General features: G+C 43.6%; 1 protein-coding gene and 1 long non-coding RNA gene across 9 annotated transcripts; one reads left to right on the top strand and one right to left on the bottom strand.

Moving 5' to 3' along the window:
- Positions 1 to 85600: 85600 nt before the first annotated feature.
- LOC134351031 (uncharacterized) lies at positions 85601 to 205626 on the bottom strand. 8 transcript variants are annotated; one of them, XR_010019054.1, is made up of 10 exons: positions 205472 to 205626; positions 205170 to 205213; positions 203252 to 203503; positions 198168 to 198276; positions 177155 to 177301; positions 155092 to 155184; positions 151492 to 151606; positions 109070 to 109183; positions 89326 to 90004; positions 85601 to 88939 (listed from the first exon to the last, which is right to left on the bottom strand). It is a non-coding gene; the product is annotated as an uncharacterized LOC134351031 (long non-coding RNA). The 8 variants fall into 8 exon arrangements; XR_010019049.1 differs by having other exon boundaries at positions 205170 to 205626; XR_010019051.1 differs by lacking the exon at positions 177155 to 177301 and having other exon boundaries at positions 205170 to 205626.
- LOC134351030 (alpha-1A adrenergic receptor-like) lies at positions 196019 to 237835 on the top strand. Its single transcript, XM_063057015.1, has 2 exons — positions 196019 to 198009; positions 237162 to 237835. Exons 1-2 carry the CDS (start codon positions 197097 to 197099, stop codon positions 237620 to 237622), a joined length of 1374 nt encoding a protein of 457 aa, XP_062913085.1. The 5' UTR covers positions 196019 to 197096; the 3' UTR covers positions 237623 to 237835.
- Positions 237836 to 288358: the final 50523 nt, after the last annotated feature.

Raw genomic sequence — 288358 nt, forward strand, 5'->3', positions numbered from 1 at the left:
CCAAACTAAAAAATAAAACAGTCTCACTATTTATCTAAGTTGAGTCCGCAGCAACGTTGTGGCAACCTCCAGATACTCTTCAATACTCTGTATTATTTCCACACTTTGCCACTGTTGAGAGAAAAATACCCCTCAGATTCAACATTTCAGCTCATTAATAAAATGGGGACTAAAATCGAAAGTATCTGAAAAATAGTAACAAGATTTCACTCCTCTTAATGATCATAGGAGCTGGCTTGGTCTAAACAGGTTGGATGAATTTTCAAATATCCATTCAAGAGCAGCTGATATTTCTTGTGACATTTGATTGTCATATTTAAGATTGCATTTTTGACACAAAAATTGTTTATTATAACCACTGTCCAGTGAAGGATCAAATCATTATATTTCACAGTTTGCCATGGATCCTATTTGCAGACAGAAATATGTTGCTGTCAATCAGGCTGCCCTCTCCACGAGGAGCAGGAGAGAGGGAGAGAGAGAGAGAGAGAGTAACAGAGAAAAGAGGAATCAGTTCACTCCCTTCTACAACAATCTCACAAATCCCGCATTTAATATAACCCCATTACGTGAGAGTAATGTGCAGTGAATAGAGTGTTACACGGCATTAAAATCAATCCCATGAGAGGTCACCTCCCCTTCAGTCTTTCACACTAGAAGACAGCAGCGTGCGCAGCCACTTCAGTGATGATGTCTGTTATGTGTCAAGTAGGAGACCGTGCACAATTCTGATTTGGTGGAGACAGATGTGAGAGTACGGAGGAACATCTGGAAAACTTCTGAATTGCCCGCTTCGCTGCCGCTGCTACTGGGTGGTAACCAGAATCTCCGGAGCTGAAGGCCCCGAAATCCTCGGCTTTGCGTGTTTCAGCAGCCGGGGAGAGGTCGAAGGCGCTCAGTAGAGCAGCGGTCCCCAACAACCGGGCCGCGGACCGGTACCGTGCTGCAAAGCATGTGCTACCGGGCTGCGAAGAAACGATATGATTTGGCGATATGAGTCAGCTGCACCTTTCCTCATTCCCTGTCACGGCCACTGTTGAGCCATTACGCATGCAAGGTCATTACCCGCGTGTCATCCATGTCAGCGCGGGAAGGAGATCAACTCCTCGAGCTTACAAATGACAGCATGCTGAAAAGTATGTTTGACATAACATCTCTGCTGGCATTCCGGATCAAATTCAAAGCTAAATATCCTGAGATAGCCACGAAAGCACTGAAAATGTTGCTTCCATTTCCAACATATCTCTGCAATGAATGCAACAAAAACTAAATTGCAGAATAGACTGGAAATAAGGAACCCCCTTCGAGTATCGCTGTCTCCCATCACCCCTCGATGGCACCATCTCGTTGCAGGAAAACAAGCCCAGGGCTCCCACTGATTCAGCGATATTGGTGTGTTGCAATGATTTTATATGTTCATACGGGGAAAATATGTGCTGTGTGTTTAATATCCAAACGTTACTTAAAATGTTATGATGCTATTGACCTACTTATATAACCATATAATAATTACAGCACGGAAACAGGCCAATCGGCCCTTCTAGTCCGTGCCGAACGCTACTCTCACCTAGTCCCACCGACCTGCACTCAGCCCATAACCCTCCATTCCTTTCCTGTCCATATACCTATCCAATTTTTCTTTAAATGATAATATCGAACCTGCTTCTGCCACTTCTACTGGAAGTTCATTCAACACTTACTTCAAGCTCCCCTGTTCTCCCCTGATAATTGACTTATCACTGTATTCATGCGAGGAAAATATGCGCTGTGTATTTAATATTAAATTCATTAGATAAACCCTTTTAGAAATGGAATTGAGTGTATTAGCCACTTATCACCTATATTCCGGTCGTGATTAACAACCCCCTCCCGAACAGAATCGCCAAAAACGATCTGCAGGAAAAAAAATCCGCACATATACGCATGCGCACTGGTGCCCGCGCAAGGCTTCATGGCCAATGTAGTCCTTCTCAGGGTAAACACAACATATTTGACTGCTACTCTTGTCCGTTGGCAACCCTACCCCCCCCCCCCACCGGGTCGGCCAGTCCACAAAAACATTGTCAATATTAAACCAGTCCGCAGTGCAAAAAAGGTTGGGGACCCCTGCGGTAGATGATGGCGCTCGGGAGGCTGTATCGGAGAGGCTGGTCAGAAGCTCGAAGTTTTCGGATGGATGGACTCAGTATCGGCTGTGGTTAGCTGCTTCCAAGGCATCGGCAAGTTGACAGTGTCTGGAGATTTATGGCAGGGAGTTTCTCCCTTTTGCCCCCTGCTTTTGGGGATTCGGGAGTCGATTGACTCGGGACTTTGAGACTTTTTTTTTACTGTGCCCATAGTCTGCTCTTCATCAAATTACGGTACTGCTTTGCACTGCTGTAACTATATGTTATAATTATGTGATTCTGTCAGTGTTAGTCTTTGGTTTGTCCTGTTTTCTGTGATATCACTTTGGAGAAACATTGCATGTATGCATTTCTAAATGACAATAAAAGGAGGACTGAGTGTTCTCATAATCTAAAAAAAATTATCCAACTTTTCTTTATTGTTAATCCAGAAATTTGTGGAATTAAAAATGGGAAAATTCCTTAAGTGATTAGTGAAGTTGTAGGGTAATGTAACTGGCAGAAACATACTTATGTCACAACCACCGACATTGAGTTACGGTTTCACTTTAAGAGGCTGGTCTGACGTGATGACGTTATTACTTGAAGTTCTGTCACCGTGTTTGGAGTACAATAAATGAGTTGTTATGGTTTTTCTTAAACATAAAATACCTCGCGCTATTTTATTTGCAAAATCCTGCAAAGTAACTGAATTGGCAGGAATGCTAAAAAGTTACACAGGGACAAGTATCCAGTTACAAGAATTCTGCTCCATAATCTGTTACTAGAACCAATGGCAACTGGGAAGTTCAAGCCTGCTACCCAGAAGAGGTGTCAAAGCAATTATGGAGTGAGATCTTCATGGAGAAAATGAATTTTAAAAGATACGAAATAGGAGTAGACGTTTACATCCAGCCCCTCATAACCACATTCATCGAGCTCAAAGCTGATCTTCAAGCCCAGCAATTCTTCTCAGCACCATGTCTACAGGCTCAGAAATCCATTGATTTCTGTTCTGAATGAATACAATGTCTGGGCTTCCCCAGATCTCTGGATTAGAGGATCTAAAATTCAACCAAACTCAGTGAAGATATTTTTATCTCATCACAGTCCGAAATAACATACCTTTTTTATTTTCAAAGTACATCCATCCACCTACATTCCATAGTCAGGCAAAACTTGGTACGCATCCTTCAAGACCTTTATGAACATTGTCAGTTTTGATGAGATTTCTCTTTTTGAGTAGACCAGGACAACAGAAGACAGTCTCAGGTAATCAATCTCTCATGACAAATCTTCCATGCTTGGGCCCATTCTGGAGAATATTCAGAGCACTCTACCTGTCGTGAATTGTCATGAGTACTTCATTCTTTAGAAAACCAAACCTATATGCATAGATCTAGGTGTGGACTCGCCTAGCCTTGACACAATTACGATAACCCTTCCTTACATTTATATTTAAACCCTCTCGTCATAAAGACCAACATACCATTTGCCCTCTTGATCTCTTGTTAACCTTCAGTGAACTGCGTAAAAAGTACACCCAGATCCTTTGGGACATCAACATCACCAGTATTGGTGAGGCCTAGTGTTCAGGGACCCCACCGAGTCACGCATTCAAGGCCTAGTGTTCAGGGTCTCATCACCAGCAAGTTCGGAGTTCGAGGCCAAGTGTTCAGTGAATGGCATGTCTTAGGATTGATGCCAAGGATCGAGGCTCATGGGTTGAATCTGAAGTCAGGAAGTCGAGGCCCGTTGGCTGGAGCTGAGTATGTGGGTCGACTCGGCAAGTTCAGGCCCAAGTCTGAATCCGCTGGAGGCTGGAGGTTGGAGCACTGGTATTTGTGCAAGTTAAGTCTGGGAGCTTGTTCTACTGTTGCTGTTTTGTGCTTGTTGTGTTGTGTGTTGTTCTGCTGAGTGTTGTGAGCTTGGTACATTGGTGATGGAATGTGTGGCGACACTTGCGGGCTGCCCCTTGGGTTTGTTGCTTGTTAGTGCAAATGACAACATTGACTGTATGTTTTAATGTGCACATGTAAATGTGATAAGTAAACTCTCTCTCAGGACAAATGGTATCAGGAGGAGCTGGTCAAACTTGGATTGTTTTGTCTGGAGCTATGGAGCTGAGGGGAGATCTGATAGAGATTTATATGATTTATAGGTGACCTGATAGAGGTGTACAAGATGATGAGAGGCATTAATGGTGTGGATAGTCAGAGGCTTTTTCCCAGAGCTGAAATGGATAACATGAGAGGGCATAGTTTTAAGGTGCTTGGAAGAAGGTACACAGAAGATATCAGGGGTAAGTTTTTTACGCAGAGAGTGGTGAATGCGTGGAATGGGCTGCCAGCGACGGTGGTAGAGGTAGGTACGAAAGGGTCTTTTAAGAGACTCCTGGGCAGGTATGTGGAGCTCAGGAAAATAGAGGGCTATGGATAATCCTAGGTAATTTCTCAGGTAAGGACATGGTCGGCACAGCTTTGTGGGCCAAAGGGCCTGTATTGTGCTGTAGGTTTTCTATGTTTCTGCGTTTCTATTATAAGAGGCACAAATAAAGTAGACAGCCGGTACCCTTTTCCCAGGGTCAAAAATATCAAATAGTGAACGGTATAACTTCGCCATGAATGGTTCCCAAGCCTGGCTGCTAAAGGAGGAGGGTTGGGAATCGGGCTAACAAGCCCATCCCATGAAACTCTGGGCTACAGAAACTCCAGAGGCCTCATCCCTGGGAGAGGAAGGATCTTTGCCTCAAAAATGTATGAGGTTGTGTGGTAAAAGTGGAAGCCACAGACCCATTCAACCTTTGGCCCAGGACAGAGGACTGTCAGCTGTCCATGCTCCAGTAGGGGCGATGTGTTTAAGAAGACCTGAAGGGTTACACTTAAGGTGGGAGAGGGTGAATTAAAAGGAAATGTGTGAGACAACTTTTTTACGTAGAGAGGTGTGTGGGATGTGCTGCCAAGGGTATCAAATACAGTACAGTAGGAGCTCTTAGAAAAGCACATGAATGTGCAGAAAATGGAAAATAAAGATAGCGATTGGATTTGTTTTTTACATGTACAGTGTAAAATCAAACCAGGCAGATTGTGTCGAGCAGCCTGCCAGTGTCAGCATGCTTCCAGCGCCAACATAGCATGCCCACAACTCACTATCCCTATCCGTACATCTTTGGACTGTGGGAGGAAACCAGAGCACCAGAAGGAAACCCAAGTGGTCACAGGGAGAACATACAAACTCCTTACAGTCAGTGGCAGGAATCGAGTAAGAGCATTTGCGCTAACCACTATGCTACTGTGCCAGAACAACATGGATATTGTGCAGGCAAAAGAGATTAGTTTGGTTAGGTGCTTAATTACTAGTTTAATTAGCTTGGTATGACATTGTGGTCAAGGGCCCGTCCCATACTACATTAGGTTCCATTTTAAAAATGCAATATGAGGGTAGCTGTGGTAAATAAAATTCCCATTGATTGCTAGGGAACCTACTGGCCTCATTTCGGAGTTAGTTAGACGTGTACACATACTAGTAAACCTGCATCGATCCAGAGGCTTGTAGCATTCACACTGTCAAGGGAGATAGTGAATACAGGTCAAATCAACAAATACCTGAAACAGACTGACAACAGGGTAATTATGCACATGGTCAATTAGCAATGCTAACATTCTCGTGCAGCTCTCAAAGCGTTTGCGAGCCCCATTCCAAGCAGACTGTTGCATTCTGCCTCTCTGTTCCCACCCACCCCCATTCTCAAAGTTATTTGCAATCAGCAATGTGGTGAGTATGTGGAACGAACAGCCGAAGGCATTTGGATCGGTACATGGACAGGAATGGTTTAGACTGGCATCTGGACCAGTGCATGGACAAAGTATGGTTTAGACCGGACTGATACATGAACAGGAATGGTTTAGACAGGCTAAATCCAGCGAGAAGGGATTAGTTCAACCTGGCAACTTGGTCAAGTTGGACCAAACAGTCTGGCTCCTTGCTGTAGAAGTAACTCTCTGCCTCTGTAACTCTAAAAGGGAATTGTTTCCAAAAACATACGCACCATGGAAGCGTAGCTCAAGGCATACCGGAGTCTGGAGTTCAATTCCAGCACCCTACTGGAAGGAGTCTCTGTACATCATCCCTGTGGAATGCTTGGGCTTTCTTCAGGTGTTCCAACTTCCTCCCACAGTCCAAGGATGTACCGGGTAGATTTTCCCATGATAGGGTTAATCAACGGTGTGGGGTTGCTGGGGTGGTGTGGCTCATTGCTAAAAAAATAAAAGCAAGAATGTGAAGAGTTTTGCATGTTCTTTCAATGACTGTGTAAGGAGTTTGTACATTCTCCCCATGACCACGTAAGGAGTTTGTACCTTCTCCCCGTGACTGTGTGGGTTTCCTCCAGGTGCTCCAGTCTCCTCCCAGAGTCCAAAAGTGTACCAGGTAGGTTAGTTGGTCATTTTCCCGTCATTAGGTTCGGGTTAATCAGCATTGTGGGGTTGCTGGGACAGCGTGCTTCGAAGAGCAGGGAGGGCTTACTCCACGCTGTAGCACTAATAAATAAATAGAAATTGAGGCAAAATGCTTAACTAAATCCATCGCACAGACAAGAAAATTAGGTTGAGTCTGTGAGAAGTAGGGCTAGATTCTGGGGAGTGTCATAGGACAGAGGGACCTTGGAGTATGAGTCCCCGGATCCCTGAAAGAGGTGTTACTGCCAGACAGGGTGGTTAAAAAGCCTCCTGGCATGCTAGTCAGGGGATTGAGTACAGAAATTGGGATGCTATTTTGCAGTTGATCACTGCATTCAGTTTTGGTCACCCTGCTATAGGAAAGATATCATGAAGCAAGCAAGCAAAAATGCAAAGGAGATCTACAAAGGTGCTGACAGGACTTGCGGGACAGGGATACGGAGAGAGGTAGACCAGCATGGCATTTCTTTCATAGGAGCGTAGGAGGAAATATTATGAACTTATAGAGGTGTTTAACATCATGAGAGGCATGACCTGTGTGGTGGAAGCTGAAGCCACACAGCCAATATGAGTGACGTAGTAGAGGGTGACAGAGTAGGAAGGCTTTGGCTCCTCAGGCTTCAGCGAGCAGAGGCAGGGGAAGAGCTTCACTCCAAGTGAGGTAAGGCTGGGTAAGTTCCTTTAATAAATCTAATTACCTTAAGAGTAGGTAATGGAGGCAGCATTTAGGGCAGTTGAGTGCTCCGTTCACAGGATGTGGGAAGTCAGGGCGAGCCAATCGTCCCTGATGACTACACCTGTGAAAGGTGCATCCAGCTGCAGCTCCTGACAAACCCAGTTAGGGAACTGGAGCTGGAGCTGGATGAACTTGGGATCATTCGGGAGGCAGAGGCAGAAATAGAGAGGAGTTACAGGGAGATAGTCACCCCTAAGAGTCAGGAGACAGGTAGCTGGGTGACTGTCAGGAGAGGGAAAGGGAATAGACAGAATGAGCAGAGCATCCCTGTGGCCATTCCCACCAATAATAAGTACATGGTTTTGGATACTGTTGATGGGGACAACCTACCAGGGACAAGTTGCAGTGGTTCCGTCTCTGGCACCGAGATGGGACCCTCAACTCAGAAGGGAAGGAGGGAAAAGAGGAGAGCAGTAGAGATAGGGGATTCCATAGTTAGGGGGCAGATAAGAGGTTTTGTGGAAGAGATCGAGAATCCCAGATGGTCTGTTCCCTCCCTGGTGCCAAGGTCCACGATATCTTGGATCGAGTTCTCGGTATTCTCAAGAGGGAGGGTGAGCAGCTGGATGTCATGGTCCATGTGGGGACCAATGATGTGGGTAGGAAGAGTGAGGAAGTCCTGGAAGGTGAGTTTAGGGAGTTAGGCACCAAGTTAAAGGACAGGACCTCGAAGATAGCAATCTCAGGATTGCTACCAGTGCCACGTGCAGGCGGGTTTAGAAATAGTAAGATAGCGCAGATCAACACGTGGCTGAAGACATGGTGCAGGAGGGAGGGCTTCAGATTTGTAGATAATTGGGCAGTTTTCCAGGGAAGGTGGGACCTGTTCCGGCGGGACGGTCTACATCTGAACTGCAGGGGGACAAATATTCTTGCAGATATGTTTGCTAGAGAGGCTCCAGTGGATTTAAACTAGATACAAGGGGAGAGGGGAACAAAAGTGTAAGAACAGATGTAGGGAAGAAGGAAGAAAAAGAAAATAGTAAGGTTGTTTGCACCGTTAGTGATAAACAGAGAGTAAGAGGTGGAAAATTTCTTAAATGCATTTATTTTATTGCTAGGAGCATTATAAGAAAGGTGGATGAGCTTAAAGCATGGATTGATACCTGGAAGTATGATGTGGTAGCAATTAGTGAAACATGGTTACAGGAGGGGTGTGATTGGCAACTAAATATTACTGGATTTAATTGCTTCACGCGTGATAGAATCTGAGGGACAAGAGGGGGAGGTGTTGCATTGCCTGTCAGAGAAAATATTACAGCAGTGCTCTGGCAGGATAGATTCGAGGGCTCGTCTAGGGAGGCTATTTGGGTGGAACTGAGGAATGGGAAAGGTGTAGTAATTCTTATGGGGGTGTATTATAGACCACCAAATGGGGAGCGAGAATTGGAGGAGCAAATTTGTAAGGAGATAACAGATATTTGTAGTAAGCACAAGGTTGTGATTGTGGGAGATTTTAATTTTCCACACATAGACTGGGAAGCCCATACTGTAAAAGGGCTGGATGGTTTGGAGTTCATAAAATGTGTGCAGGATAGTTTTTTGCAGCAATACATAGAGGTACCAATGAGAGAAGGATTGGATCTCCTGTTAGGGAATGAGATAGGTCAGGTGACGGAGGTTTGTGTTGGAGAGCACTTCGGGTCCAGTGATCACAATGCTTAGTTTCAATATAATTATGGAGAAAGATAGGTCTGGACTCAGGGTTGAGATTTTTGATTGGAGAAAGGCTAACTTTGAGGAGATGCGAAAGGATTTAGAGGGAGTGGATTGGGACAATTTGTTTTATGGGAAGAATGTAATAGAGAAATAGAGGTCATTTAAAGGAGAAATTTTGAGAGTACAGAATCTTTATGTTCCTGTTAGATTGAAAGGAAAGGTTAAAAGTTTGAGAGAGCCATGATTTTCAAGGGATATTGGAAACTTGGTTTGGAAAAAGAGAAATATCTACAATAAATATAGGCAGCATGGAGTAAATGAAGTGCTCGAGGAATATAAAGAATATAAAAAGAATCTTAAGAAAGAAATCAGAAAAGCTAAAAGAAGATAAGAGGTTGCTTTGGCAAGTAAGGTGAAAATAAATCCCAAGGGTTTCTACGGTTATATTAATAGCAAAAGGATAGTGAGGGATAAAATTGGTCCCTTAGAGAATCAGAGTGGACAGCTATGTGTGGAGCCAAAAGAGATGGGGGAGATTCTGAACAAATTCTTTTCTTCGGTATTCACTAGGAGAAGGATATTGAATTGTGTAAGGGAAACAGGTAGGGAAGTTATGGAAAATATGATAATTAAAGAAGATGAAGTACTGGAGCTTTTAAGGAATATAAAAGTGGATAAGGCTCCAGGTCCTGACAGGATATTCCCTAGGACCTTGAGGGATGTTAGTGTGGAAATAGTAGGGGCTCTGACAGAAATATTTCAAATGTCATTAGCAACGGGGATGGTGCCAGAGGACTGGCATATTGCTCATGTTGTTCCATTGTTTAAAAAGGGTTCTAAGAGTAAACCTAGCAATAATCAGCCTATGAGTTTGATGTCAGTGGTGGGTAAATTGATGGAAATTTTTCTTAGAGATGGTATATATAATTATCTGGATAGACAGGGTCTGATTAGGAACAGTCAACATGGATTTGTGCGTGGAAGGTCATGTTTAACAAATCTTATTGAATTTTTTGAAGAGGTTGCTAGGAAAGTTATCGAGGGTAAAGCGGTGGATGTTGTCTATATGGACTTCAGTAAGGCCCTTGACAAGTTCCCACACGGAAGGTTGGTTAGGAAGATTCAATAGTTAGTTTTAATATTGAAGTAGTAAAATGGATTCAGCAGTGGCTGGATGGGAGACGCCAGAGAGTAGTGGTGGATAACTGTTTGTCAGATGGGAGGCCGGTGACTAGTGGTGTGCCTCAGGGATCTGTACTGAGTCTAATGTCATTTGTCATATACATTAATGATCTGGATGATGGGGGTGGTAAATTGGATGAGTGATTATGCAGATGATACTAAGATAGGTGGAGTTGTGGATAATGAAGTAGGTTTTCAAAACTTGCAGAGAGGTTTAGGCCAGTTAGAAGAGTGGGCTGAAAGATGGCAGATGGAGTTTAATGCTGATAAATATGAGGTACTACATTTTGGTAGGACTAATCAAAATAGGATATACATGGTAAATGGTAGGGCATTGAAGAATGCAGTAGAACAGAGGGATCTAGGAATAATGGTGCATAGTTCCCTGAAGGTGGAATCTCATGTGGATAGGGTGGTGAAGAAAGCTTTCAGTATGCTGGCCTTTATAAATCAGAGCATTCAGTATAGGAGTTGGGATGTAATGTTGAAATTGTACAAGGCATCGGTGAGGCCAGGTTTGGAGTATTGTGTACAGTTTTGGTCACCGAATTATAGGAAAGATGTCAACAAAATAGAGAGAGTACAGAGAAGATTTACTAGAATGTTACCTGAGTTTCATCATCTAAGTTACAGAGAAAGGTTGAACAAGTTGGGTCTTTATTCTTTGAAACGTAGAAGGTTGAGGGGGGACTTGATAGAGGTATTTAAAATTATGTGGGGGATAGATAGAGTTGACATGGATAGGCTTTTTCCATTGAGAGTGGGGAAGATTCAGACAAGAGGACATGAGTTGAGAGTTAAAGGGCAAAAGTTTAGGGATAACATGAGGGGGAACTTCTTTACTCAGAGAATGGTAGCTGTGTGGAATGAGCTTCCAGCAGAAGTGGTTGAGGCAGGTTCGATGTTGTCGTTTAAAGTTAAATTGGACAGCTCTATGGACAGGAAAGTAATGGAGGGTTATGGGCTGAGTGCATGTTGGGGGAACTAGGTGTGAGTAAGAGTTCGGCATGGATTATAAGGGCTGAGATGGCCTGTTTCCGTGCTGTAATTGTTATATGGTTATATAATCAATCTTTTGCCCAGGAGTAAGGATTCTGGTTAGCTGCTGTCAGTGGTCTATGCCCCAGTAAGGATGTCAGGGAGGGGTAGCACCTCTGGTTGGGGAACATGTCACGTCCTTTTCAAGGCTGTTAGTCCACCTTTGGTCCCCACCTGGCACTCAGCTCTCACCTGTGGCTCCCCATAGCTACTTGCATGTGACAGTGGCAACACCCCGGGCAACGGCTTTGACAACCAGCTAAACCAAGTGAGGGTAGCCGATGGGTCTCAAACCCTCGTTGAGATAGGGAGTTGTCTATCCCAGCATGTGAAGACAGACTCCAGCGGATTGAGCGGACGAGACCAATGGGAGGTCCAATGGTCAAGGAGGCGGTCTCCGTAAGCATCGTGGAACATGTAGAGCAGGACAAGACACAGAAGACATCCTGGTCATCCACTGCACCTAGTCCCATCTCCAGCCATCTCGACTCTGTCTTGCCACTGGATCCAGATGGGAATTGGGAAGAGAGAGTGAGGCTGACACCTCACAACTCTCCCTCACTTAAATCCAAATCACGCGCTAGTCTCGACACCATCATAATGGTATCGAGGTCCTCATCGACGTTGACAATGGACAAACACCAAAGGTGATAGGCTTAAGAAGAACTGAAGGGCATACATTTAAAGTGAGACTGGGTAAATTGAAAGGAGATGTGTGGGACATCTTTTTTTTACGTAGAGAGGTGGGTATCTGAGAAGCGCTGCCAAGGATATCAAATACGATAGAGGGTCTCAGATAACCATATGAATGGGTGAATGCACATAGTCTTTTTCTCAAGGTTGGAGAAATGAGAACTAGAGGTCATGGGTTTAAGGTAAGAGGGGAGAGAAATAACAGGAACCTAAGGGCCAACTTTTCACCCAGCAGGTGACCAGTATATGGAGTAAATGCCAAAAGGAAATGATTGAGGCAGATACTTGGAATGATATTTAAAAGGTACTTGGGCAGGGACATCGGTAGAAAGAGTTTAGGCCAGTGGTTCACAACCTGGGGTCTATGTACCTCTCTTGAGTTCAGAGTTCAATTCCAGTGCCATTCTGAATGCAGTTTGTATGTTCTCCCTGTGAACGCGTGGGTTTCCTGCCACAGTCTAAAGATGTGAAGGTTAGTTGGTTAACTGGTCATTGTAAATTATCCTAGGCTCGGTTTAAACAGGTGAGTTGCTACACGGTGTGGCTTATTGGGCTGGAAGAGCCTATTCCGCACTGTATCTCTAAATAAATTAAAATTTATCACAGTGTCAAATTCAAAATACATTTATTATCAAAGTACATATATGTCACCATGTACCACTCTGAGATTTATTTTCTTGCAGGAAAATAAAGATATACCATAGAATTAATGAAAAACTGTACGTACATAAATAAAGATTGACAAACAACCAATGTGCAAAAGAAGACAAACAGTGCAAATAAAGCAAATAAATAATACTAAGAAAATCAGTGTGGAGTCCTTGAATGTGAGTCCAGAGGTTGTGGAATCAGCTTCAGAGTTGAGGTGAGTGAAGTTACTTGGAATTCTGAATGAATATCATATGTGTAACTAGGGGGCTGTGAACAATCCAGATTTGATGGAGACAGACGTGAGAAGCACGGAGGAACATCTGGAGAAACTTCTGAAATGCCCGCTTTGCTGCCGCTGCTACTGTGCAATCAAGACTCTCCGGAGACAAAGACCCCAAATCCTCGGCTTTGCCCATTGTCTGTTGCCAAGGTCGGGGTCGAAGCGCTCGGCAGAGATGGTGCTCGGTGCTCGGTGTCGGAAAGCTGGTCGGAGGCTCGGAGTTTTCCGATGGAGTCGGACTGTGGTCGGATGCTTCCGGTATGCTGCATCAGCAAGTTGGCGGTGCTGGAGGTTCACCGTCTGCGTGAGATGATGGGACTTTCGAGAGACTTTGAGACTTTTTTTTTACCGTGCCATTGTCTGTTCTTATCAAATTACTGTATTGCTTTGCACTGTTGTAACTATATGTTATAATTATGTTGTTTTTATTAGCTTTTAAGTCGGTTTGTCATGTGTTTCTGTGATATCATTCTGGAAGAACATTGTATCATTTCTTAATGCATGCATTACTAAATGACAATAAAAGAGGACTGAGTGTCCTCATAATCTAATCTAATCTAAAGTAACAACACTACGATACCCTCCCCTATCTCTCTACGCTTCCACGCTATGCTCAACCATCTCAAGCCAAATTCAAGTTCAATTTTATTGTCAGCTGACTGTACATATATAGAACCAAATAAAACAAGGCTCCCCCTAACTACGGTGCAACCACAATGCATAGATCACACGCAACGCATAAAACAAATTATTATCGCACATTTCCAAGACTATAGTGCCTTCAAAGCAATAAAGACGCACTTTTAAGGCGAAAGCTCACCAGTCATTTACAGCTTAATTTGCAACTTCCATTTGCAAGTTTTGTCAATGCTTGAACAAGTAAAATTTCAGTTCTTTTGCTCCTATACTGTCCATAACACCATAAGAAATAGGAGCAGTATTAAGCCATTTGGTCCATCAAGTCTGCTCAGCTATTTGATCATGGCTGATTTATTTTCTCTCTTGATGGCATTCTCACGTCTTCTCTCCATAACCTTTGACACACTTACTAATCCCCAGAAACTATCAACCTCCACTTTAAATATACCCAATGACCTTGCCTCCATAGGCATCTGTGGTAACGAATTCCACAGATTCACCACTCTCTCACTAAAGGAATTCCTCTTCATCTTCGTTCCATAGGGGCATCCTTCTATTCTGAGAATGTGCAGTCTGGTCCTAGACTCTCCCGCTATTGGAAACATCCTCTCCATGACCACTCTATCTAGACCTTTCAATAATCAGTACTTTTCAATGAAATCCCCCTTCGTTCGTTGAAAATCTAGCAAGTACGTCGCAGATCCATCAAGTGCTCCTCATACGTTAACCCTTTCTTTCCCAGGATCATTCTTGTAAACCTGCTCTAGACCCTCTACAATACCAGCACATCCCTTCTTAGATACGGGGGGTCCAAACCTACTTGCCATACTCCAAGTTCACAATACAGATACTCCTGTCTGGGATCTTGTATCAGCTGTCTGATACAACGTGAATACCTTACAGAATCACAACCTTGAAATATACTCCAAGTGTTCAAGCACGATTCCATTAGTTATTCTGAGGCTACACTGAGAATGATATTCAACTTTACTGGGTCTCGGACTGGAAATTCAATACAATTGGGTTCGATATTCACAATGGAATTGCATTTCATATGGGAAAATACAAAGTTCAAAAATTCCCTGCCCATGTTTTTTTTTACTTGAATTGAACTAACTATTTATGGATATGAAATGCCATGTGTCCTTCAGAAGCCTTTGTTTGTGACTGCATTGTGAACATTATAAAACCACAGGTAGTCAAAACAGTGGGAGGGCAGGTCACAGAAGAAATAATTTTGTTCAAGTCAAGCAAATACATCTCTTTCTCTCTGCTCACAGTTTATACAGTTAATAAACCTGGGCTCTCTTACAATTTCCTGGGATTGGAAACCTTTGGTTATGTTCCATATACGTGGGCCACAATCTGCCCTACTATACAGTCCTCTGACCCTGTTACTGTAGATACCATTAGCCACTCTTTCTGTAACAATAACTGCCCACTGATCAATGCTACCTTCCAATCCTGTAATGACTCACATATTGAATCCTTGTTTTCAAATACTTCCTTGTCCTCTCACCTCATATCTCTGTAATCTTCTCTAGGCAGGTTGAGTCAGGCAAATGCAATGCCAGCATACATTTTGAAAGGACTAGAATATAAAAGCAAGGATGTATAAGATATTGGTCATACTACACTTGGAGTATTGTGAGGAACTTTGGACCTTTTGTTTTTAGGCATCCGTTAGCCTTGTGAGATTTACGCCTTGGAAGGTTTCCAGGGTGCAGGCCTGGGCAAAGTTGTATGGAAGACTGGCAGTTGCTCATGCTGCAAGTCTCCCCTCTCCACACCACCAATATCGTCCAAGGGAAGGGCACTAGGGCCGATACAACTTGGCACCAGTGTCGTCGCAGAGCAATGTGTGGTTAAGTGCCTTGCTCAAGGACACAACATGCTGCCTCAGCTGAGGCTCAAACTAGTGACCTTCAGCTCACTAGACTGACGCATTAACCACTTGGCCACACGCCAACACATTTGGACCCATTATCTAAGAAACAATGTGCTAGCTTTGGAGAGGATCCAGAGAAGGATCATGAGAACGATCCTGGGAATGAAAGGGTTAATGCATGAAGAGTGTTTGATGTGTCTGAGCTTGTACTCACTGGAGTTTAGACAAGGGAGGAGGGGGTCTAATTAAAACCAATCAAATATTGAAGAGCCTGCTGAGAGTGGATGTAGAGAGGATGTTTCCTATAGCAGGGGAGTCTAGCACCAGAGGGTGAGGAATCTGTGAAATTCATTGCCATGGAAAGCTGAGCAGGCCAAGTTATTGTGCATATTTAAAGCAAAGTCTGATAGGTTCTTGATAAGTAAGAGTGTCAAAAGTTATATGGAGAAGACAAGAGAATGGGGTTGAGAGGGATAATAAATCAGCCATGATGGAATGGTGACCAGACTCAATGGGCCAAATGGCTTAATTCTTCTCCTATGTCTTATGGTCAGACACACTTCAATATCTCTGCGCTCCCTCGTATCCTGGTCCCTTGCATCTCCCCACTTAATTGCTTCACCGTCAGTAACCGTGCCTTCAGTTGCCAATACTCTCCAGTTTCCCTCTCGCCCTGCCTTTAGAATGGTCCCTGAGAAGCAATACCTTTCACCATACTTCTGGTCACCTCTGTTTCACAGAGTCAGATGGCGTGAATGTAGGCCCTTCAGCCCAATGATCCCATACTGACCACAGTATCCACCCAGCTAATTCATATCGCTCTAAACCATTCCTATCCATGTACCTATCGAAGTGTGGTCAGTATACCTGCCTCTAACACTTTCTCTGACAGCTCATTCCATTCACTTATTTGGAGATACAGCACGGTAACAGGTCCTTCCAGCCCAACGAGTCCACACCAACCAAGCACAGCCCACGGGAGCAACTAACCCACTAATCTGTACAACTTTGGAATGTGTGAAGAAACTGGATCACACAGAAATAACCCAAACTGTCATGGGGAGAACGTACAAACTCCGTGCAGACGGCGGCAGAATTGATCCCCAGTCACCGGCGCTGTAAAAGCATTAAGCTAACTACCAGGCGACCGTCCGTGCTGTCCCATAGTCTGACCATTCTCTGAGTGAAAAAAGTTGCCCTCATGTTCCTATTAAATGCTTCTCCCTCACCTTAAACCAATGCCCTCTAGTTCTTGATTTCCCAACCCTGGGAGTAAAATCCTCCCTATGCCCCTCATGATCTAATCACTTCAAGAGGATCACACTTCATTCTCCCATGCTCCAGTGGAGGAAGTCCCAACCATCTACCCATGATGACGTTCCAGCAAAGCTTCTTGGAACATTTTCTCTCAGTACAGTTTTTGCATAAACATAATTTGTTGTTGCTGAAAAGGACAGGGAATTCTTTATTAGGTGTCTTTATGTTCACTGAAGTCTTAAATGAAGAACAGCCTCTCTTGTATTGGCGGTTTTGTCTACTTTTCCTGGGCAGTTAAGAGAGCTTTCATGTTATTATAACCTGCAGAGCAGAAATTAGATTTGAAGCGTACACAATGGACTTACAAATATTTGCATTGGATGTGTGCATTCTAATTGAAACAATGTTAGAATGGCAAAATACCACACAGGTAATTAATACAACATTCCCTGCACAGCCAGGTGGATACTGATCAGAAGATTTAATTTCAGGCCATCGCCTATCGGGTAAAACAACCAACAACTCAATTTAAACTAGCAAATGTTGTATTCAAATCTTTTTTATTAGATATTGAGTTAATAAATTGAATACATACACTCTGTGACTATTTTATTAGGTAGTCTTGTACATCTGCTCATTAATGCAAATGTCTTGTAAGGCAGCAACTCAGTGCATGAAAGCATGCAGATGTGGCAAGAGGGTCAGTCGTTGTTCAGACCAAACATCAGAATGGGAAAGAAGTGTGATCTAAGTTACTGTGCAATATTTATTGGTGCCAAATGGGGTGGTTTGAGTATCTCAGAAACTACTGTTCTCCTGGGATTTTCACACACCACACAACAGTCTCAAGCATTAATGGTGCAAAAAAAACTCAAAATTAAAACATCCAGTAGATGGCAGCTGTGTGGGCAAAAATACCATGTTAATGAGAGTAGTCAGAGGAGAATGGCCAGAAATAGTTCATGCTGGCAGGAAGGCAACAGTAACTCAAACAAATGTGTTACAATGGTGGTATGCAGAAGAGTATCTCTGAATGCACATCACATCAAACCTTGAAGTGGATGGGCTACAGCAGCAGAAGACCAGAATCATAAACTCAATGGCCACTCTATTAGACACAGGAGATAAAGTGGCCTCTGTGTACATGGTATGAGGTTATGTATGGTTGGTATAACTAGCCACCCTTAATATTCAGAGGTGAAACCATTTTATTTAATTAATAGCAGTGGACAACAAACATTTGGCTTCCTGAATACCTTTGGGTGTAATTTGTGGATTTTGGGCTGCAAATCACGTAAATCACCATTTGTTTGAAATCACCTATATTTGGTATTTCAATTCATAATTCAAGCCAATTAAAATGTTGCCCACAATGTAATCTGAGAGGTTTTCTACCTTGTCCAGGCATGCCTGGACATGCTTAGCCAGGGCAGATGCTGCACGGCGGGACTGGTTTTAGGAAAACAGGGCATAGAGTCTAGAGGAACCAGATGAAGATGACATGATACACGAGCAAGAATCGGAAACATCACTAATACTGATACTGATTTTGACCTTTTATGTTGAGTGAGTCTTATCTGATAAATCAGTCTTAGTTAAATTACCTAGTCAGAGACTTGGGTTTGTTAAAGGCAAAATCAGAATTACTGGGTTCAGAACTGCGAGGGTGGAATCTGCTGTCACTTGGCACAAAAGTTTCCATGCAGGATTTCGATATTTGAGACAGATGTTTTGCAGAATAACCGATTAAGGAAGACATTCTTGTTGGTCTGCGAATCAAACAGGTCAGAAGAACTTCTAGTGGGAGCAAGGGAATTCACATAGATGGCATTCAAGGCTGCTGTTGAAAATTTGCTTGGCAACTACAGAACATCAAACTATGTGCAGCTGGTTGACAACATGCTTCAGGCATACAAAACCATGAAGTGCAACATGTCACTAAGGATTCATATCATGCATTCCCATTTAGACTTCTTCCCTGCAAATCCTGGCGCTGTCAGTGACGAGCGTGGTGAAAGGTTTCATCAGGGCATTGTGGTCGTGGAGAAACGGTATCAAGGCAACTGAAATCTATCAATGCTGGCTGATTATTGTTGGACACTTAAGTGAGAAGCCCAGGACACAGAGTACAAGTAAGAATTATCAACAAAACATTTTTAGCTTAGTTGGACAATTAAACACAGTATATTCAATAGAAGTTAATTTCTTGTTTCACCAAGTTCCTATGCGATACAAGTAGTCTGAAAATATATTTCTGTTCAGCTTCAAGCAGTCTATGATCAACAAAAAAAAACTTTCTGAGGAAGCAAAACTTTTAATAAAATTTGTTGTCCAGTATCAGATAAAAAACACAAAATCAAAATAAAGATTGCTTATTGTTATTCTTCAGTAAAAAAGTGTAAAGGAAAATGAAATGATTGTTAATGCAGATCCTATGCAGCATAAAGAACACAATTAAAAAACACAATAAAAAAAACTACAATTAGAGGACTTGGATTTAGGGTAAGAAGGAGAAAGTTTAGAGACATGAGTGTTAAATTGTTCACACAATATGCAGTTGGAATTTTGAATGAGCTGCCTATGGAAGCGAAGAAGCCCAGAACACTACCAACATTTAATAGGCATCTTGACAGGTATCTGAAGGAGCAGTTCAAAATTTGAAGTAAACTTATGTAAGCCATGGGCTCGCTCAGCTCTTGTTCATCCAGGGGAAGTGGCCTTCAGCCCCGCCAAACTGCGTAATCAAGTTTGTGTGGATGCTGTGTAATGTACCCCAGTACAGACCCACAATGCAAAAATCAGACAGTACACAATAAGTGATTAAATAATTACACTTTATAAATCTTACTGTGGCTATGTGGTTAGTAGAGAAACATTACTTTACTTTATTGTCACCAAACAATTGATACTAGATCGTACAATCATCACAGTGATATTTGATTCTGCGCTTCGCGCTCCCTGGAGTACAAATCGATAGTAAATATTAAAAATTTAAATTATAAATCATAAATAGAAAATAGAAAAGGGAAAGTAAGGTAGTGCAAAAAAACCGAGAGGCAGGTCCGGATATTTGGAGAGTATGGCCCAGATCCGGGTCAGGATCCGTTCAGCAGTCTTGTCACAGTTGGAAAGAAGCCGTTCCCAAATCTGGCCGTACGAGTCTTCAAGCTCCTGAGCCTTCTCCCAGAGGGAAGAGGGACGAAAAGTGTGTTGGTTGGGCGGGTCGTGTCCTGGATTATCCAGGCAGCACTGCTCCGACAGCGTGCGGTGTAAAGTGAGTCCAAGGATGGAAGATTGGTTTGTGTGATGTGCTGCGCCGTGTTCATGATCTTCTGCAGCTTCTTTCAGTCTTGGACAGGACAACTTCCATACCAGGTTATGATGTACCCTAGAAGAATGCTTTCTACGGTGCATCTATAAAAATTAGTGAGGGTTTTAGGGGACAGGCCAAATTTCTTTAGCTTTCTCAGGAAGTAAAGGCACTGGTGGGCCTTCTTGGCAGTGGACTCTGCTTGGTTGGACCAAGTTAGGTCATTTGTGATATTGACCCCAAGGAACTTAAAGCTTTTGACCTGTTCCACTTGCCACCACCGATGTAAATGGGGTCGCGTGGTCCGCTACTCTTTCTGAAGTCAACAACCAATTCCTTCGTCTGGCTGACGTTGAGGGATAGGTTATTGTCTTTGCACCATGCCACCAGGTTCTTAATTTCCTCTCTGTACTCAAACTCATCATTACCCGAGATACAACCTACAATCGTGGTGTCATCAGCAAAGTTATATATTGAGTTCGATGGAAACTTGGCTACACAATCATGGGTGTACAGTGAGAACAGTAGGAGTTAGGGTTAGGGTAGAAAAAGGCGCCACTTATATTTGGTTTTAAACAGACTGTGCACAAATGAATTCGTTGGAGCTCATGGAACCAGGTCTCCCTTCCACCAATCGATTTCCTCCGAACTCCGACGACCCTCGACTGGGACAGGACGCTCTGAGCGTGTCCTTCCTCTTCTCCTCTCCTCGACGAAAGACCACAAACTAGCTCAGTTCCCATACATACAAGATAGAATAACATGTCCTCCCGTTGGTTAGTTCCCCGTTATCTGTAGTTATAACCCAAACATCGCAGCTACAGAAAAACCCATTACCTCAGCAGTTAGCATTACAGAGAAGCCATTTTATCAGCCTGAGCAGTTAGCATAGTTAGCATTACAGAGAACCCCCTTACATTTATTGTCAGGGTACATATATGTCACCATATACAACCCTGAGATTCATTTTCTTGAGGGCATTCACCGTAAGTACAAGAAACACAGCAGAACCAATGAAAGACCGCCCCTAACAGGATGGACAATCAAGGTGCAAAAGACAACAGACTGTGCAAATACAAACAGAAATAATAATATGAAACATGAACATTGTCCCAATAGTAATATTTACAACTGTTATCATCCCAAAGTCATTACACAATAGCATTAAACAATCAGGCCTACACAGTAATATCTATGTAAATCTCCAGAAAGCCACAGTACAAAACACCAGTAGAATAGTCCAAGAGTTCCTAACAATTGAGAAATGAGTGTACTTGGTTATGCCTGTACCCGATGTTTTAGCAGCTTGAGCTGAGACCTAATAACTACAAGTGATAAATAACTAAGCAATAACTATCCAGAACATTAGATGAAGTGAGTCCATGGGTTGTGGGAACATTTCAATGAAGGGGGCAAGTGAAACTGAGTGAAGTTATCCCCTGTAGTGCATGAGTCTGATGGTTGAGGAGTATTAACTGTCCCTGAACCTGGTGGTGTGGGTCCTGAGGCTCCTGAACCTTCTTTCTGATGGCGCCAGTGAGAGGCATGGCCTGGACGGTGGGGGTCTGGATGATGGATGCTGCTTTCCTGAGTCAGCGCTCCATGTAGATGTGCTCAATGGTGGGGAGGGCATTAAATGAGATGGACTGAACCACACCCAAATGGCATAGGTACTCATCAGGGTACCCCATCTGTGCCATTTGTTTTCTGTGGGTTCACCTTCATGAAGGATGTTCTTATGTCAGCCTCAGATACAGAAATCACAGGGTCATGGGGGGTTGTGGGAGTTCATGAAGGTGCCTCCATGTTTTGATGGACAAAGTAAGCATAGAAGGCATTGAACTTATCTGGGTGTGAAGCCTCATTGTCACCTATGTTGTTCAGTTTCACTTTGTAGGAGGTGATAGTATTCAGGCCCTATCACAGCTGTCAAGTGTCCTTCAGTGATTCAAGTTTGGTCCAAAATTGCCACATCGCACGTGAGATAGCTTTCTGGAGATTGTACCTGGATCTCTTGTATTTTACTTGGTCACCAGACTTGAATGCCACTGACCTGGTCCTCAGTGGATTGCAGATCTCGTGGTTCACCCAGGGCTTCTTTTTTTTTTAGATTATGAGAACACTCAGTCCTTTTTTATTGTCATTTAGAAATGCATACATGCATTAAGAAATAATACAATGTTTCTCTGGAGTGATTTCACGGAAAACAGGACAAACCAAAGACTAACACTGACAGAACCACAGAATTATAACATATAATTACAGCAGTGCAAAGCAATACCATAATTTGATGGTAAAAAAAAGTCTCAAAAGTGCCTGAGTCAAATTGGCCCCCCAGTTCCCGATAGCAGGCAGCAAAATGGAGAAACTCCCTGCCATAAATCTCCAGGCACTGTCAACTTGCCAATGGCTTGGAAGCAGCCGACCACAGCCAACACTGAGTCCATCCGTCCAAAAACTTCGAGCCTCCGACCAGCCCCTCCGATACAGCCTCCCGAGCACCATCCTCTGCCGAGCGCCTTCGACCTCGCCCCGGCCGCTGAAACAAGCAAAGCCAAGGATTTCGGGGCCTTCTGCTCCGGAGATTCCAGTTACCACACAGTAACAGCGACAGCGAAGCGGGCATTTCAGAAGTTTCTCCAAATGTTCCTCCGTACTCTCACGTCCGTCTCCATCAAATCAGGATTGTGCATGGTCCCCTACTTGACATATTGCAGATATCATTCACCAGAAAGGCCGCGCACACTGCCGTCGCGCCATTTTCTCCTCCTCCTCCTTGTTGGGAAAACTAAAATATATTGTGAGGACATGCTTGTCTGTGTCTGCTTTGATAAAGTCCGTGACAACTGTGGTGCACTCATTTAGATCCTCTGATGAGTCCTTGAACTCAGCGCAGACCAGCAACTTGAAGTAATCCCATAGCCGCTCATCTGGAGCCTTGTTCTTTAGCCTCTGCCTTTATGCAGGTAGGAGGAGGAGAACCAAGTGATCAGATTTCCGAAAATACCAAATGGAAAGGATTTTTTAATCGTAGTACATCAATGGTTGAGTGGGATATAAAAAAAGTGGGATTAATGTCAGCATGATGGATATCATTGATGTGATGGACTGAAGGGCCTGCTGTTCAATTCTAAGACTCTAGACCCATCATTCCAATGAGGATTATAGAAACACAAAGAAGAAAGGAGGCAGGAAGGAATGTGCAATTATTATAATTATTTAGGTTCTGCTTAATATTTTAATTATATATTTACTTATTTTGAAATAATTGTATAAGTCAGAGATATTTAAAGCAATAGAATTTTGACAGTGAGCCAAGCCGTTGGCAGGGCTGGCCTGGCTGTCAAAGGTTTTCAGCTGTGATTTGGTAGTCATATTTTCTTCATTGCACAATGGAGGTTCTGGCGCCACACAGGCCATGTCAGTGGGGTCCTAGATTAGTGTGATAGGTCCTCCAAATCAACACGATCTGGCCCCTCATCACATCAGAATTGGACATTGGAGGCTCCGTATTTATTTATGCAAACACAGATGCAAGAAACAGGAAACGAAAATAGTAAGAAATATAATGTAAGACTTTAAGACCATAAGATATAGAAGCAGATTTAGGCAATTTGGCCATTAAATCTACTCCACCATTATATAATTGCTGATTTTTTTCCCCAAACCCCAATAACACTTATCTTCCTGATTAATCAAAAACCTATCAACCACTGCTTCAATACACCAAATGACTAGACCTTCACAGCCCTCCATGGCAACAAATTCCACAGTTACACCACCCTCTGACTGAAGAAGTTCCTCCTCATCTTTGTCCTAAAGGGACTTCTCTTTCTTCTGAAATTCTGCTTCAATTAAAGCAGTTTAGAAAGCTCTAGCACTTCCCAGATGTTGCAAAGTGAGATCAATTCTGCTGGATGTTCAGACCTTCAGCAGTTCAAGAACAAAGGCATCTAGCTGATTACCTTCACACAATCTCCTGTAAAGGTGGTAAATTAAGGCTGCAATGGAACCAGTTCAGCATTGGCCACTTAGTCTCAGCATAATTTGGAAGTCAGGTCAATGGGGTGCTGAGGTTGACAGGGTTCAGAACATCACCAATACTCTGTCCTAGTCCAACCACATAGACATTATGGCCAAAAAGCTCACAAACACCCCTACTACAAGATCGTGAACACGGCGCAGCACATCACACAAACCAATCTTCCGTCCTTGGACTCATTTTACACCGCACGCTGTCGGAGCAGTGCTGCCAGGATAATCAAGGACACGACCCATCCAGCCAACACACTTTTTGTCCCTCTTCCCTCCGGGAGAAGGCTCAGGAGCCTGAAGACTCATACGGCCAGATTTGGGAACAGCTTCTTTCCAACTGTGATAAGACTGCTGAACAGATCCTGACCCAGATCTGGGTCATACCCTCCAAATATCCGGAACTGCATCTCGGTTTTTTTGCACTACCTTACTTTACATTTTTATATTTTCTATTTATGAGTTATAATTTAAATTTTTAATATTTACTATCGATTTGTACTCCAGGGAGCGGGAAGCGCAGAATCAAATATCGCTATGATGATTGTACGTTCTAGTATCAATTGTTTGGCGACAATAAAGTATAAAGTACTTCCTCAAGAGGCTAAAGAAATGTGGAACGTTCCTATCAATCCTTATTAATTTTCATCAATGCACCAGAGAAAGCATCCTATCTGAAAGCATAATGAATTGGTATGCCAACTACTCTGCACGTAGCCTCAAGAAACTACAGAGCATTGTGGACACAGCTCATCACATCACAGAAATCAGCCTCCCCTTCCTCAATGGACTCTCACTGAATTAATAAAGCAGCCAGCAAAATCAAAGGTTCAAGATTGTTTAATGTAATTTCCAGCAGACAATTGTAAAGGAGAATGAAATAATTGTTACTCTGGGTACAATGCAGCACGAAAAGAACCCCAATAAAATAAAGAACATGGCAATAACAATAAAAACACAATAAATATAAATACATATGAAAACTTATATGCATTGATAGGTCGTATATCCATGAAATAACATTAGGCACAGGAGCGCCTGTACATAAGGTGACTGACAGGAAATGATAACGTAGTGGAGGTTGGCATGTGGGTTGGTGAGTGGGCGTTGATCAGCCTTACTGCTTGGGGAAAGTAACTGTTTTTATGCCTGGTGGTCCTGGCGTGGGACAAATAGTCCATGAGCAGGGTGGGTGGGATCCTTCATGATGCTACTGACCCTTTTCCATCACCTATGTGTTAGTGGTGGGTGAACTGGTGTTGGTGATACATTGAGCAATTTTGACTCCCATTGTAGAGCCTTCCTGACCGTCACAGTGCAGTTTCCATTCCAAGCAGTGATGCCCCATGTTAGGATGCTCTCTGCTGCACATCTGTATAATGATGTGAATATGGAAGTGCATAGACCCCACCCACCCTGGCCACTCTCTCTTCTCCTCTGTTTCATTGCGTAGAAGGTGCAAAAACTTGAAAGCATGTCACACCAGGTTCAAGGACAGCTCCCACCCCACTGTCATAATCATCATTACATGTCGTGTCGTACGACGGAGGCCATCATGGTCTCATGACCATGATTGTTCTCGACAAATTTTTCTACAGAAGTGGTTTGCCATTGCCATCTTCTGGGCTGTGACTTTACAAGATGGGTGACACAAGCCATTATCACTACTCTTTAGAGATTGTCTGCCTGGCGTCAGTGATGGCATAACCAGATCTTGTGATATGCACCACCTGCTCCCATGGCTTCACGTGACCCTGATCAGGACCTAATCAGGTGCTACACCTTGCCCAAGGGTGACCTGCTGGCTAGCAGAGGGAAGGAATGCCTTATGCCTCATTTGGATGTATCTCCACCTTGCCATCCACTATTATAAACAATTAAATAGTTCTCTAGTACAATAAATTGGACTCTTGACTTCATAATCTACCTCATTATGGTTTTTCATCTTATTGCTGACCTGTACTGCACTTTCTCTGTAGCTGTTACACTTTATTCTGCATTCTGTCATTGTTTTACCTTGTCCTAGTTCAATGCACTGTGTAATGATCTGGTAGGTATGAACAAAGATAAAAGATAGGATTAGCTTTATTTCTCACATGTTAAGGCCCTCCACTGGTTGAGGTCGACCATGGATGTTCCATCCCAGTTGTCTTCATGATACACATCCAGGGCTGTACAACACGGAGAGCAAACTGTTGTCCATGTCGCAGGCTTCTGTTTGCCATGCAGCTGATGAATCCAATGGAAAGGCAGAGACAGTTTGGCATGAGCGACATTGCAGGCATTTCCAGTCAGCGCTGAACGCAACATAGGACTGCCTTAAGGACTCCAGCTCAGGACTTTTCCTTGGGGTTCACTCCCGAAGCCTTCCCTGTGTGTGGGCATAGCTGCAAGGCAGCGGAGGTTTGAGATGAGAGCTTTCCTTCTCGTAGATGGCTGACGAGCCCTATCTGCCCAAAGTGACTAGTTTTAAGGTGCCATCTGCCCGAAGCAACTGGTTTAAAGGGACCAGCCTTTGCCTCTGCTCCTGTCAGCAGAAATGGTTCCACCAAGCTAAGTAGCTAAGCTCACATGAAGGCCAAGATCTGGACTTGGTTGTCAGAGGCTATTTGAGACACACACCACTGGCAGCATTTAGTAGGTATTGGGAGCTTATCCCTACTCCCAGCCCCAGCTATGACAACCTTAAGGAATCTTCTCACATGTACATTGAAGCATGTAGTGAAATTCTTTGTCAGCATCAAGCGAATGAGGATTGTGCTGGGCAGACTGTAAGGGTGGCCGAACTTCTGTCGCCAACACTGCATGCCCACAACTCACTAACCCTAACTGTATGTGTTTGGAATGTGGGAGGAAACCAGAGCACGTGATGGAAACCCACACGGTCATGGGGAGACTCCTTACAGTAAGCGGCAGAAATTGAACCCCGATCTTATTGCTGGTGCTGTCAAGCAATGCGATAACCTCTGCACTGTCTCTGGGTCCATACGACAATAACAGACAAATTTAGTATTGTAGCTTATATTTGACCCACTCGACAGAGATACATTTCTGCCTTTTGTGGGCAATAGCCCGACTGCCAATGTAGATGGTGGAGAAAAGAGGCAAGTGGGATGACACTGTATTGTAGTGGTTAGCATAATGCCATCACAGCACCAGTGACCCAAGTTCAATTCCACTGCTCTCTGCAAGGATTTTGAACTTACTGCCCAGGACCACATGGGTTTCCTCCTGGTGCTCTGGTTTCCTCCCACATTCCAAAGTCATACAGGTTATTAGATTAATTGGTCACATGGGTAAAACACTCTGGTTCCATCGACTGCATAAGTCTATGGAATGACAATCTCCGGTCTGTCACAATGGGGGCACTGGTAGTGGACCCAAATACAAGACACAGACACTGAAGTACAAGGAACAGGACTTGACTAGAGTAGGGACGTGACAGGATTCAGACCAGGAGCACGGACAAGAATGCAGACTTGGGCTAGGGAAAGCGGGACCAGGACTAGAAACCATGGACTAGGAGACAAGGCTTCAACTCCGAGCCTGAGATTGGACAAGGACCCAGAACCTGGGTCTTGCCTCAGGCTCGGACCCCAGAACCAGGCAAGGACATGACATGGCTTCAGGACAGGACGTGGTTGAGTCTAGAGGCCTAAGCTTGGAGACAGGCTAGGTTCTTTGCTCTTGAGGCTTGAGGCTGGGGTCTTGGCTCGTGAGCTTGGTTGCAGGCTGGGGCCTTCAGGCTAGTGTTCTTGGAGCTTGGCTGCGGGATCCTCAAGGCTAGTGTTCATGGAGCTTGATGGGAATCAAGAGGGGAATCAGGTGCCTATGATTAACTCAACCAAACAAGGGACAGCTGGAAGACCTGGAGTCCTGAGTCCACGGACCGGACTGTGAACCGGAATGTGGACTTCACGGACTGGACCATGACACAACCCTGCCAAACGTGGGAAATTGAAGAGCAACCCACCAAATTCCCCTGTTTGTGTGGATGCTGTGTGATTCGTTACTCTGTTACAAGTACCACAAGATAACAGAGAGTACACCGCATACAATTAAACGATTTAGCTTTATAATTCTTAATTTGACTAAAGGGTTAGTAAAGAAAAAGCATAAAAAAGGGGCCGATTTTAATGAAACAGTCTAATATGCACAAGTTGGAGCTCACGGTTTTCCCTTCACCGATCCTCCTTTGATTTCCCAGGGCTTCATCAAATCACGGCCCCGCTGCAGATCGACTCCTACAACCTCTTCTCCTCTGCCAAAGCCCCAAGCCCAAACTTAGTGTCCCTCACCAGAGAAACCTCCCCTAAATCTGGCCATCCTAATTGGATGGGATATAATTCTCCTATCTCCTATCTTCAACAGTAACCCAATCAATCAGCACAGAACAGAGAAAAAATACGAACCATATGAACCAGGGCATTACATGGGTATAATCAGACATTGTGGTCTTGGTGGGCCAGAATAGCCTATTACCATGGTGTATCTCTGAAAAGACACAGACAGTTCATCTGGAAACACACATCAAAGTTGCTGGTGAACACAGCAGGCCAGGCAGCATCTCTAGGAAGAGGTACAGTCGATGTTTTGGGCCGAGACCCTTCGTCAGGACTAACTGAAAGAAGAGCTAGTAAGAGAATTGAAAGTGGGAGTGGGAGGAGGAGATCCAAAATGATAGGAGAAGACAGGAGGGGGATGGATGGAGCCAAGAGTTGGACAGTTGATTGGCAAAAGGGATATAAGAGGATCATGGGACAGGAGGCCCAGGGAGGAAAAACCCAGAGGATGGGGGGGGGGGGGAGAAGAGACAGAGAGAGAGAGAAAAAAAATGTGTATATAAATAAATAACAGATGGGGTACGAGGGGGAGGTGGGGCATTAGCGGAAGTTAGAGAAGTCAATGTTCATGCCATCAGATTGGAGGCTACCCAGACAGAATAGAAGGTGTTGTCCCTTCAACCTGAGTGTGGCTTCATCTTTACAGTAGAGGAAGCCATGGATAGACATATCAGAATGGGAACGGGATGTGCAATTAAAATGTGTGGCCACTGGGAGATCCTGCTTTCTCTGGCAGACAGAGCGGAGGTGTTCAGCGAAAGTTCATCTGGATGTAGATTTCACCATAACTACAGCAAAGCTCAACATCAACAAAGGGCAGAGACAATATAACCAGTAACAAACTGGCTCCACTGTGGAAAAGAATCAGCAGAACAGTTTTCCTGTCGATCTGCAGCATGTTTGAACATCCAACAGATTCCAACCTCGCTGGGCAGCACTCGGGAAGCGTTAGAACTGTCTAAACTTGGTAATCTGCTTTAATTGAAGCTGAACTTCGGATTAACTCAAGTCAAAGCAAATCAAGTCACTGACGTTTTTTTTCTTTTTCACTGTTATCACTGTTCTACTGTCTTCTTCCCCGCTAAATCTGGATGTCTGCCAAGAACCACTTTAACATTCATATCCCTTGGTTACCACCACCTCAATTAAAATCAACACTACGTCTTCCTGAATGCCCACGCACAGCAACTTCTCTCACCCCTGTAGTGCAACGAGCCATTAACAATCCTGACGTCACCCAAATTCAGATTCAGGTTTAGCCTCATCTATGTCCTTCTCACCTTTGGTGCTGGAACCTGTAACCTTCTCAACAAAATGGGAGCTGTTTATGAGGCAAAAATGCCCAGAGTGGTTTGTATACAAATTGTGAGCTTTGTCAGCTAATTGTCCTTCCTTAATTGCCCTGAGTCTGGGAAGTAAGTTGTGCTTTTGAACTGCTGATGTCCATCTGGTGAAAGTCCTCTGGTAATCTATCCCAGGGGTTTGGACTTACTTAAGTAAGTCCATATCTAAACACACACGATCCAGGACAGCATAGACAAAATGCTGGAGGAACTCAGCAGGTCAGGCAGCATCCATGGCAATGAATAAACCCCTGACATTTCAGGCTGAGACCCTTCATCAGGACTGGAAAGGAAGGGGGAAGAAGCCAGAATATAAAGGTGAGAGGAAGGGAAGAAGTACAAGCTAGAAGGTGATAGGTGAAGCTCAGTGGCTGGGGGAGGAAGTAAGAAGCAAGGAGGTGATAGCTGGAAATGTAAAGAGGTGGAGAAGGAGGAATCTGATAAGAGAGGATGGAGGAGGAGATGGCGGCATGACGCAGCTCGCAGCGGCCACTCCGGTGGTGATGTCTGTCATTTGTCAAGCAGTGTGCCGTGCACAATCCTGATTTGATGGAGATGGACATGAGAGCACGGAGGAACATCTGGTGAAACTTCTGAAATGCCTGCTTCACTGCTGCTGCCATTGTGTGGTCCAGAGTATCCGGAGGAGAAGGCCCCGAGTCCTCGGCTTTGCTTGTTGCTTGGCGGCCGGGGCAGGGTCGAAGCACTCGGCAGAGGATGGTGCTTGGAGAGGCTGTGTCAGAGGCTCGAAGTTTTCAGGATGGACTCAGAGTCGGCTGCTTCCAATGCTGCTGCCTCGGCAAGTTGGCAGTGCATGGAGGTTCATGGCGGGGAGAGTTCCTCCCTTCTGCCGTCTGCGTGAGATGATGGGACTATCAGGACTTTGAGACTTTTTTTTAAAACCATGCCCATGGTCTGCTATTTATCAAATTATGGTATTACTTTACACTGTTGTAACTATGTTATAATTATGTGGTTTTGTCAGTTTTAGTCTTGGTTTGTCATGTGTTTTTTTGTGATACCATTCTGAAGGAACGTTGTATCATTTTTTAATGCATGCATTTCTAAATGACAAACGAGGACTGAGTGTCCTCATAATCTAATCTAATCCACAGGAGAAATGGAAGGAGGAGGGACACTGGGGGGGGTGGTAATAGGCAGGTGAGGAGAAAAGGAGATAAGAAGGGAGCCAGGGTGGGGAATGGAAGAAGAGGGAAGGGGGAGGGGCGAAATTACTGGAAGTTAGAGAAATGGATTTTCATGCCGTCAGGTTGGAGGCTACCATGAATGTGAGGTGTTGCTCCTCCAGCCTGAAGGTGGCTTCAACATGGTAGTAGAGGAGGGTATGGACTGCCACATCAGAATGGGACTGAGGATTGGTATTGAAACGGGAAATACTGCTTTTCGAGGATGGTGCTCGATCAATCTATATCAGGTCTCACGAATGTAGAGGAGGCCAGATTAGGAGCACCATTTACAGTTGACAGCCTCAACACAGCAAGAGTTGCCTCACCTGTTAGGACTGATTGGGGCCCCGAATGGATGTGAGGGAGAAGGTGAATAGGGCAGGGAGGGGAAGGGGAGGACATGTGTTCATATTTAACCTTGATACTCCTCCCGGAAGATGAACTATATCTATATATGGCAGGATACTTGGTAGTGTGGAGGAGCAGAGGGATCTGGGGGTATATGTCCACAGATCCCTGAAGGTTGCCTCACAGGTAGATAGGGTAGTTAAGAAAGCTTATGGAGTGTTAGCTCTCATAAGTCGAGGGATAGAGTTTAAGAGTCACGAGGTAATGAAGCAGCTCTATAAAACTCTGATTAGGCCACACTTGGAGTACTGTGTCCAGTTCTGGTCGACTCACTATAGGAAGGATGTGAAAGCATTGGAAAGGGTACAGAGGAGATTTACCAAGATGCAGCCTGGTTTCGAGAGTATGGATTATGATCAGAGATTAAGGGAACTAGGGCTTTATTCTTTGGAGAGAAGAAGGATGAGAGGAGACATGATAGAGGTGTATAAGATATTAAAAGGAATAGATAGAGTGGATAGCCAGCGCCTCTTCCCCAGGGCACCACTGCTCAATACAAGAGGACATGGTTTTGAGGTAAAGGGTGGGAAGTTCAATGGGGATATTAGAGGAAGGACAGGTATATGGAGGAATTTAAGGTGGGGGCTTATATGGGAGGCAGTGTTTGAGGATCAGCACAACATTGTGGGCCGAAGGGCCTGTACTGTGCTGTACTATTCTATGTACTTTCCTCGTTTAAAGAAAAACGATAATCTGATTTGTTTGATCAGACATTTTCAGCAGCCATGATTTGACACATTTGATCAAATTGAAAGTCAACAATTAGCTTTGTCACACATACATCAAAACATACAATGAAATGTGCTGTTTGCTTTAATGACCAGCACAGTCCACAAATGTCGAAAAGCTTCTGGTGCCAATATAGCATGCCTACTACTCACTAACCCTGACCATACAACTTTGGAATGTGGGAGGAAACTCGAGCAACTGGAGGAAACCCACAGTCATTGCAAACTCCTTACAGACAGCAGTGGGTATCAGAACTCCAAATGGTGATTGGTGACAATGTAAAATGATTGCACTAGCCATCACTCTACTGTGACTTCATGGTCTATCAAGCTTCAGTCAAGATGTATAGAGAGCTGTTTTTTTAACTTCAGGAAGCGGGACACAGCACATGTCCTTGTGTTTATCAATGGTGCTGAGGTGGAGATGGTTGTGAGCTACGAATTCCTGCGTGTGAACATCAGTGGTAGCTTGGCCTGGTCCAACCACTTAGAAGCTATGGACAAGAAATCGCACCACTTCCTCAGAAGGTTAAAGAAATTTGGCATGACCCCATTGACCCTCAGCGTGGTTTTCAGCTACGCAATTGAAAGCATCACCTCTGGATGCATCACAGCTTGGTACGGCAACTGCTCTGCCCAAAGACTGCAAGAAAATGCAGAGATTGTGATACAGATCAGCCCATTACAAAACCCAGCCTTCCCTCCACAGACTCTTCCTACACTTCCCACTTCCTGGTAAAGCAGCCAGCATGGTCAAACACACCACCCATCCTGGTCATCTTCTCTTTTCTCCCTTTCATTAGACCACAAGACCCCAACACATGGGAGCAGAATAGGCCATTCAGCCCATTGAGCCATCATGTCTGACTTACTATCCCTCAACCCCCATCTTCCTGCCTTCTCCCCATAACCTTTGATGCCCTTCCTAAGCAGGAACCCATCAACCTCTGCTTTAAATATACGTAAAGACTTGGCCTCCACAGCCATCTGTGGCAACGAATTCCACAGATTCACCACCCTCTAGCTAACGAAATTACTCCTCATCTCTGTTCTAAAGGGATGTCTTTCTAAGTTTGAAAACCCACATGATCAGACTGATGTATTGATGCGATGACATGATCTGTATGGATTTGCAAAACGAAATTTCCCTATTGTATTTCGGTACATGTGACAATACTAACAACCAACGCCAATTACAAACCTTCCACATCTTTGGGAGGCAAATATTTTAAAAAGTATCAACTGTCCTGGCTTTGAAAATGTGAATACTAGAGCAGAGAAAATCTGCTTATCTAACACCCTTCAGGGGCAATTGAAGTACAGTTAGTGTTGCAATATTGGTAAGAAATCAGCAAATTTACACAGAGCCAGCTCCCAGAATCAGCACTGTGATGCGAATGCCAACAACATTTGTTCCCATAGCGAGCCAGAGAAGGGAGAAGCAGCTCAGATTGTGTTCCGGGATCTTTCAGAGTACCCAGCCTTCTCCTCCTCCAGAGAAAAGATGGTAGATAAGCCCTTAAGGCATTCGGCCCATTCAGTCTGCTCAACCACTTGATCATGGCTGATTCATTATCCCTCTCAACCCCATTCTCCTGCTTTCTCCCAGTAATCATTGATGCCCTGACTAATCAAGAATCTATCACCCTCTGCTTTAAATATACCCAATAAATTAGCCGCCACAGACATCTGTGACAATGAATTCCAAAGATTCAACAAATCTGGCTGAAGAAATTCCTCCTAAAGGGACTTCCTTCTATTCTGATACTCCACCCTCTCGTGCTAGACTCCCCGACTATAAGAAACATCCTCTCCACATCCACTCCAGCTAGGCCTTTCCATATTCGGTAGTTTTCAATGAGAACGCCTCTCATTCTTCTAAGCAGGCCCAGAACCATAAAAAGAGCCTCACACATTAACCCTTTCATTCCCAGGATTATTCTTGACAGCCTCATCCAGTAGATCATTCTCCGAACCCTCTTCAACGCTAACACATCCTTCCCTTGATATGGGGCTTAAAGCTGCTCAAAATGTGGTCTGACCAATGCCTTACAAAGCCTCAGCATTGCATCCTTGCTTTTATATTCTAGTCCTCTTGAAGTGAATGCTTACCTTTCTCATGGTGGAACTGAACAGTGCATGGAACAAGGGTCCTGAATCCAGAAGCTGATGGTCTGCCTTTCTCCATGGATGCTGCATGGCTTTTTATGAATTTTTTTGAATGTTTTTGACTTATGCTCCTCCATCTTGGCTGCAGGTAACTCCAGGCCCAGAGAAACGCAGAGCCCAGTGCTGAGACATCCCAGCAACCATTTTCACTGTCAATCGCCAGTGATGGCTACCACGAATCTCAAGCTGCATCTCTATTGTGGGAGCGGCTCCATTTGCAGCAGCTCCAGAAGACAGCGCATTAGCACCCACTCAATGTCAGTTGAGGACAGGCAATAGATAATGACTTTCCCGGTGACACCCACATCCATTACTGAGTCACACAAAAAAAAAACTTGCATTTAATAAGGTAGCCATTATTGATACACAGTGGCCACTTTATTAGGTACACCTGTACACCTTAATGCAAATATCTAATCAGCCAACCATGTGCCAATATCTCAATGCATAAAAACATGCAGACATGGTCAAGAGGTTCAGTTGCTGTTCAGACTAAATATCAGAATGAGGGAGGAATGTGATCCAAGTGACTTTGACTGTGGAATGCTAGATAAGGTTGCTGGTGTCCTGTGAAACGTATCCAGTGAGAGGCAGTTCTGTGGGTGAAAACACCTTGTTAATGAGAGAGGTCAGAGGAGAATGGCTAGACTGGTTCAAGCTGACAGAAAGGTGACAGTAACTCAAATAACCACACGTTACAACAGCGGTGTGCAGAAGAACATCTCTGAACACACAGCATATCGAACCTTGAAGTGGATGGGCTACAGACCATATTAGGTTCCACTCTTAATCACAAAGTGGCCACTGAGAGTATTGTCGCTGGTGAGGAATAAACAATCAACCTTTCAGGCCAAGATCTTTCATCAGGAACTGACGAAGCATCTCAGCCCAAACCATCGACTGTTTTTCCCTCCATAGATGCTGCCTGACCTGTTGAGTTCCTCCAACATTTTGTGTGTTACTTTGGATTTCCATCATCTACAGAGTCCAAATACAAAAAGTCTGCAGATGCTGGAAATCCAAGGTAAAACACACGAAATGGTGGAGGAACTCAGGTCAGGCAGCATCCATGGATATGAATAAACAGTCAATGTTTCGGGCCGAGACCCTTCTTCAAGACTGAAAAGGAAGAGGGAAGACACCAGAATAAAAAGGTGGGGAGGAGGCTAGCAGGAAGGTGATGGGTGAAGCCAAGTGAGTAGAAAAGGTCAAGAGCTGAAGAAGAAAATGTGATAGGAGAGGAGAGTGGACCATAGGAGAAAGGAAAGGAAGAGGGGACCCAGAAAGAGGTGATAGGCAGGTGAGAAGAGGTAAGAGGTCAGTGTGAGGAATAGAACAAGAGGGTTATGGTTAGGGAATAATTTCTACCAGAAGGAGAAATCAGTATTCATGCTATCAGGTTGGAGGCTTTTGGCTTCTCCGGTTTCCTTCCACAGTCCGAAGACATACCAGTTGTAGGTTAATCGGTCATTGTAAATTGCCCTGTGATTAGGCTAGGGTTAAATTGCTTAAAGAGCCGCAAAGGCCTATTTCACGCTGTATCTCAATAAGGCAATAAATAAAAGTAAGGTGTTTCTTCTCCACCCTGAGGGTGGCCTCATCTTGGAACAAGAGGATGTCATGGACCGGCATTTCAGAACGGGAATCGGAATCTAAATGTTTAGCCACCGGGAAGTTCCACTTTTGGCAGATGGAGCCGAGGTGCTCGAAGCAGCTCCCTAATTTACGATGGGCCTCACCAATGTCGAGGGGGCCACATCGGGAGCACCGGACACAGTAGGCGACCCCAGCCGATTTGCAGGTGAAGCATTGCCTCACCTGGAAGGACTATTTGGGACCCTGAATGGAGGTGAGGGAGGAGGTGAATGGGCAGGTGTAGCACTTGGGCTGCTTACAGGGATAAATGCTGGGAGGGAGATTGGTGGGAAGGGATGAACGGACAAGGGAATCTCTTGTGTTTGCTTACAGCATTGCTCTGCATATGCTTTTTGTAGGATTTAAAATTTATGGGAGATTGTGGCTAAAATTAGATTTTTGCAAGTCAGATCTTCTGTAACCTGGGAATCCTTGTATATCTTAATCATGTCTCCTCTTAACCTACAGTTGAGACCAGCTTTACAGGCAGATTTCAATGCCTTTGGATTAATAGCATTATCAGAATAGGAAGTCATACTATCATCTGGGAATTAATGTCAAAAAGTTGCCCGAGAAAGCCCCTCTCCTCCATGACCGAAACTTATTCCTTTTCTTTGTGAAAGTCACCAAAGATAAAAATGATTATGTCAGAAGTCAAAAGCGACCAGGCTGAGCTCTAATTTTTCCACAAAGATGCAAAGAACAGATATCTTATCTGTCAAAAAAAAACACGGGAATACAGGAAAATGCACTTCGAGGAGAGGAGATGGATCTCTCGTTCCACACTGGGAGGCAAATTTATTTGGCAAACCATCATGCAAAAAGCTTAGGGCTGAATCTGTAAAATATCAACTACAGCTACTATTAAGAACATGAAAATGACAATCCATTAACTGCATAGTGTCTGTATGCAGAACAGGACATTGGCTGAGTATCTGTGTATTTTAGCCACACGTTCTCTATCCAACAGAGGCTCGAATAATCACCTGGTCGAAGACACCTGCAGCCCTCTACTGCCATCTGGTGGGGTTTTCCAGAATTGTAGCTGCCCAAGGAACTGATCTGAAGGGGAAAAAAATTAAATCCAGACCGGAGTTAAAAGACTGAAGGTATAGAGTCGTAGAGCATAGAAACAGGCCCTCCAACCCAGACCCAGGGCAATCATCGTCCTCCTATCTACATTAATCCCATTCTCATCAATTCTCCCAGAATCTGACACGCACTGGCACACAAGGAGAAATTCATAGCAGCCAATTAACCTAAAAACCTTCAAATCTTTGGGATGTAGGAGGAAACTGGAGCACTCGGGGAAAACATACAGGGAGAACGTGAAAATTCCACACCAACAGCACCAAAGTTCACTAGTGCTGTGAGGCAATGGTTCTACTAGCTGCATCACTGCGTCACCCAGTGGTCATTGCCATATTCACGGGAATCAAGAAAGCTCTTGCGAGACTGAGCCGGACTTTTGCGAATAGAATCGGGGGAGCAGCTACCAGAGTGGATTGAGGATTCTTTAACAGATTAAAAGGAGACCCTAGGAATAAAGAGTCATTTTTGAGTTAGTTGGGAGGTGGCTATGACAAACGTTGACAATAGATCATAGGTTACCAGTTGCTGTGTGCGTGGAATAGTAAAGCACAGGAACCAAAAGAATCATTCATACTAGACTACGAGTGATCGCCGATGACAATGATGACAGCAGAGGAAAATCTACGATGCTGTACCAAACTAATTAAACTGGGAATTAAGTGCTAGACTAATCACAATGTAGATGTCATTCCATTCTCTGCACATCCACGTGTCTATCTAAGAGCCTCATAAACGCCTCTATTGTATCAGCCTCCGTCACTACCCTGGCAGCATTTTCTAAGCACCCTCCACTCTGAGTAAAAAAAACGCCCTGCACATTTCGCCCTGAAATTACCCCCTCTTACCTTAAATACCCATCCTCTAGTAGTAGACATTCCAACCTTGAGAGAAGGATATTGGCTGTTATCCATGCCTCAATTTTATAAAGCTCTGTCAGGTGATACAGGTGATCAGTTTACAGGTGATACTTATTCCTAAAGCTCATGCTTACTGTATAGGTGAGAAAATGAATAGAAGTGGAAGAGGGCTATTTGGCCCCTCAAGTCCTGTTCTCCCATTGAGGAAACATTCCTTTTACATTCTTGATGAAGCGTCTCGACCCAAAACATCGACGGTTTTTTTCTTTCCATTGATGCTGCCTGACCTGCTGACCTGCTTTGTATTTATCGCTGAAGATTTTCGGCATCTGAATAACTTCTAGTGTTCAACTACTTCATCCAATATCAACTACTGAACTTTGCGCAGTATCACACTGTCTGCAGATACTATAAAGGTTCAAAAGTTCATTTTATTAGCAAAGTGTGAATGTACAATACAACCCTGATACTTGTCTTCTCCAGATAGCCATGAAATACAGAAAAGGCATGGGAGTTGTTCAAAGATACATCATTTCACTCACTCACTGAAAGGAAAAAGAAACAAAATTTGCAAAGCCCAAACTCCCCACCCTCGCACAAAAAAATAGAAAACTAAAAAATAAAAGACCACTTTCCTTATCTTGGGAGCCATCTCTAGGTGAAGGCAGACATCAGAGATGAAATTCCCCAACACCTTCAGGGTACCAGTGTACCCACAGTTGGCTGAGGAAAAGAAAGGATATCTGAAGATCAAGACTCTGGACTAACCTCAAATCATGCTTGTCTAAACAGCAATGAGTCCTGCCCTCCTCTGTGCCTTTCAGACCCAGCTACCAACAGCAGGCAGCTCAGGGCACCCAAAAAACATCATAAAGGTTTCCACAACACAAATTGGCCAAATTAACTAAAAGCATAAGGAAGACAAGATCACTTCCAGTCCAACATCTCCAGTATTGAGGCCACAGTTAATTCAGTCAGCTGGCTTGGGCAGGCTGTATCATTTGCATGCCTAACACCATTCTGGTGTTTAGTCTGGTGGACTAGTGGTCCAAGCTGGACAGGTGGTGTAGTGGCATCAGCACTGAACTTCGAGGAAGATGCTCCTGAGTTCAAACCCAGCCAGGTCTCAACCAGGGCAGCAGCAGCATCTATGCAGAAGAAAGACCTGGAAATCTACTTCTGTATTTTGCCATGAAAATGCTATGGACCCTATGGCCCATGAGGTCATGAAGAGTCAGACTCGACTTAACAACTGAACAACAACAACACCGGAATTCCGAACCAGACAAAGCTCTATGATTTGAAGAGACACCAGAGAAAGAATGGAAGGATGGACTCTAAACCTTCTTGCAGAAATGCACCATGCCTACTGATGTTGGCCCATGACAATTCAAAGTAGAGGAGAGACACTTGGATTACACTGAAATCCTCAAGACCATTCATGTAAGCACACAGAAACATATATACACACACACTCAGTGGCCACTTTATTAGATACCTCATGACTTCTGCTGCTGTAGCACATCTACTTCAAAGTTGGACGTGTTGTGCATTCAAAGGTGCTCTCTGTGGTAATGTGTGGTTATTTGAGTTACAAGTCATTTTAACCCACAGAACAGCCACTCGCTAGATGAATTTTTTGTTTTTCGCACCATTCTCTATAAACTCTGGAGAACGCTGTGTGTGAAAATCCCAGAAAATCTGCAGATTTTGAGATACTCAAAGCACCCAATCTGGTATCAACAATCATTCCACAGTCCAAGTCATCTAGATCACATTTCTTCCCCATTCCGTTGTTTGGTCTGAACAACACAAGAACCTCCTGACCATGTCTGCATGCTTTTATGCATTGAGTTGCTGCCGCATCATTGGCTGATCAGATATTTGCATTAACAAGCAGGTGCGCAGGTGTACCTAATAAAGTGGCCACTGAGTAAGGATGGAAGAAGCAGACCACCTCAATGCTGAGCACAGGAAAATCTGGAGATGCTGGAAATCCAAAGCAACACAGACAAAATGCTGGAGGAACTCAGCAGGTCAGGTAACATCTATGGAAATGATAAAAATCAACGTTTCAGGCCGAGACCCTTTCTCAGGACTGAAAAGGAAGAGAGGAGGTGCCAGAATGAAAAGTGGGGGGAAGGGAAGGAGGCAGGCTGGGGTGTGATAGTTGAAACGAATTGGGTGAGAAAGGTAAAGGGCAGGTGAGGAAGAAATCTGATCGGAGAGGAGAGTGGACCATAGGAGATCAGGAAGGAAGAGGGGACCCAGGAGGAAGTGGGTAAGAAAAGGTAAAAGGTTAGAGGGGGAATACAAGAGGGGAGGGGTGGGAATTTTTTTAACCAGAAGGAGAAGTTGATATTCATGCCATCAGGTTGAAGGCTACCCAGATGGAAATAAGAGCTTCGGGCCAAAACATCAACTGTACTTTTTTCAATAGTTCCTCCAGCATTTTGTGTGTGTTGCTCAGATTTCCAGCATCTGCAGATTTTCTCTTGTTCCAGATGGAATTAAGGTGCTGCTCCTCTAGCCTGAGGGCGGCCACATCTTGGCACAAGGGGAAGCTATGGGCCTCCTTTATTCCCCTCCTACCTCCATCTTCCACTTCCTGTCTCAAGAGTCAGCACTCCCAGTATTGTCCTCAGAGCCCACAAAATGGGAGTGGAAGCAAGTTGCCATCAATCCCAGTGGACTGCTTAAGAGGGAGCTCTAAGAATTGACATCTACATGTACACTACCCATGAGTATGGACATCACTTCACTTCTCCATTACTGAGTTTCCCTCTCTCTCACTATTAAGAGAACAGTTGCCCTTCTCGGACATACAGTGGAGGTCTTCATGTTGACTTGCGGAGAATTTGCCAATGCTCTTCAGCTCCCTTTGCTCACTGACTCAATGTTGTCCTCTGATGCCCTTCAGAACAAGTTGGAGGCGGCTGGGTTCTAGATGAGTTGGACTGTCAATAAGGCAGAGGTCAGCAAGGTCTAAATAAAATTGGTTGTGACCCCCTTTCGGGAAATACTGAGCAAGCTGGGCTCTCTTCCCTGGAGCAAGAAATGCAGCAAGGCAATTGCTATTCCACAACTGAGGAGTATCTGCTGGAGGAGAACTAAATGGGTCACTTTGCCTTCTCAGGTCACTGCTGGGTTCTGTTCCTGACAATCATTTGCAACCTGATCAGGTCCCAAATGAGAGACGTGGTCACCCAGCAAGGTAGTGCGATCACTCAAGTTGAGGAAGGTGTTCTCGTAAGGAGTTGTCTATTGCTGGGACCGCAGATGAGGCCGATCCGGGACCCACATATTCCGGTGCAGTCCGGGTGAGAACAAGCAGAGGCTGCGGTTAGTGATTGGGTCTTTTGGTTGTTCATTTTCTCCTTTCAGAGCTGCCACTTGGTCTCTGCAGTACAGGAGGTGTCGTACTAGTGCAGCACCGCTCCCTTCTGAAAGGATTTCCTCCAGTTGTATCTATTGAGTGCAATGTCTTCCCAGCTTTAAGATGAATGTTTAAATAGAAACATAGTGCAAGCAGGAAGAGGGCATAGAGGTAAACCAGGCTACAAAACTCAACCATTCAGATTTCCCCAAGTACAAGAAATTCTGCTGGCAATGCACACAAAACACTGGAGGAACTCAGCAAGTCAGGCAGCATCTATGGAGGGAAATACACAGTCAACGTTTCCGGTATCCGCCTCCTTCCTTTCCAGTCCTGATGAGGGGGCTTGGCCTGACTGTTTACTCTCTTCCATAGTTGCTGCCTGATTTGCAGATGTCTTCCAGCATTTTGCGTGCATTGCATTCAGATTTCCCTGCAAGGTGCAATGAGATTGCCACCACAGAAGATGCCCGCAGCCTTGAGGCAGCCGACAAATCCATCCCACCATTTTCCAAATGTTCATTCATGTGACTGTGGCCAAGAGATCTCACTAGTGTCTCCCCTTCCTCGGGAAGCTATGGACGTTTAACATCTTCCTTTTTTTTTATATATCTTTATAGATGAACTACAGAAAGCATCTGATCCAGATACATCAGAGCCTGGTACAGCAACTGCTCTGCCCAAGACTGCAAGAAACAGCAGGGAGTTGCGGATGCTGCTCAGTACGTCACGTAGAGTCCAGACTGAGATGAGAAAATGTCTGGGGTGGGCGGATCCTTGACAACAATGGCTTCTTTAATGAATCCCCATTTGTGGACTCTGTCCACACTTCTCGCTGTCTCATTAAAGAAGCCATTGTGGTCAAGGATCCACCCACCCCAGACATTTTCTCACCTCACCTCTCCCGTCAGGAAGAAGGTACAAAAGCCTGAAAGCACTTGCCACCAAGCTCAAGGGCAGTTTCTTCAGTTCTGTGCAAATGTCTTAGGCACATATACATATATACCAAGGATTGCCAAGACCTTTGCATTTGTCAATATGAAGCAGAGAGCGTGTTTGTAAATCTGGAAGGAGCAAAGGCTGTTGGGAATGGCGAGGGTGGAGTGCTGTAGGATAGGTGGCAGAGGAGTGCCAGGGGCAGGGGAGTGGCAGGGGTGTAGACACACCAGACTCCTGATATGCCAGGCAAGGTTAGTTGATTCCAAACAATTGGTTTATTGATCATTACAGAATGTCTCTCTGGTGCTTCCCACTCCTTCCTCTCTCCCTTCTAATTTGCCCAACCATGATTGCCCTCTCCCTTCCCACTTCATCCACAGTTACAGACCCATATCAAAACTAGGTTTAGCATCACTCACACATATATGAAATGTTTTCTTTTTTGCGGCAGCAGTTCAGTGCGATATATAAAATTCTCACTAAGATGGAGTCTTAAACTTCATCATAGCGGCATCTTGCTGTCTGTCTGCTCTGCACTTTTTCTACAAGTGTAACACTTTATTCTGCATTCTGTTATTGTACATGATCTGTGTACTAATGTGATGAAATGACCTTGCAAAACAATGTTCTTCACTCTGCCTCAGGTTTTTGATAACAATAAACCAAGCTATTAATTCATACATACCAGCTCACCGCAAGTTTGGTGTTTTGGGGAGGACTTTAAAATCATTTCCATCGCTGCATAGAACTCATGGATGGAAACTAGATTTATAAACTTATTTACATGGCTGTTGAGGGAATTTTGTTGGGATGTACAGTATATCTGGGTAGTGGGGTGAAGGTACGTCTCTACAAAAGGAGGTGTATTGTGCTCCTTCCCTCCACTAGCCAACAGGTCACATTCCACATAGTGTAACTAATGGTTGAAAGGGTTTCTGGCATTGTCAGAACAGGAGTAACTCAGCCAGTGGGACCCCCTCTCGCTGAGATTCCCACTGATTCCATGAAGTTATTAACCACTTAGAAATGTCAGAAGAGAGCTCAGGCTAGTGGTCTAATCGAATGAGGGTCATCTTTGATATCGCAGAATGCCTCCAATGTCACCCAAGGAGATTATCCAGTCTGTTCCATACTCCTGGTACAGCCTGGCATAGATGCATGTCACAATGCAGAGATTTGCAGTAATCATGTCCCTTTTCTCCACCCCCTTCTTTTTCATTCCCCACTCTGGTTCTCCTCTTACCTCTTCTCCTCAACTTTTCACCACCTCCTTCTAATTCACCTGCTCCTTCCCTTTCATCCATGCTCCACCGTCCTCTCCTCTTGGATTCTGTCTTCTTCAGCTCTTCCCCTCTTCCACCTTACTTCATATCCCCCCTCCCATCCACCTACCTTACCCCTCAGCTGATCTCACCTATCACCTAGTATTCCTTCCCCTCACCCCACCTTCTTAATCTGGCTTCTTCCCCTTTCCATTCTGGTCCTGGCGAATGGTCTCAGCCTGAACTGTCGACTGTTTATTCCTCTCTATGAATATTACATGACCTGCTGAGATCCTCCTGCTTTCTGTATGTGCTCCATTGGTAATACTGTGTTCTGTTTTGTTTGATCATCTTGATATTGAGCTCTGGGTGGAGATACATCTCTACCAAAGGAGGTGTAAGGTGCTCCTTCCATCCACTAGCCTGCAGGTCACCCTCAGGCAAAGTGTAGCAGCTGCTTCGCCCTCCCCTTCCCCTCGCTCACCTGATCAGGGTCACATGAAGCCGTGGGAGCAGTAGATGGTGCACATCACAAGTCCTGGTTATGTGACCACTGGCATCAGGAAGACAATCTCTGAAGAGTATTGATAATGGCTGAGGGGTCATCCGTCTTGTAAAGACACTGCCCAGAAGGCGGCAATGGCAAAGCACTTCTATAGAAAAATTTGCCAAGAATGACCATGGTCATGGAAAGACCATGATCTCCTATGTCATATGACATGGCACATAACAAACAAATACAGTATATAAGTAACACACATAAAAATTGCAGGTGAATGCAGCAGGCCAGGCAGCATCTATTGGAAGAGGTACAGTCAATGTTTCGGGCTGAGACCCTTCGTCAGGACTGTACCTCTTCCTAGAGATGCTGCCTGGCCTGCTGCGTTCACCAGCAATTTTTATGTGTATTGCTTGAAATTCCAGAATCTGCAGATTTCCTTGTGTTTGCAGTATATGAGAAAGATGTTTCCATATTTACAGTTGAAGATGAGTTGAAGAACATTTTGGGGAGATACCAGAGGTAGGATTTTTTTTTCTATAATATATTAAAAAAAAATATAAACACAGGGGGTGGCAGATGCTTGGAAAGCACTTCCAGGGCTGGTGATAGAGTCTAGGGCCCATTGCTGTCAGAAGAATATGGAGGGTCATGGGGTGTGTAGGCATGAAGGATTAGATTGATCATAGAGTTTTTATAGGTATTATGCTATACTGTTCTACACTGTATGTTCTAAATGGAAATTATCAGGGCAGCATGGTAGGGTAGTGGTTAGCACAGCACTTTACAGTACCAGTGACCCAGGTTCAATTCCCACCCCTGCCTGTAAGGGGTTTGCACGTTCTCCCCATCATCATGTGGGTTTCCTCCAGTTTCCTCCCACAGTCTAAAGACCTACCAGTTGGTAGATTAATTGGCCATTGTAAATTTTCCCATGATTAAGCTAGGATTAAATCAGAGTGATTGCTGAGCAGCATGGCTTGAAGGGACAGAAGGGCCTTTTCTGCACTGTAACTCAATCAATAAATCAATAAATTCCCTAGTGGTAGGCAGAGTAAAGATGCATTGATAATTGGTTTATTATTTATGCCTGCAAGAAAATGAATCTCAGGGTAGTGAATGGTGACATATACATATTTTGATAATAAATTTACTTTGAACTATGGTTACATGCACCAAGATACAATGAAAAGCCTTTGTTTGCATGCCATCCAGGCGTAGTACAAAAGGGGGGAAAAAGAACAGAAAGCCTAGTATTGTGGTGTCAGGTTCTGTCAGGTTTCAGTGGGACTCAAGTGCAGACCAATAAATACTATTTCACCAGGATTATTAGGGAGCACAAAGGCAAGTCTTTCAAAAACAGAAGGCAGGCACAAATCCAAAATGGCAGGCAGAGGTCTTACCAGGAAAGGCAGTCAGGCAAGGGCAGACAATCCAGAGCACACAGGCAAAAATCAGGTCCAAGAACAGGCAAAGTCCAAAACACAGATTCAGGCAAAATCAGTTGGCAGAAGTCACAATGACAGGCTAGAACAACACAGGGCAGAAATAGGACAAACTGGCAGAGAATGCTAGTCAAGGCAGGATTTAAATAGGCAGGGTAATGAGTGAAAATTAGAAACAAGTGGGTGCAAATGAGAAGACAAGTGGGTAATTGGAGGAAGTCCAAAAAAGGAAAGGGGCTGGGCCAGAACCCACATGGCCAGGTGAAAGAAAACAGAAATTAAAGACTGTCGTGATCCAGAGCTACCAGCAGAGGCCCTTCGACCCAGTGTTCAGGCCGGATCCTTAACATACGGTTACAGTTACTGAGGAAGCACAATGCAGCTAGACAAATGAAGTTCAAGGTCCAGGTGGAGGTATATTGAAAGATAAACACTTTATCACGTAAGAGATCTGAACACGAAAGTTATAACAGCGGCATTAAAGTTGTTCTTGAGTCTGGTGGTACAGGTTCTCAAACTTCTGCATCTTCTGTCCAAAGGGAAGGGGGTTAAAAGAAAGAATGACCAGGGTCAGAAGGGATCCTTGTTTACGTTGGCTGATTTCCTGAGGCAGCAGAAAAGTGAGAGTCCAGGGATTCCCAACCTGAGGTCCAAGAACCCATCGGTTAATGGTAGGAGTCCATGGCATATAAAAAAATAGGGAACCCCTGCTTTAGTGGAGGGGAGGCTTTTTTTTTGTGATGGACCAGGTTGTATTCACAAATTTGCAGTTTCTTGTGGTTTTGTGCAGAGCAACTGCCCAGCCAGGATGTGAGGCATCAGGATAGGATGCATTCAACTGCAGAGTACACATTTAAGGGAAAGCGGGGTAGATAGGTCAGGAAAGTGCATTGTGGAGCAATTTCAGAGAAGGCCTCTTCCTCTAACCCAGAGATTCCCAACCTTTTTTCTGCCAGGGGCCAATACCATTAAGGAAAAGGTACGTAGACCCAGGTTGGGAAGGTCTAACCTGTGTTCAGTGTAATCCAGGCAATTGCAATGTGAGGCAAAGATATGTGAACAGGGATTTGCACTGTCCCAGTTATCTTTTGTACACTGGTCTCACAGAGGCACTGGAAAGCATTACAGAAGTAAAGTTATACTGAGACGAGCATCCTAGTTGTAGGAATCCACATGAGGAACAAGGATGAAGAAGACTTCTTGACAAATATAGCAAACACACAGAGCTCAGATTACTGAGCTTTGGGCAGCACGGTAGCATAACAGTTAGCAGCACCAGCGGTCAGGGTTCAATCCCCTCCATTATCTGTAGGGGGTTTGTACGTCCTTCCAGTGACCATGTGTGTTTCTTCCAGGTGCTCTGGTTTCCTCCCACAGAACAAAGATATACATATGGGTTGGGGTTTGTAAGTTGCGAAAATGCTGTGTTGGTGTTGGAAGCATGGAGACAGCTGCAGGCTGCTTCCAGCACATTTCAAAGGCTTCAAAGGTACATTCAATGTCGGAGAAATGTATAAAATATACATCCTGAAATGTTTTTTCTTTGCAACCATCCACGAAAACAGAGGAGTGCCCCAAAGAATGAGCGACAGCTAAATGTTAGCACTCCAAAGATCCCCCTCACCCCAGCTTCCCTCCCTCCTGCGCGTAAGCAGCAGCAAACAACAACCCCTCCCCCCCCCACTGGCAAGAAAAAGCATCAGCACCCACCACTAAGCACTCAAGTGTGAGCAAAGCAATAGCAAAGACACAGACTTGCAGTTACTCCAAAGACTTCGCGTTTCACCCAGTATTCGACATACCACAGGCTCTCTCTCTCCCTAATAAAGGAGTAAGAGGTGTCTCTGTTTTCACAGCCAGTGGAGAGACATAACAAAATTGGTTTACGATGTTAGAAGTCCATTACGTCGCTTTTTTTGAGCTCTGTGCCCAAAGATCTGGTCACACCACCGTAGATATTCCGACTTCCCCAATGACACACAGATCTCCTGCCATGACATCGACCTTTGATCCAACTGTCTCCAAAGCCCTGAGATCCTAGGCCTCCAAAGCCATGCCAGACTCTTAGGCCGAGCTCCTGGCGTGCCGAACAACAACGGCCGGTTATGAAATCCAGAGAGCCGGTCCCATTCTCGCAAAGAACCATAGTCAGCGTGTAAATCCAGGTCAGGGTCTTCAAAAGAACCCTGAAAGGGAAAAATAAAGATATTAAAGATGGAAATAGAGCTGTTTTCGAAGATGTAAGCAAAGGAGTCACCGTTTAGCGCCATCGTCACTCCACTCTGCTCTCTGTATCATTTGTGATGCAAATGACACATTTCACTGCATGTTTTGATGTTTTAACAAACACAACAAATAAATCAAATAAAACTAATCTTTAAATATAAGAAAAAGCACAAGAAATCTGAAGTAGTAACAGAAGACATTGGAAACACTCATCGGCCTCAACAGGTGTCTCTGCGCCTGCATCTCACACCAAGAGGGACCTCCATTTAATCTCTGAACGGGCCTCCACCCATTAACTCACTTGCCTGGTTCATCTCAATCTCACACGTAACAACTTCTTCAACTCAGGGCAGTAACAATGAAAAAAAACACAGATGTTGGAAATGTGAAATAGTTACAGAGAAGGCCGATGTGATATCTTCACCCAGAGAACTGTAGGGAATGGAATTCACTTCCATAGGAAGTGGATGATGGGAAAAGTAGAGATTATTCAAGCGAAGGTGAGGTGGAATGATGCAAAGGATGCCATTGTAGAGAAGCAGTATTGAGATGAACCATTTGGGTTGGGATGACATTCTTTAAATGAATCAGCATATAGAAGGGAGATTCAAAGTGATGCCACAACAACCATCTCTCACTTAATGTCAGCAAGATCAAGGTGATAACTATTGACATCAGGACAACGAAACCAGAGGTCCATGAGTCAGACCTCATTGGAGGATCAGAGATGGACAGCTTTAAATTCCTCAGATGGTATCATTTCAGAGAATCTGCCCTGGGCCCAGCATACAAATGCAATTATGAAGAAAGCAAGGCAGTGCCTTTACTTCCTTAGGAGTTTGCGAAGATTCGGCATGACATCCAAAACTTTGTCAAACTTCTATAGATATGTGGAGGGGAGTATATTAACTGGGTGCATCACAGCCTGGTATGGAAACTCCAATATCCTTGGATGGAAAACCCTACAAAAACTAATGGATACAGCCTAGTCTGTCATGGTTAAAGCTCTCCCCACCATTGAGTATATCTACATGAAGTGTAGTTGCAGGAAAACAGCATTCATCATCAGGAACCCCCCTGCCCCAGCTAAAACCTAGGTCATGCTCTCTTCTCACTGCTGCCATCAGGAAGAAGATATAGGAGCCTCAGGACTCTCACCACCAAGTTCAGGAACAGTTATCACCTCTCACCCATCAGACACTTGAACCAAAGAGAACCATTTCACTCAAGTTCACTTGCCTCATCATTGAATGTTCCCACAACTAATGGACTCATTTTAAAGGACTCAATATTTATTGCTTATTTATTTATTATTATTATTACTTTTTTCTTTTTTATTTGCATAGTTTGTTGTCTTTTGCACATTGGTTGAACACCCTAGTTGATGTGGTCTTTCATTAATTCTATTATGGTTATTATTCTATTATGGGTTTAATGAGTTTACCCACAAGAAAATGAATCTCAGGGTGGTGTATGGTGGGTTATATATACTCCAATGATAAATTTACTTTGAATTTTGAACTTTGATCATTCAAAAAAAAGGCTATAGGTGCTTGAAAGAAAAACTGAGGCTAAGCAGGAGGAAAGAGTTAGATTGATCTTGGAGTAAAGTTTAGAACAGTAAAGCAGAGGAACAGGACCTTCGACCCAACACACACAAAACGCTGGAGGAACTCAGCATCTGTGGAAAAAAATACAGTCAACGTTTCGGGCCGAAACCCTTCCTGAAATGTCGACTGTACTTTTTTTCAATAGATGCTGCTTGGCCTAGCAATTTTGTGTGTGTTGCTTTAATTCCCAGCATCTGCAGATTTCCTTTTCTTCGTGATTGGAGAACCTTCAGCCCACAGTGTTTTACTGAACTAACAAAATTAATAATAATAAGCCTAACTGGACTAGTCCCTTCTGCCTACACAAGTCCATATCCCTCCACTCTCTGCACATTCATGCGCTAATTTAAATGCATCAATCACCATTGCCTTCGCCACCTCCCCTGATTATCCATCCTCGGCACCCACCCCTCTCTGAGCAAAAAACTTGCAATGTTCTGGTGGATCTCTGTTTATTTTCTGATTTGTAGGGGTCTTCCAGGAGTCAGGGATGATGAGTGGTCCTAATTCCAACTATAGTTTATTTTCGAGGATGAACAAACATACCAGCACTAAGCAAACTAAATAAAGAGCTGTGAAACAATGCTAAGTGGGGAATGGAAGTGAAGACAAAAGAAATAAAGATGGCCCCTCTGAAAATTCCATCACTTTTATAGATAAGATAAGACATTCCTTAGATAGGAATAAACTAGCAAATAGGCTACCTAATTAAAACATGTGGGTAATGTGCTAATACTTAGCCAATGAAAAATGAGAAAGGTGATGGACCGTTAATTTAACTGCTATACCACTTTCTGCCAGTGAGTGGGGATGAACCACCATGTACTGTGAGACATATATGACTTGGAAAAAAGTACAAATCTTTTAAAAAGTATTATTTAAAAAATACAGTGGGTTCCAACAGTTGCCAATGCCCAGATCCAACTTCTGGGACTCAGTGTTCCTGATCATCTCCAGGCTCTGGTCAGAGCAGTCCAGAATATGGAGTAGGTTAAAAGGTCAGCACAACATTGTGGGCCAAAGGGGCTGCGTTTGTTGTAAGGTTCTCTGTTCCATGTTCAAAATCTAAAAGAAAAATGGGAAATGCTGGTAGGTCATTCGCAGCAGGAAAAGAAACAGAGTCAACCCTTCAAGTCGGAAAAGAGCACACTTGGGAGAAAGTTCTGTTTCTTTGACCCATATTCACTATAATTCCAAACAATTTACAATAACACATACAAAAAATGCTGGTGAATGCAACAGGCCAAACAGCATCTAAAGGAAGAGGTACAGTCGACGTTTCAGGCCGAGACCCTTCGTCAACGTTTTGCTTGAATTTCCAGCATCGGCAGATTTCCTCCTGTTTGCAATTTACAGTAAATTTGTTTAACAAAAGAAAGTTGTTCAGACTCAAAGCCCTAGAGGCGTACATGTCATTCAGACAGAGATTGTCCAGTGCAAGTTTCCTGTAACAATGACAAACACTTGCTGGGTGAGAGTGGAAATCAGTTCTCTCAGGTTCAATGTCAACAGGAACACACCTGAAAGTGAAGTATTTAAGGGGAACATGAGGGGGAACTTCTTTACTCAGAGGGTGATGAGAGTGTGGAACAGTCTGCCAGTAGAAGTGGTGGGTGCAGGTTCAATCTCAACATTTAAGAGAAGTACGAATAAGAACATGGGTCGGAAGAGTAAAAGGGCTATGATCCAGGTGCAAATCAATGGAACTAGGCAGAAAAACAGTTTGCCATTGACTAGTAGGGGGAAAGAATCTGTTCCTGCCCTGTAGTGCTCCAGTAGTAGCGCGATCACTCGAGTTGAGTGTGATGTTCTCCTAAGACACGGGTTTCCAAGTTTTTTTAGGCCATAGACCCTTACCACTAACCAAGAGGTCCGTGCACCCCAGGTTGTCTAGTGGTGGCTCCTCAGGTGGCAATAGAGGCCAACCCAAGACCCACATCTCAGAATCAAAATAGTCTACATTTTCTAGAGTGATAGTGACAACTTTTATAAAGGGCTGTATGAATGGCTGGTCAGGCAGTGACAGATATAGGACCTGTGCCTTTTTTATATTCAAGCATGACACAGGTCCCTGTATGTTTTGGCAGGGGTATTTAGGATACATTGATCTTCTTCAGAGCGTACTGTGATGTCATTGTCTTCGCACGCTGAAGCTCCACGATAGTGGTGCTGCTGACCTTGTTTTTGGCGTTAAACCGGTTGAGATTGAAAAGCCTGCAGTTCATTCTATACATGTGTGTTCTATGACTTGGTGACTCTGCCTCACTTCCAGACCAAAGCTTCAATGCTCAGAGAAACCACTGGGCTTTTCATCAACATGGGCTGAGTGATTCTGCTAACTTGATCTTAATTGGGCTTTTTCCAATGCATTCAGAAAGTGCTGGTCAGTCACAAGGCTCTGATTGTGGATACAATGCACTGGTACAAAACTCTCGCCTTGCTGCAACTCTTGGATGTGAAAGCAAACTGAAGACAGCAAAGCACAAGTCAATACCATGACAACCAGAGCAGCAAATAACAGCAGCCTTAACAAGTGTCCATTTGGAATAATAAATTATTGTAACTTATTATTGCACTGACAATGTTCTTACTTTTTGCCTTTTTGCCCAATGCCGGCCCCCTAGGCCTGAGTCGTCTTAGTAATAGTAGTAACAATGGTTTGCTTTTCAGGCCTTGGCTTCTCCAACACATTATCACACATTGAAAGTGAGTTGTATAAACATCAGCCATGTCGGACATCGCTCTACCTTCTTGCGCAGCTATCAGTACAACTTTCGCCTCAGACAGAGGGGAGAAAAATTTATAAGATTGAAAGGCATTGATAGGGAAAGTAGTTAGAATCTATTCTCAGTGGGCACTTTATTAGGCACCTCCTGCCCCTAATAAAGTGACCACTGAGTGTACGTTCATGGTCTTCTGCTGCTGTAGCCCGTCCACTTCAAGGTTCGATGTGCTGTGCATTCAGAGATGCTCTTCTGCACACCAATGCTATAACGCGTGGTTATTTGAGTTACTGTCACCTTCCTGTCAGCTTGAATATTTCTGGCCATTGACCTCTCTCATTAGCAAGACATTTTTGCCCACAGAACTTCCGCTCACTGGATGGTATTTTTGTTTTTTGGACCATTCTTTGTAAACTCTAGGGCAGGGCTTCCCACAAGGATATTGTCTCCCTCCAGTTCAGGTGCAAGTCATCCGTTCTGTACAGACAACCCTGTACATAAAGAAATTCCACCAACACACCACCCTGTACATAAAGAAATTGCCGCTCAGGTCCCTTTTAAATCCTCTCTCACCTTAGACCTATGCCCAGGGGAATGGGAACCAGCGTGCCAGGACAGTTAGTGGAGAGGTTGTGGGGGCAAATGTTGGTAAGTCCTCAGACAAAGCTAGGAATCAAAAGTTTGAGCATGGTGCAACTAGTGTCCTGATCTGCTGACATTTCAATGCAAGAAGTATTACAGGAAAGGCGGATAATAGAGCTGAAGATGAGGTAGCTGCTTTACAAAGAGAAGCAATGTGTAGTGAGGAGAGGCTGTTAATAGGGAAAAATTGCAGTCAACAGGATGAGTTACAACGTAAAAGGTGGACAAAAGGTAGATAGTGAGGGATTAAATTGGTCCCCTAGAGAATCAGAGTGGATGGCTATGTGCAGAGCCAAAAGAGATGGGGGAGATTTTGAAGAATTTCTTTTCTTCGGTATTCACCAAGGAGAAGGATATTGAATTGTGTAAGGCAAGGGAAACAAGTAGGGTAGTTATGGAAACTATGATAATTAAAGAAGAGGAAGTACTGGCGCTTTTAAGGAATATGAAAGTGGATAAGTCTCCGGGTCCTGACAGGATATTCCCTAGGACCTTGAGGGAAGTTAGTGTGGAAATAGCAGGGGCTTTGGCAGAAATATTTCAAATGTCATTAGAAACAGGGATGGTGCCGAAGGATTGATGCATTGTTCAAGTTGTTCCATTGTTTAAAAAGGGTTCTAAGAGTAAATCTAGCAATTATCGGCCTGTGAGTTTGATGTCAGTGGTGGGTAAGTTGATGGAAAGTATTCTTAGAGATGGTATATGTAATTATCTGGATAGACAAGGTCTGATTAGGAACAGTCAACATGGATTTATGCGTGGAAGGTCATGTTAGACAAATCTTATTGAATTTTTTTGAAGAGGTTACTAGGAAGGTTGATGAGGGTAAGTGGATGTTGTCTATATGGACTTCAGTAAGGCCTTTGACAAGGTTCCACACGGAAGGTTAGTTAGGAAGGTTCAATCGTTAGGTATCAATATTGAAGTAGTAAAATGGATTCAGCAGTGGCGTGATGGGAGATGGCAGAGAGTAGTGGTGGATAACTGTGTGTCAGATTGGAGGCCGGTGTCTAGTGGTGTGCCTCAGGGATCTGTACTGGGTCCAATGTTGTTTGTCATATATATTAATGATCAGGATGATGGGGTGGTAAATTGGATTAGTAAGTATGCAGATGATACTAAGATAGGTGGTGTTGTGGATAATGAAGTAAGTTTTCAAAGCTTGCAGAGAGATTTAGACTAGTTAGAAGAGTGGACTGAAAGATGGCAGATGGAGTTTAATGCTGATAAATGTGAGGTGCTACACTTTGGTAGGACTAATCAAACTAGGACATACATGGTAAATGGTAGGGCATTGAAGAATGCTGTAGAACAGAGGGATCTGGGAATAATGGTGCATAGTTCCCTGAAGGTGGAATCTCATGTGGACAGGGTGGTGAAGAAAGTTTTTGGTATGCTGGCCTTTATAAATCAGAGCCTTGAGTATAGGAGTTGGGATGTAATGTTGAAATTATACAAGGCATTGGTAAGGCCAAATTTGGAGTATTGTGTACAGTTCTGGTCACCAAATTATAGGAAAGATGTCAACAAAATAGAGAGAGTACAAAGAAGGTTTACTAGAATGTTAACAACAGGAATTCTGCAGATGCTGGAAATTCAAGCAACACACATCAAAGTTGCTGGTGAATGCAGCAGGCCAAGCAGCATCTGTAGGAAGAGGTGCAGTCGACGTTTCAGGCCGAGACCCTTCGTCAGGACTAACTGAAGGAAGAGTGAGTAAGGGATTTGAAAGTTGGAAGGGGAGGGGGAGATCCAAAATGATAGGAGAAGACAGGAGGGGGAGGGATAGAGCCAAGAACTGGACAGGTGATAGGCAAAAGGGGATACGAGAGGATCATGGGACAGGAGGTCCGGGAAGAAAGACAAGGAGGGGGGGTGGACCCAGAGGATGGGCAAGAGGTATATTCAGAGGGACAGAGGGAGAAAAAGGAGAGTGAGAGAAAGAATGTGTGCATAAAAATGAGTAACAGATGGGGTACGAGGGGGAGGTGGGTGCATAAAAATGAGTAACAGATGGGGTACGAGGGGGAGGTGGGATATACTGCGTCCGGTGCTCCCGATGTGGCCTTTTATATATTGGCGAGACCCGACGCAGACTGGGAGACCGCTTTGCTGAACATCTACACTCTGTCCGCCAGAGAAAGCAGGATCTCCCAGTGGCCACACATTTTAATTCCACATCCCATTCCCATTCTGACATGTCTATCCACGGCCTCCTCTACTGTAAAGATGAAGCCACACTCAGGTTGGAGGAACAACACCTTATATTCCGTCTGGGTAGCCTCCAACCTGATGGCATGAACATCGACTTCTCTTTCTCGCACTCTCCTTTTTCTCCCTCTGTCCCTCTGAATATACCTCTTGCCCATCCTCTGGGTCCCCCCCCCCCGTCTTTCTTCCCGGACCTCCTGTCCCATGATCCTCTCGTATCCCCTTTTGCCTATCACCTGTCCAGCTCTTGGCTCTATCCCTCCCCCTCCTGTCTTCTCCTATCATTTTGGATCTCCCCCTCCCCCTACAACTTTCAAATCCCTTACTCACTCTTCCTTCAGTTAGTTCTGACGAAGGGTCTCGGCCTGAAATGTCGACTGCACCTCTTCCTACAGATGCTGCTTGGCCTGCTGCGTTCACCAGCAACTTTGATGTGTGTTACTAGAATGTTACCTGGGTTTCATCACCTAAGTTACAGAGAAAGGTTGAATAAGTTGGGTCTTTATTCTTTGGAACATATAGAGGTATTTAAAATTATGAGGTGGGACTTGATAGAGGTATTTAAAATTATGAGGGGGATAGATAGAGTTGACATGGATAGGCTTTTTCCATTGAGAGTGGGGGAGATTCAAACAAGAGGACGTAAGTTGAGAGTTAAAGGCCAAAAGTTTAGGAGTAACATGAGGGGGAATTTCTTTACTCAGAGAGTGGTAGCTATGTGGGACGAGCTTCTATGCATTTCTTGGGGCTTGCGTCGATTAAAATCAACTTATTTTGGGGCTCTGTAGGTTGGGTGGGTTTTTTTCTTTTTTTATTTCTATTTTTTACTCCCATTATGGAATTCTGGAACGTACGCAAATTGTTATCATTGTTGTTTATCACCGCCATTTAAAATTAGATATAAAGTTTTATAATGTTAGTTAAACAGTTAAACGTTTTAAGTTGGAATGTCCGTGATTGGACTCATCCTATTAAGCGTAAGAAAACATTTAAAATTATTAATTGATTCCAACCTGATATGATCTTTGTACAAGAGACACGTCAAGTTATGTGACAACAGTTGATTTTTTAAATTTTGGAAGGACTCTCAGAATCATCCAAACTCTCAAAGTAAAATTAGGGGTGTTTCGATTTTTATTGATTCCAATATTCCCTTTAATCAGGAGGGTATTATATCTGATATTAATGGTAGATTTTTGATTGTTAAAGGAACAATTTACAAAAAGAAAATGGGTTTTGGTTAATATATATGGACCAAATACCGATGATCCTTCCTTTTTTAAAGATATTTTTACTCTATTACCTGATTTAAATGAATATATGTTATTAATGGGGGGAGATTTTAATATTTGCTTAAATCCCTTGTTAGATAAATCATCATCTAGACATCAACACCCTAATCATTCTGCATCACTTATTAATTCTTTTTTAATTGATTATGGTTTAATTGAAGTCTGGAGACATATGTATCCTACTGATAGAGAATATTCCTTTTTTTCACATGTTCATAATAAATATTTGAGAATCGACTATTTTATAGCCGACCCTCGACTTTTACTTAATGTTCAGAAATGTGAATATGATGCAATTGTTATTTCTCATCATGCTCCTTTAAATTTAATATTTGATTTGAAAGATGTTATTTCTACAAGACCACCTTGGCGTTTTCCAGAACGTTTGTTACAAAGTTCAGATTTTGTTGAGTTTATTGAAACTCAGATAAAAGAGTTTTTTCTCTTTAATAATACAGGAAACGTCTCAAAGTTAGTAATTTGGGATACATTAAAAGCTTATTTATGTGGTCAGATTATTTCTTATTTAGCTAAGTTGAAGAAACAGACAAGAATAGAATTAGATAAAATTGCTAAACAAATTAAAGAATTAGGTAATATCAATGCAATCCTTCCAAGCGTTGAATTGTTTAAGGAAGAGTGGAATTACATTCACAATATAATTTAGTATTAACTTATCCTATTGAAGGATATTTGCTTAAATTAAAAAGTCAGTTTTATATTTTTGGGGATAAAAATAATAGGCTATTAGCTTCCTAGTTAAGGGCTGCTAAAGCTAAAAGACAAATTTTAAAGATTTGTAAAGATAATAGAGATATAGTAAGTAATTATGAAGATATTAATAATATCTTTCAGGATTTTTATTCTAAACTTTATAAATCTCAGTTTCCAGCAGATTCCTCTAAAATGAAAGCTTTTTTATATAAGATTAAATTACCTCAAATTACTGCTGAAGATCAACAGATCCTTGATGCTCCAACCATTGAGCATGAAATTCAGAAAGCTATATGGTCAATGCAATCAGGTAAAACCCCTGGACTCGATGGCCATTCGGTAGGATTTTACAAAATATTTGAAAAATTACTTTCTCCATACCTTTTGGAAATATTTCATGAATCTTTTGAGGAAGGTAACTTACTCTCTTCTTTTTATGAAGCTTCTGTTTCTTTAATCCTCAAGAAAGATAAAGATCCTACTGAATGCTCATCTTATAGACCTTTTTCGCTATTAAATGTGGATGCTAAAAATCTTTCCAAGATAATGGCTAACCGTTTGGAAAACATTTTATCTAAAATTATCTCTGTGGATCAAACAGGCTTTATTAGAGGCCGTTATTCTTTTCCTAATGTTCAGAGATTGATGAATATTATATATTCACCATTATCCAAAACACCAATTTGGTTTATATCTCGAATCCTGAAGATTCTATTCCTAATCTTTTGGAATTATTAAATGATTTCGGAAAATTTTCAGGATATAAACTTAATTTAAATAAAAGTGAATTGTTCCCTTTAAATGTTCCTGTTTTCATATATAAGGATATTCCATTTAGAATTGTGAATTCTTTTAAATATTTGGGTGTTATCATTACAAAAAAATATAAGGATCTTTATAAAGCTAATGTAGTTCCTTTATTGGACTCTATGAAACAATTATTTTCTTGATGGAATCCTCTTACACTTTCTTTAATAGGTCATATTCATGCTGTGAAAATGATGATTTTACCTAGATTTTTATATATTTTTCAAAATATACCTATAAAAAACCAAGAGTTAATAAGCTTCATTTACAAAAATCTAAAAATGATGGTGGACTCACATTAGCTAATTTAAGATTGTATTATTGGGCTGTTAATATTCGACAATTATGTTTTTGGTTATATTGGCTCAATAAGAACCAAAAACTAGCCTGGATTGATTTGGAATTTAAAGTTATTAATCAAGTTTATTTAACTTCACTATTAGGAGCTCCATTACCTTTACAATTTGCGAAAATTTCCAAATTCAATCTCTATCCTGCTATTAAACAGTCCTTGTGGATTTGGTTTCAGTTTTGCAACTCTTTTAATTCCAAACAATTTAAATTGTCTAGTCCTGTATTTCAAAATTTGCTATTTAAACCTTCAATTACTGATCCCATCTTTCTTTTATGGAGAAATAAGGGGATTTGTTCTTTTGCAGATTTATTTAGTGATGGTCGATTGATGTCTTTTGAAGAGTTAATTAGCAAATATTCTCTCTCTCGCACACATTTCTTGCAATATTTACAGGTTAGACATTTTTTACAAAAATATGTTTCTACGTTTCCATATATGCAAGAATCTGATTTGTTGGATACCATTTTGAATATGAATCCCTTAGTGAGAGGCTCCATTGGTAGAATTTATAATTTATTTTTACTACAAAAAGATAACCTCTCACTAAAGATTAAACTGGATTGGGAGAGAGAACTTAATATGACTTTTATTAATGAAGATTGGTCGTGAGTTCTGAAAATGGTTAATTCTTCTTCGATATGTGCCAATCATTGTTTAATTCAGTTTAAAATTGTTCACCGTTATTATTTAACAAAGGAGAGGCTATCCAAAATATTTCCTAATATAGATTATTATTGTGATAGGTGCAAAAATGAAGTAGCTACTTTGTCACATATGTTCTGGTCATGTCCCTCATTGAAATCTTTCTGGAAATCTTTATTTTCTACAATTTCTAAAGCTTTGAAAATTAATTTACAATCTAATACAAATTGACTGTTCTATTTGGAATAGTTCCGCATCACATTCAGGGTATTTCATTTTCAAATCAACATGTAATTGCATTCATTACATTGTTGGCAAGAAGGGCTATTTTGTTGAAGTGGAAAGATACCTCTGCTCCACTAACTCAATGGTTTTCCAAAGTAACGTTGTGTCTTAGTTTGGAAAAAATTAGAAGTAGAACTTTTGATCCCCGATTTGATTTTGAGAGAAGGTGGAGCTCTTCTGCTAAATATTATCATTTAATTTGAATCAATTTACATGGTTTGCTTCCAAATTTTATGTTATATAAATATGATTTGGCGGTTGTTGCTTTCTTTTCCTTCTTTTATATATATAAATGATTGTAAGACGTATTGCTCTGGGAGTTAGTTCCTAATGGTTTTTTTTTTCTTCTTTTTTTTTGTTTTATAGTTAGTGGCTTTTTTGTTAGTTAGCTGGGGTTCTCTTTTTTCCTCCTTTTCCTTTTATAAAAATTTTTTTCTCATTAGCATATATGTTTTTTTTCAGCTTTATTAATTATATACATTCTAATTGGTTGAATTTCTATACTTTATAACTGTAGAAGATTATATATTAATAAAAAGATTTTTAAAAAAGAAATTGTACAGGGCATTGGTAAGGCCAAATTTGGAGTATTGTGTACAGTTCTGGTCACCGAATTATAGGAAAGATGTCAACAAAATTGAGAGAGTACAGAGAAGATTTACTAGCATGTTACCTGGGTTTCATGCTCCTGTACCTCCTTCCTGGAGATGGTAATGAGAAGAGGACATGTTATGGATGGTGGCAGTCCTTTAAAACTGCATTTGAATTATGGCATCAAACAGCATTGACAGATCACAAATCAAGCTCTGTCTGCACTGTTGCATCAAAAACATTCTTAAGCCAAATACAGTACACACCTCCCTCCAGACTATCTACTCAAACACTCCAAAAACAGGTACAACACAAGTTAGACCGATTTCTGGCCCATCAAACACTCTCAGACGTGTAAGTAATTTGTTACATGGAATCTTGTTATAGTATATATAATTTTTCTCAATTAAAGTTTTAATAGAAATGACAAAGAAAAGGATTGTAAAACCAAAGCAGACTTGCTCCCTCCACAGGACTTGGATTATGTTGTTTCGAGTGACTGAATTTTACTGATATCTCATATGTGACTTGTGCTGTGTTTCGCACCTTGATCCTGGAGTAACACTATTTCATTTGACTGTATCCATGGGCATTAATGTATGGTTGAACGACAATTAAACTTGAACTTAAGAACTTGATGCTGGCTGACCTGCTGAGTACTTCCAGTGTTTTCTCTATAAGTCTTTTTTTTCAATTTTAAGCTTCCAGCATCTCTGATATTATACTTTTGGAAAACCGGTCAAAAGTTTTGACAGAGAGTTTTGTCTTGTATCACATGCTAAACGCTCATGTGTGTTACTGGAACCAATTGATCGTTACTATAGCAACTAAACAAATAAATAACTTCAGCTGAAAGAAATGTGCCAGTTTGGGAATTGTACAATATTTTTTACAAGATCTACACTAACACATTTCTGCTTTCCAGGCCATTCGTTAAGATTTCCTTTTCCAACACAACTGTACATTGAAGGTGAGATGCGTAAGTTCACTGTATACATGAGAAAACTGCCACGTGCTAAGCACAACCAACCAAACTAACTGTGCCCCAAAAGTCCCCTCTTCTCCCAGCACCTGCATCAGCAATTCTTTGAGGTGAATGAATCCCAAATGCCCCTGTGATAACATATACTGGATACAATGTAGACTCCCACCAGGAATACTGTATGTCGAGCAAAAACAGAACAAAATGGCCGTGGCTTGGCTGGTAGAGGTGCTGCCTTTGTCACAGCCACGGACTCTGCTGTGGGATCTGCTCATCGCACAGGCGGGCTACACAATAGGTTCGGCAATCGTGCTCATGATTATGTGCATTCCAACTAATTACTGTTTCATTATGGTGCTATTTAACTTCCTTCTTTTCGTTCTAGTCTTGTTGAGATTTGACCAAAAGCACAGCAATATTTATACTCCCTGTTTTTCTTGTCCAAGAAATAGGACTACTATTTCAACTGATGCTGTAAAGGGACAGTATTCATTTGTATTTTAGTTATTGTTTCCAGTCACAGTGTTGGCATTTAATTTTCAGTTTGAGAGTTTTAGTCAACAGCCCTGTTGGCTTAGCATTTATCATTTCCCTTTTCCTTTAAATTCTGCAACGGTTCTCGTTAAAGTCAGTGAACCGTCGACACAGTTTATTGGCTCTCTCTCCATTCCTGGGCCACATCCAAACGTTCTGTCAGCCTCAGAATGCCGGACCCCAGGCTCAATCTTGACCTTGGGTGTCGCCCGTGTAGAATTTGAATCTTCTCCCTGAGTGTCGGTCCTCTCTGGGTGATCCCAATTCCTCCTTCATCACTGAGACACACAGCTTGTTTGGTGAATACACCATTATAAATTGAGTGGTAGAATCTGGGAGAGATGATGAGAATGCGAGGAGAATGCAAAAAAATAGGATCAAATATATGATTAGTGTACAGTATATGCACCCACACACCCCTCGATGACTGGTGCAGACTCAGTACACTGAAGGGTCTGTTTCCTTGCTTTATGACTATACGACTCCAAAAAGTGGGAAATACTCAGGTAAATGGAACTCATGACTTTGTTAAGTATGAGAACGAGTTGAGCCAGACAAGTGAGAGTGCTGGAGGGCACCTTTTCAGGAAAGACTTTTCCCCATAATGGAGAAGCCAAAAACTAGAAGTCTTAGGTTTAAGGTTCAAGGTTCAAGGCACATTAATCATCAAAGTACATATACACTGAGATTCATCTTCTCCAGACAGCCATGAAACATAGAAAAACTATGGAAAGCCATTCAAAGAAAAATATCAATCCCCCATGCACAAAAAAAAGGAAATTGTACAGATGGCAACCAAAACATCAACCACCCTCCCCCCACTTTGCTCAAAAAAACAACTCATGCAAACGGCAACAAGAACATCAAATCCCAAGTAAGAGAGTTAGAGGAGATCAGGTGGAAAATATTCATCTGAAATGCAATGCCTGAGAAAGAGATGAAGGCTGATACTCTCACAGCATGTTAGAAGGATATGGACCAAGTACTGAAACATGGGACTAGTATAATGGTCAGGATGGACGTGGTAGACCGAAGGCCTGTTTCACTACTGTGTGACTCCATGACTCTCAGAGTCTATGGCACTATGAATCTCTGACTCGATGCACCATGACTATGTTTCTATGACACAACGGTTTTATATCAAATCATAAGTCATCCCCTGTTGCCTCCATGACTTAATGGCACTACAAAGGAATAAATCCCTCAATCCTTCTTCTCCGTCCAAATATATCACCTGGTTGAGTGGTGTCACAACAACAACCTTGCACCCAACATCAACAAGACCAAGGAACTGATTGTGGACTTCAGGAAAGAGAGATCAAGAGAACTCACACCACCCTTCAAAGAGTCAACGTTGGTAAGGGTGAGGAGCTTCAACTTCCTGGGCACCAACATCGCAGAGGATCTATCCTGGGCCCAGCACATTGATGCAATCACGAAGAAGGCACACGAGAAGCTATACTTCTATACGAGTTTGAGGAGTTTGTAGTGCCACCAGAGACTCTTGCAATTGTCTACAAATGTACTACAGAGAGCATTTTGACAGTCTTTAACTTTACTTCAGATTTCCAGAATCAGCAGCTGTTTTTTTAAATTTTAATTTACTGTGACATTCTGAGTGATTATATCTTCCAGTCATTCATCTGCTCATGAATATGTACCAGATGATACAGAGGCTTCAATGCAAAGGATCAAAAACAGGATGTGGGCTCAGCCAGCTCTATCAGGAAGGCAGATTACTATCTGAATGGTGTAAAGTTAGGAAAAGGGGAAGGACAACGAGATCTAGGTGGCCTTGTTCATCAGTCACTGAAAGTAAGCATGCAGGTACAGCAGGCAGTGCAGAAACTAATGGCATGCTGGCTTTCATAACGAGGGGAGTTGAGTATAGGAGCAAAGAGGTCCTTCTGCAGTGGTACAGAACCCTGGTGAGACCACACCTGGAGTATTGGGTGCAGCTTTGGTCTCCAAATTTGAGGAAGGACATTCTTGCTATTGAGGGAGTACAGCGTAGGTTCACAAGGTTAATTCCCGGGATGGTGGGACTGTCATATGTTGAAAGATTGGAGTGACTGGGCTTGTATACACCAGAATTTAGAAGGATGAGAGAGGATCTGATTGAAACATATAAGATTATTAAGGGATTGGACACACTAGAGGCAGGAAACATGTTCCCGATGTTGGGGGAGTCCAGAACCAGAGGCCACAGTTTAAGAATAAGGGGTAGGCCATTTAGAACGGAGTTGAGCAAAAACTTCTTCACACAGAGAGTTGTGGATCTGTGGAATGCTCTGCCTCAGAGGGCAGTGGAGGCCAATTCTCTGGATGCTTTCAAGAGAGAGTTAGATAGAGCTCTTAAAGATAGCTGAGTGAAGGGATATGGGGAGAAGGCAGAAAGGGGGTACTGATTGTGGATGATCAGCCATGATCACAGTGAATGGCAGTGCTGGCTCAAAGGGCCAAATGGCCTACTGCTGCATCTATTGTCTATTGTCACAAGCACATCCCTCCCCTCCATCGAGGACATCTTCAAAAGGTAGTGCTTCAAGAAGGTGGTATTCATCATTAAGGATCTGTGACCTGCACTCTTCTCATTACTACCATCAGGGATGAGGTACAGGAGCCTGAAGACCCACTCTCAATATTTTAGGAACAGCTTCTTCCCCTCTGCTATCAGATTTGTGAATAGTCCATGAACACTGCCCGGCCACTACTTTTTGCACTATTTATTTATCTTTTTATTGTAACTAATAGTATTTTTTATATCTTGCTCTGTTCTACCGCCACAAAACAATATATTTCACGACAAGTTTCCAGTTCTGGTAAGATGGTGGCGTGTTCAATCACAGCGTCGTCTACAGGGTCAACAAAAAGTACTATTGTCCTCTTTAAGCGTATTTTTTATGAGCTCAAGATCCTGCTGGACATTAAGAACTTAAAGTACTCCATGTCTACCTCGTCTGCAAGTTGGTTGTTGGCAAAGAAAATGAAGGAACTGTGCACGGTGCTGCTGCCTGTGTTGAAGGAGGCATATAGTCTAATAGCGAGTGACCGTCTTGGTGGCTTTTCTTGTGATCTCAAGACTCTTTGGGACATTGTTTTTGTGGAAGGCTGCAAGTTCAATTCACTGATTAATTGGCGGAGAGCGGGGGTGGACGACAGGGGACTTGCTTGGCCTCGGTTTTAGTGAGAACTAGGCCTCAAGCCGTGGTGTTGCCTATTTACAGCTGCCAGGAGAGAGGCATCAGAGCCAGCGTTGCACTCCACCGGGGTGCAGTGTGGCGTGGCGTCCCGGCTGGAGTTGGTGCTGCCCACTCACCCCCAGTGTTCACTTGACAGAAGACAAGTTACAGTATATTGTGCTCGACAGCAGATATCTGCAGCATTCATGGCTTGGGTCTAGACTATTATTTTGTGTGGCTGTATCTTACCGATTGCTTTACGTGCTTACCATCTTCTATGTGCTATGTGTACTTTGTGCTGTGTGTGACTGTTGGTTTTGTGTTTTGCACCTTGGCCCCGGAGTAACACTGTTCCATCTGGCTGTATTCATGGGTATTCACGTATGGTTGAATAACAATTAAACTCGAATTGAATAGGTCAATGCTAATAAAAGGGATTCTGATTTTAATCCTGAACATCACAACTGATCCTATTTCGATATCCCTGTCCAAACTGAACTGTCTAGGTACCATATCTGATGTGGACTTTGGTGACCATGGTTTTCCATACAGATCTATCCTTTGTTTTTTGGATGACTTCCATTTTCTTGATGTGCAGCCACCTGGCCATGCTTTTATTGTACATAAGCCGAGGTCTTCCTCTAGGTTTGCTCCCCTCAATCTTTCCAGAGAGTATGAGTTTTTCTAGTTCATCTTTCCGCATGATGTGTCCTAGGAACCTGAGTTGTCTTTCTCTTATTGTTGGTATGAGTGATCGAACTGCTTGGGCTCTTCTGAGAACTTCTTCATTTGATGTGTGTGTGGTGCATGATATTTTTAACATTCTCTTGCTGCTTCTAGTCTCTTTTCCATTGTTGGAGAAATGGTCCAGCATTCAATTCCATAAGTCAGGATAGAATAAATGTAGCACTGCAGTATTCTGTTTTTAGTGTACGTGCTCATCTTTCTGTCCGTTAATATGGTCTTCATTTTTTGGAAAGCTTCTTTCGCCATTGCTATTCTGTATTTGATATCTGTGTTGCACCCGCCATTACTTGTTATTAGGCCGCCAAGGTATTTGAATTTGTTGACTTGTTTGATGTTTGTATTTCCGATCTTGATCACACATTGTGGGACGTTTGTCTTTCTGGAGATGACCATGCTTTCTGTCTTCTTGGTGTTGATTGAGAGGCCTCTGCGATTACTTTCTGCTGCCCACTATAGTGAGTAGTTCTTGAAGTTTTGTTTCTGAGTCAGCATTAGTACAATGTCATCAGCATATCTGATGTTATTTATATTATGGCCTCCAATTGTGTATCTTTTGGTGTCTTTGATATTTCTCAAGATATTTTCACTATACAGGTTGAATAAGTCTGGCGAAAAGACACAACCTTGCCTGACTCCTCTCATGATATTCACATACTCACTCACTTCTCCTTCTATCCTGATGGATGCTGTCTGGTCCCAGTACAAGTTTCTTAAGAAACGTATATCTTTCCCATCTATGTCAAGATCTTGAAGCATTTCCAGAAGATCTTGCTGTTTGACAGTGTCAAAAGTCAAAAACTGAACGTCACAATCCTCAATTCCAGTAAAAAATAATCTATTGATTGCAACTTTCAATCTATTAAATGGCTTGCAGCTCACAACCCCCTGCAGAACTATAGTCCACATCTCAGTTCTACAGCCTCTTGGAGCTGTTTATGGATAATTCCCACATCTGAAACATACCCTTGAATGTTTTGAGCAACTGTGTCACCCATTGGCTGGAGCTTGATGGGTATCAAAGAGTGTTAGCATTCAGTGGTGAGGTGCGGGTGCTGGTGATGATAGGTTACTTCCAATGTTTGTCTTTTGGATCGGGACAAGCAGAGCGACGTGGGAGCTAAATTCTGAAGGAAGGCAGTTTTTTTAAAAACTTCTTTGAGTGCAAGAAGGACGAGACTGCACAGGCGCGTGACATAGACAGGACAGCGCGGAGAGTTTAAAAAGGAAGGTTACTTCCAACACTGTCTTTTGGATTGGGACAAGCAGAGTGGCGTGGGAGCTGAATTCTGAAGGAAGGCAGTTTTTTGAAAAAGCTTCTTCGAGTGCGAGAAGGACAAGACTGCACAGGCGCGTGATGTAGACAGGACAGCACAAAGAGTTTAAAAAGGAGATCACCCTATACAGTGGGCAGTGGTTGGAGCGGGCAGTGGAGTGAGTGGCAGCAGAGTGTAGAGCTTTGGCTTCAATGGGCTTCGGCAGTAATGGGAAGAGGCGAGAGTGAAGCACCAACTCTTTTTTTTTCTCCTTGGCGAATCAGCTCGGACAGACAGGAACAACAGGGCTCTCACAGCTAACGGTACAAGCTAACGGTCTAAAAAGTTCATCTGTTTGTCGGGGTAAGTGGGTGAGTAGACTTATTTTTCCTGTTTCATTCCTGTAGAATTAGATAGCATGCCTGCAGGGTTAGTGCTTTGTTCAGGGTGTCAGATGTGGGAATCCTGGGAGACCTCCAGCCTCCCTGATGGCCACATCTGCGCCAGGTGCACCGAGATGCAGCTCCTCAGAGACCGTGTTAGGGATCTGGAGCTGCAGCTTGATGACCTACTGCTTATCAGGGAAAATGAAGAGGTGATAGACAGGAGCTACAGGGAGGTAGTCATCCCTAGGCTACAGGGGTCAGAAAACTGGGTGGTTGTCAGGAGAGGGAAAGAAAATGCCCAGATAGTGGAGAGCACTCCTGTGGCTGTCCCCCTCAGCAACAAATATCCTGTTCTGGATGCCGTTGAGGGGGATGACCTGACAGGGGATGCCCACAGTGACCAGATCTCTGGCACTGAGCCTGGCGCAGTTGTGCAGGAGGGAAGGAGGGAGAAGAGGAATGCGGTAGTCATAGGGTATTCCATAGTCAGGGGAACAGACAGGAGATTCTGTGAGCCTGATAGAGATACCCGCATGGCGTGTTGCCTCCCAGGTGCTAGGTTACGGGATGTCTCGGATCGGGTCCAGAATATTCTGAAGGGAGAGGGCGAGCAGCCAGTTGTCTTGGTACATGTTGGTACCAATGACATAGATAGGAGAAGGGAGGAGGTCCTGAAGAGAGATTTCCAGGAGTTAGGAAGGAAGCTGAGAAGCAAGACCTCTAGGGTAGTAATATCAGGATTGCTACCTGTGCCACATACTAGCGAGGGCAAGAATAGGAGGATCAGGCAGATGAATGTGTGGCTGAGAGACTGGTGCAGGGGGCAGGCCTTCAGATTCTTGAATCATTGGGATCTCTTCTGGGGGAAGTATGACCTGTTCAAAATGGACAGATTACACCTGAACCTGGAGGGGACCAATATCCTGGTGGGAAGGATTAAGAGAGCTGTTAGGGAGGGTTTAAACTCATTTGGCATGGGGTTGGGAACCGGAATGATAGAGCGGAGGAAGGGGAAAACAGAAATAAATCTAATATAGTGAGCAGTAAAGATATCAGGAAAGACAGGCAGGTGATGGGGCAAATTTGTAGCCATTGGGATGAGTTACAGTGCAACAAAGTTGCAGTGAAATCAAAGCGAAAAGTACCAAATACTGGTCTTAAGGTGTTATACTTAAATACACGCAGCATAAGGAATAAGGTTGATGATCTTGTCATACAGCTACAGATTGGCAGGTATGATATTGTGGCCATCACTGAGACCTGGCTAAAGGATGCATGTCTCTGGGAGCTGAACATCCAAGGATACACGGTGTATCGGAAGGATAGGAAGGTAGGCAGAGGGGGTAGCGTGGCTTTATTGGTAAGAAATGATATTAAATTATTAGAAAGAGGTGACATAGGTCGGAAGGTGCAGAAACTTTATGGGTTGAGCTAAGAAATTGCAGGGGTAAAAGGACCCTGATGGCAGTTATATACAGGCCTCCAAACAGCTGCAGTGATGTGGACTACAAATTACAACCGGAAATAGAAAAGGCTTGTCAGAAGGGCAGTATTATGATAACTGTGTGGGATTTTAACATGTGAGTGGATTGGGAAAATCAGGTCAGCACTGGATCTCAAGAGAGAGAATTTGTAGAATGTCTGCAAGATGGCTTTTTAGAAGAGCTTGTTGTTGAACCCACTAGGGGATCGGCTGTATTGGATTGGGTATTGTGTAATGGACTGAAGGTAATTAGAGAGGTTGAGGTGAAGGAACCCTTAGGAGACAGTGATCATAACATGATTGAGTTCACTGTGAAATTTGAAAAAGAGAAGCCGAAATCCGATGTGTCGGTACTTCAGTGGAGTAAAGGAAATTAAAGTGGCATGAGAGAGGAACTGGCCAAAGTTGACTGGAAAGGGACACTGGCGGGAAGGACTGCAGAGCAGCAGTGGCTGGAGTTTATGCGAGAAGTGAGGAAGGTGCAAGACAGGTATATTCCAAAAAAGAAGAAGTTTTCAAATGGGAAAAGGATGCAACCATGGTTGTCAAGAGAAGTCAAAGCCAAAGTTAAAGCAAAGGAGAGGGCATACAAGGAAGCAAAAATTAGTGGGAAGTCAGAGGATTGGGAAGTTTTTAAAAGCTTACAAAAGGAAACTAAGAAGGTCATTAAGAGGGAAAAGATGAACTATGAAAGGAAGCTAGCAAATAATATCAAAGAGGATACTAAAAGGTTTTTCAAGTATATAAAGAGTAAAAGACAGGTGAGAGTAGATATAGGACCGATAGAAAATGACGCTGGAGAAATTGTAATGGGAGATAAGGAGATGGCGGAGGAATTGAACGAGTATTTTGCATCAGTCTTCACTGAGGAAGACATCAGCAGTACACCGGACACTCAAGGGTGGCAGGGAAGAGAAGTGTGCGCAGTCACAATTACGACAGAGAAAGTACTCAGGAAGCTGAACAGTCTAAGCGTAGATAAATCTCCCGGACCAGATGGAATGCACCTTCGTGTTCTGAAGGAAGTAGCTGTGGAGATTGCAGAGGCATTAGCAATGATCTTTCAAAAGTCGATAGATTCTGGCATGGTTCCGGAGGGCTGGAAGGTTGCAAATGTCACTCTGCTATTTAAGAAGGGGGCAAGGAAGCAAAAAGGAAATTATAGACCTGTTAGCTTGACGTCGGTGGTTGGGAAGTTGTTGGAGTCGATTGTCAAGGATGAGGTTACGGAGTACCTGGAAGCATATGACAAGATAGGCAGAACTCAGCATGGATTCCTTAAAGGAAAATCCTGCCTGACAAACCTATTACAATTTTTTGAGGAAATTATCAGTAGGCTAGACAAGGGAGATGCAGTGGATGTTGTTTATTTGGATTTTCAGAAGACCTTTGACAAGGTGCCACACATGAGGCTGCTTAACAAGATAAGAGCCCATGGAATTACAGGAAAGTTACATACATGGATAGAGCGTTGGCTGATTGGCAGGAAACAGAGAGTGGGATAAGGGGATCCTATTCTGGTTGGCTGCTGGTTACCAGTGGTTTTCCACAGGGATCAGTGTTGGGGCCGCTTCTTTTTACATTGTACATCAACGATTTGGATTATGGAATAGATGGCTTTGTGGCTAAGTTTGCTGACAATACGAAGATAGGTGGAGGGGCCGGTAGTGCTGAGGAAACAGAGAGTCTGCAGAGAGACTTGGATAGATTGGAAGAATGGGCAAAGAAGTGGCAAATGAAATACAATGTTGGAAAGTGTATGGTTATGCACTTTGGCAGAAGAAATAAACAGGCAGACTATTATTTAAATACGGAGATATTTCAGTTCTGAGATGCAACGGGACTTGGGAGTCCTCATGCAGGATACCCTTAAGGTTAACCTCAAGGTTGAGTCAGTGGTGAAGAAGGCGAATGCAATGTTGGCATTCATTTCTAGAGGAATAGAGTATAGGAGCAGGGATGTGATGTTGAGGCTCTATAAGGTGCTGGTGAGACCTCACTTGGAGTACTGTGGGCAGTTTTGGTCTCCTTATTTATGAAAGGATGTGCTGATGTTGGAGAGGGTACAGAGAAGATTCAATAGAATGATTCCGGGAATGAGAGGGTTAACATATGAGGAACGTTTGTCTGCTCTTGGACTGTATTACTTGGAGTTTAGAAGAATGAGGGGGGACCTCATAGAAACATTTCGAATGTTGAAAGGCATGGACAGAGTGGATGTGGCAAAGTTGTTTCCCATGATGGGGGAGTCTAGTACGAGACAGCATGACTTAAGGATTGAAGGGCGCCCATTCAGAACAGAGATGCGAAGAAATTTTTTTAGCCAGAGGGTAGAGAATCTATGGAATTTGTTGCACGGGTGGCAGTGGAGGCCAAGTCACTGGGTGTATTTAAGGCAGAGATTGATAGGTATCTGAGTAGCCAGGGCATCAAAGGTTATGGTGAGAAGGCGGGGGAATGGGACTAAATGGGAGAATGGATCTGCTCATGATAAAATGGTGGAGCAGACTCGATGGGCCGAATGGCCGACTTCTGCTCCTTTGTCTTATGGTCTAATATGGTTGGACGTTAATGATCTTAAATGATCGTGCTCCCTCTCAGGCTCATTTGGGGAAGGAGGGGGTGGGGTTGCATCCTAATCATAAGCCTTAAAACAAGCAATTTAAATTAAAGGAATAAATACCTTTATTTTTATTTCTTTATTGAGATACAGTGTAGAATAAGCCCTTCCAGCCCTTTGAGCCACAGCGCCCAGCAATCTCCCAATTTAATTCTAGGCTAATTAAGGGACAATTTACAGGGACCAATTAACGTACTGACTAATACGTTTTTGGACCGACCTCCTTACAGGCCGCAGCGGGAATTGAACCCTGGTTGCTGATACTGTAAAGCATTGTGCTAACCACTACGCCACTGTGCTGCTCCAAAATGAACGGAGATCAAAGGAGTTTAATTTCACTGAGAAATAGACAGCATCCACTCCTGAAGCAAGTAACGCTTCAAAGCTGAGCTTATTTTTTTTCCTGACTCTTTGTGCTCTTAACAGCTGAAAGCTTTAAATTTCATTCAGGATCAATCCTCTTCAACACATTTAAGTGTTAGATGAAAAATCACTGAAAATTTTCCAGCAATACAACTTCCACAGGCTTAAGTTGCAAAAACAAGTAGCTGCAATTTCATGCTTTTTAAGAGTATTGATAACCATAATGGATTGTGAACTCAAAGTGCCAAATTTTATGGGGTACTCCCAATTTACAAGCTCAGGTAATGCTTGTCATTTAAATCGATTCTAGGTCTCAAAGTACATCAAATATAATACACTTGCTTGGACACTCGTAAAGGAACCAATTAACTTAATAACATTGGCTGGAAATTCACCCCTGTCAGGAGTATTAAATATTCTGTGTTATAACAACCACCTCTGAAATTCATTCCATCGTTCGACAGGTCCCTGTGGCAGGGTGAAACACACTGACTCAACAACATGGAGTAAGATCAAAATTGCTGCAGCAAAATGCAAAGTTAGAAATGCAAAATACTGGTCAGGCAGCAGAGAGAGAAACAGAATTAATGTTTCTGGTCTGAGACCTCGTGCACTTTTTGATGAGGAGTCCATGTCAGAATTAGAGAAGAAGAGTGATAGTACAGATTTTCAAGATGCAGAGGAAGGGGTGCAGACGACAAAGAGAAGGTCTGTGAAGTGGTGAAGGAAAGGAGATTCTTTTTTAATTGATTCATTTTCCAGAATCTTATCATCACCAATAGGATATTGAATTGAATTGAATTGACTTTATTATTTACATCCTTCATATACATGAGTAAAAATCTTTATATCATGTCTCCATCTAACTGTGCAATGTGCAATTTATAGTAATTTATAATAAATAGTATGTACAGCAGGACAATCAATATAACATAGAAATACAATTGTGTCAGCATGAATTAATCAGTCTGATGGCCTGGTGGAAGAAGCTAGCCCAGAGCCTGTTGGTCCTGGCTTTTATGCTGCAGTACCGTTTCCCGGATAATAGCAGCTGGAACAGTTTGTGGTTGGGGTGACTCGGGTCCCCAATGATCCTTCGGGCCCTTTTTACACACCTGCCTTTGTAAATGTCCGGAATAGTGGGAAGTTCACGTCTGTCCACACCACTTTCTGCAGAGTCCTGCGATTGAGGGAAGTACAGTTCCCAAAGCAGGCAGTTTTGTATATTGTTTGTTACTCATCCGTAATAAGGCACCCAGGTGGGCTGGGTCATCTCTGCCCATGCACAAAGCTGACCAGTTGCACAAATTCCCCTGCCAATACCCCAGTCAAGCCCCATGAGTCATGTCTGCCAGGACTCCTTTTGAATGGTTGCAATGAGGGAGCTTGTACCTCCCTCAGTTGTCCATTCACCATAGTGAGGGGTTCAGGGTCAGATTAGGTGAATGCCTATCCTTCTGTCTGTCTCTCTCTATGTTTCTACCTGTCTGTCTCTTTCCTTCTCACTCTTTACATCTCTCCTTCACTCTTTCTCTCTCACTATTCTGTGTTTTTTTTACTCTTCCACCCCACATCCCTGTTTATGTATTTCAGACCCCATTCTCTGTCTCCTCTCTCTTTTTCTGTCTTTTTTATTCAGACTCTCTCCAGCGATCCATCTACCTCTCAATCTTTCCCTTTCTCTCTCTCTGTATGTCTCTCAATCTTTCTGTCTCTATATCTCCCTCTGTCAGTCTTTCAGTCTCTCTCTCTCTCTTTCTTTCCCTCTTTTCCTCTCAGACCAATGACTGTATTTGATGACTGTTAACTGTTCTCCTGTCAGTACCTCCAGTTGAACTCTGCCTTTTTGTGTGTTTCCCCCAGCTGTACTACCTGGTTCTGTACTACCATGTGCTTCTGTCTGCGTTCCTGCTCTACTCCGGCCCCTGTATTACTGAGCACTCCGTCTCTCATCTGTTCCTCATTATTCTCTGTGTTGCTGCTACCTGTGTCTCATTGTGCTCCACCTATCATCTGCCTCTCTGTTTATTGCTCAGTGTATTTCAGTCCTGTGTTGCCAGATTGGGCCAGTGAATTTTCCTGAGCCTTTCCAGCATTTGTATGTATCTGTACTCTGTCTGTCTGAATACTGACTCTGCCTGTTTCCAGATTCTGGTTTTGGGATTTCTCTGGATGTTTTGATCTATTCCTGAACTTTGACACCGACTTTGTGTGCACCTCGGGATTTGTTACTCAATTAATATCACTGTGTGCACAGTACTGGGTCTGCGATTGGATCCCTGCTCCAGCGCCCCGACATCTCCCAAATGACCCTACAAGGTACTCAGATCAGAGTAGGTAATTGGGCTGGAATGACCATGTCCACTCTCCCCACACAATGCAGGTAGACAGTTTCTCACCCGCCTCTTACAAACAACTAGGAATATAAGTGCTAGCCTTACTTGTGATATCCACAGTACAAAAATGAGCAGGTGAAAGTTGTGTGATGAATGTCAATTGAGATGCTAAAAGATTTTTTTAATTGACCTGTGGCGGCTTTGAATGGAAAAAAAATTATCAACATTTATCAAGTAACTGAAATTAATGTCGAAGTCACTGTTATCAGACCCTGGCATAGATCTCTTGCAGGATAAAGTGGATTCTTGACTGCACAATCTTCAACTTTACTATTTGCCTGTACTGCATTTTCTTAGTAGCTTTTACATTTTATTTAACATGATTATTTCTTTACCTTGTTCTACCTCAATGCACTGTGTCATGATTTGATCTGTATGAATATAATGTAAGACAAACTTTTCACTGTATCTCCATACATGTGACATAATAAACCAATTCCAATCACCAATTTTGCTTTTAAATCCAAGTGTTTAGACCAGATGTTCCCAGCCTTTTTTATGCCATGGACCTCTACCATTAACCCAGGTCCATGAACCCTAGGTTGGGAACCCCTCGTTGAGACAAATTCATTGACTGGAGTATCTCTGGAACCTTCACTGTAAAATCTGAAGCTGCAAGACAAAGATCCGGGCTGAGGATATTTAAAAATAAACTCTTTATCTTACACATTTGTTTCAATAGATGTGAAAGCACAGAAAAACATCTGGAGAAATTTCTGAAACGCCAGTTCGCTGCTGTTGTTACTGCGCGATCGGGAATCTTTCGGAGGGAAGGCCTCAAAATCCCTGGCTTTGCCTGCTGTTGGCAACCAAGATTGAGGTCGAATCTTTCGGATAGAGATGGCGCTCAGTACTTGGTGTCGGAGAGCTGATCGGAGGCTCGAAGTTTTCGGATGACTCAGAGTCGGACCGTGATCAGGTATGGCAGGGAGAGTTTTTCTTCCTTCTCCCGTCTGCGTGAGATGTGGGACATTTGAGAGACTTTGAAATTTTTACTGTGCTCATGGACTTCTTCATCAAGTTATGGCATTGTTGCACTATTGTAACTATATGTTATAATTATGTTGGTTTTGTTAGTTTTTTCAGTCTTGGTCTGTCCAGTGTTTTGTGATATCACACCAGAGGAAATATTGTATCATTTCTTAATGCATGAATTCCTAAATGACAATAAAAGAGGACTGCGTGTCTTCATAATCTAAAATCTAATCTAATCACTTTCTGATTAATCTTGGTGCAGTGAAAATGATAAACAATTACTAATACCAAGTCAAATGGAAACCAAATGAAGCCTTCCCACAATAACCCATTCAATGGATACACTGAAATGTTCAGCAGGTCTGGCAGCATCCGTGGAACACTGAAAAAAGGAGTTAATGCCATTTTCTGTTTTACCTCAGATTTCAAGCATATGCAGTGTTTTATTTTCATTTCGGAAACCACTTCAATTTCCAGAACATATGGTTTATTTCCAGGAATGTTGCTCATCAACCTCAAACAGCATGATTATATTGTAGTTTAAAACCTCAACATCTATTACTTTGAGCTGAATTTATATTTCAAAGGTATTATTGTCTAAATAAATGAGATTAGTTTTGTGATCGAGTACAGGCATTTCTGTGTAGCTGTGAGTCGATTTAAACCAATACCCCAATGGAAATGCACTGAAAATGAACAGCCTATTTTGAGTAAGATACTGAATAGAAACAGACAGTAAGGCAACTAAAATCTAATTACTTTTCATTCTGTATTCAGCTCAGTTTAAAGTGAAAATCCATAGAGTGCATTTAAGCTAACATTTGAAGATAAGTAATTGTGTCAAACTGCTGCCATAGTACAGTTTAAATAAACAAAATAGCTGTGGTGAATTGGAGCACAGTTTGAACAAACAGTGAAGTCCAGACTGAATATGCTTGTTGGAAAAGATGTCCACACAAAGCAATAGGTGGAACAACTCTGTGTTGATTCCTCTGGAATGTTGGAAGCTGAGGAAGACCTGTGGCATGGTGGTTGCCCATCATGCCAAATGTTGGCGGAACCTGTGCTTCTTCTTCTTGGGCCCTTAGCTCTCAGTGGAGCCTAGGCCATTAAAGACCGCCTGTCTCCGTCGTACTCTGTTTTGAGCCCGTTTCTCGAGCATGGACCAGGAGTGTCCCCATCATCATGTGCTTACTCGATGATGAGCCAAAGTCAATGGTACGGTTGGAGTTCATCAATGTCTCTGTAATCCATTGTATTCACCGTACAGGGGATTGGCCTACACACCTTCACCAGAGCCCTGCTGGCCGGCCTTACCCATTTCCACCTCTCATGACAAGGATGTAGGGTTGGACTTTGAGAGGTACAGGACTTGTGTGAGAGAGATTTTAAAGCGGAAAATCCATTGCACTGGGGCAGTTCTGCTCTCTTAACCTCAGAAGTCCAAGGCCAGTGGTATGAACATACATCACAAACTGGGGTCTTCGTTGGTTGCAGTGGATGACCATATCATCTTCTGTGCCTTGTCACACCTTTCACTTGCCACAGAGCATTGCAGTAAACCTTTCTGGTTGTTGGATCTCTCTGTAGACGGGTTCTTCAATGGGGTGTATGGGGTGCACAGAGAGGGGTAGCACTTCTGGTGAATGGGGCTTGTTGTGTCCATTGTGGGGCCCACACAGCTCTCACCTGCGGCTCCAAGTAGCTTTTTGCACATAACAGCAGCCACACCCCGCTACACCACCTCGACAGGCAGGCTAAGGCAGGTGAAGGTAGCAGGCGGCCTCGTACCCCAGTGAGTTAGGGACATGTCTATCCCAGCATACGAAGTCAGCGCCAGCAGACTGGGTGGATGAGGAAGACCTGTAGAAGATTATTTAAAAGTATATTTTGTAACTACATGAGAGGGTGCAGAAGAGGCTCACCAGGATGCTGCCTGGATTAAAGAGCATGAACTAAGGAAAAGTTGGATCATTTTCTATAGCATCAGAGGCTGAGAGCAGACCTGATAGAAGTTTATAAAGTATGAAAGGCATAGATAAGGTAGGTGGTCGAAAACTTTATGCCTCAAATTCATAATAACACACGCTTAAAGTAAGAGGGGGAAAGTTTAAAGGAGAAGGCAGGGAATACTAGAGGACATGTAGTTAAAATGAGAGGGGAAAGCCTAAAGGAAAATTATGGGGCAATTTTTTTTAACACAGGGAGTGGTAGTTGCTCAGAGCTGGTAACCTTGACAGAGGAAGCAGATGTGATGTTGCTATTTAAAAATATTTTAGATAGGTGTGTGAATGTGCAGATAATGGAGGGATATGGATCGTATGCAGGCAAATGAGATCGAGTTTAACTTGGCAATGTGTTCAGCGATGACGTTGCGGGCCAAAGTTAACAGTGGATAGTATTATCTCCAAGGCAGGAGGTTCATGGTTCTAATCCCAGCACAGATACGTGAGCATAGGAACCTGAGATGCATGCTCCAGTGCAGTACCAAGGGGTACTGCATTGTTGGTGGTGCAAGCTTTAGAGTGAGAAGATACACTCTGTGGCCACTTTATTGGGCACTTTATTTGTTGGCCTCTGACCGCTCTCATTAACAAGCCATTTTTTACACACAGAACCGCTGCTCACTGGATGCTTATTGTTTGTAACACCATTTTCTGTCATCTCTAGAGACTATTGTGTGTGAAAATTCTGGGGGGGTGGGGGTCAGCACTTTCTAAAATACTGAAACCACCCCATCTGGCACCAATAATTATTCCACAGACAAAGTCACTTAGATCATATTTCTTCCTGATGTTTGGTCTGAACGATAATTGAACATCTTGACCATGACTCTGTGCTTTCATGAATTGATCTGCTGCCACATGATTGGCTGATAAGATATTTTCATTAATGAGATGTACGGGTGTTCCTAATAAAATGGCCACTGAGTATAAACCAATGCAAGGCTGATAGCAGCATCATTGACTCTCTGTGGTCCTCTAAATTAATACACCATGCCTCAGCTGCATCAATACCAGTCCCACCAGGAATTTGAGATGGACAACAAATTTGGCCTCACCAGTGATTTCCATGCCTCATAGAGGAATAAAAATCACAGAAAAAATATAAAACATGTCATCAGTCAAAGTCCTTTAAGAGTGAATAAGAGACCTGAGAAAACTTAAACCAATAGCATTTGAAACACTCTGGTTCTCCCCGGGCTTCATCAAATTATGGCCCCACTCTGGGTCGAGTCCTACAACCTCTTCTCTCTGGCGTCTTCTCCTTTCATCTCCCACTGAACAAAAGACCCAGCTCACACCGGTGTCAAGCACACAGCACAAAAAACACATTCCCTTCATTGGTCTCCCTTCCAAAGCACCCGTTATCTCTAACCATAACCCAAACACTGCTTCTACAGAAAGACCATTACGTTAGCAGTGAACTTTTCCCAGGGTGTTACACATTAAAATCAGATAGTTCACAAATCAGCATCCAGAGATGGAGGAAGGCCAATGTTAGTGATGAATTTCATTTCCCGTGAAGATTGGCCAGCTTTCTCCTTTGCCTGATACATCATTTTCTGCCCCTTATTCAAGTATCACTGTCTTCCTATCCATTGCCTCATTCCTCAATGATTGTGGGCTTTATTAAGTAAGTAGCAGCCTCACTTGGCCCAAGGTTAAGGCTATATTTGCCCATTCAACTAGAATGGCACTTTCTTCCTCTGCCTAGCAATTTGAAAGTTAACCCAATCCTATATTGGGTTCATGCAAGGAAGTTCTTAAAGAGCAATGAATTCCTTGTTCGGGAAAGTAAAAAAGCTACATATCCTCATTAGAGTAAACACACTCTATTAGAGAAGGCACAAGAGATTCGGCAGATGTTGGAAATCTTGAGCAACACACACAAAATGCTGCAGGCACTCAGCAGGTCAGGCAGCATCGATGGAGGGAAAAATCTTGCATCACTTCAGACCAAGATGCTTCAGCAAGACTGTGGCTGACATCCGAATCCTGATAAAGGGTCTCGACATGCAACACCAATGGGTTTATTTCCCTTCATGGGTGCTGCCTGATCTGTTGAGTTCCACCAGCATTTTGTGTGTGTTGCTCTCCATTAGAGTAGGATGTTGAAGCATTCAGATGGAATAGGCCCTTGAATAGATCACAACCCTCATCAACCAATCTATCCAATAACTAACTATGTCTTGGAGGAACTTCCCCCTAACCCCTGACCCCTAAACCCTGCCCTGAACCTAAACAATCCAGTGTGTCATTTCCACTCGTTTGCCAATCAGTTAGAATTCATTGAGGGAGCATTAAATGGATTATAAGTTTGCAATTTAATTAATCCTTCACTCAAACTGTAAGAGCAAAGATAGTTAACATTTTTCTTACAGAGTGTAATCAGTGTATCATAATTGATATAATGAAAAAATATACATATTTAAAGATTTGGATAATTAGATGTAAATCTGCAGATAACGTCTTTGTTATCTTGTTCTCTTTAAGCTTCTGTCCACATCTCAGATATACATCCAACATTTGAAACTGACATGATTGGAAAAGTGCAAGTGTAGCAAAATATTGCTGGAAATTCAGACAGCATCTGTGAAGGAAAAAGGGTTAGCATCTTAGGTCAATAATCCACCAAACTTGCTTACTTACTGCCCACCACGCGGTTGACGTTTAGGGCAGCAATGAAGGTCCTCCATCTTTGCGGTGCTCAGGGCTTCCTTTATCATGCCAGGAACTTCCTCTGGGTTTTCACCACTGTCAGCCATGCAAGTCCCAGGTGGAGACTCAGGAATACCATTGCACTCAGCTGTAGAAGGATCCAGTATTGCTGTTTCGGTAACAGGTCTGCTGACCAGTCAGGGTTGTTAGTCCTGAGCTGAACCCCCAAACCTGGAGGACCTTTAGACTACTCTGGGTCTGGCCTCTACCTTTTGACCAGTTTGGCATGGGTGACCCTACCAAGAATCAAAGCATAAAGCCTTGACTTCAGCCAGGCATCACTAAGGCACATAAGCCTCCAAACCACAGCATGACTGTGGTACTCTTGAAGGTTTAGCAAAGCTCAACCGTTTAATTTGCAAAGAAGATATTGCATCTGGCGAATTTTTCTGGAAGGTCCACAGAAGACAAGAATAAGGCATAAAACTTGGTGATTATAACTGGTTATTAAGTGTTACAAGAATGAACAAAGAAAAGAAGGAAAATAGGCTATGGTTATCTCCCACTCCGATTAGAGATGAACAAAATTCTGGGGATAATAAGTAAACTATAAAATAACCAAATACAAGTGGTGTGATATATGCTGCAGTAAAACTGACAATCAACTGTACAACAATTACTGCAAAACTTACTGAACAGAACAATCACACAAACATAGACGAGTAGATAAAAATTTTAAACAAACATGGAAGAGTTAAATAACAAGGAAAACACTAGAAAAGTAAAAATTTTACACTCTAAATCAGCAAAAGACCGTAAAACCATAAGATATAGGAGCGGAAGTAGGCCACTTGGCCCATCTGCTCTGCAATTCAACCATGGGCTGATCCAATTCTTCCACTTATCCCCACTCCCCTGCCTTTACCCCATACCCTTTGGTGCCCTCTCAAATCAACAACCTATTTATCTCTGCCTTAAATACACCCAATGACTTGACCTCCACAGCCGCTGTGGCAACAAATTCCACAGATTTACTTCCCTGACTAAAGTAATGTCTCTGCTTCTCAGTTCTAAAAGGACGTCCTTCAATCCTGAAGTCTTGTCCTGGGATACCCTAACATGGGAAATAACTTTGCCATATCTAATCTGTTCAGGTATTTTAACATTCAGAATGTTTCTATGAGATCCCCCCTCATTCTCCTGAACTACAGGAAATACAGCCCAAGAGCTGCCAGATGTTCCTCATACAGTAACCCTTTCATTCCTGGAATCATTCTCGTGAATCTTCTCTGAACCCTCTCCAATGTCTGTATATCCTTTCTAAAATAAGGAGCCCAAAATTGCACACAATACTCCAAGTGTGATCTCATGAGCGCCTTATAGAGCCTCAAGATCACATCCCTGCTCTTATATTCTATACCTCTAGAAACGAATGCCAACATTGCATTCACCTTCTTCACAACCGACTCAACCTGCAGGTTAACCTTTAGGGTATCTTGCACAAGGACACCCAACTCCCTTTGCACCTCTGCATTTTGAATTCTTTCCCTATCTAAATAATAGTCTGCCCACTTATTTCTTCCACCAAAGTGCATGACCATACACTTTCCAACATTGTATTTCATTTGGCGTCCTGACGAAGGTTCTCGGCCCGAAACATCGGCTATACCTCTTCCTATAGATGCTGCTTGGCCTGCTGCGTTCACCAGCATTTTTTGTGTGTGTTGCTTGGATTTTCAGCATCTGCAGATTTCCTCGTGTTTGTATTTCATTTGCCACTTCTTTGCCCATTCCCCTAAACTATCTAAGTCTCTCTATTTCCTCAACACTACTTGCTCCTCCGCCTATATTTGTATCATCAGCAAATTTAGTCACAAATCCATTCGTACTATAGTCTAGATTATTGACATACATCGTAAAAAGCAGCGGTCCCAACACCAACCCCTGTGGAGCTCCACTAGTAACCAGCAGCCAGCCAGAATAGTATCCCTTTATTCCCACTATCTGTTTTCTGCCGACCAGCCAATGCTCCACCCACACTAGTAACTCCCCTGTAATTCCATGAGCTCTTATCTTGCTAGGCATCCTCATGTGCGGCACCTTGTCAATGGCCTTCTGAAAATCTAAGTACACCATGCCTACTGCATCTCTTTTGTCTACCTTTTTGTAATTTCCTCAAAGAATTGCAGTAGGTTTGTCAGGCAGGATTTTCCTTTCTGGAAACCATGCTGGCTTTGGCCTATCTTGTCATGTGCCTCCAGGTACTCCGTAATCTCTTCCCTAACAATCGATTCCAACAACTTCCCAACCACTGATGTCAGGCCAAAAGGTCTATAGTTTCCTTCCTGCTGCCTCCCACACTTCTTAAATAGCGGAGTAACATTTGCAAAAGGGAAGGTGCAGAGGGAACAGAGTGGATGTTCTTGTACAGGATCCTTGTGCAACTGGATCCTGGATTTCCTGACTTCCAGAACCCAATCAGTTCAGATTGGCAACAACAGATCCTCCATGATATCCATCAACACAGGGGCTATGTGCATAACCCCTGCTCTACTTTACACCTAGACCTGTGTGGCTTAGCACAACTCCAATCAATGGTTGTGAGAATCAGCATACAGGGGGGAGATTTGAAAATTTAGCTGAGTGGTGTCATGACAACAACCTCTCACTCAATGTCAGCAAGACCAAGGAACTAACTGTAGGCTTCAGGAGAGGGAAACCAAAGGTCCATCAGCCAGTCCTCATCAAAGGATCGGAGGTGGAGAGGGTTAGCAACTTTAAATTCCCTGCTGTTTCTAGTTTGCAGGATCTGTCCTGGACCCAGCACGTAACTGCAATTGTAAAGAAAGCATCTCTGAGCCTCTACTTCCTTAGGAGTTTGCAGAGATTCAGCATGAGAGCTAAAACTTTGACAAACTTCTATACATGGGTAGTGGAGAAATTATTGACTGACTGCATCATGGCCTGGTATGGCAATACCAATGCCTTTGAACGGAAAATCCTACGAGAAGTAGTGGATTCATAATGGAGAGAACCTTCCCCATTCAGGACATCTAAATGAAATGCTATCGTAGGGAAGCAGCATCCATCATCAGAGATCCTACCCCTGCCCCCCCCCCACCCAGGCCATGCTCTCTTCTCGTTGCTGCCATCATGTAGAAGATATAAAAGCCTCAGGTACGTGAGCACCACCAGGTTCAAGAACAGTTGCTACCCCTCAGCCATCAGACTCTCGAATAAAAGGGGATAAGTAAATTCACTTGTCCCATCATTGAAATGTTCCCACAACCAATGGTCTCACTTTAAGGACTCTTTATCTCAGTATCTTGTGTTCTCGTTATTTATAGCTAATTATTTATACGAGGGGTGATTGATAAGTTTGTGGGCTAAGGTAGAAGGAGTCAATTTTAGAAAACCTAGCACATTTATTTTTCAGCATAGTCCCCTCCTACATTTACACACTTAGTCCAGCGGTCGTGGAGCATACGGATCCCTTCTTTGTAGAAGTTGGCGTTTTGGACCTCCAGAAAGTGGACCACAGCAGGGGTGATTGATAAGTTTGTGGCCTAACGTAGGAGGACATGAGTTATACAGCTCTCGTTACATGCACGTGCAGTTCAACTCTTTGAGTGAATATGCAGAAAGTTTGAAGTTAATAACTCATCTCCTTCTACCTTAGGCCACGAACATCAATCACCCCTGCTGTGGACCACTTTCTGGAGGTCCAAGATCCGTATGCTCCACGACCGCTGGACTAAGTGTGTAAGTGTTGGAGGGGATTATGTTGAAAAATAAATGTGCTAGGTTTTCTAAAATTGACTCCTTCTACCTTAGGCCACGAACTTATCAATCACCCCCTGTATTTGCATTTGCACATTTTGTTGTCTTCTGGTTGATCTTTCATTGATCCTGTTGAGGCAATAATTCTATCGATGTGCTGAGTATGCCCACAGAGAAGAGAATCTCAGGGTTGTATATGATGACATATGTGTACTTTGATAATAGAATTTACTTTGACTTTTGACTTTGAGATAGGTGCTAGATTAGATAGTCATAGTCATAGTCATACTTTATTGATCCCAGGGGGAAATTGGTTTTCGTTACAGTTGCACCATAAATAATAAATAGTCATAGAACCATAAATAGTTAAATAGTAATATGTAAATTATGCCAGTAAATTATGAAATAAGTCCAGGACCAGTCTATCGGCACAGGGTGTCTGACCCTCCAAGGGAGGAGTTGTAAAGTCTGATGGCCACAGGCAGGAATGACTTCCTATGACGCTCAGTGCTGCATCTCAGTGGAATGAGTCTCTGGATGAATGTACTCCTGTGCCCAACCAGTACATTATATAGTGGATGGGAGACATTGACCAAGATGGCATGCAACTTAGACAGCATCCTCTTTTCAGACACCACCGTCAGAGAGTCCAGTTCCATCCCCACAACATCACTGGCCTTACGAATGAGTTTGTTGATTCTGTTGGTGTCTGCTACCCTCAGCCTGCTGCCTCAGCACACAACAGCAAACATGATAGCACTGGCCACCACAGACTCGTAGAACATCCTCAGCATCGTCCGGCAGATGTTAAAGGACCTCAGTCTCCTCAGGAAGTAGAGACGGCTCTGACCCTTCTTGTAGACAGCCTCAGTGTTCTTAGACCAGTCCAGTTTATTGTCAATTCATATCCCCAGGTATTTGTAATCCTCCACCATGTCCACCCTGACCCCCTGGATGGAAACAGGGGTCACCGGTACCTTAGCTCTCCTCAGGTCTACCACCAGCTCCCTTGTCTTAGTCTAGATAGTGATGGTGGTACTAATTAAAAGAGGGTAGCATTGCCTTGTCAGTTACACCTGGTTTTTTTTCTGCAGAAGTAGAAAGAGATGAATAAGAACACAGGAGAGGGGAGATGAATAATACACTACACTTGCTGAAAATACAAAGCAACTGCAGTATATTGTAGGGAGAGAAAACATAAGTCAACATTACAGAATTTAATCGGAGCCGTTAGTTCAGATTGATTCTCAATGAAGAGAATATTGATAGCTTAGATCATGTGTGTTGATCAACATTATGGTTGAGGTTTGTGATGAGAAGTTCAAAAATTCAAAGTACAAAATAAATTCATTATCAAAGTACATATGTGTTACCATATACAAACCAGAGACTCATTTTCTTGCAGACATCCTCAATAAATCCATTAAATCAGTGAAAGATCTTGCCAACAGGGCAGACACCCAGTGTACAAAAGGCGGCAAACTGTGCATCTACAAAAAGAAAGATAAAAAGGAAATAATAATAATAATGATAAATAAGCAATAAATATTGAGAACGTGAGATGAAGAGTCCTTGTAAGTGAGTCTATAGGTTGTGGGAACATTTCAGTAATGGGGCAAGTGAAGTTGAGTGAAATTATCCCTTTTGGTTCAAGAGCCTGATGATTTGAGGGGTAATAACTGTTCCTGAACCTAGTGGTGTGAGTCCTGAGGCTCCTGTACCTTCTTGCTGATGGCAGAAGTGAGAAAAAAGCATGACCTGGGTTGAGGGCATCCCTGATAATGGATGCGACTTTGCTGTGACAACACTCCATGTAGATGTGCTCAGTGATGGGGAGGGTTTTAGCCATGATTAACTGGGCCGAATCCATTACATTTTTGTAGGCTTTTCCATTCGAGGGCCTTGGTGTTTCCATACCAGGCTGTGATGCAGCCAGTCAATATACTCTCCACTACACATCTATAGAAGTGTGTCAAAGTTTTCCAGGAAGGGAGGCAACTGGTCAGACTGCAGAAATCCAGGTGGATCCAGGAATTTCAGGATGGGAGAATCAGTCCATTGAATAGAATGAAGACTCCCAGTCAAAGATATGGGCACAGGAGATAAGGTGACAGGTGAAGGAAATCTACATTATGGTAAGGTCGATAGGGTTACCAAGCCAGATGGCACACGGCAAAAAGCTCTTCACTGCATGTCAGTGCAATAAACCAATTCCTCATTGAAGTTCTTTCCATCTCCACTGGTCCACCTCTCCTCGTGTCACTAACTAACACTGGCTCTTCTTAGTCAAGTCAAGTTTGTTGTCATTTAACTACATACATGTATATAACATGTATACATGCATGTATGTTGGCCGGCTGGTGGCATAGTGGCATCAGCCCTGGACTTCGGGGCGAGAGGCCCCGAGTTCGAATCCGGCCGGTTCCCTTGCATGCTCTCCACCTGTGCCTGGGTCGAGCGTCGAGCTAGCAACTTGACCTCATAAAAAGAAACCTGGAGAGGGATGGGCTCTGCCAGGTTTCAGATGCCCAAGACACGCCATACGATGAGCATACCAAAGCGATCGGTGCAAAAAGCTTGTCATGACGGCACCCCAACTACTCCATCAGGAGTTAACGGTGCACATACACACACACATACACACATACACACACACACACACACACACACACACACACACACACACACACACACACACACACACACACACACACACACACACACACACACACACACACACACCCATGTATAAAATGCATATAGAAAAGAAACAGCGTTTCTCTGAACCAGGGTGTAAAGCACAGTAGTACAAATAACACACATAATACACGATAACTTATGAAGTTAAGGATAAAATCTACAGATGAATCACACATAAATAACAAACTAAAGCGCGTAACTATTAAATATTGTAAGATACGGCACAAATTAACCAGTGACACATTGAATGTGATGCGGCGGGGAGTTCAGAAGCCTAATGGCCTGGGGGAAGAAACTACTTGTCATCCTCACCGTTCTTGGTTTTATACATCGGATTCTCATGCCTGATGGTAGAAAGTCAAAGAGGACACTGGATGGATGGGAGGGATCCTTAATAATACTGAGGGCCCTGTGTGCACGGTGCTCCTGATAAATGTTCCCGATGGATAGTAGGGAGACCCCTATGATCCTCTCAGCTGTTCTCGCAGTCCTTTGTAGGGACTTCAGGTCCAATGCTCGACTTCTCCAATACCAGATGGAGATGCAACTTGTCAGGACACTGTCAATGGTGCCCCAGTAAAATGCAGTTAAAATGATGGGGGAGCTTTACTTGCCTCAGTCTGCTTAGGAAGTGGAGGTGCTGCTGTGCCTTCTTGTTCATGGAGGTGATATTAAGGGACTAGGTAGGTTAGTCATGATGTGAAATCCCATGAACTTAGTGCACTTAATTCTGTCTACGGAGGAGCCATGTATTCCCGGGGGGGGCAGGGTCTGGAGATTGGGAGATGATATTAAAGTTATTTAGAGCAACACCACAATAACAGTCCATCCCGGCCCAGTGAGTCTGCACCACCCAATGTGACCAATTATTTTACTAACCTGTACTACTATGGAGTGTGGGAGGAAACCAGAGCACCTGGAGGAAACCCGGGCAGTAGCAGGGAAGACCGTACAAACTTCTTACAGACAATGGCAGGATTGAGTCCAGGCCATTGGTCCTGTATCAGTGTTACACTAACCATTATGCTATCGTGCTGCTCATGTTATCCAGAAAGTTCTTCGGGAAGTCAAGTATGAGGTATAAATCTCGTGGTTACAGCTGTTATACAATATGGTGGAAAAGTCTCAGGCACAAAGCTAGGGTGCCTAAGACTTTTGCAATGTACTGTAGTAATTTTATGCAGAATGAAGTGTAATAGCTACAGAGAAGGTGCAGTGCAGATAAACAAGAAGGTGCAAGATCAAAACAAGGTAGGATTTGAGGTTATTGTACTAGGGAACTTATTACAGAGGGGTAGAAACCGTCCGTGAGTCTGGTGGCACATGCTTTTGCCCGATGGAAGAGGGGGAAGAGGGAAACCAGAGGCCAATGAACCTACCAACCCAATCATCTTTGTGATACTGGAAGAAATGAGAAGCATAGATTGAGTCGGCAGCCAGAGACTTTTTCCCAGGGCAGAAATGGCTCATACAAGGGGCATATTTTTAAGGTGATTGGAACAAAGTATGAGGTGATGACAAACGTATCATTCTGTGCAAAAGTCTTAGTATAACTAAGGCTTTTGCACAGGACTGAAGTAATTTTATGTATTGCACTGTACTGCTGCCATAAAAAAAACACAAATATTAATGACGTATGTGAGTGATGATAAACCTGACTCTGATATGGGTCTCTATTGTAGACTGAGAATAGGAAGGGGAGAGGGAGAGGGGAATCATGGTTGGGAAAAGGGGAAGGGAGAGGGAAGCACCAGAGAGACATTCTGTAATGATCAATAAAGCAATTTTTTGCAATCAAATGACCATGACTGGTGTCTCAGGGCTGAGTGTAACTGTAATCCCCCCCAGTGGCCCGGCGCTCCTTCTCTGCCACCTGACCCACACCCCTCACATGGCGCACCACCCTTGCCATTCCCAACATCCCTTGCTCCAGCCAGATTTACAAACTCACTCTCCACTCCATGTTGACAAATACAATACTGTGCAAAAGTCTTAGGCACCCTAGATATAAATAGGTAGATAGATAGATTGATTGATAGATAGATATACTTTATTGAACCTGAGGGAAATCGGGTTTCGTTACAGCTGCACCAACCAAGAATAGAGCATAAATATAGCAATACAAAAACCACAAACAATCAAACAACAATATGCAAACTATGCCAGATGGAAATAAGTCCAGGACCAGCCTATTGGTTCAAGGTGTCTGACTCTCCACTGGAGGAGCTGAAAGTTCGATGGCCTAATATATATATATATATATATGCCTTAGATTTTGCACAGTGGTGTATTAGATGCACAGCAGTAAAGAACAGCAGCAGGTAACTAACTCTAACTTCAACCAACTCACTCTGGCAAAGAACCTGCCTTGTTGTCCCTCTTTATACTGAAAACTGCTTCAAGATGGACAGATGAGGGATTCGTCTCTGATAAGAGCAGCCTTGACACCGCATGGTCGGTCTTGATTCATGCTGCCTGCCATCTCAGGCTCACAGGCAAATAAACTACTGAAGAACAGAACTGGATATACTTCAAATTACTGAAGATCCACTGACCTTTTACAGACAAACAGGTGATTATACATATAAGCAAGCACAAAGGAAGTTAAACTACAAGAAAATAACAATTAAGACCCTATTCCAACACTTCCTGTGCCTCAATTTTAAACTCCATTACTCCCTGGTTACCTAACCAGCTCAACAACCAGGCATAAATTCTCGTGTTCCCTCAGTTTGGCATATATCCAGTTTGGCTTTGTTTGACGTTACCCTTGTTGGCTGAGACCGGTGTTCCCTCATTAAATCTTGTCTCTTCTCCAGGGACTTTTCCTTCTTTCGAACAGGCCCAGCTCTTGGCTGAGCTATTGGTGAGCTGAGCCAACATGTGGCTCAGTGTCAAATCTTGCTTAATAACTTGCCAGCCATGGCTTAGCACGTTTATCTTCCGGTCGTTCCTCCCCTTCCTCCTCCCCATCTCCTGTTTTTCATTCCCCATTCTGGCTCCCCTCTTACCTGGTCTCTTCTCCTCACCTGCTCACCTGACCATCATTTCCCTTTTTCTAATGGTCCAATCTCCCCTCCTATCAAATTCCTTCTTCTTCAGCCCTTTACCTTTCCCACCTATCCCCTCATAGCTCTTTACTTTGTCCTCCCCTTCCTGAACAACCTACTTTCCCCATCACCTGGCTTCACCTGTCTCCTGCCAGACTGCATTCCTTCCCCTCCTCTACTTTCTTCCCCCCTTCCTTTCCAGTCCTGACGAATAGCTGAAACATTGACTCTCTACTCTTTTCCATGCATACCGCTAAACCTGCTGAGTTCTTCTAGTATTTTGTATGAGTCACCCACCCATGGGATGTTTTAGAGCATAACAAGATGCTTTATAACTGCAAGGTATGTTGCATACGAGACATTGCAGGAAAAGAGCTGTAATTTAGTGAGCTAATGAGAAATGCCATGATTCCGAGGGTGGAGGAGCCAAGATGGTGCCAGAGGGCAACTTTTTCGAGCTCATCTGCGAAACAGCTTGATTTCCTCTCCTTTTTTTTTTATTAATTTTTTTATGCGTTTCTGCAATACAACAACAAAAAAAATCAACAAAATGGAGATTTATACAACGTGAAGCAAATGTACCCAATATATAATTCATAACAATAAGGAAAAAAGCATATAATTCATATAAAATTAGTGTCCTCCCCACCCTCCCACTATAAAACCCCAGGCCAACTGTTTCTATGTATAAAAGAAAAATTAATCAGAGCATTCAACCCCACAGAGCTGTAATTATATATTGAAAAAAGAAAATATAATGCCAACTACCAAAACTATAATGTAATTCATGACAAGAAACCGTAAAACTTACAGGAAAAAAAGCTGAAAGTAAGGGATTGTAGTACAAAAAAAAAGGATAAACTTAATCTAAAGAGGAGTTCCTCTCTTTAATGTCAGTTTTTTACCTTTTCAAGGTGGCTGGGTCATGTCAGAGTCTGTGATCTACAGCTGCACTCAAACTGCAGTTCTTCACAATGGTGGGTTCTTACTCCCAGAGCTCGCTGATCGGCCAGATTTTCAATATCTCAAGTTACAGCTTGGAAGATGTATGTCTTCAGAGTGAAGCCTCGGCCGGCCCCTGTGGACCCGATTCCTCGCCAGTGTTGCCAACTGAGGCGTTGCAGGGGACTGGAACATCGACACAGCAGTTATGGCTGTTGGAGGCTTCTTCACATGTATGATTTCTCTCTCTCTCTATGGGGGGAGGGGAAGAGTCGGGCAAGCTTGTATAAGCATCACTCGAGACTATAACATCAAAACAGCGATCTGTCCGTCTCCCCTCTTGCTGTGGAATGGGTGACACCTCTTTGTCCCTTGTTAGTGAGAGAGAGAGAGAGAGAGCCTGTGGCATGTCGAACTGTTGTATGAAGAATGGTTCTTGTTGGACAGCAGATCATGGTCTCTCTTTGGGGGCTTTGCTATTGCTTGGTGGGAGGCGGACGCTGATGCTTTCTGCTGGAATAACTGTGGGGTTGGGTAAGGGTTGACACTTTGCTGGTGCTTGTGTGTGGGAGGGGGAGGGGGCTTTAGGGTTCTAATGTTTTTCTGTCATTCTTCAGTGTTTTACTTCTGTTCCATGGATGTCTGTGAAGAGTAAGAATTTCAGGTTGTAGACTTTATACAATCTCTGATATTAAATTGAACCATTTAACCATTGAACCATAAAAGGCCATGTTTTATGCCAATTTTTGTTTAAGTATTTGTTCCATTCATAATCTTGACACCAGGGCAACATAGTTCAATGGTTAGTGAAGTTGCTGTATCAGAGCTTCAGCGAGCCAAGTGAAATCTTGCCAGACTGTGGTTTTTCCATTCTCCCTAATGTTTTGGCTTTCCTCCCACATCCCAAAAACATGTGCATTGATAGGCCAATTTGCCACTGTATGTTGCCCTTTTTTGTTCAGGTGAATTGTTAGGGAAATAAATTTCGGGGATGTGGGGAAAGTTAAAAATGAGATTAGTGTAAATCAATATTTGATGTTCAGTGTAGACTTGATGGTCTGAACAGTCTGTTGAAATATGATCCTACAATTTATTTATGCAATACCCTACAGTAATCATTAAAATTTTTAATTATACGTAGTAATAGATTGGAATCAGATGGAACAAATTAAGAAGGTTCATCCATTCAACATTGTTCCGTGTGTGGCCAGCCCTGATAATCACATTAACTCATTTCTCTTTAATTCCAATCCCCAAGACTGGGTTAAATGGAGAAGGAAGCAGGCAGGAAAAATCATTGCACGCACCATTCATCCTGCAAACTGCCTTTTCCAAAAGCTTCCTTCTGGAAATCACTTTAGGGCCATTAAGACAAAAACTTTGCGCCGTCTTAAAAGTACCCTCCCCCCACCCCCCGGCCATTAATCTGATCAATTATTCTAGTTAGTACCCCACATCCCCCACCACCCCACTCCTCAATCTATTACCTCAGTCACTGCATGGTAAACACTTTAAACCACTTTTTATAATGGCTGTCCTGAAGAAGGGTGTTGGCCAGAAACATGGACTGTTCACTCACTTCCATGGATGCTGCCTGACCTGTTGAGTTTGGGTGTGTTGCCTTGGATTTCCAGCATCTGTGCACCTTCTCCTATCCACTGTTCATAATGCTGTTTACATCACAAACGCGTGCTGATACTTATGTTATTATGCACATCTTATTCCTAATCCATACCTCTAACTTATTTTATGCAACTCTTGAATGCTGTTCTTTGTGTTGCATGGCGCGTCAACATACCACAGCAATTTCCTAATACGTGTAAATGTATATAGCAAATAACGTTCATCCTTGATCCTTGCAAGGCTTGTTACGATCCAACAGTTCAAACACCAGGCAGCGCAGAGGTTTGCTTTGTCAAACACTGATGCTGAACTGCTTTTGGAGTTTTGATAATCAGTCTAGTGCGGCACCACTGAAAATACAAAAGCCACAGAGCCCAGAAATATTGAGGTACGCAGTTCTCCAAACTCTGCACTCAAATCAGAGACGCAACTCTGACTATCCTTAAATAGTCACTTCCTAATTAGTGAGTACAGAATCCTGAAGTCCCATAGCAGCAGCTTCAGAAACAGCGACTTCCCTTCAATCATTCAGTTCTGAACCATATAACCATATAACAATTACAGCACGGAAACAGGTCATCTCGGCTCTTCTAGTCTGTGCCGAACTCTTACTCCCACCGACCTGCACTCAGCCCATAACCCTCCATTCCTTTCCTGTCCATATATCTATCCAATTTAACTTTAAATGACAACATCGAACCTGCCTCAACCACTTTTGCTGGAAGCTCGTTCCACACAGCTACCACTCTCTGAGTAAAGAAGTTCCCTCTCATGTTACCCCTAAACTTTTGCCCTTTAACTCTCAACTCATGTCCTCTTGTATGAATCTCCCCCACTCTCAATGGAAAAAGCCTATCCATATCAACTCTATCAATCCCCCTCATAATTCTAAACATCTCTATCAAGTCCCCCCTCAACCTCCTGCACTCCAAAGACTAAAGACCTAACTTGTTCAACCTTTCTCTGTAACTTAGGAGATGAAACCTAGGCAACATTTTAGTAAATCTCCTCTGTACTCTCTCAATTTTACTGACATCTTTCCCATAATTCGGTGACCAGAACTGTACACAATAATTCTTCAACCAACCCAAATAAAAACTAATCACTACAGTTAGCAACACTATGACTACTTTGATCTCTTTCCTCTACAATGTTCTATTGATGCCCTTTCTTGCAAATGTTACGTATCCCGTAAATGGGTTGCCAAACCAGCAGAAATGGACCACTCCATTGGAGTCTGGATTACTAGAACTAAGCAAGTTTTATTAAAGAAACAAGCAACACAGTACTCTAATCAAAAGGATAATAAATGCAACAGTTCAGCAATGATAAACACACATGTACACAGAATTAGGATAACAGGATCAATCAAGCTCTATCGTTGTCTAGGGGTAAATGACCAGTTTCAAAGTGACGCAAAGTTCAGTTCAATTTAGTTCAGTTCAGTTCGCAGTAATCGCTGCTGTGGGAGATGGACAGTGTGGGGGAAGGAGAGAGAGAGCAAAACGAATGAATATTCAAACGGCTTCCACACAGACCTTCGACATTCTTCTCAGTCAGTTTTCGTGCAAGCCCTTTGTGATGTCATCTGAGGTCACCGACCGTGACCCCTCCGTTTCCAGATACGATCGTTTCTCTGCGGTGAACCTGGCACCCAGACAAGGGTGGACACACACCAGGTTCCCGCTGATCGTGCCTTTCCACCCTGTGCGTCTATGGCTTGATCCCGCGACCAGCCGTCCAAAACTTCCCACCAACTTGTGGAAGACGCACCGCTTCCAGGGTCTCGTTACCTCGGGGTGTCGTGTGTGTCCTGCCTTAGCGAACCTGTCCCTTTTTATCCCCCTGCTGGAGTATCACCTGTCCATCACTTCAAATAGTTCAGGGTTCAAAGGGGGAGCCGATCTTGACAGCTCTCCTTCCGTTAGACTCTCCCGTCCCTTCATTAACATCTCCAAATGCTGCTCTATTGTTTTCCTTATCTCTCTCTCTCCTGAAGACAGGTGGCAGACCAACTGCTGATCCCACTGGTGCCAGCCCAGGCCAGCTAACATCTTAATTTATGTGTATTCTCGTCACACAAAAAAAGTATATAATTCATCATTAATTTGCGTTTCTATGCTGCCTACATGATGTCATGTTGCTACGATCAGCCTACGATTAGGTTTTCCATTGCACCTGTGCATACAGTGCTGTGTTAAAGTTTTAGGCACATATATACATTAATAGGGTTCCCGAGACTTTTTTGCCTGTTGTCTCAAAGCAGAATCATCTTCTTTCAATTGTGCTCCCTTTCAAAAACAATAAAAGGTTTAGAACCACCCCTTATAATACTATAGAGCATTCATTCTGGGGAACATTGGGAGGTATTTGATATTTTTGTTTTATCAGGCCAACTTGCTCACTTGACACGCAAGTCAGCATGGATGAAAAGGGTGCAAGGAGCTGATAGGATTTGAACCTGCGTTCAATAGCCTTTAAGTCTAGTGCTGATACCACTACACCACCATCCAGCTTCTATAATGCATTCATTCTCAGTTAGTTATGTTGACCTTTACAGTTGGTTTTGAGCCCAATTTCCTGCACTCCCAATAACTCCATATCCTTAGTTCCATAAACCCCAACCCTACCCCCGAACCCTGATCTGTAATTTTCTCCCATTCATCATCAAAATCATTATGTGCCATGTCGTATGATGTGGACGATCATGGTCCAATCACCATGATTGTTCTTGGCAAATTTTTCTACAGAAGTATTTTGTCATTGCCTTCTTCTGGGCAGTGTCTTTACAAGATGGGTGACCCCAGCCGTTATCAATACTCTTCGGAGATTGGCTGCTCTGCATCAGTGGTTTCATAACCTGGACTTGTGATAAGCACCAGCTGCTCATACGACCATCCACCACCTGCTCCCATGGCTTCACGTGACCCTGATCGGTGAGGGAGGTTGGTCTAAGCAGGTGCTACACCTTGCCCGAGAGTGACCTGCAGGCTAATGGAGGGAAGAAGAGCCTTACACCTCCTTTGGTAGAAGCGTATATCCACCCCACCACCCAATTTCTCCCATGAGAAGTCCATATAAACTAGCTCCACTGGACCTTAAAAGAAAAGATCACAGATGTTGGAAACCAGTAACACAAACAAAAATTCTGAAAATGATCAGCAGGTCAGGCAGCATCTACAGGGAGGGAAAAATAGCTGATGTTTCAAGTCAGGAACTGACAGCAGAGTTCCCTTCCACTCTGTGTCACGCTTCAACCCTAGTCCCGTTTATCTTCACTCAATCTTTTCTCATTCGAATCAAAATAATACTTGTACTGAACCAGATTTAGCAACTTTGAACTCCAATTTGCACTTTGGTGTCCCACTCCATCTCTTCAGCAACACTTAGTCTGTAGATAGTTTCTCATTCTAGTATATTACTGGAACACACACAAATTGATGGAGGAACACACCATCTACGGGGTGAAATAAACAGTCAATGTTTTATGTTGAGACCTTTCATCAGGACTGGAAAGGAAGGGGGCAGAAGTCAGAATAAGAAGACTGATTATTCACTTCTGCAGATGATGTCCGACCGGCTGAGTTTCTCCAGCATTTTGTATGTGTTGCTCTGGACTTCAAGCATCTGCAGAATATTTTGTGTCTACCTTAGTGGAGTTTGCACCACCTCACAATATTCCCTCTTGGCTCTACAGCCAAAATGGGTAGTGGATTGTTATTGTCTCAGAACAGAGCCTCAGAACAGACAAAACTGGATCACATCCAAACTATGATCACTTTCCAAAATAACCTGAGTTTCAGAGTGAAATGCACTATCACTGCCACTTTAGCACTAAAGTGCAAGAATGGAGTTTGGGTAACAATGCACTCAGTGGCCACTTTATTTAGTATTTCCTGTACCAAATAAACTGGCCATTGATCGCATGTTTGTGATCTTCTGCTGCTGTAACCCATCAACTTCAAGGTTCAACGTGGTATGCATTCGGAGATGCTCTTCTGCACATCACTGTGATGTGCATGGCTACTTGAGTTACTTTCACCTTCCTGTCAGCTTGAACTGGTCTGGCCATTCTCCTCTGACCTCTCTCATTAACAAGGCGTTTTCGCCCACAGAACTACTACTGCCTACTGGATGTTCTTTTTTTTTTGTTTTCTTTTGTGTCATTCTCTATAAACTCTGGCAACTGTTGGGTATGAAAGTTCCAGGAAATCAGCAATTTCTGAGATACTCAAACCACCCCATCTGGCACCAATAATTGTTTCATGGTCAAAGTCACTTAGATTACTTTTCTTTCCCATTCTGATGACTGGTCAGAACCTCTTAACCATGTCCACATGCTTTTATGCATTGAGTTGCTGCCACGTGATTGGCTGATTAGATATTTGTATTAACAAGTTGGTGTACAGGTGTACTTAATAAAGTGGCCATGGAGTGTTTCTTGCAGTATCCATCTGAGGGAATTCAAAGGTTTCAAAGGTACATTTAATGTCAGAGAAATGCATACAATATACATCCTGAAATGCTTTTTTTTCCCTGATTTTAACAACAAACTTCATCCTTCATGATTAGCCTGTTTGTTAGACAGAAGTAGACATTGTGCTACAATGCATAACATTTTCAGAGTCAGGTTAGTTAGTCAAGCCTTTCTTGTGACTGCTTATTCTTTACAGTCCCTAAAAAGAAACAATTTGTCTTTTCTGTTTATTGATGTGGACCCAGCTGTCAAGAATTCCAGAGGTTGCTGGAACAATTCTTGGAGTTTGGAATTCCAGAGCTGGTGGTCTCCGCGAGAGGGAGAGTGAAAAATTAATCTGACCATTTTGATCTGACCACTTTTGGTTTCCTCTCATCCAAGGGAAAAAATTCTAAGTGCAAACTAGCAGATCTGACTGGCCAGTGGTATTTCTCATTAAGCCTATTGATATTAAGTTAACACCAAATAATTCCTGAAAGGGAATTTTGGGGCAGCACGGTAACTTAGTGGTTAGCACAATGCTCTACAGTACAGGCAGCCTGAATTCCAGCCACCGCCTGTAAGGAGTTTGTATACTCTCCCTGTGACTGGGTGGGTTTCCTCTGGGTGCTCCAGTTTCCTCCCACAGTCCAAATTCATACCAGTTGGAGGGTTAAGTGGTCATTGTAAATTGTCCAGTGATTAGGCTAGGATTAAAACTGGAGGATTGCTGGGCGGAGTGGCTCGAAGAGCTGCAAGGACCTGTTCTGTGCTGTATTTCAATAAAATAAGTTTTTAAATCTGCAGAAAGAATCCAATAACCCAGAGTTATAGTTAGCCCACTCCAGTTCTGTAGTAATATATAGCTAACATTTGGAATGACAATCATCTTCACTATGCTATGTGTATTAGAAAGCACTTCATGTAATACTTTATTCTGCACGCTGATATTATCTTATCTTGCACTGCCTCAGTGCATCGCTGTATTGAATCAATCTGCAAGGCAGGTTTTTCACAGTATCTTAATGGTTGGTATCCATCTGTCTCAGTACAATGGGTGATGATGGTCATCATCACAAGCCTAGGGGAAGGTAAGGAGATTCTGAGATGCCCAGTCGACAAAATCCCCTTCTCGGTCTCACCAGTGTAGTCCAAAGGAAAGTTGATGAAGCAATACGTTTGGCACCAGCTTGGCTGCAGAAGCTGCCGGAAGGATGTTCACACTCAACTCTCCTTTTCATGAGATTGCTAGCCAGCGGTGCAAGCTGAAAGTGAGAGTGCTAAGCACTACCATACTAGACATGTCACAACAAACATTTTGACAACCTTTATCTTAGTACAGGTGACAAAACTAAACCATTTTACACTGGCACAGCTGGAGGAGCTGCTGCCTATAGCTCCAGTAATCTGACTTCAGTCCTGACTTCCGGATTGTTTGGAGTTTTCTCCTTCTCCCGGTGATTGCATGGGCTTCCTCACACAACCGAAGATGTGTGGGTTAATTGGTTAACTGGTTACTGTGAGTTACCCCTAAGGTGAAGGTGAGAGATAGAATCTGGAGAAAATTGATGAGAGTGTGGGCAGAATAAAATGAGGCTCGTGTGAATGGCCAGCACAGATTCAATGGGCCAAAGGGCCTGTTTCCCTTCTGTATTGTTCAATGACCCCTAGCAATTATGCCAACCATGGTCCTGCACGTGGGTTTTTCATTGTGCATACATGTACTTGTAGATATGACAATAAACTCAACAAAAATAGAACAAGAAGTAAGCCCATTGCAGTGCATGGTTGTCATAGTGTTGCTATACTGAGGTAGTGATTAGTGTTGTGCAGATTGGTCCAAGAACTGACTGGTTGAAGAGAAGTGGGACTTCAACCAGTAGTTGCAAGAAGATTACATGGCCCAGCTGGGTGGTGGAAATCTCCCACACACCCTCTTTAATTTCACAGGCCCCCATTTCCCATGCTCTGTTCAAACTCACTGGGACCCTATTTCCTGTTTTCTTTAAACTCTCCAGGTTTACTGGGAAATTTATTACACAATACTATTTATTATACTTCAAGAATCTGAAGTAAACTTTGGAGTTGTATTAAGAGGAGTAATAATCAATAACCACTCATTACAACTGAAGTGTGCAAAAGAGCATCTCTGAAAACACAACACACTCAACCGTTCACTAGATGGGCTACAGCGGCAGATGCCATGAACATACAGAAATACTGTCAGTGGCCACTTCTTATTTACCTCCTGTACCTAATAAAGTGGCCACTGAATATAGTTTGGCATCACCAAATTCCCAAGCTAGCTGGATTACTTTAATAACTAAAGTTTGGTTCTATTGTATAATGAACAGATGCTATTTTATATACCCTGCTGATGCTCTATACAGGAGGTTCAGGTCCACTGACTAGCGGTGTCTTGGGAGAATAAGCTAAGATTCCATCTGCTCCTTTCAGTGGATGAAAGAACTATCAAAGCACTTATTAGGGGAAGTTCTCCCCTCTGTTTTGATCAATTTTTAACTTCCACCAGTATTACTAAATATGCTTGTTACCACTTCGTATCCTTGGGACTTACCTGTGCATAGACCAACTAGATTTCAAGTCCCGATGAAGTGTCTTGGCCCACAACATCAACTCTGTATTCCTCGCAACACACACAAAATGTTGGAGGAACTCAGCAGGCCAGGCAGCAGAAGAGGACAGTCGATGTTTCAGGCCGAAATCTTTCGGCAGGACTGGAGAAAAGAAAGCTGAGGAGTAGATTTAAATGGTGCGGGGAGGGGTGAGAGAAACACAAGGTGATAGGTGAAACCCAAAGAGGGAGGGATGAAGTAAAGAGCTAGGAAACTGATAAGTGAAACAGACAGGAGGCCATGGAAGAAAGAAAGGGGGAGGAGCACCAGAGGGAGGCAATAGGCGGCCAAGGAGATAAGGTAGGAGAGGGAAGAGGGGTGGCAAGTGGTGAAGACCCAATGTAGATTGGGAGACCGCTTTGCCGAGCACCTATGTTCCATCCACCAGAAAAAGTGGGATCGTCCAGTGGCCACCCATTTTAATTCCACTTCCCATTCCCATTCTAATATGTCCACCCATGGTCTCCTCCACTGTCGTGACGAGGCCACACTTAGTTTGGAAGGACAACACTTTATATTCTGTTTGGGTAGCCTCCAAGCTGATGGTATGAATATTGATTTCTCAAATTTCTGGTAATGCTACACACCCACCTCTCCCTCACCATTTCCCATCTCCTTTTACCTCTCCCGCCTTATCTCCTTCCCCGCCCATCACCTCCCTCTGGTGCTCTACCTCCCCTTTTCTTTCTTCCATGGCCTTCTCCCTCTTTCCCCAATCGACTTCCCGGCTCTTTACTTCATCCCTCCCCCTCCAGGTTTTACCTATCACCTTGTGTTTCTCTCTCCCCTCCCCCCACCTTTTAAATCTACTCCTCAGCTTTTTTTCTCCAAACCTGCCAAAGGGCTTCAGCCCAAAACGTCAACTGTACTCTTTTCCTAGATGTTGCCTGGCCTGATGAGTTCCTCCAGCATTTTGTGTGTGTTGCTCGGATTTCCAGCATCTGCAGATTTTCTCTTGTTTGTGACTCTTTACTCCTCTCCATAGATGCTGTCTGACCTGCTGAGTTCCTCCAGCATTTTCTGCGTGTTAGACTTCAAAATCAGTTCCTTAGCTGTTAGATGTTCAGGAATGTCCAGAAAAGAGACAAGAAAGGTGTTACAGAAATGAAAGCAACACACATAAAAGTTGCTGGTGAACGCAGCAGGCCGGGCAGCATCTCTAGGAAGAGGTGCAGTCGATGTTTCAGGCCGAGACCCTTCAACAGAAATGAAAGCCTTTCTTTCTGAGTGGAGACAGCACCATGATGAATCTATAAGTCTGCACAAAAGCAAACCAGTGCGCCTGCATGAAAATATAATTTTGTGGTTTAATTCTGTGCAGCAGTGACTCACTAACTTAATTGTTTTCATAATCTCCATTATTAATGCACAATATTGGATTGCTTTTTAGAATAGAAAAGAAATATCAACAATAATTCAATTCCTTGTAACTGCTCTTAATGTCTGCATGCAGTAATTATAAGAAACCTTTGTTACAAACTCCAAATTAATAAAAGCGAAGAACTTTCAAGGTTTCATATTTCACAATAATAAAAAGGGTTTCTGCAGAAAGAGTTTAATTAGGCAGCTAAAGATCAAAAGCATTTATAGACATGCATTTTCCTGGAAAGTTTTCACATTGAGGAGGCATTCTTGTTTCATTTCAGTGGCTTTATGGAGACTTGCATGACTAAGTTCAGCTGCTTTTTGTCTACTCATAAATATTCAAGGCTGAGATAAAATAACAAGGGTATAAAAGGCAACTTGCAAACAAAGATCCACCATGATCTAATTAAATTATGGAATGATTTAAAGGACTATAAAGGCATCCGTTAGTCTTGCGAGACCATGGATCTGCGCCTGGGAAGTCTTCACTCTCCAGGGCGCAGGCCTGGGCAAGGTTGTATGGAAGACCAGCAGTTGCCCATGTTGCAAGTCTCCCCTCTCCACGCCACCAACGTTGCCCAAGGGAAGGGCATTAGGACCCATACAGCTCGGCACCAGTGTCGTCACACAGCAATGTGTGATTAAGTGCCTTGCTCAAGGACACAACACGTTCCCTCGGCTGGGGCTCGAACTCACGACCTTCAGGTAGCTAGTCCAATGCCTTAACCATTTGGCCACGTGGACTACATTTAAAGGACTACAGGAGGAAGAAACTGGAGATCCATAAGCCAGGTGATCAGAGGTGGAGAAGATCAGTAACTTAATTCCTTATCACATCAGAGAATCTGTTCTGGGGCCAACACATAATTGCCATTACAAAGAAGGTACAACAATGCCTCTGTTTTCTTAGAATTTTCTGAAGGTTCGTCATGTGACCTAAATCTTTGACAAATCTCCTTAGACGCACAGTGGAGAGTATCCTGGTATTCCATCATGGGTGGTATGGTATTGCCAATGTCCAAGAATGGAAATGCCTACAAAAAGTGGTGGATCTCCACCACGCAGGACATACTCTCTTCTTGCTGCTACCATCAGGAAGAAGTACATGAGCCTCAGGACTCACACTATCAGGTTCAGGAACTATTACGAGTCCTCAATGATTAGGCTCTTGAACAAAAGAGGATAATTTCACTCAACTTCACTTGTCCCATCATTGAAATATTCCCACAACCAATGGACTCACTTTCAAGGAATTTTCATCTCATGTTCTCGATATTTATTGCTTGCTTATTTATATTATTATTTATTTAATTTGCATTGCACATTTTTCTTATATTCTGCACTCGGGTTGAGCACTCTAGTTAAGCAGTCTTTCATGGATAGAGGATTCGTTAACTAATAGAAAGCAGAGAGATGGGATACATGGGTGTTACTCTGGTTGGCAATCAGTAGTGAGCGGTGTGCAACAGGGGTCAGTGCTGGGCTCACAACTGTTCCTGATATACATTAACAGAAGAGGGGACTGAATGTAGTGTATCTAAGTTTGCTGATGACATGAAATTGAGTGGAAAAGCAAATTGTGCAGAGAAGACAAGGAGTCTACCAAGAGATATCGATAGGTTAAGTGAATGGACAAGGGTCTGGCAGATGGAGTACAATGTCAATAAATGCAAGGTCCTCCACTTTGGAAAGACAAATGAAAGAGCAGATTATTACTTAAATGGTAAAAAAATTGCAGCATGCTGCTATGCAGAGGGACTTGGGAGTGTATGTAAATGAATCACAAAAGGTTGTTTTGCAGGTGCAGCAGGCTATCAAGGAGGCAAATATTGGTCTTCATTGCCAGAGGGATTGAATTTAGGAGCAGGGAGGTCTTGCTCTGACTGTACAGGGTACTGGTGAGGCCACACCTGGAGTACTGCTTGCAGATATGGACTCCTTACTTAAGGAAGACTATACTGGCTTTGGAGGCAGTGCAGAGGAGGTTCACCAGGTCGATTCCAGAGATGAGGGGGTTAGACTATGAAAAGAGATTGAGTCGCCTGGGACTGTACTTGCTGGAATTCAGAAGAATGAAAGGAGAACTTACAGAAACATAAAGTTATGAAAGGGATAGATAAGATAGAGGCAGAAAAGATGTTTCCACTGGTAGCTGAGACCAGAACTGGGGAACATAGCCTCAAGATTTGGAGGAGTAGATTTAGGACTGAGATGAGGAGGAACTGCTTTTCCCAGAGAGTAGTGAATCTATAGAATTCTCTGCCCAATGAAACAGCGGAGGCTACGTCTGTAAATACGTTTGTATATTTAAGAAAAAGTTGGATAGATTTTTGCATAGGAAGGGAATTAAGGGTTATGGGAAAAGGCAGGTAGATGGAGATGAGTCCATGGCCAGATCAGCCATGATCTTATTGAATGGTGGAGCAGGCTCGATGGGCCTGATTGCCTACTCCTGTTTCTTATGTTCTCGTGTTCATTGATTCTGTTATAATCACTATTCTATAGATTTTCTGAGCATGCCCACAAGAATCTCAGTGTTGTACATGGTGACATATATGTACTTTGAAGACAAAATTTACTTTGAACTTCGAAATTTGGATACAACCCAATCCGTCACAAGAAAAGTCCCCCCCCCCCCGCCACCATTGAACACATTCACAGGGAGTGCTGCCACAAGAAAGCAGCATCCATCATTTAGGGCCCCCACCGTCCAGGCCAAGCTCTCTTCTCACTACTGCCATCGGAATGAAATACAGCAGCCTTGGGATCCACACAACCAGGTCTGGGAACAGTTATTACCCTTCAACCATTAGACTCCTGAACCAACATGAATACTCAACACTGTTAGCTCAACACTGAACTAATTTCTCAGCTTTGAATGGCAGCTGTTTCTAAAAATATGGTAGTTAGGTTAAGGACTGGACTGGACCTTCTGATGAGCACTAGGCTGTTGGAATTCACCATCACTTCCAGCAGCCTCCTGAGTGCAATCTTAAACTGGATATGTCCTCACTGGATCAGTGTGGCTCGAGAATTTCTGACCATATGCACTGGGTGTTTCGTATTATTACCAGTTTCATCATTGCACGGTAATGTAGCAATGCTTTAGAACATCAGTGATCAGCAATCAGGGGTCAATTCCCACCACTGGCTGTAAGGAGTTTGTATGTTCTCGCCATGACCTTGTGGGTTTCCGCTGGGTGCTTTGGCTCTCTCCCACATTCTGAAGATTACCGTTAGAGATAGGGTTAGGGAATTGTGTGCATGTTACTTTGGTACTGGAAGCGTGACAAAATAACATGCCCACAATTCAGCTGCAGTGCTGTCAACAAAAAAGCCTTGCAGAGGGTGGTTAGGGGAGCAGAGAAGGTTATTGGGGTCTCCCTACCTTCTGTCCAAGACCTCTTTCAGAGTCGATGCCTCCAGAAGACACGGTACATCATTAAAGACCCCTCACACCCTCTCCACGAACTGTTTGTTCTTCTGCCATCAGGCAAACGTTACAGGAGCATCAAAACTAAAACCACAAGGCTACTAAACAGCTTCCTCCCACAGGCAGTCAGACTGCTAAATAGCTGCTCTACCTGACTCTGTTTTTGGACACTTTTAATTTGCACTGGACACTTATAACTTGATTTTAACTGACATGTGGCTGTTGTGTTTTACTATTTATTGTTATGTTTATTATTTAGTGTCGCGTTTGTTATGTTATGATTGCACTGCTCCTGAGAAACGCTGTCTCATTCTGCCCTGCAGAGCTGATGTACAGTTAGAATGACAATAAAGATTTTTGAGGTTTGAAGTTTTGAAGTTGAAGTGACAACACTCATGGGCTTCCCCCAGCACAATCCTCAGATTGCATTGATCACCGATGCAATTAGCGCACTTCACTGTATCTTTGGATGCTTCAATGCACATGCGACAATTAAAACTAACCTTTAATCATGAGGTGGAGAATCAATGAGACCAATAAGATTGAAAGGGGATTTGGAAATTAGGAAGATGGGGGAAAGACCTGAGATAGGCTGAGAGAGAAGATGGACAGGGTTACTAAAAGATTGTAGATTAGGGGGAGGTGTAGAGAGACTGTGGTTTGGGAGGGGTATGGAGGCTGTAGATTGGGAAGGTTATAGACAGATGGGAGATCAGGAAGGCTGGAGAGGGACCCTGCTTTCCCCTCATCCAGCAGCCACAGGCATTGACGCTCATCAACTCTGATGCACCACAGGCAGAGGCTGGAGATGGATGCAAGGACGAGAAGTTCAAACTGCAGCCATTTAAACACGTCTGACTGGAAAAGTCCACAAATCCCAATAGTTATAGACAGCAGCCAGCAGGGGTTCGGAGATCCAGTTCAAATTCTGCTGAGACTGTTCTCAAAGCACCAATACCATTTGGGTTCGGAAGGGTCCTCATACTGTTTTGCAGGAGCAGAGATGGATGACAGGCCCAGTAGGCGAGGGTACAAAAGGCACCCATCAGGAGGTGAAACCTGAGATGGAGCATTTTATTTATGAGAAGAGACTGGATAAGCTGGGTTAACCTAATACTACCTCAGGTTATATTTCTTCTCTCTCTCAACTTCCACTAATATTGTTGTTCATGCACACAGGAGGTTCTGCAGACGCTGAATATCCAGAGTAACGCACACGAAATGCTGGACAAACTCAGCAGGTCGGGGTGGAATAAAGAATATTTTAAAAATCACGTTTTATTCATAAAGGATGAAGTTCATCATGTCCTAATGAAGGGTCTCAGCCCAAGATGCACTACCTGAGTGAGCGGTGGAGGCAGGTACTCTCACAACATATAAGAAGTATCTTTATGAGCACTCAAATCCTCAAGGCTACAGACCAAGTGCTAATAAAGGGGACTCGTACAGATGCTACTTGAAGCGGTCAGCAGAGTCAAGTGCTGCCGAAACTCAAGAAACTACAGGTGCTGGAACCCAGACCAACACACAGTGCTGGAGGAACTCAGGAAGTCAGGCACCACACCTTCAGCTATTTGTCACGTCCATCTGTAACCAATCTAACTCCTAGCCCTGTTTCCATACTTCCCTTCCCCCATCTGCCTCTCACCATCCCCCTCACCTGAACCCACCTAACACCTAGTAACGTTGATCCACCCCTTCCTTTCACCTTTTCTTTATACAGGCTATCTCCCCCCAATCTAGATGAAGGGACTCAACCCAAAACATACTACTTCCTTGCATAGGTGCTGCCTGACTCACTGAGTACCTCCAGCATTTTGCGTGCTTGATCTATTTCTGCACCACACAAATCTACGGCTGCAATGCTAATCTATATACTTCAGCAACACACACACAAAATGCTGAAGGAACATAGCAGATCAGGTATCATCTATGGAAAGTAAACAATCAAAGTTTTGGGCTGCCTATCACTCATCTATCACCTCCTCCTGGGTTCTCTCCTCACTCCCTTTCTCCTATGGTCCACTCTCCTCTCCAATCAGAATCCTTCTTCTCCAGCCTTTCACCTTTCCCACCCACTCGGCTTCACCCATCACCTTACAGCTAGCTTCTTTTCCTTTCCCCCACCTTTTTATTCTGACGTCTTCCCCCTTCCTTCCCAGTCCTGAAGAAAAGTTTCAGCCCAAAATATCAATTATTCATTTCCATAGATACTCCCTGGGCTACTGAGTTCCTTCAGCAACTTGTCTGTGTTGCTTTAGATTTCCAGCATCTGCAGACTTTCTGATGTTTATAATTCCTTCAGCAACTTTCTACACTGCTCTCTCCTAACTAAAACTTATCCCTCTGATTATAATCATTTGTCTTTATATATCCCGATAAAACTCAGCATCGCGTTTGTGTTCAAAAGCATTCCTGTGAAGTGCTTTGGTAAATATTGTGACTTCCAGCTGTAATTGGTTTTAACACATTATACGTACTTCAATAGATTATTCACCATGTGAAACTTTGCATTTTACCTTTCTTATATTTTGTTTCCTGGTTACAACTGAGAGCCCCAAACCAAGTCTAGTATTAAAAGTTCAATGTTTATGTAAGGCATGATCAAAACAGGATGAACATTTCAGGTCTGTTGTTATTTTTTGACTGATCAACCTACCAATATGTCTTTGGGATGTTGAAGGACATCAGTTAACCTGGAGGAAAACAATACGGTTCAGAAGAGTTCCCTGCAGGTCAGGATTGAACCCTGCAGGAGCAAGGTAGACGCACTACCTGTTTACTTTCCATTGATTCATCCCCTGGCCAAAATCTCCCTCGTAACCGTCACAGTACTGATATCTACTGTCGAAACCATCAGCAATAACTTGGAGTGCAGTGCCAAACTATTCCGACAATATTCACATTTTCCATTATTCCACCAATATAGGAGGGAGGAGAAGATGGCGGCGCAACGCAGCGCGCGCGGCCGTTCCGAATGAATATCGATTATGTGTAACTAGGGGGCCGTGCACAATCCGGATTTGATGGAGACAGATGTGAAGAAGCACGGAGGAAAACCTGGAGAAAATTCTGAAATGCCCACTTCAATGCCGCTGCTACTGTGCAATTGAGAATCTCCGGAGGGGAAGGTCCCAAATCCTCGGCTTTGCCTATTGCCTGTTGCTGGGGCCGGGGTCGAAACGCTCGGCAGAGATGGTGCTCGGTGCTCAGTGTCGGAGAGCTGGTCAGAGGCTCGGAGTTTTTGGACAGACTCAGAGTCGGACTGTGGTCGGATGCTTCCAGGATGCTGCATCGGCAAGTTTTGCAGCGCTGGAGGTTCACCGTCTGCGTGAGATGATGGGACTTTCGAGAGACTTTGAGACTTTTACCGTGCCCATGGTCTGTTCTTATCAAATTACGGTATTGCTTTGCACTGTTGTAACTATATGTTATAATTATGTGGTTCTTGTCAGTTTTTCAGTCTTGGTTTGTCATGTACTTCTGTGATATCATTCTGGAAAAACATTGTATCATTTCTTAATGCATGCATTACTAAATGACAATAAAAGAGGACTGCGTGTCCTCGTAATCTAATCTAATCTAAACTAATCTAATCAATATTCCAAAAAATAACTTGCTATTATATATGGAAATAGTCATTTTTTTTGCAAAGACTGAGAATGATTGCAAGCTTATGCCTTCAAGGTCAGAGAAATCTTCTCCCAACTCGTGCTCTCACAGTCTACGTTAGTTTAAATGTCAATTGAAATGTTTCCTTCGCAATGCTAAACTGCATTAACTAAAATCACCGAAAGAAAAATTCCTTCGGCCTGTTCCTTCCACTGAACTGTGATAACCTGCCCAGATATGGAAACCACAAGGCTGGATGATCTCTGGAAGTGTTGTATAAATCTACTCCAATCCAGTGAGAGTATGCATTTGCTGTCTTCAGCATTCTTTATTGTTTATCCTGTGAAATAGACCGTTACTTTTCTAAGAAGTTTTCACATTTCCTTACAAAGACAAATGGCTCCATCTTAACCAAGTGACTCCGTGTTGATTCGCAGAACAAATCCATTTCTCGACCTTTTTTTTTCCTTTTTCTTCCTCATTTCCATTAACTCTAAACAGAAACTGTCACTCACCATGCCCCAGAGCAGGGGTTCCCAACCAGGCGTCCAGGGACCTCTTGCTTAATGGCATAAAAAAAAAGCAGTGGCTATTTAATGATAGTATAGCAGTTAGCATAACACATTAGAGCACCAGTGATCAGCGATCAGGGTTTAATGTGTAAGGAGTTTGTACCTACTCCCTGAGACCACATGGATTTCCTCTAGAAGCTCCCACATTCCAAAGATATACAGTTAGAGTTAGTAAGTTGCATGCATGCCTTGCTGATGCTGGAAGCACGGTGACACTTGCCCCTGGCCCAGAACCATTCTTGCAGATTTGATATGATGCAAAAGGATGCATTTCACTGATGTTTCAAGGTTTCGATGTACTTGTGAAAAATAAAGCTATTCTTATCTTTACCAGCCTGTCTGTTGGATATGAGAGAAACCAAAGTATCCAGGAGAAACACATAATCATATTGAATGGTGGGGTAGGATTGAGGGGCCAAATGAACTATTTCTTCTCCTATTTCTTTTTGATACTGTCGGTAAATGGTATTGGTGTTGTGACAGTAGTAGCTACAGTCCATTATTTCTTTGGTCTATTCAGCTGGGAAATACCAGTACAAGTTCACACTATATGCATTTGCATTGTTGGCCAGATGAACTACCATCTACAAATCAGTGAATTTGAACGAATCAAGAATAGTGGAATTAGACAAACCAATTGTATTTGTTCTTTTTATGAGGAACAGGGCTGCCATTTTGTGAAGCTGCTTTGTAACCTCCATCTTGTGAACTGCTTGAGAACGGATTCTTGCTCTGGGATCATCTAATCAGAGCAATTGAAGGTGGATGCAAGAAGTGAATATAATAGACATGGTAAATAAGCATCCAAAACAATGTTAATGGATTATGCTGTGAGAGGCAGGCAAAGTTGATCAATCCATTGCTATTTCTGTCAGAGGCTGACAATTCACTTTTCATTCGGTGTTTGGTGGCTATAAATGAGACGGGCAGCATGGTAGCATAATAGTTAGTTCAACACTTTACCGCACCAGCAATCAGCAATTGGAGGTCAGTTCCCACCACTGTCTATAAGGAGTTTGTATATTCTCCATGACACCACATGAGTTTCCTCCAGGGGTGCTCCGCTTCCCTCCCGAATTCCAAAGATGTACGGGTTAGGGGTAAATTGTGGGCAAGTCATGTTATCACTGGAACCACGGTGACACTGGCAAGCTGCCCCCAGCCCATACTCAGACTGTCTTGGTCATTGGCAGAAACAATGCATATCACTGTATGTTTTGATGTTCTGATGTGCAGTACATATGACAAATAAAGCCAAAACTTAACCTTAAAGTAAGACAAGGCTAGCTACAGCATCCAAAAGCAGATCGTGACAGTTCTCATTGAGTGGTACATTTCACAGGGCTGCTACATCATGGCTCTAGCAACTCAAATTCAATCCTGATCTCTGATGCTTACTGTGAGGAGTCTGTATGTTCCCTAGTGGCTGCAAGGATTTCCTCTGGTTCCCTTCCATATCCCAAAGACGAGCAAGTTCATAGTTCAACTGCCCAGCATTGAATTCAGTTCAAGTTTAATTGTCATTCAACCATAAATGAATACTCATGAATACAATCAAATGAGCCAAGGTACAAAACACAAAACCAACAGTCACACACGGCACAAACCACGCATAGCACATACAGGATAGCAAGCACATGTAAGATATCAGTAAATTACAGCTGTGCAAAATAAATCTATAGTCCACACTCTGAATCCACGAATGCCGCAGAAATCTGTAGCCAACCACAATACAGCTTGTCTTCTGCCAAGTGAACACTGGGGGACAACACTGACTCCAGCCTGAATGCTGCACCACACCACCCCCAGTGGAGCACACCGGCTCAGATGCCTCTCTCCTGGCGGCTGCAAACAGGCAGCACCACGGCTTGAGGACTAGTCCTCGCTATGACCGAGGCCGCGCAGCTCCCTCACCAAATAAATCGGTGAATTGAACTTGCAGCAGTCCACATTAGCAGTGTCCAAAAGGGTCCTGCGAGCACAAGCAAAGCAACTAAGCCGGTCACTCACTATTAGATTGCATGCCCCCATCGCGCACCGACTCATCCGAAGCCTCCCTGATGCAGGCAGCAGCACGATCTGTTCCGTCTAGCTCTTTCAGTTTCTCCACCGACGAGCATCTCACTGATGAGACAGACACAGTACTTTAAGTTAAGTATAAATTGGTCCTAGTGTGTAGGTGGAGTGTGAGGGTCTGGGATGGGGATGGATGCTGATGGGAATTTATGAAGAATTAAAAGATGAAATTGTTGAAATTGAATGTTTAATAGTGGTGATCGCTGGGGATGCAAAGCAATTGTGCTAACCGCTAGGCTTAAAGACTAAAGGCTGATTTATACTTCTGCGTCAAATCGATGCCGTAGGTACGGTGTAGCCGCAAACCCTACGCAGAGCCTACGTGGTCCCTACACCGTAGCCTGATGCGCACCTCTCCTAAAATGTAACTACGCGTCACGGCAACGCAGACAGCAACAATTGTGATTGGTCCACTTGGTAGCATCGCATTTCCTCCTACGCTGCAGTAGCTTCCCATTGGGCGACTGAAGGGCAGGGAAGGAACTCTGCCTGCAATGCTTTCCATAAAGCTTTACAGACCTCCGAAATTATGGAGGACGCATTTCGCTTTTACGATAAAAGATGCTTGCTTTAAACTTGTTTACCCCGACAAAGACTACCATGACCATGAAGCCTTGCGCGGGCAGGTGCGTGCGCATGCGTGATGTGCCCGAATTGCAGAACAATGCAGACACACCGACGCACAAGTATAAATGCTCACAACAGGCATAGGCCACTTGCGTAGGTTACGGCATCTATTTGACGCAGAAGTATAAATCAGCCTTTAGGAGAGTAAAATAAGCTTTATTTACCACGTGTGCAGTGAATCATCAAAACATACATTTATTAAAACAAAACAGCAGGATATAAGACCAATAACTTTTTTTTTTGTTTCTTTAGGTTAAAGTTAATTCTAAAAGAATAAAATTCACATATTGTTCATTCAGAAGGGGGATATTTCTATTACATTGAAAATAGCACGTTGCCTTCTTCTCTCTCAACACACGGGCACAATAAGACGTAAATTATTTTACAAAGTGTCTGAATATTTTGCGTCAATGACTAACACTGTCCGAGAAAGCACTGGGGGAAGCCTGCAAATTTTGCCACACTTCCAGTGCTAACATAGGTCATCTACAGCTCACTAATCCTAACTGTGTGCCTTTGTAATGTGAGAGGAAACTGGAGCTCTCAGAGGAAAACAACGCGGTCACGGGGAAAAAGCACAAACTCAGTACAGACAGTGACAGCCGTGATTATTGAGTCCTAATCGGTGTTCGCCGGCGCTGTAAAGTGATTGCGCTGACCTTTATGTTACCATGGCACCCCCTTGGGCCTGTTATTGAGAAGATGTTTCAGCGCTCTGAGACTCTGTGATTTTCACATTCCTCCTTCACACGTGAGCTTCCAGCAGAGCATCTACTCTGCCCACAACACACATACCCTTCTCTGGGGTCACAGCCGCAATGCTGCATGGCCACGCGCCTGATGGGAAAGCCTGATTCCCTGGAATCTTAGTAAGTGCTTGGTTCAATCCCCATAAGGACCTCCTCTAACCCAGTCTCATGCATGCCAAATATCCCATTAACTCCCCAGATGCTCTCAAAAGCCCCTGACAGACTTAAGAGACCACATCTCCATCAATGCAGAAGCAATAAGTTACTCATATAATCCATTTGTGGTTTTCAGTCTGTATCAGGTCTAATTTCAACCTCACTCATAATGCTCTGATTCTTTTGTTTGAGTGAGTCTTATTTGATCAGAATCAGAATCAGGTTTATTTGTGTCATGAAATTTGTTGTTATGCGGCCTTGCAATAAAAAAATGTAAATTGCAGTAAGAAGCGTATATATATATATATATACCTAAAAAGTTAAATTAAATAAGCAGTGCAAAAAGAGAAAAAAAAGTAGAGGTAGTGAAAAAGGACTTGGTGCTTTCCCAGCGTATGTGATGAATTAACTCTTCTCGTGCTTCTAGCCAGGTACAGGTATTGATTATAACCATAGTTTCGATGACAAACTCCACTGTGTACCTGGCTGAAAGCCCGAGAAGAGTTTAGTGAGGTAGTGTTCATCAGTTCAATGTCCATTGAGAAATCTGATGTCATAGAGGAAGAAGCTGAATCACTGAGTGTGTGCCCTTCAGGCTCCTGTACCTCCTCCGTGATGGTAGCAATACGAAGAGGGTACGTCCTGGGTGATGGGAGTCCTTAATAATGGGTGCCGCCTTTATGAGGCATCACTCCTTGAAGACGTCCTGGAGCCAGATAGGTCTTGTTTTATTTTGTCATTTTTTTCATCACCTTCCCATCATATCCTCTTGCCCCATTCCTTGGGATTCCTATGAGCCTCACAGCAGGCACTTCCCCTCCATTCTGGAACATACTTACAGTTCTTCATGAGTGGCAATATCCCACAAAATTTCCCTGTTCCTATAGGATTTGCTTCTCCAATCCAATCTTGCAACTGAAAACCTTCAGGACGAGATTTAACCACCTCGTCTTGTCCATGACGGGCTGCACTTTTAGTAAAATGTCTCCCTGATCTTGATGAGGAATTCCATTGGAAACTTTTCCTTGACTTTCCCATGCTGCAAATCTGGAATCCCATTCACTTCCGTGTTTTTATTTCAATTCCCTTTGCATTAATAGTCAGTCAATTCTAGATATAACTCTCCAATCAGTCAACAGAGAGCGTCATCGCTCAGCCATGATGGAGATATATTTGGAAACAAAATTGGATCAGGTCCACATAAAAGCCATCTGTCCATCATCATCCCTCACCGCCTCAGGTTTGTGTACATTCTCCCATAACTATTCATTACCATTTCGGGAGCCTGTTCACTTCACTTTAAATACAGTGTACTCTGATTAATTGGAACACATCAGAACCAATACATTTTGGCACAATTAAACGGATGCTCCAATTAGCCGAAGTTTCTTGGAAATAGTTAAAAAGTTATAAAAGAGACGAACTACCATTTAACTGAGTAACAAATTATGTATTTAAATGAAATACTAGACAAATTAGAACAGTATTAGTACAACTACAGTACTATAAAACTGTGTATTAGTTCCTAATAGTTATCAATTGAGGACTTCATCCAATGTACACTGCTTAATCTTTTGTGTAACTGTAAATGAACAAATTCAGCACCAACACCTAGCGCAGTTAATGGACTGTATTCATACAATGCTATCAATGATTGCACCCTCCAAATCTTCATTTTCATTGTAACATTCAAGATGATTGTCAATACTTTCAAGTTCTTTGTAGTTCCAAACTTGATGAAGTAGTGAAATAGTTTCCTTTTCACTCTCAGTTGTTTCTGACATCTCCTTGCCTGAATGCTTGAAACCATAGTGAGCAAAACGGTCCTAACTTGTCTTGTTGCTTATTTCTCACCATCAGTAACAAAAGTGACTGCTTTTTGAACATAAACTCACATAACTGACACTATTTAAAAACTGTTCACTCTAAGCACAGTGTAGTGTCTAATGGCTCCACAAATACACACATCTGATGCTAGTTAGAAACTATTCATCAACAGTCTCCCGCCCCGATTAAGCAGCAGAGTGTCCCAAATAACAAAGAGAACACTGGCTATTTTCTTGATTAGTTTTTTTTTCCTTTAAGAGTTGTTGCAAATAACTGGCTGCCCCGATTAACCAATGGTCTGGTTAATCAGAATCCATTGTATACCCAATGACTTGGCCTCCACTGCCATTTATAGCAAAGAATTCCACAGATTTACCATTCTCCACAGTCTAGCCTTCTCTTCTGGAGACTTGGCTGGCTGTTATTCTTTATTCCTTCATAAGATGTGGACATCACGGGGAGATCAATCATTTAGCATTCATCATGGTCTCAGATGGACATCACTGACAAAATCAGTACATTTTCACACATCCTTAGCTGCCCTTTGTATGGAGTTGTTTGGCTTGCTGGACCACCTTAAAGGGCAGTGAGAAGTCAATCACATTTAGGAGAGACAGGGCCAAACTTATGCAAGGACAATGGATTCCTTTCCAATAACAATCACTCAAAGTAATTTTAACAGTTGTACACTTGAGGGCTAAATAAGACATCTTTCTCCTTTATTGACATAAATAAGTCATGGAGCAAACTTTCCAGTAGTTTCACAAACACTACATATTATATACCAGAGATTATATTGCAACTTTATAGAACTCTGATTAGGCTACATCTGGAGTATTGTATACCATTCTGGTTGTCCCACTGTAGGGAAGACGTTGAGTCTTTAGAGCGGACCTTTACCAGGAAGCTGTCTGGTTAAGATGGCATGAGAGGCTGGACAAACTTGGGTTATGAGAGCGCTGGCTGAGGGGAGATCTGATAGAGGCTTATAAGATTATGAGAAGCAGAGTTAGAGTAGACAGACAGTATCTTTGTCCTAAGGTAGAAATGTCTAATATCAGAAGGCATGCATTGAATGTGAGAACGGGTAGGTTTAAAGGAGATGTGAAGAGTAAGTTTTTTACTCAGAGAGTGGTGGAAGCCTGGAATGTGTTGCCTGGTGTGGTGGTAGAGGCCAATACATTAGAGGCTTTTAAGAGACATTTAGGTAAGCACATGAATATGAGGAAGATGGAGGGATATGAACATCGTGTAAGTAGGAGGGATTAGTTTTTATGTTTTTATTGATTTACTTTTTAGCTAGTTTGACACTACATTGTGGGCCAAAGGGCGTCTACCTGCGCTGTGTTCTATGTACCACAACAATTACCATGTTCTATGTACCACAACAATGTGGTCTGGGATGAATTTCTTGGCCGTGACCTTCAGTCCAAGTCTGCAGATTCCTCACTTAACCAAGTGCCTGTGGCTTTCCCTTCTGAGGTTACTGAATAGTGATCCAGAATATGAGAACGCGACTTATCCTATATGATTAATGTAAATGTGTGCTTGATGGTCAATGTGGCCTCAGTATGCTGAAGGACCTGGTTCCAAGCTGTATGACTGCGTAATTACAAACTTCATCATATTCTCAATAAATGATGTGTGTGTGTGTGTGTGTGTGTGTGTGTGTGTGTTGTATTAATTGCATAATTCTAAACATCAATATTCACAATAAATAGAGTCACAGAAAACTACAGCACAGAAAGAGGCCCTTCAACCCATCTAGTCTGTGCCAAACCAATTAAACCACCTAGTCCAATCGCCTGCACCCAGACCACAGCCCTCCACACTGCTCCCATCCATGTACCTACCTAAACTTCTCTTGAACATTGAAATCGAAATTGCATCCACTCTTTACATTGGCAGCTTGTTGTACACTCTCTCCACTCTCTAACTGAAGAAGTTTCCCCTCATGATCCACTTAAACATTTCCCCTTTCACCCTTAACCCATGACCTCTGGTTGTTGTCCCACCCAACCTCAGTGGAAGAAGACTGCTTGCATTTACCCTAACACGAGGAAATCTGCAGATGCTGGAAATCCAAGCCACACACATAAAAAATGCTGGCCTTCTGAGTTCACCAGCAATTTTTGTGTTACCCCCTCATAATTAGGTATGTGTGCAGCATAAGGTTTTAGCTCCTGAGTACAAAACGGCATAGCAATCAAACAAACCGCTGGGTCAAAGTCAATTGATTTAATTGCCTTGAGGTACCATATTGAGGTATGTTTGAATGTATAGTTGCATAATACTGAACTCTGTGAAAATTTCAATAAATGATTTGTTTGTGTGTCTGTATAATTGCATAATACTTATCTCTATGACATTGTGATGCTCTGGGAGAGGGGGGAGGGTGTGCGAGGGCAGAAGCAATTTTAGCCTCTCAAGGTGTTCCAGCATCGCCCCGCATGCCACGAGCCCAGGCTTGTATCACTGAGGTGGAGGAGGAAACTGATGAGGAGGAGCCTGTGAGCCAGGTCCGACAGCCTCCGTGCCGACCCCACCGTGGTCCACGATATGATGTCTGCAGTGCGGTGAGGCAGATCATTTGGCCCAGGACTGCCCCGCACCGGCACCATGCCACAGCTCAGCACAGCCACTGGGAAACTCCGAGTGGGCACCGCCAAGATTTCCAGCAGAATCCTTCCACTGTTGCCCCTCCAGGTGGGCTGTTTGGGAGAAGAAGGCGGCTTATATGTGGACTGCGTGGCGGCGGGCGTCAGATGCCGAGCGCTGGTGGACACGGGGTCAGCCATAACTATCATCCATCGTTACCCCGCCTGGGTGGGCAGCGACAGCGGTCCAGCTGCCCGTGGTCACCGGTGACTGTACGAGAGGGAAGAGGAGGCTATGCGTTGCTGTGGGGAGAAGAACAGTGGAGCACGAGCTGCGGCCAGCCAACATCCGGGAGTCCTGCATCATTGGCCTGGATCTGCTATCCCGCTGGGGGGACCCGTGTGGATGTGTTGAGGGGCAAGACCCCCCTGGGGAGAGCAAACACCACCACCAGTATCGCAGCAGCAGTGCGACACACCCCGCAGTGGCCCAACGCAACACGGCTGAGCCAGGAGCAAGCGATGGTGACTGCCAGTGACATTCTCCCCACAATGGACCATGAGCAGCTGCGTAGCAAGCAGGTGAGCGGTCCTGCGCTGGCCCGTGTGAGGGGATGGCTGTGCTTGAGATGACAGCCGGCGAAGGCAGAGGTCTCTGCCCTGGACCCAGAGACCAAAGGCCTACTCGCAGTGGGGAAACGCTGGAGATGCACGGCGGCGTTGCTGTTCTGGCAGTGGCGGTTGTCCGACGGTGACAGGCATCTCTTGCAGTTGGTGGTCCCCCCGGGGGGGGGGAGGCGGGGGGGCTCCTCGCTTCGGTGCTGTGATCGCTGAACGGGCTGGCGGGGGCTGGCCATTCCGGAGTCACAAAGGTGTGCGAAAGTTCCAGATCATTGGCCTGGGTACAGGCAGGACGTGGAGCTGTTCGTGCACTGCATGTCCCAGGGGGTCTGCACCGCCAGTCTAGGGTGCCAAAGCAGCAGCGTGCGGTGGGGGCTGCAGTATGGGTCTACTGCCCTCCCAGAAGAAGGGAATATCCCCCAGGCCGGGGAGCCTGTGGAAGGGACTGGGAGAAGCACTTGACCGCAACTCCAATGTGGTATTATCAGGTGCGGTTGCCTGAGCTGCAGAAGGCAGTCGTGCTGCACCGGGACTAGCTGACACCATGTTGGCCCTTGGCCACCGCTAACCCAGCGAGGCTGAAGGAAGAAAGTGACACTACCTCTTGCCTCACACATACAGGGCCTCCCCTGGATGGGGCTCTAGAGCCCCCCAGTCTCCCAGACAGCAGCATTGACCCCACTGGGACTTTTGGATTTTGTTATGGACCCTGGGGTTGCCAAGGATGGCTGACCCCTCAGGTGGGGGCAGTGTGATGCTCTCAGGTGGGCGTGGTCAACAGCCCGCCCCTGCATTTCTAATGACCAGCAGTGTTTATAGTTCTTGTGTTAAAATGCTTTTGTGGGATTATGGGGAAAATTCCAGTTCATTTATTATTAAGTTGTTACATTTTAGCTTGGTTTATACAGTTATCTGCTTGTGTACTTGTGGGTCACCCTAACTGTAACCGGGGTGTGTGATGGTCACCTCCCCCGTCTGTATGAGACTGGCTGGGTCATGGTGCCCGGTCTGTTTTGTGTTTATTACAATAAAATGGTTGTTGAATTTAACGAGCTTCCTCATCCGTCATTATGAACCGAATGCTCGCCACAATATTCTCAATAAATGAGGGGTGTGTGTGCATGTGAGTTTTCTCTGTATCAGTGTTTAGAGCTGAAGGATTTACTAAATCCATCCTGATATGTTCAGCGTGGTCTATCTTCTTGAACATTCAAGAGGACATATATGGCTCCTTTAACACCCTCCATCCCCAAGTGAAAGATACTAAGCTCCAGTGATTCCTGCACATGACTCCTTCGCTTCCTATTCCAAACAAGAGAAGATCTGCAGATGCTGGAAATCAAAGTAATACACACAACATGCTGGAGGGACTCAGCAGGCCAGGCAGCACCTACGGAAAGGAGTAAACAGTTGACATTTCGGGCTGAGAGCCCTCTTCAGGAACTCAGTCCTATTCCATGTTCCATGTCCCTCTGAATCCTTCAGTCATCCGAGATATTTTCCCAGAGGCATTCCTCACAGACATGCTGGTGTTGCTTGGCTCATAGCCACCTCACTCAAGCCTTGAATGAAGCAACAGAACACTTTCAGCATTACGTGGTGACTCGCCTACACCCCTGTCAAAAAATGAGATTTCCAGAGGAAGCAATAGAAACATTTACCTCCGAAATCAGTACGAAGAAAAGGGTTGCACAAACTCAAAGTCACCTCAAGGCAATGAATCAATCGATTCTGACGTAGCTGTTTGTTCGATTGCTACTCAAGGGCTGAAATCACAAGCTGCAATATTTGCAACACTGCTTCTTTAGACATTCCTCCGTCTGCCTTCATCCAAGTGGTAAAATCATTGAAGCATATTTATGAACCGCTGTTAAATAAGGTTGACATTAAACCGAAATCAGTGTGTCGCTTCCCAAGAACCAGAAAGAAGACACCTGGGTTTGTTTAGAAAGTTTTCTAAGTGCTTTACGCACGTCGGTTCACTTTGAAGTGCACCGACTTAATTGACTCTCTAAATCCAACATCTTTTTTGCACAACGTCACATTCCACATGGTGTAACTAATGGTTGAAAGGGTTTCTGGTGTAGTCAGGTGACAACAGGACGAATTCAGCTGGAGGAACTCCCTCTCGCTGAGATTCCCACTGATTCCACGAAGGTATTAACCATTTGGGAATGTCCGACAAGAGGGCTCAGTCGAGTGGTCCAATCAAACCAGGGACATCTTTGATATCACAGACCCCCTCCAACATCACCCAAAGAAATTGCCCTATCTGTAACTTAATCCTGATGGAGTTTGACATAGATATTATGTCATAATGAAGAGATCAGCAATAATCACTCCCCCTTTTTCCATTCTCTCCCTTTTCATTCCCCACTCTAGTTCCCCTCTTACCTCTCTTCTCCTCACCTGTCTGCCACCTCCTTCTGGTTCCCCTCCTCCTTCCCTTTCTTCCATGCTCCACTGTCCTCTCCCCTTGGATTCTGTCTTCTTCAGCCCTTTACCTCTTCCACCTATCACTTCCCAGCTTCTTACTTCATATTCGCCTCTCCCATCCGCCTACCTTACCCAGCTGATCTCACCTATCACCTGGTATTCCTTCCCCTCCCTCCAACTTCTTATTCTAGCCTCTGCCCCCTTCCTTTCCAGTCCTGATGAATGGTCTCGGCCTGAAATGTCAACTGCTTATTCCTCTCCATGAATGCTGCCTGACCTGCTGAGCTCCTCCAGCATTCTGGATGTGTTGCATTTGGAATACTGTATTCTGTTTTGGTCATCTTGATATTAAGCTCTGAGTGGCGGGTAGAGATGCGCCTCTAGCAAAGAGAAATGAGGTACTCCTTCCTTCCTCTAGCCTCCGGGTCACCCTCAAGCACCTACTTGCCACCTCCTCCCCCACCAGGAGGATCAGGGTCACATGAAGCCATGGGAGCAGGCGGTGGATGGTCGTATGAGCAGCTGGTGCACATCACAAGTCCTGGTTATGCGACCACTGAGACCTGGCAGACAACCTCTGAAGAGTATTGATAAGGGCTGGGGTCACCCGTCTTGTGAAGACACTATCCAGAAGAAGGCAATGGCAAACTACTTCTGGGAAAAATTTGCCAAGGACAATCATGGTTAAGACTATGCCCACGTCATATGACACAACACATAATGATGAAGATGATGATATTAATATTGCAGAAGAGATTGGCAAGAATGTTGCCAGAACTCGAGAGACTGAGAAATGGAGAGAGATTAAATAAGATTTATTGGAGTATAGGAGAACAAGGAGTGATCTTATGGAGATGTATGAAATTATGAGGGGCATAGATTGGGTTAATACACACAATCTTTTTCTCTAAGCTGGGGAATCAAGAACTAGAGGGGACAAGTGAGAGGGGAAAGATTTAATAAGAATCTGAAAGGCAAGTCTTTCCATCCAGACAGTGATCAGTACATAGTATCAGTTGCCAGAGCAAATAGTTGAGGCGATACTGTAACAACATTAGAAGGTCTTTCGACAGCTGCATGGGAAGGAAAGATTCAGGAGGTTATTGGACAAACACGGGTTAATGGAACTATCTTGGATGGGGCAACTTGGCTGGCACACACCTGAAGGGCTGAAGGGCCACACACTCATCACTGACTGGGTGAAGAACTTGCCCTTTGGATTCTTAGTAAGTTGCTCCCCTCTCCTAAACCTATATCCTCCATCAAGAAATATGATGCCAGTGTTAGACCATCAGCTATAAGAGCAGAATTAGACCTCTTGGCCCATCAAGTCTTCTCGGCCATTTCATCATGGCCAATCCATTTCTCTCTCAGCTTTCTCCCCGTATCCCTTCATGCTCTGCCTAACAAAGAATCTATCAATCTCTTCCTTAAACATGGACTCTACAACCGGCAATTGTATCAGGTATGGAAGAAACTATCTGCATACAGAGGGTGCAGTGGAACTGAGTGATATGAGGGATGGAGATACTATAATATGGAAGAACAAATATAAGAGTGCAGGGTAGGTTCAAGGTAGAGACTATGTGCATTGACCCTAACTATATCCTTCATGATTTTATACACCGCAACAAGATCACTTCTCATCCTCCTAGACTCTAAGGCAGTGATTCCCCTTGGGGGCAGTTACATGTCCTAAGAGGCATTAGGGGGATATAGAAGTCATTAGGGGTCATTCAAGATTCTTGGGGAGGGGCAGTAAGTGGCACCCTAACTTGAATCACAAGGCCTGACCATGTCGACTCACTGCCGTCATCAACATCTGGTAGGCATTCCAAATTTGTGTTCATTTAGCTCTGTTAATCATTGATAATTGCATATGGCGTGATCTCTATGAGTCTGAAGGCGGTGAAGCCTTGAATTCTAATCCTCCAAAGAAACAGGAACTGCAGAAAGTGTGTCAGTACAATGTTACATACCTGGAGTATGGTTTTATTGCATTCCCGCTGGATCAGCAATACCCCTTGTGTCTTATTTGTAATATTGTACTGTCTAATGAAGCCATTAAACCATCAAGATTGCAGGAACATTTCTGTAAAAGACACCCTGAAAAGGTTGCTGGTGTTATTACTTAGTTCCAGAAGATGAAAGGAGTATTTGAAAAGCATTGCACTCTCCAGCCATCTGCTAATAAAGCTAAAATGACCTTGATAGTGGTCTCATTGCTTCTTATAACATTTCCAAAATGATAGCAAAGTGAGGAAAATTTCATACAATTGGTGAAAGATTAATAATGCCTGCTATATCAGAAGTGCTCACCGCTTTTCTCAAAATGGATACGAGTATTTTAAAATCAATTCCTCTAAGTAATAACTTTGTAGCTCATCTTACTGACAAAATGAGTGAAGACATTGAGTGTCAGCCATACACAGAGCTACAAAACAACAGAATTTGGGATACAACTGGATAAGTCAACTGTGAGAGGCAACGAGGCATTGCTCTTGGCATATGTATGGTTTATCAAAAAGGGAAAAGTTTATGAAAAGATTCACTTACGTAAAAAGTTAAAAACAAATATCAATAGATAATCAATCTACGACAAGCTCAAAATGAATATTGAGGAGAAACATTTCTTGAGCAACAGGTGGAGCACCGTATATGACAGGTCACCATGCTACTTTAGTGGCATTTATGAAAAAAAAAGAAATTCCAAGTCTGTTTGCAATCCATTCTGTAATTCACTGTCAACATTTTGCAGGCAAAAAACTCAGATACCAACTTTTTTCAAGCAGTCTTGAAATATCTGCGAAAAACAAAATTAAAGCTCATCCATTAAGTAGAATATTTTGCCAGTTATGCCAAAATAACGATGAAGAGTTTGAACGCTTGCTTCTTCACACTGAAGTGCATTGGCTGTCAAAAGACTGCTGCTTAAAATGTTTCTTTGATTTATTGGACCCTGTGGTTGAATTTTTACTCAAAGTCACCAAGAGGAGTATTGGGTACAGTTCTGGTCACCGAATTATAGGAAAGATGTCAATAAAATTGAGAGAGTACAGAGGAGATTTACTAAAATGTTGCCTGGGTTTCATCTCTTAAGTTACAGAGAAAGGTTGAACAAGTCAGGTCTTTATTCTTTGGAGCGTAGAAGGTTGAGGGGGGACTTGATAGAGGTAGTTAAAATTATGAGGGGGATAGATAGAGTTGACATGGATAGGCTTTTTCCATTGAGAGTGGGGGAGATTCAAACAAGAGGACATGAGTTGAGAGTTAAAGGGCAACACTTAGGGGTAACATGAGGGGGAACTTCTTTACTCAGAGAGTGGTAGCTGTGTGGAATGAGCTTCCAGCAGAAGTAGTTGAGGCAGGTTCGATGTTGTTTAAAGTTAAATTGGATAAATATATAGACAGAAAAAGAATGGAGGGTTATGGGTTGAGTGCAGGTCGGTGGGACTAGGTGAGAGTAAGAGTTCAGCATGGACTAGAAGGGCCAAGATGGCCTGTTTCCGTGCTGTAATTGTTATATAGTTATATTGTTATAAGAGCTTGGGAAACAAGGTTGAACTTCTATGTGGAGATGTGGCGTACCTAGCCGATCTGTATGACCAAATAAGCATTCTAAATATGAAACTGCAGGGTGAGAACTTCAATTTAATCCAGGAAAAAAGTGCAGTGTCCACTTTTATTGAAAAATTGGAAATATATAAGCAAAATATTGGGAGAAGAGTTTCCTTGCATGGAAAGTATTGCACTCTTTTTCACAGATGGTGATTTACAAGAGTACTGCTTACACCTCCAGTCACTGAAGAAGGATTTTCAGAATATATTCAAGGAGGTGAATGATCTGGAAATTCCAGACTGGGTAACTAATCCACTTGTTTGCAAGGTGGAAGAACAGGAAGAGAGCTAGCAAGAAGAAATTACCAAAATTCAGGGTGATGAAGAAGCAAAAATGCTTTTCAAAAATGTTGGCTTTTGTGGTATGTGGCTACATTGTCATATGAAGTTTCCTTGTCTTTGCAGAAGAGCCACACTGCTGTTCATTGCATTTTCATCCTAAACACAAAATACTCTGCAAATGCTGGGGTCAAAGCAAAACTCACAACACGCTGGAGGAACTCAGTAGGTCGGGCAGCTTCCGTGGAAATGATCAGTCAACGTTTCGGGCCAAAACCCTTCATCAGGACTGAAGGGGCAGAGGCCCTATAAAGAAAGTGGGGGGAGGGTGGGAAGGAGAAAGCTGGTAGGTTCCAGGTGAAAAACCAGTAAGGGGAAAGATAAAGGGTGGGGGAGGGGAAGCAGGGAGGTGATAGACAGGAAAAGTGAAGAAGGAATAAGGGAAAGCACAATGGGTCGTAGAAGGAGGTGGAAACATGAGGGAGGTAGTAGGCAGCTGGGGGAAGGGGCAGAGTGAAAAAGGGATGGGGAAAGGGAGGGGGAGGGAATTACCGGAAGTTGGAGAATTCGATGTTCATACCAAGGGGCTGGAGACTACCTAGACGGTATATGAGGTGTTGCTCCTCCAACCTGAGTTTAGCCTCATCATGGCAGTAGAGGAGGCCATGTATGGACATATCCGAATGGGAACGGGAAGCAGAATTGAAGTGGGTGGCAACCGGGCGATCCTGGCTGTTGTGGCGGACGGAGCGGAGGTGCTCGACGAAGCAGTCCCCCAATCTGCATCGGGTTTCACCGATGTAGAGGAGGCCACACCGGGAGCACCAGATGAAATAGATGACCCCAACAGACTCACAAGTGAAGTGCTGCCTCACCTGTAAGGACTGTTTGGGGCCCTGAATGGTGGTAAGAGAGGAGGTGTAGGGACAGGTGTAGCACTTACGCTTACAGAGCTAAGTGTCGGGTGGGAGATCCATGGGGAGGGACGTGTGGACCAGGGATTTGCAGAGGAAACGATCCCTGTGGAAAGCAGAGAGGGGTGGAGAGGGAAAGATGTGCTTAGTGGTGGGGTCCTGTTGAAGGTGGCGAAAGTTGTAGATGTGCTGGATATGTGCCACTCACTTCAACTCTGCTTCCTGTTCCCATTCAGATATGTCCATACATGGCCTCCTCTACTACCATGAGAAGCTAAGCTCAGGTTGGAGGAGCAACACCTCATATACTGTCTAGGTAGTCTCCAGCCCCTTGGTATGAACATAGAATTCTCCAACTTTCGGTAATTCCCTCCCCCTCCCTTCCCCTATCCCTATTTCACTCTGCCCCCTCCCCCAGCTGCCTATTACCTCCCTCATGGTTCCACCTCCTTCTACTACCCATTGTGCTTTCCGCTATTCCTTCTTCACCTTTCCTGCCTATCGCCTCCCTGCTTCCCCTCCCCCACCCCTTTATCTTTCCCCTTACTGGTTTTTCACCTGGCACCTACCGGCCTTCTCCTTCCCACCCTCCCCCACCCTTATAGGGCCTTTGCCCCTTCTATCTTCAGTCCTGACGAGGGGTTCCAGCCCGAAACGTTGACTGATCATTTCCACAGATGCTGCCCGACCTGCTGAGTTCCTCCAGCGTGTTATGAGTGTTGCATTTTCATCCTCCTACCTTGTTGAAAGAGGCTTCAGTGTAGTAAACCACATACTCACAAAAAAAACCACTTGGACATTGTTACGTGAGCAGACTTACGTGTGTTTTGGCTGTCACATCTTGAACCACGTATTTCAATTCTTCCCAAAACCCATCAACTCAGGGATCACACTGAGATCGAAGCTACTGTACAGTGCATAGGTACTGTGTGAGCTCGGTTTAAAGACAAATAAAAAATTAAAGTAGAGTCATTTTCCTCACGTTAGCATATGGTAGACATGTTTTTACACCATGGGGATGCTGGAAAGTATATTGTAAGTAAGAGTGGCATTGGCAAGTATGAAGGCACTTTAGTGGGGAGGTGGGCTAAAAAGCGGCTGGGAAACACAGTTGTTATGAAACCTACTTAATCTCTCCACAATTCAGTCCCTCAAGTCCTGGTAACTTTCTCGTAAATCTCCTCTACATTTTTTCCCATGTTGTGTGACACTGAGTCATGGTGCTTTGTTTTTCATAAATGTATTATACATTATTGATCATACTTGCATTTTTCATCTGAAAGTCATTCCAAAGACCCGTAAAACTACACACTAGGGATCAGTGCCTCAGAAAGAAGCTCAACTTTCATTCCGGGCCAAAGATGCAAAGCAGGGCTGCTTGTTTCCATGGCAACGTCTTCCATTACAAAGCGTTACTTTTAAAAAGTAAATTATTCCTGTGCATCATGGGGAACATTATCAAACCAAATCGAACAGAAATAAAATACTAGGACAGATGAACAAAAGGTGAAATCCTAGCGAGCATCTCAAAGTTAGAAAACAGATCATTGTTAGGGCATATTCTGGAGTTATAAGAATATGACCTAACATATTAATTTCAACAGTAACAAGTCTTCAGATCTGAATGTCAATTGGAGATTGCATTTCAAATGTTGCTCAGAATAGTAGTCTTCCTGGAGCTGCAGATTGGGGTTGATCACAAGACAGGAAACGCTCCATATGCCTGAGATGTCTGCATATGCAATAATGTAGCTAAAAGACAGCAGCGATGAACATTCAATCTAGGATGTCTGGACTGTTGGTGTGAAGATCCAGGTGTTTGAAAATTATATGCAACTTAAAGGAAGTCTTACTAATGCACTGTAACAATAGAACTGTCCTGCTGTTACCTTTGACCTTTAACATATAAAAATGTGATCTAATATAAAAATGTGAACTAAAGCTTTAAGTTCCTCGGGGTCAATATCACAAATGACCTGACTTGGTCCAACCAAGCAGAGTCCACTGCCAAGAGGGCCCACCAACGCCTTTACTTCCTGAGAAAGCTAAAGAAATTTGGCCTGTCCCCTAAAACCCTCACTAATTTTTATAGATGCACCATAAAAAGCATTCTTCTAGGGTGCATCACAACCTGGTATGGAAGTTGTCCTGTCCAAGACCGGAAGAAGCTGCAGGAGTTCGTGAACACAGCCCAGCACATCACACAAACCAATCTTCCGTCCTTGGACTCACTTTACCCCGCACGCTGTCGGAGCAGTGCTGCCAGGATAATCAAGGACACTACCCACCCAGCCAACACACTTTTCATCCCTCTTCCCTCCGGGAGAAGGCTCAGGAGCTTGAAGACTTGTACGGCCAGATTTGAGAACAGCTTCTTTCCATCTATGATACGACTGCTGAATGGATCCTGACCTGGATCTGGGCCGTACCCTCCAAATATCTGGACCCGCCTCTCGGTTTTTTTTTTGTATTACCTTACTTTCCATTTTCTATTTTCTATTTATGATTTATAATTTAAATTTTTAATATTTACTTTTGATTTGTACTCCAGGGAGCGGGAAGCACAGAATCAAATATCGCTGTGATGATTGTACGTTCTAGTATCAATTGTTTGGCAACAATAAAGTATAAAATATAAAGTATAATGCTGGGTCAGGGAACATCTTCCACAAGAGTATCTCCAGTATGGTGCCTGCTTGCAGTGCTGAAAAAAGACCTCTATATCACTAGCTTCAGTGTCTCTCTCCAGTAACTTCATTCACAATCACAACAGTAATGATTAAAGAATGAAATCTAGAGTTAAAATCTTTGCAACTCCCCTCATGAATGTTGCCTGACTTGTGAAGTTCCTCCAGCATTTTGTGTGTGATGCAACTTAAAACATTGCCACTTTTGGTGGAGAGATCAAAACTGGGGATGTTCAAGAAGCCAAAAGTAGAGAATAAGGCTCATCATGAGATATGATGGCAGTATTAGACCTTGACCATAAAATTTACAGGAGAAGCAGAATTAGGTCATTTGGCCCATCGAGTCTGCTCTGCCATTTCATCATGGCTGATCCATTCCCTTTCAGCCCCAAAAATCCTGCCTTCTCCCCGTATCCCTAACCAGGAATCTATCAACCTCTATCTTAATTATACCCAATGACTTGGCCTCCACAGCTGCCGATTGTATCGGGTATGGAAGAAATAATTTGGATACAGAGGGCGCAGTGTGTGATAGGCTATGAAAATGAGACACATGAGGCATGGAGATACAATAATATGGAAGAACAAATATATGAGTGCAGAAAAGGTTCAATATGGAGTAGTGCTATATGGATCTGGGATTGGTGTGAAATAGGGTATTGCTGTTGAGTGCACGGTGCGACATGGGCAACGCTGTAAGATTGCAGGAAAGAGTATGATATGGAGCGATGCAATAGGGATGGAGGGTAGTGTGTGAGTGCGTGAGGTGAAACAGTGGTGTAATGGTGTGGGATGGAGAGTGATATGGAGGAGAGTTGTAATGGCGTGGGGGTAGAGTGTTACAAGGAGCTCTTCCTTTTGACTTGAAACGCCTCAAACAGGTATCTAACCCGATAGTTAAATATACCTTACGTATTTGGTTTCAATTCAGAAAATTTTTTGATGTTAACCAATTTGGGCTAGCGATTCCTATTTTAGGTAACATTTTTTCCTCCCTCTTTTACGGATCGTGCTTTTCAAATTTGGAAGACTAAGGGCATTTCACGGTTTTTGGATTTTTTTTAGATGGTTCCCTTATGTCTTTTGAACAATTATCTAATAAATATAATTTATCAAGAATACATTTTTTTAGATATCTACAAGTTAGAAATTTCCTAAGTACTATACTTTCTTCCTTTCCAATGCTTCCTCCTACATACATTTTAGATACTATAATTAACCTTAATCCATGTCAGAAAGGTGCATCAGCTATGATTTATAATATTATTATGAAACTTAGGAAAGCTCCATTTGATAAGATTAGGGTAGATTGGGAACAGGAATTGGGTTCTATCATTTCCGTGGATGACTGGAGGCAGATTTTACAATTAGTCAATACTTCCTCTATCTGTGCTAAACATTCCGTAATTCAATTTAAAGTTGTTCATAGAGCACCTATGTCCAAAGATAAATTAGCTCGCTTTTATTCTCATATTAACCCTTTTTGTGATAGATGTCCAGGGCAGGTAGCCTCTTTAACTCATATGTTTTGGTCTTGTCCTACTCTGGAAACTTTTTGGAGAGACATTTTTAATATTATCTCAAAAGTATTGAGTATAGATATCTCTCCTCATCCTATTACTGCTATCTTTGGACTACCTAAAATTTCCAGTAATCTTTCTCCTTCAGCCCGTAGAATGATTGCATTTCTTACTTTAATGGTGAAAAGATGTATCTTACAACATTGGAAAGAGCTTAATGCTCCAACCACCTTTTTTTGGTTCTCTCAGACGATATTATGCTTGAATTTGGAGAAAATTAGAAGCAATCTTTATGATTCCTCACTTAAATTTGAACAGACCTGGAGATCTTTTATTCAATATTTTCATTTAATGTAATTTTTTTTCTTCTCTTTTTTGCTCCATATTTATATACCCTTCTTGTTTTTTTTTACTGTTTTTAATGGAGGTCGGGTTTGAGGACGTGATTTTAAGTTCTTTAACTCTACTTGGTTCCAAGTTAGCCCATTGCTTTGCTTTGCTTTTAGTTTAGTTGCACGGTGGGTTTTTTTTTGGGGGGGTTTCTTTTTCCTTTTCTCTATTGATATATATATATATATATATAAATTAGTATACTATTATGTTACCTTAGTAGATTATGTTTAAATTACATTGTTTGTATCACTTTTTTTTCTGTATTAATATCTCCTGTAATTTTATTATATTCTAACAGTGTATTAGTGCCTATATGGCTTACCTTTTTGTATACTTATTCAATAAAATGATTTAAAAAGAAAGAGTGTTACAAGGAGCAGTGTTGTCAGAACGTGGGGAGGGAGTGTTATTAGAACACTGCAGTAACAAGGGATCTGACATGATGTGAGATAGTACTTCAAAGCTGCATGAATGGGACAGTGCTCTAACAGTACAGGGGATATGGACTGTAACTGTGATACGAGGCAAAAATGTGCAAGTGTGCAGTGTGGTGTAAAATGGGGCAATGAGGCACAGTGTGCTTTGAAACACATCTGCTTTCAACGGGGAATTGGTCCAGAGCCAACTGAAGCAGCAGCTCATTGTGGACCGGCAGGGGAGAGAAATTATCATTTTCACCATTTCCCATTGTCTAAGGCAGGGAAGTCTTCATCAGATTTCCAGAAAGCAGTCTGTCAGTGAAAATGGAGAACTTCTGGAGCTTGACCTGGATTTACCTGGAGCCTTCAGAGTCCATAATCTGGTTCATTTCCACATCAGTGACGATGGTTCCATAGTGGTCCTCAGAGGGCAAGAGGAGGAAGATATTTTTCAGGGCCCATCTTCTTGACTAGAACTCAGTGTGCTGGGGTGTTGTTGGTTGAGTACACATTAACTCAGGGCTCTGATGGCCACACAGAGACAACTGGAAAACAGGCAGCGAAGATGGCCATTCAGCCCCTCTATCCTGTTCTGAAGTTCTCTGATACCACAGATGATCTGCACATTCCTCAAATCCTTCAAACCCTTTGTTCATCAAAGGCCTCGATTTAAAACGAACAGTTGACTCAGCGACATTTTCAAAAGCAGGTCGCAATTTGATAGGGTTGTTGAGTCATCGTTCAAGTTTATTCATTCAGCCATACACGAGTACCCATGAATACAGCCAAACCCATGAATACCCATGGGAACAGTCCCTTCAGCCCTACTGGTTCATGTTGACCAAGATGCCCACATAAGTTAGTCCCATTTGCCCATGTTTGGCCCATATGCCTCCAAACCAGGGGTTCTCAACCTTTTTTATGCCATGAACACCTACCATTAACCAAGGGGTCCATGGACCCCAGGTTGGGAACCCCTGCTCTAAACCCTACCTACCCATGCACCTATCCAAATGTCATTTAAATGTTGTCAGCCGCATCGTCTGGCAGTTCATTCCACATATGCACTGGTGTCTAATGTGAAGAAGTTACTCTTCAGGTCAATTTTAAATCTTTCCTTTATACCTATGCACTCTAGTTTTGTGTTACCTTTTGCTGGGTAAAACACGGTGCACATTCACCCAGTCTATGTCCTTTATGGTTTTATGCATCTTTATAAGAGTACACTCCACTGGATAAAGTCCTAACCTTCCCAACCTCTCCCAGTAACTCCGGTCCACAAGACCTGGCACCATTGTTGAAAATCTTTGCACTCCTTCCAGTTTAATGATGTTTTTTCCCCCTACAACGGGGTAACCAACAGTTACATAAGGTGCCACAATAGCAACTTCTTCTTCTTGAAAGTCCGTCGGGAATGATGATGACATCAGTGACACCTCTGATGAAAGCGAAGCCCGAACTGGGAAGCGCAGATGCGCCCGGAGGTTGGACACATTATGCCCATTGAAGGGTTGGGTCAACTCTCCTTGCACTCTTGGCGCTTTTGATCGCTGCCCTTCGAATGTGCTGGTGCCTTTGTAGACTGCCAGGTGTTGGCAGTCTCTAGCCAAGTCCTCCCAACCAGTCACAGGGATATAGCATGCATTCAAGGATGCTTTCATGCAGTTTTTATGGTGCTTTGTGGGGCCTCCCTGCTCTCTGCTGCCATGTGCCAGCTTGGAAGAGAATACCATCTCTGGAAGGTGGTTGTCTTCCTGCAGAACACCTGTCCGACCCATCGAAGTTGAGCCTTCATGATCAGTGCCTCTGTGCCAGAGCTCTCAGCCTTTCATAGCACTTCCGTGGTGGGGACTCTGCCTTGCTACGAGATGCCCGTGGTCTTGTGAAGGCATCGCAGTTGGAACTGGTCAAGCATCTTGATGTGCCTGTGGTATGGGGTCCATGTTTCACAGCCATACAGCAGAAAATTCAGGACAACTAATCTGCACACTGCCATCTTGGTCTTCAGCCAGATGCCATGTTCTCCCCACACACGTGTACATAGCCTGCCAAAGGATGCCCCAGCTTTAGCAAGTCTATTTGAGACCTCTCCATCTAGACTGCAGGAGGGGGTGAGGCAGTTTCTCAGGTAGGTGAAGGCATCAACATTGTTGAGCTGTGTGCCTCCAATCTCAATTCATGGTTCCGCAGGGTTGGTGTGGGGTGTAGGTTGAAGTAGAAGTTCTGTCTTCTGTATGCTGATGGTTAGGCCGAATATTTTCGCTGCCACAGCGAGGCAGTCAGCGAGCTCCTGTTCACTGTGTCATCTGCAAAAAGGAAGTCTCATCCTACTGCTTCCAACACTTCCGTCTTGGTCTCAAGGTGTCACAGATCAAAGTGTCCATCAGTCCTGTAGTGAATTATTATTCCCGCATCAGTCTGTGAGAGAGCAGAGAACAGCATCGTGGCAAACAGCAGGCTGAACAAAGTACACACTAGGACACAGCCCTGCTTGACACTGTTAGTTACCAGGAAGGGGTCAGAGGTGCAGTCGTTTTTGATGACCCTGGCCGTAATGCCGTCGTGGAATGTCCTGACCACACTGAGCAGCCTTGGGGGGGGGGGCAGCCTAACTTGGTAGGGATGCAGCAAGGGCCTGTGCAACTGACGGTATCAAATGTTTTTGTCAGGTCCATGAAGAGGATGCATAGATTCTAGTTCTGTTCTTGGCACTTCTCCTGGATCTGTCTGACACCAAAGATCAAGTCCACTGCCCCTCTTCCCTCTGTTAAATCTGAAACCACATTGGCTCACTGAAACAACATCATCAAGGAGGTGAGAGGTAATCCTGTTCAGTATGATACGGGCCGTGATCTTCCCGGCTATGCTCAGGAGAGATATGCCTCTGTGTTTGTCACAGGATGCCCGGTCCCCCTTGTTCTTGTACAGGTGGATGATGTTCACATCCCTAAAGTCCTGTAGTACACAGGCTTTCTCCCAGAACTGCTGCATGAGCTCTGTCAGCCTCTGAAGAAGGATTTTGCCACCCTCCTTGAAGACTTCTGGTGGAATCCCATCCGAGCCAGGGGCCTTGCCTGGATGCAGCTGGTTGACTGGCTTCCTAGCTTCTACCAATCTGGGGGGATCATCAAGGGCCTCCAAGACTGAGTGCTGGGGCATGTCTTCTATGGCCTGGTTGTCTATCTGGGATGGCCTATTCAGCAGCTGGTTGAAATGGTCTGCCCAGCGTTGCACAATGTCGCCTTTCTTAGTGAAGAGCGCTCCATCCAAGGAGCGGACTAGTGCCATGATGTTGGAGGAAGGTCTGTACACTGCCTTTAGACCATCAAAAAACTTCCTTGTGTTGTTCTGGTCAGAGTAGTGCCACTTTCATCTTCCACAGCTCAGCCTGGACCTTACTACGGAGGTGCTTCATATTTGAAGGTTGGCTGCTTGTCACTGAGCCAGCTTGCAAAGGCTTGACAAGGGTGATGATATCAGAGCTGTTCTCATCAAACCAATCCTGATGCCTCCTCTGGGGTGCCCGAGAACGGCACTTGCAGCACTATACAGGGCGTCTCTGAAGGCAGCCCATGCTGTTTCTGGATCACCTTCCTCAGGCAGTTGTGCAAGTTGTTCCTCCAGTTTGCTGATCAGCTCTTCTCTGGTGCTGGGGTCAGCAAGCCGTTGAATACTCAGCTTCCTCCTAGTGTCAGCCTGCTGGTGCCTGTGCACCCTGCTGAACTGAAATGACAGCTTGCTTCTCAGCAGGATGTGGTCGGTCCAGCAGTCTGCACCCTTCAATGCTCTGGTGATGATCACATCCCTGATGTCCCGGTGCCTTGTGATCAATCAGGTGCTATTTCTTGGAGCGTGGGTGCGTCCAGGTTGCCTTGTGGATGCCTGGGAGCTGAAAGAGGGTGTTGGGATTGTTAGCCCATTTTCTGCGCAGAGGGAGAGTAGTAGCTGGCCATTTGAATTCTCCTTCCCAAGGCTATGCTTGCCAATGACTTCCGGCCAAGACTAATAGTCGATGCCAACTCGGGTATTAAAGTTGACAAGTAGCAGGATCTTGTCGTCCTTTGGGACAGAGCGTAGTAGTTGGCCAAGTCCCTGGTACAACAGTTCCTTCTGTTCAGAGGTGTAGGTCATGGTGGGTGTGTAGGCACTGAGCAGAGTCAGATAAGTCTTAGCTATGCAGCCTCATTACCATGAGGCGATCATTGCTGCCTCTGGGAGGGACTCCAGGTTCCTGACGATTGTGGTCCAGATGGCAAAACCAACTTCGGTTTCTCCAGCCTCATCCTTTCCCTCGCCACTCCAGAAAACTACGTAGCCAGCCCCTACTTCTGTGATTTCACCAGTCCCGGCCAGGATTGTCTCACTGAGCACTACAGTGTCGACGCTGTATTTCTGAAGCACATGTCCTACAAGAGCAGTTCGCCTCTCAAGTCTGCTACTGGTCTTGTTGTCTGTGAGTGTCCCGACGTTCCAGAGTTTGCTCAGCTTCCTGGTGGCTCTTCTTTCTTATGTGGTTTTTGAGGTCCAGATGTTGATGTCAAAAGGGCTGCCAAGCCTAATGTTTTGATGAACTGCAGGAGCTGCCAAAATGATGTTGAATTAACGTCAGACTGCCTTAGGGGTTCCAACTCCGGATTTCTTCCTTGGGGTTTACTCCCAATGACTTTCCCATTTTGTGGTTATGGCTGCAAGGCAGCTGAGATTTTAAATCAGAGTTTTCATTCTCCTAGGTGTGCTGCCTTCCCAGGCTAACAAGCCCCACCTGCCCAAAGCAACTGGTTTTAAGGTGCCAGTGACCCACCATCGCCCCCTCTCCTGTCAGAGTAAATAGTTCCACCACGTGAAGGCCAAGAGTTGGACTCGGTTACCAGAGGCTAATTTGAGATGCATGCCATTGGGAACACTTTTTAGGTGGTGGGAGCTTATCCCCACTACCACCCTGGCTGTGACAAGCATTACAGCTCAAGGCATTGGAGTTTGCAGTTCGATCTCAGCTTCCTCCATAAGGAGGTGGTACGTCCTCCTGTGAAATGCTTGGGTTTCCTCTGGGTGCTCCAGTTTCCTGCCACAGTCCAAAGACGTGCCCGGTTGGCAGGTTAATTGGACATTGTAAATTGTTCTGTGATTAGGCTAGGGTTAAATTGTTGGGCTGATGGGCAGTGCAGCTCCAAAAGCCGGAAGAGCCTATTCCACTCTGTAACTCTAAATAAGTAAATAATACACCAACTTCTTGTACTACTGCAACATAATGTCCCATTTCTACCATTTTTTGTAAGTAGAAGTATTTTCTAAGTTCTGAATGGTTTGGCTCCATTTTCGTAGCTCAAAACTCCAACTGAAATAATTTTAATCTTCTAGTTCTCCTTGAACTCTGGTAAATTTAAGTTAAATCATCCCTTAACCTTCCAGGCAGTTTTAAGCTTACTTCCTGCCCCTCAGTGAGATAAAATATGAGTCTCCTGGCATCACTCAACACCAAACTGTCTCCACGACCTACAGACTCACTTTCAAGGACTCTACAATTCATATTCTCAGTATTACTTATTTATTTTTTTACTTGCATGACTTGTCTTCTCATGCACAGTTTTTTTGTCAGTTTTTTTAGTTTTCCATGAATTCTATCGTACTGCTTAATTTTCCTGCAAGTGCCTGCAAGAAAATGAATCTCCAGGCAGTATATGGTAACAAATATGCATTTTGAGGTACAGACGGTTGTTATAGCTGGGAGAGGTAGTGGGGATAAGCTCCCACTACCTATTAAATGCTCCCACCGATGTGCACCCCAAATAGCCTCTAACAACCAAGTCCAGCTTCTGGCTTTCATATGTGGCTTAGCTACTAAGCCCAGTGGAACCATCTCTTCTGACAGGAGAAGGGGCAAAGGCGGATTACTGGTGCCTTACAACCAATCACTTCGGGCAGATAGGGCTCGTCAGCCATGCTTGGCAGCTCATCTAGGAGAAGAAAATTCCTGATCTCACTCCTCCACTGGTTTGTGGCTATACCCACTCATGAGGAGGGCTTCGGGAGTAAACCATAAGGGAAAAATCTGGAGCTGGAGTCCCTAATGCAGCCCTACATTGAGCTCAAAACAGACTGGCAACCCTGCGATACCACTGGTGCCAAACTGTGTCAGTCTCTGCTGTTCCTTTGGGTTCACCAGATGCATAGAGAGGGGGAGCTTTCTACATGGGCAACAGCTTGCTCTTAATAATGTACTTCCCAGGCGTGCGTATCTAGTCAGCTAGATCCATGATCGACCCTGACCAATGCAGGCATGAAATATGTAACCATATAACCATATAATAATTACAGCACAGAAACAGGCCATCTCAGCCCTTCTAGTCCATGCCAAACTCTTACCCTCACCTAGTCCCACCGACCTGCACTCAGCCCATAACCCCCCATTCCTTTCCTATCCATATAGCTGTCCAATTTAACTTTAAACAACAACATCGAACCTGCGTCAACCACTTCTGCTGGAATCTCGTTCCACACAGCTACCACTCTCCGAATTAAGAAGTTCCCCCTCATGATTCCCCTAAATGTTTGCCCTTTAACTCTCCACTCATGTCCCCTTGTTTGAATCTCCCCCACTCTCAATGGAAAAAGCCTATCCACGTCAACTCTATCTATACCCCTCATAATTTTAAATACCTCTATCAAGTCCCCCCTCAACCTTCTACATTCCAAAGAATAAAGACCCAATTTGTTCAACCTTCCTCTGTAATTTAGGTGATGAAACCCAGGCAACATTCTAGTAAATTTTCTCTGTACTCTCTATTTTCTTGACATGTTCCTATAATTTGGTGACCAGAACTGTACACAATACTCCAAATTTGACCTCACCAATGCCTTGTACAATTTCAACATTACATCCCAACTCCTATTCTCAATGCTCTGATTTATAAAGGCCAGCATACCAAAAGCTTTCTTCACTACCCTATCCACATGATATTCCACCTTCAGAGAACTATGCACCATTATTCCTCGATCCCTCTGTTCTACTGCATTCTTCAATGCCCTACCATTTACCATGTGTGTCCTATTTTGATTAGTCCTATCAAAATGTAGCACCTCACAGTTATCAGAATTAAACTCCATCTGCCATCTTTCAGCCCACTCTTCTAACTGGCCTAAATCTTTCTGCAAGCTTTGAAAACCTACTTCATTATCCACAACTTCACCTATCTTAGTATCATCTGCATACTTACTCATCCAATTTACCACCCCATTATCCAGATCACTAATATATATGACAAACAACATTGGACCCAGTACAGATCCCTGAGGCACACCACTAGTCACGAGCCTCCAATCTGATAAACAGTTATCGACCACTACTCTCTGGCGTCTCCCATCCAGCCACTGCTGAATCCATTTTACTACTTCAATATTAATACCCAATGATTGAACCTTCCTAACTAACCTTCTGTGTGGAACTTTGTCAAAGACCTTACTGAAGTCCATATAGACAACATCCACCACTTTATTCTTGTCAACTTTCCTAGCAACCTCTTCAAAAAATTCAGTAAGATTTGTCAAACATGACCTTCCACGCACAAATCCATGTTGACTGTTCCTAATCAGACCCTGTCTATCCAGATAATTATTTATACCATCTCTAAGAATACTTTCCATCAATTTACCCACCACTGACGTCAAACTCACAGGCTGATAATTGCTAGGTTTACTCTTAGAACCCCTTTTAAACAAAGGAACAACATGAGCAATACACCAATCCTCTGGCACCATCCCCGTTTCTAATGACATTTGAAATATTACTGTCAGAGCCCCTGCTATTCCCACACTAACTTCCCTCAAGGTCCTGGAGAATATCCTGTCAGAACCTGGAGACTTATCCACTTTTATATTCCTTAAAATCCAGTACTTCCTCTTCTTTAATCATCATAGTTTCCATAACTTCCCTACCTGTGTCTTACACAATTTAATATCCTTCTCCTTAGTGAATACCAAAGAAAAGAAATTGTTCAGAATCTCCCCCATCTCTTTTGGCTCCACACATATCTGTCCACTCTGATCCTCTAAGGGATCAATTTTATCCCTCACTATCTTTTTGCTATTAATATAACTGTAGAAACCCTTGGGATTTATTTTCACCTTGCTTGCCAAAACAACCTCATATCTTCTTTTAGCTTTTCTAATTTCTTTCTTAAGATTCCTTTTACATTCTTTTTACTCCTCGAGCACCTCATTTACTCCATGCTTCCTATATTTATTGTAGGTATCTCTCTTTTTCCAAACCAAGTTTCCAATATCCCTTGAAAACCATGGCTCCCTCAAACTTTTAACTTTTCCTTTCAACCTAACAGGAACATAAAGATCCTGAACCCTCAAAACTTCACCTTTAAATGACCTCCATTTCTCTATTACATTCTTCCCATAAAACAAATTGTCCCAATCCACTCCTCCTAAATCCTTTCGCATCACCTCAAAGTTAGCCTTTCTCCAATCAAAAATCTCAACCCTGAGTCCAGACCTATCCTTCTCCATAATTATATTGAAACTAATATCATTGTGATCACTGGACCCGAAGTGCTCCCCAACACAAACCTCTGTCACCTGACCTATCTCATTCCCTAACAGGAGATCCAACACTGCCCCTTCTCCAGTTGGTACCTCCATGTATTGCTGCCAAAAACTATCCTGCACACATTTTACAAACTCCAAACCATTCAGCCCTTTTACAGTATGAGCTTTCCAGTCTGTGTGTGGAACATTAAAATCTCCCACAATCACAACCTTGTGCTTACTACAAATATCTGTTATCTCCTTACAAAATTTGCTCCTCCAATTCTCGCTCCCCATTTGGTGGTCTATAATACACCCCCATTAGAGTTACTACACCTTTCCCATTCCTCAATTCCAGCCAAATAGCGTCGCTAGACGAGCCCTCTAATCTATCCTGCCAGAGCACCACTGTAATATTTTCTCTGACAAGCATTGCAACACCTCCCCCTCTTGTCCCTCCGATTCTATCACACCTGAAGCAATTAAACCCAGGAATATTTAGTTGCCAATCACACCCCTCCTGTAACCATGTTTCACTAATAGCTACCACATCATACTTCCAGGTATCAATCCATGCTTTAAGCTCATCCACCTTTCTTATAATGCTCCTAGCATTAAGATAAATGCATTTAAGAAATTTTCCCCTCTTGCTCTGTTTATCACTAACGGTGCAAACAAGCGTTTTCTTCCTTCTTCCCTACATCTGTTCCTACACTCTGGTTCCCCTCCCCCCTTGTATCTAGTTTAAATCCACTGGAGCCTCTCTAGCAAACCTACCTGCAAGAATATTTGTCCCCCTCCAGTTCAGATGTAGACCATCCCACCGGAACAGGTCCCACCTTCCTGGAAAACTGCCCAATTATCTATAAATCTGAAGCCCTCCCTCCTGCACCATGTCACGTGTTGATCTGTGCTACCTTACTATTTCCAAACCCACCTGCACATGGCACTGGTAGCAATCCTGAGATTGCTATCCTGGAGGTCCTGTCCTTTAACTTGGCGCCTAACTCCCTAAACTCACCTTTCAGGACCTCCTCACTCTTCCTACCCATGTCATTGGTACCTACATGGAGCACAACATCTGGCTGCTCACCCTCCCTCTCGAGCATACTGAGAACTCGATCCGAGATATCGCGGACCTTGGCACCAGGGAGGCAACAGACCATCCGGGATTCTCGATCTCTTCCACAGAACCTCTTATCTGTACCCCTAACTATCGAATCCCCTATCACTACTGCTCTCCTCTTTTCCCTCCTTCCCTTCTGAGTTGAGGGTCCCATCTCGGTGCCAGAGACGCAACCACTGCAACTTGTCCCTGGTAGGACGTCCCCATCAACAGTATCCAAATGATGTACTTATTATTGGTGGGAACGGCCATTGGGGTGCTCTGCTCCTTCTGTCTATTCCCTCTCTGGACAGTCACCCAGCTACCTGTCTCCTGACTCTTAGGGGTGACTATCTCCCTGTAACTCCTCTCTATTTCTGCCTCTGCCTCCCGACTGATCCCAAGTTCATCCAGCTCCAGCTCCAATTCCCTAACTTGATTTGTCAGGAGCTGCAGCTGGATGCACCTTTCGCAGATGTAGTTATCAGGGACGATTGTGCTCGCCCTGACTTCCCGCATCCTGTAAACAGAGCACTCAACTGCCCTAACTGCTGCCTCCATTACCTACTTTTAAGGTAATTAGATTTATTAAAGGAATTTACCAACCTTACCTCACTTGGAGTGAAGCTCTTCCTCAGCCTCTGCTCACCAAAGCCTGAGGAGCCAAAGCCTTCCTACTCCATCTCCCTCTACTCCGTCGCCCGCTCCATTAATCTGCTGTCTTTTAAACACTCGCGCAGCCTCACGGTCCGACTTAGACACGCTTGCGCAGTCGTGCCCCGCTCAACTGCCGAAGAAATGACCGACTTCCACAAACTGCTCTCTTTTAAACACTTGTTAATGAACTCTCTTTGAACAAACACAATAAAGTGACAATAATAAACAATTCCAATGACCATGAAACTAACGTATGACTCTACTGCAGATCACGTGGAATTGTGGGTTCAGCTGCACTATGCATCTGGCCTCTCAGCATCTGAAATCCACTTGCAAGAAGTTTATGTTTTTGATCAAAAATTCTTTATCACCACTGGGAAATCTGCTCCAGTGACAATGAAACACAAGATAGAGCATAGAACGTTGAAGAGTACAGCACAGGAACAGGCCATTTGGCCCACAATGTTGTGCTGAACCAGCTAAAAGGCAAATCAAAAGCACACAAACACTAACCCTCCTACTTACACAATGTTCATCTCCCTCCATCTTCCTCACATTCATGTACCTACCTAAACGTCTCTTAAAAGCCTCCAATGTACAGTATTTGCCTCTACACCATAGTAGGCAGCGCATTCCAGGCATCCAGCACTCTGAGTAAAAAAACTTACCCCTACCCTCTGTCTTCTATGCACAGTTCTGAATCCAAACAGTCAACTTGCCACAGACCCCATGCATCTTAATCTTCCATAAGGGAATTTGTCAAACGCCTTATTAAAACTCATGTAGTAAACATCCACTGCCCTACTCTCATCGATCTCTCTTGCCACCTCATCAAAAAAGTCAATCAGTTTGGTAAGACTCAACCTGCCCCTCACAAAGCCATAGTGGCTCTCTCTGATTAGGCCAATGCCACTGCTGCATAATTCTAGCTTAGTACTCAAGTCATTTCTCAGTTAAACAGACACCAGAAAGCATTTTTCATATTGGGCTATACAATTACATATTATGTCAGATTCAATACATCTCATTCTACCTCGTCTTTATCCAGAAACACACTCGTATGTATCCATCTACATTAAATTGCTCTCAGTTCTTGTTCTAATATAATGTCCATCAGATCGCATTCCACATCCATAAAATTATGTAGAGATATCAAAGCTAATAGTCCAAATGACATTGTTACTGTATAGCTGCCAGTTAAAGTTTGATTTCAGAATGTCCTTGCAGCCGTTGCACGTCATACCAATTCTTCTCTAGGGAGCTGCTTTCAGTGCAAGCTAATTGCAATTACACAGTAGCTTCGTGGTTGGTTTCCATCAAGGAGGATGGACTACTGCTGATAGATGAAGACACCATGACCTTGAAAAGAACAGGACAGGAAAAAGAAATAAGATAAATCAGGTGTCCCAATGGGGGGGGGCAGTCATTGATGGCAAACCCAAATGCAAGACACAGACACTGAAGGACAAGGAACAGGACCTGACTAGAGTAGGGACATGGCAGGATGCAGACAAGGAGCAGGGACAAGAACGCAGGCTTGGACTAGGACATGGACTACGGAAGGCAAGGACAAGACAAGACAGGACCCCCCGCAGGGCAATGGCAGAACGGTCTGACTTACCCCACAGAGGCGAGGACAAGAGACAAGCATCAAAGAACGACAGACAATTCCATCTCTGCTTCAGGGTTGCTCCAAGTCGCAGCTACAGCCAGCAACCATGGCTGGCTATGGAAACAGCTGGATCCCTACCTAGCTTGGAGTGGCTGACAGTCACTCAGCTGGCCCAGGAAACAGCTGAATCCATACCGCAAAGACAGCTCTGACTACTGACAGCAAGGCTCCATGAAGTAATGGTTCTCCAAAGCAGCCTAAAGATGGCAAGTGGTCACACTAGCCTTCCACTGGCAGGTTGCTCCCAGGGGATCTTGACAAGACAAACCAGCAGCTCACACACAACCCCAAGGCTACTTATACTTCAAGCCCCACGATGGGAATCAGATGCCTATGATTAACTCAACCAAACAAGAGACAGCTGGAAGACCCGGAGTCCTGAGTCCACGGACCGGACCATGAACCGGAATGCAGACTTCATGGACCGGGCCATGACATCAGGAAGCGACCCATCTCAAGACCAAACCTAGATGCTCTTCTTGTTGTGAGTAAAAATACACTCAGTGGCTACTTTATTAGGTATCTCCTCTACCTAATACAGTACCCACCCAGTGTTTGTTTGTGGTCTTCTGATTCTGTAGCCTATCCACTTCATGGTTTGACAAGTTTTGTGTTCAGAGATGCTCTTCTGCACACCACTCTTGTAATATGCGGTTTTTTGAGTTGCTGTCACCTTCCTGTTAGCTTGAACCAGTCTTCTCTGACCTCTCTCACTAACAAAGTGTTTTTGCCCACAGAGCTGCTGCTTACTGGATGTTTTTTGATTTTCACACCATTCTTTGTAAATTCTAAACACTGTTGTGCCTCAAAATCCCAGGAGATCGGCAGTTTCTGAGATACTTAAATCACCCTGTCTGGTACCAGCAATCATTCCATGGTCATCGGAAGACTATTCTCAGAAGATAAAATGTTTGGTCTGAAACCACAGAACTTCTTGACCATGTCTGCATGCTTTTATGCATTGAGTTGCTGCCAGACGATTTGGCAAATTAGATGTCTACGTTAACAAGCAAGTACACAGCTGTACCTAATAAAGTTGCCACTGAGCGTATCTACAATAGCAGGCGATTTAGCCCATTATGTCTATCACAATTCATTCAACTTGTATTTGATCTCAGTTCTATTTATATTGCGATCTCTCAAGTTAAGTATGATGTTCTCTTAAAGGGTTACTAATAGTGAGTCACCAGGATGTTAGGGTCGATTCTTTAATGGAGAACACCTGTGCATGACTTTGTTTAATGTGGAGAGGCTGATGTATGGGCAGCCATTACAAGGTCCTTGACAGACCGGGATCAGGGTCCAGTGGCACAGCATGCAAGATAACTGGGGACCCTTTACTGATGCAGCCTTCCTCCATCTTCACTGTTGTTGTGATGTATCATCATCTTCGGCCAGTTCCACTGTTAAGTTGGATCATTAATTGTCTGGAATCTTCACATTGACTTTACTGCCATGGGTGACCCTAACTTCAGCTCAGCGCTAGATGACTAAACTCCAGATTGCTACCAGGACAGCAAGAGTTGATTAGGCTCTCCATGACGACAAGGTGGAGATTCTTGAGAAGGACTTACGCACTGTTTACACATTATAGGGCACCTAAGAGTGGCTGGATCAAACAGTAATGAACCCAGCCTCTGCCACCAATCTCTCTGCTCGATGATGAACTTTAATCAAGGCATATTCATCTATTTTCTGATCATAGGGTATTTGAGACTGCTCCAACAGTACCAGCCAAACATGCAACCTCTATCACCAAGTGCACAAAGGAATACCACCACCTTTGCTTTCCCCTCCAACTCACACTCACACTCTGATGTTATTTTCAATGGATCTGCATCCAGAAACTCCGTCCTTAACTGTGGGAGCAGTTTTAGAATCAGAATCAGAATCAGGTTTAATATCACCAGCATATGTCCTGAAATTTGGTAACTTTGCTGCAACAGTACAATTCAGCACATAATAATACAGAAAGAAAATAGCTGGGAATTACAGAATATATATACAGTCGGCCCTCCTTATCTGCGAGTTCCGCTTGCGCGAACTCAACCAACCGCGAATCGAGAAAACCCTTAAGTGCTCTTCCAGCACTTGCTGTTCAAGCATGTACAGACTTTTTTTTCTTGTCATTATTCCCTAAACAATGCAGTATAACAACTATTTTACATAGCATTTACATTGTATTTGGTATTATAAGTAATCTAGAGATGATTTAAAGTATACGGGAGGATATGCATAGGTTACCTTGGATCAGGATCGAAAAAAAACAGAAGTTCTCTTACTAAGTAACTCGGAACAAGTACATCCCGTATTATTTAGCGTCAGTTAGTCAAACGTTTGTCTTAGTACATAGTATATATTTTATCTTTCTGTGCATATAAAATACTTAAGAAATGTACGTTTCAGCGCCGGGCTCAGGAACAGAAGTTCCGGAGTTCGATCCATTGACAGATCGCTCCTGAGTGCGCTCTCCATCCGTGCCGGGTTGATGTGAAGGATCAAAAACCCAAAACCCCAAAACCCAATAATTAAACCATTGCATTGCTTAGTAATAATTGTAGCTTTAATCGGGCAGGGCCTTTCTCATTTTATCCTTTAAAATTGTTCCATTCTTTGACCGACTGTAGCCTAATGCTTTTCCAATGACCGATCGCATTTCACCTCTTTCTGATCACTTTATTATTTCCACTTTATTTGAAATCGCGATTGTGATTATTTTCGTGAACAGAAACTCTGTGGATTCAGAGCTCTGCCGCCGGCTCCTAATACCCAATGCACTGAGACAAGTTAAATAAGGTCCGGGGTTCCGCTGGGTCCTAAGGTCCACGTCATTGAACCAGGTTGAATAAGGGACTTGAACATCCGCATTTTTTGGTATCCGCGAGGGGTCCCGGAACCAATCCCTCATGGATAAGGAGGGCCGACTGGATATATATATAGGGCCGGATTTAGTTGGGCCAAGGCCCCTGGGCTGAAGGCCCTAATGGGCCCCTGCCGACACCGCAAAATATTGCTGTACTAAGCAAATAAAGGCAAGAACAAGAGCAAAGGTCGTACTGATCTAAATATCAAAGCTGTGGACCAAGATATTGGTTTAGTACAATATGTAGGCTATACACTTACAGGCCTTAAGAGGGAGGACAGAAAGTAATGCAGCTTCTTAGTTTGAAGGACAGCATCTAAAGCACTCAAAAATTGACCTAGGCTTAGTTGGCTTAGTAAAGTTATGAGGGAGACGAAGTATGATGTACCCAATCTTAAATCTTTATTTAGCTATTGCTGCACATACCATAGGCCTCATTTCTCAAACAATGTCAAAACATTTTTAACTAGGTATTTTTCTCAAGCGTGTGTTCTGAGGAAGTAAAATGGAAATGTGAGACAAAAAGGCCAAGAGAGATGCCACTATGGCAAACTAGGGAACATGACAATCCTCCGACAATCTTTTTGAAAAATGAGATCTAGTACATACTACCCTATTGCTGTGCTGTGTGGCTTGCAGAGTAAAGACCACTTACTAGGTTTGTAAACAGTCCACTATTAGCCTTTTGCCACAAAAACAGGAACAGCATTGACACAGAAGCCTAGATAGTTACAAAGTCAGATGCTTGTTTTTCAAAATTAAAGCGTAGTTCTTCTGGATTTCTTCGCAGCAAGGTCCTTGATCAGTTCACTAAAATCCAGTTTCCAAACAAGATCACTTTCAAGTGACATCAGAGTAAGATATTTCAGCTTATCCTGTCCAATTGTGGATCTGAGCCTATTCGTCACTAGCTTGAGCTTGGAGAAAGATCGCTCACCTCTTGCATTTGTGACAGGGAGAGTCAGGGAAAGCCTCAAAGCAAGGCTTACATTTGGGAAGATGACCTGCAAGTTTTCTTCTCTGAGGAAGCATAAAAGCTCTGTTGTGGATGAAATATCTTTGCCACTTACAAATTCCCTGAAATAGACAATTCTCCTCCACAAGGTCTAACTGCAGGTCAGCTGAATAACTGCTTTGGAGATCAGATGCTCTCTTGTACAGAGAGAGAAGGGATATTGTTTAGGATGCCAAATGTGTTGTTAAGGTCATTATATGATGCAAATCTGCAATCAATTTCTGCAAGTAATCTATCCATCACGATCAAAAAAACAGTAGCTGAGAAATTTTCCTCTGGCTGACAAGCCAACATCAGGTGTTGTGAATTCACCCAGAAAGGCTATACATTTTCTTTGTCGTTGGGTGTCTTCTTTGTACACTTGTTGGACTGTTGGAGACATAGTTTTAGCTTGGGTCTCAAAAGTATCAAATTGATCACGCAAGCTTGCTATGTATCCCCGTAGTGATCTCACCAAATCCACAGCATTACACAGGTCTAGATTTACAGCTCACAATGCAACACTTGCACTTCCAAAGCACTGAAGAATGCAATGCCACAATTTGTTCAGAAAAGCTATCTCAAGCTTGTCCATTTTTTTTTGTATAGTGGTGTTCGCTATTTTCATGCTCTCCTATGCGCTCAGCGGCATGTTTCCAGTCGGTAAAGCCAGTTTTGAAGATGGACTGACAGTTACCATCACTGAAGATGTAGCATGCAAAACGAAACACACAGCCGATGGAAGAGGAATATAGAGCCATTGCCTTGATATGTACTCACCATTTATGAGCTTGCGTTTCAAGTGAAATTTGGAGGAAAAACGTCTCTGCTGTTTGTATACTCGTTCTGAAGCTTTGATAACCACATCCTTATCCTGGCAGGACTCGGGCCCTTTCTTAGCCCAGTACACTTGGACTGAATCATCTAACATTTCCTTTCCCCAGCGAGCAGGATCAGTGCTATAAGGATCCTCAGGAGCGATACGTTAACATTAATGGTGGCCCGATTTGGTTGTTCGGAGGCCTCTGTGGTCAGGAATCCCAAAGTCATGCTCTCTGCTTCTTCAACATTAGCAGCTGACTGTGGCAAGGACGGTGGTCCTGTACTAGCACTAGCTGTTGAACAAGTCTCCATTTGTCCACCGGTCTCAGACTGTGACAAAAGCAATGGTACTGCTGCATCATCAAGAACAGGTTTAAAAAGTTCTGTCAATTTCAATGTCTTTTTTAATGCTTCTTTCTCACGGTCCTCTCCTTCTTGTTTCTTTTTTCCTTTCTGTGCTCCACTCTCGTATTTTTTTTGTCCGCCATGTTGATAGCTACCTATTTTAGGCCCTTCTGCAGCTCGGGCCCCTGAGCTGCAGCCCAGCCTAGCCCTGCCTAAAGTCCGGCCCTGTATGTATATGTGTGTATATATACATATATATTCATCGCAGTCGATGCATAATGTGAAATCGCATAATGTGATTAATTATTTAAATGGAGAAAATAGGGATGCATTCCAGAGGGCTTCCTAAATATGTATTATCTGTAATTTATTCACATTTTCATATAAATACGACACAAAAGCAGTACCACACGACAACATTTGTATTATATTTCATCAATTTAAGGTAATATTCAATGTAATAAATCATAGAAAGTTAACATCCTAGGGTATACCGTACTCACCAACAGTGGCAGGTGTGTTCGCTCCGGGAGAAGAGTGGTTGTTGTGGTGTCAGGCAGCTTTACACGGATAAGGTGGATGGTTGAGGTCGTCAGGATCATATCAAACACAGCAAGGGGTGAAGGAAGATTCACAGAACTCTTAGAACTGCTGGCAGCAGGAGATGACACCCATTGGAAGAAAGTGGGGAGGGTTGTTTGCTTGGCAGCATTTTGTTTTTCAGCATAAATTTGCTTGTAGGGAAGAAGGGCTGACGGCGGGGAACAATTGAAATGCTGACTCTGTTCTAAACTTGGGTCCATGTCCATCGTGATTGGTGCCAAGCGTTCCGACTTCCATCATTCCCTCACCACTGGTAAACTCCCGGGATTTTCAAAATCATCTTTTGCTTGCAGCACCTGAGAAATAGTTGGCCATAAAAAAAATACATACGCCTGGAATGTGGATCACACCTTGGTCGAGAGGTTGAATCAGCGATGTCGTGTTAGGCAGCAGGAAACACACTGTTATGTTAGGATGAATGCTGTCCAAATGTTTAGGATGGGCTGGCACATTGTCAAGCAACAAAAGAACTTTAAAGGCAAGATTCTGTTCCCGGCAGTAGCGTCCCAGAGCTGTGTTACCTTCAGCTGATGCCGCGCTGTTTATAATTTCCAACTTTTTTCCAAGTGTTAAAACGGTTCTCTGCCGCTCGGCTGATGGCCCAGGACATGACATCGGACGCTTAGGAGGCATAGTTAAATATTTCAAGCACAAAATCACTGCACCATAGGTAAAACCAACAAAAGTTTAAGAGCACAAGATCGCGCATCCACACCTTGCCGAAACCAAAACCAACGCGAGACTGACGGGAGTGAGATTGTGAGGCGCGTGCACCTGACTTCCATTGGCGGGAAAGCGGTGCTTCTCATCCCAAAAGTGAGACTGTGAGGCGTGCGCACGTGACTTGTATTGGCAGGAAAGCAGTGCTCCTCGCATAACTGTGAGTTTTGGATGCATATAAGGACACATTAGTAGAAATAGGTTCCTCACATAACTGTGAATCCGCATTATCTGAAGACGCATATAACGAGGATAGGGTGTGTGTGTATATATATATATATATATATATATATATATACATACACACACAGTTAAATGAAATAAGTAGTGCAATAAAATAGAAATTTTAAAAAGTAGTGAGGTAGTGTTCATGGGTTCAATCTCCATTCGGAAATCTGAATTCAGGTGGAGGAAGCTTTTCCTGAATCGTCGAAGTGTGAAAGGAGGTTCAGGCCCTTGTACCTCCTTCCTCATGGTAGCAATGATACAAGGCATGACCTGTCTGAGGGGGTCCTTAATGATGAACACTACCTTCTTGAGGCACCACTCCTTGAATAATACAGAGGCTAGTGCCCTTGAGGGAGCTGACTAAGTTTACAACTCTCTGCAGCTTACTTCGATCTTGTGCAGTATCCACCACCGCTGCACACCCCCCCGCCACCCCAATACCAGACGGTGATACAGCCAGTTAGAATGCTCTCCACAGTACATCTGTAGAAATTTGTAGGTATTTTTGGTAATATACCAAATCTCCTTAAACTCCGAAGGAGATATAGCCACTGTCTTACCTTCTTTATGGCTGCATCCATAAGTTGGGTCCAGCTTAGGTCCTCAGAGATATTAATACCCAGAAACTTGAAATTGCTCACACTCTACACTCCTGATCCCGCTATGAGGACTGGTGTGCATCTCCTCGTCTCCCTTTTCTTACCAGAGGTATTGCAGCAGTTTAAGGAAGCGGCTTAATACTACTTTCCAGAAAGTCATTGGGGACAAGGGACTTACTGCTGATATTGCCATGGGGCACCTATCCAAAAGCTGAGCTCGTAAATTTAATGTTTGCACCTTTAATAATCTAAAGAAGATGTAATAAATAGCACATAAACCCAAAATAAAAGCCTACAAAATGGAAAACTATAGGTGTCGCCCCCACATTACAAGAGGAGGGAGAGGTTGTGTTCCTGCAAAGTAGTCCAAGTTGTGAAACCACATTACCTACACATGCACTAAAGAATGCAGGTCGAAAAAATAAATTTCATGCCAATTTATATCCATTCATTTCACATACTCTCTCGCTCACCTCAGCGCTGGACTGACTCCACATAGACTCTACAACTCAGGATTATTTATTTACTTTTTAATTATTTGCGTGATTTGTCTTCTTCTGAACATTAGCTGTTTGTCATTCTTTGTTGTTTATAGTTTTCATAAATTCTATTGCATTCTTTATTTTCCTGTAAATGCCTGCAAGGAAACGAATCTCAAGGTCGTATATGGTGACATGCACATACTTTCATAATAAATGTACTTTGAACTTTAAGCATAATTTCCTGAAGTGAATTTTATTCTCCATCACAAATTCTTTGGTGATTTGTGAATTCTTATCATCATCTCTACGCGCTGTGTCATATTGACGTAAGTGACCACAGTCTTTCTATGACTATTATTCTTGGCAAATTTTTCAACAGAAGTGGTTTGCCATTGCCTTCTTCTGGGCAGTGATCCCAGCCATTATTAATACTTTTCAGAGATTATCTGCCTGGCGTCAGTGTTTGCATAACCAGGACTTTTACTATGCACCAGCTGCTCATATGATCATCCACCATCTGCTCCATGGCTTCACATGACCCTGATTGAGAGCTAAGCAGGTATTGCACTTCGCCCAAGGGTGGTATACAGGCTAGCGGAGGGCGGGAGCACCTTACACCTCGTTTGGTAGAGATGTACCTCCTCCCACCACCCAATTTTATCAGAGTGAATTTCCATTTCCCAAATGGCTGCATTGGGGTGGGGATTCAGCTATATATGTGCTTCCTTCATTTTATAATGTATAAGTAGAGATGTAAGTGGAGACAACAGAAGAGCAAAGAAGTTTAACTATACCTCACAAATCACTTTATCAGAATTACAGTTGGAAAAGGGAATTTCCATTATGTGGAAGAAACACAGAATCTATTGTTGTTCTCCTTAATCCAGTGAAAATTCAGAAGAGATTCACTTGGGTATTGAATGTTCAAAGTTCAAAGTACATTTATGATGGAAGTATGTAAACATTACACAACCTTGAGATTTGTCCCCTTTCAGGCAGCCATAAAACAAGATACCCAAAGAACCCATTAAAACAGACCAACAACCGCCACACGTGCAGTGAGAACAAACACCAAATCAAGCAAACAGTAAAAATAAGCAATTAGTATGAGAACAAAAGTGAGTCCTCAGACATGAAGCCCAGAGCAGCTGGAGCAGGTCCACAAGCTCGGCTTCAGTTCATCTTTATTAGCAACACTTTATTAATGAAGGTCAGGTTTACAAAGGGTTTTGGATAGAATAAGTAAGAGGCTGCATACTCTGGCAGGGGCTTGGCAACTAGCAGACAAAGACTTAAGATAATTGGCAAAAAATACAGGGGCGAAGAGGAAGGTTTTGTTTGTACATTTAATCTTTATGATCTGAGGAGAATGCTCGAAAAGGGGGCACATTCAATAATAGCTTCCAAAAGGGAAAGTGGATAAGTACTTTAAAAGTGAAACAAATAAACTCAGTGATGCAAGAATTTAGCAGAGCACTGTGACTAAATGGGTGGCTCAATTAAAGAGCTGACACAGGCAGAATGGATGAAGTGACCTCTCCCTCTCTGTTGGGTTACCTGGCTCTATGCAATATTAAAATACACAATAAACTCTCCTGCCAGTGGCACAGCTGATCAGGGGCATAATTAGCTAGCATGATTAAAGTCGAGCTGCTTGGTGTGTCACCAGTTGGCATGTGTCGACCAAGAAACACACACAAAGTGCTGGGGGAGCTCAGCAGGCCAGGCAGCATCTACGGAAAAGAGTAGAGTCGACATTTCGGGTCGAGACCATTCAGCAGGTCCTCCAGCATCAGCAGGTTTTCTCTTGTTTGTGTCAGCCAAGAGGTTGTCCTGGTTGTAATAAATGTCCTCAGTTCCCTCAAGGTCAAGTTATGATTCCAAACGCAGAGTATATCTTGTTAAGTATTCACCTTGCACAACACACCAGAATGCCAATTATAAAAACTGCACCAAATATTCAGGAGCCAACTAACCTAGTGATTAAAGCTCCCACAAGAAAAGCCTGCTGGATCTATTTTCTGGTGATTACTCTTCCTTCAACTAATCCTAATGAGGCCCCCCCCCCCATTGGCCAAGGTCAACTGTGGATATTGTATCATAGCTCTCTACGTAATACACATACCAGGGCAGTACAACATGGAGAGCAAGCTGTAGCCCAGTCAGCAGACTTCTCTCCTCCTGGCTGATGAATCCAAAGGAACAGCAGAGACATATACAGTTTGGCACCAGCTGTGTCGCAGGAGTTGCTAGTCAGCGTTGAACCTAATGTAGGACTGCCTTACGGACTCCAGGTTCAGGTTGACTCCCGAAACCTTCCCCATGAGTGGGTATAGCCACAAGGCCATGGAGGTTTGAGATCAGAGTTTTCCCTCTCCTAGATGAGCTGCCAACTGTGGCTGATGCGCCCCATCTGCCAGAAGCAACTGGTTTTAAGGTATCATAAGCCACCTTTGCCCTTTCACCTGTCAGTAGAAACAGTTCAGCTAATCAACCCTGCAATAAACTGAAAATCTGGTAATTATAGCATATTGCTTATCCCCATGTCGGGGATATCAAAAACAAGAGGGCATTGTTTTAAGATGACAGGAAGGACTTTTAAATGGGATCTGAGGGATAAGTTCGATTGCACTGAGGGTGATTGACATCTGGAACTTGCTGTCAGAAGAGGTGCTAGGATCAGGTGCAATTACAACATTTAAGGGGTGTTTGCACAGACACTTAAATGGGCAATGTTTAGAAGGTAACATCCTAATGCAAGCTTAGTGTAGGTAGGCAAAAAGGCTGTATGCACATGATGAGCGGAAGAGCCAGTTTCTATACTGTACATCTGCATGTACATATAAAGATTATGGGATCTTGCTTTGCAAGGTCTCCCACATTAATGCAATTTTGCACATTGGTTGTTTGTCAGTCCTTATTTATGTATAGTTTTTCATATATTCTATTGTACATCTTTACTTTCCTGTAAATGGCTGCAAGAAAAGGTATCTCAAGGTAATATTTCAGTACTGTGCGAAAGTTTTATGCACATGTAAAAAAACTGTAAAGCAAAAATTCTTTCAAAAATAATGGAGTGAAAAGTTTCTAAATGTCAAAAAATTAACTACAAAGAGCAGTAAACAGTAAAAGAACAAAATCAAATCAATATTTGGTGTGACCACCCTTTGTCTGTAAAACTGCATCCATTCTGTTAGGTATGCTGTCATGCTGTTTTACAAGAAAATTGGCTGGTCGGTTGCTCCAAGCATCTTGGTGAACTTGTCACTGCTCTTCTGCAGACTTTGGCTGTCTCGCTTGCTTCTGTCACTCCAGGTAATTCTCGACAACCTTGATAATGTTGAGATCAGGGCTCTGTGGAACCCATACCATCTGAAAACATAAAAAATCTAAGAGTTTTGCACAGTACTGTGCCTACTTTGATAATATATTTACTTTGATCTTTGAAGCTCTGAATGGTTTAACAGGAAGGTAACTCTTCCTTGAATGAGAAATGGGAGAGCAGTTGAGTAGTAATCCAGCATGCTCCAAAACATACCTATAGCAGCAACAATAATAACTGTTTGTCTTGAGGCAAGCCAATTTAAACTCATAGAGTAACCTGGCATATGTGCTTTCCCCTTTAGGTCGGTCTAATTTCAACAACATAAATTATTTAAAGTCTATTCAGATAACAATGAATTAAAAGTATGATTTTAAGGCCATTGTAAATAAAGAAAGAACATTTAAAGATTAGCTTTTTATGTTGCGTGTATATTAAAACATCAAAATATACAGTGAAACCGCATTGACTACATCAAAAGGGGAAGGGAGAAGGGAGGGAGCAGGAAGCACCAGTGGGATATTCTGTAATGATCAATAAACCATTTGCTTGGAATCAAATTACCTTACCTGGTGTCTCAGGGCTGGGTGTGTCTGCACCAATGCCAACTCTGTCCCTGGAACTTCTCTGCCATCAGTCCCATAGCAATTCACCTTTGCCGTTCCCAACATCTTTTGTTCCTGCCTGATTTACAAATTTGCACTTCACTCCACATTGACAATGCAGTACTTAGCAAAAGTATTAGGCACCCTAGCTATATATATGTGCCTAAGACTTTTGCACAGTACTGTACTTGACCATACAACTGATTATTGCTTGCAATTTGCATTAAGAACTAAAGACAGGTTCTTGTTTACAACAGGAAGCTAAACAAGGAATATTGATTAGCAGTTTAATTTGTCATAAAGAACTCCAACCCTTTGGAAAGGTCACGCTATTGTGTTAGAAAGCTAAGGTTAGCAATAAGACTTTCAGACCCTGGAAAGTGAATACCCATCATGCAAATGGGCTGTGCACATCCCTCCTCAGATATTCTGAGCGCTGTTGCTGAAAATGCAGGAAATTTATCATCCATCTTTTAGCCTCCATCCCAAGGGATGAAAGAGTTAAAAACACAGTAAGCTTGATTGGGTCCACAAAGGCAAGGAGTTGTTATCAGTGAATGCACAAATCTTTTAATGAGAATTCAGAAATTTATCAAGGTTAATTTTCCATTGTGCCTTCTCACATATAACTAAATTTATTGATTTCAATTTCACAATCAATTGCAGTGGGAGTTCAGTTTATGATTGCCTGTGGCATGCACTTTGAGAGCTGCTGCAAAGTCATTTCTACTGGGATTTTCTGCAGTAGGGAAAGTGGAACCCATGGTCAACGATTGTGGGGTTAGCTCATGTGAACGAACTGAATGCAGAAAAGAAGGTCTTACAGTTGAGCAATGTAACGGATATGGAGATACAAGAGGTTGCAGATGAGATGTTGGAATCTGGAGCAACACACAAAGTGCTGGAGGAGCTCAACAGGTCAGACAGCATCTATGGAGGGAAATGGACAGCACAGTTGAAGGCTCTCCACTGAAATGTTAACTGTCAATTTCACTCCATAGATGCTGCCTGACCTGATAGTTCCTTCAGCATTTTGTGTATTGATTTTTTTTTACATTTTACATTTTTTTTATATTTACATTTTCTTTTTTTTTCAGGTTTACCTCAACACATTGACTGACCTTGGATTATTTACCTCAGCTCATTAACTGATTAGAAAGAGTCAGCATGGTTTTGTGTGTTGGGAGGTGATATATTTGGAGTATTTGTGGAGTTTTTCAAAGAGGTAACTAAGAGGATTGATGAAGGTAAATAGTGGATATGGTCCATATGGACTTTAGTAAGGCCTTTGACAAGGTGCTGCATGGCAGGCTGATGTGGATATTTAGGTCACATGGGATTCGGGGGATGGGGGACAAGTGAAGTGGATTCAGAATTGGCTAAATGATAGGACGCAGAGGGAGATTGTTGAAAATTGACTCTCCAACTGGAGGCCGGTGACTAGGGGAGAGCCCCAAGGTCAGGATTGGGACCTCTGTTATTCATTATTTCTATAAATGATTTGGATGTGAATGTATATAGAACAATTAGCAAATTTTCTAGTGATACTAAATTAGGACAGCTTGTTGATGGTGAGGCAAATCCAATGAGTTACAAAGAGATCTTAATCAGTTAGAGAGATGGGCCAAAGAATGGTAAATGGGTTTCAACTTAGTGAGGTGTGAGATGATGCATTTTGAACATTCAAAGCAGGGTAGGACCTATTCAGTGAATGGCAGGGCACTGATGAATATTGTGGAACAGAGGGACCTGGGAGTACGAGTACACAGTTCACTGAGAATGGCCACACAAGTAGAAAGGATGGTGAAGAAGGCATTTAGCGTGTTGACTTCATTAGACAGGGCATCAAGTTTAGCAATAGAGTCATTATGTTGCCATTATGTAAGTCATTGGTGACACTACATTTGAAGTATTTTGTACTATTTTCATTAACCTGCTATAGGAACAACATTGTCAAGCTGGAAATGGTGTAGAAGATCTTTATTTATAGAAACAGCACTATACAGGCTGTTCCAGATCAATAAGTCAGTAACGCCCAGCAACACACTTACTTATTCCCAGCCTAAATCACAGGACAATTTACAATGACCAATTAACCGAATGTCAGATCTGGTGATTATCGACCCGTAGGTTCTTCTAGGAGTCCAAGAATGAGTTGAAAACATGGTGCTTCATGAACGTTTGTTGAAAGTTTAAAATAAAGAAACCAGCACAGAGCACATGGGAGTAAAGAACAAAGAAACTAAGGAAAAGACAAAGGCGAGATGGCGATTTTATACTGAGCTAAGGCCAAATTCCTGAGATAAGTAAGGGCCAATTAGAAGGCACACAGGTATAACATGTTTAATGCTCAGCCAATGAAAAATGAAAAGGTGATAAATTGTTACAAAACTGTTGCATTATTTTACAACAAGTAGGCGGTGTGCCTTTAGACTGTGGGAGGAAACCCACACACTTACAGGTAAGACAAATACTAACTAAACTAAGGACTTGGTTTATAGGGAGAGGTTGGCCACACTGGATCTTTATTCCTTGTAACGAAGGGAAATGAGGAGTGATAGAAGTTTATAAAGCCATGAAGGGTATGGATAAAGTGCATTGTCATAGTCTTTTCTGCAGAGTTGAGGAGTCTAAAACTAGAGGGGACAGACAAAAGACAAGAGAGTTAAGATTTAAAAGAGACCAGAGAGATATTTCTTTACATGGATGGTAGTGAGCAGCTGGAATGAGCTGCCAGTGGATATGGTCAAGGAGGGTACGATTGCATCATTTAAAAGATATCTGGAAAAGTACATAGAGGAGAGGGACTTAGAGGATTATGAGCTGAACATGGGGAACTGAGACCAACAGGGAGACTGCTGTGGGTAGCATGGACCAGTTGGAGTGAAGGGCTAGTTTCTGTGCTGTATTACTCTACAAAAATTGTGTCTCCAATGACTCAATAAGACATTCACAGACACTTTACCATTACTCATGCATCCCTCTCTTTCTCAATGTATCATTTCTAAACAAAATCAATCTGTTTCATTGTAGATGAATCAATACAAACTGCTTACACCAAAGGAGGAGATATCATGTAGAGTGTCTTTGAAGTTTTCCACTTCAAGAAAACACTATGTCCTGATTCAGGCTAAGGGAAACAAATTTTGATGATCTACTAAAATCTGCAACTCTCCCAGCTTGTGCCCTGCTTTCCAGGAAAACCACTCAGACCATCGGTATGCCTGGTCTATGTAATTGCACCTCATAATCTAATCCATCACCTCCTCAACAGTTATATTCTCTCAATGAATACAAGATCCATTTTGTATCACTAATGAACACCCTCCCACACGGAAGGATTTATGTTCCCGAAGCCCTAACCATCCAGTAGGAGGTACAGGAGCCCTAGGTCCCACACCACCGGGTTCAGGAACAGTTATTACCCTACAATCATCAGGATCCTGAACGGCTGTGGATAACTTCACTCTCCTCAGCACAGAACTGATTCCACAATCCATAAACTCACTTTCACCTATAAGTTCACTTTCTCTACAACTCACGGTGTTGATTTTACTTATTTACCTTTTTAAACTTTTTCTTGACTTGTTTTCCTGGTTGTTTGTCAGTCTTTGTTTATATATAAATTTTATTGTATTTCTGTATTTTTGTAAATGCCTATAAGAAAAAATAAATATCAGAGTGACACATGTGTACTTTGAAAATAAATTAACTTTGAACAATGATTTTTGAAATTTGCTCCCCTATAGCTCTGAACTCTTTATCATTTCCCATCCATTTCTATACCTCATTTGTTCTTTCAGGGTTATTTCTTGCATATTAAATGCCATCAAATCCTTACCCAATCTGTTAAACTTTCTACAATCCTCCCAAGGGGGTACACACAAAAATGATGATGCCTGTACTCACTGGAAGAATGAGGGGGGGATCTCATTGAAAGTGGATGCTGAGAGGGTGTTTCCTATAGTGAGGACTCCAGGACCAGAGGGAACAGTCTCAGAATAGAAAAATATCCATACGCAAGAGAGATGAAGAAGAATTTCTATAGCCAGAGAGTGGTGAATCTGTGGAATTCATTGTCACAGACTGCTGTGGAGGTCAAGTCATTGGGCATAATTATTGACAGATGCTTGATTAGCCAGGACATCAAAGGTTACAGGGAGAAGGCAGGAGAATGGGGTTGAGAAGGATAATAAATCAGCCATGATGGAATGTTGGAGCAGACTCAAAGAACTGAACAGCCTAATTCTCCTCCTCTGTCTTGTGGTCTTTAATCTGCAAAAAGCACTATTTGAAAGCACTTTCCCCCATAATTGTAATCAGAGGGACTGTCTCCATCATGATTGTAGAGGATTTTGTTTTGCACAGTACCATATCATCCCATAATATCACACAGTACTGCATCATCTCATACAGCTACATTGTTCAGTGCTGTAATAATCTATTTCTATCAAATTGTTCAATAAGTATGGAAAAGAAATAAAAATCCCCTTGCAACCTTGTTGGATAAAGCCTCTGCACCAAAGCACGGGGTAATTTTGAACCATTTCACAACATCATTGCATAGCACATGATCTCAATTCTGCTTCAATCCAATTCACTCATCCCGACCTAGACTGTTACTGAGACAAATATACTCTGTGGCCACTTTATTAGATGCATCTTCACATCTGCTCATTGATGCAAATATTTAATCAGCCAGACGTGGTCAGGAGGTTCAGTTGCTGTTCAGACCAAACATCAAAATGGGGAAAAGATGTGGCCTGAGTGACTTTGACCCAGGAATGTTGGGGTGGTTTGAGTACCTCCTGATTTTCATTCTCTCGAGCAGGGGTTCCCAACACAGGGTCCACGAGCCTCTCAGTTAATGTTAGGGGTCCATGGCGGAACAAAAATGGTTGGGAACCCCTGCTCTAGCGTTTACAGAGAATGGTGCGAGAAACGAAAGGCACCCAGTGAACAGCAGTTCTGCGGATGAAAATGCCCAGTTAGTAGGAAAGATCAGAAAAGAATGCCCAACCTGGTTCAAGCTGATAGGAAGCCAACGGCAACTCAAATACTGATGCATTACAACAGTGTCTCTCTGAACACACAAAATATTGAACCTTGAAGAAGCTGGGCTACAGAAGACCACACCAGGTTCCACTCCAGTACCTAATAAAATGGTCACCGAGTGCATATACACAATTCATGCCGAAAGACTGTGACTAGATCAGACCATGTTAACCCTTTGCAGCCAAAGTGCGGCAAAATACATTCATTTCTTTCCCCACTTCTATGTGGATGTGGTGAAGTTAGTTAGAACTTTTCTTCTGTGAACACAATCATTGAAGCAACTTGGGTTACTGAAAATGTTTTTGAAACTCAAAATGTTTCAGTTGCAATGAGACCTCTTCTACTGGAATATTCCAACTCAAAGCCAAGTTAACAATTTCTCTAAATTCCGGTAATTTCTCTCCCCCAGCCCACTTCTCTTTTTTCTCATTCTCTATTCCAGGTCCACTCTTACCTCTTCTCTTCTCCTCGCCTGCCTATCATCCCCCTCTGGTGCCCTCCTCCTTCCCTTTCTCCCCGGTGCACAGTGCACTCTCCACTCGTATCAGATTCTTGCTTCTTCAGCCCTTTTGTTCTTCAACCTATCTCCTCCCAGCTTTTCACTTCATTCCCACCCACCTACCTTCCCCCTCACCTGGCTTCACCTAACTCCTACCACCTTGTACTCCTTCCCCTCTCCCCATCTTTTTATTCTGGCTTCTTCCCCCTTCCTTTCAAGTCCTGATGAGGGGTCTCAGTGCAAAAAATCAACCATTTATTCCTCTCCACAGATGCTGCCTGACCTGCTGAGTTCCTGCAGCATCTTGCACGTGTTGCTCAAGATCACGGGTTCCCAACCTTTTTTTGTGCCATGGACCCCTAACATTAACTGAAAGGTCCATGGACCCAAGGTTGGGAACCCCTGCTCTGCATTAAAACAATCAACACTTTAAATTGGCAAGGGCTCATGGGCATTTAAAACCACAGATGTCAAGCTGGCAAGCATTGTGGATGTGGCCCACTGAGTCAGTGAGTTGCCCAGTTCTTCCATGATCAGATGTCCATGGAAGCAGGAGATATGAGGGCTGGTGACCCCTAGGTACACGAGTTGGTGAGTCAGGATTGTGAGGCATGGAGATCAGCGTCCTTTCATCGGCTAGTCCTGGGGTCAACACCAAAAACTGAAACCTGAAGGTTGATCAGAAGCCCAGAAGTCGAAGCCCAATGGCCGAAGCTATGGCTCTGTAAGGTTGAGAGTCCACTGGGGAAATTGGAGGCCCAGTGTCTGAGGGTGCACAAGTCCAGAGGCCCAGAGGCTTGGCCTGGGGTTGGAGGATTACCTGTGTGTGTAGGTGGGTGGGAGCGAGGAACAGGGCTTGCTTTCCTGTTGTTGCTTTGTTGTTTGGTAGGTACCGTGTTGATCTGCTGAGCATCCTGGGCATGCTATGTTGGAGCCAGAACATGTGGCGACATCAAGGTTCCTTGACGGAGATTACTGCCTGTTCTGGGAGGTGAGGATTCCAATAATGTTGGCAGAGAGCTCAATGCATGAGAGGAAGAAGCTCCAGTGTGAGTTGTTGAATTGATTCATATCAGAGCTGTCTGGATTTTGTCTGGTTCCTCAGTGGAAAGTGAATTTATAGGTCGGTCTATAATCCATCACAGACAGCGGCTCACAATGCACTGAGAGTCACAATCAATATTTACCGGCTCTGGCTGAAACAACTCGAGAATTAAATTCAATTGCACTTAATAGCTTCACTCACCCTCCCACGCACATCAAGAATTATGTGTGTCAGAAGATTAATAACCGGTCAGCTGGCAATGAGCATGTGCAGGAATGTCCCTGAACAAGGAGCAATTCCTCAGAAAGGCGCATCCATCATTAAGGACCTCCATCACCCAGGACATGCCTTGTTCTCATTGTTTCCATCAGGAAGGAGGTACAGAAAGCTGAAGGCTCACAATCAACAAGTCAGGAACAGCTTTTTCCCTACTGTCGTCCAATTTCAGCATGGGCATTGAACCCATGAACACTACCTCACTACTTTTTTATTTCCATTTTTGCACTACTTAATTAATTTATCTATTTTATATATATAATTACAGTAATTTATATTTTTTTCTTTCTATTATTATGTATTAGAATTTTTATTTATGATTTATAATTTAAATTTTGAATATTTACTATCGATTTGTAACCCAGGGAGTGTGAAGCGCAGAATCAAATATCGCTGTGATGATTGTACATTCTAGTATCAATTGTTTGGCGACAATAAAGTATAAATTATAAGTATTGCATTGTACCGCTGCCACAAAGTTAACATAGTTAGCATATGCTGGTGATATTAAACTTGATTCTGATTTGTCATGCCCCCTGGTGAGTTGGCACTGAGCCACCTATAGCTGAGTGGCTTGCTGCACCATTTCAAGGGGCATTGAAGAGAGCACCAGAAGGGATGGTCACGCTTTCTGCCCCAAAAGACAGTTGCATTTACAATAATCAAGTAGACCTTGTGATCATCATTATGCCTAAGACTATATAATGTAAAACAGTGCAGCACAGCAACAGGCTCATCATATCTGTGCCAACCATAATACCAGCTGTACTAAACTAAACTAATGGGGTTGCCAGGATAGTGTAGCGGTTAGCGTGACGCTATTACTGCTCGGGGCATCGGAGTTCAGAGTTCAATTCCAACGCCATGCATAAGAAGTCTGTTCATCCTTCCCCTGGTTTCCTCCCACAGTCCGAAGGTGTAGCGATCAGTAAGTGAATTGGACATTGTAAATTGTCCTGTGATTAGGCGATGGTTAAATAAATGGGTTGCCCGGTGATCAACTCATTGGGCCAGAAAGACCTGTTCCACGCTGTACCTCTAAATAAAAATAACAGTTGATGCTCTACTCCCTACTTGTTCATTAAATGCCATTTAATCGTTGCTATCTTAACTGCTTCTACTATCTTTGCTGCCAGTGCATTCCTGCATCTACTGCTCTCTATGTGAAATAACTTACCTCACAAATCTCCTTTGAACTTTCCCCCTTCTCAGTTTTAGCCTCGAGTATTCGTCAATCCCACCGGTAATTGTTTTCCAAATTCCACAGCTGTCAGAGTGGGATTTGAACTCAGGGCTCTGGAATCTTATTCTCTGGACACTTAACTTCTGTAACACCATATCACAGATGCAGAAGCATCTTCTAGATGCAAATAGCATCGAACAGCCAACAAGGATATCATTATTGACAAACTTCAAAATGCAACATCTGATGATTGACAATGCAAAGGCCACCACTTTCAAGGAGCCACACTGACCTTCTGAGAAAGAGAATTAAATCAAGGAAAAACATCATTAATCTCAAGCCATGGTTGCTAGCCATATCCACACAGCCTCTTCCACAAAGCTCTCTCCCTCATCGTAAGCAATGTTTTTAAAAGTTCACCTACCAGATGTGGACAACAATGGCAAAATTAGCAAGTGCTCCCCATCTCAAATTGCCCTATTTCAGGGGGGACATTGGTGGGTCTAGATGTAATGATGGAGCTAGTTCTGTCACGCCAGACCGAACTTTACTTTTACAATAACAATCTTTGAACTTCAAGCAAATGTATTGACTAACCTTAAGGTGAAGACCTTTGGAGTGGTCACGGTGGTCAAGAGTGACTTGTAGCAGATGTCCTGGCCTGGTCTGACCTCGATGTTCTGGTGAGGTGAATTTCTACCTCTGGGTCATTTGGCCAGGACTTTAGGTTCTAATCAACGACATCATACTACAAAAGCGAATTTTCAACCAGTCCATCTCATATCTCCATCCTGTTACATCACATCAACATGTTTATCTATCGGCAGTATTGATATTTGGGTAATATCTACTCAATTAATGACCGTCACAATAGCGTTGTTGTCATCACAATCATTTTACAGGGCCAGAGATCACCAATCGCGATTCAGTTCTCACCACTGTCTGTAAACAGTTTGTACATTCTCAGTGGCACCTTGGGGAGAGTTCAAAGTCAATTTATTATCAAAGTACATGTATGTCACCATATACTACCCCAAGATTCATTTTCTTGTAGGTGCACTCAGTAAAGCCAAGGAACGATGGAATCAATGGAGGATCACGTGCCTGTTCCCTGCACGCTTTCCATCCGTGTTGGGTTGAGCGTTGAGCTATCACCTCAGCCTCGTTAAAAAGAACAGACAAAAATACTAAACGGCAAGTTTGCCACCTGATGTGCCAAGAGGCATGGAAAGGAACAACAACAATCTACTGTGGAAGACTTACATAAACATAATTTTATTTGGTTAAGCACCTAGCTGGCTCTTCGCAAGAGAAGCAAGACCCAGTTCATTTCATCCTTTCCTGATTGGCTGTTTGGCAACATCCAGGCTCGCCTGAGGTGGTAAATCGAACGTGGGTGATAAACTGTTGATCTAGTGAAGGTGAAATTGTTAGAGAGGGTACTAAACTAGGGCTGACCCACCACAGGGAACACAAGCTTTGGGGAGTACTGAGGGGACTATCCCTTTCTGGTTCATTAATTAATAACTTCACTTTAACTCTCATATTGCTACTGCATTCTTCCTCAAGAAAGAGGAGAGTGTTTGGACCATTGATTCTATATGGTCTCTCCGACCAATCTGATCAGACCCATTGTCCCACTTACTTATTTAGAGATACAGCACGGTATCAGGCCCTTCTGGCAAAATTACACCATGTAACCAATTAACCCATTAACCTGTATGTCTTTGGAATGTGGGAGAAAACCAACATTCCCATGATCCCATGATCACCCACATGATCATGCGAAGAACGTACAAACTCGTTGCAGACATTGACGGACTTGAACTTGAACGCTGGCGTCGTAATAGTGCCACGCTAAACTCTACACTATCTTTTTTTTAATAGGCATCTGTTAGTCTCGTGAGACCATGGATTTGCACCTTGGAAGGTTTCCGGGGCGCAGGCCTGGGCAAGGTTGTATGGAAGACCGGCAGTTGCCCATGCTGCAAGTCTCCCCTCTCCACGCCACCAATGTTGCCCAAGGGAAGGGCACTAGGGCGGACACAGCTTGGCACCGGTGTTGTCGTAGAGCAATGTGTGGTCAAGGACAGAACACACTGCCTCAGCTGAGGTTCGAACTAGCGACCTTCAGATCACTAGACCGACGCCTTAACCACTTGGCCACGTGACAACACTACAACACTACCTTACCACCCTAATAACCAGTACCCCAATAATTGCCCCACTTACATCCCTATAATCTATTCTCTCTCATATCCCTATCGACTCTCCCCAATTCTCTTACCCTAGACTTAAAGATTGTTATAGCCAGGGGGTGGTAATGAGGACAAGCTCTCACTACCTATTAAATGCTCCCAATGGCATGTGCCTCAAATAGCCTCTGACAACCAAGTCCAGTTCCTGGGCTTCACGTGTGGCTTAGCTCCTAAGTCTGGCGGAACAGTTTCAACTGACAGGAGAAGGAGCAAGGTGGGTTACTCGTGCCTTAAAACCAGTCGCTTCGGGCAGTTGGGGCTCATCAGCTATAGTTGACAGCTCATGCAGCAGAAGGAAAACTCTGATCTCAAACCTCTGCTGCCTGGCGGCTATACCCACTCATGGGAAAGGCTTCGGGAGTAAACCCCAAGTGAAAAATCTGGAGCTGGAGTCCATAAGGCTTCTCAATCTCTTACACTCCATGGAAGGATGTCCCAGCCTTTCGAGTATCTCCTTACAACACAAGCCCTCCGGTCTTGGCAACATCCTTGTGAATCTTTTCAGCACCTTCACAGCTTGATGGCATCCATGACAGGTTGTTATGAGGGGCCCAAAATTATGAGCGACATGGATAGGTTTGACAGCCACAATCCTTTACCAAGGGTCAGAAAGTCTAAAAATAGATGGCCGAAGTTTAAGGTGAGAAGGGAAATATTTAAAGGAGATCTGAGGGACAAGGTTTTCTCACAGCTCATGGTGGGTATGTGGGAGCACTTAGTAGAAAGCCATGATATCACAGGGAGAACATGCGCACTCCACATAGACTCCATCAAGATGGGTCAGATGCATTGGACCTCCAAGACAATAGCACTAACTATTATACCACATTTTCCTGTCATTCAATAAATAAGCTTCATGAGCTACTTACAACAAAAAAAAATGGTAATATAGATGAAACCACACCAATTCTAGTTACTTTACATCAGGGTTCCCCAACCTTTTTTGCACCATGGACCGGTTTAATATTGACAATATTCTTGCGGACCGGCCGACAGGGAGGGGGTGGGGAGGTGGTGTTCAAGTAGGGTTGCCAACTTTCTCACTCCCAGATAAGGGACAAAAGTTTAGCAGTCAAATACGGGACACTTGTCTACCATGACCATGAAGCCTTGCGCCGGCTCCTGTGTGCGCATACATGGTGTGCGCATACATGACGTGCACACACGTGTACATGCTGATTTTTTTTCTACAAATCGGTTTTGGCTTAATCTTCCCGATTCTGTTAAGTGAAACTGCACTGTACATACATTATTTCTACTTCATACTTTATATAGGCTGTGTATTTGTAATCAAGCCTGTGTAATCAAGGCTGTGTCCTTGATTATCCTGTGCCCAGATAATCAAGGACACGACCCACCCAGCCAACACACTTTTCGTCCCTCTTCCCTCCCAGAGAAGGCTCAGGAGCTTGAAGACTCGTACATCCAGATTTGGGAACAGCTTCTTTCCAACTGTGATAAGACTGCTGAACGGATCCCAACACGGATCTGGGCCGTACCCTCCAAATATCCAGACCTGCATCTCAGTTTTTTTGCGCTACCTTACTTTCCATTTTTATATTTTCTACTTATGATTTATAATTTAAATTTTTAATATTTACTATCGATTTGTAATCCAGGGAGCGGGAAGTGCAGAATCAAATATCGCTATGATGATTGTATGTTCTAGTATCAATTGTTTGGCAACAATAAAGTATAAAGTACAAACGTATAAAGTATAAAGTACTTAATATATCATTCCAGCTTTTACTATATGTTAGTGTTATTTTAGGTTTTATGTGTTATTTGGTATGATTTGGTAGGTTATTTCAAGTTCAACAGTGCGTGACAGGCAATGAGGAAAGGTGCAGCTGACTCATATCGTTTCATATTGCTAAATCATATCGTTTCCTCACCGCCCGGTAGCACATGCTTTGTGGCCCGGTACCGGTTCGCGGCCTGGTGGTTGGGGACCACTGCTTTACATGACCAATAAAACAGAGGCAGTTGTCCAGGACTGGGCATTAGCTCTGTCAGCTCAAATTAACCTACAGAGGTGGCACGGTGCACACTGGACCCAGATGCGGAGGAATGACAGACTCCCATGTAGAGACAGAAACAAAAGATTATACATAGGAATACCAACAGAGCATTGATGGCATGACTGAGCGACACTGCAAGACAAGTTATTCTCCACACAAGGACTCCAATATCAACACGAAATAGGAGTCCACATTAAATAATCATAGAAAGCCAGTCACAACTAACTTGAAAAGATTAAACAGAAAGCACAGTGGTTCAACGGCTTTTGGTAAAACAACAATTAGAAAATACAGTTGTTCGAGAAACCTAGAAGCCCAACTCTCTACAGCTTGCCACAGAGGCCCACAGGGATCATGGTGAAAGGATTGACAGCAAGACCCAAATTCATGAAAGAGGGGCCTTTATTAACAAAATTATACCTTGTGTGGTGGGATGGAGATACACCTCTACCTAAGGAGGTGTAGGGTGCTCCTTCCCTCCGCTAGCCTGCAAGTCACGCTTGGGCAAGGTGTAGCACCTGCTTAGCCTACCGATCAGGGTCACGCGAAGCCATGGGAGCAGGTGGTGTATGGTCGTATGAGCAGCTAGTGCATCTCACAAGTCTTGGTTATGCCATCACTGACAATCTCTGATGAGTGTTAATAATGCATGATGTCACCCATCTTGTAAAGATACTGCCCAGAAGAAGGCAATGGCAAACCACTTCTGTAAAAAAAAAATTGCCAAGAACAATCATGGTCATAGATAAGACTATGATCGCCCACATCATAAAACACCTCAAGTGATGATGATGATGATGATACATTTGTAGCAATGGCTTATGCACTAAATGAACCGTGTGTTAGTCTTCAGCTCAACTTGGCATTGCTTGTATGGAACACAGCAAAAGCAGAGTGAGTGTCGAGTGAGTCAGGTTTAATGTTGTGGAAAACATGCATATTCAATCATTCTCAAAATGAATGAAATGCAGAGCAGCACACGCAAAATGCTGGAGGAACTCAGCAGGCCAGGCAGCATTTATGGAAAAGAGTGAGCAGTCAACTTTTTGGGCTACCTGGCCTGCTGAGTTCCTCCAGCATTTTGTATGTGTTCCTTTGGATTTCCAGCATCTGCAGATTTTCTCATGTTTGTGAATGAAATGTAGTGTAATCTGGATCAACTACAACATATCTCAATGGAGATCTTAAATCAGTGGTATTGAATATTATCCCCAAGTTCATGATGGAGCGTCTTTCAAACATAGCCTTATGAACAACCATAGCAGTTCCTTCAGCACAACACAAGGCCCAGAGAACTAGAGGAATGGATTGTGTTGGTACTTGGGCTTTACTTGACTCTCAGATCTTGAACATATTCTATAACCGAGTCAAAATTTTTCTCGTTGTACTCAGTTTACTACTGCAGGAACATGCTGACGATGAGCACAAGGATATATTGGAGGCATCAGGTCCCAAATGTTTTATTTCCATATTTCCTTATGACATAGAGGAGGTCAATCATCCCATCAGGACTATGCCAGCTCATAGAACTATTCAATCTCCTCCATCCCCCAAGTAATTTTTCCCTTATGGTCTATCTTCCCCAAGGTTCTACCAATCTTCATATTTGTGACAAGTTACAGTAGTCAGTTAACCAACCAACCTGCACAACCTGAGAATGTGGGAGGAAATCCACACATAATCACCAGGGAAAAAGTGCAGCCTCAGTACAAACAGTGCCAGAGGTCAGATTTGAACTGAGATTATTGCTGTCTTAGGGTAGCATTTCTGTCAGTTGAACCACTCTACCATCCATTGCTCCAGGTCTACTAGCTGTGCCACTCTACCATCCATTGCACCAGTTCTACACTAAAGTGGCTATTAGACCTCTGGGAAAAAAGATGCACCCATGCTGAGCTTGTCAATTTAATTAATTTTGCCTCTAACTTCCATACTGCCCTAAAATTCACTTGGTCTATTTCTGACACCTCCCTCCCCTTTCTTGATCTCTCTGTCCCCATCTCCAGAGACAAACTGTCAACCAGCATCTTTTATAAACCTACTGATTCCCACAATTATCGTGGCTACGCTTCTTCCCACCCCATCTCCTGTGAAAATGTTATTCCTTTTCTCAGTTCCTTCGCCTCCACTTCATCTGATCCCAGGATGCAGCTTTCCTTTCCAGGAAATCAGAGATGTCCTTCTTCTTCAAAGAGCGGGATTTCCCTTCCTCCGCCATTAATGCTGTCCTCACCTGCATCTCCTCCATTTCCCAAACATCTGCGCTCACCCAATCTTCCCGCTGCTTTACGAGTGAGAGTTCCTCATGTCCTTACCTACTACCCCATCAGCCTCCGTATCCAACACACCATCCTCGGCAACATCCACCATCTCCAAAGGGATCCTGCGACTGAACACATCGTTACCCTACCCCACCCCCACTTTCCACATGCTCCCTCCATGATACCCTTATACATTTGTCCCTCCCCATTAATCTCCATCCCGGCACTTACCTCTGCAAGCAGCCTACATGCCACACCTGCCCATACACCTCCATGGCCTCCTCTTGTGCCAAGATGAGGCCACCCTCAGGGTGGAGGAGCAACACCTTATATTCCATCTGGGTAGCCTCCAACCGATGACGTGAATATCAATTTCTACTTACAGTTAAAAAAAACCCTCTCCCTCCCCTCTTCTTCTATTCCCCATTCCAGCCTCTTACCTCTTGCCACCTGCCTATTACTTCCCCCGGGTCCCCTTCTCCTTCCCTTTCTCCCATGGTCCACTCTCCCTTCCTATCAGATTACTCCCTCTCTGACTCTTTACCTTTCCCACCCACCTGGCTTCACGTATCACCTTCTAGCTAGCGTCCTTCCCTTCCCCCCCACTTTTTTATTCTGGCATCTGTTATTGGTGTGAAGCTGCCCTCGATCCAGGACTTATATGCATCTAGAGTCAGGAAGCGAGCAAGCAGCATCATTGTAGACCCATCACACCCTGGACATCACTAGGCACTTTAGATCACTGTATGCCAGGACAAATAGGTACAACAGTTTCTTTCCGTATGCTATCAGTCTTATGAACACTTGAATTTTAGTCTATTATAAACCAAGTCCACCTGTACATACACAGGTATACCTCATTGTATATAGTTCACGATTATTTGCACTATTGTTTTGTTTGCTTTTTGATTCTGTACAGCGAGAGCTCAGGGAAACGGGCATCAAATTCCCTGTATGTGTCCACATACTTGGCGATAATAAAGGATTCTGATTCTGATTCTACCGCCTTCCTTTCCAGTCCTGAGGAAGGGTCTCGGCCAAAAACATCAACTGTTAATTCATTTCCTTAGATGTTGCCTGACCTGCTGAGCTCCTCCAGCATTTTGTGTGCGTTGCTTTGGATTTTCAGTATCTGCAGGCTTCCTCATGTTTATAACTATTTCTACCATCAAAGAAAATCAGGAGAGTTAGATTTATCCAACCAAGGAATGGGAAGCTTTGGATTTAAAATGAAACTGTTTTAAATGAAGCTGTTTAAAATTTGATAAATGAGAAGACAGGGATGGTATTATTGCCTACAAAATATTAATCTATGCTTCTCTGCTCCAGAAGCTACTGACTTTTAAGCATTTACTAATCATCACTTGTTGGTTTACTTCATCCTCTTAAATTTGATGTGCATTGAAACACAGGCCTTGCCTTCTGACTTTCCTTTTTAGTGTCAGCATGTCCATCAGCATTGCAAATTATGTAAGTTAATTGGCCCACCCTGCTTTACAGCCTAACCCTGCTACAACCATTCCAGCTGAATAATTATTATTTAGACCAAAACCCAGCAATCAATCTATCAATCTGAAGGCCTTGCAGCAAATTAGAATACACTGATGCGTAATTACGATAATTCAGTTACAGTACTTCTCAAGAGTTTCACGTCAAAGGGGAAGCTTTTGCAATTATTTCTCACCTTTATAAGAGAATTCTCAACAGGTTTACAACATATAACTAGCTAGTCACTCACAGAGAGGAAAATTCACATACTAATGTAAGAGAGGAAAATTCACATACTAATGTAAAACCATCTCCTGGCTGACTCATACTGAGGCATACCATCACAGAATCAGGAAGCACAAAATGCTGCAGGAACTCAGCACATCAGGAGGCACTAATGCGGAGCAATAAAGAATTGAGGGACAAGACCCTGCATCAAAGTTCAAAGTAAATTTATTATCAAAGTAAATATACAACCCTGAGATTCATTTTCTTGCAGGCATACTCAATAAATCCATCACAGAATCAATGAAAGACTGCACCAACCTGGGCATTCAATCAGTGTGCGAAAGACAACAGGCTGTACCAATATACAAAGAAAGAAATAATGATAATAAATAAATAAACAATAAATATCAAGAATATGAGATGAAGAGTCCCTGAAAGTGAGTCCATAGGTTGTGGGAGCATCCTAAAGACGGGGGAAGTGAAGTTGTGTAAAGTTACACCCTTTGGTTCAAGAGCCTGATGCTTGAGGGGTAGTAACTGTTCCTGGACCTGGTGGTGTGAGTCCTGAGGTTCCTGTACCTTCTTCCTGATGGCAGCAGTGAGAAGAGAGCATGACCTGGGTGGTGAGGGTCTCTGATGATGGATGCTGCTTTTCTGCAACAAGACTCTGTGTAGATGTGCTCAATGGTGGGGAGGGCTTTACCCTTGATGGGTTTGGCCATATCCACTACTTTTTTGTATGAGTTTCTTTTCAAAGGCATTGGTATTTCCATACTTTCACCACACATCTATAGAAGTTTGTCGAAGTTTCAGATGTCACGTCAAATCTACTCAAACTCCTAAGATGGCACTAGAGGTTTTTGTGGACGTGGGTGATTTCTTCACATTCATCTGCAAAACAATTAAAATTTCTGTTCTCACTTCAGTTTCTTTCCCCCTTTCGAGGAGGCTGGGGACCTTTCGGAGACCATGATCTACAGCTATGCTCAAACTGCGTACTTCACAGCCGGAGGGGTCTCGTTCTTCGGAACTCCCCAAGTGGTGTGCGCTTGGGTATCTCCAGGAGCAGATTGGAAGATGTGCAACTTCAGGGTGCAGCCCTGACAACCAGATTCCTAGCCAATGTCGCCGACTGAAGCATCATGGGAGATCAAAACATCAAGATAGCAGATGCAGCTGTCAGACGTCCCTGCACTCAAGCAATCACTCTCTCTCTCTCTCTCTCTGTCTCTCTCTCTGTCTCTCTCTCTCTCCCTCTCTCTCTCTCTCTCCCTCTCTCTCTCTCTTTCTCTCTCTCACTCTCTCTCTCTCTCTCCCTCCCTCTCTCTCTCTCTCTCTCTCTCTCCCTCTCTCTCTCTCTTTCTCTCTCTCACTCTCTCTCTCTCTCACTCTCTCTCTGTCTCTCTCTCTCTCTCTCTCTCTCTCTCTGCCTCTCGATGTTGAGAGACTGTTTGCTGATTCTCGAGTTGGGGAACTCAAAATAAGTGACACTGTAAAATCAAAACAGCAAGCTGTTGGCCTCCCCTCTCACTGTGCCAGGAGCGATATCTCTCTCCTTCATTAGTGAGAGAGAGGGCCTGTTGAGATGTCAAGGTGTCATGTTGAGACGTATTTCCATAGAATGGGGGTAGGATCGATCTTAGAGTAGGTTAAAAGGTCGGCATAACATTGTGGGCCTGCACTGTTCTACGTTCTATATTTTATATTCTATCTTCCGTTCAAAATCCATTCAGCACGGTGAAAAAGAATGAGACGGATTTACCTATTGCCATGGGGAAAGGAGGATAACTGAACCTTTTGCGTGGTCATGGTGGCCGCCCCCCAGTTGTACACTATCCTGGCTTGGAAATATTTCACAGTTCCATCGTCATCACTCACTGTATATCCAGAAACTCCTAAGCAAATACCACTTTATCTGATGACTACAACAAATCAATAATGTGCAATACAGAGTATTGGGAGCGGGCAAAAAACACAGGCCTTCCAGCAATCCCACCAACAAGTGAAGTGAAAGACCAACTGGACATCCATGTCACACTTGGAGAACACCCAGGGCAGCACCGTAGTTTAGTAGTTAACACAACGCTTTACAGTACCAGCGACCCAGGTTCGCTTCCCACCGCGGTCTGTAAGGAGTTTCTACGTTCTCCCCGTGACTGTGTGGCTTTCCTCCAGGAGCTCCGATTTCCTCCCACAGTCCAAAGGTGGGTTAATTAGTCATTGTAAATTGTCCAGTGATTAGGTAAGGATTAAATCAGGGGATTGTTGGGCAGTGTGGTTCAAGAGGCCAGAAGGGCCTAGTCTACATTGTATCTTAATAAACCAATCAATCAATCAATAAATAAGTTACGCACATCAAAGTTGCTGATGAACGCAGCAGGCCAGGCAGCATCTCTAGGAAGAGGTACAGTCGACGTTTCAGGCCGAGACCCTTCGTCAGGACTAACTGAAGGAAGAGTCAGTAAGAGATTTGAAAGTGGGAGGGGGAGGGAGAGATCCAAAATGATAGGAGAAGACAGGAGAGGGAGGGATGGAGCCAAGAGCTGGACAGGTGATAGGCAAAGGGGATATGAGAGGATCATGGGACAGGAGGACCCCCCCCCGTACCCCATCTGTTATTTATTTTTATACACACATTCTTTCTCTCACTCTCCTTTTTCTCCCTCTGTCCCTCTCACTATACCCCTTGCTCATCCTCTGGGTTCCCCCCCCCACCTTGTCTTTCTCCCCGGACCTCCTGTCCCATGATCCTCTCATATCCCCTTTGCCAATCACCTGTCCAGCTCTTGGCTCCATCCCTCCCTCTCCTGTCTTCTCCTATCATTTTGGATCTCCCCCTCCCCCTCCCACTTTCAAATCTCTTACTGACTCTTCCTTCAGTTAGTCCTGACGAAGGGTCTCAGCCTGAAACGTCGACTGTACCTCTTCCTAGAGATGCTGCCTGGCCTGCTGCATTCACCAGCAACTTTGATGTGTGTTGCTTGAATTTGCAGCATCTGCAGAATTCCTGTCGTTTGCGTCAATAAATAAGTGAATGCATTTGATTGATTCTTACTCTACACTCTTCTGATTACCTACCCATGCCCAGCAGATATTTGTCATTAAAACCAAGACTTATGTCAAAAGGGCCAAGGCAAATGCCCAATACCATTTTATAGCCCCTAAAATGGCTGCCACAATCGTCATTGAAGTCAGCGTAATGCTATAACAGTGCCAGCAACCCAAATTCAATTCCACCACTGTCATAAGGAGTTTGTATGTTCTTTCTGTGACCATGTGGTTTTCCTTCGGGTGCTCTGGTTGTGATGAGAGCCCTAGGCAAGAATGGTAATGGCCAGAGTACCCAAGACTAGAATCAAGACACAATTTTGAGACTGAGACGATAACAGGGTACTTGACCGGGTGCCAGACGAGAACTTGACGAGACTAGACAAGAATCAAACGAGACAGAAATCCTAAAAACAATCACAATCAAAGTTGAGTTGACGACTGAGCACCGAACCTGAGTTCAGGTGCTCTTTAAATATCCAAAACTTGGCACCAAAACATAGCGGCCAATTAGCGGAGAGGCCAGAATCTTTAAAGAGACTGTGCCAGCTATCCATACTCGGGAGAACTGGAGCGTCTAAACCCCAGAGACTGGCACAGTCGGTTGCGTACTGTAACACCAGTTTCCTCCCACATTCTAAAAGAAGTCTGGGTTAGTAGTTTTATTTATTTATTTAAATCTTACATCCATCCCGCAAAGAGAGGGAGCAAAAATCTTTGCGTTATGACTTTGTTGCAATGTACAGACATGTGAATTTAAAAGTCTAATGGCTTGTAGAAAGAAGCTGTCCCGTAGCCTGTTGGCCCTGGCTTTAATGCTGTGGTACCATTTGCCCGACAGAAGCAGCTGAAACAGTTTATGACTGGGGTGACTGGTGCCCCTGATTATCTTCTAGGCCTTCTTTCTGCACCTGCTGCTATAAATGTCCTCAATGGAGGGAAGTTCATGTCCGCAGATGCGCTGGGCTGTCTGTACCACTCCCTGCAGTGCCCAGTGATCAAGGTGGGTGCAGTTCCCATACCAAGTGGTGATACAGCCAGTCAGTATGCTCTCAGTGGTGCCCCTGTAGTTAGTCTTAAGGATTTGGGGACCCATGCCGAACTTCTTCAGTCACATGGGTGTGACTGGACAGAACGAGCCCGTTGGGCCAGAAGGTCCTGTTACCATGCTGTATCTCTAAAATAAAATAAAAAATTTTAAATCCACCAACAAATTTAGATGAGAAGGAGGGAGTCCTGGGGAAACCATATACTATCTTCACACAGTGCACAGCCCCACACTTTCCAAAGCGTCCACCAACTAGGCTCAAGTAAGTAGATTTGATGAGTTGCAATGCAGTACGACCCCAATCCCTTCCCAGGTACCTTGTATTCAGTAGTCAAAAACAATAGCATAACCCTCATCAACATCACCCACAACTAAGGTGTGGAAAGACTTGCAGAGAGTCAAGGACAAGTCAACACAGGGACCCCTTCCCCCCACCCCTTAGTCACATGCAGTACATGTTGTTGTGTATTTAATGTTTCAGTAATATTTGAGTAATTTTGTATATACAGTATATATTGGCTGATTATGCATTCTTGTTCATTTAAATAGTTCTGTAGAGGTTATAAGTATAAATATGTCCATTATTAAGGGCCCCCATTACCCAGGACATGCCCTCTTCTCATTGCTACCATCAGGAAGAAGGTACAGGAGCCTGAAGGCACAAACTCAACGATTTTCCCCTCTGCCATCCAATTCCTGACTGGATATTGAACCCACGAACACCACCTCACTACTTTTTTCCCCATTATTTTTCTTTTCCATGGTCTCGCAAAACTAACGGATGCCTTTACTATACTCAGGCAACCTTAATATGTGCTTTGTGGTCATTGTGGGGTCAGTAGCTAACTGGCCTCTTCCTGTGCTCTATCAATATATGGTTCTATAACAAATAGAGAAAACAATAGAAACACTTAGCAGGCCAGGCCACATTTGTGCAAAGAGTAACAAGAGTCAATATTTTCTAGTTGAAGGTGAAGGGTCCTCAATTTCATAAGATGTGGACACTGGCATTTTATTGCTAATTCATCCTGAACCTGAGAGCCATCAGATCAATCACATCGATGGGTCTGGAGTTACCTACAGGCCAGGATAGCAGACTTCCTCCCCATATGGCACTTAAAATAGTCTAGGAATTATGGTCAGAAGTTTATTTTATTGACTGAAGTTAATTCCTCATCTGCCATGGTGGGATTTGAACTCACATCAGGGCCAGAAAAGTTATCACAGTCTAGTCTAGTAAAGTCAGTAAAGTTGGCGCAGTAAAATTATCATGACACCACTCTCCCACACCCTACACCAGCCCTGTGATACTGATTAATATTTATCAATCTGTTTGTGACCTCTGCATGTGACAAACATCCACCTCCAGGATTCTGGAGGGGATTAGTTATGGACAAAATTGATAACATGCAGTAAGTGTTGTGCTTCATGTTCTGACTGCCCTGCCTCTTCGTTGTGCTTTTGATCTCTCTAAATCGACGCTTCTGCAGAGTGCGATGTAAACAAATTTTCTGCTAAGCAAATCCCATATAAGAAAAATACTTCATGTCGTTATTCCAATACAAGAATCAATGACAGAACCAGGCAGGAACAAGATGGGTGTTTTGGTTCTCCAGTAAATTATTGAATTCCTTTGTAGAGGAACATGGGTGGGCTAATTAATTATGAGAATATCTGAGGCTGAGGCAAGTTGTTAATCAGACTTGCATCACAGAGCAATTCTGCCAGCCGCAGGGATCCTTCGAGATGCATCCTCTCGCAGTAAGAAAGGTGCGTGCTGTTGATTCGCGCTGTATTCGGTGCTAAACTGCAATCTGCTTTGGTCCTTCAAGTTGAGATTCATGTGCAGCAGCATATCTCAACCTTACTGTAAGATTATTTCTGTGATCAGTACTGTAACACGCAGCAGGCTAATAACTAAGTTTGAGTCTCAGTTCTCTCTCTGTCTCTCTCTCTCTCTCTCTCCCCCTCATATAATCTATCAGAAGGAGGACAAAGCCAGAGACAGCTCTACTCTGTATACAGTGGAGGGATAAGAATGCCTATTAGTTAGGCTGCACTTTCTTCCCCATAGATCAGGAAACACTGTCAGACAGGACAGACAGAAAAAAAGGACTGAGTTTTGGGCCAATTAGCCCAGAAGATGTAGCAGACAAATGATCCATAAGCATATCTGCTGCAAGGAGAAACCAAGGAAATGGAGAATGCTCTTTTTGAATTGCAGAATTCTCTAAACTTTTAAATGCTTAACTTTAATTCAGATATCTTAGGGATATGAAAAGTGCCACCTTAGACATGCAGGTGTTAAGTTTGTATACACCTGCTGGAAGCTGACTTACTTCCCCTTGCCTTGAGTTCCTTATACTATTAAAGGAATGAAAAAAAGGACAGAAATGTTGAGAAGTTAAGTGCTGGGTGATGGATGCCCTCATTTCTTTCAACAGGGACTTTACAATGGGTGTTATTAATTATCAAGCAGTCATCGTCTTTTCTCACTTATTCGTGCCTTTGATGGATCCTCTGGTCACAATCACAGATTCCTGTCCTTTGATTTCCATTCAAGATTCAAGACTATTTATTGTCATCCTCCAGTGCACAGGGTAAAGGAGAACAAAATGATTGTTACTCTGCATCCAATGCAGCATTAAAAAAAAGAATAAAAAACACAATAAAAATGTACAATCAATATAAATATAAAAGCAATCTTATAAAACCCAATGTCCAAGTAAATGTTTGATTGTGGCCGTATGCATATAAGGGTTAGCTTACGTACAGCACTGTGCAGAAGTCTTAGGCACATATATATATGTATGTGTGCGTGTGTGTGTGTGTGTGTGTGTGTGTGTGTGTGTGTGTGTGTGTGTGTGTGTGTGTGTATATGTCAATGTGATGCAGAGAACAAGCTTGTAAATCTGGCTGGAGCGAAGAGTGTTGGGAATGGAGAGGGTGGAACGCCATGGGAGGGGTGTGGGACTGGTGGCAGAGGAGGAGTGCCGGGGCGGGGGTTGGCGCAGGTGCAGACACATCCAGCCCTGAGACACCAGGCAAGGTCATTTGATTCCAAGCAATTGGTTTATTGATCATTACAGAATATCTTTCTGGTGCTTCCTGCTCCCTCTCCTCACCCTTTCCTTTTTCCCAGCTATGATTCCCCCCTCCCTCCATCCTTCTCATTCAGCCGACAATAGAAACCCATATCAAAATCGGGTTTATCATCACACATATGTCATGAAAACTTGTCTTTTTTTTGCAGCGGCAGAACAGTGCAATGCAAAAATTTACTACAGTACTGTGCAAAGGTCTTAGGTACCCTAGCTACATATGCTGTATGTACCTACGACTTTTGCGGAGTACTATACAACAATGGTATGTACATAAAGTGACGCTAGGCGCAGGAGTATTTGTACATCAGGTGATTCTGACAAGAAATGATAAAATGCCTCTTGGCACTCTTCTCGCTGCTGCCACCTGGAAGAAGATACAAGAGCCTCAAGTCCCACACCATCAGGTTCAGGAACAGTTATCCCTCAAACATCAGGCTCTTGAACCAGAGTGGATAACTTCACTCAGCTTCACTCGCCCCGACACCGAACTGTTCCCACAACCTACGGGCTCATTTTCAGTGATTCTTCATCTCGTGTTCTCAGTATTTATTGCTTATTTATTTATCATTTTTATCTTGTTTATTATGAGCCCTGCAGGCCTGTGAATCTATATTTGTTCATTGTTATCTTGTCTAGAGTTGTTAAGCGCTTATGATCTCTGTTTAACCTTGTCAAGTTTATTTTGACAGGGATAGGTTTTCTGCATACTGTCACTACACAAAGGGGACTCCCAATAAGCACTTACCATGGGGTCCTTGTGTTTCGAGAATGATTCTTGAAAGAGAGTGGTGGATGCGTGGAACGCACTACCGGTGGCGGTGGTGGAAGCGGATACAGTAGGGTCTTTTAAGAGCCTCTTAGAGAGGTACATGGAGCTTAGAAAAATAGAGAGCTATGCACTAGGGAAGTTCTAGGCAGTCTCTAGGGTAAGTTACATGGTCGGCACAACATTTTGGGCACAATATAAAACATTGTGAACATGTTCTATGTTCTATGATTCATCTTGCAGTGTTGCTCAGTCAAGCCACTGATGTTCTGTCAGAATCTGTATGAATAAACTTTAGCTTCTGTCCCTATATGGGAGACACTCGCTCTTCCGCAGCTGGGTTCAGTAGTTCATCAGCATGTACCGAGACATTTTTTTTCCTTTTTGGATTTGCACAGTTCGTTATTTTTTGCACATTGGTTGTTTGTCCATCTCGTTGCATGCAGACTTTCATTGATTCTATTGTGTTTCTTTGTATTTACTGCGAATGTCACCCAGAAAATGAATCTCAGGGTGGTATATGTACATGTACTTATATGTACTTTGATAGGGAATTTGCTTCTAGCTTCAAACTTTGAACTGTTCTAGGTAGCAGCAGGGCATATGAAAACACAGTCGGAATGTGTCAGTGTGGGTATGACGTGAGGAGTGTAAGCATAAAGTGGCAGTACATGGGGAAGGGAAAAGGGTCCTGAGGGGAGTGGCTGTTGCGTACGTAGTGGTGGTGGGATGGGTTAATGGGTGGAGGAGTGGATCAGCATGCCGGCTTGGGGAGTTAACTGTTTTTGAGTCTAGTGGTCCTGGAGGTGATGCTGCGTAGCCTCTTCCTGATGGGAATGGGACAAACAATCCATGAGCAGGATGGTGGGTGGGATCCTTCATGATATTGCTGGTCTTTTTCCAGTACCTTTCTATATGTGTATTCCAACTCGAGCATGGATTACAATCTTCCAGGTATTTTTTAGTGCAGTACATAGCGAAGGGGGGGTTCTTTAAGGATACAGCACAGTAATACACTCTTCCAGCACAATGAGCCCTCATCACCCAATTACACCCATGTAACCAATTAACCTCTACGTCTTTGAAATGTAGGAGGAAATCGGAGCACCCGGAGGAAACTCACACTGCATCAGGAAGAACATACAAACTCCTTCCAATTAGCAGCGGGATAGAACTCGGATCACTGTCACTGTAATAAGATTACGCTAACCACCTCACTACCAAGTCACCCTGATTTAACTGATCAGGGGCTTCTCCAGTGTTCCTATTTATAAAACAGAGAACAAGATAGATATAATGATTTTTTTTTTATTAAAATAAACTTTATTCAAAATGAAAGAAATTTACCAGAATAAGCCATTCAATGCCTCTTCATTCTCATAGTCAACACTTTCCGTGTCCTTTTGCATTCAAACACATCAATAGTGCTGCCGCCATTCAAGTAGTTGAGGTGTGATCACTTGAGTTGAGTATGATGTTCTCCTAAGGGGTCTCCTATTGGTGGATCATAAAGTCATAGTAAACTACAGCATTGTGACAGGCCCTTCGGCCCTTCTAGTCTGTGCTGAGCCATTTAATCTGCCTAGACCCATTGACCTCCACCCAGACCACAGCCCACCGTACCCCTCCCATCCAAGTACCTATCCAAACTTCTCTTCAATGTGGAAATTGAAATGGCATCCACCATATGCACTGGCAGCCCAGGTGGATCTACAAGCTGATCTGGGATCCATATATGCTGGTTCAGTGTGGGCAGGAGTAAGTAGTGGCCGTGTTTAGTGGTTGAAGCCACAAAGCAAGAAAGCTGAAAGAAACCCATTAAAAATAAGACCAAAAAACACCCAATGGAGGTGGGGGGGAGCGTGCAAAGATTAAAAGCAATCAACGACATTCAGAACAAAAGTGAGTCCATTGACACGAAGCCCAGAGAACCAGAGAAGCAGGAGCAGGCCCACAGCCTCAGCCCCATTGCCGTGGAGAGTGGAATAAACATCGTGGAGCAGTGAGGAAAATCGGCCCGACCCCCGCCTCCAGTCCACACACCCTGCTTTTTCAGTCCACCCTGCCCAGTGTTTAAATCGTCCAAACAACAGGTCATCCCTCACTAAGACCCGGAGCCTGTCGTATCAATACTCTCTGGGCCTGGGCCCTACCGCCGGGTTCTGGCCCAAACCCTCCCTTTCCAAATCAGCCCTGTGCTTAAAGAACTGTGTTATAAGCAAGATAGCTCTTTGAAAGTTTTAATTAACTGCATAGAACAGTATTGTTCTACAGGACTGGGGTGGGGACCGGAGGGGGGGGTCTCGGCCCAAAAAGTCTACTCTCCATAGATGAGGAATAAACAGTCTATTTCAACTCCAATTCCCAGTCACAGCAGTTATTTAGCATGTCTGCCTGAGTTCATATTCTGCTAGTAAACTGTTAAAGTCAAAAATCCCTACTTAATCCCTGGATTTACACACAGCCTGCTCCTTATCAGCACCACACAGATTTAGAGCCAGTCTTCTGCCTGTGGCACTTGACCGAGAGAATATTTGGTCTTACAAAGTCGCGAGTTCCCCAGCTCCCATTCAGAGGCAAACATTACAAGAAATTATAGTGAGCCACAAGGCTGCTCAAAAGTTTAAAATATTGTTGAATCGCTATATTTCAGCACAGAAACCACAGTATAAAGGGACTCGAGCCATTGAGGCCCCAGGTAATGCACAAATGCCAGTGATTCATTGCCTTTACACACAGCTGCAAAATCTACACTTGCCCTCAAGGTGCTTGACTGTTAATTTAAAATTGGCTTGTTCCCCAAGCCTAGAGTTAGCAGTTGTGAACTGATGTGATGAATTTCAGAGAATCGCTTAAACACCGTTCAATCCCAAGGTAGTTTTTCCTTCACTAGAAGATAATCATTGGTAGCAGGGAGCTTTTCTTTATGTGCTGCAGTGATGCAGACGAGATGTAGCTGGCTAAATTCAACAACTCTTAAAAATGCACTGATCAAAGTAAAGTAACCTAGCCAAAGTTCAAAATAAATTTATTATCTAAGTACATATATCCCATCATATACAGCCTGCTATTGACCTTTGTGCAGGCATTCATAGCAGAACAAAGAAATAGAATTGAATCAGTGAAAAGCTACACACAAAGACTGACAAGCAATCAATGCACAAAGTCAAAGTCAGTTTATAATTATAGTACATATATGTAACCATTACTACCCTGAGATTCTTTTTCTTGTGGGCATTCACAGTAAATACAAAGAAAGATAATAGAATCAATTAAAAAGCATGCACGACAAAGATGGAGAAATAGCCAATATGCAAAGGACAACAAGGAATTAAAATAATAGAGAAAATTGCAAATAAATATATAAGCAATAAATATCAAGAACATAAGATAAAGAGTCCTTGAAAGTGAGTCCATGAGTTGGGGGATCAGTGTTTAAGACAAGTGAAATAGAGTGAAGTTATCCCCTTTGGTTTAAGAGCCTGATAGGTTGAGGGGTACTAACCGTTCCTGAACCTAGTGGTGTGGGACCTGCGGTCCTCTACCTTTTTCCTGATGGCAGCAATAAGAAGAGAGCATGGCCTGGATGGTGGGAGCCCTTGAAGATGGCTGCTGCTTTCCTGCGACAACATTTCATGCCAATGTGCTCATTGGCTGGGATGGCTTTACCCGTGATGGGCTGGGCTGTATCTAACATTTTTTGTAAGTTTTTCCATTCAAGGGTATTGGTGTTTCCATACCAGGCGCCTCCACACTTCTACAGAAGCTTTGTCAAAGTTTTAGATCTCGTGCCAAATTTTCACAAACTTCTAAGAAAGTAGAAAGTACTGCCGTGCCTTCTAATGGCACTTACATGCTGGACCCGGGAGAGATCCTCTGAAATGATAACCGATAAATTTAAAGTTGCTGTCCCTCTCCACCTCTGATTCCCCCGATGAGGACTGGCTCATAGACATCCAGCTTCCTCCTCCTGTAGTCAATAATCTGCACTTTGGTCTTGCTGACATTCTGTGAGAGGTTGTTGCTGTGGCACCACTCAACCAGATTTTCAATCTCCCTCCTATATGCCAATTCATCACCACCTTTAATTCAGCCAATGACAGTGCTGTTGTCAACAAATTAAAAATGGCATTGCAGCTGGGCTTAGTTTCACTGTCATAAATACAAGGCAAGTAAAGCAGGGAAGAAAACAAACTGTGCAAAAACAATAAATAAGTACATTAATAAAGCAGGGATGTGATGTTGAGGCTCTATAAGGCACTCAAGAGACCTCACTTGGAGTATTGCATGCAGTTTTGGGCTCCATATTTTAGAAAGGAGAGGGTTCAGAGAAGATTCATGAGAATGATTCCAGGAATGAAAGTATGAGCTACGTCTGGCAGCTCTTAGGCTGTATTCCCTGGAGTTCAGGAGAATGAGGGGGGATCTCATAGAAACATTCTGAATATTAAGAGTCCTGAACAGATTGGATATGGCAAAGTTATTTACCATGGTAGGGGAGTCTAGGACAAGAGGCCATGACTTCAGGGTTGAAGGACATCCATTTAGAACAGAGATGCAGAGAAATTACTTCAGTCAGAAGGTGATAAATCTGTGGAATTTGTTGCCACGTGAGGCTGTGGAGTCCAAGTCATTAAGACAGAGGTAGATCGGTTCTTGATTAGCCAGGGCATCAAAGGGTATGGGAAGAAGGCAGGGGAGTGGGAATGCCTAGAAGAATTGGATCAGCCCATGATTGAATGGTGGAGCAGACTTGATGGGCCAAATGGTCTACTTCTGCTCCTAAGTCTAGTGGTCTTATGGTCTTAAATTAGTGGAGAGAAGTAAATAAATAATACTGAGTAAAATTGAACCGAGTAATTGTCCATTCATTATGTGCTGTGTCATATGACGTGGGCGAACATGGTCTTTCCACAACCACGATTGTTCTTGGCAAAAATTTCTACAGAAGTGGTTTGTCATTGCCTTCGTCTGGGCAGAGTCTTTACAACATGGGGGGCCCCAGCCATTATCAATACTCTTCAGAGATTGCCTGTTTGGCATTAGTGGTCACATAACCGGGACTTGAGCTATGCACCAGCTGCTCATACGACCATCCACTACCTGATTCCATAGCTTCACGTGACCCTGATCAGATGGTGGCAATGGAGCTAAGCAGGTGCTTCACCTCGCCCAAGGGTGACCTGCAGGCTAGTGGAGGGAAGGAACACCTTACACTTCCTTTGGGAGAGACGTATCTCCACCCCGCCACCCAGAACTGAGTAATAGTGAGTAGGACTGAGAAGTTAGTACATAAAATAGAAGCACACTATGGTCATAGCAGAGATTCTACAGGTGGCTATTACCTGGAAAATTAGCGCTAAATAATGGAAAGTTCTAATGCATTCTTGGTGCGGCAGATGCATAGTAGGAAAGAAGACAAAGGATACTGTAGATGCGGAATCTAAATTAAAAAAATAACTGCTGGAGGAACTCAATGCATCAGACAGAGTCTACGGTGGGAAATGGACAGTCAATGCTTCATATGGAGACCCTTCAACTGGGCTGCTTACTTCCTTGCACCTAACAAGAGATCTTGCAAGGCACACACTCAGAATTCAATAAGCATGGATGGTCTTGAAGAACGATAGCAGGAGATTGACTCAGATGATCAGAATATAGTGTCAGAAGAAGTTTACTGACCTCACCAGTACAGTCAAGGTAAAGATATAAAGATTAGCTTTATTGTCACATGTACATCGAAATATATAGTGACATGTGTGATTTTGTGTCAATGCAAGTCAGTGAGGATTGTGCAGGGCAGCCCACAAGTGCAGCCATGCTTCCGGCAGAAAGATAGCATGCCCACAACTCACTATCTCTAACTCTTTGTCTTTGGAATGTGGGCACTAAACGAATCACCCAGTGGAAAATCACACAGTCACGGGGAGAGCGTACAAACATTTCACAGACAATGCCAGGAATCGAACCCTGATCTTACAGCCGCAAAGTGTTGCACTAACCACTACCCTACCAACCGGTAACAGAATGGATGGTGGCATATATTCCACCAACTGGCTGACAAATCACAGCCTATGCCACACCAGTCAGAACTTCGCATTGCTCAAGATTTCCACCAAATATTCAAATGGTCCACTGGGCCTTCATTGCTAAGCAAGTATTTGGATGGCACCAGTCTCCCTTCTATGGACTCTGTCTATACTTCTCGCTGCCTCAGTAAACCAAAGCAGCATAATCAAAGACCTCACCCACCCCAGACATTCTCTCTTATCTCCTCTCCCATCAGAGAGAAGGTATAAAAGCCCAAAAGCAGGTACCACAAGACTCAAGGACAGCTACTACCCCACTGTTAACAGGTTCTTGGACTTCTTGTACTATAAGATGAACTCGACGTCAAAATCTACCCCGTTATGACCTTCACTTTCCTGTACTTTCTCTGTAGCTTTACCCTCGACCAAAAAAAAGGTGAGAGAAACAATGGTAACAAGTCTTTGTCCGAATCTCCTTGGTCCACCTACAGAAGTTGGCTGAGTGTGTCTACCCAGAGTCACAGAGTGGCTTCTGTGCTGTATAGTCAACTGTGAACATGGTTTTCTCCCACCGTCGACTCCAGGAGAACTACAGAGAACAAAAGAAGACCCTTTACATTGCTTTTATTGATCTCACCAATGAAATGTGCCCATTCAAATCCTCTCTAAAGTAGGCTGCTCGCCAAGTCTACAGGGAGTGATCATATCCTTCCACAAGAATATGAAGAGGACTGTACACTACTATGGTAGATCTTCGAAGCCCTTTCTCAAAAGCAGCAGTGTTAAACAAGGCTGCGTTCTCGCCTCAACGCTCTTCGGAATCTTCTTTGCTCTTCTCCCAAGACATGCATTTGGCACTGCTACAGGGGGGGATCTATCTCCGCACTAGATCAAATGGCAGGCTATTTAACCTCACCCTCCCCTAAGTGCCAGAACCAGAGTGTGTGAGGCTATGTCAGAGACATGCTGTTTGCTGACGATGCAGCACTTTCAACCCACACTCTGCAGCAACACCAGAGCTTGATGGATCACTTCTCCCAGGCTTACAAGGAATTTGGTCTGACTATCAGCCTGAAAAAGAAAAACATCTTGGGACAGATGTGCTGGAGCTTTAGAAAAGCATTAAGTTAGATAAGTCACCGGGACTGGATGAGAGATACCCAAGGCTACTGTGAGAAGCAAGAGGGGAGATTTCTGGGACTCTTGTGATGATCTTTGTGTCATCAATAGGGACGGGAGAAGTACCGGAGGATTGGAGGGTTGCAAATGTTGTTCCCTTGTTCAAGAAATGGAGTGGAGACAATCCAGGAAATTATAGAACAGTGAGTCTGACTTCAGTGCTGGGCAAGTTGTTGGAGAAGATCCTGAGAGGCAGGATTTATGAGCATTTGAGAGACATAATCTGATTAGGGATAGTCAGCATGGCTTTGTCAAGGGCAGGTTGTGCCTTACAAGTCTGCTTGAATCCTTTGCGGATGTAACAAAACACATTGATGAAGGTAGAGCAGTGGATGTAGTATATATGGATTTCAGTAAGGCATTTGATAAGGTTCCCCATACAAGGCTCCTTCAGAAAGTAAGGAGGCATAGGATCCAAGGAGACATTGCTTTGTGGATCCAGAATTGGCTGGCTGACAGAGGGCAAAGGGTGGTTGTAGATGGTTCGTATCCTGCATGGAGGTCGGTGACAAGTGGTGTACCACAGATATCTATTCTGCAACCCCTCCTCTTTGTAATTTTTATAAATGACCTGGACAAAGAAGTAGAAGGGTGTGCCAGTAAGTTTGCTGATGACACAAAGGTTGGGGGGGTTGTGGGTAGTCTGGAGGGTTGTCAGAGGTTACAGCAGGGCTGTAGGAGGCAGAACTGGGCTGAGAAGTGGCAGATGAACTCCAACCCAGGTAAATGTGCAGTGGCTTATTTTGGTAGGGCCAATTTGAAGACAGAATATAATATAAATGGTAAGACTCTTGGCAGTGTGGAAGATCTGAGAGATCATGGGGTTCATGTCAATAGGACAATCAAAGCTGCTGCGCAGGTTGACATTGTTAAGAAGGCATATGGTGTATTGGCATTCATCAACCATGGGATTGAGTTCAAGAGCCATGAGGTAATATCACAGCTATATAAGACCTTGGTCAGACCCCATTTGGAGTACTGTGTTCAGTTCTGGTCATCTCACTACAGGAAGGATGTGGATACTATAGAGACAGTGCAGAGGAAATTTACAAGGATGTTGCCTGGATTAGAGGGCATACCTTATGAGAATAGGGTGAATCCACTTGTTTTTTTCTTCTTGGAGCAACAGAGGATGAGAGGTGATCTGATCGAGGTGTATAAGATGATGAGCGACATTGATTGTGTGGATCGCCAGAGGCTTTTCCCAGGGCTGAAATGACTAACACAAGGGGGCATAGTTTTAAGGTACTTGGAAACAGGTACTGAGGGGATATCAGGGATAAGTTTTTCACACAGAGAGTGGTGGGTGCGTGGAATGCACTGCCGGTGGCGGTGGTGGAAGCAGATACAGTAGGGTCTTTTAAGAGCCTCTTAGTTAGGTACATGGAGCGTAGAAAAATAGAGGGGTATGCACTAAGGAAATTCTAGGCAGTCTCTAGAGTAGATTATGTGGTTGGCACAACATTGTGGGCCGAAGGGCCTGTAATGTGCTGTAAATTTCTACGTTCTATGTTCTATATAAGACTGGAGGCACCATGAGTTATTACCACTGATAAATAACAAACTGGATGTTGCTCATCAGTTCACATACCTGGGGTCCATCATCAGTGACAACCTCTCCTTGGATGCAGAAATTGACAAGCGCATTGGGAAGGCTGCAACAACTCTGGCCTGATTCACCCCATGAGTGTGGGAGAACTCCAAACTCTCAGTCAAATAAAAGACGGCAGTGTACAACGCTTGTCTCACTAGCACAGCGCCGTACTGCAGCGGGGCCTGGACGACGTACACTAAGCAGGAGAGAAGGCTCAACACCTTCCATTTAAAGTGCCTTGATCTCACCTTGAGCATCTCCTGGAGAGTCAGAGAGTACCCAAAGCTGAGGTCCTCTCTCGTGCCCCCCGTCCCTAGGGTGTGCACCCTGCTCAGGCAGCGTCAGTTGGGCCACATCTGCTGCATCCCAAAGGGCATCCTCTACATTGAGTTGGCTTCAGGAAAGAGAACCGCTGACAGCCTGCAACAGCACTACAAGGATATCTGCAAGTGGAACATGGAGGTGCTGGATATCAACACTGAGTCCTGGGAGGAACCTGCAGCACGGGGAGAAGCACCTGGAAACAATACCATAAGTCAGGCGAGGAAAAATTCCTTAAGGCTGCAGAAGACAAACAGCCCCATAGAAAGGAATGCTGCATCTCTAGCAGAGCCGAGACCATTGCAACAGAGACTGCCACTCTAGTATTGGTCTCCTCAGCAACAGACAGCACTGCACCAACCACACAGACAGCTAGGATGAAACGTCTGTGGTTGACCTCAACCAAAGTAGGGCCTCACCTCACTGCACTGTAGAATGATTTGATCTGAGCGAACAATATACAAGACAAGCTTGTCACTGTACCTATGAAACCCCGCTACTTTCCTTGGCTCTGTAAGTCTAGGGAGGACACACTCCGCTCCCACCAAACCCATGAGATTGAGATTGCTCTCCCACCCCAAACCCCGGTTTATGTGGATGCTGTGTAATTTGCAACCCTGTTACAACTCAGTGTGAAGAAACAAAAGTCAGCACACTGTATATGATTGAAGGAATTATATTTATGAATCTTAAAGGGTTAGCAAAAAGAAAGAAAAATCAAAATGTCATGGTCCGGTCCGTGAAGTCCGTATTCCAGTTCATGGTCCAGTCCCTAGCTCCTTATTCCAGGATTTCTGGTTTTCCCCAGTTTCTGCTGTAGGTACATGATTCTCGTTTTGGGGCTGAGACATAAATACCTCAGCAAACCAGGGATTCCCTGCTGGACTGTCCTGTTCCCCTCCCTGTCTTTTCCCCCCTTGCCTGACTCTCTGCCTGGATACCTTGCCTGACTCGCTGCCTGTTCACCTAGCCTAGATACCCTGTCTGTATACCCTGCCTGTACCACTGAAGTTTTACTGCTGGAGCAAGACCAGAGCCTTGTTAGGTCAAGATAAGGAACTGTCTTTCGTTGTGTGGAATTGTCTCTCTGTGTCCACGCCTTCACTAGGTAGGTCCAGCTGTTTACCACTACCTAGTGTTGGGAATTGTCTCTGTGTCCTCACCTTCGCTAGGTGGGTCTGGCCATTTGCTGCCACCTTGTGTTAGGTTCCATCTCTTCAAGTTCAGCGTTCTGTGTATGAGTCCCAGCCCTATGTCCTGTTCCCAAGGAGGGGTTCCGGCTCTGTGTTTCCATGCTCCCGTCTCTTCTAGTCCAAGGCTCCAGGCTCCTGAAGGCCCTCGTCCAGTCCATGCCTAGTCCAGTCCTATCCAAGTTCTGTCCATGTGCCTTTACCTGTCCTTGTGTCTCGCCCTACCCAGGAGTTCCTCACCCAAGCCACGTCCAGTCCTGTAGCCTCATCTTGTCCTCGCCTAGTTCTGGAGTCTGAGCCCCAGTCAAGTCCCAGGTTCTGGGTCCTTGCCCAGTTTCTGGCTCGGAGTCCATACCCAAGACGCAAGACCCAAGACCCCAAGCCTGTCTCCAAGACCCTAAGCCTGTCTCCAAGACCCAAGCCTCAAGATCCCAAGCCTGTCTCCAAGGCTCTAGCCTCAAGACCCCAAGCCTGTCTCCAAGGCTCAAGCCTCAAGACCCCAAGCCTGTCTCCAAGGCTCAAGCCTCAAGACTCCAAGCCTGTCTCCAAGGCTCAAGCCTCAAGACCCCAGCCTCCTGTCCTGTAGTCATGTCATGTCATTGCCTGGTTCTGGGGCCCAAGCCCAAGGCAAGACCCATGTTCTGGGTCCTTGTCCAGCCTCCGGCTCGGAGCCCAAGCTCAGGCTCTTAGTTCATAGTTCCTTGTCCAGGTTCCCTGTCTAGTCCATGTCCTAGCCCAAGTCTGTGTTCTTGTCCCTGCTCCTTGTCTGTATCCCGTCACGTCCCAACTCTAGTCAAGTCCTGTTCCTTGTACTTCAGTGTCTGTGTCTTGCATTTGGGTTCGCCATCAACACCCCCCCGCATTGTGATACTAAAAGGGCCCATTATATTTAAAAAGTCAAATGTGTACCAGTTGGAGCTAAATTCATCACTCCTCAGTCGATCTCACTGCATGGCTCCATCAAATCACAATCTCCCCACCGGGTCATATCTTATAACCGGTCCTCCCCAGCGTCTTCTCTCCTTATCTCAGGCCGAGCAAAGATCCAGCTCATGCAACACAAAAACACACTCCCCTCATTGGACGGCTCACATTCCAAAGCACCCATTATCTCTAACCCTAATCCAAACACTGCTTCTACAAAAAGACCATTACATTAGCAGTGAAACCTTTCCCAGGATGTTACACCTTGTGACGGGGCTCTGAATTACCCCTATGAACTGTGCTCGTTTACCCCTATGAACTGGGCTTTTGAAAAGAGAGAGAGAGAGTTATTTAACACCGACATTTGCTTTTGAAAAAAGAGAGAGAGAGACAAAGACTGCCCACAGGTTGTTTATACTTTCTTCAAGGACATCGCCTGCTTGCATTTCTTACACAGAGAGAGGAAGGAGGAGTTATTTGAATGACAGCTGGTATCCAGTACGGTGAGAAAATTAGGAGGTCAGATGATATAGGCCTCAGACCCATGTTTTGGACACTGAATGAGCTTTGTTGAGCCCACAGAAAAAGTGGGTTTTTGGAGGATCGATCAGGCAGATCGATCAGTAGCTCTTGCAGTGACCGGTGGGGAGTTGTCCATGTGTCCACCCTTACCTGGGTGATAGCTCCACCACAGAAAACCAGCCCCCTTTGTTGTGGTCACAGTCGGTGACTTTTAAAGGATTTCAGAGGACAACGAGAAGATCGACAGTGTCAGCTCACCTGAAGACTCAAATCTCACCCTCTCTCTCTCTCCATCGTTACTCAACTCAATACCACGAACTGAACTGAACTTTGCTCATCATCGTAAGACTGTATCTTTTTACCCCTAGACTTGAAGAAGCTTGCTTTTTCACATATATTTCCACACACTGATTTACTTACTTATATATAATCATTGCTAACCTGCTTGATTTATCTACATTTATATTACTGTATTGCGTAATTACTAATAAATATTATTAGTTAATAGCAATACTGGACTCCAAAGAGTTTTCTATTTCTACTGGTTCTTTATTCCCGTCACGGAGTTCGTGACAACCTGAATACACATGGCAATAATAAACTAAAACCAATTCTAATTCAACAACCAGATTACAGGAAAGGACACAGTCAAATCTCCATTAAAGGCTTTTCCTCTTCCTACAAATGTAACTCTAGTCAACTAGCATCCTGCTGTACTCTCGAGTTATTGGGCAGAGTTGTTCCTGTCCTGAAACCACATACCATTTGGAATCACGGGCTGCTAATTGAGAGAGGAGGTGCAAATAGGGTTAATAAGACCATAAGACATAGGAGCAGAATTAGGCCATCTGGCCCATCGAGTCTGCTCCGCTATTCAATCATGGCTGATCCTTTTTTTCTATCTCCTCCTCAACTCCAGTTCCCAGTCTTCTCCCCGTAACCTTTGATGCCATGTCGAATCAAGAACCTATCAATCTCTGCCTCAAATATACCCAACGACCTGGCCTCCACAGCTGCATGTGGCAGCAAATTCCACAAATTCACCACTCATTGGCTAAAGAAATTTCTCCGCATCTCTGCTTTGAAAGTGCACCCCTCTATCCTGAGTCTGTGCCCTCTTGTCCTAGACTCTCCACCATGGGAAACATCCTTTCCACATCTACTCGGCCTAGGCCTTTCAACATTCAAAAGGTTTCAATGAGATTCCCCCCGCCTCAATCTTCTGAAATCCAGCAAGTACAGACCCAGAACCATCAAACGTTCATAAGAACATAACATAAGAACATGTGAAATAGGAGCAAGAGTAGGCCATCTGGCCCATCAAGCCTGCCCCACCATTCAATAAGATCCTGGCTGATCTGTCCGTAAGCTCAGCTCCATCTACCTGCCTTTTCCCCATAACTCTTAATTCCCCTACTATGTAAAATTCTATCTAACTGTGTCTTAAATATATTTAGTGAAGAAGCCTCAACTGCTTCCCTGGGCAGAGAATTCCATAGATTCACCACTCTCTGGGAAAAACAGTTTCTCCTCATCTCCGTCCTAAATCTTCTCCTCTGAATCTTGAGGCAATGTCCCCTAGTTCTAATCTCATCTACCAATGGAAACAACTTTTCTACTTCTATCTTATCTATCCCTTTCAAAATGTTGTATGTTTCTATAAGATCCCTTCTCTTTCTTCTGAATTCCAGAGAGTATAGTCCCAGGTGACTCAATCTCTCCTCATAAATTAATCCCTTCATCTCTGGAATCAAACTGGTGAACCTCCTCTGCACTGCCTCCAAATCCAGTATATCCTTCCTCAAGTATGGAGACCAGAACTGCACACAGTACTCCAGGTCCGGCCTCACCAGTACCTTGTATGTTGCAGCATGACCTCCCTGCTCTTGAACTCAATCCCTCTAGTAATGAAGGCCAACGTTCCGTTTGCCTTCTTAATAACCTGTTGTAACTGCAAGCCAACTTTTTGCGACTCATGAACAAGCACTCCCAAGTCCCTCTGCACTTTTGGAGAAGAGGAGTTCGGTGGGCAATACCGTTCTGGCTGACCGGAAGTGCACTGAGAGCAGTAAGCGTAAAGGAGTTGGGTGCTTACTGATCTGGTTAACAACGGATTGTGCAATCTGGGGCATATTACGATCAAGGAACGTGTTTGCAGACTGGATATTGAACTTTTTACTGTTGGACTTCGGCCACATTCCACCGTGATACAACACTTGGTGGCACGGGAGGTCGTTCCTACCTGTGGCCATCGAACGTGCAGCTCCTCCCGTGGAGGGTCAGACACCCTGAGCCAATAGACTGGTCCTGGACTTATTTTCCATCTGGCATAGTTTGCATTTTGTTGTTTAATTGTTGGGGGGTTTTGTATTGCTATATTTACGCTCTATTCTTGGTTGGTGCGGCTGTAACGAAACCAAATTTCCCTCGGGATTAATAAAGTATATCTATCTATCTATATCTATCTACAACAGCATGCTGCAATCTTTAAATAATAAACTGTTCTTCTATTATTCCTTCCAAAGTGGATGACCTCGCATTTACCATCATTGTATTCTATCTGCCAGACCTTGGCTCACTCACTTAACCTATCTGTATCCCTCTGCAGACTCTCCACATCCCCTGTACAATTTGCTTTTCCACTGAGTTTAGTGTCATCAGCAAATTTTGGTACACTACGCTCAGTCCCCTCTTCCAAACCATCAGTGTAAATGGTAAACAGCTGCAGGCCCAGCACCGACCCCTACGGCACCCCACTCACCACTGACTGCCAACCGGAGAAACACCCATTTATACCAACTCTCTGCCTTCTATTGGTTAACCAATCCACTATCCATGCCAATACACTTCCTTCAACTCCATGCATCCGTATCTTATTTATAAGTCTCTTGTGCGGCACCTTATCGTACGCCTTCTGGAAATCCAAGTATATGACATCCACCTGTTTCCCTCTATCCACTGCACTCATTATGTCCTCAAAGAACTCCAGTAAGTTTGTCTAACAGGACCTGCTCTTTCTAAATCCATGCTGTGTCTGTCTAATGGAACCTCTCCTTTCCAAATGTTTTGCTATTTCTTCCTTAATGACAACTTTAAGCATTTTCCCTACTACAGCTGTTAAGGTAACTGGCCTATAGTTGCCCGTCTTTTACCTACATCCTTTTTTTAAAAATGACATGACACTTGCTGTCTTCCAATCCGCCAGGACCTGCCCAGAGTCTAGAAAGTTTTGGTAAGCGATTACCAACGCCTCTACTATAATCTCCGTCAATGCCCTCAGCACCCTGGGATGCATCTCATCAGGACCAGGGGACTTATCTATCTTCAGGCCCTCTAGTTTGCTCATCACTATCTCTTTAGTGACAGTGATTTTATCAAGGTCCTCACCTCCCATTTAGAAACATAGAAACATAGAAAATAGGTGCAGGAGTAGGCCATTCAGCCCTTCGAGCCTGCACCGCTATTTATTATGATCATGGCTGATCATCCAACTCAGAACCCCACCCCAGCCTTCCCTCCATACCCCCTGACCCCCGTAGCCACAAGGGCCATATCTAACTCCCTCTTAAATATAGCCAATGAACTGGCCTCAACTGTTTCCTGTGGCAGAGAATTCCACAGATTCACCACTCTCTGTGTGAAGAAGTTTTTCCTAATCTCGGTCCTAAAAGGCTTCCCCTCTATCCTCAAACTGTGGCCCTTTGTTCTGGACTTCCCCAACATCGGGAACAATCTTCCTGCATCTAGCCTGTCCAATCCCTTTAGGATTTTATACGTTTCAATCAGATCCCCCCTCAATCTTCTAAATTCCAATGAGTACAAGCCCAGTTCATCCAGTCTTTCTTCATATGAAAGTCCTGCCATCCCAGGAATCAATCTGGTGAACCTTCTTTGTACTCCCTCTATGGCAAGGATGTCTTTCCTCAGATTAGGGGACCAAAACTGCACACAATACTCCAGGTGTGGTCTCACCAAGGCCTCGTACAACTGCAGTAGTACCTCCCTGCTCCTGTACTCGAATCCTCTCGCTATAAATGCCAGCATACCATTCGCCTTTTTCACTGCCTGCTGTACCTGCATGCCCACTTTCAATGACTGGTGTATAATGACACCCAGGTCTCGTTGCACCTCCCCTTTTCCTAATCGGCCACCATTCAGATAATAATCTGTTTTCCTATTTTTGCCACCAAAGTGGATAACTTCACATTTATCCACATTAAATTGCATCTGCCATGAATTTGCCCACTCACCCAACCTATCCAAGTCACCCTGCATCCTCTTAGCATCCTCCTCACAGCTAACACTGCCACCCAGCTTCGTGTCATCCGCAAACTTGGAGATGCTGCATTCAATTCCCTCATCCAAGTCATTAATATATATTGTAAACAACTGGGGTCCCAGCACTGAGCCTTGCGGTACCCCACTAGTCACCGCCTACCATTCTGAAAAGGTCCCGTTTATTTCCACTCTTTGCTTCCTGTCTGCTAACCAATTCTCCACCCACACCAATACCTTACCCCCAATACCGTGTGCTTTAAGTTTGCACACTAATCTCCTGTGTGGGACCTTGTCAAAAGCCTTTTGAAAATCCAAATATACCACATCCACTGGTTCTCCCCTATCCACTCTACTAGTTACATCCTCAAAAAATTCTATGAGATTTGTCAGACATGATTTTCCTTTCACAAATCCATGCTGACTTTGTCCGATCATTTCACCGCTTTCCAAATGTGCTGTTATCACATCCTTGATAACTGACTCCAGCAGTTTCCCCACCACCGACGTTAGGCTAACCGGTCTATAATTCCCCGGTTTCTCTCTCCCTCCTTTTTTAAAAAGTGGGGTTACATTAGCCACCCTCCAATCCTCAGGAACTAGTCCAGAATCTAACGAGTTCTGAAAAATTATCACTAATGCATCCACTATTTCTTGGGCTACTTCCTTAAGCACTCTAGGATGCAGACCATCTGGCCCTGGGGATTTATCTGCCTTCAATCCCTTCAATTTACCTAACACCACTTCCCTACTAACATGTATTTCGCTCAATTCCTCCATTTCACTGGACCCTCTGTCCCCTACTATTTCTGGAAGATTATTTATGTCCTCCTTAGTGAAGACAGAACCAAAGTAATTATTCAATTGGTCTGCCATGTCCTTGCTCCCCATAATCAATTCACCTGTTTCTGTCTGCAGGGGACCTACATTTGTCTTTACCAGTCTTTTCCTTTTTACATATCTATAAAAGCTTTTACAGTCCGTTTTTATGTTCCCTGCCAGTTTTCTCTCATAATCTTTTTTCCCCTTCCTAATTAAGCCCTTTGTCCTCCTCTGCTGAACTCTGAATTTCTCCCAGTCCTCAGGTGAGCCACTTTCTCTGGCTAATTTGTATGCTTCTTCTTTGGAATTGATACTATCCCTAATTTCTCTTGTCAGCCACGGGTGCACTACCTTCCTTGATTTATTCTTTTGCCAAACTGGGATGAACAATTGTTGCAGTTCATCCATGCAACCTTTAAATGCTTGCCATTGCATATCCACCGTCAATCCTTTAAGTGTCATTTGCCAGTCTGTCTTAGCTAATTCACGTCTCATACCTTCAAAGTTACCCCTCTTTAAGTTCAGAACCTTTGTTTCTGAATTAACTATGTCACTCTCCATCTTAATGAAGAATTCCACCATATTATGGTCACTCTTACCCAAGGGGCCTCTCACGACAAGATCGCTAATTAACCCTTCCTCATTGCTCAAAACCCAGTCCAGAATAGCCTGCTCTCTAGTTGGTTCCTCGACATGTTGGTTCAAAAAACCATCCCGCATACATTCCAAGAAATCCTCTTCCTCAGCACCTTTACCAATTTGGTTCACCCAATCTACATGTAGATTGAAGTCACCCATTATAACTGCTGTTCCTTTGTTGCACACATTTCTAATTTCCTGTTTAATACCATCTCCGACCTCACTACTACTGTTAGGTGGCCTGTACACAACTCCCACCAGCGTTTTCTGCCCCTTGGTGTTACGCAGCTCTACCCATATCGATTCCACATCTTCCCGGCTTATGTCCTTCCTTTCTATTGCGTTAATCTCTTCTTTAACCAGCAACGCCACCCCACCTCCCCTTCCTTCATGTCTATCCCTCCTGAATATTGAATATCTCTGAACGTTGAGCTCCCATCCCTGGTCACCCTGGAGCCATGTCTCTGTGATCCCAACTATATCATAATCATTAATAACAATCTGCACTTTCAATTCATCCACCTTATTACGAATGCTCCTTGCATTGACACACAAAGCCTTCAGGCGCTCTTTTACAACTCTCTTAGCCCTTATACAATTTCATCCATGACATCATTCTTTGGCATATTATACGTGTCCTCCACCGTGAAGACCAACACAAAATAGTCATTCAATGCCTCAGCCATTTCCTTATCACCCAATATCAATTTCCCCTTCTTGTCTTCCAAGGGACCTACAATTGACTTTAGCCACCCTCTTCCACTTTATATATTTATAAAAACTTTTGCTATATGTTTTTATATTTTGTGCTAATTTACTTTCATACTCTATTTTCCCTTTCTTTATTTCCTGTTTAGTTGTTCTTTGTTGCTTTTTAAAGTTTTCCCAATCCTCCAGTCTCCCACTACACTTTTCAACTTTGTACAAATGAGCTTTTAACTTGATACTATCTTTTATTTCCTTAGTTATCCAAGGCTGGCTCTCCCCACACTTACTGTCCTTACTTTTGACTGGAATAAACTTTTGTTGAGCACTGTGAAATATCTCTTTGAAAGTATTCCACTGTTCCTCAACTGTCCTACCTGTTCCTCAACTGTCCTACCAAATAGCCTGTGCTCCCAATCCACATTAGCCAACTCCTCCCTCATCCCATTGTAGTCTCCCTTGTTCAAGCATAATACACTAGTTTTAGATCTAACTATTTCATCCTCCATCTGTATGTGAAATTCGATCATACTGTGACCACTCTTTCCAAGAGGATCCCTGACTACAAGATCATTCCTCATATGATAACCCTTTCATTTCTGGAATTATCCTTGTGAATCTCTTCTTGACCATTTTGAAAGCCAGCACATCTTTTCTAAGACGAGGGGCCCAAAACTGTTCACAATACTCAAGGGGGGGGGGCCTCACCAGTGCCTTATAAAGCCTCAACATCACATCCTTGTTCTTGATTTCTAGACCTCCTGAAATGAGTGCTAACATTAGCATTTGCCTTCCTCACCACCGACTCAACCTGCAAGTTAACCTTCAGGGTAGTCTGCACAAGGACTCCCAAGTCCTTGGGTATCTCAGATTCCTTTATTTTCTCCCCGTTTATAAAACAGTCCACACATTTATTTCTACTACGAAAGTGCATGATCATGCATTTTCCAGCATTGTATTTAATTTGCCACTTTCTTGCCCATTATCCTAATCTGTCTACATTCTTCTGCATCCTACCTGTTTCCTCAACACCATCTGCACCTCCATTTTTGAAAGCATCTTCACTTTACAGATTTTTTTGTATGTGTCCCAAGACCTTTGCACAGTACTGCATGAGGAAAATCTCTTATTATAAACACAAGAAATTGTGCAGATGCTGGAAACCCAAAGCATCACACACAAAATGCTGGATGAACTCAGCAGGTCAGGCAGCATCCATGGAAAAATAAACTGGACTGGTCAAAGAACACTGAGGCTGTCTACAAGAAGGGTCAGAGCCGTCTCTATTTCCGAGGAGACTGAGGTCCTTTAACATCTGTCGGACGATGCTGAGGATGTTCTACGAGTCTGTGGTGGCCAGTGCTATCATGTTTGCTGTTGTGTGCTGGGGCAGCAGGCTGAGGGTAGCAGACACCAACAGGATCAACAACTCATTCGTAAGGCCAGTGATGTTGTGGGGATGGAACTGGACTCTCTGATGGTGGTGTCTGAAAAGAGGATGCTGTCCAAGTTGCATGCCATCTTGGACAATGTCTCCCATCCACTACATAATGTACTGGTTGGGCACAGGAGTACATTCAGCCAGAGACTCATTCCACCGAGATGCAACACAGACCGTCATAGGAAGTCATTCCTGCCTGTGGCCATCAAACTTTACAACTCCTCCCTTGGAGGGTCAGACACCCTGAGCCAATAGGCTGGTCCTGGACTTATTTCCTGGCATAATTTACATATTACTATTTAACTATTTATGGTTTTATTACTATTTATTATTTATGGTGCAACTGTACCGAAAACCAATTTCCCCCGGGATCAATAAAGTATGACTATGACTATGACTATGACTAAAAGAACAAACAATCGACGTTTCGGGCAGAGAACCTTCTTCAGGACTAGAAAGGATGGGGGAGAGACCCCAGAATAAAAAGTTGGCGGATGGGGGGGGGGGGAGTCTTATTATCCACACTAACTATTGCTCTGATTTTACGTATCTCTAATCAGCCGCCCCACGATCCCCTCCACTCTGGGGAAAACACCCCAGCGATTACAAGCTCCTCATATTTCCAAACGGCGGGGCTACTACATGATGCGACAGTCGACCAGGTTGGTACTCCCTCCGTCCACTCAAACGATTGGTCAGAGAGTCAATGGCAATGGGCGCTCTTAGAATTGCGAATCATTTCGCCGCCTGAGCTAACACGCACCAGTTGCAAGTCCAGGGACCGCGATCATTTCTCCGCTGCAGCTTCTGGACGGCAGAACGTGGTAATATTATAAACGGCGAGGGGAGATAGGATGTTTCGCGGACTAGAATGTAAGTATGCAGGGGGCAAGGTGGGAAACTGAAACAGTGACGGGGCTGTGTGAGAGATTGGGTTTTGTTTAATTAACTTGGAGATGTTAGTGGGACCATTGCAATGTGCAGCAACGAACTGGTTTCGATTCGTCACGTTTAAATATTCCTGGCTCTCTTTTTTTTTCCCCTGCATCAGAATTCGCGATCTGTTAGAAAACATTTTGTTCAAACATCCTCACACTCGCCCACGGTCTGCTGTCTTCTGTTCGACGGCTTTCCAGTTATCGAAGAGTCCTTTTGGTAAGCTGACGCGAGCAATGCAGGACAGACGCAAGAGGTCAGTGCTCAGTAAAATCAATTGTAACTGGCGACTCTCTGGTTGGAATTGAAATGGGCTTTCTTTCAGCTAGGGGTGGGGCATGTTGATGAGATATAGGGGATGTAAGTGTCAACTGGAAGTCAATACCGTTCAGACGCGTACTGGCTATCAGAGCGGTTCGAGAGAACAAACTGTTGTCCATTGACTTGCGTGCGCTCTTCCCCTCCCTGCAGGACCCTGTCGGTGGGAGAGAAGGGCAGACCCAGGGAACTGTAAAGTGGACCTGAAAATTCTTCGCCAAAGCACCGGGAACTTCCTCGGCCTCCTCCTCTCGAACAGCGGCGCAGGGCGAGACGTGGGTGGTTCCCAACGCTGAGTTTGAGGCTTTTCCGTGAAAGTTTTGTACAAAAGTGAGGTCTCTTCTCCCCCCACCCCGTCCCCCCCGACTCCCCCATCCCCCATCTCCCAGATGAAATGGGGCTCCTCTCGGAAAACAAGACCTCGGTTCTCATCCAGAACTGCACGGCTTGCAGTCACCCGGTGAATCCCACCCGAGCAGTGGTGTTGGGCATTGTGCTGGGATCTTTCATTCTCTTCGCCATCCTGGGGAACATACTGGTCGTCCTCTCCGTGGCCTGCCACAGGAACCTGCAGACGGTGACCAACTACTTTATTGTCAACCTCGCCATCGCCGACCTCCTCCTCAGCTGCTCGGTGCTGCCCTTCTCCGCTACCATGGAGATCCTCGGCTACTGGGCATTTGGGCGCGTCTTCTGCAACATGTGGGCGGCCATGGACGTCCTGTGCTCCACCGCGTCCATCATGAGTCTGTGCGTTATTTCAATCGACAGAAATATCGGAGTGAGCTACCCGTTAAGACACCCGAGCATCATGACGGAGAAGAGGGCTTTGTTGACTCTGGTAGCGGTTTGGATGCTGGCTCTGGTTATATCCGTTGGCCCGTTGTTCGGGTGGAAGGAACCTCCACCACAAGACGAGACCATCTGCAAAATCACCGAGGAACCGGGCTACGTCTTGTTCTCCGCCTTTGGGTCTTTCTACGTTCCCCTGACCATCATCCTTGTTATGTACTGCAGGGTGTACATTGTAGCCAAACAAGAAACCAAGGGTCTGTACGCTGGGACCAAGAGAGAGAGGCTGCGGGAGGACCAGGTAACCTTACGCATCCACCGCAGAGACAACCAGGCGGAAAGCTCCCCACGACTGTCCGACCACGGCTCCAAAAGCAAAAGCACTCAACTTAAGACGCACTTTTCGATCTTACTTTTCAAGTTCTCCAGAGAGAAGAAAGCCGCCAAGACCTTAGGAATAGTGGTGGGAGGCTTTATACTCTGCTGGCTCCCGTTCTTCGTGGTTCTACCTGTCGGTAAGGATGTATTTTGTTTAGGGTCACAACTTGTTGGAAGTTCTGGGTAGTTTTACGGAAGTTAGTATACTTGCTAGTTCACCATTATATGCGCCAGTGAAACCGCTCATTTCTTTAATCTGACTTTGAGATGCCAGCCCTGAGTGTCAAATACTCACCTTCTCGTTATCAGATAATATTGCGTCTGTCTGTGGCACTTAAATGAGTTGCGCAGTGCTATAAATTCAGTCCGAAGGTAAGCGTTGATGGCCGGGACCTTACCGGATCCTGCAAGGCAGAAAAGGAATTGGGCGAGTTTTAACTGGCTGTTTGTCATCAGGGGTTTGCGGAGGAAGACGGTAGATTATCCCCGTCGAGACAGAGCACGTATTGTAAGGCAGTAATAATCAGACGCCGTTTAACCACAGTAGTTAATTGAATTAGATCAATTTGATAACTAAAGGGGGACTGCAGTCGAAGAACAGGAACCCAGCATTAAGACCCTCTCATCCTTATAAGAACAGCGCCTTCCCCTCCACTATCAGATTTTCAAACGGTCCATGAACACTACTTCCCTATTCCTCTTTTGCGTTATTTATTTACTTTGTAATTTCTATCATTCCTCTTATGTCTTGCACTGTACTGCTGCCGCAAAACAAAAATATGTACGACAAACGGTATGTCAATGAATTCTGAATCTCATTATGGGGGTGAACGCTGGATTTAAATGGCAGACTAGTCGGGACAGAGACAAGTCTGCCAGCAATTATTGGCTGATTTCCAAAATTGCGCAACCTCCAATGCCCAGGTTCAGCAAAGTGAATGTTTTTACATTTCCTCTTTGGTAAATAAAGGTTACAAAATGCGTATTCTTGAAGTCTGAAGTTTAAAAAAAAACTCAAAGGAAATGCTAGAAATACTCTTTGCTATCAATAGATAGAGAAGTGGGGTTAAGGTTTCAGGTGCAAGACTTCCTTGCTCTGCTGCGTGTTTTTTGTGACACCCACGCCCAGGGAAGGAGACTGCAGCTATTTACCTTATCAACAGTGCCCCTTCCGATTTTATACACCTCTATAAGCTCAACACTCAGCTTTCTACATTTGTCTTTTGATTGTCTGGCTTCAAAAGGCAAAGCTTTTAAATAGAGTAGAGCACCTTCCAAAAGCTAAATTTGTACATTAGTGATTTCCGTGAAACTTTGCACTAAAACTCTTTGCTATCTCATTTCTTATTTTTCCCCATCCTTCTATCCTCTTTATACATGTTGTGTTAGGATGTCAAAACTATGCCTTCCTCCACAGATGTTGCCTGGCCTGCTGGGCATCACCAGAATTCCGCTTTTATTGGTCTGATCCAGATACTCTTCACTATTCCTCCAAACAATTGCTTATTGATCATTACAGTATGTCTCTCTGGTGCTTCAGTCCACAATACGGGCCCGTATCAGAATCTGGTTTATCGTCACTCTCATAAGTCATGAAGTTTATTTCTTTTTATGGCAGCAGTACAGTGCAACACATAAATTACTACTGTACTGTGCAAAAACTTCTCTCTCTCTCCCTCACACACACACTATATATAAATATATGTGTGTGCATGTATATATATATATGTATGTATGTGTTTCTGTCTGTCTGTGTGAGTCACATCTAAAGAGAAGAATTGGGTTCATTCAACTCAGTCTGAAAAAGATATTGCCCTATTTAGCTTGGTGACTTAAGCTGCAAGGGTGATTGAAAACTAATAATCCAATTTCAAAAAGGGTCAGGGTCCACTGAGTAAGCGTCTCCTTGATTCAGATGATGTAAAGACAAGCATTTAAGGAGACAATGCTATGCTGATAAATCAGAATCGGTATCAGGTTGATAGTCACTGACAATTATCAGGAAATTTGATGTTTTGCAGCATCAATATAGTGCAACAGAGAAAATATACTTAAATTACAATAATACATATAAATCTTAATTTTAATTAAATGTGATTTTAGTTATGTAATTAATCATGTGTGTATATATATATATATATATATATATATATATATAAATGAAATGAAATAACTATAGGAAAAAGAGAGGAAAAATTGTGAGATGGTGTTCATGGGTTCATTGTCCATTCAAAAACCTAATGGTAGAGGGAAGAAAGCTATTCATAAAACACTGTGCGTGTGTGTGTGTTTTTTTTTCAGACTTCTTTCTGATGGTGGTAATGAGAAAAGGGCATGTTCTGGGTGGTGGGGATGCTTAATAATGTATGCCACATTTATGAAGGTATCCACGATGGTGGGGGGAAAGCAAATTCCAGCTTTCAGTGTGGAGGTGAAGAGTAAATTAGAGCAGCAGGTTGCAATGAGGGTGAGAACCAGTGGACTAACAATGCCAGTTGTAATATTGAATGCAGGTCACTAAAGCTTCAGAAAAATCAAGGATGAAGGTGACAAAAGCATGGTGTATGTATATGTATATACACTATTTTTGCATATATACACTTTTACATAGAAGACAAATTTAACAATGAAGAAATAAAAACAGAACTGATTAAAACAGAAAGGGAGATGTAAAATCCCTCAGGTACCAGCCCAGAGAGTCTGACTCGTAGTGCAAACAGACTACTAATTCTTCTGTGCTAAGGTATGTTTTGTCCCCATATAAAAAAAAGAACTTGATTGAGAGCAACGTACACAAAATGCTGGAGGAAATCAGCAGGCCAGGCAGCATCTAAGGAAAAGAGTAAACAGTCAACGTTTCGGGCCAAGTCCCTTCATCAGGACGAATGGACTGCTTGGGCTGCTGAGTTCCTCCAGCATTTTGTGTGTGCTGCTCGGATTTCCAGCATCTGCAGATTTTCTCTTGTTTGGAACTTGACTGAGTGTCCTTGACAAGATGGGCATCTTCTGGCCTGGGTGTTATTTTCCCTGCTTTCGTTCACCTCAACAACTACTGAGACAATCTCCCTGTAAGAAGTTTGTGCCTTCTCTCCATGACCACGTGGGTTTCCTCCAGGTGCTCCGGTTGCCTCCTAAATTCCAACATTGAACGGTAAGTGTTAGTGAATGGTGTGTATGCTATGTTGGCGCTGGGAGCATGGTGACACTTGCAAGGCTGCCCAGCACCATCTTTGCCGATTTGATTTGACTCAAAACAATACATTTCACCGTATGTTTTGATGTACATGTGAAAATTAAAGGTAATCTCTATAAAGCCATTCATGGAAGTGAAAATATCGAGGGCCATTCTGCTGTATATTGATTTATTATCGTTGCATGAACAAAGATACAGTGAAAAGCTTTTGTCTGCCTACCATCCAATCAGATCATTCTATTCATTAGTACATCAAGTTAGTAAAACGCCAGAAAATATCTTGAGCTGAATTCAAATTGACAGCGTGGAAATCTCAGATAATCGCAAGAAATGTGAGCCTTACACGGGCAAGTCACATCCGTAGGGGTGGGCAGATGTGATTGCCTGAGACAAATTATCGATAAAGTGTTGAAAACTTGTTAGAGTGGGGATTTCGAGGCTTCAGCACGGAAAGGCTTGAGTGAGAGATTGCAAAAAAAAGCCATAGGTAGATTTCCTCCCCCAATGTAGTTATTACATAGAAAGAGAAAGAGAGATGTAACATGCCATTCAGCCTAGAATGTTGTCCAAATCAGCTAAAAAACAAAACACCCAAACACTAATCCCTCCTAACTACACCATGTTCGTATCCTTCTATTTTCCTTGTGCCTATCCAAATATCTCTTAAAAACCTCTTATGTATTTGCCTCTACTGCCATACAAGGCAGTGCATTCCACGCATTCACAGCTCTGAGTGAAAAGAATTTACCCCTCACATCCCCTTTGAACCTACCCCCTCTCACCTTCAATGCATGCCCTCTGGTATTAGACATTTCTACCCTGGGAAACAGATACTCCTTGTCCACTCCATCTATGCCTCTTATAACCTTGTAAGCCTCTATCAGATCTCCTCTCAGCCTCCGACGCTCCGAGAAAACAGCCCAAGTTTATGCAGCCTCTCGTGATAGCACATGTCCTCTAAACCAGGCAGCATCCTGGTGAACCTCTTCTGTACCCTCAACGTTCTTCCTGTAATGGGGCAACCTGACCTGTATATGTGGCCAAACCAGAGTTTTATAAAGTTGCAACATAACCTCCTGTCCTTTGAACTCAATGCCTCAACTAATAAAAGCAAACATTCCATAAGCCTTCTTAACTACCTTATCGACCTGTGCAGCCACTTTCAAGGAGCTATGGACTTGGATCCCAAAACCTCTCTGCTCAGCAACACTTGCCCTTAACAGTGTACTGTCTCCTTGAATTTGCCTACTGAGGTGCAACACCTCACATTTATCTGGGTTAGACTCCATTTGCTATTTCTCAGCCTATATCTGCAACTGATCTATATCATGCTATATTCTTTGCCAGTCTTCTACACTATCCACATCCCCACCAATCCTAACCCACTCATCCACATTAACATCCAGGTCATTTATATACAATACAAGCAACGGTAGTCCCAGCACAAGTCCCTGCAGAACACCGCTAACTATCTCCAGCTCAGATAAGGCCCTTCATCCACTACTCTCTGCCTTCTTTGTGCAAGTCAGTTCTGAAACTAGACAGCCAATTTGCCATGGACCCTATGCATCTTAATCTTCCGCATTAGCCTCCCGTGAGGGACTCTGTCAAATGTCTTACTAAAACTGTTGTTGATAACATCCACTGCCCTGCCCTCATCAAGCTTAACTAAAAACTAAGTCAATTTGGTAAGACACAACCTGCCCCGCACAAAGCCATGCTGGCTCTCCCTAATTGGGCATGGGTTTCCAAATGCTCATCTATCCTATCCCTAAAAATTTTCTCCAGCAATTTCTCCACGACTAACGTGAGACTCACCGGTGTATAGTTCCCAGGATTTTCCCATGTTTCCTTCTTAAATAGCGGTACAATATTCACCACTTACCGGTCCTCCAGGACCTTGTTGTGGCTAAAGAGGTCATGAAGATACTGGTCAAGGGCCCAGAAATCTCATCTCTTATTATTCAATAAGTTGGGGTAAATCCCATCTGGACTTGGGGACTTATCCACCTTAATACTCTTTAGGAGGCCCAACTCTTCTTCCTCCTTGACCTCTAAATGTCCTAACTTATTTGACAACTCGGCGCTGATCTCCTGGTCCTCCGTATCCTTTCCCTTGGTAGATATTGATGCAGATTACTCATTAAGTACTTCACTCACATTCACTGCATCAAAGTAAATGTTACCTGTTTTATCCTCGAGTGGTGTCATCCTCTCTCTATTATGCTTTTACTTGTGTTTTCCTTCTTTATATTTGCACAGTTAGGACAGTACTGATGTCAGGCAGGATAGTTGAACGCTCCTCTTGCATGATGTGGGAAGGTAGAGAAACCTCCAGTGTCCCTGACGAGTCCACCTCCAGGAAATGCATCCAGCTGCAGCTTCTAACACTTCACATTAAACAGTCGATCTGGATGATCTCCAGATCATTCGGGAGGCTAAAGAGATGATAGACAGGACGTACAGAGAGATAGTTACACCCAAGGTGCAGGACGCAGGAGACTAGGTGACAGTCAGGAAGGGGTAAGGTTAAACAGCCAGTGCTGAGTACCCCTGGGGCCACCTCCCTCGATAACTTTGGATACTGTTGGAGGGGATGATCTAACGGAGGAAAGTCACCGCACTAAGTCTGGCTCTGTGACTCAGAAGGGAAGGGGGAGAGGAGGCAAGACAAGCTGTAGTGATAGAGGATTCATTAGTTAGGGGAACAGGATAGAGTTTCTGTGAACGAGAATGAGATTCCTGGATGGTATGTTGCCTCCTGGGTGCTATGATCTGCGACATCTTGAAGCAAATCCTCAGGATTCTTAAGTGGGAGGTTGAGCAGCCAGAGGTCATGGTCTGATGACGCTGGTGGGAAGAGTGATGAGTTTCTGCAAAGTGAGTTCAGGGAGTTAGGGGGCCTCTGACGAGTGGAGTGCTGTACAGATCAGTGCAGTGTCCATTGTTGTTTGTCATTTATATCAGTGATCTGGATGATAATGTGGTTAACTGGATCAGCAAATCTGCAGATGGCTCCAAGGCTGAGGGTGTTGTGGACAGCGAGGAAGACTCTCAGGACTTGCAGCAGGATCTGGAACAGCCGGAAAAATCGGCAGAAAAATGTTAGATGGAATTTAATGCAGACAAGGGTGAGTTGTTGCACCTCAGTACAACAAACCAGGGTAGGTCTTACACAGTGAACAGTAGAGCACTGAGGAGTGTGGTAGAACAAACGGATTTGGGAATACAGGTCCGTAATTCATTGGAAGTGGCAGCACAGGTAGATAGGGTCATTATGAAAGTTTTGCCACTTCGGGTTTCATAAATCAAAGTATTGAGTACAGGTGATGGGATGTTATGTGGAAGTTGAATAAGATGTTGATGAGGCCTAATTTGGAGCATTGTATGCAGTTTTGGTCACCTACCTACAGGAAAGATGCAAATAAGGTTGAAAGAATACAGAAGAAATATACAAGGATGTTGCCAGGACTGGAAGACCTGAGTTAAAAGGAAAGATTGAATAGGTTAGAGCTTTATTCCTTGGAATATAGAAGATTGAGGAGAAATTTGGTAGAGATAGAAAATTATGAGGGGTAGAGATAGGGTAAATGCAACCAGGCATTTCCACTGAGGTTGGCTGGGGCTTCAATTAGAGGTCATGGATTAAGGGTGAAAGGTGAGAGGTTTAAGGGGAACACGTTCACCTTCACTAAAAGGCAATTAGACAGGATCTTGTGAAGGTTGGGGTTGTAGAGGCACAGGACAATATGAATACTGTAGGTAGGGGTTGTCGAGACACGGGACATGTGGAGTAATGTTGGTTGGGGTTGTAGAGACATGGGACATTTGGAGTAAAGTAGGCTAGGGTTGTAGAGATACGGGATAATTTGAGTAATGTAGGTTGGGGTTGTAGAGACGCCACTGGGTTTTAGATTCAATGGAATAAGCACTATTAGTAAAAATTAACATTTAATAAAATATTTATGCTACTTTAAACAGAAGATGATAGGATTTGATATTATAATCTGCAAGTAAAAAAAACAATTGGTCTCAGAAGATAGTCACGAAAATTCTTCAAACTTTTTACAGTTCTATTAGCCATCAACCAAATCAAATATTTACACTGAGTATCGAAGTTGAACCACGTCAAGGTGTTTGAGCTTAATCTGCAATCAAAACAGAGAGAAATAGAGATGTAACGTTCCGTTATATTGGCTCGTGTGTGTCTAGGGGAAATCCCGCCCAGCACCTGCTTCAACACTCCCCTCAGGGTCAGTCACCGCCCGAATCAATCCCGAACATCAATCATCAGCCAGCACACCCAGTGAATTTTAACAAATACACTTTATAGATATTACTAATTCTATGACATTAATATGCATTTGATACAGAGAGGAAAGTAATGGGAAAAAAAAGGCGCCAACACTTATCAAAGTCCAAGTTCTTCGCGCGCTACCGTTGGAGCTCAATTCGACGTCAGACGACCACCCGAATTCCGTCGACTCACGGCTCGGGACCACCCGGAGTGATCGACCGGAGCCTCTCCGCACGTCCGCCGTCCTCCTCCCTCCTCGTCTCTCCTCCGGCTCCCCGCCAAAACCCAGTCCACAGTCATATCATGCAGCATGGCATCCGAAAACAAAACGATACATAACCACCCATTGGCTAATAGAACCTGGTTATCATCATTTTAAAGTAAAACAAACTGTTAGCGCAAACTCTCTGCAGCGTTAAAAACACAATAAAGCCGCATTCCCCAGATTAACATAACAAAATCGCCATTTTAAATGTAACAAAAGAAAGACCCCGTACAGAGAAAAAGCAGCAGAATAAGGGACTGTCTATACATACAGTACTGTGCAAATGTCTTCAGCGCATATATATAGCTAGAGTGCCTAAGACTTTTGCACAGTACTGTATTTGTTAATGTGGAGCAGAGAGCGAGTTCGTAAACCTGATGGGAGCAAAGGAGGTTGAGAATGCTGAGAGTGGAGTGCCGCAGGATGGGTGTGGGACCAGAGGCAGAGAAGGAATGCCAGGGGTGGGGGGTAGTGGTGTGGGTGCAGACAAACCCAGCCCTGAGACACCAGGCAAGGTTATCGGTTTATTGGTCATTACAGAATGTCTCTCTGGTGCTCCCCGCTCCCTCCCTTCTCCCTGGCCCCTTCCCACTCTTAGTCCACAACAGAGACCCATATCAGAATCAGGTTTATCATCACTCACATTTGCCATTTTTTCCCGGCAGCAGTACAGTGCAGTACAGAAGAGTACTACAGTACACTGCAAAAGGCTGAGGCTCCCTAGCTGTATATATATGCCTAAGACTTTTGAATGCTACTGTATTTGGCTTTACAGAAACCTGGACAATCCAAAATAGATTGATTTTCATTTCAGTGCAGCATGGAAAGAGAACTGGGATGTTTGAAATGCAGGTCTTTTGAATGCAGGTCCTTCCCGGGTTGTGAATGTTCCGTTTATGGACAGCCTGTACATACAGTCGAGGATTTGGAAGATCTGTGGGGTGGATCTCCTAGCTGCTGTGGGGTGGATCTCCTGGTTGCTGCAGGGTGGGGGGGGGGGCATTTCCACTTCTCCCTCCCAAGTCTTGGGCTGGCTGGAACCGAGCGGAGCTAGAAGCACAGAGCAGAACTCGCTCGCTCACTCAGTGAGCCGGTTGGCAACCGCCCTTTCTGCACACGCTCGCTTCCCTTCACCAATGGTTCTGTGACCCTCTCCCACACGCTGATTTTGTTCATTTCCGATTAGGAATAGTTCTCAGAAATGGAAACTTGTCATAACCTGGAGAGTGTCTGTAAGGCTTCAAATCAAGGTCCCATCTTTCCTCGCCTTTCTCAGATTCGCAGATCAGATTCAGATTTGGATTCGGATTTACCATCACATGTACATTGAAATATACACTGAAGTGTGTTGTTTGCGTTAACAACCAACAGACACGAGGATATTCTGTGGGCAGCCCGCAAGTGTTTCCACACATTCCTAGCTAACATAGCATTCCCAACATGCTCGGCAGAACAACACAGAACACAACAAAAAAAACGACATACAAAGCAGCAACATCAAATCTTTCCCCGTTCCTCTCTCCCACCCAAGCACATACACAGTCCTCCAATTCCAGAACAGGCTGTCTTCGGTCTCCAGCCTCTGAGATTCACAGTCATTAGGCCTTCGACTTCCCAAGTACCTGAAGTTCAGTCTTCATGGGTGACCCTGAGTTGCCAGTAGCCTATCACTTTAATTTTCCCTCCCTTTCTCACTCTGACTTTCCTATCTCTAGCATCTGAGTTTATTCAGCTACGCCTAGCGTAAGCCTGTGTTCAATAGGCAAGTTACAGTCATCACAATTCAATACTACATATAAAAATTCCAGGTAACTGTCCATTTTTAATCTCTCCCTGTCAGTCCCTCCTTCCACAGATGTTTCAAACTTCCTGTTTTGATTTGTTTCTTTCTCCAACTTTAGTTTGCAACCTTCATGATGGAGTTTAACTTATTTTAATTGATTTGCACTAACTCGGTGTTGATGACAAGATGTAGATTTATTGCCCGTTGAGGGTGAGCTCGAAATTTTAGGGAACCACTTCAAAGGTTAATCACAGAAGTGTGGAGCTGAAGTCACAAACTAGTCCAACTGTGTATGGACAATAGTTTGTCTTTCATAAACACACAAGAGATACTGGAAATTCAGAGCAACACACATAAAATGCTGGAGGAACTCAGCAGGTCAGGCAGCATCTATGGAGAGGAATAAAAAGTCAATGTTTTGAGCTGAGGTCCTTCATCAAGACTCATTAAGGATTATCTTTTATTAAGGATACTAATGAGCAATTGAACTTCTCTACTATAAATTGGCTTCACATTTATTGATCACTTTTATTTCCAAGATTTTAAAAGCTGACTCCATATCCTCCTGCTGCTGTGATGTGGGAACTGGCAATGTGTTCTTAATACAAATAAAAGTAAGTTACGATGGATAACCAAGGAAAACCGGAAATTCTCAACAGGTCAGGCAGCAATGGGGCCAGTGTTTTAAACTGATGACCTATCATATTGAAAGGCAGAGCTCATTTCCTGATCCAAAGTCTGAGCTATTTTTGATTGTATTGTTTTGATTTTCTGACCTACAGCCTCATTATAGTGATTGGAATTACTTCAGAAATAATTTCAAAAGAATGAGGGGGTGTCTCACTGAAACAAATCAAATGCTGAAAGTCCTCCATAGAGTGGATGTGGAGAGGATGACTCCTCTGGTGGGGAGTCTAGGACCAGAAGATACAGCCTCAGGATAGAGGGACGTCCATTTAGAACGGAGATGAGGAGGAATTTCTTTAGCCAGAGACTGATGAATCTGTGGAACACATTGCCACAGGCGGCTGTGGAGGCCACGTCATTGAGTACATTTAAGCCAGAGGTTGCTCGATCCTTGATTAGTCAGGACATGAAGGGATACAGGAACAAGGCACAAGACTGGGGCTGAGAGGGAAAAATGGATCAGCCACAGCGTAATGGTGGAGCATCTCTGTTGGCCAAATGGCCTAATTATGGTCTTACAGCTATGCCCCTCCTGATGTGCTTGTGACAGCCAACATGGACAGTCCTGGAAAGAGTAATTCAAAACAATCCTAGATATTCCACAGAATAATTACACAAGCCTTTCACAGTCAAGATTACTAGAGAGAAAGTGCTTGGGAAACTAAGTGGATTAAGAATAGATAAGTCTCCCGGTCCGGATGAGGTGCACCCAAGGGTTCTGAAGGAGGTGGCTTTGGAGATTGTGGAAGCATTGGAAATGATCTTCCAGGAATCAATAGACTCTGGCATGGTTCCAGAGGACTGGAAGGTCGGAAATGTAGTTCTGCTATTTAAGAAAGGAAGGAGTCGGCAAAAAGAAAATTACAGACCTATTAGTCTGACATCGGTAGTTGGAAAGATATTGGAGTCAATCCGCAAGGACGAGGTTATGAAATACCTCGAGATGCATGACAAGATAGGCCGAAGCCAGCATGGTTTCATGAAGAGAAGATCCTGCCTCACCAACCTATTGGAATTTTTTGAGGTAATCTCGAATAAGATTGACAAGGGAGAGGCTGTGGATGTTGTGTATTTGGATTTTCAAAAGGTCTTCGATAAGGTGCCGCATATGAGGCTGCTTAATAAGATGAGAGCCCATGGAATTATAGGAAAGATATTGAAATAGGTGGAGCATTGGCTGATAGGCAGAAAGCAAAGGGTGGGAATAAAGGGATCCTATTCTGATTGGTTGCCGGTTACTAGTGGTGTTCCGCAGGGGTCGGTGTTGGGGCCGCTTCTTTTTACGATGTATATCGATGATTTGGATTATGGATTAAATGGTTTTGTGGCTAAGTTTGCGGATGACACCAGGATAGGTGGAGGAGCAGGAAATGTTGAAGAAACGGAAAGGTTGCAGAGAGACTTAGTCAGTTTGGGAGAGTGGGCAAAGAAATGGCAGGTGAGATACAACGTTGACAAATGTACGGTTGTACATTTTGGAAGAAGAAATATTCAGGCAGATTATTATTTAGATGGGGAAAAAATTCAAAAATTGGAAGTGCAAAGGGACTTGGGGGTCCTCGTGCAGGATACCCTAAAGATTAACCACCAAGTTGGATTAGCGGTAAGGAAAGCGATTGCTATGTTGGCATTCATTTCAAGAGGAATAGTGTATAAGAGTAAGGAGGTGTTGATGAGGCTCTATGGGGCATTAGTGAGACCTCATTTGGAATACTGTGTGCAGTTTTGGGCCCCCTATCTTAGAAAGGATGTACTGATGTTGGAGAGAGTTCAGAGAAGATTTACGAGGATGATTCCTGGAATGCAGGGGCTAACATATGAGGAGCATTTGTTGGCTCTTGGACTGTATTCATTAGAGTCTAGAAAATTGAGAGGGGATCTCATAGAAACATTTCCAATGTTGAAAGGGTTGGACAGAGTAGATGTGGAAAGGTTGTTTCCCTTGGTGGATGAGTCCAGGACAAGAGGCCATAGTCTTAGAATTAGTGGGTACCCAGTTAAAACAGAGATGAGGAAAAACTTTTTTAGCCAGAGGGTCGTGGATTTGTGGAGTTCGTTGCCACATACAGCTGTGGAGGTCCGATCATTGAGGGTGTTTAAGGAGGAGATTGACAGGTATCTAATTAGCCATGGTATCAAGGGATATGGGGAAAAAGCCGGAAATTGGAACTAGATGGGTGAATAGTTTAGCTCATGGGGGAGCTGTGGAGCAGACTCGATGGGCCGAATGGCCTACTTCTGCTCCTTTGTCTTGTGATCTTGTGATATCTTGCTTATTTTTCAATAAATCATGTTTGCTGCCTTCCAGATTAGATTAGTGTTATAAAGCATTCAGTTTTTATTGCCAATCATTCCTGTGAATGATGCAATAGACACAGGTTACTTCAATATTAGTGATCACTGAGCAAAGATAGACGTCCTCTGTGCTGTTATCACAGGCTCACTGATAATTTCCCTTCCCTGTTGCAAGGTCATTAACTGATTTTCCTCGTAAATCTTTATATCTGATGAGGCACAGTAACCATATAGATTAAGAATGCTGACTTCAGCAAAGTGGTGGGTTTTATTTATTGATTAATGCGATGTTTGGTAAACTGCACATTGCAAGATAAATACAAGATTAAAGCAAATTTGATCATTTCTGGCTGCCAAGAGAGTTAGAGAATTTTTCAGTCCAGGTGGCTGTCTTCAAGTGATCAGAGGTTCTCCGGCATCCTCCATTAAAGCAAGAGTGAGTGTTAGAAAAGCCCTGCACTTTCTGTGAGGAACCCACTTACTACTTCAGGGTATAACCATTGATCAAAGCAAACACCCACAAAATGCTGGAGGAACTCAGCGGGTCAGGCAGCCTCTGTGGAAATGAATAAACAGTCGACGTTTCAGGCCGAGACCCCTCTTCAGGACTGAGAAGGACAGGGGAAGAGGCCAGAATAAAAAGATGGGGGCAAGCTGGAAGGTGAAAGGTGAAGCCAGGTGGGTGGGAAAGGTCAAGAACTGGAGAAGAAAGAAACCAATAGGAGAGCATTGTGGACCATAGGTGAAAGAGGAGGAGGAGGGCACACAGGGAAAATATTAGGCAGGTGAGAGGAAGTAAAAGGTCAATGTAAGGAATGTGGGGGCGGGGGGGGATTTACTTACCAGAAGGAGAAATTGATATTCATGCCATCAGGTTGAAGGCTACCCAAGCGGAATATAAGGTTATAGTGGTGGCAGTAGTTCAGTAGTCTCATGGGCTGGGGGAAGAAGCTGTTTCCTATCCTAACTATCCTTGTCCTGATGCTGTGGTACCTCCTGCCTGATGGTAGGGGGCCAAAGAGATTTCTAGATGGATGGGAGGGATCCTTCACACTGCTATGAGCCCCGTGTACGCAGCACTCCTGATAAATATGTCAGGTGGGTGGAAGGGTGACCCCGGATGATCCTCTCAGCAATCTTTGCAATCTTTCATAGGGTCTAGTTGTCCGGTGGCTTGCAATTCTCATGCCAAACAGAAATGCTGCAGGAACTCTACAGGCCTGCAGCCTCTATGGACAGAAATAAAGAGTCAACGCCTTGGACCGAGACCCTTCATCGGGACAATGAGTACTTCCAGCACTTTTCTTTTACAATTTCGGAATTCGAGTATCTACAAGTTTTGTTTTTATTTAGTGACCTTCCAAAATGCCGCCAGCTGGTCAGTCAGAGGAAAAGGTGCTTTTTCTCAAGCACAGCATGATCTTCATTGGGATGGCAAAATAGACTGAAGATGAGAGCGCTCAGACTGAGACTGAGGTGGAGAACGAAGTTGTGAGGGAAGTAAAAGGTCCAGGTCCTGCAAGCAGAAAAGCAAATCTTCATCTCATTTCCCCGTGTAGCGAGGACCACACCATGAGTAGTCAGTACATTATCTGGAATTGATCTCCTGGATTTTCACACACTGCAGTCTCTGGAGTTTACGGAGAATGGTGTGAAAAACTAATAACATCCAGAGAGCAGCAGTTCTGTAGGTGAAAATGCCTTGTTAATGAGAGAGCTCAGAAAGAATAGGCAGACTGGTCCAAGCTAACAGGAAGGCGGCAGTAACTCAAAAAATCCACGTGGTACAACAGTGCTGTGCAGAAGAGCACAACCTGCTGAACCTTGAGGTGGATGGGCCACAGCAGAAGAAGACCAGGAACATACCCTCAGTGGCCACTTTATTAGTTAAAGGAGGCACCTAATAAAGTAGTCTCTGAGTGTATGTTGCATTATGACAATCCACTTGCAGGAGCTTGCGATATATAAATTGCCTGTCGTGTTTCACTCCAACACTTGTTATATAACAAAACTTTCTGTAATGGCTGTAAAGTATTTTCGAAGTCCTGAAGCAGCAACTTTTAAGTGAAAAACATATACAGCAGCAGAAGACCAATAACTTACATTCAGTGGCTAGAGCATTCAGGAGGTACCTAATAAGGCAGACACTCAGTGTAGATAGATATCGAGGTGTTCTGGTGCATGAAATACAAAAGTTAACAAGCTGGTGTGGAATTAATTCAAAGGCAACTGGCTTATAGGGGTTAATTGCAAAGGGGTCAGGGCTTAGAATAAAGGAAAGCAATTTCCCTAAAATATCTTACAGAAATGGTTGAAGAATCTCTGGAATACTCGTTTGTAGAGAGTCGCAGAGGTTAAATCATTAGAAGCAAACAATGAGGAGGGGAATAAATTGAAAGAACAGGGAAGTGAGGACTATGGGGAAGGGGCACAGAGGAGGAGCTGAGTCTTCAAAGAGTCAAACAAGATTCAAAGTACATTTATTATCAAAGCATGTATGCAGTCTACAACCCTGAAATTTGTCTTCCTCACAGACAGTCACGAAACAAAGAACCGTGGAACCAATCCATGCAAAGGAAAACATCAAACATCAAACCTCCTTCCCCTCCCCCACCGCATGCGAAAAAAAATCACACGAACAGCAACAGAACAAAGTTTGAAAAGTACAGAGTATAAAGCACAAAATCAGAAGGCATATTTCAGTACTGAGCCTTGGGGCTGATCGGCCATATGCATGGGTGAGGGAAAGAAGTCTGGGTAGGCTTGAGAGGCTGGGAGGTGTACTCCTTCTTCCCTTGTGTTCATATGTTCTTTCATCCCTCACGGAAAAAGCCCTTGCCACAGAAGGAAAAATCCATAAGAAATGGACTTGAACCCACGTGTATGGAATTTTAAGGATCACAATTTAGGGTACTGAAGTGAAAGTCGGGTCCTTGCATTCCGAACTTCATTCACAAAATAAAGGGCTGCTGAAGTTAGAGGAGAGGGTAGAGTGTGGAAGAGGCCAAAGTGGGGGCTGGGGCGGGAAAGATTGGAACAGAATGGAGAAGAGGAGTGAGGTCCCGTCATCGGCTAGTCAGGGAGGGGCAGTTCAATACTGAAAAATGAAGCCTGACAGGTGATTGGAAGTCAAAGCCTGATAGCTGAATCCTGGAGACTACAGGACCTGAGGCCTGTACTGGGGTTGGAGGACCATCTGTCTGAGTGTGTGGTTGGGAGGGAGGAAAGGGGCTTTGTTGCTTGTTCTGCCAAGCATTGTGGGTACGCTAAGTTGGCACCTGAATATGTAGTGACACTTGCAGGCTGCCCCCAGCACATTCATAGATGTGTTGGTTGTTAATGCAAACAACACATTTCACTGTATGTTTTGATGTACACATGATAAATAAATCAGTATCTGAATCTGAAAAGAGGCAAAGGGTTGAGATGGAGGTAGGGAGGTAGTTGGCGCGTGGCCAAATGGTTAAGGCGTCGGCCTAGTGATCTGAAGGTCGCTAGTTTGAGCCTCAGCTGAGGCAGCGTGTTGTGTCCTTGAGCAAGGCACTTAACAACACATTGCTCTGCAACAACACCGGTGCCAAGCCATATGGGTCCTAATGCCCTTCCCTTGGACAACATCGGTAGCGTGGAGAGGGGAGACTTGCAGCATGGGCAGCTGCCAGTCTTCCATACAACCTTGCCCAGGCCTGCACCCTGGAAACCTTCCAAGGTGCAAATCCATGGTCTCACGAGACTAACGGATGCCTATAAGGGAGGTGGAATGTGAGAGTGAGGCAGGTGGTAGGGTGTAGATGGGTGAGAGGTTTGGAGTAGGAGAGAGGTTGGAGATGATGGGGACAGGGAGAGGTTAAACTGTGGATAGGGAATGGAGCAGTGTGTGGAGAGGCAGGGGAACAATGTGAATGCATAGGAGTGTGTATGTGAGGGGGGGGAAATGGTGAGGATGAGAGAGAAGGAGTGAGGTGAGAAAGGGTTTTGATAGGTTGAGTGCGATGATGTTCACTGTGGTCAGGGAGTCAGTGAAAGGGCAGTGTTGGACTGCTTTTAGGGACATTCTCAGATGAATATCATTTAGGGCAAAGTAAGATCCCAGACAGTACTTGGTCACCCACTTCAGTAACTTTAGTCCTGGGATTAAGACCGGTGCCCCACAAGGTGTGGCTCTTTGCAGGTCAGCCAATAGCAAAAGGAATTGCATGGCTGAGGACTTGCACAAGATCAGGAGTGTGATTGGTGTGATGGGATGCACGACCTGCTGACGTCAAGAATCATTACCGTTCAGCCAATCAAGTCACTACCATCTCTTTGTACAGTCAATCCAACAGCCAATGAAAATGGCAAATCCATTTTCCTCCTTTCTCTCTCATTTTAGAAACTATTTCCTGATAAGCATATGATTTCTCTGTAGCTTACAAGCTGTTTCCCTCCAGGCATATTAATTCCCTGTGGCCCAAGGAGCTGTTTTAATGCACGTGCCAGATGTCAGTATGTCTTTTGCATTAATCCCACTTCACTAATGATTATACATCCATTAATTATGGATACATTAAATGAGCACCAGCTGAAATAGTACAGATTAAGTAGAAGTGTCACAAAAGGTCGGTCAGATAGAACTAAATCCAAGACGATTGATTGATGCATCAACATGTTGCATTTACAGAGCACTGTATACTCAATGGCTCCTGAACAGCGGTCCATGAATCTCTAGTGTCCTATGAGGTCATCATTGAAGCTTGGTGAGGATGAGATCCCAACCAATGAAAAGCCAGACCCATGATGAAACAGCCAATTACATGTATTAGAGGGTAGGGTTTCTGCTGCCAGTTGTTGGTATGAAGCAGATGTTGTCCCTAACATCAGCCAATGGGAATGAGAATGGTGTGGGCTCCACTGTAGGTGGCTGCCTCCTGGCACAGAGTTGGATCTCTTCTGGGAAAGGTTGGTTTCCTTGATTTATTCAATAAGCATTTTTTCTTTGTTCGTTATGTGCCATGATGTATGAAGTGAGCAAACATGGACTTTCCGTGAACATGATTGTTCTTAGCAAATTTTTCTACAGAAGTGGTTTCTTCAGGGCAGTGTCTTTACAAAATGGGTAACCCCAGCCATTATCAATACTCTTAAAGGACTGTCACACAAACACATGAAAATCTGCAGATAACACACATCAAAGTTGCTGGTGAACGCAGCAGGCCAGGCAGCATCTCTAGGAAGAGGTACAGTCGACTTTTCAGGCCGAGACCCTTCGTCAGGTGTTAGTCCTGACGAAGGGTCTGGGCCTGAAACGTCGACTGTACCTCTTCCTAGAGATGCTGCCTGGCCTGCTGCATTCACCAGCAACTTTGATGTGTGTTGCTTGAATTTCCAGCATCTGCAGAATTCCTGTTGTTTGCGGTTTTAAAATCTGCAGATGCTAGAATTCCAAAGCAACACACACAGAAAATGCTGGGGGAACTCAGCAGGCTGGGCAGCACCAATGAACAAGACTAAATCATAAATGTTTCAAGCTGAGACCCTTCATCAGGACTGGAAAGAAAGAGGAGAAGTCAGAGTAAGAAGGTGGGGGGAGGGGAGGAAGAAGTACAAAGTGGTAGATGATAGGTGAAACTGGGAGAGGGGGGAAGGGGTGAAGTTAAGAGCAGGAAAATTGATTGCTGAAATAAATAAAGGGCTAGAGAAGGGGGAATCTGATAGGGGAGGATGGACAACCATGGAAGAAAGGGAAGGAGGAGGAGCACCAGAGAGAGGTGATGGGCAGGCAAGGAGATAAGTTGAAAGATAGAAATGGGAATGGGAATAGTGAAGCAGGGGGTGCAATTACAGGAGGTTCAGGAAATCGGAAATTTCTCTGGATGTGTGTCAGAAATTCCTCTGAAGTGCTGACAGAGATTGACTGCCTGGCGTCTGTGGTCACATAACCAGGACTTGTCATATGCACCAGCTCCTCATACAACCATTGACCACCTCCTCCCATAGTTACACGTGAACTTGATCGAAAGGGGGGGGGTGGTAAGCAGGTGCTACTCCTTGACCAAGGGTGATCAGAAGGCTAGAGGAGAGAAGGAGTGTCTTACACCTCCTTTGGTAGAGATGTTTCTCCACTCCGCCACCCATGTTATGTAAAATATACATGATACAGGGATGCATGTTATTTTCTTCATTGTGGAATAATCAGTTATATGGTACGCAATAGCAGTAAGTTCACGAAATGTCGTGTTGGCGCATGGCCAAGTGGTTAAGGCATCGGTCTAGTGATCTGAAGGTCGCTAGTTCGAGCCTTGGCTGAGGCAACGTGTTGTATCCTTGAGCAAGGCACTTAACCACACATTGCTCTGTGATGACACCGATGCCAAGCCGTATGGGTCCTAATGCCCTTCCCTTGGACAACATCGGTGGCGTGGAGAGGGGAGACTTGCAGCATGGGCAACTGCTAGTCTTCCATACAACCTTGCCCAGGCATAAAGTAGTGGTGACTTGAGGGTATGGTCTGGATGATGGGGTGATAGGTTTGAGCAAGATGTGAGACAATAGTAGTTTTGGTTGAGTGTGTTGATAGGTGGTTGGGTATCTGGTTCTCAGTGGTTGTGAGGCAGTTTGAAGCTGCTTCTGTGCACCTTGTCCACGGATTTGCTGAAGCATGTGATAGGGTGATCTTGACTGGTCTATCATTATAGAAGAAAATCCTAATTTGTCTGTGTAATTTCCGATCTAAAACTGAAAAATTGACTCCTGCCAACAGATGTCACCTTCCTTTCAAATGAGGCAGCAGGTGTTTGGCTTCATCATAACCTTTCTTTCTTGGAGCTCTGCATTGTCAAATTAATCCAGCAAGTTACATCTTCCTCACTTCAGTGGCAGGTGTGATTAAGATTGTCTGCTACCCAGAAAAACACTGTGCATTTAATAGGAACAGAGGAGCGTGTCCTTTCATAGTCATCTTCATTTTGCACAGCTGCTTTGTGCTTCTCACGTCCATCCAGGAACAAAAGGAAATTAAACTGATCAAAACTAATCTCCACCTGTGACACACAAAATAGACTGTTAATGGAAACAAGTCACAAGAGGAAAGTGTGTTTTTTCCCTTTCTCTACACAGAGACTTGGAGGGATTTGCACAAGAGGTCATTTCTTTCCCACCCATTATGCCACTGACGTTTATGGCAGTAATGAAGGTCCTCCATCTCTGTCTGTATAGATGGAATCTTCATTGCTGTTTCCGTAACAACTTTTGTTTGACCAGTCAGGGTTATTAGCCCTGAGCTGAACCCCCGCATCTGGAGGACCGGTGGACCACTCTTAGTTTGGCCTCTACCTTTGATCAGTTTGACATGAGTGACCCCACAAGGCCCTGACTCCAGCCAACATAGCTCTCCAGGTCACTGAGACACACAAACCTCAATCCCTTTGACAAGGTTGTGGTCCTCTTGGAGGAATAAGTAAAGCATTTAAGACGAAATAAATCTTGGAGGAATCAAAATAACATAAATACTAATCAAAGGTGATCAGTAACTTTCTTTGGGGAACGTGTGCTTGCCACAATAGGCAGTTGTTAAAAGTAAGAGCAATGTACTGTACTTAAAGGTGATGGAGAGACAACAAAAGAAGAAAAACATTCAGATTTCTGATGAAGGAGCTTTTTCCTGAAACATTCACTCTGTTTCTGTCTCTCTATGGATGCTTCCTGACCGGTCTAGTACTTCCAGTGTTTTCTGTTTTTGTTTCAGATTTGGAGCAACTGCAGATTTTTTTAATTTATGTTTCCTGATTAAAAGAAAAGTCTGAATGTTGCAAGAGGAGGACTTGTGTAAAGCACAAATATGAATAGGGGACCTATTGAGTAATCCACAGTCTCTCAGGGAAGTGGTAGAAGCTTCTGTGGTGAGAGTTGGGAAATAGCAATTTGGCTTTTGCGAGGTGTTTGATGACCCAAAATGTTGCTGTGACCATTAGCTTCAAACCCACTACATCAACCTGACCAGTTAGATCTATGGTAGGAGGAACATTATTTTTCCTCTTGGTATCTCAGGAGGCCGTTGGCTGGAAGGACAGACTGGAAATCCATAAGTGATGCATCTCATGTCACAGAACGGGGAAGTGTATCATCTAGCAGAGGTTATTTCATGGTGAATCAGACCAGAAGGACTGAATTCAAATGCCTGCGATCCCTATCCTCGGATTTTCGATCCTTCTGCACTTCACCACCCCCATCTCCGTGGCTCCCAGCCGTACATTTCAGCACCTGCCCACTTCTCCCAACAAGTCCGTACTCTAACCACTTTTTCCACCCTGTACAGACTCTGGCTTTCACCGCCAATCTTCCCCTCTTCCCTCGCACTTCTCGGCTCAGCATTGGCAGCCACTCTAGAATCCAAATCAGAATCTGGTTTATTGTCACTGGCATGTGTTGTGAAATTTGTTGTTGTGTGGCAGCGGTCAGTGCAATGCATAAAATATATAATAAATTATAATAAGAAATACTTACAAAATTTAAATAAGTAGCGCAAAAAGAGTGCAAAAAATAGTGAGGTGGCATTCGTGGGTCCATTATCCATTCAGAAATCTAATGTTCCTAAAATGCTGAGTGTGCGTCTTCGGGCTTCTATGTCTCCTCTCCGATGGTAGCAATGAGAAGAGAGCATGTCCTGGGTAGTCGGGGTCCTTAATGATGGATACCAACCGTTGAGGAACTACCTTTTGAAGTTATCTTCAACTCTCTTTGACTTTCGTGATTTGCAATTCCTTTCCATCTCTTTACCACCCCAATTCTTAGCTATTTGGTTCCTTGATAGTTGAGTCAGGGTTGTTACAAAAACTGCCCTGTATAATAATAATCAGTTAGGTACAGACAGAATTTGTATTTACTGACAAGTACCTTTATTGTTCAAAGATCAAAGTAAATTTAATTATCAGAATACAAATGTGTCGTTACATACAACACTGACATTCATTTTCCTGCAAATCTATGGAATAGTAGCTATAACAGGATCAATGAAAGATCAACCAGAGTGCAGAAGACAACAAACTGTGCAAATGCAAGTATGAATAAATACAGTGCCTATAAAAAGTATTCGCCCCCTTGGAAGTTTTCATATCTTAAAACAATGAATCACAGTGGATTTAATGTGGCTTTTTTTTTACACTGATCAACAGAAAAAGACTCTTTCATGTCAAAGTGAAAACAGATCTCTACAATGTGATCTAAATTAATTACAAATATAAAACACAAAATACTTGATTGCATAGTTACTCATCACCCGCCCCCCACCCCCCACCCCCAAGTCAGTATTTAGTAGCTACACCTTTGGCAGCAATTGCAGACTTGAGACTTGTATGGAAAGGTCTATATCAGCGTTGCACATCTGGACATTGCAATTTTTTCCCCATTCTTCTTTACAAAACTGCTCAAGATCTGTCAGATTGCATGGGGATCATGAGCAAACAGCCTTTTCCAGTCCAGCCACAAATTCTCAATTGGATTAAGGTCTGGATTCTGACTTAGCCACTCCAGGACATTAACTTTGTTGTTTTAAGCCACTCCTGTACAGCTTTGACTTTATGCTTGGGGTCACTGTCTTGCTGGAAATCAAATCTTCTCCCAATTCGCAGTTCTCTTGCAGACAGCATTAGGTTTTCCTCCAGGAGTTCCTTGTATTTTGCTGCATTCATTTTACCCTCTCCCTTCACAAGCCTTCCAGAGCCTACTGCGGTGAAGCATCCCCACCAAGCTTCATGGTAGGCCTTGTGTGTTTTAGATGATGTGCAGTGTTAGGCTTACGCCAAACATAGCGTTTAGTCTGAAGGCCAAAAAGCTCAATTTTGGTTTCGTCAAGCCATAGAACCTTCTTCCAGCTGACTTCAGAGTCTCCCACATGCCTTCTGGCAAACTCTAGCTGAGATTTTGTGTGAGTGTTTCATAAGTGGCTTTCTCTTTGCCACTCCCCCATAAAGCTGCAACTGGTGAAGCACTTGGGCAACAATTGTTGTATGCACAGTCTCTCCTCTCTCAGCAACTGAAGCTTGTAACTCCCCCAGAGTTGTCATAGTTTCCTTGGTGGCCTTCTTGCACAGTCGCTCAGTGTATGACGATGGCCTGCCCGAGGCAGATTTATAGCCTATTCTCATTCTTTCTATTTCTTGATGATTGACGTAACTGTACTCCAAGGGATATTCTGTGACTTGGAAATTTTCTTGTTCCCATCTCCTGACTTGTGCTCTTCAATAACCTTTTTGTGGAGTTGTTTGGAGTGTCCTTTTGTCTTCATAGTGTAGTTTTTGCCAAGATACTGACTCACCAGCAGTTGGACCTTCCAGATACAGCTGGTACAACTTGACTGCCCACGGGCCAACAAAAACAAATCACCATTTAACAAATTATGTGACTTTTAAAACCAATTGGCCGCACCAGATTTGGTGTGCCATTTTAAGAGGTGAATACTTATACAATCAATTATTTTGTGTTTTATATTTGTAATTAATTTAGATCACATTGTAGAGATCTGTTTTCACTTCAACATGAAAAAGTCTTTTTCTGTGGATCAGTGTCAAAAAAAGCCAAACTAACTCCACTGTGATTCAATAAAACATGAAAACTTCCAAGGAGGTGAATACTTTTTATCAGAATCAGAATCAGAATCAGGTTTATTATCACCGGCATGTGACGTGAAATTTGTTAACTTAGCAGCAGCAGTTCAGTACAATACATAATCTAGCAGAGAGATAGAGAAAAATAATAATAATAATAAATAAACAATTAAATCAATTACATATATTGAATAGATTTAAAAGAATGTGCAAAAACAGAAATACTGTATATTAAAAAAAAGTGAGGTTGTGTCCAAAGCTTCAATGTCCATTTAGGAATCGGATGGCAGAGGGGAAGAAGTTGTTCCTAAATCGCTGAGTGTGTGCCTTCAGGCTTCTGTACCTCCTATCTGATGGTGACAGTGAGAAAAGGGCATGCCCTGGGTGCTGGAGGTCCTTAATAATGGACGCTGCCTTTCTCAGACACCGCTCCCTAAAGATGTCCTGGGTACTTTGTAGGCTAGTGCCCAAGATGAAGCTGACTAGATTTACAACCTTCTGCAGCTTCTTTCAGTCCTGTGCAGTAGCCCCTCCATACCAGACAGTGATGCAGCCTGTCAGAATGCTTTCCACAATACAACTATAGAAGTTCTTGAGTGTATCATAGAAGTTTTTGAGTGTATCTGAGTGTATTTAGGCACTGTAGCAATAAGTAGCAAGAACATGAATAAAAATGAGTCCTTAAAGTGAGATCATTGATTGTGGCAACATCTCAAAGGATGGACAAGTTCACAAGCATGTGAATTCACACAGCTAACTAACTGTGTGCACACCCATTAGGTCTCCCTGACTCTCCACAAGCAGTCAAAGAAGATAAAAGGTAACAACTGGGATAAAGAGTCTATGCTGGCCAGGTATTCCTTGCGATCCTTGATCTTCACATATCCAATGTGGGGTCCTCCACATCCGCACTGATTGGTCTCCAAAGAGTTGTCGCTACATATTCTCCCAAAATCCTCATTCTTATTCTTTTCCTTATCAGAGCAATCTACGATGTTTAAATTTCATTGGCTCAAGGTCATCTGTCTGACCAGTGTCAGCGTCTGACTGGAAGTGGCCCAAGGCAACAATCGATACTGCTTCTTCACTCCCCTTTCAGCCTTGTGCCTTCGGGGATTTATTTTGTTCTGTTCAACTCAGCTGGTTCAAAACAGGCTAACCAATTCACCCAAACAAATGATAAACACGTCTTCATACTATAGATATACTTTGCATTTTTCAGAGCATTGTCAATTTGAAATAGACTGTAAAAAGAAAGAACTAAAATTCTGTGAGTTCACCATAATGAACAGAATATTGAACTAATATAAAATACTGGTCCCAGCCAACCAGGTCGCAGGCTGTTCCTTCTGTAAGCCTGACATTTTACATTACAAACAGCTTCTTATCTGAGAATGGTCTCAGGTTTCAAAGGTTCATAGGATCATTTTATTATCAAAGTATGTACGCAGAATACAACTCTGAGATTTGTCTTCTGCCGATAGCCATGAAATACAGAAAAACCAAGGTAATCATTGAAAGAACAGATATCAAGCGCCCGCCCCAAGGAATTGAAAAAGAAACAAAACTTGCAAACCCCCCAACCCCTCCCTTGCACAAAACCTAACAGAACGCCCACTCGGATACAGCAGCTCAAACGTCAAGCCCCTCACACACAAACAAACAGCGACCATAACTTCGAACCCTCAACCAAAAAAGTTTACATATTGCCCACCTGCCAATTGGCAACAGGAAATATTATTAGCAGAAATTCTGTGTTGACATTCAGCTGCTCTGATTAAGTTATCCTGGAGCAAGAATCGATTCAGCAAACAGTTCAGGAAATGATGGCTACAAGTAGTGGAAGTCAACCTCCATTCCTGTACACTTATTTATAGATTGTAGTTCTTTCTGGCCAACAGGGGTTATGGTGCTTATGTGGATCTCCAAGATCCTGGTGGACAATCACCCTTCATCCTACACCCTTCCCTGTTGCCGCTATCTTGATCTCCCCAACTACTCCAGATCCAATGTTATCAAAGTTCACATGGCTACTTCACAAAACGTGCTCTACAGTTCAACAGATCAATCAACCAAAGAAGTGCCACGTTCACTCAGCCTAGAATATATCATTATGTACACTGAATGTACAGACCTGCAATGCAGAATTTTAAAAAATATTATGATCCTTTCCTCCTCCTCAGACTGTTTCAGACAATAGACAATAGGTGCAGGAGTAGGCCATTCAGCCCATCGAGCCAGCACCACCATTCACTGTGATCATGGCTGATCATCCACAATCAGTACCCTTTTCCTGCCTCCTCCCAATATCCCTTCACTCCGCTATCTTTAAGAGCTCTATCTAACCCTTTTTTGAAAAAATCCAGAGAATTGTCCTCCACTGCCTTCTGAGGCAGAGCATTCCACAGAACCACAACCCTCTGTGTGAAAAAGTTTTTCCTCAACTCCGTTCTAAATTGTCTACCCCTTATTCTTAAACTGTGGCCTCTGGTTCTGGACTCCCCCAACATCAGGAACATGTTTCCTGCTTCTAGCATGTCCAATTCCTTAATAATCTTATATGGTTCAATCAGATCCCCTCTCATCCTTCTAAATTCCAGTGTATACAACCCCAGTCACTCCAATCTTTCGACATATGACAGTCCCTCCATCCCGGGAATTAACCTCGTGAACCTACGCTGCACTCCCTCAATAGCTAGAATGTCCTTCCTCAAATTTGGAGACCAAAACTGGTCACAATATTCCAGGTGTGGTCTCACCAGGGCCCTGTACAACTGCAGAAGGACCTCTTTGCTCCTATACTCAACTCCCCTCGTTATGAAAGCCAGCATGCCATTAGCTTTCTGCACTGCCTGCTGTACCTGCATGCTTACTTTCAGTGACTGATGAACAAGAACACCTAGATCTCATTGTACTTACCCTTTTCCTAACTTGACACCATTCAGATAGTAATCTGCCTTCCTGTTCTTGCTACCAAAGTGGATAACCTCACATTTATCCACATTAAACTGTATCTGCCATGCATCTGCCCACTCACCCAACCTGTCCAAGTCACCCTACATTCTCATAACATCCTCCTCACATTTCACACTGCCACCCAGCTTTGTGTCATCTGCAAATTTGCTAATGTTACTTTTAATCCCTTCATCTAAATCATTAATGTATATTGTAAATAGCTGCGGTCCCAGCACTGAGCCTTGCCGTAACCCACTAGTCACTGCCTGCCATTCTGAAAAGGACCCATTAATCCCTACTCTGTTTCCTGTCTGTCAACCAATTTTCTATCAGTTAGAATAGTCCCACTAAAAATAAAATAGTAGTCTCATTTCTTCCGTGGTTTGCCTCTTGATGGTGAGTAAGTCTTCTGGTCCTCGAATCGGGGAACTCAGTCAAGCAACACAGCAGATTGTGACATCAAAACAGCAAGCTGTTAGTCTCCCCTCTCATTGTGGCAGGAGCAATATCTCTCTCTCCCTTCCTAGGGAGAAACAGAGAGACTGTCTGAGATGTCAAAGAGTTGGGATGGACAGTAGTTGTTAATGGACTCTGCATCATAGTCTCTGGGGGCTTTGCTATTGGTTGCATAGTGGGTGGAGGAGGTTGATATTTTAGCTGGAGCAAGTGGGGGAGGGTTGATGCTTTCACTGATACTTGTGGATGGGAGGTGGGGGGGGCTTTGGGGCTCTAATGTTTTCTGTCATTCATTCTTCAAGTTTTTTCCTGTTTCGTTAATGTCTGCAAAGAGAAAGGATTTTAGGTTGCCTACTGTATACATTCTGTGATGTTAAATTGAACCATTGAAGTCTTCAAAACTCAATCTATCAATAACATCAAACCTAGGGGCACAACATTTAGCCTGTCTAAGATAATTGGGAATCCTTGGTTTCATCACATGGTTTTTTGTCTTCAAACCAAGAGAGAATGGAGATATTGCATTTCCCCGTGGTCCCATGGGGATGCTCAATCTTCTTTACAGCAGTTCGATTACTTACGATGGTTGGCATTTTCGTAATGTAGGAAACTGGCGCAAACAGTACCTGCAGAGCAAGATCCCACAATTATCTGCCAATGAACCAGGATATCCGATAAATAATGTTTCATATAGAATATAGATCAGTACAGTACAGACACTTCACCATGATGATGTGCCGACCTTTTAACCAACTCCAAGATCAATCTCGCCCTTCCCTCCCAGATAGCCCTCTATTTTTCTTTCATCCATGTGCCTTTCTAAGAGTTTCTTAAATGTTCCTAATGTATCTGTCTTTGTTAACGCTCCTGGCAGGAGGGATCTGGTGGTGTTGCTTTCATTGAATGGGTTTCCTGTATTATTGTTCTGCCCTACTAGATTGTCACCCGTATCCTCTCTTTCTGTTCTGTCTACAACCTTCTCCACATTGCAAATGCTCCCTACTTTTCATCAATCCATGTGTTGATCTTAGCCTTTTAAAGCACCCTAATGTATAATGGGTGGCGGGGTGGAGATGCATCTCTACCAAAGGAGGTGTAAGGGGTTCCTTCCCTCTGCTTAGCCCCTCCCCTTATCAGGGACATGTGAAGCCATGGGTGTGGTCATGAGCGGCTGGTGCATACCACAAGTCCTGGCTGTGTGACCACTAACGCCACGCAGGCAAACTCTGAAGAGTATTATTAATAGTGTCTGGGGTCACCCATTTTGTAAAGACACTCCCAGAAGAAGGCAATGGCAAACCACTTCTATAGAAAAATTTGCCAAGAACAATCTTTCTTTTTAAATCTTTTTATTAATTTTCCAAAGTTATAAACAAAGTAACAATGTTGATACAGAGAGATTGGAATAATCTTATTGTTAATAAACATATGCACAAAAGATTTCAGATAACACAGGTATAATAAACTTCCAAACTCATGACGTAATTAATCATAGAGAAAAAAGAAATAAAAAGAAAAAAATACAAAGAAACACCCCAAAAAGAAACAAAAAAAAACTGAATACTAGACCCAAAAAAGCAAACTGAACAAAACAAAGCTAGACCATCATCTTAAATCGAACACGTTCAATAATGTTATCAACTCTGTTCCTCTATTCATATATTTTAAGTCAATAAGAAGGATTCAGAAAGGTTAAATTACATCATATGAAAATGTTGAATAAATGGTTTTGAAGTCTCTTCAAATTTAACTGAAGGATCAAAAATATCACTTCTAATTTTTTCTAAATTTAAACATAATATAGTTTGGGAAACCCATTGGAATGTAGTAGGAGGATTGGTCTCCTTCCAGTTCAATAAAATGGATCTTCTGGACATTAAAGTAACAAATGCAATCATCTGACAGGCTGAAGAGGATAAAAGTCTATGTTCTACCATTGGCAATCCAAAAATTGCCATAATAGGGTGGGGTTGTAAATCAAAGCACAGAACTGTTGAGATAATATCAAAAATATCTTTCCAATATTTTTCCAAAAGATGACAGGACCAAAACATATGAGCCAAGAACAATCATGGTCATGTATAGAGAACAGAGTAAGAACAACTGCATGAAGGGGGTCTTCACCACAGTCAGATTAAAGACAGTTGGAAAACCATGATCTTCTACGTTATTTGACCTGGCACATAATGATGATGATGAATGTGTCCAACTCTACCAACCTCCCTGGCAGTGCGTTCCATGTACTTTCCATTTTCTGTGTAAAAAAAAACCTGTCTCTGACATCCCCTCCCCACTCTGTCCTACAATCAGCTTAAAAGTATGGCTGGGACACTGCAGATAATCAAGATCCTTTATTCCCACCTAAGACAGCAAACTGTGTCTTGACTTAACTTTCATTTATTCAAACAGATTTTCTTCAGTCCTTCGCTGGAGGTTCATTCTTGATTTCTGTACTCGTCACTAGAATGAGAGTTGAATTCACATGTCTTTGTTGCAAGGTCGGGATTCTACCCAATAAGACACAGTTGCCACAAGGACAACTATGAATTATAACCATGGCAAAGAGGGGTCAGCTATACACGTCAGCGAGGATCTTTTGGTTTCACTGGCTTTCATACAGACATTAGAATTATGGTGACACAGTTAGAGAAAATGTGGCCCTTTGCCATTACATCCAAATAATTTGGCAATCACTTATAATCACCAAGTCCTTTACAAGCTTGTAATACATGTTCTTTGTCATATTGTTTTTACATTTCTAAAAGTTCATCTTGAAATATAATTTTTTAGAATAAGTCATTCAGGGTATTTAAAAAAACAGCATGTCTTATTGCACCAAGTTCAAAGTTCAAAGTAAATTTATAATCACAGTCCATATATATCACCACCTACAACCCTGAGATTTATTTTCTGTGGGCATATTCAGCAAATCTATAGAATGGTAACTGTAATGAAAGATCAACTAGAGTGCAGAAGACAATGAACTCTGCAAATGCAAATATAAATTAATAGCAATATGAGATAACGAGATAAAGAGTCCTTAAAAGGAGATCATTGGTTATGGGAACATTTCAATGGATGGGCAAATGAGTCAGAGAGAAGTACAACACAGAAACAGGGCCTTCAGCCCATCTAGTCCATGCCAAAACCATTTTGCTATCCCCTTCTGTTCAAGACCCTGGTGGTTGAGGGGGAGTAACTGTTCCTGAACCTGGTGGCGTGAGTCCTGAGGCTTTTGTACCTTCTATCTGATGGCAGCAGCGAGAAAAGAGCATGGCCTAGGAGATGGGGGTCTCTGATGATGAATGCTGCTTTCCTACAACAGTGTTTCATGTAGATGTGCTCAGTGGTTGGGAGGGCTTTACCTGTGACGAACTGGGCTGGATCCACTACCTTTCCATTAAAAGGCATTAGTGTTTCCATACCAGGCCGTGATGCAGCCAGACAATACACTCTCCACTACACCTCTGTCGAAGTTTGTCAGAGTTTTTGATGACATGCCAAATCTCCACAGACTTCTCAGGAAGTCTGAATCAGGATTATCATCACCAGCATGTGACGTGAAATTTGTCAATTTAGCAGCAGCAGTTCAATGCAATAAATAATCGAGCAGGGAGAGAAAAAAATAACAATAATAAATAAAATACGACATAATAATAAATAAACTCGTAAATCAATTATGTATACTGAATAGATTTTAAAGAATGTGCAAAAACAGAAATACTGTATATTAAAAAAGGTTGTGTCCAAAGCTTCAATGTCTATTTAGGAATCGGATGGCAGAGGGGAAGAAGCTGTTCCTGAATCGTTGAGTATGTGCCTTCAGGTTTCTGTACCTCCCACCTGATGGTAACAGTGAGAAAAGGGCGTGCCCTGGGTGCTGGAGGTCCTTAATAATGGACGCTGCCTTTCTCAGACACTGCTCCTTAAAGATGTCTTGGGCACTTTATAGGCTAGTGCCCAAGAGGGAGCTGACTAGATTTACAACCTTCTGCAGCTTCTTTCGGTCCTGTGCAGTAGCCACTCCATACCAGACAGTGATGCAGTCTGTCAGAATGCTCTCCAAGGTACATCTATAGAAGTTTCTGAGTGTATTTGTTGACATGTCAAATCGCTTCAAACTCCTAATGAAGTATAGCCGCTGTCTTGCCTTCTTTATGACTACATCGATGTGTTGGGACCAGGTTAGATCCTCAGAGATCTTGACACCCAGGAACTTGAAGCTGCTCACTCTCTCCACTTCTGATCCCTCTATGAGGATTGGTATGTGTTCCTTCGTCTTACCCTTCCTGAAGTCCACAATCTGCTCTTTTGTCTTACTGACGTTGAGTGCCAGGTTGTTGCTGCGGCACCATTCCACTAGTTGGCATATCTCACTCCTGTACGCCCTCTCGTCACCACCTGAGATTCTACCAACAATGATTGTATCATCAGCAATTTTTTAGATGGTATTTGAGCTATGCCTAGCCACACAGTCATGCGTATATAGAGAGTAGAGCAGTGGGCTAAGTGCAAACCCCTGAGGTGCGCCAGTGTTGATCGTCAGCAAAGAGGATACGATATCACCAATCCACACAGACTGTGGTCTTCCGGTTAGGAAGTCGAGGATCCAATTGCAGAGGGAGGTACAGAGGCCCAAGTTCTGCAACTTCTCAATCAGGAATGTCGGAATGATGGTGTTAAATGCTGAGCTATAGTCGATGAACAGTATCCTGACGTAGGTGTTTGTGTTGCCTGGGTGATCTAAAGCCATGTGAAGAGCCATGGAGATTACGTCTGCCATTGACCTATTGTGACAATAGGCAAATTGCAATGGGTCCAGGTCCTTGCTGAGGCAGGAATTCAGTCTAGTCATGACCAATCTCTCAAAACAATTCATCACTGTCAATGTGAGTGCTACCGGGTGATAGTCATTAAGGCAGCCCACATTATTCTTCTTTGGCACTGGTATAATTGTTTGAAGCAAGGGGGAACTTCTGCCCTTAGCAGTGAGAGGCTGAAAATGTCCTTGAATACTCCCGCTAGTTGGTTGGCACAGGTTTTCAGAGCCTTACCAGGTACTCCATTGGGACCTTCTGCCTTGTGAGCGTTCACTCTCTTTAAGGACAGTCTAACACTGGCCTCTGAGACAGAGATCACAGGGTCCTCAGGTGCAGCAGGGATCTTCACAGCTGCAGTTGTGTTCTCCCTTTCAAAGCGTGCATAGAAGGCGTTGAGTTCATCTGGTAGTGAAGCATCGCTGCCATTCATGCTATTGGGTTTCGCTTTGTAGGAAGAGCGGAGGCGCTACCATGCTTTTTTCATGATTGCATTTACATCTTGGATCCAGAATCATATTCACACAACATGAAGGCCAGTAATTATTATACCCACAGGAATCAACATAATAAACCTTTATTTATTTGTCCAAAGTACCTTGAAAAGAATGATTCACTAAATAAACACTGTCCCTCAGTTATCACTCCACATTGCATTCCCACTCAGTGAGTGAAGTTATTGCTAACTATAATAGGTGACCTGGCAGGATTGAATAAACACCTTCAAAATGAATCACATTTTAAACTCTGTGAGTCTTTGTCATATCTATCTTATGCAAAATGTTTGAAAAGAAAGTTGCTTCCTTCCAAACTTTGGAGGCAGAAGAAAATGCAGCTGCTAGAATCTGGAACAAAAAAAAAATCAAACTTCTGGACAGGTGAAAGTTCAAAATACCTTTATTAACAAAGTATGTATAAATTATACAACCTTGAGATTCATCTCCTAACAGGCAGCCATGAAAAAAACCCAAGTAAGAAAAAGACCATCAAACACCCAATGTGCTGAGAAAAAAAACACATCATGCAAACAAGAAATGCAAGCAAATAGTGTTCTGAACTGAAGTCCACAAACAGAGTTCCATAGATCAGCACAGAGCTGAGTTCTGGAGCGGTAATCTGAATTGGGCTATCCCTCACCTTGGGCCCTGACACCTGGGCTTTTCCTCTGGCCTGGTGCCTAAATAGATATCAGGAAGTGTCTGTAGAAGGAAGTGGGTGCTTGATATTTCAGGTCGAGAGCCTTCATCTGACCTATAAGAGTAGAGGCCTTTCTCCTGTCACTCTTTCGATCCACATGAAGGCTTTCAACCTGAATGCCATGAAGTGCGCTGGCAATATCGGAAACCAAGTGCAGAAGAAAGACAGACCAATGTAGAGACGGTGATGAGAGCTTATTCATAAGTATTCCAACAGAGCATCGGTGACAAAGCAAAGCAAAACTGCGAGACGTAACATTCTCAAAAAAGAGACCCTGCGATTAGTGCTAATCTGGCGTCTACTTAAATAACACAAGTTACACGGAAACCTCTAGCCTATCTAAATAGTGTTAGTAAGCTTAAACAGATGCACTGGGAGACCGTATTACCAAGAGCAAGTTGCACAGCAGTAGACGCAATCTCAATGGCTCTCCACACGGCCTTAGACCACCTGGACTACACAAACACCTATGTCAGGATGCTGTTCATCGATTATAGCTCAGCATTTAATACCATCATTCCCACAATCCTGATTGAGAAGTTGCAGAACCTGGGCCTCTGTACCTCCCTCTGCAATTGGATCCTCGACTTCCTAACCCGAAGACCACAATCCATGCAGATTGGTGATAACCTATCCTCCTCGCTAACAATCAACATTGGCGCACCTCAGGGGTGTGTGCTTAGCCCACTGCTCTACTCTCTATTTACACGGGACTGTGTGGCTAGGCATCACTCAAATACCATCTATAAATTTGCTGACAATACAATCATTGTTGGTAGAATCTCAGGTGGTGATGAGAGGGCGTACAGGAGTGAGATATGCCAACTAGTGGAGTGGTGTCGCAGCAACAACCTGGCACTCAGCGTCAGTAAGATGAAAGAGCTGATTGTGGACTTCAGGAAGGGTAAGATGAAGGAACACATACCAATCCTCATAGAGATCAGAAGTGGAGAGAGTGAGCAGTTTCAAGTTCCTGGGTGTCAAGATCTCTGAGGATCTAACCTGGTCCCAACACATCGATGTAGTCATAAAGAAGGCAAGACAGCGGCTATACTTTATTAGGAGTTTGAAGAGATTTGGCATGTCAACAAATACACTCAAAAACTATTATTGTTGTACTGTGGAGAGCATTCTGACAGGCTGCATCACTGTCTGGTATGGAGGGGCTACTGCACAGGACCGAAAGAAGCTGCAGAAGGTTGTAAATCTAGTCAGCTCCATCTTGGGTACTAGCCTACAAAGTACCCAGGACATCTTTAGGGAGCGGTGTCTCAGAAAGGTAGCGTCCATTATTAAGGACCTCCAGCACCCAGGGCATGCCCTTTTCTCACTGTTACCATCAGGGAGGAGGTGCAAAAGCCTGAAGGCACACACTCAGTGACTCAGGAAGAGCTTCTTCCCCTCTGCCATCCGATTCCTAAATGGACATTGAATCTTTGGACACTACTTCACTTTTTTTTAAATATACAGTATTTCTGTTTTTGCACATTTTTAATCTATTCAATATACGTAATTGATTTACTTGTTTATTTATTATTATTATTTTTTTCTCTCTGCTAGATTATGTATTGCATTGAACTGCTGCTAAGTTAATAAATTTCATGTCACATGCCGGTGATAATAAACCTGATTCTGATTCTGAGAAGAACACAAGGAACTCAAAACAATTAAAGAATATTGTTAAGCAACAATTAATGATTTCGAGTGCTCTAAAAACAGAGTCCAACACTGTCTGGAGGCCTGAGGAGCTCATTACACTGAAATATCAATTGTCCTTTTCTCTCTACAAACACTGCCTGACCCACTGAGTTCCTCCAGCAGTTTGTTTTTCAGTCCATCTTAACCTTGCCTGATTTGGATGAAGAGTTGAAAGGTTAACCTGTTTCTTTCTCCACAGATGCTGCCTGATCTTCTGAGTATTTCCAATATTTTAGTTTGTTTTTATGCCATTTTCATTTGTGCATAGAGTCATCGTCATAGGTACAATCCTTATAATGTATTATAGCAGAGTAAAGTGGTGCAGTGATCTTTCATGAGCACCAACCTTTTATTATTTCATATGTCCCCCCCGCTGCTGATCCCACTGCTTTCCCCTCAACCACCACCGTGCTCCCAGCCCTCCCCCATCCCTCATGCTCCTCATCTCCTTCTTTTCAGGTCTGCTTCTGCAAGAATCAGTTTGAGGATTGATGCAGGTTATAGAAGCGGACACAAAGCACTGAATCGTTTTAGCTGCATTATGATACGAGCGATATACTGTGAGCAATGAAGCATTAGATGACTTAAACAAGTCAGCTTCCTTCAGCTGTAGCTCCAGCCACCTCCCGTATGAACAAGAAGGTTAAATTGCTGAGCTGCACCGAACTAACCTCGGTTATTGGGGTTATAGGCAGTCATGGTGGTCATGGTGCTAGATTACTGATCTTCGATGAGTTCCAATCTGTGCTACTCATTAAACACAGATTGGAATTGGAATTCAATAAACAAGGCACGTGAAACATTGTGGAGGTATTTAAGACAGAGCTTGATGAGATTCTTCTTTCGTTCTTTTTAAATCTTTTTATTAATTTTCAAAATTATAAACTCAATAACAAAGTTGATACAAAGAGATTGGAATAATCTTAATAAGCATATACAAAAAGGATTTTTAGTAACCTAGGTATAATAGACTTCCAAACTCATAATGAAATTAGTCATAAAAAAGAAATAAAAAGAAAAAACATATATATAAACAAAGAAAAATCCCCAAAAGAAAAAGAAAAAAACCCAAAAAGAAACAGAACAAAACAGAGCTAGACCAATACCTTGAATCAGACATGTTCAGTAATGTCGTCAGCTCCACTCCTCTATTCATATAATTTAAGTTAAAAAAAGATCCAGCTAGGTCAAATTACATCATATGAAAATGTTGCATAAATGGTTTCCAAGTTTCTTCAAATTTAACCAAAGGATCAAAAATATCATTTCTAATTTTTTCTAAATTTAAACTTAATATAGTTTGAGAAAACCATTGGAATGTACTAGGAGGATTGATTTCCTTCCAGTTCAACAAAATAGATCTTCTAGCCATTAAAGTAACAAATGCTATCATCCGACAGGCTGAGATCCTTGATAGGGCATGAAGGGATAAGGGGAGAAGGTAGGAGATCGGGGCTGAGAGGGAGAATGGATCAGCCATGATGAAATGGTGAAGCAGACTTGTTGGGCCAAATGTCCTAATTCTGCTCCTGTATCATATGGTCTTATGAAACAGGATCTACCAGATGGTTCTTCAAAACCGCTAAGAACAAGAGGGCAGTGCGGTAGTACACCTGTTTGCATAACACTATTACAGAGACAGCAACCTGGGTTCAATTCTGCTGATGTCTGTATGGAGTTTGTACGTTCTCCATAAGACCACATGGGTTTCTTCCCTCATTCCGAAAACATACCGGTTAGTAGTTTAATTTGTCACGTGGACAGCACGAGCTCAGAAGGTTTTGATACTGTGCTGAATCTCTAAATAAAACTAAATAACAAATAAATAAAGAGAAGTTGTTAACCCCATGTAGTCTGGCCAGCAGGAAAATTCCAATCACACTGATAGCAACAGAGAATAAGGAATAAATAGTTAACACAAAATACTCTGCAGATGCTGAGGTCATAGCAACACTCACAACACGCTGGAGGAACTCAGCGGGTCAGGCAGCATCCGTGGAAACAATCAGTCAACATTTCCGGCTGGAACCCTTCGTCAGGACTGTAGGGGGAAGGGGCAGAGGCCCTATAAAGAAGGTGGGGGGAGGGTGTGAAGGAGAAGGCTGGTAGGTTCCAGGTGAAAAACCAGTAAGGGGAAAGACAAAGGGGTCGGGGAAGGGAGTCAGGGAGGTGATAGGCAGGAAAGGTGAAGAAGGAATAGGGGAAAACACAATGGGTAGTAGAAGGAGGCAGAACCATGAGGGAGGTGATAGGCAGCTGGGGGAGGGGCAGAGTGAAATAGGGATAGAGAAAGGGAGGGGGAGGGAATTACCAGAAGTTGGAGAATCCTATGTTCATACCAAGAGGCTGGAGACTACCTAGGCAGTATATGAGGTGTTGCCCCTCCAACCTGAGTTTAGCCTCATTATGGCAGTAGAGGATGCCATGTATGGACATATCCGAATGGGAATGATCGTTTCCACGGATGCTGCCTGACCTGCTGAGTTCCTCCAGTGTGTTGTGAGGAATAAATAGTTGAATGCTGACACCAGCCCAAGGACAAGCACATATAACAAAAGATTAATTGATCGGAGTAGTGTTCTACAATTTACACATTTTATGAACATGACTGGGTCACATTTTTGTTCAATGGTTCAATGGTTCCAATTAATATCAGAGAATGTATGCAGTGTACAACTTGAAATTCTTAATCTTTGCAGACATCCGCGAAACAGATTCTTTCTTGCATTTAAAACCTTACAGGTATATCACACTCTGATCTCTCGTTGTCTGTTTATTTCCCGTTGGGCAAAAATATTGGGAATCAAAGTCAGAGGTGAGCACAGGTCCATATGACAATGTTGTAGCAATTGCTTCTTCCCTTTTGCCAACAGACTTCTGAATGGACAATGAACCCATGTGCACTACCTCACTATTTCTTGGCTTCCTCAACTCTCTTTTTGCGCTACCTATTTAATTATATGTGGTTGGCATGCGTCTGTCTCGAGGGACAAGCAGGTGTGAGATCCTGAGATGCCCAGTCCTCAAGATCCCCCTCTCAGCCTCGCCAGTGTAGTCCAAAGGAAAGCTTATGAAGCAATACGTTTGACACCAGCTTGGCTGCAGGAGCTGCTGGAAGGGTGTTCAATGACGTCCAGCTGCCCTAGGTGCTCCACTCTGGATTTGCTGTCTGGGTTTATTCCTGTAGTTTCATCTCTCCCGAGGCTGCCCACAAGGCAGTGGGGCTATCTACCCGTAGCTGGGGATCTGGTTCACCAGAACATATCTACACACCGGCGGACCTGCGTGCTACATGTGCAGGGGTCAGACCTCCTCCCCATCCTCTAGTTTAGCCTAAGTCCGAAAGGAGTTCAGTTTCCACGTATCACCAGTGAGGAGGCACTACACGAGTCTTGCTGTTACACATTCAGCTCTCCCTTTCGCAAGACAGCGGCGGAAGCTGAAAGTGAGAACAACAAGCACCACCCCCCGTATATTTTTTTCTTATTATTGTACTTTATAGTTTGTTACTGTGTATTGCAATGTACAGTCATGGAAAGTGACAAATTTCATTACATGCCATTATGTTTTCTGACTTCAAAACATTAAACAAATACAACGAAAGACACAGGAGTCCAAAATGTGAGCCTGGCTTCGAGTTTACTTTAAGTGAAGTGCACACGTATCACGCGGTAGGGTACTGACGTATGCAATTTACGTATAATCCATAATTAATTATTTAAACAAATAAAAATGTTTGATCAAACTATATATATGTACAAGATAACGCAAATATTACTGAAGTATTAAATACACAACACACGTTCCAGTGAAATTAAACCAGATTCTGATTTGTGTCGAATGAAAGAACATACTTGCAGCAGCACAGGCAGATACTATCAGATAAACAGTATTCACAAGAAAAACGTAAATTGCACACAGCACTTACGAGAAAAATCGCAGTTAGAACAAAAAAAAGCAAAGCCTTTTTCAGTGCAAAGTCAACTTGGAGTTTCTGTCAAGAAGTAAATAGACTACAGATGCTGGATATCTGAAAGCGGGAAATTTCGATTTAGATTTATAGATACAGCATAGTAACAGGTTCTTCCAGTTAAACAAGCCAAGACTGTCCATTATGCCCATGTGCCTAATTAACCTAATAACTTGTACTGTACATCTTTGGAATGTTGACGGAGACCGAAACACGTGGAGGAAACCCACATGCTTACAGCAAGAATGTACAAGCACCTTACAGACAGCACCCAGCAAACCTCATTCACTGGTGCTGTCATAGTGTTATTTTTAGTTATAAGATTATTCTAATTGTGGTTTCCCAATGGATTTTCACCGTTTGGGTTTAAGGAAATGGATGATGTACATTTCAGATGTGCCTTACAATTGTTTCCTGCCGGGTTCAGGATGTCAATAGCCAGTATAAGCTACTCACACTGCACGAAATTCTGGAGATATTAACTCTGTTTCTCTCTCTCTCTCTATGTGTGTTGGCGTGTGGCCAAGTGGTTAAGGCGTTGGTCTAGTGATCTGAAGGTTGCTAGTTCAAGCCTCAGCTGAGGCAGCGTGTTGTGTCCTTGAGCAAGGCACTTAACCACATATCACTCTGCGACGACACCGGTGCCAAGCTGTATCGGCCCTAGTGCCCTTCCCTTGGACAACATCGGTGGGCAACTGCTAGTCTTACATACAACCTTGCCCAGGCCTGCGCCCTGGAAACCTTCCAAGGCGCAAATCCATGGTCTCATGAGACTAATGGATGCCTTTTTTCTTATTTCTCTCTCTATGGATGCTGTCTGGCCTGCGGAGTCTATTTCCAATTACACAGGACAATTTCCCATCAATTATCTTATCAAAAATAGTGTTCTAATCTCACCTCCAGTCCAATAAACATAAAACCTTTGGTCGGTTGGGTATTAAATTTAGCTACTTTTGAAATTACTGTCTGGCTTATATCTAGAACTGTGTGTTTATCAAGTCACGCTGTTTCTTATGTATTGTTAAAGAAAGTTTGCTAAAGTGAATAATTGATTAAAAATTAAATAATAGCTTTTTCCCCCACTTTGTTCACACAGGTTCCTTTTTCCCAGCATACAAACCGCCAGAGATTATCTTCAAAATAGCATTTTGGCTCGGCTATTTCAACAGCTGCATAAACCCAATTATATATCCTTCTTCAAATCGAGAATTTAAAAAGGCATTCCAGAATATTCTGAAGGGCCAGTGTGGGCACAGAACACGTTCGTCCTTGGGTGACGTGCCAGTGAGCAACCACGGCAAGGAAGGGGACAGGGATCTGAGACGTTTCTCCCTGGGATCTCAGGAAGCTTTCTACAAGGTCTCAAAGTCGGGCAGGGTGTGTGAATGGAAGTATTTTTTGGATCATGGATCAGGATGCAAATGCAATCCAAATTGTCGGCATCTGGAGGGAGGAGGTGGCTCGAATATATGTTCCTGTTGCACTGTCTCCAACCTCAGCACAGCGAGTATGAAACTGCACACTGACTCCATTGGTGATGATGGGGATCCTGTTTAAGCGAGGAGCCCTCGATGAAACAACTACCCACACTGAACATTGTTTCCACACACACTGAAAAATTGCATCTCAAAACTTTTCCAAATGTGCTTATTGCCATGTCTGAACATATGTGATAAATTTAAAACGATACTAAAGAATTGCCAAGTTATGTGCAATCTATTTCTGACAAGGACAGGATCTCCAGTCTGGTGCATAACACCCTGGGAGAGACTTCACAACCTCAGACAATTCTACACTTGTACACAAATCTACTTGAAGCAAGAACAAGCTCGGCTCGCTCAGTTGCAATCTTGAACAATTCATCAATTGCATGCAGGTTTACTTGGAATGTGGATCGTTATACTTAATTTAAGTGTTGAGTTTCTAACACCAGTTCTAAATATTAGCATATACATAAATTCATTTCTTTAAAAAATTAGTGCTACAAGAAATTCCCAGTTCTTATCTCAATTATGAAGTAAAATCTTACTATGTTCATCAGCGATGAATGTGAAACTCCTCCTACCAGAGGAGGAGGTACTTCGAGAGAAAGGATAACTTCCATGTTACATGATCAAAACGAGCATCCAATTGCAATGGCGGTTTTATTGCCCATAATGCTCTGCGACAATAAACCTGCTCTATACATTCAACTTGACAGTTGTAAGAATTGAAGCAATATCACAGTATTTTGCTTGGAAATAAAGTAATCTTTATTTTATTCACCCCAGTTCACTGCTTTTACAAAATCGTCCAATTAGTTATTTTTAGTTATAAGATTATTCTAAATGTGGTTTCCCAATGGAAATTTCACAGCTTGGGTTTAAGGAAATGGATGATGTACATTTCAGATGTGCCTTAGATTTGTTTCCTGCCTGGTTCAGGATGCCAGTAGCCAGTATAAGTTACTTATTAGTAATTTCGGCAAATCTCTCATTAAGAGGAGAGTTTTTAGCCATCTCTCAGCTCTCTATCAATATACAGGCTGACAAGAGTCCAAGGAAACAAAAACAGCATTATATAACCTAGCAACACACATAAAAGTTGCTGGTGAACGCAGCAGGCCAGGCAGTATCTCTAGGAAGAGGTACAGTCAACGTTTCAGGCCGAGACCCTTTCAGTTAGTCCTGACGAAGGGTCTCGGCCCAAAACGTCGACTGTACAACTTCCTAGAGATGCTGCCTGGACTGCTGCGTTCACCAGCAACTTTTATGTGTGTTGCTTGAAATTCCAGCATCTGCAGATTTCCTCGTGTTTGCGATTATATAATCTAGTCCCGTCCATGGGCTAATTTGTAAATGATACCTGTTAAGAACATATGAAATTAGAGAGTAAGATCCATGAAAATAGGTGATGAATGGTCAGTGTGGACTCTACGGGGCAAATGAACTGTACCTCTTGATGTCTCTATGATGCTGACAGGCAGCAAATTGCAGGCTGACTCCCAACTTCTGTTGAAGTTGGCTGCCAATTTTACACTCAGTTAAGTTTCTCTTACACGCAAGTTATTTGAAAAACTGTTAACATTGGTGCAAATCATTGGAAAGAATTTTCATTTAAACATCAGTATTTTTGTATCACTTAATTAATTTAAAAGTAAAATAAAGAAATAAGTAACTTATTCTTTATGATCTCCAGCTATGGAATCCTCAATGAGTGAATAATGATTCAAATCCTGGTCTAGATGTCACTGCTATAGAAGCAGAGAGGCAGGTTTCCTGGTATAACACAATGGGGTGCTAACAAGAGAGGGAATTGAATTGAATTAACTTTATTTCTTACATACTTCACATACATGAGGAGTAAAGATCTTTATGTAACATCTCCGACTAAATATGCAATGTGCAATCATAGTAATTTGTAATAATTTATAATAAATAGAACAGTCATTGTAACATAGAAATACACTCAAATCAGCGTGAGTTAATCAGTCTGATGGGTTGGTGGAAGAAGCTGTCCCGGAGCCTGTTGGTCCTGGCTTTTATGCTGCGGTACCGTTTCCTGGATGGTAGCAGCTGGAATAGATTGTGGTTGGGGTGACTCGAGTCCCCAATGATCCTTTGGGCCCTTTTCTCACACCTGTCTTTGTAAATGTCCTGAACCATGGGAAGCTTACAACTACAGATGCGCTGGACTGTCCACACCACTCTCTGTAGAGTCCTGCTTTTAAGAGAGGTACCGTTCCCATACCAGACAGTGATGCAGCCAGTCAGGATGCTCTCAATTGTGCCCCTGTAGAAAATTCTTAGGATTTGGGGGCCCATACCAAGCTTCCTCAACCGTCTGAGGTGAAAGAGGCACTGTTGTGCCTTTTTCACCACACAGCTGTTGTGTACAGACCACGTGAGATCCTCGGTGATGTGGATGCCGATGAACTTAAAGCACTTCCTTCCGACCTTCCATTGGGTCCAACAACAGGGGAGAATGACCCAACACCTGCCACTTGTCACATCCCTGATATTGGGTGAATCCAATTAGCCCAGAGACTCATCCTGTCGGGGAGTCTGGCCAGATCCATCATACCTGTGCACAGATGTTCTAAATCACTCCCCTGCTCTAGTTACTCTCCTTGCTGTCTCAACGTACAAAGTTGGAGTGGTGATCTTGAGGCTTTAGCTCTTCGAGGCATCCGCGAAGAGAGGCTTCAGTCAGAGAAGGCAAAACGAAAGAAAAGCTCAGGGCTAGGTTTCTCTTTCCTCCTTCCCTCCTTTATATCTCCAGCTAGGATAGTAGAGATGCTGGGCGGGATAGGTGAATGACCCTCTTGCAGGATGAGGGAAGGCGCAAGACGTCCAGTGCTCCTGATGACTACAACTGTGAGGTGCATCCAGCTGCAGCTTCTAACAATCCATGTTAAAGATTTGGAGCTGGAACTGGATGAACTCTGGATCATTCAGGACGCTGAGGGGCGTGATAGATAGGACATATAGAGCAGCAGTTACACCCAAGGTGCAGGACACAGCGGACTAGGTGACAGGAAGGGGAAAGCGATTCAGGAGCCAGTGCAGGGTAGGGATCTAAAGGTTAAGCATGGTGCGACTACTGCCCAGAGCTGCATATATTTCAATGCTCGAAGTATCATAAGAAAGGCAGAAGACAGTGCTGAAGATGAGGTAACTGTTTTACAAACAGAGGCAATGTGTAGCGAAGAGAGGCTGTTGATAGGGCAAAATTGTGGTCAACAGGATGAGTTGCGACGTAAGAGGCGGACAAAATCGAAAAGGGTGAATACAGACCTGAAGGTGCTATATTTGAATGTGTGCAGTACATGGAATAAGGTAGATGAACTCGCAGTACAGTTGCAGATTGGCAGGTATGATGTTGTAGGCATCTCTCAATCATGGCTAAAAGAAGATCACAACTGGGAGCTTAATGTCCAAGGATACACATTATATCAAAAGGACCGGCAGGAAGGCAAAGGGGCAGATTGCTCTTTTTGTAAAAAATGAAATCAAATCACTAGAAAGAGGTGACATAGGGTTGGAAGGTGTTGAATCATTGTGGATTGAGCTAAGGAATTGTAAGGGTAAAAAGACCCTGACGGGAGTTGTACACAGACACCCCAAACAGTAGTAAGGATGTGGCTTACAAATTACAACGGGAGACAGAAATTGCATACCAAAAGGGCAATGTTACAATAGTCATGGGGGGGACTTCAATATGCAGCTAAATTGGGAAAATCAGGTTGTCACTGGATTCCAGGAGGGGGAATTTCTGGAGTGCCTACGAGATGGCTTTTTAGAGCAGCTTGAGGTTGAGCCCACCAGGAGATCAGCTATACTGGATTGGGTGTTGTGCAATGAGCCAGAATTGATTAGAGAGCTTGAAGTAAAAGAACCCTTGGGGGCCTCTAATCATAATACAATCGAATTCACCCTGAAATTTGAGAGGGAGAAGCTAAATTTAGATGTATCAGTATTACAGTGGATTAAAGGGGATTACAGAGGCATGAGAGAGGAGCTGGCCAGAATTGATTGGAAAAAAAACATTGGCAAGGATGACGGTAGAATAGCAACGGCTGGAATTTCTGGAAGCAATTCGGAAGGCATGGGATATACACATCCCAAAGAAGAAGAAATATACTCAAGGAAAGATGACACAACAGTGTCGAACAAAAGAAGTGAAAGCCAACATAAGAGCCAAAGATAGGGCAGATAATAGAGCAAAAATTAGTGGGAAGTTAGAGGATTGGGAAGCTTTTAGAAACCAAACAACAGCAACTAATAAAGTCATTAAGAAGGAAATGATGGAATATGAAAGTAAGCTAGCCAATAATATTAAAAAGAATACCAACAGTTTCTTCAGATACATAAAGTGTTAATGAGAGGTGAGAGTGGATATGGGACCATTGGAAAATGATGCTGGAAAAGTAGCAATGGGGATAACGAATGGTGGACAAACTGAATAAGTATTTTGCATCAGTCTTCACTTGCAAAACACAATAGCAGTATGGTGGAAATTCCAGGTGCCAGAGGTCATGAAGTGTGTGAAGATACCATAAGTAGAGAGAAGGGTATTGGGAATCTGACAGGTCTGAAGGTAGATAAGTCACCTGGTGTACACCATAGGGTTTTGAAAGAGGTGGCTGGAAAGATCAGGGAGGCATTAGTAATGATCTTTCAAAAATCAGTAGATTCTGGAATGGTTACAGAATACTGAAAAATTGAAAAATGTCACTCCACTTTTAAAGAAGGGAGAGAGGCAGAAGAAAGGAAACTATAGGCCAGTTAGTCTGACCTCAGTGGTTGGGAAGATGTTGGAGTTGATTATTAATGATGAGGTCTCCGGGTACTTGGAGGCACCTGATAAAATAGGCCGTAGTTAGCATGGTATCTTCAAGGGAAAATGTTGCCTGACAAATCTGTTGGCATTCTTTGAAGAAATACTAAGCAGGATGGACAAAGGAGAATTGGTTGATGTTGCGTACTAGGATTTTCAGAAGGCCTTTGACAAGGTACCACACATGAGGATGTTTAACAAGCTACGAGCCCATGGTACTACAGAAGATCCTATCATGGACAAAGCAGTGACTGATTGGCAGGAAGCAGGGAGTGGGAATAAAGGGAGCCTTTTCCGGTTGGTGGCCGGTAACTACTGGTGTCCAACAGGGGTCTGTGTTGGGACCAATTCTTTATGAGGAAGTAAAGAGGCTTCAGAAGGAATTAGACAGATTAGGAGAATGGGCAAAGAAATGGCAGGTGGACTACATTGTCAGGACGTGTATGGTCATGCATTTTGGTAGATTGAAATGAAAGGGTTGCCTATTTTCTAAATGGAGAGAAAATAAAGGGACAAAGGGACTTGGGAGTCCTTGCGCAGGATTCATTAAAGGTTAATTTGCAGGTTGAGTATGTGGCAAGGAAGGCAAATGCAACGTCAGCACTCATTTCAAGAGGATAAGAGTATGAAAACAAGGATGTAATGTTGGTTAATTATGAAATACAATAATATGGTTAATTATTTGATAGCTCTGGGCCTGTATTCACTAGAGTTCATAAGAATGAGGGGGTGACCTCAATGAAACCTATCGAATGGTGAAAGGCCTTGATAGAGTGGATTTGGAGAGGATGTTTCCTGTGATGGGAGAGTCAGAGGACACAGCCTCAGAATAGAGGGGCATCCTATTAGAATGGAGATGAGGAGGGATTTCTTTAGCCAGAGAGTGGTGAATCTGTGGAATTCTTTGCCACAAGCAGCTATGGAGGTCAAGTCTTTATGTATACTTAAGGCAGATGTTGATAGATTCTTGATTTGTCAGGGCATGAACGGTTATGGAGAGAAGACAGGAGATTAGGGCTGAGAGGAAAATTGGATCAGCCCTGATGAAATGGCAGAGCAGACTTGATGGACCAGCTTGCCTCATTCTGCTCCTATATCTTATGATCTTATATTCCCAGTTAAATACACCACACTATAAAATCACAACAGATAATTGGCTTTTCCTAACGACTATGCTTCTTTATTAAATATGATTGATTCAAACAACTCAAAGGGATGTGTGCTGAGCCCACTGCCCTACTCACTACTCTCTCTACATCCGTGACTACGTGGCTAGGCACAGCTCAAATGTCATCTATAAATTTTCTGTCAATACAACTATTGTTGGTGGGAGATCATTGCGGCCAAAAAATTCTATTCAAAAGGTTCAAAGGAACATCTAAACAAGCCTGATGCATTTTGGAAACAAGTAAGTCCTGTGGACTGATGAAGTTTAAATAGAACTTTTTGGCCGCAATGAGCAAAAGTATGTTTGGAGAAAAAAGGGTGCAGAATTTCATGAAAAGAACCCCTCTCCAACTGTTAAGCACGGGGGTGGATCGATCATGCTTTGGGCTTGTGTTGTAGCCAGTGGCACGGGGAACATTTACTGGTAGAGGGAAGAATGAATTCAATTAAATACCAGCAAATTCTGGAAGCAAACATCACACCGTCTGTAAAAAAGCCGAAGATGAAAAGAGGATGGCTTCTACAACAGGATAATGATCCTAAACACACCCCAAAATCCACAATGGACTACCTCAAGAGGCGCAAGCTGAAGGTTTTGCCATGGCCCTCACAGTCCCCTGACCTAAACATCATTGAGAATCTGTGGATAGACCTCAAAAGAGCAGTGCATGCAAGACAGCCCAAGAATCTCACAGAACTAGAAGCCTTTTGCAAGGAAGAATGGGCGAAAATCACCCAAACAAGAATTGAAAGACTCTCGGCTGGCTAGAAAAAGCGTTTACAAGCTGTGATACTTGCCAAAGGGGGTGTTACTAAGTACTGCCAAGCAGGGTGCCCAAACTTTTGCTTCAGGCCCTTTTTCCTTTTTTGTTATCTTGAAACTGTAGAAGATGGAAATAAAAAAGTTTTCTTGCTTAAAATGTTAAAGAAATGTGTCATCTTTAACTTTATGCCTTTTGGAAATCAGTTCATCTTTTACTCGCTTAGCTATTCACAGTAACAGAAATTTTGGCAGGGGTGCCCAAACAGTTGCATGCCACTGTATAGCTGCCAGATAGCCGAGGATTGAAATCAGAGTTTTCCTTCTCCTAGACAAGATGTCAACCATCGTTGAAGAGCCCCATCTGCCTGAAGAGAATGGTTTCAAGGCACCAGTGACCCAACGTTGCTCCTTCTATCAGTAGGAACAATTCTGCTGGGCTTAGTAGCTTAGCCACACCTAAAGGCCATGAGCTGGATAGGGTTGTCAGAGGCTACCTGAGGTGAACATCATTGTGAGCATTTAATAGGTAGTGGGAGCTTGTCTCCATTACCACCCGCTGTCTGTAACAATATTAAGGAACCTTTGAGATTTGTAATCTATCAGATAGTACTTCTCCCACAAGATGTCAGGTCTCAAGCACAACTAGCTGCTTGTCCAGTCTTCAAGATAGTTCACAGTGGGATGTCCACCATGGGATGGTCCACAGGACTGAAGAGCCAACTCAGCTATGTTCTCAATTGAGACTGTCCAGGTGTAGAATACATAAACTTCCTTCACTATGCCCTTTTGTTCTGTGGTTTTAACATTTCCTCCAGCTCAACCTAATTCATGCTGAGATACATGACATTTCTACGGCTCCTACGCATTGCTGCTTCATCCCTCTTTCCCAAGCATCCTAATGCTGATCCCTCTGAGGATACCCCTTCCTCCTACGGAATGGAAAGTCCAAAACCTGGCAGCAAATGACCAGATGTGTCCCCAAAGACGTTAACTCCCTGTAAGCATTTTGAGCTCCTGAGCAACAAGGTTCTGGCCCCCTGCCTCACTTTCTGCTAAAAACATAAGTTATTGTGCATCTGTGGCTAAATCCGTCTGGAACTCAGCGTGTTTGCAGATAACATCCAAATTGGCAGCGTAACAGAAAGTGAAGAAGGTTGTTTAATTTCAGAAGAATGACCCTGGGAAGGAAAGGGTTAACATGTGCGCATTTGATGGCTGTGGGTCTGTACTCGCTGGAGTTTAGAAGAATGAGGGGGGTCATTGAAACTTACCAAATATTGAAAGGCCTAGATAGAATGGTTGTGGAGAGGATGTTTCCTATTAAAACACATAAATGCTGGAGGAACTCAGCAGGCCAGGCAGCGTAAATGGAAAAGAACAAACAGTCCACGTTTCAAGCCGAGACCCTTGATTAGTCCTGATGAAGTGTCTCAGACTGAAACATCAGTTATTTACTCTTTTCCTTTGATGCTGCCGGGCCTGTCAAGCTCCTCCAGTGTTTCATCTGCAGTACTTTGATATCCAGCATCTGCAGATTTTCTCTAGGATGTTCCCTATAGTGGAGGAGTTTAGAATTAGAGGCTGCAACCTCAGAATAGAAGGATGTCCCTTTAGGACAGGGATAAGGAGGAACTTCTTTAGCCAAGGAATAGTGAATCTATAGAATTTATTGCCACAGACAGATATAGAGGTCAAGTTATTGGGTATATTTACTGCAAAGCAGAGGTTGATATGTTCCTGATTACTAAATGTGTCACAGGCAGGAGAATACGGTTGAGACGGAAAATAGATCAGCCTTGATAGGATAGCAGTGCAGAATTGGTGGGCCAAATGGCCTGATTCTGCTACTATATCCTATGATATTAAGATCTTATTACAACAGGATCTATACTAAGTGGGGCAAGGAGTGAGCAAGGGAATTAAACTTGGACAAGTTTGAGGTGTTGTATTTTGTTTAGTTAAAGCAGGGCATGACTCACACAGCAAAGAGTTGGGACACAGAGTCTGTTGTAGATTAGAGAGACAGAAGGGTAGAAGTAACACAGATAAATGGGTAGTGAAAGAGGAGTTTGACACAATTGCCTTCATCAGTCAGACAGCTGAGGACAGGAGTTGAGACATGTATGAGTCACTGGTGACATTGCACGTAGTGCGCAGTTCAGGTTGCCCAGCTATAAGAAGGGTATCGGAAGCTGGAAAAGGGCGCAGTAAAGATTCACAAGGATGTTACTGGGACTACAGGTCTTGAGTTATAAGGATAGGTTAGACAGAGTATCAGTGGCTGAGGGTGACCTTGTAGAACTATATAAATCATCAGAATCAGAATCAGGTTTAATAGCACTGGCATATGTCATGAACTTTGCCGTCATGTGGCAGCGGTACATTGCAATACCTAATAATAATAAAACTAAATTACAATAAGAAATAATTTTTTAAAATTAAATTAAATGAGCAGTCCAAAAAAAGAGCAAAATAAATGATAAAATAATATTGACGTAGTTTACATAGGCTCATTGTACATTCAGAAATCTGATAGCAGAGGGGAAGAAGCTGGTCCTAACACATTGAAAGTGTGTTTTCAGGCTCTTGTACCTCCTCCTTGATCAATCAAGGTGAAAGGGGAAAGATTTTAAAGGGACCTGGGAGGAAGCTGTAGAGGCAGGTGCGACTAGTACAATACCTAAAATCAATTTGCACAGATACATGGATAGGAAAGGTTTACGGGGATATGGGACCATCATAGGCAGATGGAACGAATTTGGACAGACATCTTGGTCAGCATGGATGAGCTATGTCAAAGGGTTTGTTTTTGTTCTGTAAAACACTATGACTCTCTGATTCCACTATGCTAATCAGAGGTTGTTCATTATCAATCCAAACCTACAGTACTGTGCGAACGTTTTAGGCATAGTACTTTTGCATAGTACTATGTTTGTCAATGAGGAGCAGAGAGTGAGTTTGTAAATCTGCCGGGTGCAAAGGATGGTGGGAATGGTGAGGGTGGAGCACCGCAGGAGGGGTGTGGGATAGGTGGCAGAAAAGGAGTGCCGGGGCAAAGGGTGTCACATGTGCAGACACACCCACCCCTGAGACGATTCCAAACGATTGGTTTATTGATCATTACAGAATGTCTCTCTGGTGCTTCCCGTTCCCTCCCCTCTCCCTATCCCTTTTCCCAGCTGTGATTCCCCTCTCCCTGCCCCCTTCTCACTCTCAGTCCACGATAGAGACCCACATCAGAATCTGGTTTATCATCACTCATATATGTCATGAAATTGGGTTTTCTTGCAGCAGCAGTACAGTGCAATACATAAAATTACTACAGTACTGTGCAAAAGTCTTCAATGCCCTAGATATATATATGCCTAAGACTTTTGCACAGTTCTGTATATACCACTCTTGTACCTTCCATGCAGTCATCTGAATGAGGTCAGATCCAACAGGACATAACAGGCCGCTTGGGAGGTCCCCATCCACAACCATTCACTCACTCTACCACACAACAGCAGCAGATTGTACCATCTAGAACATGCTGCAGCAACTCACCGAAACTCCTTAGACAGCAACATCCAAATCCACGATCTCCACCAGCTCGAAGAACAAGAGCAACAAAAACATGGGAAGCTGCAGCCCAAGCCATACACCATCCTGACTTGGAAAGAAATTACCGTCACCGGGTCAAAATCCTAGGACTCAGCATTGCGAGGACTGCATACCCACACCTTGAGGTCTGCAGTTGTTCAAGGAGGCAGCTCAGCACCACCTTCTCAAGGGCAGTTATGGGAGAGCAACTGAACGTAAGCTCAGTCTACAAAGCCGACATCTCTGGAATGTACCTATACAAATCAAATATCTAAAGGGCTGTGGGGGTTTTCTCCATGTGCTCCAGGTTCCTCCCACAATCTAAAGAAGTATCAGTTGCCAGGTTAATTGGGTGTTGTAAGTTGTCCCGTGATTTTGGCTGGGATAAAATTAGAGGATTGCCAGATGGCGTGGATTGAAGGGTTAGAAAGGCCTATTCTGCACTGTATCTCCATGAATAAATAAATAAATTTCTATTTCAGAGGGGCATTTTGGGACAGTAAAACAGAAAGAAGATGAACCTCCTTTCCCAAAGAGAAGAAACACCCACTTTGAATCTTTCCCCTCACCTTCACTCTCAGCCTTATTTGTTGTTCTTTTCTGCACCTTGAAGCGCATCGGGCAGCAACCTCGCCATTTCTTTTGCACTTTTGTCAGTTTTTTTTTAACGAGGCCGATTTGCTGACTCAACCCTCAATCCAGCACAGAGGAAAGCATGCCAGGAACCGGCCGGGTTTGAACCCCGGGACCACTCAACTCAAAGTCCGGTGCTGATGCCACGACACCACCAGCCAGCTTTACAACTTCTTTTACCATTGCATAAAAATATTGCTTGCAAAATACTCGTTTGGGTTTCCCAAATCTTCTAAAAAGAGCTATTTCTGTCATGTGAAAATTCCTCTGGAGCAATGCAAACATTGTATGTTCTTACTCACCACGTTACTTGTCACTTTTTTTTGCAATAACACAGATCAAATTTTAACCATTTATCTCAGAACTTACCTTTTTTTTGCCATGTTTCAGATCTTCTGTTCTGTAGCTCCTGTCTGTTAAAATCACCACCCCCACCCCCCCGCCCCGATCTTGCAGTCCCCTCATCTGAACAGGAGTCACGCATATCCATCTCTCTCACTCATGGAGAATTGGCTGCTCAGTTGTTTCCAAGTCAGCGAATTCCAGTCCCTCTTTAGAGTCATAATTGGAGTCAGGGAGACTGGAAAATAAAGCACAGAATCAGGCCCTTCAACCGATCAAGTCCGTATCAACCACTAACCACCACGTTAACATTTTAATCTTACATTAATCCAATTGTTGTTCTCCCCTCATTCCCACTAACTCCCTATTGAGTATAACACTCAGCTACAGTACTGTGCAAAAGTCTTAGACAGATGTATATAGCTAAGGTGCCTAAGACTTTTGCGCAGTACTGTATTTGTCAATGTGGAGCGGAGAGTGAGTTTGTAAATCTGGCAGGAGCAAAGGGCGTTGGGAATGGTGAGGTGGGAGCGCCGCGGAAGGGATATGGGACAGGCGGCAGGAAAGGAGTGACAGGGGCGGGGTGATGTGGGTGCAGACATGCAGAGACCTGAGACAGTGGGCAAGTTCATTTGATTCCTAACAATTGGTTTATTGATCATCGCAGAATATCTCCCTGCTGCTTCTTCCTCCCTCCTCTTTCCCTTCCCCTTTTCCCAACCATCATTCCCCTCTCCCTGCCCCCTTCCCACACTCAGTCTACAATAGAGATTCATGTCAGAATCACGTTTATCATCACCCACAAATGTCATGAAAATTGTGTATTTTTGCAGCAGCGATACAGTGTAATACATAAAATTACTACTGTACTATGCAGAGGTCTTAGGCACAGTACTCTACACACTAGCAGCAATTTTTGGTGGCCATTTAGCATATCAAACAGTATGTTTTTGGGACTTATTTTTATTTGGAAATGCAGCACATTAACAAGCCCTTCCAGCCAAATGTGGGAGGAAACCCAGGTGGTACCGGGGAGGGAGATGGGAAACATGCAACTCCTTACAGAGAGTGGCAGAATTGAACCCGGGTCAACAACACAGTAATAGCGTTACGCCAACCGTTAGGCTAATCGCGTCGGAGAACCCAGAAGAAACGCACACAGTTACAAGAGTGTGCAAACTCTGCAGAGACGGCACCCAAGATGAGAAAATTAACTTGGCTACTACCACCTAGTTCTCAAAACTGCTGCAATATTACAGGTGTCGAGATGGCTCATTCATAAAACAATCACTTTTAATGCAAAATTAAATCAAGACTGCCAAGTCAAGTAAGGTCACAAGACCTCACCAACTTATGAAAACACAACTTAAGTACCGCCTGTAAATGCAGAAGAGGACTACGAACAGTTCACAGGAACGTAAGCCTGTCATAATGCAGAGACGACCTGTACTTATAACATTATTCAGGATTACCAGGGCAGTCTGCTAATCTGCTCAAGGGCCGAGGATTTGAATTGTTAACAGCTTCCTTTTCCTTAGATGTTGAATAATCCGCTCAGAGCTCCCAGCATTTTCTATTATTATGCCATTCTCCTCGTCAGCCTTATTGATGGTACTGTCCAATGTACATTGGTTGAAAAGACCAAAGAACTGGTTGTGGACTTCAGAAAGGGTAAGATGAGGGAACACACACCAGTCCTTACAGAGGGATCAGAAGTGGAAAGAGTGAGCAATTCTAAGTTGCTGGTTGTCAACATCTCTGAGGATCTAACCTGGGCCCAACATCGATTCAGCTACAAAGAAGGCATGACATTGGCTATATTTTATTTTTGAGCAGATTTCGTATGTCCCCTAAGACACTGACAAATTTCCACAGGATGTACCATGGAGAGCATTCCAACTGGCTGCAGCACCGTCCGGTATGGGGTGAGGGTCGGGTGGAGCTACTGCACAGGATTGGAATAAGCTGCAGAGAGATATAGACTTAGTCAGCTCCATCATGGGCACTAGTCTCCATAATAACCAGGACATCTTCAAGGAGCAGTGCCTCAAAAAGGTGGCATCCATCGTTAAGGACCACGTTACCCAGGACATGCCTTGTTCTCATTGTTTCCATCAGGAAGGAGGTACAAGAGCCTAAAGGCACACACTCAGTGATTCAGGAACAGCTTCCCTACCTTCTGCCATCCAATTTCTGAATGGATATTGAACCCATGAACACTACCTCACTCTTTTTTTGTACTACTTATTTAATTTAAATATTTAATATACATATACCTAATGTAATTCACGGTTTTTTCTCTATTATTATGTATTTCATTGTACTGCGGCCACATAACAACAAATTTCATAACATGCATGGCCTATCAGCGGCATCAACAGAGCTTTACTAAGAGGGATTTCTCACAAGTCGGCGGCGATTATTTAAAAAGGGAGCTACTAAAGCGTTTGTCCATTGTACGTGGCCTATCAGTGGCTATAATGGGAGCACCAGTCGTGAGTTAGGTAACAGGGAAGGTTCAGGCATAAAAGGGAGACACTGCTTAGCAGAGCAGTCAACAAAGGAGCGGTCATCGACGGAGTGGTCTGAGGCAGAGTGGTAGGGCTTTGGCTCATTCGGGCTTTGGTGAGGTAAGTGGGTGAGTGGACCTCGTCTTTTATTTTTTTCCCTTTATTTTACAGGAATAAAGAGCATGTCTGTAGGGTTAGTACTTTGCTGTGGGTATCAGGTGTGGGAATCCTGGGAATCTTCCAGTCTCCCGGATGGACACATCTGTTCCAGGTGCACCGAGATGCAGCTCCTGAGAGACCGTGTTAGAGATCTGGAGCTGCGGCTTGATGACCTACAGCTTATTAGGGAAAGTGAGCAGGAGATAGATAGGAGCTACAGGGAATTAGTCACCCCGAGGCTGCAGGAGTTCGATAAGTGGGTGACTGTCAGAGAAGGGATGGGAAGAGCTCAGATAGTAGAAATCATCCCCCTCAGTAATCATTATCTCACTTTGGATGCTGTTGAGAGGGATGACCTGACAGAGGACGACCACGGCGATCAGGTCTCTGGCACTGAGCCTGGTTCTGTGGTGCAGAAGGGAGAGAGGAAGATGAGGAATGGGGTAGTCATAGGGAATTCCATAATGAGGGAAACAGACAGGAGGTTCTGTCAACCTGATAGAGATACCCGCATGGTGTGCTGCCTCCCAGGTGCCAGGGTACGAATCGGGTGTAGAGTATTCTGAAGGGAGAGGGTGAACAGCCAGAAGTCTTGGTACACATTGGTACCAATGACATAGGTAGAAAAAGGGAGGAGGTCCTGAAGAGAGAATTCAGGGAGTTGGGTCAGAAGCTGAAAAGCAGGACCTCCAGGGTAGTAATCTCAGGATTGCTGCCTGTGCCACGTGCTAACAAGCGCAAGAATAGCATGATCAGGCATATTAGGGCGTGGCTGAGAGACTGGTGTAGGAGGCAGGGCTTCGGGTTCCTGGCTCATTGGGGCACCTTCTACGACCTGTATAAAAAGGATGGGTTACACCTGAACCCAAAGGGGTCCAATATCCAAGCAAGCAGGTTTAAAAGAGCTGTTAGGGAGAGTTTAATCTAATTTGGCAGCGGGATGGGAAACGGAGTGATAGGGTTGAGGAAGGGGAAAACAGAAATAAATCAAAAGTAGCATGCAACAGAGATGATAGAAATGACAGGCAGGAGATGAGGTATGACCACAGCCAGTGGGATGAGCAATAGAGGCGTGGTGCAGTTAAAACAGAAAGCAACAAATACTGGACTGAAAGTGTTGTATTTCAATGCACACAGCGTAAGAAATAAAACGGACAATCTTGAAATTCAGACACAGATTGGCAAGTATGACATTGTGGCCATCTCAGAAACTTGGCTAAAGGATGGCTGCCATTGGGAATTGAATGTCCAAGGATATACGGTGTATTGGAAAGATAGGTTAGTAGGCAGAGGGGGTGGTGTGGCCCTGTGTATAAGAAATAATATTAAATCATTAGAAAGGGATGACATAGGATCGGAAGGTGTAGAGTCTCTATGGGTTGACTTAAGAAATGGCAAGGGTAAAAGGACCCTAACGGCAGTTGTATACAGGCCTCCAAATAGCAACCGGGATGTGGATTACAAATTACAGCAGGAGATAGAAAAGGCATGTCAGAAGGACAATGTCATGATAATTGCTGGGGATTTTAACATGAAAGTGGTTTGGGAAAACTGGGCTAGTACTGGATCTCAAGAGAGAGAATTTGTAGAATGTCTAAGGATGGCTTTTTAGAACAGCTTGTTGTTGAGCCCACTAGGGGATCGGCTGTGCTGGATTGGGTGTTGTGCAATGATCCGGAGGCAATAAAAGAGCTTAAGGTTAAGGAACCCTTAGGGCACAGTGATCACAATATGATTGAGTTCACTTTGAAACTTGAGAAGGAGAAACTAAATTCCAATGTGTCGGTATTTCAGTGGAATAAAGGAAATTACAATGGCATGAGAGGGGAGTTAGCCAATGTTGACTGGAAGGGGACACTAGCAGAAAGGACAGCAGAGCAGCAATGGCTGGAGCTTCTGCAAAAAATGAGGGAAGTGCAAGACAAATGTATTCCAAATAAGAAGAAATTTTCGAATGGAAGAAGGACACTACAGTGGCTGACAAGTGAAGTCAGAGCCAAAGTAAAAGCAAAAGAGAGGGCATACAAGGAAGCCAAAGTTCGTGGGAAGAGAGAGGATTGGGATGCTTTTAAAAACTTGCAGCAGGAAACTAAGAAATTCATTAGGAAGGAAAAGATGAATTATGAAAGGAAGCTGGCAACTAATATCAAAGAAGATACTATAAGTTTTTTTAAATATATAAAGGGTAAAAGAGAGTTGAGGGTAGATATAGAACCAATAGAAAACGATGCTAAAGATATTGTAATGAGAGATGCAGAGATGGCAGAGGAACTGAATGCGTATTTTGTATCAGTCTTCACAGTGGAAGACATCTGCAGTATACTGGACATTCAAGAGTGTCAGGGACGTAAAGTATGTGCAGTGAAAATTATGATTGACAAGGTGGTCAGGAAGCTTAATGGTTTGAGGGTGGATAAATCTCCTGGACCTGATGGTATGCACCCTCAGGTTCTGAAGGAAGTAGCTGGAGAGATTGTGGAGGCATTAACAATGATCTTTCAAGAATCGATAGATTCTGGCATTGTACTGGATAACTGGAAAATTGCAAATGTTACTCCGCTGTTTAAGAAGGGTGGGAGGCAGCAGAAAGGAAACTATAGACTGTTAGCCTGATGTCAGTGGTTGGGAAGTTGTTGGAATCTATTGTTAGGGATGAGATTACGGAATACCTGGAGGCACATGACAAGATGGGCCAAAGCCAGCATGGTTGCCTGAAAGGAAAATCCTGGCTGACTAACCTACTGCAAATTTTTGAGGAAATTACAAGCAGGGTAGACAAAGGAGATGCAGTAGATGTGGTGTACTTGGATTTTCAGAAGGCCTTTGACAAGGTGCCGCACATGAGGCTGCTTAGCAAGATAAGAGCCCACGGAATTACAGGGCAGTTACTAGCATGCTGGAGTATTGGCTGAATGGCAGAAATCAGAGAGTGGAAATAAATGGATCCTATTCTGGCTGGCTGCCGGTTACCAGTGCAGTTCCACAGGGGTCGGTGTTGGGACTGCTGCTTTTTATGATGTCAATGATTTGGACTATGGGATTAATGGATTTCTGGCTAAATTAGCCGATAATACAAAGATAGGTGGAGGAGCGGGTAGTGTTGAGCAAACAGAGAGCCTTCATAGAGACTTAGATAGTTCAGGGGAATGGGCAAAGAAGTGGCAAATGAAATACAATGTTGGAAAGTGTATGGTCATGCACTTTGGTGGAAGAAATAAATGGGCAGACTATTATTTAGTTGGGGAGAGAATTCAAAATACAGAGAAGCAAAGGGGCTTGGCAGTCCTTGTGCAGGATACCCTAAAGGTTAACCTCTAGGTTGAGTCGGTGGTGAAGAAGATGAATGCAATATTGGCATTCATTTCTAGAGGTATAAAATATATGAGCAGAGATGTGATATTGAGGCTCTATAAGGCACTCGTGAGACCACACTTGGAGTATTGTGTGCAGTTTTGGGCCCTTTATTTTAGAAAGGATATTCTGACACTGGAGACGGTTCAGAGAAGATTCACGAGAATGATTCCAGGAATGAAAGGATTACCATCTGAGGAACGTCTGGCAGCTTTTGGGCTGTATTCCCTGGAGTTCTGGAGAATGAGGGTGGATCTCCTAGAAACATTTCAAATGTTAAAAGGCCTCAACAGATTAGATATGACAAAGTTATTTCCTGTGGTAGGGAGCCTAGGACAAGAGGGCACGACTTCAGGATTGAAGGACATTTAGAACAGAGATGCGGAGAAAGTACGGAGAAATTACAAATAGAGGAATAGATAGAGTGGATAGCCAGCGCCTCTTCCCCAGGGCACCACTGCTCAATACAAGAGGACATGGCTTTAAGGTAAGGGGTGGGAAGTTCAAGGGGGATATTAGAGGAAGGTTTTTTACTCAGAGAGTGGTTGGTGCACTGCCTGAGTCAGTGGTGGAGGCAGATACACTCGTGAAGTTTAAGAGACTACTAGACGGGTATATGGAGGAATTTAAGGTGGGGGGGGTTATATGGAAAGCAGGCTTTGAGGGTCAGCACAACATTGTGGGCTGAGGGGCCTGTAATGTGCTGAACTATTCTATGTTCTATGTTCTATGTTTAGTCAGAAGGTGGTAAATCTGTGCAATTTGTTGCCTCGAGCAGCTGTGGAGGCCAAAGCATTGGGTGCATTTAAGGCAGAGATAGATAGGTTCTTGATTAGCCAGGGCATCAAAGGATATGGAGAAAAGCCAGGGGAGTGAAGATGACTGGAAGAATTGGATCAGCCCATGATTGAATGGTGGAGCAGATCTTATAGTCTTATATGCTGGTGACATTAAGCCTAATTCTGATTCTGATTGGAATCAAACTGTGCACGATAGGACTGTTGTATTTGCCTCTTCACTGAAATCTCTTGCACCCTTCCCACTCACTTACAGACTGTGAGAGAGTTTTTGTCTTTTACTTGGATCTATTTCTGAGCATCTAATTTGCCTAGGTCTGTGATACAAGAATGCGGAGTCAGAATAGGGCTTATTGTCATTGATACAAGTCGTGAAATTTGTCTTTCTGTGGTACCAGCCCAGAGCAGGCGTAACAAATTTCAATAAGTATAAATAAAAGAATAAATAAATGGTTCAATAGAGGAAGAGGGAGGTAGTAATAAACACAGGAGATTCTGCAGATGCTGGAAATCCAGAGAAACATGCACAAAATGCTGGAGGAACTCAGCAGGTCAGGCAGCATCCATGGAGGTGTTCCCGACCTTTTTGATGCCATGGACCAATATCATTAAGCAAAGGGTCTGTGGACTCCAGGTTGGGAACACTAACAGAAAGGAATAAAGAGTCAAATCTTCAGCTGAGACCCTTCCACAGGACTGAAAAGGAAGGGGAAAGGAGTCGGAATAAAAAAAGTAGGGGGAAGGGGAGGAAGGAGTACAAGTTGGAAGGTGATAGGTGAAGCCAGGTGAGAGGGAAGGTAGTTGGGTGGCGGAAGGAGATGAATTGAGGAGCTGGGTGATGATAGATGGAAAAGATAAAGGGCTGATGAAGAAGGAATCTGATAGGAGAGGAAGGTGAACCATGGGAGAAAGAGAAGGAGGGGAACACTACAGGGAGGTCATAGGAAGGTGAGGAGAAGGGAAAGGTTAAGATGGGAGCCAGAGTAAGGAATGGAAGAGGAGAGAAGGGAGAGGGGGAGAAATTACCAGAAGTTTGAGAAATCAATGTTCATGTTGTCAAGTTGGAAGCTACCGAAATGAAATATAAGCTGTTGTTCCTCCAACCCGAGGATGAGATTCTGATCAGGATTTTATGGATTGTTTGGAAATATGATTGCAAAGGGAAAGTAAGCTGTTCTTAAAATGTTGAGTGTGGATCCTCCCCAGTGGTATTAATAAGAAGAGGGCAGTCCCGAATGGTGAGAGCCATTAATGATGGGCATTGCCATCTTGAGGCACCAGCCTCAAGTCGTTTGTCATTCTTTGGGGTTTATCTGCAGTTTTTCATTGATTCAATTGTATATCTCTGTTCTATTGCGAATGCCTGCAAGAAAATGAATCTCAAGGTAGTATATGGTGATATTTGTACTTTGATAATAACTTTACTTTGAACTTTAAAACTTCTGAAGATGTTCTCAATAGTGGAGAGGCTTACACCTGTTAAAGAGCAGAGACTCCAATGCTATTCATTGAGATACAGCACAGAATAGGCCCTTTGGCCCTTCGAGCTGCGCCGCCCAGCAACCCAACCTAACCCTAGCCTAATCACGGGACAATTTACAATGACCAATTAACCTACTAACTGGTATACTTTTGGAGGAAACCAGAGAAAGCCCACCCATTCCAGAGGGAAAACCTCGGAATTGAATTGATGCCCCAAGCTGTAATAGCATTGCGCTAACTGCTATGCTGTCATGGCGCCCAACAATTATGATGCCGTGACTTGAGGTCCCGAGTTATAGGGAAAGGTTGAACTTCATTCCTTGGAGCGTGGGAGAATTTATAATGACCAATTACCCTCTTACTGGTATGTCGCTGGACTGTGGGAGGAAACCGGAACACCCGGAGGAAACCCACGCGGCCACGGGGAGAACGCGCAAACTCCCCGCAGACAACAGTGAGAATTGAACCCAGATTGTTGGTGCTCTAAAGTGTCGTGCTAACCACTAGGTTGCCGTGCTGCCCCATCTCACTGTATGTTTTGATGTATGTGACAAACTAATCTTTAAGTATGAAGTCTGTGGACATCTCTCTGTAAACATAACATACTCTGAGATCTCTACATGAATATTGCTTCATTTAAACAGTACAGTCCAGGAAGAGGCCCACAATGTCTGTGTTGACGTTATTATTTGTGAAATATTATCTGTGGATATTGAGAAACCTCTTAGCCTTCAATTCTACAAAATTCAGCTTTGGTCTGGTATCCACAACTGTTCCTGTTACAACCAAATGAACTGAAACTCAGCCAAATAACAGTAAAATACTTGTGTGTTTGCTGGTGCTGCAGTTAGCTTCTGTGTCCCCAGGCTGATTAAAGTAAATGTGTTTTTCTCGTCTGTTATGTTTGCCTCCTTTTTAAGAGTACAAAATCGGATTAAAACCGGTGCACAGAACTTCTAGTTGAACCCTTAATGAAACGTCCATAGATCCCTTGGAGTTGCCACACAAGTTGATAAGTGTGTTGTTCAGAAAGCATTTGGTGTGTTGACCTTCATTAATCGGGGGATTGAGTTCAAGAGCTGTGAGTTCATGTTGCAGCTCCATAAAACTCTGCTTCGACCACACTTGGAGTATTGTGGTCTGGTCGCCTCATTATAGAAAGGATGAGGAAGCTTTAAAGAGGGCGCAGAGGAGTTTTACTTGTTTACTGCCTGGATTAGAGGGCATGTAGGATGGTTTGAGTGAGCTCGGGCTTTGCTCTCCAGAGCGAAGGAGGATGAGAGGTGACTTGATTCAGGTGTGCAAGATGATCAGAGATAGTAGCGTCGCGCTGACCACTCTGATACCAGGGTACCTGAAGTGGCAGAAGTCTTTGTTGCAAGAAATAAAGAGGAAAATGACAGTGGGAAAATAAATTTTGTGGATTTTTTAATTTTAACCACACCGTAATCTAGTTTCCATGCTTTCTATTTTTGAACTCATGGCCTCTGCAGTTCTATCCCTTTTTGTTACAAAACTACAAAAGTTTATTCACACAAAAATACACAAAATGCAAGCACCAAGTAATTACAAGACAGAGAACAAATTCAAATTAACAGCTCGTAGGCCTGATTTTATTCTCACAAGTCAATGAATATGTTGCAAAAAAAAGATCACTCCCTACTTTGTACATAGTTTTCTCCTTTTGATTGCTCTTTCTTTCCTCTCCTTTCTATAAGTGTATAACTCAGATAAATATTATGCGGAGGTTTATGACAAATATGCCTATGATATCTATGTACAGTATCTGAAATACATCTTATGGAAATGTTTGTTTGATGATGAACTTCAATAAAAAATAAATACAAAAAAAAATATCATTATTACTGTCTATAAAGCAGTCAATTTCCTGGAGGGGGAGGCCAACATTCCTGAAACTCCCCAACTGGACCCATCATGACTTCATGCTCCCTCTCCAAGGACACCTGGGCAAGAGCCTCCCTGGAAGAGGGCCAGACAGTCAGCCTGGAAAGAGTCCTCATCTGCCCACCACCCAGACCTGTGAATGGCCATCTTGGCCAGGCCCAGGAGCAAGCCCCCAGTGTGTTCCACCAAGCAACCCTCAACCACCCCCTACCCCACCCCCACCCTCCATCCATCCATACTGGGTCCCCGTATATCAGGAGAATGGGGCTGAAGAGCGACCAAAACCTGAGTAGCAGCCTATTCAGATATTCAAATAGGGGCAGCAACCTCTCACACTCCACAGAGGTGTGGTACACTGACTCCCCCCAGCCACAGAATGGACAAGTGGACAGGGTATCAATGAATCAACTTAAATACCTGTTGCAGTTCCATCCCTAAACCTTTCTGTCTCTCTTTGAAAACTCCTCAAAATCATTTTGACCAAGCTTCTGGGTTCATCTTGAGTTGAACTTTGAGGCTCTACAACTAATCCCATCAAAATAACATGAATGATTAAGTGGAGTTTAAGCACTCATTGAAGGTGATAATGAGATTTATTTATCAATGAAGATACTACGAGGCAGAAGTAGCAGCATTCCAACTTCCACTGGAAGCCAATAGACCAGTAGCTAATTGAAAGATGAGAAGATCTGCAGATGCTGGAAATCCAAGCAACACACACAAAGTGCTGAAGAAACTCAACAGGTCAGACAGCGTCTATGGAAAACAGTCGACATTTTGGACTGAGACCCTTCTTCAGAACTAGACATAAAAGATGAGAAATACAAGCTGGTAGGTGTTGGGTGAAATCAAGGAAGGGGGAGGGGTGAAGGAAAGAGCTGGGAAGTTGATCTATAGGCATTTGTTAGTCTCGTGAGACCATGGATTTGCACCTTGGAAGGTTTCCAGGGCGCAGGCCTAGGCAAGGTTGTATGGAAGACTGGCAGTTGCCCATGCTACTAGTCACCCCTCTCCATGCCACTGATGTTATCCAAGGGAAGAACACTAGGGCCGATACAGCTTGGCACCGGTGTCATCGCAGAGCCATGTGTTTAAGTGCCTTGCTCAAGGACACAACATGCTGCCTCAGCTGAGGCTCGAACTAGCGACCTTCAGATCATTAGACCGATGCCTTAACCACTTGGCCACGGAAGTTGATAGGTGAAAGAGATAAAGGGCTGGAGAAGGGGGGATCTGATAAGAGAAGGTAGAAGACCACGGAAGAAAGGGAAATAGAAAGGGAAATGGGAGGAGCACCAGAGGGAGGTGATCAGCAGGTAAGGTGATAAGGTGAGAGAAGAAAACAGGAATGGGAATGGTGAAGGTGGAGGGAAGGCAATTACCACAAGTTCGAGCAATGAACGTTCATGCCATCAGGTTGGAGGCTACCCTGATGGAATATAAGGTATTACTCCTCTAATCTAAGTGTAGTCTCATCACGGCAGTAGAGGAGGCCATGCACTAACGTGTCAGAAAGGGAATGAAAAGTAGAATTGAAATGGGTGGTCACTGGGAGATCCCGCTTTTCCTGGCTGACGGAGCACAGGTGTTTGGCGAAGTGGTCTTCTAATCTAAGTCAGATCTCACTGATATACAGGAGACCACACCAGGAGCACTGGATACAGTAGATGATCCCAATGGACTCACAGGTGAAGTGTTACCTTACCTGGAAGGACTGTCTGGGGCCAGAAGTGGTAGTGAGGGAGGAGGTAGAGTGGCAGGTGTAGCACTTGTTCCGCTTGCAAAGATAAGTTCCAGGAGGGAGATCAGTGGGGAGGGACGAATGGACAAGGGAGTTGCAGAGGGAGCGATCCCTGCAGAAAGCAGAAAGTAGGGTGGAGGGAAAGATGTGCTTGGTGGAGGGATCCCGTCAGAGATGGTGAAAGTTACGGAGAATTGTGTGCTGCACTCAAAGACTGCTAGGGTGGTAGGTGAGGACAAGAGGAACCCTATCCCTGGTGGGGTGGTGGAAGGATGGGGTAAGGGCAGCCATGCACGAAATGGAAGAGATGTGGGTGAGGGCAATGTTGATGGTGGAGGAAGAAAGGCCTCTTTTGTTGGAGAAAGAGGACATATTATTAGTTCTGAAATAAAAAGCCTTTTTAGGAGCAACACCTTATATCTCGTCTGGGTGGCCTCCAACCTGATGGCATGAACATTGATTTCTTGAACTTCTGGTGATTTGCAACCCCCCCAACTTCCCCATTCCCATTCCCATTTCCCTTTCTCACCTTATCTCCTTACCTGCCCATCGCTTCCCCCCTCCCCCCGGTGCTCCTCCCCTTCCCTTTCTTCCTTGGTGTTCTACTCTCTCTTTTCAGATACCCTTCTCCAGCCCTTTATCCCTCTCACCTATCAACTTCCCAGCTCTTTATTTCACCCCCACTCCCACTCGCCTGCTTTCACCTATCACCAACTAGCTTGTACTTCTTCCTCCCCTCCCCCCACCTTCTTGCATCTTTTTGTCCAGTCCTGAATAAGGTCTCAGCCCTTTTCCATAGATGCTGCCCTGACCTGCTGAGTTCCGCCAGCATTTTGAATGGTTAATTAAACGGTTTTCTGCCCTAACAGAATACAAAACCAGCCTTCTCCCTGGGCCATTAATTTCTCTAAAGTAGACAATTAATAAATCAAAACAACAACAGATGTGAAGTCAATTGAAAAAAAATACTCAGGTTCAATCTGCCCTCAAGAGCACCAACCGACAAACTTTTCACATGCTAATTCGCACTTGAGAGTTCATATTGATGAAGACTCCGATCTCCACAATGATTCTGAACAGCCTTCTTTAACGAAAACAAGAGGCATCTGCCCCCATCAGAACCGGTGCAGGCACGTCGGGCTGAATGGCCTCCTTGTGTGTTGAGAAACTCTTTGGCTCAATGATTCCATGGATCCCCAGCCCAGATGCACGTGAAATTCCAGTGCGCTCATGATTGTGCATTATTAATGCCATTTCCTGCTGAAGGAGCAGTAGTGGCAAACCTTTTTGAATGCACGTGCCCAAATTAGAAATTATCTAAAAAATTATTTTACGTGTCATGGTAATTTTGAGCAGAGTTTGCACTTAACAACAATTGTTTCTGAAAGTGTTGCTTCCTCCAAATCTTTTTTTTCTCTGTTTATGATAAACTGCTTGAAGCTGAACACAAATATAATTTCGGACTACTTGTATCATGTAGGAATTTGGAAAAACAAATTAACTTTTATTGAATATAATGTGTGGACTTCAGGTATGCCAGGAGTCACACTCACGTCCCCATCTACATCAACTGAACTGTAGTGGAGCATGTATCAAGCTTCAAATTCCTTGGTGTCCACATTTCCGATGATCTCACCTGGTCCCTGAACTCCTCCATCCTGATCAAAAACCTTTATTTCCTGTGGAGCATCAAGAAAGCTCACCTCTGTCCCAGGATACTGATGGACTTTTATCGCCGTACCATTGAGAGCATACTCACCAACTGCATCTCAGTGTGGTATGGCAATTGTCCCGTATCGGAGCGCAAAGCACTCCAGTGTGTGGTGAAAACTGCCCAGCGGATTATCGGCACCCAATTGCCCACCATTGGGAACATCTACCATAAACGCTGCCTCTCAGTGTGGTATGGCAATTGTCCCATATCGGACCGCAAAGCACTCCAGCGTGTGGTGAAAACTGCCCAGCGAATTATCGGCACCCAATTGCCCACCATTGAGAACATCTACCATAAACACTGCCTGGGCAGGGAGAAAAGCATTATGAGGGATGCATCTCACCCAAACCATGGACTCTCCTCCCATCCGGTAGGCGCTACAGGAGCCTCCGCTCCCGCACCAGCAGACACAGGAAGAGCTTCTTCCCTGAGGCTGTGACACTGCTGAACCTCTCATCACAGCACTAAGCAGTATTGCATCCATATTGTACTGTCTCAGTACTTTTATATTTGTGTGCTGTAGCACTTACTTTTTATTCACAGTTATTTTGTAAATAACACTATTCTTTGCATTTCTGGTCAGATGCTAAATGCATTTCATTGGCTTTGTATCTGTACTCGGCACAATGACAATAAAGTTGAATCTAATCTAATCTAATCTAATCCAATCTAATTGCATAACATTGCCGATGCTTTGCTGCAGTTCAACCACGCTAAAAATATTTTGTTGATGTTTTTCATTTGTAGTCAGCGTCTGAGGCTTCTCGCTGAAGTTCCCAACAGCTAGGAGGAAATGATGTTTGGTAATAACCAACTCCCTCAATCCAGATCTCAAAAGAACTTTTATTAATTGGCTTGTAAAATTATTTGTGAGGGCTATCCACAAGTAATATTCAAGATTTATGCTAGCCTTCTTACGTGGATCATCTTCTGAATTAGTCTATCATTTTGCCAGAGATTTAAGTCTAAAGTTCAAAGTAAATTTATTATCAAAGTATCTATGTGTTACTATATTCTACCTTGAGATTTTTTTTCTTGCAGGTATTTACAGGAAGATAAAGAAAAACAATCGAATTTATGAAAAACTATACATAAACAGACAAAGACTGACAAACAACCAATGTGCAACTGTGCAACTAAAAAATGATACTGAGAACGTGAGTTGTAAAGAGTCCTTCAAAATGTGTCTGTGATTCATAGGATCAGGTTAGAGTAGTGGTGATTGAAGTTATCCTTGACGGTTGTAGGGTAATAACTGTTCAAGAACCTGGTGGTATGTAGGACCAAAGGCTTCTGTACCTCCTGTCCAATGGTAGTAATGAGAAGAGGGTGCTATGACAAAGTCACCGGACAGACACTGAAGCCAGTGGATGTAGAAGCGTTTATTCAACAAAATGATCAGCTATTCAAGACACTCTTGGACGAAGAGGCCTGCCTGGCCCAGTATTACATGACATTTTTATATACTAAAGGTCGCATCAGGACAATTCAAGAGCTACAATGTATTTACAATGCTTTTTTGAATTATGTATAATTTTCAAACATCTCCTCCTTCACACCCAGACACCCAAAATAAATGTTAACCAGCATCATCTGGTCCGCAATTAACTCCAATCTGCAGCTTCAGGAAAATTATTGTTCAGAGCTGCATTTAAAATTCAATCTACAATCCACATTCAGGTCTGAAGATTGGTTGCTGTTGAAATTACTATTTGCTGTATACTGTAACTCCAGAACACGCTCTAACAGAGGGCATAGCCTGGATGGGGATGGGCTTTGGCAATGGACTCTGCTTTCTTGTGGCAGCGCTTTGCCTGTGATGCACTGTCTAAAATACAAGAGTTCTGTTAAGAGCACTGGTCTTTTCCAAAATCTGATCTACAGGACAGGCAACCCCCGATCAGCTAGTTGTGGATGCTGATTCAAATCCTGTATCAAAGACCCGAGCCTAAATATAAGACTATACCTAGGAAGTGCAGCACTGTCAGGGATACAGTTTTCAATCAAGATGTTAAGCTGAGGACTCATCTGAACCCTCACATGAGTTAAAACATCTGAAGAAGAACGGCAGATTCCCCTCCAAGTGTCCTGGCCAATATTTATCCTTTATTCAACATCACTAAAGTGGGAACCCTGGCCATCATCACACATTCTGCATGTGGTGTACTGCTGTGCATGAGTCAGCTGCCATTTCCAACAGCACAGCCGAGATCTGAAGCAGATTGTAATAAACTTCTGCCAAATCCTTCTTCTATTTGAAGCTCGGCCTAGCGTAGGGTCCACTTGAAATATCCATTGTGAATGTGGAGCAAAGTGTAAAGTTGCATTAGCCACCAAGTCACACACATCAGAAAAGTGAGCTTCAGTAGAAAGCAAATGAAAATATTTACTATTTCAAATCACTTCAGAGTCAAAATGTACATGTGAGTTAAAGTAGCTAAAACTATATAAGTATTTGAAGTGGAGGAGATAAAGGGAAGTAGGGAAAGACCAGGTTTATGGGATTAATTTTTGGAACGCTCTTGGAAAAACAAGGGCTGGCATCCAATAGGTCAGGCGGTTTTCTGAGAAGCCACATATACATGTTCTTTTAGACATTGGAGTGGGTGCAGCTGGAGTTACTAATAACTCGTTCAGTGGTACTGTTCCCCTCATGTTATCATGTGTGAACTTCAGCTCCCAGTGGGCAACATGGGTGGGCTCACCACAGAACCGGAGATGACATCAGTGAGCTGGTCACACGCGCTCAGTGTGGAGCTAGAAGCCATGTTCTCTGAATAAAAATGTTTGGGCATTTACCTACACTAAGTTTGTCTTTATTTAGAACAAACGCATCACCCTCTATGCAGCTCTCTATGGCCTTTCAACCCACCGTATCTAGAGCATAAGGTAGATTCAATATTCAAGATTGCTTATTGTCATTCATTAGCAGACAAGTGTAAAGGAGAACCAAAATGATTGTTACTCTGCATCCAATGCAGCATTAAAAAATACACATTAAGTATGAAGAACACAATAAAAACACAATAAATATAAGTACATGGTGGTAGTATGACCGGTGACCCCTGCTTCCATCCAGGGGGTCAGTGTGGACATGGTGGAGGATTACAAATACCTGGGGATATGAATTGACAATAAACTGGACTGGTCAAAGAACACTGAGGCTGTCTACAAGAAGGGTCAGAGCCGTCTTTATTTCCTGAGGAGACTGAGGTCACTTAACATCTGCCGGACGATGCTGAAGATGTTCTACGAGTCTGTGGTAGCCAGTGCTATCATGTTTGCTGTTGTGTGCTGGGGCAGCAGGCTGAGGGTAGCAGACACCAACAGAATCAACAAACTCATTCGTAAGGCCAGTGATGCTGTGGGGATGGAACTGGACTCTCTGACGGTGGTGTCTGAAAAGAGGATGTTGTCCAAGTTGCATGCCATCTTGGACAATGTCTCCCATCCACTACATAATGGATTGTTTGGGCACAGGAGTACATTCAGCCAGATACTCATTCCACTGAGGTGCAACACAGAGCGTAATAGGAAGTCATTCCTGCCTGTGGCCATCAAACTTTACAACTCCTCCCTTGGAGGGTCAGACACTCTAAGCCAATAGGCTGGTCCTGGACATATTTCCTGGCATAATTTACATATTACTATTTAATTATTTATTGTTTATTACTATTTAATTATTTATGGTGTAACTGTAACGAAAACCAATTTCCCTCGGGATCAATAAAGTATTACAATGACTATGACTTCGACTAGTTGTCCATTGTGTTTGACGATGACAGGGAACCTGAGGAAAAGAGTTTTTAAAGTGGAAAAGCCACTGGGGCAGTTCCATTCTTTCAACCTCGGAAATCCAGGTCCAGTGGTACAAACAGGCATCACAAACTGGGGGCTTCCTTGGCTGCAGTGGATGATCATGACGTCTTCAGTGCTTTGTTATGCTGTTTACTCTCCACAGAGCGTTGTAGTACTGCCTTTCTGGCTGTTGGATCTCACTGTAGATTCATCCACCCAGTCTTTCAGAATGCCAGGACAGGTATGCCCCTATCTTACCAGCTACTGGCTATGTTCACCTGGTTTAGCAGTGAATTAGGGTGTGGCCAATGCCACATGCTACTTGGAGCCACAGGTGAGACCTGAGTGTCCCGTGGTCACCAAAGGAGAGTGAGCTGCTCTGAAATAGACACGACAAGCCCCTACACCAGAGGTGCTACCCCACCCTGGACACCTCATCAATACAGAAGATTAGCTTATATAAATAGACTGATTGCATGTCCATGAAGTGCTGCTAGGTACAGGAGTATCTGTACGTAAGGTGACTCTGATAGGAAATGATAAAGTAGTGATGGTGGGGTGGTTAAGTGGGTGGAGGTGTTGATCAGCCTTACTGCTTGGGAAAAGTAACTGTTTTTGAGTCTGGTGGTCCTGGCATGGATGCTATGAAGCCTCTTCCCTGATGGGAGTGGGACAAGTAGTCCGTGGGAAGGGTTGCTGAGATCCTTCATGATATTGCTGGCCTTTTTCTGGCAGATTTTTGTATATATGTCTTTGATGGTGGGTAAGCTGGTGCAGTGATGCATTGGGCTGTCTTAACTCTCCATCGTAGAGCCCTTCTCTCTGTCGCAGTGTAATGTCTACACCAGGCAGAAATGCAGCACATAAGGATGCTTTCAACTGCGCATCTGCAGAAGGTCATGAGTATTGATGTGCATAGACCAGCTCTTTGTAGCCCCCTCAGAAAGTAAAGGAGTTGGTGAGCTTTTGTGACTGTGAAGGATGTGCTCTGGGACCATAAGAGTTTGTTTGAGATATACAATCTCAGGAGCTTGAAACCACTCACAGTTTCCAATGCTGTGCCTCCAATGTGAGGAAGGGTATGAGTGATGTGACATTGATAACCATCTCCTTTATCTTGCCGACATTGACAAAAAGGTTATTTGTCTGGCAGGAGGTGATCTTTCCAGCCACAATGCTCATACCAGCCTGTAAAGTGCTGGGGAGACTCATTCACCCGACCCCGATTCTTTCCAGCCAAGCAAAGGCAGACCAAATGTTGACCCTATCCTTTAAGTGTGGTGACAAAGTCAGCCTTCACCAACTTTTCACACAGTGAGTTCAAGACCCCAATCACTAGTTGGACAATATGCTATTTTCTTAAAAATGTACTTTAGCCATAACACTGGTGAATATGTGAGATAGTAATTCATATGATGCCACCAGGGTGCAGGAGCTAATATTCATCTGATTACAAGGTTTATATCGAGTCAGCATCGATGCCTCATTTTCAACCTCTCACTGCTACGGGCGGAAGTTCCCACTTGCTTCAAAAAGGCAACGATTATACCAGTGCCTAAGAAGAATAATGTGAGCTGCCTTAATAACTATTGCCTGGTATCACTCATATTGACAGTGATCAAATACATTAAGAGGTTGGTCATGACTAGACTGAACTCCTGCCTCAGCAAGGACCCATTGCAATTTGTCTATCGCCACAATAGGTCAATGGCAGACGCAATCTCAATGGCTCTTCACACGGCTTTAGACCGTCTGGACAATACAAACACCTATGTCAGGATGCTGTTCATCAACTATAGCTCAGCATTTAATATCATTATTCCCACAATCCTGATTGAGAAGTTGCAGAACCTGGGCCTCTGTACCTCCCTCTGAAATTGGATCCTCAACTTCCCAATCAGAAGACCACAATCTGTGTGGATTGGTGATAACATATCCTCCTCGCTGATGATCAACGTTGGCGCACCTCAGGGGAGTGTGCTTAGCCCACTGCTCTACTCTTGATATACACATGACTATGTGGCTAGGCATAGCTCTAATACCATCTATAAATTTGCTGATGATACAACCATTGTTGGTAGAATCTCAGATGGAGATGAGAGGCCGTACAGGAGTGAGATATGCCAGCTAGTGGAGTGGTGTCACAGCAATATCCTTGCACTCAATGTCAGTAAGACGGAAGAGCTGATTGTGGACTTCAGAAAGGGTAAGACGAAGGAACACACACCAATCCTCATAGAGGGATCAGAAGTGGAGATAGTGTGAGCAGTTTCAAGTTCCTGAGTGTCAAGACTTCTGAGGATCTAACCTGATCCTGACATGTCAATGTAGTTATAAAGAAGGCAAGACAGCAGTTATACTTTATTAGGAGTCTGAAGAGATTTGGCATGTCAACAAATACACTCAAAAACTTCTTTAGTTGTACCATGGAGAGCATTCTGACAGGCTGCATCACTGGCTAGTATGGAGGGGCTACTGCACAGGACTGAAAGAAGCTGCAGAGGATTGTAAATTTAGTCGGCTCCATCTTGGGCACTAGCCTACAAAGTACCCAGGACGTCTTCAGGGAGCGGTGTCTCAGAAAGGCAGTGTCCATTATTAAGGACCTCCAGCACCCGGGCTGTGGTAAACCATATATATGTTGTAACTGGGTTAACTGTCTGGACACACCCCTCTGCTGACTACTCCTGTGGCTCCTCAAGGTGTTTCGCCTTGCCCCTCACCCTCAGACCAGGGGCAGACACTCAGCATGGAAGTCGTATTTTACTGCGAATAAAAGCCTTTCAGTATTTACGCTACTTCAGCCTTTTGGAATTATTGAAGGTGCTTCACAGGCCATGCCCTTTTCTCGCTGTTACCATCAGGTAGGAGGTACAGAAGCCTGAAGGCACATATTCAGTGAGTCAGGAACAGCTTCTTCCTCTCTGCCAACCGATTCCTAAATGAACATTGAGCCCTCAGACACTACCTCGCTTTTTTATTATATAGTAATTCTGTTTTCTTGCACGATTTTTAATCTATTCAATATACGTATACTGTAATAGATTTACTTGTTTATTTTTTTTTATTTTTTTTCTCTTCCAGATTATGTATTGCATTGAGCTGCTGCTGCTAAGTTAACAAATTTCACATCACATGCCAGTGATAATAAACCTGATTCTGATTCTGACTCAAAATTGTTTATTGCCGTTCTTCAGTACAAGTGAGAGAATGAAATGATTGTTACTCTGGATCTGATGCAGCATAAAAAACACAATAAGCATAAAGAAACACAATAAATATACTGTAAGTACAAAAACAATCCTATGAAACACAATATATGAGTAACACATACAAAATGTTGGAGGAACTCAGCAGGCCGGTCAGCATCTATGGAAAGGAGTAAACCATCAACGTTTTGGGCCAAGACCCTTCATTGGGACTGGAACAAGAAGATGAGACATTAGAGCGAGAAGGTGGGGGAGGGGAGGAAGAAGAACAAGGTGGCAGGTGATCGGTGAAACCGGGAGAAGGGACGTGGTGAAGTAAGGAGCTGGGAAGTTGATTGGAGAAAGAGATAAAGGGCTGGAGAAGGTGGAAGACCATGGAAGAAAGGGAAAGGGGAGGTCACCAGAGCGAGGTGATGGGCAGATAAGGAGATAGGGCAATTACCAGAAGTTCGAGAAATCAATGTTCTTGCCATCTGGTGGGAGGATACCTAGACGGAATATAAGGTGTTGCTCCTCCAGCCTGAGACTGGCCTCCTCGTGGGAGTAGAGGAGGCCATGGATTAACATGTCGGAATGTGAATGGGAAGTAGAATTGAAGTGTACAATGTTACAAGTCACAGTTGAGTCTGTCTGCATATAGATAAGATCAGTTTACCAACAGATACACAGACCAATGAGTCACAAGTCTGTGAGGGTTATCCATTAGTTCCAGCCCTACAATGTACAAGGGCAGGATATTTTTAAACTGTGGCCATTCTTCTTTTACAGTATTTGCCTCTGCCTACTTAAGCTTCAGCGTGGTTCAGGAGACTGGAACGAGTCAGTCTGCGACATGCAGTGGTGGGCAGCCCCTTGCACTAGAAGACCAGCAAGGCTTAGTGAGGCCAAAGGACTCCTACACTCCTACACTCCTTGGAGGAGCAGGTTTTATCCCAGTAACCATGCTCCACCTACAGCACGTTGGTCAAACTTGGTGGCACGGTTAGCACAAAGCTTAACAGGCAGCTGAAAGATCGTGGTTTGATCCCTCCTGCTGCCTGTAAAGAGTTCATACATTCTCCCCGTGACCACATGCGTTTCCTCCGGGTGCTCCGGTTTCCTCCCACAGACTAAAGACTGCAGTAGGTTAATTGGTCATTGTAAATTGCCCCGTGATTAGGCAGGGATTAAATCGGGGGATTGGTGGGCAGAGGAGCTCGAAGAGCCAAAGTGCCTATTCCCCGCTGTTTATAGGCATCCGTTACTCTCGTGAGACCATGGATTTGCGCCTTGGAAGGTTTCCAGGGTGCTGGCCTGGGCAAGGTTGTATGGAAGACCGGCAGTTGCCATGCTGCAAGTCTCCCCTCTCCACGACACCGATGCTGTCCAAGGGAAGGGCACTAGGACCGATACAGCTTGGCACCAGTATTGTCACAGAGCAATATGTGGTTAAGTGCCTTGCTCAAAGACACAACACGCTGCCTCAGCTGAAGCTCGAACTAGCGACCTTCAGATTACTAGACCGACACTTTAACCACTTGGCCACGTTTCAACATTCCCCGCTGTATCTCAATAATAAAAATAATAGAAAATGTCATGACATATGTCAATGATATTAAACTTAATTCTGATTCTGATTCTGATTCCTGGATGGTGTTGAGCTGCTTGGTTGCAGGAAAGTGAAAAGCTTTTTAATCACATCACTTTTGTAACCTGTAGATCGTGAAAAATCTCTAAATAGTCAAAAACTGAGAAGAAATACACAAATTCTGACCTGGAATCAAAGCTGCTGTAGTTGTGGCTTCTTTTTCCAATTACCTTTCTATGAGTAATGACTGTGAGGGTGAAGGTGGTGGAGAATTCAGTACTCGTGATGCCATTGAATTTGATTCGTTAGTTGGGGGTAGAAGAGCCTTACTTACCACATCAAGAAATTCATGAACAGCCATTACCCTACAACCATCAGGCCGCCTCGGAACCAGTGTGGATAACTTCACTCACCTCAGCTCTAAACTGATTTAACAACATACAGGCTCACTTTCAAGGACTCTATAACTCATAGTTATTTATTATAACATATACTATTGTGGTGAGCATTTAGTCAATGATGACAGACGAGGAGAGATCATTTATCTCATCTGTCATTTTTATTACGACAAGCACAATTACAGAGAGCACCATTGCTCAGTGAGAAACAACCCAGTCACATACGGATGGGGGAGGTGATTATTACACACCCATTACGGCCAAGGTGACCCACAAACACACAAGCAAACAACTGTATGACCTGAACTAAAATGTAACAATAAATTAACTTGAATATCTCACCATAATTCCACAAACACATTTTAAAACAAAAACAATAAGTAACACTGGCCGCTAGGAATGCTGGGGCAAGCTGCCAACCGTGCCCCTGGAGTGCCACACTGCCCCCACCTGAGAGGTCAGCCATCCCCACCAACTCCAGAGTCCAAAACAAGGTCCAGAAGTCCCGGTGGTGGTCCACACTGCTGCACATGTCTATAGCTTCCCCCCCACCCGCCCAGCACCCAGGGGAAGCACTGTTTGGTGAGGCAAGAGGCAGGGCACCCAGAGTGTCATTTTCTCCCCCCAGCCTTGCTGGGTCAGTGGTGGCCAAGGGGTGGTATGGTGCCAGCCGGTCCCAGTGCAGCAGAACTGCCTTCTGCCGCTCAGTCAACTGCACTGGGTATACCACGTTGGCGATGCGGTCGAGCACCTCTCCCAGCGGCTTCTCATCTTGGGGGATAGTCCCTTCTTCTGGGTGGGGCAGCAGATCTATACTGTGGCCCCCACCAGGTACTGCTGCATGGGTGCCCTCGACTGGCGGCCCAGTCCCTTCTGGGATGTGCAAGCATTACAGCAGTGCACGAACAGCTCCACGTCCTGCCTGTACCCAGGCCAGTAGAACCACTTGTGCAGCTTGCCCACTCCTGACACCAGTGTGGTCAGCAGTCAGTCCACGATGCCAGTCGAGAATAGTGTGTGTATCTCAACTGCTGGCTTTATTGCACCAAGCACAATAACAGACAGTGCCATCACCCGGTGAGAACCAACCCAGTCACACACAGATAGGGGAGGTTATTATTACACACCCTAGTTACAGTCAGGGTGAACCACAAACACACAAGTGAACAACTGTATAACCCGAACAAAACTGTAACAATAAATGAACTTGAACATCTTACCATAATTCTACGAATGCAGCTATGGGTAAATAGCCCCATTGCCTTGTGGGCAGCCTCGGGAGAGACGAAGGCTACGGGAGCAAACCCAGACAGAAAATCTAGAGTGGAGCCCCTCAGGCCGCTGGATGTCATTGAACATCCTCCTGGCAGCTCCTGCAGCCAAGCTGGTGTTAAACGTATTGCTTCATAAGCTTTCCTTTGGACTACACTAGTGAGGCCAAGAGGGGGATCTTGACGACTGGGCATCTCAGGATCTCCATACCTTCCGCCCAGGCCTGTGATGATCATCATCACTCGTTGTCCTTTGAGATAGACGGATGCCAACTATATATATATATATATATATATATATATATATATATAATTATGTATATAATTTTTTGTTTTTATTTTCACTATTTGTCCTCTTTTGTCCATTAGTTGTTTGTCAGTCTTTATCTATGAATATTCTTTTCATAAATTCAATTGTATTTCTTCATTTTCCTGCAAATTTCTGCAATAAAATGAATCTCAAGATGCTATATAGTGACAGACAACACTCTGCAGAAGGCTGAGGCACATGCATAAAGCTACTGTGCCTAAGACTTTTGCACAGTACTGTAGTGATTTATGCCTTGCACTATACTGCTGCAAAGAAAACGAATTTCATGACATGTGGAAGTGGTGATGAACCTGATTCTGTTATGGGTCCCTGTTGTGGACTGAGAGTGGGAAGGAGGCAGGGAGAGTGGAATCATGTTTTGAAAGGGGGAAGGGAGAGGGGAAAGAGCAGGATGCATCAGAGAGACATTCTGTAATGATCAATAAATCAAATGAGCTTGCCTGGTATCTCAGGGTTTGTGTGTCGGCACCCACCCACCTCTCCGCCCCTGACATTCCTTCTCTACTACCCGTCCCATGGCACTCCACCCTCAGCATTCCCAACATTCTTAATCAGTACGAGCATCATAGGTTATGGGAAGAAGGCAAGAGCATGGGGCTGAGAGGAATAATAAATCAGCCATGGTGAAATGACAGAGCAGACTCAATTGGCCAAATGGCCCAATTCAGCACCTATGTCCTATGGTGGAGATGCTTGACCCCCAGCAATCACTACCGCTTACCTTTCCACGAAGTATGATTCCACTCAGAACTGATTTGTCATGACTGGGGTCATATGTAGTGGGAAGGAACGTGGCATGAAAGTGGCACTGAATGCTGAAGGTCAAACATCACTATCCTCGCACATTACTGCGGGAATTTAATTTTGACTGAAGCGCCGACTTCAATTTTAGAACTCCTGGAATCCTTTTCTCTACTTAAACACTGCCTCAATGTCCAGGGCAATTACCTGCACCTTCCCCAAGGATTCCAGTTCTTTGATCAATGTTTATTATCTGAATGGTGGCCGATTAGGAAAAGGGGTGGTGCAACGAGACCTGGGTGTCATTATACACCAGTCATTGAAAGTGGGCATGCAGGTACAGCAGGCAGTGAAAAAGGCGAATGGTATGCTGGCATTTATAGCGAGAGGATTCAAGTACAGGAGCAGGGAGGTACTGCTGCAGTTGTACAAGGCCTTGGTGAGACCACATCTGGAGTATTGTGTGCAGTTTTGGTCCCCTAATCTGAGGAAAGACATCCTTGCCATAGAGGGAGTACAAAGAAGGTTCACCAGATTGATTCCTGGGATGGCAGGACTTTCATATGAAGAAAGACTGGATGAACTGGGCTTGTATTCGTTGGAATTTAGAAGATTGAGGGGGATCTGATTGAAACGTATAAAATCCTAAAGGGATTGGACAGGCTAAATGCAGGAAGATTGTTCCCGATGTTGGGGAAGTCCAGAACAAGGGGTCACAGTTTGAGGATAAAGGGGAAGCCTTTTCGGACTGAGATTAGGAAAAACTTCTTCACACAGAGAGTGGTGAATCTGTGGAATTCTCTGCCACAGGAAACAGTCGAGGCCAGTTCATTGGCTATATTTAAGAGGGAGTTAGATATGGCCCTTGTGGCTACGGGGATCAGGGGGTATGGAGGGAAGGGTGGGGCGGGGTTCTGAGTTGGATGATCAGCCATGATCATAATAAATGGCAGTGCAGGCTCGAAGGGCCGAATGGCCTACTCCTGCACCTATTTTCTATGTTTCTATGTTTCTATGTTTAGAAGAATAATGTAATGAGATCTGTAGCCTTGATAGGTAGCCTGGCAAAACCCAAACTCTGTATCTGTGGACAATTTATTGACAAGTAAGTTTCATTTATCAATACCAGTGATAACATGATTGAAGAAGGCCGACAGGGTGGGTTTTTAAAGCTTTATTTGTAACATGTACATCAAAATATTTTAAAATACAGTGAAATATATCATTTATTTCAACAACCATTATAATCTGAGAATCATGCTGAAGGCAGCAAAAAATCTGTCACCACACTTCCAGTGCCAACATTGTGTGCCCAAACTTACTGACCCTAACCATGCATCTCTGAAATGTGGGAGGAAACCAGGACACACAGAGGAAAGCCACATGATCAAAGGGAGAACATACAAATTCTTTACAGACAGTGGTGGGCCATTATTGTCAATGTAAATTGTTGCGCCAACCACCACACTATCATGTTGCCACTTAGCCTTGAAATGTTGTTTTGAATCACACCTACCTGGGCAATTTTCCTCATCATCAGGTATATGCTATGTCATGGTGTACGCTGGCAAACAGTTGAACCCAGGTGTGGAGGAACAACAGACTCTTATCAGCAACACCTCATATACCGTCTAGGTAGTCTCCAGCCCCTTGGTATGAACATAGAATTCTCCAACTTCCAGTAATTCCCTCTCCCTCCCTTCCTCTATCTCTATTTCACTCTGCCCCTCCCCCAGCTGCATATAACCTACCTGATGGTTCTGCTTCCTTCTTCTACTACCCGTTGTTTTCCTGCCTATGACATCGATGCTTCCCCTCCCCCACCCCTTTATCTTTCAAATTACTGGTCTTTCAATTGAACCTGCAAGCATTCTTCAAATCCTTCCCCCTCCTTCAGTCCTGACGAAGGGTTCCGGCCCGAAACGTCAACTCATCGCTTCCACTGATGCTGCCCAACCTGCTGAGTCCCTCCAGTGTACTGTAAGTGTTGCTTTGATCCCAGCATCTGCAGATTATTTTGTGTTAACAGATTCCTATGTACAGTCAGAAACAAGGTTTATTCATAGGAATTCCAACAGAAGCTCGGTGCTTCAACCAAGCAACACCATGAGATGAATCATTTTTGGAAACCAAGGGTCCCACGATAAGCACTAATCAGGAGTCCACTTCAAATAATCACAGTATGCAAAAAACCCGTGTCAGTCAAAATAAACTTGACAAGATTAAACAGAAAGCTTAATGACTCTAGAAAAGACAACAATGAGCAAATACAGGTGCACAAGGCTGCAGGGCCCATGACATGCTAGTGTTCAAACTGTACTTGAAGGGGTCCAGCTTATTCTGGACATAGATCTTCATCCTGGTAGCTAGAGGGTTGACAGGTTCAATAGATATCCATTACTTTCAGCCATAGTCCTCAGATTTTCTGCAATCAAAGCAATTTTTTGTTATCCTTTCGTTTATTTAACAACGTAACCAGTTTCTCTCCAGCCGCCTGAGATGCTACAAACTTCAGTTGCTGCCAATGTTGTCTTCCTTCTGAGAAGAAGAATGCAGTCTTGAACACACTGCCTGAGAATGTGGTGGAGGACATGTAAAAACATGTAAAAAGTATTTAGCTGCTAAATGGATTTAGTATAGCTGGGACCCTGATGATAAGAATAGACATGCAGGGCTAAATAGTCTGTTTCTACGCAGTATCACTCTGTCGCTCCATAATACTTTGAATCCAAGAAATATTTTGAGTTAGAGTGGACGTGCACATGGACACAACCTCTCATGGTCCCAGAACACATTCCACAGACTCAAGAGAGCTTATTGTCACCTCTACTTTCCAAGGAGGCTGAAGAGAGCTGGACTTCGCACATCCATGCTTACGTTATCCTACAGATGCGCTGTAGAGGACATCCTAACAAGCTGTATCAGTGCTTGTACCGAAACTGCGCCAGGGCAGACAGGAAGACTCTACAATGGGTAGAGAAAACTGCCCAATGCATCACTGGCACCAAGGACACATATACAGAAAGGTGCAAGAAAAGGACTAGAACATCATAAAGGATCCCACTCACTACCTGCTCCATCAGGGAGGAGGCTACGTAGAATCCACATCAGGACTACCAGACTCAAAAACAGTTGCTTTCCCCAAGCAGTAAGGCTCATCAACACCTCTACCCACCAACTCCACCACTACATTATTATTTCCCATCTGTCACCTATCTACAGCCTAGTGTCACTTTATGAGCATACAATCAATCTGTGCCTATAAGCTGTCTTAGGTATTTATATTTATTGTGTTATTATTATTATTATTGTGTTCATTCTTTTGTGCATTGAATCCAGAGTAACAATTATTTCATTCTCCTTTACACTTGTGCGCAGGAAATATCATTCATGAGCCTTGCATCTTGAAATGTAATTTATAGTGCAGCATTTTTGAGAAGAGACTTAACTTCAGTCTTCATCAAACTGTAAAGTAGTCCTGCTGTTCTGACCTCCTCTTCCATAAACAGCAATGAACACCAGATACAATTTCAGAATAAAGGCCCCCCCACTGCTTTCTGAATGGGAATCACAAATGGGGAATATCATCAGTGTAAATCACTTGGAGAAGTCATAAGTGGGTGGAGGGGAAAACTGCAAAGGCCAAGAGGATCCCATGAACTATGCACCGAAATTTTAGGAGTGGGTAAAGGAAAGCATGAGACCAAATACCAGAGAGAAAGAAGGCTGTATTTTTTTAATTAGTGGATTTGTTTGGTATTTTCACAGGAGTATATAAAGAAATAATTTATTTGACAAGGATCGCCATTTCCTGAAAGATTACTTCTGGAATATGGAACTGTTTATTTTAGCATTTCTATGGTCTTCCACGCTTAATGAAAAAACTCTCAAGTGAATTTCTGGATTCCTAAATAACATAAAAACCTGTGAAAAATATTGCCAGAAGTCTAAATTCAGTCATCAATTAAAGTGATTGTTGGATCTTATTAACTAAAAGGATCGAGGGATATGAATAGGTCACTTTTCCACTAACAAATGGAATTAAAAGAGGCTGAAGGGAATATCATTGTCCCTTTGATGTTAAACTATACTTTAAAGGTTCTGCAATGACACAGCACTTCTTTCTTGTATCCTAGGTGTTTTTACACTGACTCTCATGTCATTGACTCTTCTATCATTGTTGGTTGGTTTTCAAGTTTGTATCCGGCTGCCTGGGATATTGATCTAGTTCGGGGGTTCTTTTATGCCGTGGACCAATCATTAAGCAAGGGGGTCCATTGAGCCCAGGTTGGGAAACCCCTGACCCGGAGTTACAAGTGCAAATTCTTCCGAGGCATTGACAAAAGGGTCTCGGCCTGAAACGTCGACTGCACCTCTTCCTATAGATGCTGCTTGGCCTGCTGCGTTCACCAGCAACTTTGATGTATGTTGCTTGTCTCAAGAAAATGGACTGGCTTGGACTGAGAATTCCCAAGGGATCTGTTGGCTCATATCGTGCACGCTTTCCAGATGTCTACACTGGGCACTGCACAGCAGAAGGTGGAATACACTGGGACCATATCTGCCTTCTTAAAAGATTTTATCAACAAGAGAAATAAATTGACATTTCGCCCATAATGTTCTACCAACATCTCCACAAACAATCTAACTCTCCCCTCCTACCTAGCATATAACCCTTCATTTTTCTTACATCCATGTGCCTATCCAAGAGTCTCTTAAATGTCCCTAAAGTATCAGCCTCTACCACCAACCTTGGCAGTGCGTTGCTCTCTCAAACATGAGAAAATATGCAGATGCTGGAAACCCAAGGCAGCACATACAGAAAATGGTGGAGGAGCCCAGCTGGTTAGGCAGCTTCTATGGAAAAGAGTAAACAGTCGACATTTCAGGCTGAGACCCTTCTTCAGGACTGACCACTCTTTGTAAAAAAAAACTTCTTCTGACTTCTTCCCTAAAGTTTCCTCTACTCACCTTAAAAAAGATGTCCATTTTTGCCTGGGATAAAGGCACTGGCTATCGCCTGTATCTGTGCCTTTTATAATCTTATACACTTCTATCAAGTATCCTGTTATCCTCCTTGACCCCAAAGAAAAAAGCCTTAGCTTGCTCAACCGTTCCTCATACAACATGCTGTCTAATCAAGGCAGCATCCTGCTAAGTCCCCTCTGCACTCTTTCTAAAGCTTCCTTTCTAAAGAGACAACTAGAACTAAACAAAATATTCCAAGAGAGCTCAACCAGATTTTTACAGAGCTGCAACGTTTTGAACTCAATGCCAAACTAATAAACGCCAACGCACCATATGCCTTCTCTTTGTTGTTAATTATATTTTTATTATATTTTTTCTTATTTCAGTGTATATTTGCTTTAATTAAGTAACAGCAATTTAACTTATTTTTCAGTTACTGTTTTTAATTATTTAAACCAGCTTCAACTATTTTTGGGTGTCTCATCATGGGAGACTTTTAAAAACAGTGCCACTGTGGCTTAGCGGTTAGTGCGATGCTATTACAGTTCGGGGCATTGCAGAGTTCAGTGTTAATTCCAGCGCTGTAGTCAAAGGAATCTCTGTATATTCTCCCCTCAGAATGCGTGGCTTTTTTCTGGGTCCTCTGGTTTGCTCCCACAGTCCAAAGACATACTGGGTAGGTTAATTGGCCATTGTAAATTGATAAGGTTAGGGTTAGGGTTAACCAGTTTTGTTGGGGTTTGCTGAGACAGTGTGGCTCGAAGGACAGGAAGGCCCAGCTCTGTGCTGTATCGCTAAGTAAATAAATAAACAGACTTTTGGCACTTGGAGTTGTCACAGGTTATTGAGGCGCGGCTGGGGCAGAGACTGGAAGCCCATTGACCAATCACAGTCCACGCCACCTGTGGGACAGTCACAGAGCTGAGACTCTGAAGTCTTTGAGAGACACAGGCACATACAGTTAGTATGGCCATTGGGCTACGTCTGTGGGCTGGAGGTCGTATTGGTAACAATCCTGACTTATAAACACATTTGGAATTAAAAAGCTGGTCTACGACTATGAAGACTACCAGGAAACCATTAAAACCCACTTTGTCTACAATGCCCTTATCTGCTTTGGTCTGAATGTAACAACCCATAGTAATTCCTCCTGACATTACCTAACAGACTTTGCAGTTCAGTGGCAATTAGATTTCATTATTGTTCACTTGTGGCATGGAATGGAAGGTATTTTGCCCAACAAGTCTCTAGCAACTCACAGAGCAAGACCATTCCCCAACTAATTTCCCCAGTATCCCATATATTCCCATCAACACCATTTCACCGCCCCCGAAATACACACACACTTAAACACGATCATTCATCTACACTCTGGGGCAGGGGTTCCCAACATGGTGGTCACAGGCCTCTTGCTTAATGGAATTGATTGGTCCATGGCATAAGAAAGGTTGGGAAGCCCTGCTCTAGAAGGACAAATTAACTCCTCAGTTTGCACATCTTTTGGATGTGGGAGGAAAGCCAGAACTCCCAGAGGAAGCCCACACCATCGTAAGAGGAGCATGCAAGCTCCACACAGGTCAGGATTAAACCTATGAGGCAGCGGCTCTATCAGCTACACCACTGTGCCACCCAACTAATAACGGAAATAACTTCTGTCTTAAGTAGAACCTGTACATCCTTTAAATAAAAAAAAGTGGCAGCCATCTTGCACACGTGTAATCCACTACGGGGGGTGGGGGGGTGTAGTGGATGAGGTCTGGGCCTGACATCCCGCTCATCCAGGGAAAGTGAATGCGCAATACATCACCTCTCCTTTCCCGGTGTAGTGATCGCCGCGTGGTCACTGTCTGGGCTGCTAGGCAGGAGGCCACTGCAAATGGCCTCTCCTACATTACTGCATCCATAGCAACACCTCCTCATCGGTGCCTCCCCTCCTCCCGCCGAGCTTGCTACGTCATGGCGCGGCCGAGTGTCCGGCGGTATAACTGGATGGGTAGGCTGGGCTCGTTGGCCTTGGTTGGCAGCCGGCCTAAGAGAAGGACAACTCTGAATCCAAACCCGGGCAGGTGGGGCTCCTCAGCCTTGTCAGACCATCCACCTCGGAGAAGGACACTCCGGCGTAACTCCTACGACCCGAGGACCTCGCTGTCACCGTCCCAGCTTGCTAGGCTATGGCAGATGAACCCCGGGTGTAAAGGGTGGGGTCAGTACCGCACACACTGCACTCCACCTAAAATACTATTGCGCAGGCCGAAGGACACGCCCACGTCTACGACAATCCTCCCTGATCATAGAAGACGTGGGCAGCCCCCTTCCTAAATCTTCATTCGCGAAGCCAAGCCATGATGATGATGGATCCACTACATAGCAGCAGGTAAGTGGTTCCTTGTGGTGTTGGGAGTGGTCGTTAACCCTTCTCTATTCCTGGAGTCTATTACACGTCCACAGAATCATTTATGCAAACACATTCTGGATTTAAATCATGCAATTAACCTCATGTCTATAGGGCTAATTGAATAATAAACCACAGAGGTTAGACATGAGGGCAACCTGCTGAGACTAATAGGTCATCAGCTTCCTTCTCTACTCTCTGTGAAATCGTCTTATCCAGGGCACCAGTCTCCTGCTTGCTCGCTCCCAATCATAGTAAATCAATCACCAACCTCTACGTTGGCCAATATAGTTAAGTCATAAACACATGAAAGTCTGCAGATGCTGGAAATCCAAAGCAACACACACACAAGATGCTAGAGGAACTCAGCAGGTCAGGCAGCATTTATGGAAATGAATAAACAGTCAATGTTTCAGGCCAAGGCCCTTCTTCAGGACTGAGAAGGAAGGGGGTGACATCCAATGGGGAGGGAAAGGAGGATAGCTAGAATGTTATGGGTGAAGCCAGATATGTTAGAAAGATAAAGAAGGGATCTGATAGGAGACGAGGGTGGACCATAGGAGAAAGGGAGGGAGGAGGGGACCCTGGCAGAGGTGATAGGAAGGAGAGAAGAGGTATGAGGCCAGAGTGGGGTTTAGAAGAAGAGGGGAGGGGGAGGGATTTTTTTTCCTCGGAGTAGAAATCGATATTCATGCCATCAGGTTGGAGGCTATCCAGAAAGGATACAGAGTGTTGCTCCTCCACCCTGACGGTGGCCTCACCTTGGCACAAGAGGAAACCATGGACAGTTATGTCGGAATGGGAAATGGAATCAGAATTAAACCATTTGGCCACCAGGATGTTCCGCTTTCGGCAGATGGAGCGGAGGTGCTCAAAGAAGCAGTCCCTCAATTTACGACAGGTCTCACCAGTCTAGAGGAGCCCGCATCAGGAGCAATGGACACAATAGACAACCCCAGCAGGTTCTCCTGATGTATTTCCTTCAACTCTTCCCTTGTCAAATCTTGAGCAGTCTCTACTCCTGAACAGTCCAATGATCTCCTGGTTGGCCAACATCATACCAACCTCAAAATCCCCTCCCAAGAGCTGCTACCCACGACTCACCTCACTCCATCCAATTCTTCAACCACCCCTGAGCACACTGGCCCATGTTGACTCCCAGCTAACCAACACATTAATTTTAAAATTTGTATCCTTGTTTTCAAATCCCTCTGTGGCCTTGAAATCCCTGCCTCTCTAATCTCTAACACAACAACCCTATGAAACATCCACGTTCTTTTGGTTCTGGCCTCCTGACTACCCACTCCTCTACTCACAGGCAAACCTTCTGCTGCCAAGATCCCAAGCTCCAGAATTCTTCCTAAAAATGCTCCAGCTCTTTACTCCCTTAAGATGCACTTTAAAATCTTACATCTTTGAAGAAGCTTTAGGTTTTCCACCTGAATCTCTTGAATTCCACTGAGAAGATCAAATCCCAATGTCTGTGAGCCCAAGTCTGGATCTCCTGGAAGGTGGAGACCAAAGAACACAGAGGACTGTGTATGGGAATGGGTGGGTGTGTGGGATGGATGGAGGATCGGGTCTTGTTTTGTTTTTGTTGTTTTGTTCCTTGTTGTGTTCTATGTTGCTCTGTTGAGCATTGTAGGCATCCTATGTTGGCACCAGAATGTGTGGCAACACTTGCCAGCTGCTCCCAACACACTATTGGATGTATTGGTTGTTGACACAAAAGACAGATTTCACTGTACGTTTCGATGTACACTTGATAAATAAACTTGAACCTTAATATCCATTATGTTCCTCAGTATCAGATATTATTTGGTAACACTCCAGAGAATCACCTTTGATGCTCAGTGAATGTGAGTTGGTAATATTGTCATCACCATTGTTCTTGCAGGTGCAGAAACCTATTTCAGTTAAGCATTTCAGCAGCTTTGTGAAGGCAGCTTAAGATAACATCAGCAAGTCTTTAGTGCGCTGTTATTTACACAGCGTCATTTCAAGCCTCAGTTCCTCCACCTATTCCAGTTTCAATGTCACTACCTTCTGTGTGATAAGCCCAGGCCTACAAACAACTCTAGCAAGAAAACAAAAGTTAACATTTTTTTCTTGCGATGTCAGTAACCCTCCCAATACCAAACACAGGCAGGAAGGTGCCCGTCCTTGTAGATTCTACAGTATTTGGTTTACAAACTTATAGAGTCTAATCATCATACCCTTCTGACCAATAGTCTTTGATCTGGAACTTAAACTCTGTTTCTCTTTTCACAGATGTTGACTTGCCTTCTCAGTCTTTCAAGCATTTTCACATTTTATTTCAGACTTTTTGTTTCATTTATTACAATATTACAACTTAAAGTAAGCTTTAAGTTCCTCGGGGTCAATATCACAAATGACCTGACTTGGTCCAACCAAGCAGAGTTCACTGCCAAGAAGGCCCACCTTTACTTCCTGAGAAAACTAAAGAAATTTGGCCTGTCCCATAAAACTCTCACTAATTTTTATAGATGCACCGTAGAAAGCATTCTTCTAGGGTGCATCACAACCTAGTATGGAAGTTGTCCTGTCCAAGACCGAAAGAAGCTGCAGAAGATCGTGACACGGCACAGCATATCACACAAACCAACCTTCCGTCCGTGGACTCACTTTACACCGCACGCTGTCGGAGCAGTGCTGCCAGGATAATCAAGGACACGACCCACCCAGCCAACACACTCTTTGTCCCTCTTCCCTCCGGGAGAAGATTCAGGAGCTTGAAGACTCATACGGCCAGATTTGGGAACAGCTTCTTTCCAACTGTGATAAGACTGCTGAACGGATCCTGACCCGGATCTGGGCCGTACCCTCCAAATATCCGGACCTACCTCGCAGTTTTTTTGCTCTACCTTACTTCCCATTTTTCTATTTTCTATTTATGATTTATAATTTAAATTTTTAATATTTACTAATTTCAACTATTTTTACTATTTATAATATTTTAATATTTGTAATCCAGGGAGTGTGAAGCGCAGAATCAAGTATCGCTGTGATGATTGTACATTCTAGTACCAACTGTTTGGCGACAATAAAGTATAAAATATATAAATTCTAATGACCTGAAACACATTATCAATGAAGATACCATAAGGTATAGGAGCAGAATTAGGCAATTCTGAAAGCAGGTAGTTTAAGATGGTGGAAACAGAAGTGAACTATAATGTACAAGGGCAGTTCTTACCCCACGATATATGTTGTCTTGCAACTTCAAAACATTGATAGTGGATACTACTCTCCTGCGACAGCGTTCCATGTAGATGTATTCCGATGGTGGGGAGGGCTTTACCCATGATGGACTGGGCCATATCCACTACTCTTGAGGATTTTCTGTTCAAGGTCTTTGGTGTTTCCATAACAGAACACGATGCAACCAGCCAACATACTCTCCGCCACACAGCTATGGAAGTCTGTCAAAGTTTTAGATATCATGCCAAATATTTGCAAACTTCTAAGGAAGTAGAAGTGCTGCCGTGGCTTCCTCATAATTGTGTTTGTGTGCTGGGCCCAGGACAGGTCCTCTGAAATGATAACACTGACCCTCTCCACATCTGACTCCCCCAGTGAGGACTGGCTCATGGATCTCTGGTTTCCTCCTCCTGAAGTCAATAATCAGCTCCTTGGTCTTCCTAACATTGAGTTAGAGGTTGTTGTTGTGGCACCACCTCGGGTAGATTTTCAATTTCCCTCCAATATGCTGACTCGTCACCACAAAATAACCTGCAGTTGCTGGGGTCAAAGCAACACTCACAACACGCTGGAGGAACTCAGCGGGTCGGGCAGCATCTGTGGAAAAGATCGGTCGACGTTTCGGGCCAGAACCCTTCATCAGGACTGTAGAGGGAAGGGGCAGAGCACCTCCGCTCCGTCCGCCAAAACAGACAGGATCTCCCAGTAGCCACCCACTTCAACTCTGCTTCCCACTCCCATTCGGATATGTTCATACATGGCCTCCTCTACTGCCATGATGAGGCTAAACTCAGGTTGAAGGAGCAACACTCATATACCGTCTAGGTAGTCTCCAGCCCCTTGGTATGAACATAGAATTCTCCAACTTCCGTTAATTCCCTCCCCCTCCCTTCCCCTAACCCTATGTCACTCTGCCCCCTCCCCCAGCTGCCTACCACCTCCCTCATGGTTCCGCCTCCTTCTACTACCCATTGTGTTTTCCCCTATTCCTTCTTCACCTTTCCTGCCTATCCCCTCCCTGACTCCCCTCCCCCACCCCTTTATCTTTCCCCTTACTGGTTTTTCACCTGGAACCTACCAGCCTTCTCCTTCCCACCTTCCCCCCACCTTCTTTATAGGGCCTCTGCCCCTTCCCTCTTCAGTCCTGACGAAGGGTTCCGGCCTGAAACATCGACCGATCTTTTCCACGGATGCTGCCCGACCTGCTGAGTTCCTCCAGTATGTTGTGAGTGCTGATTCGTCACCACCTTTCATTCGTTCAACGACAGTAGCATCATCAGCAAACTTTAAAATGGCAGTGGAGCAGTGCTTAGCCTCACAGTCGTAAGGGTAAAGTCATAGCTGATGCAGCTTCCTGCATTTGTGTGCTGTGTGCCTTGCCTATGATTTGAATTGACTCTACCACTTACATCCTTCATGTACATGAGGAGTAAATATCTTTATGCTATGTCTCTGTCTAAATGTGCAATGTGCAATTTATAGCCATTTATAATAAATATTATGTACAACAGGATGGATATACAGTTGTGTCAGCATGAATTAATCAGTCTGATGGCCTGGTGGAAGAAGCTGTCCCGGAGCCTGTTGGTCCTGGCTTTTATGCTGCGGTACCATTTCCTGGATGGTAGCAGCTGGAACAGTTTGTGGTTGGGCTGACTCCGGTCCCCAATGATCCTTCGGGCCCCTTTTACACACCTGTCTTTGTAAATGTCTTGAATAGTGGGATGTTCACATCTACAGATGCGCTGGGCTGTCTGTACGACTCTCTGCAGAGTCCTGCGATTGAGGGAAGTACAGTTCCCTTACCAGGCAGTGATGCAGCCAGTCAGGATGATCTCAATTGTAGCCCTATAGAAAATTCTTAGAACTTGGGAGCCCATACCAAACTTTTTCAACTGTCTGAGGTGAAAGAGGCGCTGTTGTGTTTTTTCCCACCACACAGCGGGTATATACAGACCACGTGAGATCCACGGTGATATATATGCCAAGGAGCTTAAAGCTGTTCACCCTCTCAGCCCCAGATCCATTGATGTCAATAGGGATTAGCCAGTCTCCATTCCTCTTCTAGTCCACAACCAGCTCCTTTGTTTTTGCAACATTGAGGAAGAGGTTGTTTTCTTGATATCACTGTGTTAGGGTGATGAATTCTTCTCTGTAGGCTGCCTCATTATTATTTGAGATTAGGCCAATCAGTGTAGTGTTGTCAGCAAATTTAATTAGCAGATTGGAGCTGTGGATGGCAACACAGTCATGGGTATACAGAGAGTAAAGGAGGGGGCTTAGTGCAGAGCCCTGAGGGGTACCTGGGTGGAGGGTCAAGGGGCAGAGGTGAAGGAGCACCAGCCAGCAATCTGACAGGAAGTCCAGCATCCAGCTACACAAAGCAGGGTGAAGGACGAGGTCTCCGAGTTTCTTGTCGAGGGTATTATGGTGTTGAATGCTGATCTGTAGTCCAAGAGCAGCATTCTCACATAAGCATTCTTATGTATGGACGGTGTGTACAGCTGTGGCTATTGTGTCATCTGTCGATCGGTTGTGTAAACAAGCGAATTGCAGGGGGTCCTGTGTGGGTGGTAGTCCTCGACCAGCCTCTCAAAGCATTTGCTTATTATTGAGGGGAGTGTGAGAGGACATGTTAGTCTTTTTAGGTACCGGAACAATGGTGGATGTTTCAAAGAAGGAGGACACTCTGCTCTGGGATAAGGAGAGATTAAAAATGTCTGTAAACACATCTGCCAGTTGTGCAGTGCACATCCTGAGTACTCGCCCTGGGATGCCGTCCAGTCCTGCAGCCTTGCAACTGTCCACTCATTGGAAACACCTGCGTACTTCGGCTTCAGAGATGACCGAGCTGCCAGTCGCATCATCTGCGGGTCTCCTCAGGGGCTCAGTATTAGTGATATCAAATCGAGTGTAGAAAAGATTTAGCTCATCTGGGAGAGAGGCATCGATGTTAGAAACTCCACTGTGTTTAGCTTTGAAGTCTGCAATGGTGTGCAGATCTTGCCATAAGCTGCGTGTGCTGATGCTGGAAAGTTGGGTCTGAATCCAAAGTGAGCAGCTCTTTGGGCTTTGGGAGAAGGTGGTTCTAGAGGACTTTAGTGCAAATGACGTTCCCTCTGCAGTTACCACACTTGGACTTCCGATTATTTTCAAGAAAGGAATCTTCAGGTCCCCTGTTATATCACCTTTTCCCTGATGTGGTCACTGAGACAGTGAATTTGTGACTGCTGTGTTTCTTCACTGAGGAGTTCAGTAAAGATACTGCTGTTTAATTTCAAGGCCAGGTTATTTTTGAGTTGTGATACATTCTTCTCTACCTCTCCTATTAGAACTATTTATTTAGCTATATGACACCCTTCTGACCCAACGAGCCACATCGCCCAGCAACCCACCTATTTAACCCTGCCCTGACCATAGGACAATTTACAATGACCAATTAACCTCCTAACCAGCATATCTTTGGAATGCAAGAAGAAACTGGACACCCAGAGGAAACACACGATGTCACGGGAAGAACGTGCAAACTCCTTATGGTCACTGGTGCCAAAGTGTTGCCCTACTGACATTTCAGTCACTTGTCCTGTCCCATTTCCCAGGAGGTGGTTGAGCTTTGCCCTCTCCCTGGTGGAGCCTTTAATATACTGTGGGAGGAAAATTTCCTGAACACATCTGATCAATTCTGCTTTCAATTTCATGCCCATCTCAGCCCCAGGCACAATGGCAGTCCCAATCTCTATTCGCAAAGTTTAAATCGCATATTGTGACAACCCTGCTACTTGTGCAGCTTTCTGCAACCTCCTGGCATATTTCTTGCTCTAATTCCTATTGACTCTTTGGGGGCCTGCAATACGATCTCAACAAGATGATCATCCCCTTCTGATTTCTCAGCTTCACCCATAAAGGCTCAATTGATGATTCCTCAGTAACTT

The sequence above is a fragment of the Mobula hypostoma genome, chromosome 8, assembly GCF_963921235.1.
Source record: "Mobula hypostoma chromosome 8, sMobHyp1.1, whole genome shotgun sequence".
Taxonomy (NCBI): domain Eukaryota; kingdom Metazoa; phylum Chordata; class Chondrichthyes; order Myliobatiformes; family Myliobatidae; genus Mobula; species Mobula hypostoma.

What these genes read in the sequence shown, in the direction of transcription:
- LOC134351030 (XM_063057015.1), top strand. Translation starts at nt 197,097, where the DNA reads ATGGGGCTCCTCTCGGAAAACAAGACCTCGGTTCTCATCCAGAACTGC. An exon ending in CTTCGTGGTTCTACCTGTCG is followed by an intron (nt 198,010 to 237,161) that starts GTAAGGATGTAT and finishes TTGTTCACACAG; the next exon opens with GTTCCTTTTTCCCAGCATAC.